At 41.8% G+C, this 288,358-nt stretch overlaps 2 protein-coding genes and 1 long non-coding RNA gene across 8 annotated transcripts in view; 2 read left to right on the top strand and 1 right to left on the bottom strand.

Annotated features, from left to right (window-relative positions):
- Positions 1-41,642, top strand: part of Anln (anillin actin binding protein) — a 61,824-nt gene extending 20,182 nt beyond the window's left edge. Inside the window, exons 8-25 of one of the 3 annotated variants that reach the window (XM_005397767.2) lie at positions 1,967-2,093; positions 6,787-6,897; positions 7,568-7,710; positions 8,658-8,803; positions 9,019-9,163; positions 9,923-10,058; positions 11,161-11,343; positions 12,621-12,747; positions 13,721-13,769; positions 13,862-13,918; positions 14,555-14,593; positions 14,870-14,891; positions 15,838-15,950; positions 18,065-18,118; positions 23,233-23,319; positions 27,287-27,394; positions 37,750-37,922; positions 40,365-41,642. In XM_005397767.2, coding sequence (XP_005397824.1) covers positions 1,967-2,093; positions 6,787-6,897; positions 7,568-7,710; positions 8,658-8,803; positions 9,019-9,163; positions 9,923-10,058; positions 11,161-11,343; positions 12,621-12,747; positions 13,721-13,769; positions 13,862-13,918; positions 14,555-14,593; positions 14,870-14,891; positions 15,838-15,950; positions 18,065-18,118; positions 23,233-23,319; positions 27,287-27,394; positions 37,750-37,922; positions 40,365-40,488 — 1,944 coding nt within the window. In that variant the 3' untranslated portion in view covers positions 40,489-41,642. Of the gene's footprint in view, positions 1-1,966; positions 2,094-6,786; positions 6,898-7,567; positions 7,813-8,657; positions 8,804-9,018; positions 9,164-9,922; positions 10,059-11,160; positions 11,344-12,620; positions 12,748-13,720; positions 13,770-13,861; positions 13,919-14,554; positions 14,594-14,869; positions 14,892-15,837; positions 15,951-18,064; positions 18,119-23,232; positions 23,320-27,286; positions 27,395-37,749; positions 37,923-40,364 lie in introns of all 3 variants that reach the window. The other 2 variants (XM_005397763.2, XM_005397764.2) reach the window with 2 other exon arrangements.
- Positions 41,643-59,533: 17,891 nt separating this feature from the next.
- Positions 59,534-262,868, bottom strand: Aoah (acyloxyacyl hydrolase (neutrophil)). Of its 4 annotated transcripts, none has more exons than XM_013521273.1 (23): positions 262,704-262,868; positions 262,409-262,566; positions 242,284-242,379; positions 223,582-223,648; positions 209,205-209,304; positions 183,441-183,500; positions 177,798-177,868; positions 174,508-174,568; positions 173,363-173,433; positions 172,599-172,647; positions 170,089-170,137; positions 168,115-168,209; positions 142,100-142,191; positions 121,388-121,470; positions 103,268-103,304; positions 101,697-101,771; positions 93,887-94,059; positions 89,968-90,026; positions 89,779-89,838; positions 88,295-88,391; positions 84,117-84,193; positions 61,756-61,809; positions 59,534-60,035 (listed from the first exon to the last, which is right to left on the bottom strand). In XM_013521273.1, the coding sequence occupies exons 2-23, from the start codon at positions 262,533-262,535 to the stop codon at positions 59,886-59,888; spliced, it is 1,803 nt and encodes a 600-aa protein (XP_013376727.1). In that variant the 5' UTR covers positions 262,536-262,566; positions 262,704-262,868; the 3' UTR covers positions 59,534-59,885. The 4 variants fall into 4 exon arrangements, with proteins under 4 accessions (XP_013376727.1, XP_013376728.1, XP_013376730.1 ...); XM_013521274.1 differs by having other exon boundaries at positions 262,708-262,868; XM_013521276.1 differs by lacking the exon at positions 59,534-60,035 and adding an exon at positions 60,761-60,802.
- LOC106150016 lies at positions 223,658-234,606 on the top strand. Its single transcript, XR_001236538.1, has 3 exons — positions 223,658-224,124; positions 228,827-228,893; positions 234,200-234,606. It is a non-coding gene; the product is annotated as an uncharacterized LOC106150016 (long non-coding RNA).
- Positions 262,869-288,358: the final 25,490 nt, after the last annotated feature.

Here is a 288,358-nt window from a genome sequence, read left to right as displayed (position 1 = left end):
TATTTCACTTAAGACTATGGTCTCAAGGTGCATCCATTTAGCTGGAAATGTCTCAAGATTATCCTTCTTTATGGCAGAATAGTGCTCCATGGTATAAAAAAACCACATTGTTTTTATGCGTTTATCACTTGATGGGTATTTGGGCTGTTTCCAAGATTTAACTATTACAAACTGTGCTGCTATAAACAGGGATGTGCGTATATCGCTGTGGTACGATGCTTTTAATTCTTTCAAGAAGATACCAAGAAGGGGAATAGCTGGGTCGAGTGGAATCTCTAGTCCTGGTTTTTTGAGCAGTCTGCACAATGACCTCCACATTGGTTGCACCAGTATACACTCCCACCATCAGTGGAAAAGGGTTCCTTTGTCCCCATAGAAGGAAAGTTTGTTGTGTGTTGGTTTTGTTCTTTCTGAGACTAAAGTCCGTTTTGGTGTCAAGTGGCAGGGAGCTAGTAGTAAGAAATTAGAGAAGCTAAGAAGATAGAGCGATTGGTGATTTGATGAGATGCATGGGAAGGCATGAACTCAGAGCACAGAGCCAAGGCAGATGCAATCAGGCAGTCTGGTGTGATGGAGAGGAAGGAGGCGAACTCTTAGGGCTGTGAGGGTGAAGACGGTGGACTTTGTGTCTGACAGACCGCACCAGCTCTGCTCATTAGGAAAGGGAACACGTGAGGCGAAATGCTTTGTGGAGGGTGGAGGGAAGGGCGGGCTTAGAATGAGAGGGAAGAAGGGTAGTGTTGAGACTCAGACGGGATACGAGGCTGTGCATTGATAGTGGAACCAGACACCACAGTGGTGTTACTCCAGGTCTGAGTGGATCAGAGGAGGCGATGTAGGCATGACCTGCATAGAAGGGGGACTGGCACATTTTAAACTCTAGCTTTTAGCTACTGCTGTTTTTACCCATACTTGATTATTTCTGGTACTGCTTTAACCATAAAATCTTTTTTTTTTTTTTTTCCACTTTGTTTTGTTTTTGAGACAGGGTTTCCCTGTGTAGTGCAGGCTGGCTTTGAACTCACTTTGTAGCCCAGGCTGTCCTCGAACTCATGGCAATGCCCTGCCTCAGCCTCTGCTGAGTGCTGGGATTACAGGCATGCACCACCATACCCAGTTTACCATAAAGTCTTTTAAACACATAAATCAATGAATATTTCTCTTCTGTTTTGGTTGCTTTTCTCTTGTTGCTGAGACAAAATACCCAACACCCCAAATTAAGGAAAAATTAAGGTTTATTTAGCTCACAGTTTGTGAAGGTTTCAGTCCATAATCAGCTGGCTCCAAGGCAGGGTGGCATGGCACAGGGGCAACAGATCAAGGCAGCAGGAGACAGCAAAGCAACAAGAGCAAAAGGCAGGAGAAGCAAGCCTCTTTTCCTCCCTTATACTGCAAGCAGGCCACCTGCCCTCCCAGAGCAGGTGTAGCACTCGCCATCTCCAGTGCCTTCCTCCTGCACAGGATGAGGATGTTTACAAAGTGAGGACCCTGGCTCCCTGCTGAGTGGCTTAGTTAAACTTCTAAACTCAGGCTGACACAATGTATCAATCATAACATCTTCCATAGCTTTGCTAATGAATAAAAAGACTCACACAAGGGACTGTTTTTCTTTTCTTTTTCTTTTCCTTACCTTCCGATCTCTTCTCATCCTTTCTTTGTTTTCTTTAAATTTTATATCCTGAGTAACTGATCATTAAATGGAACCCTGATGTAGGAGCTGTCACCAGATTGTGTAAGTATGGGTTGAGGTAAATGACGTGGGGTATTGCTTTTCCCCTGTATGTGGCTTTCTCGTTGCTTTATATAAAACTGAGCTTTGACGTGACTTTTCCCTTGCTTTCCTGTCTCTAAAAACATTTTATATACTGAGAATTACCAGGAATGTGAACTCTACTATTCAGTATCTTCTATAGATAAAAGCTATGGTTTTGAGAAGTAAAGTTTACCTCTTCATTTGGTTTTCCAGGAAGTTCACAGTCAGGACACTCCCCTCAAGAAACATCAAGTTGTCTCCAAAGCCCAATCCCTCCCAGTAGTAGACACGGTGACAGAAAACCAGATACCGGCAAAGATTTCTAGTACGGAACCTGCAGGTCAGTGTTTCAGTGTTGCTTCACTTAAAGTGTAGTTGCCAGTCTGCCATAGATTTTGGAAATTGGATCGGAGAGCAGAAACGCTGCTTCCAGTCCAAAGGACAGGTCTATTACGTTGTTTCTCATTTCTGATGCTGCAGTGTGGCTCTTCTGTCATTCTCATTCCAGAGTGAGAAGGTATGTGCTTTGGATGAAGGTAGTGACAACTCTTTTTGGAGAAACATTCAATAGTAGCTGTTGAGTTGCTCCCTTAATTCAGCTTTTCTGCAAGTGTTGCTCTGCGATGAATTCCTGAACTACTTTGCAGAGATGTGTGTACAAAGAGACCCGTTGTGCACTGCTGTGAATGGTGATGATGGTGCCCATCAGAAGCCTGTTGAAATAAAACATGCTGCATCCACGTAATTAAATAACATGTAGCTGCCTAGAAGAAGGTAGCTTTGTGATGATGCTTAAGTGACAATAGACACTTTTAACATTTTCATTTTATTTTTAAAGTTTGAGGTGAAAACATTACATCAGATTTACCAATATAACTATTTTAAAGTGCCTATTTCAGTACTTTAAGTATATTCATATTATCGTGAAATAGATCTTTGGAACTTTTTCATCTTGCAAAACTAAAACTATGTCCATTAAACAATTCTGCATTTCTTCTTCTACCTCCTCCAGCCCCTAGTGACCACCATCCTACTTCCTGTTCTATGAATTTGACCACATTAGATACCTCGTTTAAGTGAACTCACACACAGTAGGCCTCCCCCACTTTTTTTTTGGTACTGGGAATCGAACTCAGGACCTTGTACTTGCCAAGCAGGCGCTCGGCCACTGAATTATATCCCTGGCCCCACACACACTTATTCGTAGGTACGTGTTCCAAGACCTCCAGCAGGTGCCTGAAATCATGCAGTACTATCCATATATTATAAAGGACACTTCATACAGACTTTTTTTCTTATAAGCCCAGCTGCATTGCCAGATGGTGCCAGAGTTCATGTGTCCTTACATGTTCTCTGTCCTGGTGCCATCTTTACATCACTGTCTTGCCTTTGGGACCGTTATTCAGTAGAGTAAGGATTGCCTGCACTCACTTGACTAAAGCTCTGGTAGTTTACAGTGTGATGCCCTAGACAAAGGGGTGATTCACATCTCTGGCCTGGAGCTAGATGTAGTGAGAAGGCCTGCAACTATTTATTTATTTATGTATGTCTTTTTGAGACAGGGTCTCGCTCTGCAGTTGAGGCTGGCCTTGAACTCACTTTGTAGCCCAGGCTGGTCTTGAGCTCACAATGATCCTCCTGCCTCAGCTTCCTAAGTGCTGGGGTTACAGGTGTGCGCCACCACGCCTGGCCAACTTTACCATGCTACTTAGCATACACTTTATAACTTATTGTTTATTTCTGAGATTTTTCTGTTCAATGCTTTTGGGCTGCAGTTGTCTGTAAGTAACTGAAACGGGTAGCAAACACAGGGAGACTGCTGTAGTTTTTATCTTTTACATAATCTCCTTAAGGTTCACCATTGTGTAGCATGTGATGAGACCGCCTTTCAAAGCTGAATAACATTCCAGTGTGTGAGAGAGAGTGTGTGTGTGTATCACATTTTGCTTGTTTCTTGTACATTTACCTATTGTAGACAGCGCTGTTGTGAGCATGTGTGCACAAATATCTCTTTATTATTTCAAATATTTTGGATAAAAACCTAGAAATGAGATTGGTAGATCACATGGTAGTTCCATTTTTAATGTTTTGAGGACCTTTTTTTTTTTTTATATTGCAAGTTGAACTCAGCACTTCTACGCTGAGCTACATCACCAGCCCTTTCTGATTGTTTTGAGACAGGGTCTCATTACGTTACCTGTGTGGGACTTGAACTTATGATTCTCCTGCCTCAGGCTCCCAGGGTGCTGGGATTACAGGTGTAGGCCATTGTTCCTGGCTTCACTGTGCTTTCTGTAGTGGTTCACCCCATTTTACCCTCTTACCAACAGTGCACAAGCGCTCAAATGCTTCTGCTGCTCATTTTCTTCTGTTTTAGATTGTAGCCATCTATCTCAGTGGTTATTATTTATATTTCTTTAATATAGATATTGAACATCTTGTCATATGTGTTTTGGCTATTACTTTTTTGGGGGAAGTGTCTGTTTAAATTCTTTGCCTATCTTTTAGTCACTGGATTTTATTGTTGAGTTGTAGGAGTGCTGTAGATTCTAGATATTAACTTCTTTAGAGAGATCTGATTTATAAACATTTTTCCTGTTCTATATGATTTTTCACTGTGTTGATTGTGTCTTTTGATATTCTCCAATTTTTAAAAGTTTGATGTAGTCTCATTTGTGTAGTTTTTCTTTTGTCGATTTTGCTTGTGGTTTTATATCCAAATGATTATCATAAAATTCCATGTCATGACGTTTTCCCTTTATATTTTCTTTGGAGTTTTTATAGTTTTGGATTTTGCATTTAGGTCATTTTTAAATTTGGCTTAGTTTTTATGTATGTAAGAAACAAGAGTCCAGCTTCATTGTTTTGCATGAGGATATATAGTTTTCCCAGCACTATCTGTTGAAGAGATTTTTTTTTCCCATTGAATCAGCCTCGTGTCCTTGTTGAAGATGATTTGACCATAGATGTGATGGTTTATTGATCTGTTTGTCTTTTTTTTTTTTGCTTTTTGAAACGGGGTTTCACTATACAGTTCAGGCTTTTCTTGAACTCACTTTGTAGCCCAGGCTGGCTTTGAACTCAAAGTGATTCTCCTGCCTCAGCCTCCCAAGTGCTGCGATTATAGGTGTGAGCCACCATGCCCAGCTACGAATGATTTTTTTTCCCTCAGTGGCCCTTACATAGCTCAGGCTGGCCTCAAACGCACAGTGATCCTCCTGCCTTGGCTTCCCAAGTGCTGGGACTATAGGTATGCACCAACATGCCCTGCCCACCTGGCTCTTTTTAAAAGTTTCTTTTCTTTCTTTCCTTTTTTTTGAGACAGGGTCTCACTGTGTAGTTTAGGCCTTGAACTCCCTATGTAGCCCAGGCTGGCCTCAAACTTGTGGTGATCCTCTTGCCTCAGCCTCCCTAGTGCTGGAATTACAGGTGTGTACTACCATTTTTGGCCCACTTTTAAAATTTTATTTTGAGGGCTGGGGATTTAGCTCAGCGGCAAAGCGCCTGCCTGGCAAGCGCAAGGTCGTGAGTTTGGTTCCCGGTACCAGAGAAAAACCAAAAAAAAAAAAAATTTTATTTTGAGATAGGGTCTCACTAAGTTGCCCAGGCTGGTCTTAAACTTGCAAACATTCTGCCTCAGCTTCCTGAGGAGCTAAGATTATAGGCATGCACCACTGAATTTAGCTCAACTGATGTTTAAGTAGTGATTTTATATTTTATAACAACTGAATTTATTAGTTTTAACAGGTTTTTGTTTGGTAGAATCCTTAGGATTTGCAACATGTTAGGTCATATAATCTGTAAACAAAGATAAATATTAATTCTCTGTTTCCAATATGGATACCCTTTTTTATTTTTCTTGACTAATTGCTCTGGCTAGGACTTTCAGTGATATGTTGAGTGGAAATAGGGGGAGCAGTAATCTTTGCTTTGTTCTTTTTTTTTTTTTTTTTTTTTTTTTTTTTTTGTTTTTCTCCGGTACTGGGAACCGAACTCACGACCTTGCCCTTGCCAGGCAGGCGCTTTTGCCGCTGAGCTAAATCCCCAGCCCCCATGCTTTGTTCTTGATCTTAGAGGAAAAGCTTTTAGTCCTTCACCATGGAATAATGTTAGCTGAGGGTTTTTCATGTGAGGTCTTTATTGTATTTGGATTGTCTCTTTCTGGTCCTACTTTTTAAGCAATTTTACTGACACTTCTTTAAAAGTAGAAAACTAATTGCAGAGTATAATATAATATAAAGTGATCACTCTATGATAAAATAAAATACATATATATCTAGGGAAAAAATGGTGTCTTGGTTACTTTTTTCTTGTTGCTGAGACAAAATACGCAACATGCAAATTAAAGAGGGAAAGGTTTATTTTGCTTACAGTTTGTGGAGGTTTCAGTCCATACTAGGCTGTCTCCTAGGCAGAGTGGCACATGGCAGAGGGCAACAGTTCATGGCAGCAGAAACAGCGAAAGCAACAAGAGCAAAATGGGAGGAGTGGCATCGGAAAGAGGAAGCCTCTTTCCCTCCCTTACATTGTATGCAGGCTGCCTGCCCCAGGGTGGGTGTAGCACTCACACGCATAATCCCAGCATTGGACCATGGATCAGTCATAAACTCTAGAAGCCCGCCCCATGACTGCATGAGGGTTTGGGGGCCATCCAGACACAAACCATAACAAATGGAAAAACAAACAGTGATTCGATAATATTATTACCTCCCTTCTCTTTCAGTAGGAAAGAAGATAGAAACTTAAGAGAGGACAGCTGGTGTGACGTGTGCCTGTAGTCCTAGTTGCTTGGGAGGCTGAGGTAAAGGAACGCTTGAGTCCAGGAGTTTGAGGCCAGCCTGGGGAACATAGTGAGACCCCACATTTAGAGAGAAAAGGAAAGAGAGCGGACACAGATGGTTTTCTATATATTTCTAGGTTTGAATTTTTTAAACAATTGCATTATTTTATAATAAAAATATGTAATGCCTAATTTTTAAAATCTTGGTTGCTATATATATATATATATATATATTTCTTCAATTTTTTTTTAGGTTTCACTGAATGCAACATGACAAAGTCTAGCCCTTTGAAAATAACGTTGTTTTTAGAAGAGGAAAAGTCCCTGAAAGTGACATCAGACCCAAAAGTCGAACAGCAGACTGGTTGGTTTTTATTTGCTTTGTCTTATTAATGGACACTCTTAAGTTAGACCCTTAATAGCAACACCCACATACACACACACAAAAGTGTCTTATGGTTTTATATTTAGTAAACCCCCTTTTTGGTAGTGCTGAGATGGAAACCAGGGCGTTATAGTTGCTAGACAAGGGCTGTCCCAGCCCGTAACTAGGAAATACTCTGCCTGGATATACGGTACTGCGCACAGTTATGGCCGGGTCACAGACCCTGTGGCATGCAGCTGGGGTTGTCACTCACTCTCATGGCGAGAGAACACATGCTACATCTGCCGATGGGGAGGGGCTGGCGGCCCTGTGGCTTCTTTGTGAAACCTGACAATGGAAGAAGAATCATTTGAAAGAACATCTTTTGAAAGTCAGAATGTTTTCCCTATTAAGCTGCAGTTTGAGTTCTTATTTAGTACTATTTGTTAAATCCAAATCATTCAATCAGCTTTTGGTGGAGACAGCCTTTATTTCTAAGAAAATGTGTTTGGAACTTTGAAAAGTATCTCAGTTTCATATATTAGTGGTAGTTTAGTTTAGGAAATGCTTTTTCTTTGCTTTAGTGAGCGTGTGAATGTGAAGCCTTGTCTGCTCTCCCTTGAATTCTTAAAGACCTTAATCAGTGTCCACACACTGAACTATTTTTCAGAAGTGGTACGTGAAATTGAGGTGAGTGTGGATGGTGATGACGCCGAGGATATCAACAGTTCAAAAGTGATTAATGACCTCTTCAGTGATGTCCTCCAAGGAGGTGACCTGGATGTGGAGCAGAACCAGGAGGAGATGGATCAGGTGATAACAGAGAGCAGTGAGGAGCAGGAGGATGCACTGAACATCTCTTCCATGTCTTTACTTATGCCCTTGGCACAGACAGTCGGGGTAGTGAGTCCAGAGGTAAGGAAGTGTAGACAGGCCGGTGACAACATCAACTGAGCAGTAATGCGGTCCCCCTTCTTTTGTTGGTAGCTGAGTGCTTGGCATTTTGTAGCTAGAGTGATTTTGGAAACCTCATGAAAATTCTCTTAAGATAGAACTTGCAACCCTTCAGGGTTTCCTGTGGACCTTAAACAAAGTCCAGTCTGTGGCATGGCTTTAAAGGGCAGCTGTTCGAGATCAAATCCTGGCTTTGATGTTGATCGTCTCTTGGAATGGTTACCTTGTCTGTTCACTGAGGTTGACAGTGGTACCCACATTGCAGGGTTCATGTGAGCACTGAGCCCCGTTAGTGCGCTGGTGTTCAGCACCAGCTGCGCAGCCAACATGCAGAGAAAGCTGAGTGCTGGCAGTCGTGTCACCATGAACGGAGCATCTGCCGCTGTGGAGACTGGTTCACTTACAGAGTTACCTATATAAGTTTCAGCTGACTTCATGCTTTTACTCATGTTTTTACTTTTTTAAATTTTAATTTTTTTGAGACAGGGTCTTGCTGTATAATTCAGGTTGGGCTTGAACTTACTATGTAATCCAGACTAGCCTTGAACTCATGGCTGTCCTCCTGCCTCAGCCTCCAGAGTGCTGGGATTGCAGGCTTGTGTCACCATGTCTGGCCTTATTCATCTTTATAAAGGAATTTGTTTTTGTTTGCTTTGTTTCTACGATGAATCAGTTAACCTACTGGATATTTATTTTCCAATAAAGGGGAAGAATTCATTTATTTTCTCAGAATGAAATGAATTAGCATTTCAAGTCACTGTTAATTACCCATACAATGTACTAATATCTGAGGTGCTTTCCTGCAGAATTTCATTTCCTCGCCTAAATTGGAATTGAAGGACACTAGTGTAAGTGATGAAAGTCCCAAGCCAGGAAAATTCCAGAGAACCCGTGTTCCTCGAGCAGAGTCTGGGGATAGCATTGGTTCTGAAGATCGAGATCTTCTTTATAGGTAAGGGCATTTGGGATGGCTAGATTGGGGTCATGGCTTGGATTGCCGTAAGTGGCATTACAGTTTGTAGTTACAACTTTTGGCAGCCTCTTTCACCAAGTGGCCCTTCCATTCTGGTGAAATTTTGGTATTAGCGTCAAATTCTGCTGATATGTGTCATAAAGAACAGTGCCCAGTGCATTGCTGGATCTCTGAAGTGTAATTTTTTCCTGAAGCATTGATGCGTATAGATCTCAGAGAATCAAAGAAACAGAGCGTCCTTCAGTAAAGCAAGTGATTGTTCGGAGGGAAGATGTTACTTCCAAATTGGATGAGAAGAATGCCTTGTCTGGTCAGGTTAACATCAAACAGAAAATGCAGGTATGACTTCTGTAGAGAGGAGACTTGGTGTGTTTCTTGCACTAGATTGGGAACTCTGAGGACGAGGACCCAGCCTGGTTCATCTCTGCACTGAGTGACCATAGCAGACTGACCCGTGGAGCTCACTAAGTCACTCTTAAATTCAGCTTAATTGCAGAGGAAACTTAGACGCTTATTTCACATTGGTGAACATTTTTTCAAGGGGATGGGATACTGGGGATTGAGCCCAGGGCCTTTGGTGTGCTAGACCTGTGCTGTACCGCCAAAACAACATAGTTATAATTTAAATAAGCTGAATCAGATACTTTCTAAATTTTTACCTTGTTAGATGTAGCCACAGTTATAATTTTTAATAAATATGAATCGGAAATCATTTTATAGGGAAAGTTTATAGTTTAATCATTATAGTATATTCAGTATTTTGGTGTGTAATCTAGAAACTTGAACATTGAAATTAATTTATTTTTCAGTACTGGAGATTGAATCCCAGGGCCTTCACACTGAATTACATTTTGAGACAAGGTCTTGCTAAGTTGCTAAGTTGCCCAGGCTGAGCCCAAATTGTGATCCTCCTGCCTCAGCCTTCTAGAGTGCTGGGATTACAGGTGTGCACCACATGCCCAGTTGGAATTAATATTTTGACTTACTCTCTGGGAAAATTTGAAATTATCCAATCAGATGACTTAAAATTGAAGTTTAAGTGAAGTGAAAATGCTGATTTAAAAATGCCAACTTCCTTCCTCTCATTGGTTTCATTAGGACCTCAATAATGAAATAAATTTGCAGCAGACAGTGATATATCAAGCTAGCCAGGCTCTTAACTGCTGTGTCGATGAAGAGCATGGCAAAGGCTCCCTGGAAGAAGCTGAAGCGGAGAGACTGCTTCTAATTGCAAGTACGTGAGGATAATTGCACCTGACACCTTTCCAGCAAATTCCCAGCTAGGGAAAACTAATTTCCTGTGGTATGTTCAGAAATCTCTAATTTGAGAGAAAAGATTTTCTCCAATCATGTGCTTTATTTGACCTCAGTTTCTATTTCTTGTACTTAGGAGGTTTGTGAAAAATAGGGTGTAAAATGTGGTTTGCATCAAAGGTGAAGGCAACTAGAATGCATCTGAAGATGCATGCTAAATGAAACACACACACACACACACACACACACACACACACACACACACACACACACACACACACCCGTCCTCTATCTTTCTCTCTTTCTCACACACACACACCTGTCCTTTCTCTTTCTCTCTCTCTCACACACACACACCCATCCTCTCTCTTTCTCTGTCACACACACATATACACACCCATCCTCTATCTCTCTGTCTCTCACTCACACACCTGTCCTCTATCTCTCTTTCTCTCTCTCACACACACACACATACACACACACACACAACCTGTCCTCTATCTCTCTTTCTCTCCCTACCAACTTACATATAGCTAAAACAACTGATGTGTATTTTGTGGGGAGAGACAGACAGACGCGCTTGGTAGGAAGATAATGCTGCCCAGAAAGGTAGTTGAAAGCTGTATTAAGTTATAAGGGCTTGGTCAATACACACAGTCCAGGTTTTACCCAGTACCTCCCACATGATGCATAAAAAGTGACTTTTGTCCTTGGTTTTGTTATACAGTGGCACTATCAGTGTACTTTCTTTAACTGGCTTTCATTCAGAAAGACTTTCCAGGCATGGTGGTGCACATCAGTAATCCCAGCATTTGGGAGGCTGAGGCAGGAAAAATGCTGTGAGTTTGAGACCAGCCTGGACCACATAGTGAGTTTAAGGCTAGCCTGAACTACATGGCGAGACCCTGTCTCAAAAAAATAAAACAAAGCAAAACAGAAAGAGTTACAATGATGTTTTATTTTTGTGATGCTTGGGATGGAACCCAGGACCTCGAACATTCTAGACAAGCCACTAAAGTATATCTGCAGCCCACCACTGTAATTTGGATATTTCGAATGTTCACTTTCATGTTTTTACATAGCTGAGAAGAGAGCACTTTTGATTGATGAGCTGAATAAACTGAAGACTGAAGGGCCTCAGAGGAGGAACAAGGCTGGTCCCACAGCCCAGAATGGATTTGTCCCATCCAGAGGATCAGTGACTTTGTCTGAAATCCGCTTGCCTCTGAAAGCAGATTTTGTATGTGGTACAGCTCAGAAATCTGGTACGGTGGTGTTTATTTGCATTATTTTTAGATTCCATGTTAAGTTACGAACTTCAGCTAGATCAGACTTGTACAAGAAATTTACAAGAAGAGCTTACATAAAGATAAAAAGCAGTAAGGGTAAACATAATTTTGAACATAAAATCTCTGAGATGAGTTATCCTGATAGAATAGACCATTTGATATAGCTAATTAATTTTACTATAGAAATGAACTGGTGCATTTAAAAGAACTCACTTTATTTATTCTGTTTAAAGTGTACCTCAGCATGTATAGAAATTTGTTCTACAAACTCTGAACCACTGGTTGTATGGATGATGAGCACCTCAGTGAAGATATTTCTGTTGAAATTTTACTCTTTTTGCCTCACTGGATTTGAATAATCTCAGCACATTTTTTAGAAGTATGCAGTCTACTAAAAATGATATCTATTTTTATAGTTTTTATTAGTATATGTTTGCAGTAGATACATACCTTCATCGTGGCAAATTGGTGCTTATACTTAATCACATAATGATCTTCTTACTTCCGCTTCCTTTCCCCACCTGCCAGTCTCCCCCCACATCTCACCTAGACCAGTGGGTAAATGGCACCCTGACAGCAAAATTTGAAAACACAGCAGGGTAATAATTTAGTAAGCTTAAGAAAATTACAGTTGGGTTAAATTTTAGTAAGGGTTTTTTTTTTGAGGTTCTTTTAGGTTTTCATTTGTGTAGATCTTCCTCTGTGCAGGAAGAGAAAGTCAGCTGTAGATGAGAGTGACTTTGAGGTACAGGAAAGTAAAGAACGGAACGTTATTGTAGGAATGAGCTAACTTATTGCTATTACCTCATTTTAGTGAAGTGTGAGCAGAAAACATTTACCTTGTTGTGCATAGTTATTTAATGACAAATAATGAAGAAATAGTTCATGATTTTATTAGAACTTACCTCTGCATGACTTTCATGGTATTTTAATCTCATGTTTGAAAAGATAAATCACAATTTACCCTTTGGAGGTATGTCTTAGGTGTGTTAAGTTAAATTCAAAGTCAGTAGAAATTGAGGAATTAAGGCGAGATGTTGATGTTTATTCAAGGTTGTAGCTGTCACATTATGTTTAATTAAGCTTGTTTCTGAAACTTGATATTAGTAATTTTAAATATAAATTTTTCTTTGATAAAATGTAAATTTTGTATAAACATTGCAGTGTGACTTTATTCCTTTGGTGGTTCAGAACACTGATCAGCTAAATGTGATTTTGCTTGTGTTAAGTATGTAATTGATCACTTCTTACAGATGCCGCCAATTACTATTACTTAATTATGCTAAAAGCGGGAGCTGAAAATATGGTAGCCACACCATTAGCAAGCACTTCGAACTCTCTTAATGGCGATGCTCTGACATTCACTACTACATTTACTCTGTGAGTAATTAGGCGTTTGGTGGTTCAGACAATATTCTCTCTTAAACGGTCAACACAGTCTAAGGATACAGGCAACATTTATCTGTAGATCATGCTTCTGAGGGTCAGATCCGTAATCTGATCAAGTCCTTGTACATGCTGAGTATGTGCTTTACCACTCAGCCCTTTATTTGTTTTAGTTCTTCTTTTGGTACCGGAAATCAAACTCAGGACTCTGTGCTTACCAGGCAGGTGTTGTGCCGCTGAGCTGTTTCCCCAGCCCTTGTTTTAGTTTTTGAGACAAGGTCTTGCTACGTGGTCCAGGCTGCCTTGAACTCACTGTGTAGCCCCGGCTGGGCTTCAACTTGCAGCAGTCATCCTATTTCAGTCTCCTGGGAGCTGTGTGTTCAATTTTTTTTTTTAATGGGTAAATAACTCAGTTTTTAAGTTTTTGCATTTAGCTTTTATATTTTTGATGTTTTCCAATGAGTAGCACATTTCTTCTATGTGACTATCCATGTTTAATACTTTGAAGTATTATATAAAATGTGAACCATAATTTTTTTTTCTTCCGGTCCCAGGGATTGAACTCATGACCTTGCGCTTGCCAGGCAGGCTCTGTGCCACTGAGCTAAACCTTCAGCCTGCCCCTAATTTTTTTTATATATGCTTTAAAGCTCATATAACATACTTAATATTTCATCTTGATAAAAGATACTTATGTTTAGTTATGCAGGTATGTTTTAGAACTACATAGTACAAAACAGTTTGAAAAAGTTGTTACTTTTTAAAGCTCTTGAATTATAAAAGACCAAAGAAAATATTTCTGACTTTTAAAATACAGACTATTCTTACCAGTTCTTCTTGTCTTTAGTTAAAAACACAGTGTATTTCTTTACTCTCAGAATCTTGTAACCGTATTTGTGGCCTTTTAAAGGCATAACTTGAAATTTTTCTTAGTATTTCATTTGATATCTTTTTTTTTTCTTCCCAGACAAGATGTGTCTAATGACTTTGAAATAAATCTTGAAGTTTACAGCTTGGTAAGCATTTATAGTTTCCTAAAGTAGCCAGCAGTGTATTTTCTTTAATAATATCAGGTTTTAGGCTGATTATAATTTGGGTTTGTGTGTAGGTACAAAAGAAAGATTCTTCAGGCCCTGATAAGAAGAAAAAAACATCCAAGTCCAAGGTGAGAATTATAGAAATCTAGTAAAAAATTACAATCAAAAAAGTAATAGATATCATGCTAGTTTTAATCGTTATGCAACTTCTAATGATTCTAAAGTCTTCAGATCAGTTTTATGTGCCAGATTTCTACTTATATTGTATTACTACTTGCATTAAATAGAAGTGAATACTTATGGTGAACTTACAGTGAGTGATTGTGATCCTAACTATAAGCTTTTGATACTCAAGATAGAAAGTTTTGCTTTGTCCATGTTTACTTGACATCTTTTATAACTGCTTAAAACTCGCTGTTCTCTGCCCTCTTGTCTCCCTAGGTCCTCTAGAGCAGCATTTAACTATGCAGTCGCTTGTGTACAAGAAGCAGTAGAACCTCTAATTGGGTTTTTACTGTTCTACTCATTGTTATTTTCCTGAGTCATCATTAAAGAGTTTGTCTTTATTGCAGATTAATTTCTGTTGGAACAAAAAGGAAAATGAAAAAAATTTTTTTTCTTTAGCTTTAACCAAAAAGGAAGGAATTCAGGTCTGATCTATTCATATTTAAGATTTATTTTTCATGTGGGACTCTCTCAAGAGTTAATTTTAAACTGTGAATTACAGTATTTTAATTGGAAATGTACTAATTTTTTTCTTCTAGGCTATTACTCCGAAGAGACTCCTCACATCTATAACCCCGGTAAATAGAATTTTTAGGAAATTAAACTTTCTTGAGAAATTTTTGTCTTACACGTATGACTGTAAATTGGGTAACGAGTTCTAAACCAACTGTCAGTTATATAGATCTTTTAAAATATACTAATGGGGAAAATGATCCTTGACATTTATGTAGGAAAAATATTTTCTGAAATGTACTCTTTGTCCTGTTAAGAATTTTGTACTTGATATTTATGTCTTCATATCAAATAAAATAAGTAACTTATGTTTCTTCCCCATATTTTTTTTTTTTTTTTAGAAAAGCAGCCTTCACTCTTCAGGTGAGTGGATTCTGAACTACTTTAGGTTTAGACTAAGGAAAATAATTGAGCAATTGTATATGTATATAAATGCATTCATATATATGTAGGCCACCTTGATTTTTGAGTGTTTACCCTGGTCTGCTTTGGGATAATACTTTCTAGATGGGTTTGTTTTTAGTCACATGTAAGGTTACTGGTCAGAATAGCATGCAGTCGGGTTGTACCTTTGTCAGGTACCCCAGGAGGACACCAGCCACCACAGGATTCAGGCTCTGGCAGTCCAGTCACATGCGGTGTTGAGTTACCAGGCAGTGTCGGCAGGGAGCAGCAGTCCTCACCAGGCTTCTCTTGTTGTGTGGATTGTTTTGTGCTGTCCACACTGTGGCGCTTACTTCTTTCCACGGTGCTCATCACGAGTGGCACTATGTCATGCCGTGAAAGCTCTTTCCAGTTTGCTAGGTGTTGGGGTGCCGTGAACCAGGGCCTTCTCTACAATGGCGTGAGGCCTACGTTTTATAAAGGGGATCAGGATTGAGTGGGTTTCTCTCACGTCCTTTAGGCTATTGGCTTTTTCTCTGTGGCACAGAGAGTTACTAATAGACCTGTGCAGATTCGATCTCCGCTGCTAATTATGTCACCCTGGCCTATTAATAGTGATGAAGTCTTTCTGTATTTCTTAGGAGAAAATTGCTCTTTTAAGTATTTACTTTTAGGTTTTGAGTCTTTCAAACATATCCATTCCAAATATTAAGGAGTGCTTGTACTCATTTAAAGACAAAATTCTATGTAATTTCCTTTCATTAAGCAAATGTGTTACTCTGTTTTCTCTCATATTTAAAAACAGGAAAAATGAGACATTTTTCCCTGGGGCAATTTAATTTCATCCTGTTGGTATGTGGTGAAGCACGGTTGTTTGTTCTTGTAAAAGTCACTGAACTGAGCACCACTGGCTCTTTCTTTACAGTTATGGCCAGTCCAGGAGGCCTCCACGCTGTGCGCACCAGCAACTTTGCCCTCGTTGGGTCTTACACACTGTCATTATCGTCAGTAGGAAGCACTAAGTTTGCTCTTGACAAGGTATTTGCTCTCAACTTTGAGTATGTTGTGTTATTTCTTATAATTTTAGAAAATTGAGGTTAAAGTGCCATAATGCTTTCAAGTATTTGAAGTCTTTAGCCATGAGTAAATGTTCTTAGAATCACACATTTTAACTAGATCCAAGTATACCTAAATGGTGTATCTTATGATGTTGGAAGTATTTCTTGCGTATATCTTTTTTTTGTTGTTTTTGGTTTTTTTTTCCAGTACTGGGAATCGAACTCATGACCTCATGCTTGCCAAGCAAGCACTATGCCACTGAGCTAAATCCCCAGCCCGTCTTGCTTATAGCTTAATACTGTAGTTAGATCTTCAAAGTAATATATTCTGTTACTTTTTACTAAAAAGTATCACTTCTTACATTTTGTTGTTAAATTTGTAGGTTTTTTTTTTTTTTTTTTTGAGAGAGGACATTGCTCTGCAGTTCAAGTTGGCCTTGAACTCACCATGTAGCCCAGGCTGATCTTGAACTCATGGCTATCTTCCTGCCTTGGCCTCATGAGTGCTGGGATTACAGGCATGCACCACCATGCCCAGCTGAATTTGTAGTTTTTGAACATAACAGTTTCCCTATTTGAACCTCTAACATATTTTGAAATGAGCAGTATGTTATAGACTTAGTTTTGATAAACGGGGAAAAATAGATTAGTCTCTCTTGAATCTAAGGGATTTCTTTTCTGTGCTTCCCTCCCAAATTAAAAGCTTCAGAATTCAAATCTGTATTATGTCACTATCATTTTTTTTCACCATAATATGAAATAATTAAACTTTTAAGTAGCTAAAAGACCATTTTTTATTATGTTTGCAGTACATAATTCTTAGGCTCCTCATGTAGAGTTGGCACATGCACATAATACAGTTTAATTCTTTTTTTATTCCTTTCCATCCTCTCACCACCTCTCCATCTCTTGATCCCTTTCGCATTTGAAAAAGATCTGTCTCCCTACTTCCTATTATCTATCTTTATTTTCCTCTTACAGGACTATTTAAAAAGTCAACTAGGGCCAGGAATATAGCTCAGTGGCACAGTGCCTGCCTGGCAAGCACAAGGTCTGAGTTCGATTCCCGGTACCATAAAACAAGAAAAAAAAGTGGCAAACTAGCAGCAAATTTTTTTGGGGGGATCGATTTTTGCTATATAATACAATAATTTAAAAAAATATTAATTTAAAATTTTTTGAGTGATACAATAATTGAACATGTTTATGGAGTCTACTATGATATTTTAGCACTTGTGTACAGTATCTAATGATCAAATCAGGGTAATTAGCATTTCCACTCATCACCCCTACCCCGCCCGGGGGGGGGGTTGTTGAACCCAGCCTCTTGCATTTGCTGCAGGTGTTCTACCACTGAACTACATCCTCAGACCCTGTTAAATTTTATTTTGAGACAGGGTTTCGTTAAGTTGCCCAGGCTGGGTTTTGAATTTGTGAGCACCCTGCCTCAACCTCCTAAGTAGCTAGGATTGTAGGTGTACACCATAGTACCTGGCTTCCTTATTTCTTTGTTTTATCCTTTAAGCTCCTGGCTTCTAGTTCTTTACAGAATACAGTATGTAACAGGTTGTTATAAACTGTAGTCACCTGCTGTGCTATGGGACACGAGCATATTTCCTTTTGTCTTGTTACCTGTTGTGCAGTCTCCATCGCCTTCCCCTAACTCCTCAGCCTCCAGTAATCACGATTTTACATGCAGATCGATTTTATGAGAGCTATCTGTAGTCAGAATGTAGAGGTGAAAATGTATAAAAATTAAAAGGCTTGGTTTCAAGTATCTGTCCTGCTCATAATTTACTCTTTATTATGGAATTAGTCACTGTATTTCTCAGGGAGTTTGCTTTCCTAGGACAGAATCTTAGGTTAGTGTGAAGCAACCTAAGTTTAACATTCTGTGAAGGTCTTTTTTTGTAATTGATGAACAAAAAGCAGGCTATAGGTGACATTTTGACGGTTATTAAACCATAAATATATTTTAATATGTTCGTTTCTAAAAATTTACATAACTTTTTATTTAATAATTCAGCTAATTTAACAAAAATGAGTGATTGTGGGTCTTTTTTTTCTCTTTGTCTTTTTGTTTGTTTGTTTTAGATAAATTATGATGTAAAAGAGCAAGAGCTACTGGGCTATTTGTTCCAGGAAAAGGTTGCCGAATTTTCTTTGCTTGAAACTAATGTACCTAAAAATCAATCTTAATATCTAGTCCTTTTGTCTTTCTTTCACTAACTACTTCTCTATCTTTGGGTTATTTTAAATAAGTAAGGACATTATGGGAGATATTCTTTGTTTGGACTCTTACAGAGGGACATCTTTTCTTCTTTAAAGCTTTCTTTGAAAATTCTTTTTTGTTTTCAGGCATGTGTGGTATTTGGGTTTTTTCTCTATGTAGATTTCTGTTTTATAGTTCTTTAAACTTTTATATTCAGTTCAATATTGTTTTTTTCCTGAGTATTAATTATAATACCACATTAGAAACTGTTTAAAATTACTCAATATTTTTGGCCTTTTAATCTATTGAAAGCATTACTGGTGATGTTTAAAGTAAAGATAGAAAGCTTTTATAGTATCGATTAGCTAGTTGTAATATTGCTAAATGTATTTAACACTAAAATTGTACTGAATATAAATATTTTAGAAGACCTAAAATATTTAATATTCTTGTAAAGATCCGTTGCAGACCTTTGTGGTACTATAGAAATGCTAATGAACAAAATGCTGGATAGTATTTTATTTTAAATTCTTAAAACAAGATTTGGTGTTTGCAAATTAGAGAAACATAAAAATGGGGGTTCTGTGATCTGTATTTCTTAATCAGCATTGTCACTAGTCCAGTTTCAACATATGGAAGAGACCTCCTTAGTCTCTAAAGTGAGATTTTAATACATATGTTAAATATATTAAATAGAAATCATTCTTTTGAAAAAATTTTGGCTGCTATTTTCATTTGAAATGTCATACTTAAAAGTTAACATTAATATTTTCCATTATCTTAATACCTCCTTTGAAATTGTAACTTAAATTTCTTTCTTTTTTTTTTCTTTTTGAGACAGGGTCTCGCTATGCAGTTCAGGCTGGCCTTGAATTGACTCTGTAGCCCAGGCTGGTCTCGAACTTGAAACGATCCTTCTGCCTTAACCTCCTGAGTGCTGGGATTGCAGGCGTGCGCTGCCACATCTGGCTATCATAGCTTAAATTTCTGACTATCATATTGAATGAAAAATCAAATCATTGAATTTAGTTGGTTGTCTTTTAAGTCTCCTTCTGAGTCAAATATGATTTTGATATGAAATTAGCACCAAATGTGATTTTGTGTGTGATAGGGAAGCAAATGCTTATTCCAGTTGCTTGCAGTTGATGTAGAATATTTATGATAGTTAAGTTCAGCTGTTCTTTAAGTTGCTGGGAAAATGTAAGCCTTCTATGTCAACATGATATTTCTATTTAATTAACATTGAGAGAGCAGACAGGTCTGATGTTTCCTACCAGATACTACCAGTATAAGGGAGTGTCTTGACCAGTAATACAGTTGGTATTATTGCGAGTCACATAGTTAGTTTGAAATCCCCTTCAGAATGGAATTTCAGTGGAGGTTAACCCAGTCTCTTTGCTCTGCAGAGTTAAGGTACCGTGAGCAGTGCTTTGCCACTTTATATGAGTTTACACATAATCTGATTCAATCTGATCTTAAGCCTTGCATCCTAGAATTTAAATGATGAATTTCAGTGAGTCACACTCTCAAACCCTTTCAAATAGGGAATTCAAAACAAGATTTATAGATAAAGGGAGAAGAACATCCCAAAGCTCATTTTCTGACTTAATGACCTCTGAAGTGTCTATACTTTTTGGGAAGTAGAAGTCAGTGTAAAAATTATTAGAACAAAAGTTACAAAGTAAAACAACCAGAGTTACAGAATTTTGTGTTAGAGGTCGAATGACTAGGCATCCTGGTGTGTCTAAAGCCATCTAATGTGTGCCTGTTGGCCTGTGTAATTATTAATAGCGCTCCTTTTGTGCGAACATATGCCAGTGTATAATTAACTACACCACTCATATAATTAACTACATTCAACATCTCTTAGTAATAATCATTGAAGTGTGGATGTCTTAAAACAGTCCTTTGTTAAATGGGTTAGGATTGCAGTGTTTTCACACAAGTCTCCATGCTCAACAGGGAATAGCAGGCTTAACCTTGTGAGCATTCTTGACTCATTTCTGTGTTAGGACCAGCTTCCAACCAAGAATACCACCTGCAACTGCAGCCTCAGAGTGGGAGAGTGCATTTTCTCATCTTTCCGAGATTTTGTCTGCCAGCAGCAGTCTCTGGGCTAACCAATGGAGTTCTGTTAATAAGCATTGGGAGAAAGGGGCCTAAGGAGCTTAAAATAGACCACATGGAAAAATAAAAGGCAGAAGAATCGTCAAGGAATAGTATGATGTTTTGATTCTAAAGAAAGTGACAAGTTCATCTCATGGATTTGATCAAATTGTTGGAAAGTAACCTTATAGTAAAAACTTTTCAAAGTTATTGAGCTAAGATTATTCATCTAGGGATTGATTCCTCCCTCTCTGCCTCTCTTCCTTCTTTCCTTCTTTTTTTACTCCCCTTGGTGCCACTGAGGATCCAAAATAGGGATACTGAACTAAACTACAGCCTCTAGTTTTGTTTGTTTATTTTTGTTTGTTTGAGACAGGGTCTTGCTATGTACTTTAGGCTGACTTTGACTCATAGCAATCCTCCTAGCTCAGCCTCCCAAGTGCTGGGATTAGAAGAGTACACCACTGCACCTGGGTAAGGATATCATTCTTTTCCATGAAGCAGCAGGAAAGACAGCTGATGATGATAGCATCCTCCATTCTATTGTGACCTAGAACTGAGTATATTCTCGCTAGGTATAGATGCTAGGCTAGCGGGTTTTTCTTTTTTTACCCTTTTAAAGATGTTAATCTCTTGATTTCTAGCTGCAGTTGTTTCTGTTAAGTCAACCATGATTCTTTTCTCTTTTCAGTGTTTTGTTTTTTTTTTTTTGGTTGTGATTTTAACAGTTTTGTTCTGATGTTTTATATTTAACCTGCCAGGTTTCACTGAGATTTTTCTGTATTTGCAGTTGTGTATTTTGTAAGTCCTGGCAGATTGTCAAACTATTACAGTGGTATCCCAGTTGTGAACTTAATTTGTTCTGCAGTTACAGAGAAGATGCCACAGTCCTATTTGTCACTTGACACAGAGTTTGCAAATGGAAGCAAATTTTTGCTAATGCCTCTGTTTGCAAACCAAAGTGTTCATGGACAGAAGCATTTGTAAAGCGAGGTATTGCTGTATTACTGAAGTATTTCTTCTGTTCAGTTCTTTCTTTAAGTACACGTTAGACTTCTGATCATTTTCTTATAGGTCTGTGGCACATTTTTTGTTTTCATAAATTTTTTTCTTCGTGCTTCATTTTTAATCATTTCTAGCTGTTTTCCAGTCCATCTTTTCCTGATATTCCCTCATCTCCTGAAAACCCTATCCAATAAATTCCTTAATTCAGGCATCTTTTTAGTTCTGAAATTTTCATCCAGATCTTGTAGCTTCTTTGCTGAAGTTATCTTATTGCCCACTTTTGCTAATCTTTTCCCTCTGAATTCTTTAAGACATTGCAAATGTTCTTGTGTTTGAATTCCAACATTTAGCTCATCTGTGTTCTGTTGATATGCTTTTGCCCCCTCTCTGCTTCCATAGCTCTTTGATGTGTTTAAGGAAAATAAAGTTTTAAAGTGAAGCCAGTGCGTTAGTGTTGTTGCAGTAGAGCTGGTGGTCTTTTGTGAACGTCACGTCATGTTTGGAACTGGAACTCAGAGCACCTAAGTAGAATTCCTTCATGTATCTCCCTCTTATAATGCACACTGGAATAAACTGAGTGGACAGAATGGAGGAATAATGTTTGTATATGTGTATCCATAGCTAGCAAGTCAGCTGAGGTTGAGAGTGAGAATCATCTCAGTAATGGGCTCTGGTGTGTATTTAGGCCAATTCAGACCTTTGCATTGAACTCAGTTCTTCAGATACATTTCAACACTGGCTTTCACAGCCAGGTTAAAGCTAGCATCTTCCTTCTCTGGCAGTGTTGTGCGTTGCAGATAACAGTTCTTTCCTTCCTGGTTGAATGGCTGACTGCCAGCTATAGCTCCTGCTGCTGTGCAGCATCTGGAAAAAGTATTAAGAGAGTTTTTATGCCACATATTGCTAAACTAAGAGAAGATCAGAATTCAAAATTTCCAGTTTCTACTGAATGCATATTGCTTTTGCATTTTTAATAAAATAAAAAAAATTATAAGCCGAACCATTATTAAGTTGCTAAGAATATGCTGTGACAGGTTTAGGTTCCTTTCCTTAAAGAAATTTGGGCTGGGTTGTAGTTCTGTGGTAGTATTCTTGCCCCAAAAGTGCGGGGTCCTGGTTGATCCCCAGCACTGTGCGTGCCATGCACTTGTGCACACACACACACACACACACACACATAAAATTTGCTTCTATTGCAGTACGATTGGTCTTAGCATCCTTGTCAAAAGTCAGTTGGCCACAGATATACGATTTGCTTTCCGGGCTGTCAGTTTCATTGCATATGTTGTACGTCTGTCTTTACATCAGTACCATATCTTTTGATTGCTTGCTCTTTGAATTAGTTTTTGCAACTGGTACATAGAAGTCTGCCAACTTTTTCCCTCTTTAAGATTGTTTTATGCTGGACCGGGGATATAGCTCAGTAGCACAGTGCCTGCCTGGCAAGCGCAAGGTCCTGAGTTTGATTCCCCATACCAAAAACAAACAAACAAAAAAATTGTTTTATTATTTGGAACTTCCAGTTTCATATGAATTTGAAGATTGGCATTCACATTTCTACAGCTTGTTCTTTACTGCCGTGTGATATATATTGTATCAATTTGGGTGGTTGGTTTATTCAGGCTCTCTGGGGTATATTCTCCTGTTGGTGGAGAATGGATACATGCATGTGTTCTATTTTTAAATGTTTTTCTTTCCCACGTTAATTGGGGATTTAGACATTTGTTTTTGTCAAGCTCTACCTTGAATGAATTTATTCTTCAAAAGCATTTGTTGCTAAGGAAACAGGCTTTGTGGCCACGTTTTACAGCCCGCATTTAGAAAATGATATATTTTCTAGACATTATAGCCATTTTTCATGATTTATACATGTTTTATAAAGAAAAATCACAGCACTCAGAAAACTGTTTTGCAATTAATTTACCCTCTTTGTTGGCAGGTGCCCTTTTTGTCTCCTTTGGAAGGTCACATTTGTTTAAAAATAAACTGTCAAGTGAATTCAAGTGCTGAAGAAAAAGGTTTCCTGGTAAGTAACATCGCTTGATCTTTATTTCTTTTTTTCCATTTTGTGAAATACAGACTTGGGGTCCCGTGGGAAGGGGAGCCTGTGATTAAGTGTAAACTGGTTCGGTAAAGACTTGTTGCCTCTCTTCTGTATACCAGTCGCTGTGCTGATGTCGCTTCCTGGGGGCAAGTGTGGGTGCCCATGCCTGTGGGGGGAAGGCAGCTCTGGGGTTCATAAACTGCATATCAGTAAAGGAATAAGTGCACAAAGTTTAAGGAAAGGAAAACATTTTGTTGGGTACTTTATTGGAACGGGGGAAAAGGGAGGAGAGATAGCTACCCTGTTAAATCAGAGTAAGGGGCTCTGGGAAAATAGAGGACCTGAGGGCCACTGGTTCTTGGCTGTTTTCATTGGGTGCTACGGATCTTCCCCTACTTGGAATTTGTCATTACCTGATTGGTTTCCTGGGATGTCATAGATGGATCCCAGTGCCCAAGACCCCTCACCCTGTGTCATCTTCTATGTGCACATTCTTAAGTGCTCTTTATTTGCTTTCCCTTGTCCTGTCAGACTATCTCTAGAATTTATGAGTTGGTTAAAGGGACCTTACATACAATGTCGAGTTAGCAATTAAGTAAAGGGAAACATAACGAGAGTATAGACAATGGTACCTGGGTTCACGAATTTAATTTGTTCTACGATTTTGGAAGAAATAGCTTTGGTTGTGCTTACTCAATGCAGAGTTTGCAAACGAAAACAAAATTTTGCCAAATGCTTCTGTTAGCAAACTAAAGTGTTCGCCACACTACTGTACTGTGCACTACATAAAGAGCTGTCTTTTAAGCCTGCCCTTTGTAAGGTGGGGAGGGGTGGCTCCGGGTAACTTGGTTAGAGTGTGGCTGATCAGCTTTCTCTTTTCTTGTTAATTACTCCTCTAGTAAAGTTTTAACTCTTTCTGGTCAGGGTTGGCCAGAAAGACCAACAAGGCCCTCGCAGTTTTACGGACTCCTTTCTTCTACACTGGTACTAGAATAGGATAGGTCACAAAAAACTCTCCACTCAAGGGAGAAGCACCAGTGAAGCAGCAAGCACAGTGTAGCACCCAGTTTTATGGACTCCTTTCCCCTACACTGCTACCGGAATAGAATAGGTCACAAAAAATAACCTTCCACTCAAGGGAGAAGCACCAGTGAAGCAGCAGGCGCAGTGCAGCACCTGTGGTAGGCAAGCGTGTAGAGTGTGCAGCCTGGACGCCAAACCACCCTAACTGTGCTGAGGAAACCGGGGAGGCCGAAGGGAGCAGGGAGCAGGAGGAACTCAGGAGCCACTGACTGGAGCCCTTGGGGAGAGAAGGGATCCGGGAAAGAGGGGCATGGAAGGGTCTGCAGTTCCCTTCCTGTGCCCACTCACCCGGGGAAGAGAAGGGTGGCCCACTGGGACAGGGGCAGGTGTCTCGGATGGCTGGAGTTAGTGTGGGAGTGTGTGCGAGTGTAGGGGGCGGCTGGGGAGGACGGTCTGATTGGAGTTGCAGACCAGTGGAGTTGCTGTTGAACGTGAGAAAGAAGAGCTGGACTGTAGCAGAAGCCCACCTGGCCCAGGACTTCTGACAGACCCTAGGAACATAGCTGTTCCTTCTTAGCTTTTTCACATGTAAATCCAGCAGGTGGCACTAAATAGTCTTGGAAAGACTTTTTAAAAACAATTCCTGACTTGAAAGCTGTGTTTACTTTCTGACATTCTCTTTTGATGTAAATATTGTCATAGTTCATTGTAGACATCTTCAGCAACTGCTAGGCCCTGTTGTAGTAGCCAGTTCATTTCCATGCATTGCGTGACCTATTTAGTTTTTGAGCTGGTCTCTAGTTAGATGCAATCAAGTTCATTCTATCTCGAATCCTACGGGCTGTTTCTATCACATCCATAGAGAGATGTTGTGAGGAAGAGCTCAGGACTCCTTCACAGATCCTCTGTCCCATGCCTGAACAGTGCGTTTTCAGGACCCCAGCTCTCTGCAATGGAAAGGGAAACCCCATCCCTTCCTGGTGAGCCAGGGCAGCCCGGGGAGGATGCCTGGCCCCTGAGAGACTGGTTCAGGTTCTAAACCTGTCCTGGGCCGGCTCAGCTTCTATTGGTGAACAGCAGGACAGGGGTGCTCTTCCTCTGACTGTCATCACTTAATTTCCCTGGCCCTCAGTTTCCTTTGCTATAAGGATGAAAAGGCCACTCTTTCCTTCCTCTCTGAGTACAGTATGGTGTGACAGTAATTGTTATTCTCATCAGCATCTTTGTCTGTTCATTGCCTGTGTGATGTGAAAGGTGAACGTAGACACAAGAGGGAGCTGGTGATCCATCTGTACTAACTTTTGCACCTAAGAGTGAAATAAGATTCCTGTATCCTTCCTGGGCTGTAAGCAGTGTTGCCCAGAGAGGCACACTTTAGGGGAAGGAGTGAGGGGAGCGGAGAAGGCAGGGCAGGGGGGACTCTGCTTGGAGCAGGCTAATTAACTCAGCTAATAAGTGAACCTCAGTCTAGCATGGAAACACCTCCTCTCACACCAGAAACTTTCCTCCTTGGCCAGAGCTTGCCTTCCTCACTCAAAGTACCTGTGGGAGCTTCCCATAAATTAGGGAATTGAAAAGAGTGTATATCATACCACCATGGGATTGGTGTAAAGATTGGTTGAGATAATTTTAAAAATGTATTTATAGAGGTGCTTCTCACAGAAAGCACCGAATAACATTAGTTTTTTATTAGCTATCCAACTGTCAGAAAGGGGACATTGTACTTGAAAGGTGCAAAGGTCTTGATGTGTTGTAAATCAAACACAAAGCTGCCTTCGGATCATCTGCAGCACAGGGCAGCACAGGAGGCAGACGATGTGCAGCCACTGTGGCTCTTTGGGCCCCAGCAGGAGAGCTGAGTGTGACAGACGCTCTGGGCCTTTAAGCCCGGAGTACTCTCGGCTCTGAGGGGAGAGGGCTCTGACCCATGATCTACAGCATCGTGAATGTTCTTTTCCTTGCTTTGGTCTCTAGCATAAAAGTTTGTAAAGAAAAATAATTATAATTAAAAGTAGGGGTTTTATATAAATTAGGGCTCTGTTGTGATTACAAGTAGAGCTTCTACTTATATTTCTGCTTACATAGAATTATTTCATTGGAAGAAAGCGCAGATTGATAAGTCTCAGTGTCTGCAGACCCGTGTGTGGCCTCAGCGCCCCCTGCTCCCTGCAGAACGTCCCTTGTATGTTGGAGGCGAGGTTGGCCTGGTGCCCGACTGCAGGGCGATGCTGCTTCCTGTGGTGCCGGCCCAGCAGCAGACCAGCATTTCTGAGGGTTATCGCAGGGATTCAGCAGGGCCGCTCATCATGAGTTGACTCTTTTAACCCTCTTAGAAAACTGTTCTCTTGAATAAAAATTAAATGCCAGTCTTACATAGGAAGATAGTTCTAGCTTAATATTTTGTCATTAATGTTTTAACATGTACTGTATTGCCGCATGTGGTGCCTCACGCCTGTAATCCCAGCCCTTGGGAGGCTGAGGCAGGAGGGTCACTGAGGCCAGCCTGGGCTTCATAGTGAGCTCAAGTCCAGTCTGAACCACCTAGTGAGACCCTATCTTAAACCTCCCACCCCAAACAAAAAAAAAAAGGTATGGCATTCATATTGTCCCCTCTCCAGTAAATGAGGAACTAACCCCCTTCTTTTCGGAGCCTTTAATGGGGATACCATGCTTTTGAAGAGCCTGAAATTAGGAGGAGATATTTATTTGGGGGTAATATCTGGATGTTCTTAAAGGCATGCAGATGATGTTATAGTTAACCTCTGATGTGAATGTTTGGAAATTGTTAACGACATAATCAAATTCATTTAAATAGATTTTGACATGGATGATGACAATATACAGAAACCTCCCATGTAGAATAGCCATTCACTGTTAAGAAATTTTCTTTGAGTTTCTAATGTCAGCATTTCAATTGACTTTCCAGACTATATTTGAAGACGTAAGTGGCTTTGGTGCCTGGCATAGAAGATGGTGTGTTCTTTCTGGAAACTGTATCTCTTATTGGACCTATCCAGATGACGAGCGGCGGAAGGTAATTTAAATAGTACTGCTCATGGGAAAGCCCTGGTGCCGTTCGCCGGGTGTCCATGCAGGTGTCCCTGTGCTTCCCGGCCCAGATTCCCCATTGCGCATACTTCTTGGCTGTTAAATGTCCTGGCTGCAGGTATGTGTGTGTTTGTGTGTGTGTGTGTTTGAAAAAGAGCGGGAGAGTATTCTATCCTGTCCGTTCATTGGGAGCTGGCCACCTTATAATACCATAAGGTGTGTATTTTCTTTTCCTTTAGAATGTTTCATAATAATTTTAAGTTGGAAATTTGGAAATACATTAAATTCAACTTTATAGTTTATTAGCTAACTGATTTACTTATGTCTGTGATACAACAGTAATGAAAAACGATCCATAGTTGGCTTTGATTTTATTTCTAAAACTTATCAGTAGAATTTTGTTTAATAGATTACCCCTCATTTTAAAAGAATTTAGTATTATCACCCAAGTAAGATTATTGATTAGCCCCAAACTAGAAACTAGAAGTAAGCAGAATTAAAAAGCAAAATCATCCGTAACAGGTAATTACGGTTCATATTTTGGATGTATATCTTTCTAAACTTTAAAAATATGTAATAATAATTATGTCCATTTATGAATGCTTTAAAAACAAGAAGAGTGCTTTTTAAAGCCTTTTTTGTTTTGTTTTATTTTCCTTTATGCTGGGAACTGAGCCCAGGACCTTGACCATCGTGGAAAAATGCTCTACCACTAAGCTACACCCTAGGCCAGAGCAGCAGTCTTTTGTCATCTGTTTTTTATTTAACCCTTCAATGCTTAGTGGTCCATTTTAGGACTGCCCATTATAGTGAAACATAATGAAATGTGTTCTCTAGGTAACATGTATGAATTTTATGCAAAAATTTTAAAAAATTTCAATCTTCGGCGTAAATGGCTTCATGATGTATCCTAGCATCTTTCCATGTTGATAAAGATATATCTACAATGTTGTTTATTAGTTGTTAAACAATATTACATTGTTGTCATTAAAGTTACTAATATTTTAAAAATATATTATGGCCAGGTGTGGTGGTGCATTCTGTAATCTTAGCACTTGGAAGGCTGAGGCAGGAGGGTCATGAGTTTGAGGCCAGGCTGAACTGTATAGTAAGAGCCTACCCCAAAGAAAAAGACGTGAAATGTTTAAGATATTCAAGAAGACATAAAAATAATTTCAGTCAACCTTTGTTATCAGACCAGTGGACATTCCCCATATAGTTCTCCACACAGATAATCCCTGTGCTAAAATTATTTATCATTCCTATGCATTTCTTAAGATTTTATTCTAGCCGGGTGTGGTGGTGCACACCTATAATCCCAGCACTTGGGAGGCTGAGGCAGGAGGATCTTTGCAAGTTTGAGACCAGCCTGAGTTATAAAGTGAGCTCAAGGCCAGCCTGAACTATATAGTAAGACCCTGTCTCAAAAAACAAACAAACAAAAAAACCCAGGATTTTTATTCTATATAGTAACTATGTTATTCCAATTGCAATTTTTAAACATACAAATCATATATTCTACAAGTAGCCTTAATTAGGTCAACACAAATGTGAAGTTAGTCCAGGTTAATGTGTGTAACTCTAGTTTGTCTCTTCTCTGTAGCATAGTATTCCATTAGAAGGCCTTACCACAATTTATTCCTTTTCTTATTTATGAACACTTAGATTATTTCTATTTGGTGCTTTTATAAACAGTGCTGGTGTGATTTAACTTTTTATATACATGAGTGGACGTTCTTTCTTGAGTTTTACCTAATAGCAGAATTGATGAGTGCAGGATTTGGATGTCTTCAACTTGACTAGATTTTGTCAAATGATTCTTTAAAATGGTTGTGCAATTTTCTGTTCCCACCAGGAATATGCAAGAATACATAGTTTTCCTTATTCCCACCAATGCTTGCTAATTGGTCTTTTAACCTTTGGTCAGTATGAGATAGGCAAAATGTTACCTCACGTTTTTCTTTCGTATCTTTCGGATTACCAGAGTAAGGGCTTTTTCTTGTATTTATAGTGATGTATATTTTGTCTTCTATTAATTGATTTTTTTATATTTTTCTATTTCTTTTGGTAAATTATAATTGTGTTTCTATAGTCTTTGACCAGGTGTATCTTTTAGCTTTAAAGAGTCTTTTCTTGAATGGAATGTTAAGAAAATCAGCTCTGTCAATCTACTGTTTGTGCTCTTCTGAGTCTTAAGAAAACTGCGAGGTGTCTATAAGCTCACCCTTTGGGAAAGTGAGGCAGGAGGATTAGCAAAAGTTTGAGGCCAGCCTGAGTTATATAGCTAGATCCTGTCCTAAAAAAATCCAACAGCAAAAAAGGAATAAATGAATGAAGGAGTGAATGAGAGAAAGATTGATTGATTGATTCTTACTTTGCAGTTGAAAAAATTTCTCTTAAGCCTCCTTGCATGGTGGGTCACACCTGTAATTCCAGCAGTCAGGAAGCTGAGGCAGGAGGGTCACCACAAATTGAAGGCCAGCTTAGGTTGTATAGTGAGTTCAAGGCCAGCCTGAACTACATAATAAAACTGTCCCCAAAACAAAAACAAGAAAAGAATTTCCCTCATGTCTCCTTCTGAAGTTACAAAGTTTTATAGTTCACATTTAATTTATTCCAAATAGATACATTTTTCTGGACAACCTATTATGCCAGTGTTGTTGAACAGTCCCTGCTCCCTGAACTGGTTTGCAGTGTCCTTTCTGGTGTATATGAAGATACTCAGTGTATGTATGTGGATAAAATGTCATTGCTTTTGTTGGTTTAATTTTAGGGTTTCGATGCTGTTTCATTTGATCTGTTTCTCTACCCGAGTCTTAATTATCATAGCTTTAAAATAGATCTTAGTGCCTCATAAGGCACCTTGCCTAATTTGTTGTTACTCAGTAGTGTATCACTGTTATGGACCTTTGTTATTTACACATGCACATGTACACACACATGCACCCTGCCATTGCATATATTTACCTTTTATAATTAAAAATATTCAAGTGATTACGAAACAAATGAGAAATGGTATAATGAATTCCTGGCTTCAGTAAATATGTTTGTGTTTTGTTTCTGTGTCCAGAACACACAAAGCTTTTATTCTTGCTGCTTTGCCAGGGGTATTTTAAAGCCGTTATCAGACTTCATAGGAAATCATTTCGTCCATGGCAGGCCAGGCTGTGGGTTCCTAGTGCTGGTCCAAGGCAAGCCAGGGTTTCAGGCTGGTCTACTCTTCTGTATTCTGTCTTCTGCACTGATTTTGCCCTTGATAGTTTTTTCTATTTTATGAATGTATAATAGTTTTGTAGCACTTGAGAGGTTATGTAATGGGAGGTATTTCAGGTTGTTTAGTTTGCCATTTATGTTAGAAATTCAAATTATTTATTTTTTTAAGTTTTTATTTATTTATTTGGTTTTCTTTGAGACAGTGTCTTGCTGTGTGGCCCAGGCTGGCCTTGAACTTGCACCAATCCTCCCCCAGCCTCCTGAGTGCTAGCTGAGATTATAGGTGTGTGCCACTACGCTTGGCAGAAACATAAAATCTTTTTTTGTTGTGAACTCACTGTGTAGCTCAGGCTGGCCTCAAACTCACGGTGATCCTCCTGCGTCAGTCTCCCTAGTACTGGGATTACAGGTGTTTATCACTATGCCTGTCTACATAAAATCATTATTTAGATAGTCCCCTATTACTGTCATTTAATTTGTCAGGTTTTTTACAATTAAAAAAATGGTGATTGCATATGTATAAACATCTTTATGTGATGATGATGATGATTATTATTATAATTATATGCTTTTTGGTGGTACCAGGGATTGAACACAGGGCCTTCATGCTGAGCTACATCCCCAACTTCTTTTTAATTTTTTTTGTTTTTTTCCGGTACCAGGAATTGAACTCACGACCTTGCGCTTGCCAGGCAGATGCTGTGCCGCTGAGCTAAATCCCCAGCCCCTTCTTTTTATTTTTTATTTTACACTTTCACCAGTGGGGTATAAGAATTTCTGTTATCCTCCAACTAGTTACCAGAGGTTTTTATTGTTCCCACATACTTAGGCAATGTAAGGGTTTAAAATGGTACATTTTAATTTCTCTTCTTAATTACTAACGGAGTTGACAGTTTTATTGGCTTTATAGATTGTATCTGCCCATATGTGTACCTCTCCCCTTTCCAGGACCATTTGGTCTCATGAATTTTTATCTCCCCTTTGGCTCCTGCAGTGTAGGAATGACATGGCTCCCAAAGTTACATGGCAGTTGTTTGGCCTTACCTTTTAGAGATACATAAAAGATATTTACACACGAAATACTATGTCTAGGTTTTCATTTATTGAAAGAGGAAAGGACAGGGACGTATGGACAAAAGGTAGCTGGGTATGTGTTTCTGATTGTTGAAGCTGGGTGAAGTACTTAGGGGTGCAGTGTACTGTTCTTTTTATTTTCTGTTTGAAGTTTTCCATATCCACAATAGTGTTTTGTTTGTTTAATGGTTCTTTGTTTTGGGTTTGTAGGGTATTTGGCAGTAACCTTGGTTGATATTTTTTGGTTTCAATTTTTATGACTAGCAAGAAATAGCAATAAATACTGAATTTGTTTCTTTCAGCCCAATGTAACTCAGTGTTAGCTTATTTTTAGATTAAGAAATAACTATTTTTTGTTTATTAATCCCATGATTGAAAAGACCATATTGATTCCAAATAGACAAGAGGCATAATCTGAAACAAAATTGTCTCTTAAAGTTTAGCTTGTGAACTTACTACACTGCAAAAGATCACAAAAAGGTGCAGCCAACATTTAAAACTGATAAAATACTCTATTGCAAGCTTCACAGCAGAAATATTAAAGCATTACTGAAACCATGTGAGCCACAGAACAGTACCATTAAGGCATATCATGCCATTGATGTAAGAAAAACATTTAAAATATCATCCTGTTTCCTACAAAATACCATTTCCCAAGAAAGTATAGATTTAATCAGATGACTGTTAGAACTAGAACTCTTCTTCCCCTGCAGCTCTAGATTTTCTTTAACCCACAGTATCTCCAGCTAATAATTGGACTGAACCTAGCATCTCAGAAGAGTTGTATAAGCCCAGTATGGAACAGGAAAATAGGTAAAGGGAACTAGAAGAGTACAAAAAACAGTCACTTCTAAAACTTGCTGATGCTCAAGAAATCAGAGACCCTTCATTAAAGGGGGTCGCATATGCCTGAGTCAATGTTCACTTTTACTTAAAAAATTTTAGTTTTTAATTTTAATTGACAAGTAATAATTGAATATAGGTATGTGGTGCAATGCAGTGTTCCAGTGCCTATGTACATGTGGATTTACCCGGTGGAACTGATTAGCTCACTGTCATCTCAAATACTTATCATTTCTTTGTGGTAGGAATATTAAAAATCCCCTTTTAGCTATTTTTTTTTTATTTTAAAGAAAGATAAAAAAGAAATAAAAGCATGGTACAGAGTTTCAAAACAGGTAACCAGAAATTAACAATGGTTAATATATTGCATATTGTTGTCTTCAGAGTAGTTGCTCAGATTACACAATGTAGGCATGGAAAATTAGTCAACCAATGTAAGCACAAGCTGATCTTACCAGTGGACTAAAAGAAATTAGTAGTATAATTATGTTCGCTATCTTGTATATGTGTATATTTTCTTTCCCCTTCCTTCTTTTCTCCCTTCACTCATCCCAGTTGTTCTTTCCTTTTGGGCAGTTTCTTTCCCTTTCTCAATATCCATTGCAGATTTTGCATCTTATTTACTTTTTTAGTTTCTTACGCTAGGGAGACGAGACCATGTGTACTCGTGTCAGTTTGATTTATTTCACTTAGGACTATGGCCTCTGGTTGCATTCATTTACCTATAAAAGCCTGGAGTTTATACTTCTTTATAGCTGAGTAGCACTCCATTATATAAAAATACCACATCTTTTTTATCCATTCCTCAGTCGATAGGCATTTGTGTTGTTTCCAAGATTTAGCTGTTTCAAACTGTGCTGCTATAAACATGGGTGCACATATATCACTGTGATATGATGTTTTTATTCTTCTGGGAAAATATGTAGAAGGGGAATAGCTGGGTCAAATGGGACTGTCAATCCTAGTTTTTTGAGGAATCTCCACACTGATCTCCACAGTGGTTGCACCAGTCTACACTCCCACCGACAGTGGAGAAGATTTCCTTTTTCCCCACCGCCCTGCCAGCATTTGTTACTGATTGATTTCTTTATGCTGGCTATGCCTTTTGGGGTGAGATGGAATCTCAGTGTTATTTTAATTTGCATTTCTCGGATGACCAATGATGTTGAACATTTTTTTGTATATTGCCATTTGTATTTCTTCATCTAAGAAGTGTGTATTCATCTCCACTGCCCATTTTTGGATTGGGTCTTTGAATTTGAGGGGCCTGATTTAGATCTTTGATCCATTTTGACTTTAGTTTAGTGCATGGTGATAGACATGAATCTAGTGTTAGTCTTGGGCATGTGGAAAGTCAGTTTTTCTGGCACCATTTATTAAAGAGGCTATCTTTCTTCCATTGACCATGTTTGGCCTGTTTGTCAAAGTTAAGGTGGCTGAGTGTGTTTGTAGTTGTGTCTGCATTTTCTAATCTGTTCCATTGGTCCTCAGGTCTGTTTTTGCCAGTACTATGCAGATTGTATCACAGTACCTTTGTAGTATAGTTTTAAGTCAGGGATTGTGATGCTTCCTGCCTTGCCTTTGTTGCCCATGATTGCCTTGCTATTCTAGGTCTCTTTTGTTTCCAAAATATTTCCAAATGCTAGTGGTATTTTGATCGGGATTGTATTAAATCTGTGTAACAGTGTTGGGAGAATGGCCATTTTCATAATGTTGGTTCTTTCTATTCATGAGCAAGGGATATATTTCCATTTTATTTTCCAGTACTGGCTGTTGAACCTGGGGCCTTGAGCATGTTAGACAAGTGCTCTACCACTGACCTATAATCCTGACCCTTATCTTTCAGTTTTCTGTTATCCTCTTCGATCTCCTTTTTTCAGAGTGCTGTAATTTTCAAAGTATAGATCTTTTATTTCCTTTGTTAGACTGATTCCTAAGTATTTTATTTATTTGAATGCTATTGTGAAGGGTGTGATTTCTCTAATTTTTCTCTCAGTGAGTTTGTTGTTGTTTCAGGAATGCTGTTGATTTGTGAGGATTGACTTTTTATCAGCTATGCTACTGAGTTTGGTTGTTAATTCTAGAAGTCTCTCTGTGGAGTTTTTGGGGTCTTCTATGTAGAATATCATGTCACCTGCATATAATGGTAATTAACTTCTTCCTTTCCTATCCTTATTCCTTTTATTTCTCTCTCTTGTCTAATTTTTCTGGCTATTGTTTCCAGAACTATATTGATAGGAGTGATGATAGTGGACATCCTTATCTTATTCCTGATTTTGGAGTGAAAGCTTTCAGTTTGTGTCCATTTAGTATGATGTTGGCTATCTTCAGTTTCATTCAAGCAATTTGGCCAGCTTTCAGTGTAGTTTTTAATTTCCTGGATATCTGTTTGAATCCATTATATACATTTTATTTGTTTACTGTATGGATCATTTGTGGTTTCCATCCTCTTCCTATCATCTACTTTTTCTCTATCTCTACTCTAGATTGGCCAAGCATTTCCTTTATAGATGTTTCTCTCTTTTTTTTTCCTTTTTTTTTTTTTTACCTCAGAGATTATTTCTGATCTGATTTCCTCTATGGCCTCATGGATTTGTTTCTTTACTTAAGTTGCTATCCTTTGAGAGATTTCTCCTGTGTGTCTTCCAGTTTCTTCTGTGTGGATGTGTCCTGGACTTGTTCTGTGTGGGCTGGAGATCTGAGACTGCATTTTGCTATTTCATCTTGTCATTTTCTATTTCAAAAAAAATTTTTATGTGGTTTTCTGTGATGATCCTTGTGAGTTTTTGTAGTGGATAAGTGTATCACTAGTGTCAAGGCTTCTCTGGGAAAAGTGGTTTTCAGGGATGCCTTCTGTGTGTAGGAGATTCTTGGATTGTGTCTGTCAGAACATCCTATCTTACCAATTAAATAAGGGTAGGATGTTGGTATCTCTTTGGCTCAGCCCCCAGTCCTTTGTTTTAGGGCTGTGATGAGGTTTCTATCCCAGAGCTTCCCTTATTGTTACTGAAGGGTGAACCCCTAACTACAACAGATATGACATCCTAGCTAGAGTAGTAAAATTAGCAATAACAATAGCATTAAGCACTACTTGGAAATTGAGAAACTGTGGTAATCATTGACTTTGTACTTTAGTCCAGAGGAGGAGAATCTATAGTATATAATAAAGCCAATCATAAATTAGGAGTTTGTATGCAAAGTGTCTCCCCTTGGTAGAGTAGTTTTACCCTGAAGTGGGGAAACTTAGAGATGATAGTGTATAAAACAAAGAAACTGCAAAAGTAGTGGAAGCAAGGCTGGAGGACAAAGGATGTTTGCACAAGGTGTGGGAAAATAGAGAAGGTGGTAGAAAAGAAAAAATGAAGGAGTATTTGAGGAATTATGTGAACTTTTCACATAAGTTTGAGGGATAGGATGAGTTTTCTCTGACTAGAGTTCTCTCCAGCCGTTTAGAAAACAAAGGGGGAAAAAAGGAAGAAGAAGAAAAGAAAAGAAAAAAAAAAAAAGAAAAGGGAAGGGAAGAGAGAGAAAGAGAAAAACATTTTAAAATTAAAAAAATATAAAATAAATTGAGAGAAAAGGACTGGTTACTGAGTCCTGAGTTCTTCCTGAGTTGGTTCCAGGTCCTGTGGAGGCCTCAGTCACCTGCTGGCCCAAACTGTTACTATTGCTTCAATCTTTTCACACCACTAGTCTCACATGTCCATCCTGTGTGCCCTGGTTGAGACCTTACCGTGTCACTGGTGTTCCCTTTGGTCTCTGGGCCTTCCCAAGTAGTTTGCCTCAGCTGTGGCAGTAGTGAGCTGGGGGCGGGGGGGAAGGCTTGTTTTTGTGCCTTTTGCTGTGGTTCACCTGGGTCTGAGTGGCAGAGAGGTGATGGGAGGTGCTTTCCTCCTCCATGGTGTTCACCTGTGTGCTTGAGCAGTGGCAGAAGGCAGTCCCTTTTAGCTATTTTGAAACAAATATTTGTATTAATTGTAGTCATTGTGCTGTGCAATAGAACACACTCCTCCCAAAATTTTCAACTTTGTTCCTGTTGACCAGTGTCTGTGCTTCTCTTCCCCTTTCCCAGCCTCTGGTGATTACCCTTCCCTCCTGTACTTGTGTGAACTTGACCTTCCGAAATTCCATACAAAAGTGAGATCATATGTTACATGTTTCTCTGTGCCTGACTTGTGTGACTTAACATAATGTCTTCTAGGTTTTTTCGTATTGTAAATGACAGTGTCCTGTTCTCATATACAGTTGAATACTATCCCATTGTATAGGGACCACATTTCTGTCATTCATCTGTTGATAGGCACGTAGATTGTCTGCGTATCTTGGCCATTGTACATGATCCTTCTGTCCATATAGAGTGCTGACATCTCTTTGACATACTGATTTCCATGTCTTTGGGCATATACCCATAATCGGATTGCTAGACCATATTATAATGCTTTCCTTTTCCTCTATTTTTGTTTTTTAAATTTTGAGACAGGGTCTCACTAAGTTACCCGGGGTATGTGTGAACCCAAGATCCTCCTGCTTTGGCATACTGAGTAACTGGGAGTATAGGTGTCATCATGCATCATGCATCATGGTGCACAAAGAAACTGCAAAAGTAGTATAAGCAAAGCTGGAGGACAAAGAATGTTTGCACAAGGTGTGGGAAACTAGAGAAGGTGGTAGAAAAGAAAGAATGAAGGAGTATTTGAGGAATTTTTTGAACTTGAACATTTTTATTCTCCTCCTCTGGACTAAAGTACAAAGTCAATGATTATCACAGTTTCTCAATTTCCAAGTAGTGCTTAATGCTATTGTTATTGCTAATTTTACTACTTTAGCTAGGATGTCATATCTGTTGTACTTAGGGGTTCTCCCTTTGGTAACAATAAGGGAAACTCTGGGATAGAAACCTCATCATTTCTTAACCTTGAGCTTGAATATATATGAAAAAAATTACTGCTTAGGGACTGACATATGGTGCTTTTTAGTTTTAATTCATGTAAATCTACCCACTGTTTAGTGCTTATTGACTTAAATCACTTTATTTTTGATTAACATTTTTATGTATTTTTAAAATTTTTATTAGTATGTGTTTGCAGTACATAACGATCACATTCATCATGGGGAATTGGTGCATATACGTAACACAGCTTGATTCTTTTTACTTGCCTGCCCTGCCCTCCCCCTATATTCTAGTAATATTTTTAAAATTTACATTTCAAGAATCCCATAGGAAGGATAAACCTGGCCAATTGTACCAGCCGCCAGATAGAACCGGCCAACAGAGAATTTTGTGCAAGACGTAACACTTTTGAACTCATTACTGTCCGTCCACAAAGAGAAGATGACCGGGAGACTCTTGTCAGCCAATGCAGGGACACCCTCTGTGTCACCAAGTATGTATTGCCCTACTCTTCTTTGTGTTAACTGTGTCATTGGTTGCCCATTATGTTCTTATGACTACACAGGCATCAGAGATGGTCCTTAGCTTGAGCAGCGAGCAGCTCTAGTGGGGGAGCACACACTGCAGTGAAGCAGTGTATCAGTTCATACATTTGAGGTGGGTGTGATGCTCAGGTTGTATGACATCCGGTCCTGTTTGCACATATATGCACAGTGCAGGCATTTTCAAGGCAGTTAGTTCTTAATCTCTGGGTTAAGCTTAAATGATTTTGTGTGTAACTGAAAAGTCAAGCGTTATTCATGGATTGTACAGCTTTCTGTTCCATTAGAGAGAAATCCCTCATTCGGTAAGATGACACGACTTACGAAACCAGTCTTGTTCTGTAAAGTTCTAGTTGGCAATTAACAGGAGAAATTCTGGCAGTGTCACTTTTTTATTGCTGTTGTTAACCTTGAGCTTAAATATATATGAAAAAAATTACTGCTTAGGGACTGACATACGTTGTTTTGCTCAGATGGTCAGAAGAAAACTGAAGCCCAACTTCAGTGTATATAAACTAACGATTAGGGACAACAGATGGGATTTGACACAATCTTTTATTCATCAGGCTGTTGGCGGATGTTGCAGACAGGGAGGTGGGCAAAACTAGCTCCATGGTTTCTAGTGCAAAAATATTAGAAAGCTACATCCAAGAGACACTACACCAAAGTAGAAGAGTTGTCCTGAGACTGCCAGTGTGTTTCAAAATAACTACAGCACCCATTCTTTGGAGACTTATGTGTAGGTTCCTTTCAGATATGTTCATCTTGGCTCTTGGACTCCTTTCCTTGGGAGGAACCTTTCATGGAGCAGTAGTATCAGACAGGATAGGAGACAGAAAGTAGGATTATAATTATTTTGTTTGTTAACTGACCTGTCCATGTGCAATGAAAGGACCAACCAAAGCACAGCACTAAACAGTTCCTGGCCGCAGCAGCCCTCTTGGTGCCTTGTAACATTATCACAGTTTTCATATAACCCTGTGTTCTGCCTACTGCAGAAGCCCACCTGCGCTTCTCCTGGGGCCTCCCTTGTGGCAGAAGAAGCAAGACCACATGTTGCTCTAATCACTCTGTCTTTGATTTCTGTGTAGCTTCCCTTATAGTATCACCATTGTCCAGGTGTGTGCACCTTTGCTCAAGTGCAAAGAGCCCTGCATCCCTGATTCAGACCTGCCTGCTGCTTCAGCTTTGTTTGGGGCTCTGAAAGTTATCTCCTGGCCATCAGATAGTATAAACATTCTGCAGCCCCCTTGCCTGAACAATCCATTAGGGCCTTTTCAGCCTCAACCTTTTATCTAAATTTAATGTACCTCATTTTCATTTCTGCCCACCTAGCTTGCTGTCTTTCCCTTCTTCAAAACAAAAGATTTCTCTTTTGGTCAGTGTTTCCCACTTCAAAATAGACACTGTTGATCGGAACTAGAGATCCTTCACAGTTGAGAGGCAGGATTTTGTAGTGCCTCTTTGAAGCCAATGGACCTTTGGATTTGTGTAGTTGTTTCAGTGCTGGGGACTGAACCCAAGAGCCTGAATATAAGATGGTGCTCTCTATTTCCCAGGCCAGCAGACCTCAATTTAATCCCGACTCAGTAACTTAACAAATGTAAACCATGGGCAGTTTAGCAACTCAGTGGGACCCTGTCTCAAAAAGTAGTAGGCTGAGGGTGTAGCTCAGAGTGAAGGTACTGGGTACAGTACCTGGTACCACAAAAATGAAATTACAGACAAAACGAAAACCCTCCTAATAGCTGCCTCTTCTCTGTAGCAGGGTGGTCTGACTGTAAGTGAGAGTTCTTCCCAACCCTTGCCTGCCCCACCAACTTGTTATTCATTCTATTTGTAGCTTCATAAGAGTGCAAGGAAGAGATTGCTAGTATGACAGAGGTTAGGATAGACAGGCTTAGGATTTTGAGATAACTAAATACCATGTTTTACCCACAAAGTAGGGCAGAAATAATGGGGAACAATGCAGAGGAGAATTACCTGTAGGGCTGGTGAGGGCCCTATGCCTGTGATCCCGCTCTCATGGAGCCTGGTGCTGGAGGGTACTGGACTCCAGGGTTTGAGCCTGGGGTCCTCTTGCTAGGAAGCTGCCTGCACACAGCAGGTGTCCCACACATCAGGCACGTGTGCAGACGCTCACCTTCTTTGACTGGAAGCATCACTCACGGAATGGAGCGAGGTGCTATGATCACCTAGCCAAACTGGGGAAATTTTTATTCTGCTGTGCTTGGAGAAGCACCTCACTCCTTGGCTCTTGGTTATCTCCTTTAAGAGATGGTAAGGATGGGTCTTTTTTACCAGTTTGTGTTGACGCTGTTCCCCTCGTCTGGGTACCTGAGGTGTGGGTCGAGGAGGGGAGAATGTGACCTCTGCTTTGTGCGCTCCTGTAGGAACTGGCTGTCTGCAGACACAAAAGAGGAGCGGGACCTGTGGATGCAGAAACTCAACCAGGTGCTTGTGGATATTCGCCTCTGGCAGCCGGATGCATGCTACCAGCCTATTGGAAAGCCGTAAGCTGCAGGAATTTCCACATCATGTGGAGAATTTCTTGTGCATGTCATAAGTGTATCTCAAGAAAACATACTTTAGAGCATCAGATTTACTGATTGCATTTTGAGCTTTACACAGGGAAGGGTTTGTGCAAATATTCACTACATATTATGCAGTATTTATGTCTTTTGTATGTAAAATGTCAACTGCTTTCTGTCATTTATAAATGATTGGAAGTCAATTCATTATAGTTGTTGTTGCTAAATCTTAGAGTCTCATTTTCCTAGAAATATAATTGTTCAGTGTTCATCACAAAGTATTTTTTTAAAAGTATGAAACTCCGAGTTGTTCTCTTAGAGCTGTGGGTCTTGAAGCAGCAAGATCTTCCAGGAATGGGGACAGACACCTCCAGTTTGGTGATCTCTTCTTAGGCTCAGTAGGTTTTTCAGAAGTTAATAATCATCTCCTGGGCAATGATTTGTTAATACAGTACTGCAAAAAAAATTACTAAGGGACTCTAGAAGCATTTTTAATAATGGAGATGAGCACTTTTTCAAATAGCAAATGTACTAGTTTAGAGCTTGAGGCTACCTTTAAGAAAAGATGTAGACAGGCGACATTGTGTGAGATTTGGGGTTAAATATTTTATGTGGGAGAGTTAATTACATGGTTTACATGTCAGTTACATATGCAGTGTGGTGCACATTTTCATAGAATTCATGCTTTATTGAAATGATTATTTTTGCCATGTAGCTTACAGACTCCCAAACATGCATATTAATTCTTTCTATCCCTGCAACAAGAACAAATGTAAATTGAAGAACCTTTATATTAAAAGAACTAAACTTTTACCAAGCTGCTATAGAATAATACTTTGCTTGCCAAAGTTCTTGTCTTTTTTTATGTCTGTATGACAGTGTCTAGTGACCCATTTTGAAATCACTCTGAAAATGTTAATTCATGTATCCCTTTTAAAAACCTAATACCTTTTGTCATTATAAAATATCTGTAAAGCATGGTCTCAACTTTTAAGTACACTTTGGACTTCTTTTCTGAATTTCATTTAAAACACTAACTTCTGTCACCTCCTGTTTTCTTTTTTCATTCAAATGTTTTTCTTATATATATTATAAAAATGTATTTTATGACCTCTTACTGAAATAAACACTTGTACATGGCTTATGGCGTCAGTTATTGAAGAAAGGCTATGCGTGGCCCCAGTTCTGGGCTTCCTGGGCATACCGTCTTGACAGGATCTCACCTTTGTTATCCTTCCCTCAGCACTTGCTCTGTGGGTTCTTGGCGTGGCTGTGCGGTGCGTGTGTGGATAAGGGGTCCACTTCTGAGGCACGTCAGCACAGTGCGGTAGTCGGGTGTGTGCTTGGGGACACAGTGTGTGGTTCCTAGGTGCGTAGCAGAGGTGACTATGTGTGTAACATCACCAGGCGGGGCAGGAAATAGGTTTGATGGGACTGATGAGAAGGTCCCTGGTATTTATTGATAGGCTTGTGTTTAATTTGCAACAGGCATAACATATAGGGTACAAAATTCAAGAGGCACCAAGAAGTTAAGGTGAAAAGTCTCTTTGTCATAAGCACTTGTAGCAGTCTTTATGTGTCTTCCCAGAGCTAAACTATGCATGTTACTCAAAAACATTCTTTCGTTCATAAGATTTCTGTACATACTATTTGCTGTAATGTAAAGAAAAAAGTAAAGAAGTATCCCTTACAGATCATTCTAGTTCAGTATGCTAGAGTGTATGTAAAGCTCAATTTCGAAGAAGTTTAGGTTAAGGTGACTGTGGAACATCAAGTTAGAAATACCCCATCAGACAGCGGAAAATATTGTTCTGGTGATTTCACCGTCATCTGCTTAGTGGTGCTTGGCTGGATGCGTTAGAGTAGATGGGCTCACCCAGACAGTATAATGTAGAGAGAGAAATAATAATGAAAGAAACACTGTTCTTCAGGGATAAAGTGAACAAGTGTGGCTAAGAGATGTCTTGTGTGCAAGAACAACGGTCTGGTGGAAGAGCCTTGGATTTGACTATGAAATCATAAAGCAGGTGAATGACAGCTTGAATTTACATGTGCAGAAGTCAGTTGAGTAGAATGTTTCCAATAAAAATCAAGTTATAGCAAAACCCATGGAGGAAAAATGATAGAGTTGAGTACATTGAAAAGTCCTCAGGGGCTGGGGATTTAGCTCAGTGGCTAAAAGCGCCTGCCTGGCAAGCGCAAGGTCGTGAGTTCGGTTCCCGGTACCGGAGAAAAAAACAAAACGAAAAGTCCTCACAAGGTGACCCACTTGGGCCCCCTGCTGTTTCTCAGGAGCTGTCTCTTCCAATAGTTTTTTTAAAAAACAAAAAGTCCTTACAAATGTGTATAGACAAAGGTAAAACACAAGCAGTAGCTGAACTAATGTATAAAACATAAAAGAGCTCCTGTGAGCAGCTGTCGTGATTTAGCATCCACTATGTGCCCAGTGTTCTCTTGGTGTGTGCTTTCTCATGATCTTCATATGATCTTGTGAAATCAGCATTGAACCTAAAACTTGGCTAGGTTTTGAGGCCACACTGAGTGAGTAACAGACCAGGACATATAAACCCAACACTATTCCAGAATCACCATATTTCATTGTTACACAATGGTATTTGTCATATTTAACAGAAAGTTTTTCACACACAAACACAAATGTAGAGCTGAGAAACATGGAAAAATGTAAATTTAAGTGGCCGTGGGTTACTCGGCCACAGACTGGTGAAACTAAGCCAGAGTTGATTAGACACAAGCTCTACCCTCTTGGTGAGAATAGTAACTGATGCAGCCTTCTCAGATGCCAATTTGTTAACTTCCAGGAATGTGGAAAACTCAGGATCATATTGCCTAATCCTACCTGGAGGTAGCAGAGATTTTACAACAATCTTTACTCAGAAATTCAAGGGCATCAAGGAACACTGGCAAAACAGAGAGGTCCTCTCCTTCCTACAGCTGCCCAGGTCTTGGTTTTTGTGTGACACGCCTTCTGGCCCGGAATAACATCTCAAGGCAGGCGTCACGTTATCTCACACAGCAGGGAGCCTCTAGTGGTAGAGCTTTCATAACTTGGGAATCCTGCCAAACAAATCCACAAATTCTAAGTATATTTACTGCACACAATCCTTCACTGGCTGAATCTCACTAAGAGCATTCCACAGATAAAAGTCCTCTTGCCAAGTATTATTAATCTCTTTACCAGGAGGTCCAGTTTTTGGCAGGTTTACAAGGAATTTAAGTGTGTTGTTTGTCATTTTTCTCTAGAACAAAGTTTAGCTCTTTCCCCCTCTCCTTAGACAAACTTGCATGTGAACACAGATGAACATAAAAGAATGATCATTGCAATATAGTTTCCAAACAGGAAAGATAGAAATAACCTGAAAAGTCATCAACAAGGAAGAAAATTAAAAATAATCTTCAAGGGCACTAACAGGAAATCATGGTATAGTATCTTATGTAGGGGCCAAAAAGAATGAAGCAAGGAAGGGTATTTCTGGAGAAGAAATGACTGCTATTATGCTGATGGGGAAGAGGTAAAGATGGGGGAGAATGGGAAGATGCTGGTAAAAAAGAAATACAAAACATGGGGGGAGGTTGAATTGAAGGAACAAGATGATGGATGATAGAACCCAGAAGAGGTGAATCCAGAACTCCATGCCGACATTCATTATTTGTTATGGCTTAGATCTCAAATCCCCCCTCACCCCCCACACACCAAAGTCTCATGTGTTCAGAGGTGGGGTTTTGAAAGGTGACTGGATCATGAGGTGCTGTACTTATCAGTGGATTCATCCATTGACGAGTTCATGGCTCATTGTGCTCTTAGGAGGTTACCCTGGTTAGAGGTGGTTCACTGGGGGACTGACCTGCAAAGGAGTATTGTTCTCTTGGTGGAATGACCTGCAAGGGTGTGACCTTGTCCCTGGCTCCTCCCTTCTCCTCTCCTTCCTGACTGCCATGGGGTGAGCAGCGTTTCTCCATCAGACCCTCCCTGCATGCCATTCCTGCCTCAGAGCCAGCCCACTATGGACTGAATCCTTGGAAACATGAGCCCAAATCAACCTTTTCTTCTTTATGCTCATGTGTTGTGTATTTTGTCCAGTGATGAGAAAACCATTAATACAGTAAATTTGTGAGTTCTGAAGAAATAGGCGCATGGACTGCAGTCATGCGGGCCAGCAGCTGTGGAATGATGCTGAGGGCCCGGCTCTCCTTTCTCCTGAAAGGTTCTGGTCACGGGAACCCCACGGAGGCAGGGGCAACCCGTGTGGAAGCATTGCATAACTGTTTCAAGAGAGGTCTCTAGTCCTCACAAGAGTTCATGCTTTAGAGACACACTCCCTCCCATTTCCAAGTTGTGCAGATTTTTCAGCAGAACTTTTAAAAGATGCAAAGAACTTTTAATTTCCATCATACTGAGAATATTAACATTTCAGATTAAAATCCTTATAGTCTTTTAATCAAATCCAACAGAATCTATGCAAGTACAGCTTTGTCCTCCATTATCTATTTAAAAATACACAAATTCTTTTGAGAAAATTTAGGGACTTTCAGGCCAGTCCCCTCACATGATTTTATATTAATTTATATTTTTATGTTTCAGCAAAATGTAAAAATGAAACCATTTTAAACCATAAGAGTTTAAATGTTAAGCTGAATTATTGTTATGTTTGTTTGTTTATTTATTTAATTGTCTTTTTGAGACAGACTCTCGCTATGCAGTTCAGGCTGGCCTTGAGCTCACTTTGTAGCCTAGGCTAGTCTCCCACTCACAATGATCCTCCTGCCTCAGCCTCCCGAGTGCTGGGATTACAGGTGGTGCACCACCACACCTGACCATTATGTTTATATTTCAGTTCACAATCAAGACAAAATGTTACTCATCTGCTGGGTGTGGGGCTGCACACCTATAATTCCAGCTCTCAGGAGGCCAAGGCAGGAGGATTACTTCGAGTTCAATGCCAACCTAGGCCACATAGTGAGTTCAAGGCTAGCCTGAACTGTGTAGTGAGAACCTTGCCTCCGAAAACAGACAGACAAACAAAACTCCAAAAAGTTATACAGATATCTACCGGGGTCTTGGCCTAGCCTGTCTCCTAAATGAATGGACAGTGAAAGGCTTAAATAAAAGAGACAAATTGTATGATTGTAGGGTTCCAGGAAGGTCAAAACCCTCTAATGGAATTCATAATTCCCTGGGCATTGAGATAAAGAACTTCACTGGATGGCCCATATTTATTTGGTTTTCACCAAAGGAAAGGGATACTGAGGTAAGTGTGAGAACTGAGCAGGACCTTGGGAGTCAGTTCAAAGACTTCTCCAAGTAGTAAATTTTGCCAATCAAGAGAACTATCTTATCTCTAAGGTTGGCAATTATTGCTCTGGAGTAGGGGATGTCAGTAGCCTATATCCTTGGCTGCCTCAGCTGTGATTATCTTGACTTCAGAGCACCACGCATATGCTCTTTTCCAACACAGCCAGAAGTTCCTGTGTTCAGCAACTCAGCTGTACAGCCCAGTCTCCCACACACATCTGAGAAAATTTAAACAGTAAAATGATGTAGGAACTATATACTTTAATGAGGCAGATGGGTTTTTTATTGCTTAGATTATGTATTTTGGGTAAATACATATGTCTAGAATGTGCTTCAACATCAATTCTATTTCTTTTTCATTTTTATAAATCACATCAGTAGATAGAAACAGAAGGAGCTTTGATGTAGGCAAGTCACCCAATACACTGAAATTTCAAATGATCTATAAGAAATTATTTTTAGGTAGAAGGGTAGATAGACATGAACAATATATGGTAAATGCATGTATGGAAATATTGAAGTGAATCTTATTAATTTTTACAATTAATATATTAATTATTATTACTAATTTTTTACCTTTTATTTTATTGATACATTTTAGATAAACATAATGATCACATTATGTGATCACAGGAATTTGTACCTATACATGATATATCTTGATTCTTCTGTTTTTCCCATTCCCCTCCCCTCCATTCAACTCCCTTCCTCTCTTTATTTACAAAAGCTTTATTTCGATTTTTTCCTTCTTTTTTTCTTGTCCCTTCTTTCCTCCCTCCTCCTTGTTCCCCTTCTCATTTGAATAATTTCTTCCCTTGTCCCAACATCTATTACATATTTTGGTCCTTATTTACACTTTTGGTGACTCATAGCAGAGAGACCATGTGATATTTGAACACGCCTGTCCAATTTATCTCACTTAAGAGTACAGTCGCAAGATGCTTCCATTTTTAACTAGAAATGCCTCAACTTAGCCCTCATTGTGATAGAGTAGTACTCTGTTGTATAAAAAACCCCTACATCTTCTTTATCCTTTCATTATTTGTTGGGCATTTGGGTTATTTCCAAGATTTAACTATTACAAACAGGGTGTGCATATATTGCTGTGGTACGATACTTTACATTCTTTTGGGAAGATAACAAGAAGGATAATAGCTGGGTTGAATGGAATCTAATTTTATTTTTTTGAGGAATCTCCTCACTGATTTCCACAGTGGTTTCACCAGTCTGTACTCTCACCAACAGTGGAGAAGAGTTCCTTTTTCCCTACAGCCCTGCCAGCATTTGTTATTGGTTGTTTTCTTGGTAATAGTCATTCTTTATGGAGTCTGATGGAACCCCAATGTTGTTTTAATTTACATCTCTCAAATGACCAATGATGAAAATTTTTTCATATATTTATTTGCCATTTCTACCTCTTCGTCTGAGAAATGTCTATTCATTTCAGATGTCCATTTTTCGATTGGGTCTGTAAATTTGGGGAGTCTGATTTTTTTGAGCTCTTTATATATTCTAGATATTAGTCCTTTGTCTGAAGTACAGCCTGCAAAAAATTTTCCCCACACTGGGTTGTCTCTTTGCTACGCTAGTGGTTTCTTTCATTGTGCAAAAGCTTTTTAATAAGATGAGCTCACAGTTACTGATTCTTTGTGATAGTTCCTGTGCAATCAGGGTTTAGTTCATAAAGTCTTTGCCCTCACCAGTGTCTTCAAGAGTTCTACCTATTCTGTGTTCAGTGGATTTAGTGTTTCTGTTTTAATATTTAGGTCTTTGATCCATTTTAATTTTTTTTTTTTTTTTTTGTCTTTTTGAGACAGGGTTTCACTATGAAGTTTAGGCTCGTCTTGAACTCACTTTGTAGCCCAAGTTGGTTTTGAACTCCTAGTGATCCTCTTTCTTCCAAGTGCTGGAATTACAGGCATATACCACCCCACCCAGCCCATTTTGATTTTAGTTTAGTGCATGGTGAAGGATATGGGTCTACTTTTAATCCTTGGCACATGGAAAGCCAGTTTTTTCAGCACCATTTAGTAAAGAGGCTATCTTTTGGTGAAAATGCTTGCCTCCTTTGTCAAAGATAAGGTAGCTGAGCCGGGTGTGATAGTGCACCCCTGAAGTTCCAGCACTTGGCAGGCTGAGGCAGGAGGATCATTGCGAGTCTGAGGCCAGCCTGGGCTACAAAGTGAGTTCAAGACCAGCCTGAATTGCATAGTGAAACCTCGCCTCAAAAAAGACACACACACACACACACACACACACGCAAAAAGATAAAGTAGCTGAGTATGTTTGGAGTTGTTTCTGTATCTTTTAATCTGTTCTGTTGACACTCAAGTCTTTTTTTTTTGCCAGGACCATGATGTTTTTATCATGGTAGCTTTTTAGTATAATTTCAAGACTGGGATGCTGAGACCCCCTGCTTTGCCTGTGCTGTCCAGAGTTGCTTTTGCTATTTTAGGTCTCTTCTGGTTCCCAATGAATTTTAGGATTGTTTTCTCTAATTCTATCAGCTATAGTATTTGTATTTTGATTGGAATTGTATTAATCTGTATACCAATTTTGGAAGTATGGCTATTTTCACTATATTTGATCCTCCTGCCCGAGAACAAGGGATACCTTTCCATATTTTGATATCCTCTTCAATCTCCTTTTTCAGAATACTGTAGTTTTTAATGTAGAGGTCTTTTATTTCCTTCATTAGACTGATACCTAAGTATTCCATTTTTTCAATGCTATTGTGAAAGGTGTTATTTTCCTAATTTCTTTCTCAGTGAGTTTGTCATTTGTGTACAGGAAGGCTATTGATTTGTGAGTGTTGACTTTGTATTCAGCTATGCTACTGAATTTGGTTATTAAATCTAAAAATCTTTGGGGTCTTCTATGTAGAGTATCATGCCATCTGCAAATAATGATAATGTCACTTCTTCCTTTCCTATCCTTATTCCTTTTATTTCTCTCTCTTGTCTAATTGGTTCAAGCTGCCCCTCCCATGTAGTGAGTCTGGATTCAGGGAGAAAGTAGTGCTATTGAGAGATAGGACCTGGTCATGAGATAGGAGGTAGGCTGTGGCAAAGATGGCTGAGAAAATAAGTGGGACATGTTTTATTTTATTTTATTTTTTTTTTGGTTTGGTTTTTCTCCGGTACCGGGAACCGAACTCACGACCTTGCGCTTGCCAGGCAGGCGCTTTGCCGCTGAGCTAAATCCCCAGCCCCGGGACATGTTAATTACAATATCCCAGGACAGCTAAAATAATTCCTAGGACTCCATATGTAAAACTTCCCACAGGTTCCCATGAGATGTGGATGGCATAAAAGAGGTTCACATGATTACATCGGCTGCAGTGCTGCATGCCTTTAATCCTGCTGCATCCAGCTCAGCTCTTAAAACTCTGGAGAGAGGATGGTGGAGGATGAAGAAGACAAGAGTCAAGATACAGAAAGCTGAGGTCAGGTGGAGCCCTGTCTCCTGATGGGAAAAGGCACTCCCCAGCACCTGCAGCACATTTACTTGTACAATCAGCATAGGAATAAGTTCACGGAGAGTTTAAGGGGAGGGTAGGATCTGGGACAGGAAGAATATCTAATCTTCAACAGAATAGCATGACTTGGTGGTTTCACTATTGTGTTGTTCCTTGGTGCTCCTGGTGTCTGGATGGCCTTTCTTTTCCTTTCCAACTTTCAGGGTCTTAAATTTGGTTTACATAGTGCCCAGAGTTTTAAGCAATACTTAGCAGGAGGGATTGGGAGAAATCCCTCTACCCCTTCTTGATCTTGCTGATTGTGAATTAACCATCTGTATTTGCCCGGGTTTGCAAGAACCCTGTGGGGTTTAATTATGTTAATTTAAATAATTTCTCTCTATTATGGAGCACATTTTTTTTTTAAAACTCAATTCTATCAAGAATTACCCCCCCCTCCTAATCAGTTATTGGGGAGACCGAGGCAGGTGGATCTCAAGTTCAAAGCCATCTGGACAATTTAGCAAGAATTTTCCCTTCAAAATGAAATTAGAAGAGGCTAGGAATGTATCTCAGTGTTATAGCACTTGCCTAGCTTTTGTGAGGCCCTGGGTTAGAACAATTCTAGTACTGCAAAAAAGAAGCACCTCACATCTGTGAGTTGCTTAGGTGATTTTGCTAGATTACTTACGAGGTCAAATATCATGTGTGTTTATATCTGCCCAGGTCTTATAGATTGTTTAATGTATGAATTCTATATTCTATATTCATTCCCTTTGTCCATTGTCCAGTTGTCCTTGTTATTTGCCCTTGTTAAAAGATTATCTGTGAGGGACATATATTAATGATTGATTATATTGTGTTGCATCTACACTCAGGTTCTTTATTAGCTGTGCATTTTTAGCTGTAAGGTGAATATTCTAGTATGTACCACATAGGTCTGCTGGGAGCATTAAATGGGACAATATAAGTGACAGTGATTGCTTATTGTGCAGTTAACTGTCCAAGATCTTGACAGAGTGAGATACAGTAGTCGTCTGATTGGGGAAGTTGTGTCCTACACATCAAACTTCCTTTTCTTGCCTCTGATGTTAGAGGTTGGTGGGAATTTGAAAATGCCTAGAAAGTCCCTTGGTGAACAAACAACAACAACAAAAACAATAACAAAAACATTTTATGGCATTTATTGAAGTTTTTTTTCCACAGAGAAAATGGCACTAATACTATAGTTTTAGAATTGCCTCCTCTCATTATGTCTTTTTCTTGATATGAAAACTTTCTTGCAAAGTTAAAATAACTTCTAGGTCTATACAAGGATGTGTAAAGTAGATTTAATCTGCTCTCTTCCAAAAGTTAGTTTTTTATGTGATTGAAGTAATTTTGGAAATAATATTTCACAAACTCAGAGGTTTAGATATGAGTTTTAATAAAATAGAAGATTCTACACTAGAAAAATGAACTCTTGGAGGAGATAGAAAGTTTATTATTATGGGCATACTATAGATGTTCCATATTACCTATTATGTTGTTCACTTCTTAGAAATGTTATGTGTCCTTTGGGATCAATAAACCAAGACCAGTTTGCTTAACCCAATTTCCTTTATTTTTTTTTTTTTTATTTTTTTTTTTTTTGGTTTTTCTCCGGTACCGGGAACCGAACTCACGACCTTGCGCTTGCCAGGCAGGCGCTTTTGCCGCTGAGCTAAATCCCCAGCCCCCCCAATTTCCTTTAGATCCTTGAAATAACCGTTAATGGGAGAAACGTCATCCAATCTTCCGTACATGTTGTACTGAAAATTATAATGAATCTTGAAATGTAACAAAACTCAAGACAACGTATTCTAAATCAAACAAATAAAGATGATGAGAAAGGCACCAGAGCTTCAATTGTACCAATAAAACAAAAGAAATTTGAAATGCAGGAAATCTTATACTCGAAATCTTCTGAGAATAAAAACAAATTGATCATGTCATTCATCCACTTTTCGGTGAGAGTGTTGAAAATGGAATAGCATAATGAACAAAAGCTCTGGCCCAGAATGATAAGCTAGGAGTGAAATGAAAGACTGAGATACACACTCCTGTTCTACAAGTTAATTCTGTTTTTCAAATTCTTTTATTCCTCTGAACCTCAGACTTCCTGATTTGTAAAACGAAAACAAAACTCTGAGGTTTTTCACATGAAAAATCCTCTGTGCAGCTTAACCTGGGAACATTCAGCCAAGAGTCTCTTAAGAGAGAGAACTAGATATTGTTCAAATGACAGGCAAATCTCTCAGCATGGGGCATGGTATGCAGTTGGTGCTCAACCAATGTTTCCAGAGCGAATACACACTGAGCCAGTTAAAATGTACCATCAAATTGAATATGGTCTGGGAGAAATCCCTTTTTGTAACACCGATCGATCACAAAGGCTCTCTTCACAGAATTATTGTGGAGCAAAGGCTTAGGAAAAAAAATATATTAGTATGTGGCCAGAGCTGCAGTAGAGTAGTGCTTGTTCATGATTTGGAAAGTACCTCAGAAAGTGTGGAAGATGTTGTAGTGACCTTTTTTCCCATAGTGACAGACCTCTCAGCAGGGTACATGGCTGCTCAGGTTAAAGACTACATTTCTCATGCTGCCCCTCAGGTAAGAAGTATCGTGTGACTGAGTTTTGGCAAATGGGGGGAAACAGATTGGTGGTAGTTCTTCAAATCTCTGGAGAACCTTCCTCTGGAGATACTTGGCTTGTGGATTTTGATTTCCTTTCTGGTTCTGTCTTCCCTCCAGCTGCCAGTACCTCAAAACATGAGGCAGAGAGCCAGGTGTTCATTAGGGCATAGAGAGCTGGTACCTGATGATTTTCTGGATCAAAGCTGTTTACCGTAAAGGTCCTGGGCTACACATCAGATTTGCACAGCAAGGCAGAAGTAAATGTATGTTCTTTATGGCAGAGCAAAGCAGACAGTTACTTCACACGAGAAGAAAGAGGAAACAAAGTTAGACCCACGAGTGCCCAGAAAATATAAGCTCTTGGAAATAGGCAGGAATCTTGATAAGAGAAGTGGGTACCAAAATAATCTAACTTTCAAGTCTATCTAAAATCTTACATGACCAGGAAACTGCAGCTGACCATAAAACTTAATAGGAACATTGTGCCACTCCAAGTTCAACCTGAATGAGTCCTAGAATATTAACATACATCCAAGAGAGAGAATTTGAACCCCAGTTTCATACTAACAAAAGGCTCAAAGGAGAGTAAGAAATTTTCCTGCACTTCATCAGAATTAGATTCCTAGAATTACAACCCTTAAGCCCTCCCTGTCCTGCAAACTTATTATAGCACTGTCAAACTCCACAGCTTGGGTGTCTGGACCAGTCTAAGGAAGAGGAGCTTCAGTCATGTTTGTGGCGATTTCCAGACAACTCTGACTGCAATTTGAACGCATTGCTTCCCATCTCCATGTTTAATGTAGTTTGAATCCACCATGGAAACTGAAAGCCAAATACAAATCTAGAAATCAGGTCCTTTTCCCTCTCAGTATTTATTGGCACGCCACTGGACAGATGTTGGCCAGATCTAATATGTTTTCCTTCAAAATTGACTTTATTGCTAGTGTGGAATTTTGAAGACCACCATTTCTCATGATCAGGCCAGCAGAGAATTTTTATAATTACCTCCTAGGTTCTCCCTTTCTTTCTTAAATTATTATTATTATTATTATTGGCACAGGGGATAAACTAGTGACCTCACACATGTTTGGTGAGCTCTACCAACTGAGCTACATCTCCATCCCTAAATAGTCTTTATTACACAGAAAAAATGCATGCATATATGAAAAGATTCAAACACTAGAAGGGTCATAGTCCATCTATGCTGATAAAATACAATATCTAAGATGGGTTTGCAAGGGAATAATTTAATACAGGACACATAATTTATAAGATTAGTTTATAATATTCACACAAAAAGTCAAATTCAGAGGAGTGCAAGGGATCTGTCCATGCACTAGAGACCCAAAGAATCCAGCTAAGGCCTGGATCCCACAGCAATGTCCTCCACGAGTCCAGCTGGAGGCCTAGAGCCCATGATAATGTCTCAGGCAAGTTTGTATCGAGGATCTGCACTAGGAAGGCCCAAAGGTCAGTAGTGAAAGCTAGAAAGTCTGTGCCATCAGGATGAAGATTGGTGCCAGCAGGCTGAGGGATCTGCACTGGATTCAGGACCTCTTAAGGTAAGGAACAGAGCTCCCCTGAAAAGAAAGAACCGCAGCCATCCTCGGGGAAAGCGAGGACCTGAGCTCCTCTGAGAATGAGAACAACTGAGGAAGCCAGGACAGCACAATGAAAGACCTCATGAAAGAGGACTTCTAGAAGTGTTCCAGAAAGTGGCAAAAATGATGGGATAAGTGTGCTCAAAGTATGGGTGAGGATCTTGAGGGTGGATTAATGGTGATGCGTCTTGTACTGTAATTTAATTCTTTTATTTTAAAGAGAATAAAAAACAATAACATAATAACAGCAACATAGACAAAAACATAACAACACAAAGCAATTTTTAAAAGGGGAAAAATATTAAAACATTCACCATACTTTTTTTGTTCTCACAGTATTTTGGGAGAAGGCACTGACTACCTTTGTTCTAGGCTGTCTTTTCAAAGATGTCTGTATGGTGAGCAGGCTTGGAAGATACAGAATCTGCTTCTGGGGTAGACAGCAGATTTGCTTACAGTCTTAGAAGATGGGGTGGTGCCTTTCTCAAGAGCAAAAGGCAGACATACTGCTTATTATAAGCACTGTTAGTTCCTTAGACTCAAGGCCCCTCTCCTGTGTTGCAGCTCAGAATGTGAGCAGTTAGTGCCCGGTGCTGTTTGGATCCCCTACACACACTGGGCTGGAGAATGGGGCCACATGCAAATGCTCTGACTTCTCATTCTGCCATGAGTAATACAGGCCATGTCTATAGCCCGGGAGTCTTGGGTTTCCTGTCACATTCATGAAATCGGCAGGCCAACTTGTTAGCCTGTTTGCCTCTTGACTACTTGTGTTTGTCAGATCTGCCTTGTGCTCCTGAATCCCAATATTAGAGATGCCTCTCTACTTTGGTGAATATGGAAAAGCAAGGGTAAAAGTGGATTGTGAACACTGATATTCATTGAGGACTGACTGAAGGACATGCATTTCTATCTAAATGTTACCCTTGGCACCTGTACTCGTGGCTCTGGGCCTTGTGTTAGACCGTGCTTCTGTTTCTTGCCATCTGTCGAATTTGATGGACATGTTCAGAAAGAGTAATGTGGAATTTACTGTTGTGTATGTCGCTGGGATAGTTTCAAGGACACTGGCTACAACATTTTGCAGTTAGGGGCTGCTTTATGAGGGCCCAGGGGAGAAATGTGCCTCAAATATTAGGAAAAGCTGCATTTCTGTTGAGCAGCTGTGGTGCTTTTGTCCCTCGGACACTATAAATCTTCAAACTGATTGTGTATCTCCACCATCTCAGCATCTCGGAAGAACACAGCCAAATTTGTGGTCCAGCTTTTAGAATTAATCAAGGGCAGACAGTATGCACTGGGGAGTACTAACTTTATCCTGGATTATTTTTCCTCACTCTATTTCCTCATTTGTTTGTTTTTACACTTTTTTTTTTTTTTTGGTACAGGGAATCAAAGTACACTTTCATAATATTTGCATTTTTCAATTTTATTTTAATCAACTTTTAAGGCTCTGACATTTCTACAGTTTTTCATAAGACCAGTACCTCCTGCCTATGCCCCTTCCCTTCCCCATGCTCCCTGCATCCTGTATCTTCCTTTTCTTTGGTTTCTGTTCTTGTTTTCATATAACATTTGCCACTGATGCTGGAAGACACACCTCATGAGCAACCACATGTCTGAGGATGTCATTCATTTACCATCAGACTTAACTAATCGTTCAGCACTTTGTAGACTTCTAGGCTAGTAACTACCCTTAAATTTTATTTTTTTTCTTTTTCTTTTTTTTGGTTTTTTTGAGATACAAGTTTTTTGCTTTTTGCTATACAGTTCAGGCTGGCCTTGAGCTCACTTTGTAACCCAGGCTGGTCTCGAACTCACAATGATCCTCCTGCCTCAGCCTCCTGAGTACTGGGATTACAGGTGTGCACCACCACGCCCGGCTTCCCTTAGACTTTTGTAGGCTTTCTCCATGGGCTTGTGGGTTTTAGGCCTAACTGCATAATGGTATAGCCAGTGTCCTGCGATGTCTATGGCAGTTAGGGTAGAGTAGCAAGTCAAAAGATTGGGGTCCAACCAGGGGATTGGTGGAGCACACTTCTGTGACATAAATAAGAATCTTTCTTCTGACTCACATAATGGTGAATAGTTTTCGGGTTTTGGTAGATCTCATGTTCCTTCAGGTTTGTTTTTTTCTGGTTTGGCTCTGTTTAGGGGAGGCATATTAAAGAGTTATGATCCACACAATCAAGTGGAGCCCTTGTCCTCTGTCAACAGCACCACTGGGAACATTATCAGTGCTGGTGTTTCAGGGGACAGGACTTTCAGTAGAGGATGGCGGCCTGCTCATGCCCAGCTCTGGTGGCGATGCTAGGCCTGGCCCGTGCAGTGAGCATGCAGGAGCATGGCTTTCCCAAGGTTTACTGCTACTTTGAAGGAAATGGAGACAGCAGGACCAATTGTAGTTTCTCAACAAAGCAAGGAATCGCAGGTAGAAATCTGAGCTCAGTGCAGTCATGCCTCCTAGTACCATGTTGGGGTCACCATGGGCCGACAGTTGCCAGCTGGCTTTTTCCCTTTGATGTAGCTCTAGCTCAGCCTGTGTAGTGGTTCCTCCATCTGTCCTTGGGGCCCATGTGTCCTGATGCTATCTCTCTTGCACTCCATGGAACAGCTGTGTGACTTTACCCACACTCTGGAGTAAGTGTCTCATAACAGCCTGAAAATTGCCATCTCTCAGGAGAACAGGGACATTAAGGAAGATCAACCTTTTGGCCACATGGATGGTATATATAGTTGGGTTTGTAGTAATCATCCAAAGAAGAGAGTCTGTCCCTAGCAAATATTTCCCATTGTCTCCAAAGTATACCCCATGCTGTAGATCCCTTCTCCTGAGTTTCTGACCCTGCATTCCTCCTTCAAGGGTCACGTGTTGCCCAGGGGATATCTTAGACCACATGAAGGAGGCCCCAAGTGTTCATGTGCCATCTAACCCAGTGAGTCACCATCTTTGACCTCTTTCTAATGCTTTCATTTGCTCGGCACCTTCCAAAATCCTGTTCTGCTGCTTTTTCTTTCATTTTCCTCTTGGCCTCTATTTGGGTTGAGGCATGATGACTGGAGCTGCAGCAGCTACACTGGATCAGAAGGATAGCTACTATATGCAGAGGATGGCAAAGCACAAAGATAAAGTAAACATAGGTTCCTGCTAGTTCTGTGATGTCACAGACATTAGACCTACAATATCTTTGAATTTCTTTATGCGAGAAAATAAATTGCAGATTTAAGTCATGGCCATTTTTCGTTTTCTGTTACATGTTGCCAAATCTAAGCTAAAAACATATATCAACTTGGGGCTGGGGATTTACCTCAGTGGCACAGCACCTGCCTGGCAAGCGCAAGGTCGTGAGTTGGTTCCTGGTACCAGAAACTCGCCCCCCCAATACATATATATATCAACAGCTTCTTTTGTCCTACTTTTATTTTGCTCTTGCCACCTCTAGAAGAGGAATATGTGTATTAATGATGACAATCCATGGCCTTGGGTCACTCTTCTAGGCTTCTGGTGTCACCAGTGCTGTTGAAGCTAAAGTGAAGCTCACTGTTTTGTTTAAAAACTTCAATAATATCCGTGGTCACAAATTTAGAATCCCAGGCCCAAGAGATATTGGTATTTACCCAAAATAGGTAACTATCACTCTTTACCTCTGCCCTGTACCCATCCTAGTATCTCCTGCTTGAAAAATATGCATACAATCTTTGCATCCAAGATTCTGAAGTCACTTTATTAAAATCAGTGTAGGAAAATAAGAACTTTAGTGGGATTCTTGGGTGTTTTCAAGGAATTTTCAGTCTATTATTCAGGGCCCCTTGCCCCCTGGCCCATAACTTCTCTCTTTTTTTTTTTTTCCTTTGGTCTTTTTGAGACTGGGTCTCCCTACACAGTTCAGGCTGGACTTGAGCTCACTTTGTAGCCCAGGCTGGTCTCGAACTCGTAATGATCCTCCTGCCTCAGCCTCTCAAGTGCTGGGATTACAGGTGTGTGCCACCATGCCCAGCCATTGGCCCATAACTTCTTAATATAAAAATAGTTTCAAAGATACAGAAAGACTGAAATAATATTACCATAACTAGTCATATCCCTACCACTGACATTCAGTAGTTGTTAAAATATTTGCTTTCTCTCTCTCTCTATCTATCTATCTATCATCTATTATCTGTCTATCATCTATCTATCCATCTACTATCTATTAGCTATCTACCTACTATCTATCTATTTATCTATCTACCTATATATCTATCTGTCATCTATCTATCTATCTATCCACCCATCAAAGCCAAATCTATGACTAGTGCAAAATAACCTGTCTGGCTGATCTTTGGACATGAGTCGTAAACATCACTTTTCAGTCTTAACACATCCAGCTTCCATGCTGCATTCTATAGGGTGACGAAGGCAACTTCCTAAGCACTCCCAGCTCATGAGTGTATGTGGCTTAGAAGAAGCTCTTCAGTCTCAGCAGGGGTCATCAAAGGAAGAGCACCGTGAAGCACTGTTACAAACTGAATAGCAGGTGCACCTGCAGTTTTTGAACTTCAAGTAGAGACATAGTTGCTTTGTTTCTAAAATGCCATAAATTCAGCTAATTCTACCAAATCAGCTCAGAAACAACAGCCACAATAGTGATTGCTGGATATATTTTGAAAGCCTTTAAGTAATATGGCCAACTCGTTCTGGTTTGCCTAGGACTTTTCCTAGCATCAGCTTTGAGGATCCTACGAAATGCTTCAGTCCCAGGGAAGCAAGATGATTGGCCACCCTAGTTAAATTTAATCTCCCTCCTAGGAAACAGCTGACAGTATTTTCATTGTTTGCTTTATAGCTTGTTGCATAGTTGTTAGGTGTGGGCCCTGGGATGGGGCTGGTGATATCCAATTGACTGTAAAGTGGTCTTTGCTCTGCAAGAAATTTGCACAATTTTCCATTATTTGCTATTGGTGATAAAGACCAATGTCTGTGATTCAGGATTGAAATTTCTTTTCAGAGTCACAAAAGTTACAAGAAATGAGGGTTACTTTCTTTTTATAAACATACTAAACATACTTTGTCTGATTGTGGAGGGATTTAGCTTTCTTTACCTTTCTAACAATGGTTTCTTGAACACAGAACAATTAGTGAGGAAAACAAGTTGTGGCCATAATTTCTTTTTTGTTTGTTTGTTTGTACTGTGGTACTGGAGGAGGTGGGGTGGGGGTGTCGAACATAGGCCTTCCCACAGGTGAGCTTTTTAATGAACAGTTCTACTTATGAAGCAGAAAAGCACTCTGGAGCCACCATATCTTTTTTTTTTTTTTTTTTGCCACCACATCTTTGTATTCTAAAATTCTGGGTGATGTCTGACCACTGCCCACAGCTCCTTAAGCTCAGGTCTGGGCTTCCTCTGGCCTGAATTTCCAACTCCAGCCTAGTGCCTAGGAAGGGAGAGATGCCCACTTCAGTTGCATCAAATTAATTTGCAGGGCAACAGAAAAAAAATTCAGGTTACTTTAAAGTACAGTTTAAAAAAATAAAATACATTTGCTAGAAGATGAAATTATAACAAACTAGTCCTGCGGATCTTAACTGGGTTTATTTATGATTCTAGAATTCGATAGCTTTTACAACTAAAAATGGCTCAGACTGCTCCTCCTTACCAATGAGGTTTTATTTATTTATACAGGATAGGTAGTGACCTACAGAAATCGAAAGTGAGGTCTAGAGACAATCTGACTGGTTAATGATCCTGCCTGTCTTATTTGAATATGGTCTCTTGTTTGTGATTGGCTGAGACTCAGTTACTTGGTAAAAAGGTAGGTTACAGTCAGTTCACGCAGTAAGTTAGGTTGCTGCTCACTATGAACAGAGAAACTTTTAGAATGAAGTCATGTACAGAAACATCTTCAGACCAAGTTTAACATATTACAAATTTAATTAACAGCACAAACCTGATCCCCAAATCTTTGAAGAGCAATGCAGAATTTCACTAAAGATAAAAACTACATGTATTTCCCAGAGATAGAGTAGATGGGATTGGTATTCCAAAGCTGTGAAAATGTGCCCTGTAATTTTCTTTCTCCCCAAAGTCCCAGCCCCTTAACTGGCTGCCTAAATTCTCTGTTTCTTTCCTACCTCACTGTCCCACCATTCCCAGACATCCTCTTCTCCCCTCTGGTGGCAAGCAGACCCTAAGACCACCCCCAGTGACTTATTTATACCCTTTCCTATCCAGGGTGAGTTGGACTTGTGACATGCTTCTAACCCATAGAGTATGACAGAGGTGAAAGGATGTGTTCCCTTGTTAGATTTTGTCAAGGTGGTGGAGGTCAGACGTCACATCCTTCATGGTAGCATATTGCGGAGCAAGACACACCCACTGGTTTCAGAGAAGCAAACTACAGTCATGTGAAATCTCCATGGGACAGGCCACCCTGCAGGAATTTGCAGCAATCTTCTGGGAGCTGAGCATCTGGATCTTATTTGCACAAGGAGTTGAATTCTGTTGACACCCACAGAAGCTTGGACAAGGACCCTGAGTTCCAAAAAGAAGCACGCCTGGTGTCACCTTGACTGCTGCCTTGTGAGTCTGTGTGTTGAGGGCCTAGCCAAGCTGTGCATGGATTCTTGACCTTGGAAAACACTGAGGTACTCGATGGGTGTGGCTTCCAGCTGGTTAGTATGGATTAATTTGGTGCACAGTAATATCCTGGCTTCATCTTTACTTATTTCATTTTTATCCTCAAGCAGGGAAAGGAAAGGATCCTTCTCAGGCCCATATTCTTGAGAAATCAGGGAGCGTGTGGACACACGCATGATAAAGTCTGTAAGTCTCACTTTGCCATATCACTCTATTAAGTCATGCACTCCCTTGGTAAAACCCACTGACATCTTTCAGAGACCAGCAGACTGCTGTAATAGGTGTGTGTATTTCTGCTTCCATGAGCAAATGTCAGAAGAGTCAACAGTGTTTGTTCCCAAATCTGATGGTACCAATTGTAAATGTTATTGTAAATGACATATTGTAAATGACACAGTCATGTATTATATAGACTGAAAGTCTGAAACCGGATTTGTTTTTCCTCTGAGAAGAATGAGGGGTTCTGTAAGGAAACTGTGTCTGTATTAAGTATATATATAAAAGGAGAAAATAATAGAAATCTAAAAGAACACTGCTTTGAGATTTCTTTATATTTTAAAATGTTGGTTCTCTATTCAGACCTACACAGTGCATGCTGGTTGCTTATGTAAAAAGAGGTTGTGAGGTTGTGCAATTCATTCTTCAGACTCCTGGAAGAAAGACTCAAAGAAAGGCCTGTCCTTACAATGCAGTTAATGAATGAAGAGGAATAGCTGAGCTGCATATGCAATTGCTTATAATGCTTTCTCACTGTAATTGAGTTTTTCGATTAATTGAATGTGTTAGATAAAAGGACTTCTTCTGATTTTTAATTTCAACATTTCCTCCCTGTCATAATAAGATTGCAAACTAGATATTCTGCCTTTAAGCAGAAGACTGTTTTGAGCTCCCTGGCTGAAAGTATTTTGAGAAAAACTCTAAGGCCTTGTCATAAAGCAAACTCTTGAATTCTGCTGTTGTGTCATAGAGCAGCAGCAATCATAACTGAAAAGGCAGATGAGAATTTTTACAACAAAAGAGAGAAGCCATTGCCAGGTGGCTCTTGACATGTTTTCAAATGAATAACATAACAGAATTGGAAGACACTGTCATTGCTGAACTTGACAAAGAGTTGCTGACTGGAGGGAATTAATTTATAAAAAGTAAAAAATGAAGGACTTCTGGAGAAATCTTTTCCCCTTCAGCCCTCCTTCTGTTTATTTCTCCCGGTCTTTGACCTATTGTTTAAATAGTTTAGGACTGGGGCTGTAGCTCAGTGGTAGAGCACTTGTCCAACGTGCAATGAGGCAGAGTTTGATCCCCACACCATATATACAATATAAACAGCTTACAACCTACATTTAAGATATAATGAGATCCCAGACCTATTACTGATGATTAATGAAAGCACATGCAACAATTGTATCCCCAGAACAAAGTCTGGACAACTGGTTTACCAGCGGGAAAAGGCTGTTTGAAATTGGACATTAACTTTGCCTTTTGCTATGGATTTATATAAAGAAATGGTTGTGACTGTTGCTTAGAGTACTAAGAATCTGAATTTGGGCACTGTGTGAAGGGGTACGTGTAGTATTTCTAAGTGTATCCCTAAATAGGTTTTGGAGGTGAGAGATACCTCTCTTCCAAAGGTGTCTTCAAAATGCTGGTCCCAAGAAGTACAGAAGAGGATCTGTTAGGAGGTGGAAAAGAACATCATCAGGAATTTGCTTTTTTATGTAGACTGACGACAACAGAATCCCTTCCTTGTGCTCCACCTTGCAACCATTTGCTACTCCTTGTCCATGTCCAACCACGCATATTGTGAGACCAAGGAGACCTGCCTGTCTGGAGCCTGCATCTCCTCTGGACAGCGCTCCTGACACCAGGCTTGCAGAATTCCCTGTGGAATATTGCAGCTGGTGTCTCCCTCTAGGGGCTGTGCGGCTCTCTTCCTTGGGTCATCTTCTCCAGAGTCAATCACGGTACCAGTCCTTCCTTTATCCAAAAGGGTGCCTGTCTGTGGAGTGGTGGAAAAAGCCTGGGAATAACAGTTATATTTGAACACAGAACTACCAGCAGTCCAAGATTTTTAAATTCCAACCAAGACTTCTGGGTCTTTATGAAGGTGTGTTTACCTTACACTAGAATAGAACATACATACAGAGGTATCTTGATTCATGAACTTAATTTGTTCTACAATTTTGGAAAAGATGTCTATGTTTGTGGGAAAGATGGCTGTAGTCACATTTGTTACCCAATGTAGAGTTTGCACACAAAAACAAAAATTTTGCCTAACAGTTCTGTTTGTGAAGCAAATTGCTTGCAAACAAAAGCATTCATGAACCAAGGTAGCACTGTACTTTATATAGCAGCTTGTTAATGTATAAATTTCACATATGCTTTATTTTTATATGAATGGTATAGGAGTCCTCATTGCACTCGGTTCTGGACTCTGCATATTGCTGGGAAACATAAATTAATGCAATTTCTATGGGTTAGTCTGGATTTAGCTGTCAAACTAACAAATGTATACTCTTTGGTTGAAGAACTCCACTTCTGGAAATTTATTCCATAGATGAATTTATATCACTGCAAAGTAAATTCTATCCAGTGCGATTTTGAAGCAACAGCTGAAAGCAATCCAAGCATCCATCAACAAGGGGTTGCTTAAATGATTTAAAGCAGTGATGGGTAAACTTTCATTAATTTTTATTATTATTTGCTTACTTTTTTTGAGATAAGGTCCCTCTATGAAGTTCAGGCTGGCCTTGAGCTCACTGTGTAGCCCAGGATGGCCTCAAACTCACAGTGATCCTCCTGCCTCAGCCTCCTGAGTGCTGGCATGACAGGCATGTGCCACCAAACTCGGCTTGGGGAACCTTTTAAAGACTGAGTGCCATACTGCAACCCCAAGCCCACTTATTTATCACAAAGTGCCAGCACTGCAATTAAACCTGAATACTGAGAATTTAGTGTAGAAAAAACAGCTCTACATTCATACATTTTGTTTTAAAAGAAAAAAGAACAATAACACACACGCTGCCACTTATTTACAGCATATCTATGCAATGGAATATTATACAGCTGTAAAAGCAGAAATGGCAGCTCTCTGTGAACTACTGTGGAAAGATAATTGATATTTATTGTTGAATACAGCAATAAGCTACAGAAAAACAAGACTCTGGGTTCATATTTGCTTTAAATTGCAGGAAGAAAGGTTGGAAAAAATGAGTAGAAATGATTACTTGTGTTCATTTGAAGGTGGGAGCAAGAGGGTATACCTTTGTATGTGATTTTTATTTTGCAACTACATTAATGTGTTACCTATTAAAATAAAACAGTGATTTCCAAAATGTGCTTTGAGCCATGGAAGCTTCACTCAATGGATCCTCCTCAGGTATATGACAGAATAAATGGTACAACTCTAATATGTGCCTGCAGCAACAGCCCAGGAAACCAAGCTGTTCCTCTGCAGCAACCAGCCAAGAAAGGCAGCTCACTGTATATGCCAGACCAGCGGGAAGTCAGGCTGCTGTGTCTAGCAACTGATCCAGGATGTCAAATGATAACCCTGTCACAGTGTGCTCCAAACAACCAGTGAGATTAATAATGGACAGCTTTCCTAATTTTTGTCCCAGTTTCCAACTTAGAACCAACCAGAGAAAAACTAGATGTACTCTCCTACATAACCAAACAGGAGGTCCCACTTCTAGTTCCCCTTCCTGTCCTCCCTGGCCTGCAACCTCCAGTCAGTACACACTGGAGCTTTTGTTTTTTGCGAAATAAAGCCTTCCACTCCTTTGCCTGTCTAGAAGTCTGTCAAGAACAGATGACAGCGGTTGACTCCCTTGGTGCAATGCTTTAGCTTTCTTTCACTGTGGCAACATAGCTGAGCCAATGCACTTAAACGGAAGAAAGGCTTGTTTTGGCTCATAGCTCCAGAAATTTCAGCCTGTGGTCACTTGGACCATGGAGGCACAGTCCATCACAGCAAGATGCATGGTAGAGCAGGCCCATTAACCCTAACCCTAACCCTAACCTTATGGTCTCTGGGAAGCAGAAAGACAGAAAGGGCTGGGATCCACTAGCCCCTCTTAGGCCACACCCCCAGTTACCTAAACTTCTCCCACTACGTTCCACCCTGTAAATGTTCTACCACCTCTCAATAGCACTACATTGTTGGGGACCAATCTTGAAACACATGGGCCTTTGGCGGGGCACTGAGGACCCACACTGCAGCATAGAGCAAGCCCTGAATGAGTAGCCACTGCCTGTTCTCATTTGAGTGGTCGGTGCTTATTTCCACCATGGTCGAAACTTTTCAGATCTTCCCTTTCTGCATCTAAACCAAAGCTAAGAATGATTACTCAAAAATTCTTGTCTTATTATTTACTTAGAAATTTGAAGTGTTCAGAAGTAGAAAAGAGTGAACGTACTGAATGCTGGAAGTATGTGTATTGATTCTTATAAAATAATTTTTTATAAAACACTTTTTATGTGTTTCCCTCTAACAAAATCATAAATATATTACTCTACTAACTATCAGTCTCAGTTTAATAGTGTAAATTTTGAAGGCTGGTTATAGAATTCTGTAAGTTAGCACCTGAAATAACTGGTTTGTCGATCAATACCTTTCAGGTGCAGGATCTGTCATTCATTTAAAGTGGTACATACAACTGCAGTTTCCAGCTTCACCACCAGATGGTGCCGATACCTCTCTGGTGGTTTTGCCAAGTTTCTTTGCCGTCTTCTCAAGTGGTATTTGCGAGATGCTGAAAAGACTGGTTACTTATGCTCTTAACCAAGTTGAAGTTTTTATTATAAATTGTGCTTTAGATGTAGTTAAGAAAGTGTACAAGTGTATATCTGCGGAACAATGTATGCCAAAGAACTAAGCAGCCTAAAAGGAAGGGAGAGCTATTTATCTCCTGTAACTAGCCTACTTAATATTTAATTTATATGGCTCTCAAAAACCAGTCTCCACAAGTTAGATCTTTCAATTTGTTTGCCATCTGCTGCACTATAGCCCTGGCATTTAATATTTAAACTTGCTATGGAGCTGCACTCCCCGTTGCTCTCACTAGCTCTTTAGAATGCTTTCTCTCTGGGGCAGTCTGCACCTACAGTGGAGGAAGAGCGGAAGTCACTCCTCCAAAGCGGAAGTCAGTCGTTCCAAGGCGGAAGTCAATTAATCATCTACAGTGGATATCATTCCTCCAAAGCGGAAGTCACTCCTTCCTCTGCCCGGCTTTCCTCATGCATCTTCGCAGGGCTGCTGCAGCGTGGCTACTCCCTTAATGCTTCTTTCTCGACAATACTGATCTGACCCATGGTGGCTATGCATAGCTGCAGCTTTTCCTTCTTAAATTTTGTGTTCTTGGGACTCAAGGGTTCTCTGGAGGTGGCAAAATGCTTTGTTCAGAAACTGTATTTTTCTCTTGGAAGATGACCCCAAGCTCACTGGTATCACAGAATACATTCAAAATCAGCCTAATCCATTTCTGTAGACTCTTTACAGAAATGGAAACCATGCACAGGAGTTCTCAGTAATGAGCCAGAGATAGGGGGTTTATAAATTAGTAATGAAATATCATATATGATTTGTAATCCTAGCACTTACTTTGAGGAGGCTGAGATACGTGATATCATATAGGCTAGCAATGCTTTATCTGAAAATCTTGAGGTCATATCTATTTCAGAGATCAGAATGTTTTGATTTATAAAGGTAATGTGGTATACATGGTACAATTTATGTGATATGCCAAATGGTGAAGGTGGGCCACTATGATCAAACCATTACATTTTCTGCAGGGAAATATTAAATTCACATTAAATGGGATAAATGAAAGCTAAATGGCCTCAGGTCAGATCAGGTTTTTTTTTCTTCCTTTTAAAAAAAAAATTAGTACAAGTTTGCAATACATAATGTTTACAATGCTTGTGTGAAGTTGGCCCATATATATAACATATCTTAATTCCTTTTTTCATCTCCTGTCCCTTCTTTCCCTCCAGGTTTTGAATCCAAATGAGTATTGAAATAAATCTGGTTGTCAGAGCTTTTTGGAAGGCAGCTATGCTAACCACTATACCACCAACGCTGTCAGAGCTTTTTGGATTTTCAGAGCATGGATAAGTGTTTTTGATCTGCATAAGGTGCTTTTTGTGTGTTAGTTCATTTAATCCTTATGGAAATTCTATATTAAATATAAAAATATGACTACAGAAAATCTGAGGGTCAGAGTGGTTAAGTATCTTTCCTACCATCATACAGCAGAGTCAACAATCAAACCACAGCCTGACTCAAACTGGCCTATAACATCAAAAAATTTTTTTTTCTAAAATGCTAAAGACACCCTGACTTCCTTGACAACATTTGGCTTTTTACCCATATGCTACACTATTCTTTATTTTCTTTGTGGTCCACGAGAAAGAATATGATCAAGGCTGGCATGGTGACACAAGCCTGTGATCCTAGCACTTTGAGGAGGCTGAGACAGGAGGATGTAATTGAAGGTGAACCTGGGCAGTTTATTGAAATCAAGGCTGTCCTGGACTATATGAGACCTTGTTTCATAAAAACAAAATAAAAGAGAAAGAAAAGAAAGAATATGTTGCTGGCACAGTGAGCTGTTCCACCTAGATGGAGGGAAGGGAAGCCCCTGGCTGGCGCATTCACCCAGCAGCCAGGCCTGGTTGGGGAGGAGCAGGGCTGCAGTGCTGAAGGGCAAACAGTCAGCGCTCCAAATGTCAGATGTTCCAGCAGTTAGACATTCCTGCTGTGTGCCTGGTCTGCACAGCTAACCAGCCTCGGTGTTTCTGCAGTATAATCTGCCATCTAATTAACGTCTCCTCCTCTCTTTTGCAAATTGTAAAGGGATTCTGCTCCTTTAAATGGAGACAGGCAGGAGTCACTTGGTTTAATAAATTTGTCAGCTGGCCAGGGAAGAACTGTTGGCTTTATTTTGTACATTTTCCTAGGATAGGAATGAATTAAAATAGCTGTATTCAAAAGTTGTGCTTTCAAAGTAATTCATGAAACATGTTCCATTTTTACATTCTAATTACCCTTTTTTCTTTTTTCCCTTTATATCTTTCCATCTCCCAAATTATAATACTATTTATAGTCTAAAGCTTAGGAAGGCACAGTTTTCTTCTTCTGACATTTCTTGCTTGTAATGAAATCAATAGCTTAGCAAAACATGGACACACACCTTCTTTTATATGTCTGTTAAAATATTGCAGGTCACAGTCCTAGTCACACTAGGTAGATTTTAAGGAACTCTCTCAATGACCTTTCTTTTTTGTCTTTTTGAGACAGGTTCTTGCTATGCAGTTCAGGCTGGCCTTGAGCTCACTTTGTAATCCAGGCTGGTTGCAAACTTGCAGTGATCTTCCTGCCTCAGCCTCCTGAGTTCTGGGATTACAGGCATACGCCACCACGCCCGACTCTCAATGACCTTTTACAGATGAAATCTCAACATTTTTTAGAAAAATAACTCAATTGTAGGAGTATATATATATATATATGTCATTTTTTATATTTTCTGTTTTATTTTCATTTTTTATTAGTACATGTTTGCTGTACATAATACATTGTGAGTATTTGGCACAAGCACATGACACATTTTAATTCTTTTTTACATCCCCTTCCTCTTTCCCTTTCCCCCTCTCCCTCCATCTCTGGGTCCACTTCCCATTTGCAGAAGATCTAGCTTCCTATTTCCTTTTATCTATCTTTTATTTTGCTCTTTCATTTATTTACACTTTGGGTTTCCCATATAAGAGAACCCACACAGGATTAAAGCTTGTGTGTCTGGTTTATTTCATTTAACATTATGATTTCAAAGTGCATCAATGTGTCATTCTTAAGGTGCTTTAAAAATTCCCCCTGCAGAGCTGGGTGTGGAGGTGGGTGCTTGTAATCCCAACACTCAGGAAGCTGAGGATCTTGAGTCTGAGGCTGCCTGGGCTTCACAGTAAGTTCAAGGCCAGCCTGGACTACAGAGTGAGGCCCTGTCTCAAAATCAAAAATCAAACCAAAACAAAAAACAAACAAATAAAAACCCATGCTAAACCACAAGATTCCCATTGATTAATTTCTATGAAGGTGAGTAGCAGACATTCATATGTTTACACACTGAGCTTCCCATCAATTGATAATATTTATGTGCAAAAAAAAGATAATATTTACATGCAATAAAATACACAAATTACAATGTTCCGTCCCCTGAATTCTGATGTGTGTGTGCCTCTGTGTACCTTAAATCCTTCCAGTTGGTTCCACCACTCCAGGAAGTTCTTTCATCCCCTCACTCAGTCTCCAGCCCTGTTCCCGACAAACACCGTTCTGATGTTCAGCACAGATTCACTTTGCCTGTTCTTGAATGTATGTTTACTTAGCATAACGTTGAGACTCGTTTATGTTGCGGGTATTTCATTTCACATTGCCGAGTACTATTTCACTTGCTCCTCTATTCTCCATTTGCTGGACATCTGATCCATTTTCAGGTTCACCAGCTTTTATGACTAAAGTTGCTATGAATACTCTTGTACAAATCTTTTTTAGATACATGCTAGTCAGTACTTAGGTGTGAACTTGCTGGGTCATAGGGAAGATATATGATTAGGTTTAAAGGAAACTTCAAAAGTACTGAAAGGGGCCCGAGGATGGGTTTGACTGTCACTTCATCCCAAAGTGCTTATGTGAGGACTTCAGTCACACTATATCTTTGCCAGCATTCTTGCTCGTCATGTGATTGCTGTCAGTCTTTTTATTTGTAGCCATTTCAATGGGTAATGAGTAGCATCTCATTATGGTTTAATTTGCATTTATTTACCAGGTGGCTAAGAATATTGAGAGCTTTTTATGTACTTATTGGCCACTCCTATACCTTTTTATGTGATGTGTATGTTCAGATCTTGCTCATTTAGAGAAAAATTGGGTTGTCTTTGAATTACTGAGTTGTAAAAGTCCTTTAGATATTTGGAAGTAACTGTCAGATCTATGTTTTGTGAATATTTTCTTGCAGTCTGTAGTGCCTTTGGCTGAGCAGAAGTTTATAAATTTCTTGCATTTGAACAGAATGTCAATTCTCTCTGAAGCCTAATTTATCAATCTTTTCATGTTTGGTGATTATTTTTATCTTATCTTGGAAACTCTATCCACCCTCAAATCGTGAAGGTATTTTCTTCTGGAAGTTTTTTAGTGGTTAGTTTTTATAGTTAGGTTTAACGTCCATCTCTCATTAATTTTTTTCATGTGGCATGATATTACAAGAGTCTAGATATTCCAATCCAGTTGTTTCAATATCATTTATTTAAAAGGGCTTCTTTTAATCTTGGATTCTTTGGCATCTTTGTGAAAGAAATCACATAACTGTATAAATGGATGTTTGATCCCCAAAACTTTCCATTCAGTATCAGTAACACCTCTTGTTTATTGTAACTTTATGGTTAAGTTTTGAGTTAAGGGGTAAAATACTGTTTTAAGTCTATTTTATTCTTTTTACTTCCAATTGTTTTGCCTAACCTAGATTCTTTGGATCATACTCCATATTTTAGAATTATTTTCAATTAAAAAATCTTCAGAGATTATTTTTAGGATTGAACTATAGATCAAAATCAATAGACTCAACAATAATATTGCACTTTCCTAGTTAAGGATATAATATATAGTTCCATTTATTCAGGTTTTTAAAAATTTATTTTAGTAAGATTGTTTTTGGCATACAGGTTTACATGTCTTGCTAGCTTTAGTCCTAAAAATTTTGTGTTTTGGGTTATTATTTTAAACAAGTTTACAAAAAACCCCTTCACTTTCTAACTGTCAGCTATTGGTGTGTAAAAATTACAATGTATGGGCCAGGGATATAGCTCAGCTGCACAAGTGCCTGCCTGGCAAACGCAGGGTCCTGAGTTCGATTCTTGATAGCAAAAGAAAAAAAAAACTGGAAAAATTACAACTTATTTTTGGGACAGAATATTATCTTATTTTTATTAGAGATTTTGTTTCTGGAATTACAGAGATTACAAAATATATAGACAGTATGGATAGAACTTAGTTCCTCAAATAAAATTTTACCCTGAAGGGGAATAAGAGTCAGTGGCCGCCTATAGCCTCAATTCACACGATGGCTTTTTTCCTAGTGCAGACAGCGTTTCACTAAGTTGCTCACTTGGTACTTGAACTTGAGATCTTCCCGCCTCAGCCTTCCTCAGTGCTGGCACTATAGTTGTATGCCACTGTTCTCAGTGTAACTATTTAATATATATATTTAACTAGCGTTAAATTCAGAGTGAAACTGAGTGGCGGGTAGAGAGTTCCTGCATTCTCCTGTCCCCATGCATGTATAGCATCCTTCCTTACTACAATCCCTCTTGGGCCTGGGGCATTATCTGTTACAAGCAAGAAGTCCACACTGACACATCATGATCACCAAAAGTTCATATATTTTCTCTATGTTTGATTTTCTTCATTTTGAATATGATGGACTGAGCTGTAGATTTTTGGATGCTTATCCTGCATTGTGTTCCCTGCGCTTCCTGGATCTGTGGTTTGCTGCTGACATTCATTTAGGGAAATTTTCAGTCATCGTTGCTTTAGGTATTTCTTTGATTCTGTTCTCTCTTTCTTCACCTTCTTGTACCCCTGTTAAGGAATATGTTAAACTTTTTGTAGTTATGGTTCTTGAAGGCTCCATTCCAAAGTTTTCTGCATTGTTTTCTTTTTGTTTTTCAGTTTTAGAAGTTTCTATTGATCTATCTTCAAATCCTGAGAGCCTTTCCTCAGGGGTGCCTAGTTTATCGAGCCCATTGAAAGCATTCTTTATTACAAGTTTTTATTGCTAATATGCCATTTTGAGTATTTTTAGAGTCTACTTTCTCTGCCTGCATTAGTCATCTGTTCTTGAATGCTGTCTGCTTTTTCTATCAAAGCTCTTAGCACACTAATCATAGTTATTTTAAATTCCCAGTATAATAATTCCAACATCCTTGTTTATCTAAGTGTTGTTTGAGGTTTGCTCTATTTTCTCAAACTGTGCTTCTCTGACTGTTAGTATGTCTTGTTACCAGACATGATATACTCAGTCCTTTTTGTCTATGTGTCTGCTAATGGGTTTCTACTTCAGCAAGAGTTTCTCTGTATGGTCCTGTCTACCTCTAATTTTGGAGAAAGTAGTTTTTCTTTTGTTCTCAATTATGAAAGATCTAAGAAAAGTTGTTGATTTTCAGTCTGTTCAACTTTTACTTATTGTTAAGATGAAGTGATAATGTTCAAATTCCTTACATGCTTGATCAGAAAACAAAAGTCTCCCAGTATAGGTATAAGTTGCATTTATCTAATTATAAGTGAAGTTGAAAACATTTGTTATTTTTTATATGTAAGGAGCATTTGATTGTATTTCCTGTGAACTTGGCTCACTTGTGCTCTCTGCCAATTAAAAAATTTATATGCTAGTCTTATCATTCTTGATTTTTCAAGAATTCTTTGTATCATGGGGGAGATTAGCTCTTTGTCTATGAGGTAAGTTGCATTTTCCATCATTTTGCCATTTGTCTTTTAACTCCATTTATGGTAGTTTTTTTGCCTTGCAAACACCTTTTAAGAAGCAAATTTATCAATATTTAAAAGGTTTCTGTATGGAGAGCTAAAAATAGAAATTTCTTTCAACTCAGCTATTCCTTTTCTAGGTATCAAGAGAATTAAAGACATTGCGTCATACTGATAAATACATATACATGTTTATAGCAGCACAGCTCATAGAGTGAAATCATGGAAGTGGCTTATACGTCCATCAACAGATGAATGTGTAAAGAAAATGTGGCATTTAGCCAGGCATGGTGGTGTCTATAATCCCAGCATTCGGGAGGCTGAGGCAGGAGGCTTGCCATGAGTTTGAGGCCAGCATGTGCTACATGGTGAGTTCAAGACCAGCCTGAACTACAGCATGAGATCCTGTCTCAAAAAAAAAAAATAAAAAGAAAGAAAGAAAGAAAAAGAAAATGTGGCATTTATACATAATGGAGTACTACTACTCTGCCATAAAGAAGGAGAAATTAGAGTCATTTATAACAAAAATGGATGCTCCTTGAGATCATAATGTCATATTGTTATGGTTTGTGTCTAGATGTCTCCCCAAAACCTCATGCAATCATGGGGCAGGCTTCTAGAGTTTATGATTGATTCATGGCCCAGTGCTGGGATTATGGGTGTAAGTGCTAAACCTGCCTTGGGGCGTGTAGCTTGCATACAATATAAGGGAGGGAAAGAAGTTTGTTCTCTGCTACTCCTCCCTTTTGCTCTTGTTGCTTTTGCTGTCTTCCACTGCCATGAACTGTTGCCCTCTGCCATGTGCCACCCTGCCTTGGAGCCAGCCCAGTACTGACTAACTGAAACTTCCACAAACTGTGAGCTAAATAAACTTTTCCTTCCTTAAGTTTGGTCTTTGGGTATTTTGTCTCAGCAATGAGAGAAAAGTAACCAAAACACATATGATAAGTAAAACAAATCAGAGACACAAGCTTAACTGTTGCATAGTTTCTCTTAACTGAGGAAATCAAAGTATAAATAAATTAAAGAGCAAAATGAAAGATAGATAATCAGGCAAGTAGAATAGAAACAAAGGTACTCTTAGAGCTGTTTTCTCTGGGTATTGTGTTTCTCATGTCTCACAAGCTTGCTTACTAGGCCATCCTGTTCTTTCCCTTTTCTCTGACCAAAACTCTTACACAAATATTTTTCTTCTGCACCTTTGTTCTCATGAGAAAACTAAAGTGTAAATAAAGAGCAAAATAAAAGATAGATAATAGGAAACAGGAGGATAGATCTCTTGCACATGGGAAGAGGACCAAGAGATGGATGGAGGAGAGGGGAAGTAGAAGTAAAAAAAATTAAGATGTGTCATAAAAGACCAGGGGTTTCTCAGATTGGCATTGTTTTCCTGAGACATTCTCATGCTGGTGAGTCTCAGTAAGGCAGTCCTTCTGGTCTCCTCAGAGTTTAAACTGTATTTAGACTCCAAGTAATTTTTCATCATCTGTGCTGCCATGATCATACCTTTGATAATGTGCATGTACCATTTCTACACAATGAATGTAGTCATTATGTACTGCAAACATATACTGATCAAATTTAAAAGTTTTAAAAATAATTTCTGGGTTCTGAATCAAGCAAAGAGTCTAAAATAGTTAGGAAATGCATGAAGCTAAAGAAGAATTATGTCATTGTCATCATTATCAACATCATCACTTGAAGCATCATAGTTGACATAACCATTTCTATTGCTTGAAGGAGTAGATTTCTCCAGAGTAGATCTTTTTTATTTTTGCAAACTTCCTTGATGAATCATGTAATCTGAGAAGATAGACCCCCGAGAAGCACTCAGCAGCACCTAGGTGGAGGTGTGAAGGAGCTGAGGGAGAGGAGAAATGAGCTCTCTGGTCTCACGCCTCAGTCTAGGCACTAATTTTCTCTCAGGGACATAGATACTGCCCCAGACTTTCCCATATCCTTGTTTTTAATTTTTGTGCTGAATCAAAGCAGCAGAATGTGAAACAAATTCAGTATCATTTCCTTCAAGGTTTAACTCATCCTTCTGGAGTTGAGATACCAAAAAGCAACACCTGGCTGAATGCTGCTGGAGAATTCTCTACCCAAGAAATTTCAACAAGGGATCTACTCACCTACAATAACAACAATGCCAGGAGGTGCACATAGATCATCTCTTTCTCTTGGCCTCAGTCTATGGGAATGGCAGCTGGTTCCTTTTTGCATTTTTGACCTGCAGCTTCTTCTTTTTCTTTCCAAAGAGGCTGGATTCCACACTGATTTGATTAAAGCCGTCTGCAGGGTTCTTCTGGAGCCCTTCACGATAACTGTGCATCCCTTTAGAGTGATATTGACATTTTCTGGCATGCTGGCAGTGTCTGATTTCCGAGAACTGGCTTCATTCTCAGAGCAGTTGTGGCAACAAAGGGACCTTGCAGTCTTCAAGAAGCTAGGATGGGCTTAACAGCTGGGACCTATAGCCTGGAGCCAGCCAGGCTGGCTTCAACCTCCTGATTCATCATTTAGGAAATACGTGGTCTTGGGCAAGTGACTTCACTGTGCTAGCTCCATTTCCTGTCCTACAGGAGGAGGACCATACAGACTAGCCGGGGATGACTCTGAGCATTAGGGAAAATGATGCACATCCTGTTCTTATTTCTTAGTACTTTGCCAAGATTCGCTTTTGCTAATGCTTGCGGCAGTGCTGAGGGGCAGGGAATGGTGCTCCCATTTACAAAGGATGTAACAGAGACTCCAAGCATTTAAGCCTTTTAAAGCTGGTGGCATCTTGAGTTTCCTACTCATCACATTTTGGCTGTGCTCAAGCTCTAGGAGGTTGCAGGACACAGTTTTGCTCTTTCCACGAATCCAGACAAGCTGAAGTCTCACCTATTGCTCAAATCCCTGTGCATCCCTGACAAGGTCTGTCTGTATTTTGGCTTTGGCTCATATTTGCTGAGCCATAGTGTGGGAATCACTGGGAAAATATTAACAGTGGGGCCATCCTGAGCTGGGTGAAGCATGCATGTTATCCCAGGGTCTGCAGCAGCCTAGGGCTGGACAGATCATGGAAGTCCTTGGCCCGTTCTCCTAGCCGTAGTCTAATTGACCAGAGCCCTGTGAACTGGGAGTCACATTTTCAGGCCCTGCAGTTGAAAGGGGTCCTGTAAACTCTTGGTATAATTAATTAAAAACAAAGAACCCAGCCAACAATGCAGTACCACAAGAAATCCTTAGAGGCCTCCATGTGGGCTCTTTATCTCTCCTCTCATTTCAATCCATCCAAGAGCTTTGGAAGATTAATCTCCCTTAATGACAGATTCACGATCATGAGGCCATTATTTTTTTTGATACTGTGGCTTAAAGAATTGACCTGGAAAACAGGCTTTAAAAGCAAACTCTCTCCACCCTCTTACACTCCACGCAAAGGACCAGATTAAAACAGCCCAAGCTTCCATGAATATTTATACCAGAACCTCTGCCAAATCAGATTAGGGGAGTTCATCCCGCTGGGCAAACATGGATTCTGTATTCAGATTTAATGAGGAGCTGACATGTTAACTGCAGACTGTTGCATCTGTTCATCAAGCAGCCTGAGCGCGTGGTGAACGTGTGCCCCACATCTGAGGGCTGGGGAGAGAATCTGCCTTGGTCAGGTTGAGTTTCCCCAGGAAAGCTATTGTCTCAAGGAAGAGGATCCTAAAGGCACTGTGCCTTGAACTGAAGATGAGGAGTAGGACTCTGGTCTTGAGATGTCTGGGAAACTCCACTCCTGACACAGCCAGTGAGCACTGAGGCAGATTCATTCCCCCAGCAGCACCCTGGTACCTCCACAGGATGTGCAGTTACTGGGTACCAGGAGGCAATGCCCAGAGAAAGCTTGGGGCAGGATGCTCAAAAAGGCTGAACTGAGTCCATGTCGCCACCACAGGTTCTCCTACCTGTCCCTTTCAGGAAGCAGTGGCTCACACTCAGATTGTGGGGTTTTCTTGCTCCAAGTCCTGACCTCCAGAGCACAAGGACTTCTTTGTGATGTACCCCCTTGGTGGCTGAAGAGGACTAGGGCCTCTTCTTAGCACAACATTTTTAAATGTAAAAAAAAAAAATACAGGATCACAAAGAAAATTCATAGTATTCAAATCAAATATAAAAATATTAAACATGTTTTGAGATAGTTAGAAGTGGGCATATGCACTGTAAGTCTATTTCATCTTTCAGTGCTGGGTTTAACCTATGGGCACTCTGCCCCTGAGTGACATTCCATTCTTAACCCTCCTTTTCCTCTTCTGCGGGACTGGGGATTGAACATAGGGTCTTCATACTGAGCTATATCCCTAGCCCTTTCTTTAATTTTGTGACAGGGTCTTCCTAAGATGCTAAGTTGTCCAGGCTGGGTTTGAACTTGCAGTCTTCCTGACTCATACTCCCAAGCATGTGGGATTGATTCCAGGTGTGCACACATGCCCAACATGTGCTTGGAATTATGGTTTTGGGCCTAAGACTGTGAGACAGAGGAAGCCTGCTCATCTTATGGCAGCTGAGAAGTAAAAGAAGAGAGGCAGGAGAAGGGTCCGAATATCCCCTTCAAAGACATCCCCAATGACTTCACTTCCTCCCATTGGGCCCCACCTTTTAAAGGTCTACCAGCTGCCCATAATGCCACAGGCTGGGATCCAGGCTATAACACACGGGCATTTGGGGGATGTGTAAGATCCAAAGTATGGCAGTTTTGGTTGATATTTATGTGGTTTACGGTCATTTCTGTACCCAGTTAGGTCATCATTAGCTCTTGTCCACCAGCATTGTAATAAAGGTGTAGGGCTTGTGGTCAGATCTCAGTGTGAAAGTATGTGGGTCATGGAGGAAGAACCAGAACTGAGATATCCAGAGCCTGAAACTGGGCAGAGGCAGTGGTGTCCAGTTATCAGCTGTGAACTGTGAGCAGGAGATGTGGTTTGCACTGGTGCCAGATATTTTGCTACCCAGAGTGTATTTGAGGATAAAGTATTGGTGTTGGCCCTTGGTACCCATGAATTTCATACCTGCAGATTCAACCTACTAAGCAGTTAGGCCTATGACTCTTGGTTCTGTACTGAACATGCTCAGACCTTTTTCTTGCCATTGTTCCCTAAATAATATAGTATAAACCACTGACATAGCATTTACACTGTATTTGGTATTATAAGTCACCCAGAGGTGATTTAAAGTTATGGGAGGATGTGCACAGGTTGTTTGCAAAGATTACACCATTTTGTACAAGAGATTTGAGCACCTGAAGATTGTGGTATCTACAGTTTGTCCTAGAACCAAATCCCTGCAGATCCTAAGGAACAACTGTACATTCATATGCACATTGCACTTTAACATTGTCTTTATTGAGGCAGATTTGGGTGTGGTGTTTATTTGGGAAGCAATTCTGGGAAGCAGGACTCAGGGCACTGAGATGAGGGAAGTGAGCAGAGAGGGCTGAACCTGTGGGGTTCCTGAGAGACTCACAGAGTGCTCCCCAAACTGACCACTAATGGAGGAGGTAGTGCCTCCATTTGCTGGTCCCGGGCTCCCCCCAGAGGGTAAACAACCCCACACCTCTGGGCTATGCCAAGCTGGCTGCCCAAGGTAGAATACATAAAGGCACGCCTGCTGGTGGGCCTGGATGTACACAGAGTGAACATTGAATCTGTGGCTGCTTTCAGAAGCAAGTAAGTAGGGAAGCACATAGATAAGGATGGTGTCCAACAGAATTGATCAGAATTCCTGTTCTTATACAGATAGAAACCTGCACCAGTACAGTTGATCCTTGGTATCTATAGGGATGTTTCCAAACCAAGGTGCTCAAGTCCGTTGTATAAAATGTATATAACCAACATTCTCCTGTATACTTTAAGTCATCTCTAGATTATTTATTGTATTGGTCAGTTTTCTATTACTGTAGGAAATACCCAAGCTAATCAACTTAAATAGAAGAAAGGTTTATTTTGATGATTCCAATCCATAGGCAACTGGCCCCATTGCTGTGGCCTGGTGGGTGCATGTGGTGGAAGAGGTTCATTTACCTCATGGCTGGGTGCAAAAAAGAGAAAAAAGGAGCTGGACACCCACAGTTCCCATCAAGGGCACAGCCCAGTGACCTCAAACCTCTCACCAGGTCCCTTGAAGTTCTCACCACCTCCCACCAGCATGAAGCAGAAGACTAGGCCTTTAACACATGCACCTTTTTAAGACCCCAAAGATACAAAGTATTCTTATATAATGTAAATGCCATGCAAATAGTGGTTATACTGCATTGTTTAGGAAATAATGACAGATACACTTATATGTGTTCAGTATGAGTGAGATTTTTTGCAAATATTTTTAAATTACAGTTGTTTAAATTCACAGGTGCAAACTGGTGATATGGAGGACTGACTCAACTATGAAAGACAGTGGGTTTCTAGCAGCTTGCTTCCAAAGGAAATTTGATGCTGGATATGTTAGGGAACACCTGTAATTCCAGCACTTGGGAGGCTGAGACAGGAGGATTGAGAGTTTGAGGTGAGCCTAGGATACATAGTGCGGCTTTGTCTCAAAAAATAAAAGCAAAAAAACCAAATCAAAACAATAGCCAAGGATATTTGGCAGAGGTCTACCCATTGTGACAACAATACTGAATAATATAACTTCACCAATCATGATTTGTGTAGCTGAAAGAAAAATTTAAACTATCAACAAGAAGCAACAAATTTTATTTTTTAATTCTTTCTATAGGCAAAGATACCACAAAATCATTGTTGTAAGGAAGAGGCAATCAGATTACACAGGTAAAGAATGTAAGAATAACTTTGAAAGAAAAAAATGATTATTTCTATGGACTTTGCAGGCTTATGGTACTTGCCGGCTTTTAAAGGTTTGTGATTAGTTATGATTTGTTTTCTCCTTGTAAATAACTATATGAGTTTGTACCTAATTTTGTATTTATGGTTTTGTGTTCTGTTTTGAGAGTAGAAGCCCAGAACCTGGGCTGTCCCTGCTTGTGAGCGTCGTCGGCAGTACTCCTAGGCAGAGCTCCAGTTTGCCTGGCTATCTCGAAGTCACCCTCACGGGGTACACTAGGATCCTGTGTAAATGGCAGAGTCCTGCAGAGGTGTGTCTGTGTTTTTAGAAGCTCCTTTAAGAACAATTAACTGTTGAGGGCATAAAAATACCCTGTCCTGGCATGGTCGCCAAAGTCCCTTATTAAAGGTTATTCCAGGGGCAGCTGGCAGGAAATGGATCATGGAAGCATAAAGCATCACACTGCCATTCAGCTGTGCTCTGTACAGAGAGGGGAGTGCTTTACAAAGATGTAGGAAGAAAATCCCATGGGGCCTGATGACAGCCTCCAGGGAGGGCTGGTGAGTACATTTACCCAGGTTTGTGCTGCCCAGGGGAGCTGCTCAGTGACCTCCTTGGTCACCAAACACCTGCTCAATCTGGGAATTGAATGGATTCTCCTTTCCCAGGATCTGGGGCCACTGGAGCTCTGCTTTCTTCCAAAAAATTTCTGCTGACAGTGACAAAGCCACCTATGAGAGACAGAATGAAGGGAAGGAAAAGGGAGATTACCAGGAGTGAAGACTTGCCCTGCAATGCTTTCTTCAACAGGCAGACTCTAGCACCATCTCTTCAATCCCTGCTTCATGTCTTTCTCTGTGTGATTTCCTCCCCTTGGCATTCGTGGGGGGGGGGACTGTTGTTCTGTCCTGACCAACAGAGGTGGTGGGGGACGATGTCACTTCTTTGTTTCTGCCATGTTTTGGGGGACATAGTCTTGCCAGCGGACTTGCTCTGGAGACTTCTTGCTGGGCTGATGGGAAGCACCCTGTCACTGCTGACGGTGACTTCCCACTGACATTCAGCAACAAGCTGGGGCCTGTCCTACAGCCTCAAGGGAATGAATATATCAACCACTCAAGTGAATCTAAACTCAGTTCTCCCCCAACTGAGGCTCCGGAAGAGGACATAACATGGATAAACCACCTTGAGTTTGGTTTTGTGAGATTTAATTAAGCTCTGAAACTGCAGAAGAATCAATGTGCATTATTTTCAGTTGCTAAATTTGCAATAAATTGTTGCTTGAGAATAAATGACACATACACTTTCTTAGGAATCCTCTTCTGCCTTATCTATGGTCAGCTGCCCTTGGCTGCAGCTGAAGTGTTTGGAGAGAATGTGATGAGCTCTCTCAAGGAACTTGCAGCCTTGCCCAACGAGGCCACCAAAGCCCACGGGTGGCTGTGATTGCAAGAGGGGGTGCCAACTCTGCTGGGTGTAGGGCAGCAGGTGACACTGAGCTGAACTTTCAAGGAGGAGGTGGGGGATGAGGCGGGATGGGTGGTCCCTGATGAGGGTGGTGTCATCCACGATGTCAATGGGACCCAGTCTTGGTTGCCTGATCCTCTGGTCCTCACAACACACTGTGGTGAGAAGGCTCCTCTCCTCATTCTGCAAAGGCCTGGCCTGGCCTTCGGGACCCCCCACAGCTACATCTCAGCAATGGTTTTTAATGCTGAATCATAAGAGAAATGAGGTTGCCGAAGGCCTCAGAGGGGGATGCGTTGTTTGGAACAGGTGGCCCTGACTTTATTCCGAAGCACAAGGACCCTGTCCCCTGTCCTCACAGTGCCCCATTCTGGTCAGCGGTGCTGTCTGATGTCCATGGCCCTCTCATACTTCTTTGGTTCCAGCTCTCTCATTTGCGTAGTGAATGGGCTGGGAGCAATGATCCAAAGTCCTTTCTGGGTCTATATTGGGCTTAACATTACAGTAATTGTTAGAAAAAAATGAGAAGTGATTGATTCACTGAATGAAAGTACCCCCAGTGGTTTGATGTGTTCCTGAGCTTTCTGAGGCTCTGAAACGCCATCCAACCCAGCATGTGATCCTGGTCACATTCACACAGTGTCTGATGCCTCCATCCCTGCACACACACACACACATACACACACACACACACACACACACCCATAGACCATAGACACACACGCATTTCTTTGGACAGTACTTCAGAGGGGGAGCAAGTCTTCTGTGGCTGCCTGTCACGCTGGCCGCCTTCCCAGGAAGGGCCAGTTCACCTGCCACAGGGAGCCATCAGTGTCTTCGTAGACAGAGGCCTGGTCTTAGGGCTGTTTTTCCTGATGTTTCTCAACAAAGGAGGCTGCCAATGGGTCTGTGGAAAATTACCGGCTCTTTTTCTCTGCATTCAAGTCGATAAACCTAAGCTGTCTTCCCAGTAATTACGCAGTTCCCAAGGCATCTGTGGGCATTTATTTCCCTATCTATGGTAATGAGAAAGGGGTGAGGGTCAGGGGAGGAAAAGAAAATGAACGAGCACATGGTAACTGCTTTGAAAGCAATTAGTTGGCTGTCACTCTAACCGAGATGAAAATATTTATGAGCGGGCCCTGCTAAAATACTGGTCTAATATGAGAGTGGCAAGGTTGCCACTAGACTGGCGACTTAGGATCCAGTGATCCACAACACTCATTCATTTATTCATTCATTCATTCATTTGCCGGACTCATATTTCCTGGGCACCTACTGGGGACTGCTCGTATGACTGGTCTCTTGTCGCCATTCCTGTGGGACACCACATGGGGTAAGGCACAGCTCCTTTACACCACAGTGTTTCTTGAACACAGATTCCTTTAACATATGAAAGCAGTACCTGCTCATTTGGGGAACATCGAAGCAGAAAATTAAGCAAAGGGAGGCAAATAGATTTAGAAGTATCTGTAATTAGAATAGAGGTAGCCTCTTCTAATATTGGATGTAGATTTTCTAGACACACAGGCACACACACCACAAACACACAATGTGGATCCTCGGTGAATGTCATTTTATAGTCTGCTCTTTTTAGGGCACTAGGTACCAGTAATAATAACTCTTTCTCCTGAACAGTTCCATGAGTGTCGGAAGAGGCACACAATAGTCTAATCACCCCACAATCCTGACTCTGCTTTGTTTTATTCTAGTCTCTATTTCCACCATGTTCCTGTGTTGATCTGTGTTACTGTGGAGGTAGATATCTATTGCTTCTCTTACACTCATGCTGTTCCATCAGATGGAGGCAAACTAACTTCTGTCACCGTTGGGAATGTGTGCCGCACATCTCCCCGGCCTTTGTCCTGAGGACAGTGGACAGGGCTCTCAGCTTCGCAGTGCAGAAGGGCTCCAAGCTGCCTGGTTCGCCTCCCTTGCTCACCTTCCTGGATGCAGGTGTGGGACGAGGTGGAGTCCTGCAGACCACTGGGGAAGGGTGTCGCGGTGACTTGGGGTCTTCCAAGTCACAGTGTTGGGGCCCTCCCATGCTTCTTTCTTGATAGTTAAAAAAAGACCATCTTTGCAGTGTCATGTAAACATTTCACCAAGCAGGAAGGCCAGAGTGGCTTCTGGGTTCACCCTGTCACCTTCTTGCCATACAGTGTGATATTTTATCGAACTGCCTGACGCTTGGGGAGTGTGCCGGCCACCCTCCTCTTGGCCTCTGGCCACTGTTGGGAATCTGAGATGGACGGAGTCACCCTGCCTCCAGGATGCACTGGAGTTGGATTTCTTGAATGAAACCTGTGTGACGAGAACTTGCCTTCCTGTCCTCCCTGCCTGATCCTTTAGATTGTTTTATCTTTTAAAAATATAATTAGCTTAAAAGTTTTGCAAGTTGTTTTTATTTCTCTTTTCCTTCCAGAGCAAACTTTTCAATGTCTGCTTTGTCTTTTCACTGGGATAATGACGGAATCACCATCATCCTTCACACCCCAACACCCACACGGCATTACCACTCTCCTTTTAATCTGCTGAGGCTTTATCCATTTGGTGTTAAGGACAAGCCTGTAGGATGGGGTTGGCAGGGTGCTTCTGCCTCACTGAGCACGTTTACTGCAGGGTTCCTTTGCCAACACATTGGGTAGATTCTGAAGGAGGAGCTAGTTCCCACCCCCACCCCAACAATTCTGATGTGTGCTTGTTATGGTTTGTGCCTTGATGTCCCCCCAAAGCCTCATGAAGTCATGAGGTGGGCTTTTAGAGTTTATGACTGATCCATGATCCAAATGCTGGGATTATGGGTGTAAGTGCTACACCCGCCCTGGGGCAGATAATTTGCATATGTAAGGGAGAGACAGAGGGTGCTTGCTGCCACTCCTCCCTTTTGCTCTTGTTGCTTTCCTGTCTTCAGCCACCATGAACTGTTGCTCTCTGCCATGTGCCACTCTGCCTTGGAGTCAACCAAGTATGGACTGAAACCTCCACAAACTGTGAGCTAAATAAACCTTTTCTTCCTTACTTTTGAGTGCCAGGTATTTTTGTCTCAGCAACTAGAGAAAAGTAACCAAGACAGTGCTATAGTTTGAGCACCACCACTTCCAAGCCTTGTTATGGACTTATAGGGATGATGTCTGAGTTTTAAGGTGCCAACATTGGCGGTTTTTATTGGATTTACTGTGCTAGCTCAGCAGATGGGCCCATTTTGGCCGAAGAGATTTGAGAAAAGAAGAAAGACTCAAAGATTCTGCAGGCCACAGGCACCTCTCCCTGGAGTTTGCATAAAGTACCTGGGCAATAAAGACCCTAGCTTGATGGGCTCCGTGCTATTGCAGGGCCTTGGCTGGGCACACAGGGGCCAGATGGCTGCCACTTCTAGCTGCTGTGGTGCTTCCTCTAGGCAATATCACATCAGATAGGACATAGCGTCACAGTGGGCCATCCTCACCACACCCATCCGCTGCTGGCCAGAAGCCTTCCTGGTGCCAAAGCCACTGTCTACTGCCAACATCTTGCTTCTCCTTGACATTCCCATAGAAGGGACACCAAAGCAGGATGATGTAACAGGCCATTGTTTATCTAAGCTTTTGTGGGCTTTTTCAGGTTTTACTTGCAGCCTTTGACCTCCCCAGGATGGGGAAGGGAGTGGAGGTTAGAGTGAGTTGGGTCTTTGTCAACAGCTACTATATAACTTTCAGAATTTCTCCTCCCTTGGGATGACAATGCTCATATTAAGACATGCTTCTTGGCCTAACTACATTGTCACCCATGAGGAGTGGTTTTCTGGGCGGGGTCCTATTTTTCCAACCCAATGCCCCCATGCCAGGTCCACCCCATAGTCCAAGAGACACCTGGCCCCTTTGGAACCAAAACACATTTTTGCGCCAGCAGCCAGCAAGCCCAGAGTGGGTTGTGCATGCATCCTGTTTCTCTGAACTGCTTCACATAGTCTCCAAACTCCCGAAATGAAGTCAAGAATCTAGGTGTAATTTCTACCTCCTTTCCCTCCCCTGACAATTTCCACTTCATTTTTATTGGATTTTCTGTCTTTATGTAGGTACATTGCCTCCATTTTTCTCTGGAGAAAAATAGGATAAAATCAAGCACACACAAATGTGTTTAAAAAAAATAACCACACAGGTGACCACCGGCAGCCTCTGTGATGCACTCACCTCGTTGGGGTGGAATCCATCCACAGGCTCAATGAGCTGCCATGGCTGCCCACCTCTTCTCTGCCACTCCTCTGTGACTGCAAAACACACAGAAAGGGGGTGTTACACAAGCACGTGCACAGCCACAGCCCATCCCCACGCAAGGACCATGGGAGGTGTCACCAGCGTTGCCCTTGTGCCCTAGACCCCTGGAATCAGCCATGGCTGCCTCTGAGCTGTTGTCTAGGGCTAGGATCTTTCCAGACAAAAATCACCTTCCTCTGATATGATGTGTTTTCATTTTCTTTTTGTTTGTTTGTTGTGAGACAAGGTTTTACTATGTAGTTCGGGCTGGCCTTGAACTCATGGTCCTCCTGCCTCAACCTCTCAAGTGCTGAGATTACAGGTGAGTGCCACCACAGCTGTCTCTATTTAACTTTTCTAACTCAGGAAGAGAATCATGACAGCACTGGGTGAATGTGGTCTCTGTAACAGGAAGAGGAGAGGGAAAAATGGAGTTCTAATGGTGATTTCAGTTCCTCTCGTTTTTCCGTGGCCTGATAGTACAGTGTTGCAGGAGGTTAAATCTTAGCATTTTGTTAGCATTTCTCCTGAACTGATACATGCAGACACCGCTCACCTGTGTCAGATGATCACCTTGAGCCATTGGGTAGCAGGTCACAATACAATTGCATAAAATCATCCCAACATTGCACTAACAGCTTGGCTGCAGGGGAAATATTATGAATCCCAATGGGACACAAAGCAATAAAATTGTCCTCTGACAGGGACAACACATGCCAATTGCACCAAGGCAATGATGCAGTGAACTCCATGGTGCAGTATCCATGCCAGCGAGGACCGCTCAGGGAAATGCCACAGCCAGAGGGCGGAAGGAAGAGATATCTGTTCCTTCCTGGCTCCTGTCCTGCTGTCCTGGTGTTCGGAGAGCATAGAAAACACAGTTGAGAGACTTTCAGTCCTTTCCATGCCCCACCCCCCAAAACACAAGCAGTGCGATCCTCTCCTAGCCATCTCGCCCAGAGAAGATGGAGATGTTGTGGGGGCTTTGATTGTGCAAAGGAAACCTGACTTCTGTGAATAGGAAGAGGATCAGAAGATGGAGGGAGAGGAAGGGGAAGGAAAAGGAATTAAGATGTGTTATGCACATATACTAACCCCTCAAGAAGAGTGTAATCATTATGTACTGTAAAACATGTACTGATAAAAAATAAGAACTGAAGAAAAATAAAGGACCCCAAGGAGCTTGTCTTGCTCTTTCTGCTACATGGGAATGCATGAAGTTGGCAGTTTGCCTCTTGACCACCAAGCATGTGGGCATCCCAATCCTAGACTTCCAACTTCTACACTGGTAAGAAATCAAGCTCTGTTGTTTAGAAGCCATGCAGCTTATAGTGCTTAATTACAGGAAGCAGAGCTGCCTAGGGTAGATGTGGAGAAATTCCTAAGCGATGTTGATGAGACCAGGGGAGTGGGTAAGGAGCCCCATCCAGACCTTAGACAGAGCCTGTTGGGAGGGGGCAGATTTGGGATGAGAAGCCACAAGGTGAGGCCACCTGTGCTCATGATACATAGCAAGCTGCAACCCACCTGGACCCCCTGGCATCCTCTGGTCTGGGAGGAAGCCAAGTGTAGAAAGGGGATGCCAGAGATTGTCAGAGGGCTGCTGCAGTCCCAGACATCATAAATGACAGGTATGGGTGTCACTCTGGGAGATAGAGTCCCATACGAATGTTAGGCATTATCATATTTTAAACAACTTTATGTATATTCAAGGTTGCTGATGATCAAAGACCACTTGGTGGTGCATTTGTTTACATCAGGATTTCATTAGTCAGTCTTCAGCTTTGCATTTCAATGAGAGGTTATTTATCAAAGTGTCACTCCCCATGAGAGAAATGTGCATCACGTAGGCAAGAAATCTAGTTAAGGGAGAGGAGTCTCGCTGAAAATATGTTAGGATTGAAGTGCTGGAGTCTGCAATGCACAGAGTGTCAGCCAACGTGGTATTTGATAGTTCATAGTTACCACCTGCTCCATCCCAGATGCTGGGGCCGGGGGCTGAGGGTGGGGGACAGACATGATAAACTCTGGATGAGACATCTTCCATCCTCTGTACACACCATAAAGCTTTTCATTAGCATTATCTCAGCTGGCAGTCAATCAATGGGAGGCTTTTCTCTGGTAGAAGAATTGCTTAGCAGTGAAAATAAATCTGGACGGACTACAATCAATAAATAATACTTTGCAGAGTCAGGACATAAAAGATAAATCAGTAGCTTTGGTCACCATGCTGGTTTTTGTGTGGCCACTTGTTAGTCACTGGAGTATTTGGACAGAATGCCAAAAAAGAAATCTATTCCCAGAGAGTTGGGTCATGCATTGTTTATTTCACCCTGGACCAATTCTTTGGTGCCTCTCTTAGAGATGGTGATCAGGTTCCGGTTCAAGTTCCTCTTGTGTGGCCTCTGAGAATCGCATTGCTGCTGAGTCCCTAGGTCATCTAGTGTTTCACTATGCCATGGCCCTCATTTCTGTCACATCCAGATTTAGCCCACAGGTAAGCTAACCAACAAGAAGACTTTAGGTCCCCAGGTACCTTCAGCCATCTGATCTTTGAAAAAGGGACCAAAAACATACACTGGAGGAAAAAGATAGCCTCTTTAACAAATGACTCTGGGAAAAGTGAGTATCTACATGCAGAAGATTGAGTCCAAACCCATATCTTCACTATGCACTCAACTAAAATAAAAGTGGATGAAAGATATAGATATTAAAACAGAAATATTGAATCTTTGGGCAGATAAAATGGGTACACCTCTTGAAGACATAGGCATAGGGAAATATTTTCTAAACAGAGCCCCAACTCCACAAGAAATATCATCAAGAATCAATAAATGGGGTCGTATCAAATTAAAAAGCTTCTGCGTAGCAAAGGAAACAACCAACAGAATGAAGAGACAACATGTGGAATGGGAAAAAATTTTGCCAGCTACTCCTTGGACAGAACACTAATCTCTAGACTGTATAAAGAACTAAAAACAATTAGATCCCCTCCCACAATTAAGAGTCAAACAAAAAGTGGGCAACTAAAATGAGCAGATATTTCTCAGAAGAATTACAAATGGCCAATAAGTACACGAAAAAAATGTTCAACATCTCTGGCCATAGAGAAACACAAATTAAAACAACACTGAAGTTCCACCTTAACACAGACAGAACGACTGTTATCAAGAAATCAAATAATAACACATGCTGATGAGGCTGCCGAGGAAAAGGAACCCGTCTACTTTGTTGGTGGGAATGCAAAGTAGTACAACCACTATGGAAATCTGTATGGAGATTGCTCAAAACACTAAACCTAGAAATTGCATTTGACCCAGATTCCTCTTCTGGCATCTTCCTGAAAGAGTTAAAGACATCACGTTACAGTGACACATACATACTGATGTTTATGCAACTCATAATAGCTAATTCTTGGAAGCAGCCTGTATCTCCACAAACAGACGAATGGATAAAGAAAAGGTGGTATCTACACACAATGGAGTACTACCTCTCCCATAAAGACGGACAGACTCGAGTCATTTGCGGGAAAATTGGTGTATCTGGAGACCATGTTAAGTGAAATGCCAGACACATAAACTTAAATATTGCATGGTTTCTTTTATGTAAGCAACCAAAAATATACAAAACGAGTAAAATAAAATAAAAGTAGATAGTAGAAAACAGAGACATAGATCTTTTGCATGTGACAAGGGGACCAAGAGATGGAGGGAGGGACCAGGGAAGAGAGGGGAAAAGGAAGTAAGAAGAATTAAGATATGTTACTTAATTCTTGTGTGGACTCCCCACGAGGAATGTAGTCACTATGTAAGCACTGCAAGTATGTACTTAAAATACAAGGTGGGAGACTCTACTGGCCTGAAGTCTGACAGCCAAATGGTCTTTCCAACTAGTTCCTGGCTTGAGAGGCTCTACGATGATGGAGAAATAGGGAGGTGACGCCGTGTGCCAAGCTCCTCAGACTGTGCTCACGCTTTACCTTGGTCTTTTCTTAGTACTGGTGTTGGGATGGGCACGAGAACCCTGCCCAGCCTACTGCTTGCTGCACGGCCCCACCTGTTCTGCATGGTGGCTTCTGTGCCTGTCCCTGTCAATGCCTAAAACAAGTGACTTACCTTCTTTAAAGGCAAAATCCATGTAGAGAAGGTCGAAGTTTGTAAACTTCTCTCTGGTTGAAATTTTTTTCAGGGTACTGGAGAGTTGTTGTGCTCTCTGCAGAGGAGGGAAGTAGAGAATTCTGTGACACCTAGACTTTGACTTTCATGAGACAATTCAGGCGGAACAAGAAATCCGCCTTCCCCTCCCTACTCCCCCTTCCTCCCTCCAAACTGTGAGCGGAGACCAGCTCCACACGTTCTGATCCACACGCATACCAATGACCAATGAACACAGGAAAAATGTTAACTTTCATTAGGAATCAGATCAGGGCAAATTTCTGTAATCAGATGTTACTTCCCCGTGGAATCGGTAAAGAAGACGTGAATAGCCTTGCTGACATCGCATGTTGGCAGGAGTAGGTGAGAATGTTGATTGTTTTTACCTTTTCAGAGAGCAGTTTGGCAGCATGGATCAAATCCTTAAACCTGGCCCTGTGCTTTTACCCCATAAGTGCTTATAGGAACTTGCCCTAAGGAGATAGAGATGTACACAGAAGCATCCATCTTTACATGCGTGATAGTTCATCCCAGTGCTATTTATCATAGTGAAGGACTGAAAACAACCAGTATGTCTAACACCAAGGGTTGAAATAAATCATCATGCATTTATAGGCTGTATCCCTTAAAAGGGTTGTGCTATTATGATGTGGAGATTTGTCAAAGTTGAGATGCGTAGAAGAGGACATGGATGTGTATTCTTGTGCTAAGAAGGGAGGAACCCAACCTACCTGTCTGCACGGAGGATATTAGAAGTACATAAACATGTAATGTTTTAGGTGGATTTTTGTTATTTTTATGTTCTCTATGTTTTTAAATGGCATATTTAAAAAATTCAAGATGGGCATGGTGGTGCACACCTGTAATCCCAGCACTGGGGAGGTTGAGGCAGGAGGATCATTGCTAGTTCGAGACCAGCCTGAGCTACAAAGTGAGCTCAAAACCAGCCTGAACTGCATGGTGAGAGCTGTCTCAAAAAAAAATTCAATAAATCCTTTGCAAACAGATTATTCACGATCTGTAAAGGAAGTGCCAAGCACTTTGCTTGAACAATGGCTTTCCTTTGAGGCATGAGGAGATCCTCATTGACCTTAGGGAACCCAGTTGCACACAGGGCTGAACAGGCTCAGCTCAGCTCTCTGCACTTCTACAAACTGCACAGTGTGTGTGCATATGCATGTGTACATGTGCATGCATGTGCATATGTGTGTGCATGCATGGGAGAGACAGACAGAGACAAATAGGAGAGACAGACACAGAGAGAAGCAGCAGGAGGCAAGGTGCCCCAAATTCTCTAAGCTCCTTGAGCACCCTGGCTTGATTTTTGCTATTTACCATCTTGCAGACCACCAACCATGTCACCAGAAACCTGTCCCCAGTGAAACCTGCAACAGATGCAGGAAGAGTGATCAAAGATGTGGTCCAGGGGCTGGGGACAGTCCTACCTCAGAGGTAAGAGTCCGGAGTGTCTTGTTGGAGGACATCCAGCCATGGCAGGGGTTGATCTAAGGGCGGGAAAACATATTGTGGCCATAAAAGAACAGCGTTGGGAAGCAGGTGTGTGCGCGTGCATGTGTGTGCCGGTGTGTGCCTGGCCACAGGTGTGACGTAACCTTAGAGCAAGTCAGGCTCACCTGCAGGCAGCTCAGGAAGGAGAACACCTGTGCATAGGTCACATCTTTGTTTAGCTGGCCTGGAAAACAGAGAGGTCTGGAATGTCACATGCACTCAGACATAGTGACATTTAGAGCCTTTGGGAGGTGACCTAACTTTCTGAGGACTTGCTCTAACCTGCCACTCAACATTGCTCTCGGTTTCTTTATTTTGGAGACAGGATCTCAGTATGTTGTCCAGGCTGACCTTGAACTCCTGGCCATAACTAATCCTCTTGCTTTAGCCTCCTGAGTGCTGGGATGACAGGTGCTGCCACCGCGTCAGGCAGCACTGCTCTTGAAGAATACGTGTTCTTTACTTCTTTGGCATCCCTAGAAATTCAGATCCTGTGTTGGAGAGGGGTCTGAAGGATTTACTCATAGAGTTTGGGCCTGGGCAAGGACAAGGCTATAGGGCTGGCCTCATCTCAACTCCAGGGTAAATGAATCTGAGTGTCCTGTGGCTTGGTGTGGACCTGAGTGCCTTGAACAAAGCCCTTTGCAGGTAGCAGCTCGCTCTTGGCAATGGGATGTAATGCTGTCTTTCTGTGGGTAAGGGAGGGCATTCTTGCTGATAGTTGATTGAATCTTCCTTTCCAAGTTTATGGAGTAGTCAGGCCCAGCCCAGTAATCCTGCTGAGGCCCTGGCAGGACATTCTGAGCACCTGGAGCTCTGACCCTGGAGTTGTGCAGCCTGAGGACCTGGAGGTCTCCACACACACCTGGGCACCGAGGAGGCGCATGCCTTTCCTCTTTCCTTGGTCTTGGGCTGGGGGCTGCCCAGGGTCCCATATGTGACCCTAATCAGTACATGCCTATTGTGTTTTGGTGCAGGTCACAGATGCCCATCAGAGTGAGGAGAAAAGAGACACATAGGGTCCATCCAGGGCCGTCCTGAACATCACCACAGATCCAGAACCTGGGGGGACTATTCCTTCTCTTTCCACTCTCTTCTCCCCTTCCAGCTTGTCACCTCCAGAGGCCGCCTCTTGTCATGCTGTGGCTGACACATAAAACCCAGGCCCCCTGATCGGCAGGCTGAGGGACTGAGGTGGTATCTGTGAACATATCTCACACACTTGAAAAAATTCAGAGAAAATCATCAGATAGGTCTCAGAGCACAGAGGAAGATGGCAGTGAGGGGACACGTTCTTATTTTCCACTTAGAGCCCAGATCGATTAGACTGGAAGATGGAGTCAATTTGGCCATCAAGGAGGAAAAATACGTCATCTCTTTGTATGACTGAGTGACACTGCAGGCCGGAAAGCCACAGGCTTATTGCTGCCATTAAAGTCACAGCAACCCACCCGATCTCTCTTCTGCGTCTTCACAGTGCAGATGGACCCCACGTTGCTGGCTCCTGTTCTTGCTTCTATTTCACAGCCTAGAGCCCCCAAGTCCCTGATTCCACCCACACATGCTTCTTTCCCACTACTTTTTATTTTTTTCTTTTGATACTTTCTGCAACATGTCTCCTCCCTCTCTGTCCCTGCCTGTCTCAGCCTGGCTGCAGTGACCGTCCCTTTCAATCTCCATTCCCCAACCTTGTCCTCCATGTGCCCAGAGATGTGGCTCTGTCCCAATTCTGAGCTGCAGATTCCCTCTTGCCTGCCTCCATGTCTTCCTGGCCTTTGCCCCATGATGGGCCGCCATCTTGTTTCCTCCTTGGAACAGGGACCTCATAATGAAATAGGCAGCTTGGTTAGGGCCCTGGCACTCTGTTCAGCTCTGATGCATTCCCTCACCCTGAGGGGTGGTCTGTCTCTCTTTACCCTGCTCAGTGGCTGGCCAGAAATTATCCTTTGGCATCTTCCTCTCTCCACCTTCTGGAAGGACTGCAGTTTGTCCTGTCCCATGGGAGTGGAACACAGAGGCTGGGTTTGTGGGGAGCAGAGAAAGAAACAGACTGTGTCCCCTCTGCAAGTGGCCAGGAGGAGCCCCAAGGGACTCCCACCCCTCCCTCCCAAGTCTTTCTAGAAAGGACCTTGATGCTTTGTCAAGAAATTTATCACTTATTTCCCATGGCAACCAGGCAGCAGGGATAATTTGGGATGTGAATAATTACTTAAACATTAAACAAATTCAGATGGACTCCACTTTTTCCCTAATTGGATTTTTTTCAAAACTGTGGGTTATAGTGGACAAATTTGTCCCCTTTCTTTTTATCCCTCTTTTGAGCTGTGGAAGGGCTGCGTATAGGGTGCCATCCTGCACATTGCGGGATGTTGGCAGCTGCCCTGGACTCTGCCCTCGGACTTTGCATCTTGGTGTGAGAAGGGTGGGATGGCGATTGTCTCTCTGAGAACCCACGCCTAGAGAACCCTCAGAAGTGGATGTTGACTTTCTCCACCACCTTTCCCCTTCTCTCATGCCTTTCCAAGTGGCATGGAGCCCTTATTATTGACTGCTCTTAAATCAGGCAGCCGCACGGCATCCGAAAGGATTTATGAAGGCAGGCTCAGCAGGGTGTGTAGAAAGAATGGGGTTTGAAATGACAAAAGAACCCCCCGCCACATCACAAGTCCCCCTAGGTGTGAAGAAGTAAATTGGATCTCATTTTCCTGCCCCCTAACTTGCCTTCCTCAGGGATTTTTTAGCCAGAGAAAAATTTAGCAATTTAGCAATTAGGAATTCCTAATTTCATTAGGGAATCTATCGAGGGGTGAAAGTGGTTATACCTCAGACAAAGAGACATTCTTAGCCTACATGGTTGAGCTTTTGAGCACACACGGAGTGGACTGAGGTTCTCCTATGTGCGACCCCACAATGGCTTTCTGGGGCCACTGGTCACAGGGGCGTGAACAGGAGGAATATGCTCTCCTAGTAAGTTGGGACAGTATCTGCTTTGGTAATAATATTCGTGGTACATTTTCGTAAACCCAGCAGATTTGGACTTCATCCTCTGCGAAGGAGTCTGAATGCGGATCTCTACCATATCCCCCCAGCGAAAAGAGCAGCACCTTTTTGAAAGGTGGTTAAAGGGCACCCGCTCTCTTAAGAGCAGGGTGGTGTTTCCTGAGGGAGGAGTTGGGGAGGTGGGCTTAGCCAGGAAAGGATACGGCCAGCTCTCTCAGCTCGCTTCTCTGCTCATCTTCCTCCTGGTCACTTGTCACCTTTTGGAGTAGGTTCCACTGGAAGCTAAGCCTAGGCAGGGTTTGGATGGTTGTGCTGACTGCTGGCCACCCAGCACCTGGAGCACTGCCCATCACAGAGTGGGCACTTAATAAATGCTTTTGAAAGAACAGGGCTTGTGGAGTACAGAAAGCATGACCCTACACACCCAGCTTTCACACACAACGAGCTAGCTGTGCAACATTTGACAAGCTACCTAACCTGTGTGAGCTCTGGTATCTTCGTTAATGAAAACATTGATCTCACAGGCTTGCTTTTAGGATAGGCATGGTGGCCCTTCCTAACGCAAGCAGCTACTGTGTTTTCACTGCTTGTACACTATCTGGAGAACCAGAGCTGCCTTGGAAAGCTTCTGGGGGAACTTTAAAGCCTCTCAGAGCCAGGGACCCTCAGAATGCAGATGCAGGGAATCATCTTAGGACTGTATTTAGTAGAGTTCTAACTGGAGGCTGGGAGGCCTTCACACTGGGGGCCACCCCTTCTTCGATCTTAGGTTTTATGTCTTCAGCACAGTGTATCTATGATGCAGTTTCCTGTTTTAACCTCCAACCTTCCCATTTGTCCTAATTCTTCATGAGCAACGGTGCCCTTTCTGTCTCTGGACTGAGCTCTGCCCATGTGTGTTTGGGGGATGCCCTCAGTACTGCCCATGGGCACTCTTCCTTCTGTGCTTCTGACTCTCATTCTGTGACCCACCTTGGGCATATTCTAGAAGGATTCTGTGTATATCGAATTATGGACATTGCTAAAGTATCTGAAAATGGATACCGAGAGGATGATATCTGTCGTGTAAATTATCCCAGAGAAAGGTTCCATTCGGCAAGCCATATAAAACCACATGGCTGCCCTTGGGCAGGTGGGAATTGAGGTGCTTTAGAGTCTCCATGACGCTAGAGTAGAGCTGCTCCGGAGTGGTCATTTCCTGGATGGGGTTGGCCTTACTGTGGGAGAAGGAACAGAATGTGTCTTAGTTGATTCTAAGGATAGAGGATGCATGCAGATACAAGATATAGCACACATGAGCACATGTACACACACACACACACACACACACACACACTTGCACACTCACATCCACACACACACTGTGGTTGGTTATAGGTACTATTTTACAAAATCTTCCTAGTTTTCTGCCTTTCTGGTCCATGATAACATTATACTTCCCAATTCCTTGTGGTTGGATGGACCATGTGACAGTTTTGGCCCATAGATCATGAACAGAACCAAGGTGGGTCAGGCCTGATGGTGTGAGAGCACCTAGAACGTTCTTTTTCTTCTCTCTCTTTCTTTCTCTATGGGCAATCTTCCAGACAGCTGTTCCACTTGTCTAAGTGCTGGACCTAGTCCCACCGTGATCCCTGACAGACGTGTTGTTTGGATGGGAAGGAAGTGCTTGATGCTTTATGCTGCTAAGATTTAGGGGGCTGTTGTCTCTGCAGGACAAGATCACTTATCTTGACTTACACATAAAGGAACCAAAGGGCTCTGGTTTTGCTTATGATTTATTTGTAGCTTTGAGCTCTGAAACTTGGTCTTTAAAACTTGGCACATATATCACAGTTAAGGAAACAGCAGCTTATGGAGAAATGAAGTTATGTTCTGTGTCTACACTACATCCCACTTATGGTCCCGCGCTCTGTACACTCAGTTTGAACTTCCGTGCATGTCCTAATAGATCCCTGTACTGTGCTATGCCACAGCAATATTATTTATCAACAATTCTGTTCTGTATCGTTGTCTTTCTCTTATATAGTACTGATTGCGCTCCATAAAGGATATTTTAACTTTAGATTATATGCTTTGCTTATTTCATGGAAGTTCAACAAAAATAGAAAGTGCTAATGTTAGTTATAAAATCAAGCATTTAAGTCAAAGAGAGATCATGGGTGAGCTGACAGTGGATAATCGGTACATCAACCAGTTTTTTGAATTTAAGGTGACTGACTAACTTTTCAGTAGGTGTAGAAAAGAACAAAAGTAAGGAATACACAAAATTCTTTGAATACACCATTGGAAGTTATGTTACATTTTTATCTATTTACATCTATCTGTCTGTCTGTCTATCTGCCTTTATTAGCCTGTTTAAAATGCAAGGAGTAAGTTGGGGTGCTAGAAATGTTTGGCATTAATGTATGACTACTATTGCTCATTTTTTTCACAGCTGAACCCTGAGCACATTTTCAGAACACACCAAATATGGATTAAGATGCTAACCTGCATTACCCTAAGGAATAATTACAGAATTTTCAGAGGCTTCCATTTGTTCTTCAGCCTCTAAACTGCCTGTCGTCAACCTAAATAGAATTATGTCTGAGAGCTATTTTCTATTCTGAATCCTTAAAATTCCAAATTTACCTAGTGATTCCAAAGTGGGTTGACTTATCTCCCTTACACTGTATTTATTATTATTATTGTTGTCATTGTTGTTATTGTTGGTTTTTTGAGACTTAGTCTCACTATGCAGTTCAGGCTGGTTTAGAACTCACTATGTGGTCCAAGATGGTTTTCTCACAGCGATCCTCCTGCCTCAGCCTCCCAAGTGCTGGGATTATAGGCGTGCACTACTATGCTTGGTTTGTAACATTATTTTAAAACAGGGCCTTTGCAGATATAATTAGTTGAGATGAGGTGATACTGGGTTAGGAGGACTGGGTCCTTGTCAGAAGAAGAGAGGACACTGACACACACAGGGAGACTCGAGAGACTGTTATGGTTTGTGTCTGTATGTGCCCCCAAACCCTCATGCAGTCATGGGGTGGGCTTTTAGAGTTTTGAGTGATTGGGTGTGAGTGCTATGACTGCCCTGGGACAGACAGTTTGCATATGTAAGGGAAAGAGGCTTGCTTTTCCCACTGCTCCTCCATTTTTGTCTCTTGCTACTTTTGCTATCTTCCTCCGCTGCCACGAACTGTAGCTCTGTGCCCTGTGCCCTGTGCCACTCTGCCTTGCAACCAGCCAAGTATGGACTGAAACCTAAATAAACCCAATAAACCTTTCCTTCCTTAATTTTTGGTGTCAGGTATTTTGTCTCAGCAACAAGAGAAAAGTAACCAAGACAGAGAGACCCAGCTATGCACCTGCAGTTGCTGAGAATGCTGGTGCTCATAGGAACAGATGGGAAGCATTTTCCATGAAGTTTCACAGCAAGCCTGACCTTGCTGACACTAACTTTGGACTTTAGCCTCCAGAACGATGAAAGAATGTATTTCTGTTCTCTCAAGCCTCCAGTGAGTGGTACTTGGCCATAGCAGCCCCAGGAAATGCAATATAGATCCTACACCAGACAGTGATGAGTTTCCTACTCTGTGACTGGACCAGGGCAGAAATGATACAAGACAAGGGGACAGGATGAGGCCCCTGGGACATTCAATGGTCTCAATTTTTATTCTCTCTCTTGCTTTACACTATTCTCAACTTTAAGGGAACTCAGAACTGACCATGGTCATTCTCTTTTTCAAATTGTATCAAAGTCTGAAGGCGACTTAACTTCAGTACTGGTGATTGAACCTAGGAAGCACTGAACTACTTTTTAAATTTTTTTTTGCTGTTGTCGTTTTACTTTTTAAATTTTGATATAGTCTTGCTAAATTGCCCAGGCTGATCCTGAACTTGAGATCCTGCTGCCTCAGCTTCCTCAGCAACTGTCGTTATAGGTTGCACCATCAAACCTGGCTAAAGGTGATTAATTCATTTTCTTTTTTTCATACCTCTGGGGATTGAACCCTACACGTTGAGTGACATCACCAACTATTTATTTGTTTGCTTGTTTATTTATTTATGAAATTTTGAGACAGAATCTCACTGAGTCGCTAAACTTGCAATGGCCCTGCCTCAGCATCCTAGGGTGCTGGGATTACAGGCATGCACCACCATGGCCTCTGAGTAACCAGGTTTTACATTTACTGTGTGGCCTTGCTACCCTCTCTGTTGTTTTTTTTTCCTGCTGACACAAAACACTTTTGCCCAAAGCAGTTATGGAGCTCTCCAAGCACATAAAGGTAAGATGAGTTAAGATGGAGGAAAATTTCCCAAGCTCCCTATTTAATGATTATTTTTTATTAAAGATACAACACCGATAATAAGCAAAGAACCTGAGCGAATTTATACTACTTGTGAAAGGGCAACCCACAGACTAAACAAACATGCTCCAAATGGTTAATTGCTAAGTAAAACTGAAGTGGATGCCCCAGTGTTGCTCGTGGAATGTTCTCTGGATATCTTGGTTCCATCTTGCACAGCTACATGATTTACCACGTGCATAAGTTGTCAGTTAAATATTCCTGCAGAGCAAAATCAACCAACTCCTAGTGCAGAGGAACAGAAAGGTCTATGGGATAGGTGGTGATCACCCTTCTGACTGCCATAGAGGGTGTTTTTTGACCTTTTCCTGAAAAATTCTGAAAGACATTTGATCTATGTACCATTTCTCCTCTGGTGATATTTTAGGGGATTAAGTACAGAGCCTCTGTGGTTTGGGAAACATCTCCTAGGTCTCTCTGATGTCTGGCAAAGCTAAATGGGCTGAGCTGGAGATGCCAGATGTTTTTTAACCCAGGTGTTTGGAGACACCATGTCTGGGCTGCCCTACCATACTAGGTTTGTCCATTGTTAGGACTTAAACTGTCCCTCAAATTCTCAAGCATTCAGAGATGGGGCTTTGGAAGGTGATCGAATCATGGAGTGCCATATTCATCTGTGGATTCATCCACTGATGAATCCCTAGCTGCATGTGCTGTGTGAGGAGTTGAGGCCTGCTTGGAAGTGGGTCATTGAGGGTGTGACCTGGAAGGGTGCATTCTTGTCCCCTGCTCCACCTTTCTCTATCTGCTTCCTGGTCATGATACAGTGAGCATCTTTCCTCTGCCAGGCCTTTTCATCATCATTGTGCTCTTTCTGCCTTGAAGCCAGCTGACCATGGACTAAGCCCTCTGAAGTATAAGCCAAAATAACTTCTCCTCTTTTAAGTTGCAAGTGTTGGATATTTTCCCCTAGTGGCAAGAAAGTGACTAATACACCCACCCACTCCCATACCTAGGCACTCTGCCAGTGTCCCATACTCTCAGATGATAGGGGAGGGGCCAGGAGCACCTAGCTTACAGAGAAGAAGCATGAACACTAACCTAGGGACACAAAGGCTATGGCTATGGTGGTAATGAGGGACAGGTCGGTGCTTACTGACACACTCTTGCATGTCAGGAACACATGGCCGTGCTGGGAACAGATGAAGAACCTTGCCCCTTAGGGTGGCTCAGAAGCCTGTCCTTGTCCTAATGAATTGTGCCTGATCATGCAAAATAAGCCTCTTTACTTGGGTGCAGGGCTGGCTGTGACCATTTCATTATGTTGTAGGAATGCCAGCTAAATGTCACCTGGCTGATGCCAAAGAAAGAGAGAGAGAGAGATGCCTCTCTGGGGAAGAAGGCAGACAGCTCCTGCAGACACCAGCTTCATGGAACCAGAACTGATGCCCAGGGACCTCGTGTGACCAAGAGTGCAGACCTCACATATGACCAGAACTCATGCTTTTGAATCATCCAGGAAGAGCACTGAGCTCTTTCTTTCATGCCAGCCAGTTACAATGACATCACAGGGCTCCTATCTCAGAGATGCACCCTGTACCCCTAGTGTTTCCATTCCTCCCTGGAAGGTAGATGCTCTTGATCTCTCACCTACCATCTGAGTGTACGGGCTGACCTTACTGGCGTGTGGTCTGGGGTCTCCCAACATTGCAGTGCTGAGCAAAGCAGAGATGGCAGGGTGGTCTGAACACGGTGTCCCAAGTACCTGGATTGGTGTCATTGCAAGAAGCATCATGACACAGACTGGGGATTGGCAGAGACTCACTTTGCTCCCATGCCCCTAGGCATAAAGAAACATGGGAAGTCCCTGACAAGCAGGAGTGATCCAGAGCATGCTTGCTGGGTAGAAATTCCTCATTACCCGCTTTGCCACCCATGTTTCTATGGGGTCCAGGAGACAGAATCCCTTAAAAAGCAGGAGTTCTGTCTGTTCCCTCGTCTGCTGGTTTCTGGACAGCAAGAGTCACCAGCATTCCTGACAGTCCGTTGCTTGCTTGCTCTCCAGTGGTGCTTGCCAGCTGCCCTGGGCAGACCCTAAAACATCGACATTGTAGGAAAATGATGCTTGGGGATCAGGAGGACAAGGACAACCTGTGTGGCTAGTTCTGCCTCTCCCCACAGGGTGAAAATATACAATTTATAATTTCTATGTCCACTGTGAAAAATGGACCATGTCAATTGTACTGGCTGGTGTTAGAGGCTTGTGTAAATCTGTCACACTTCTGGCAATCACAGTGTTCTTTTCAGGGGTGTCAGGGCAGGGTATGGGGGAAGGGCTGTCATTTGCCCTTATGATCGGATGCTTTAAGGACACCCACAGAGTTCCCCGCCACTATCTCCACCACCTTAAGGTTCTCCTGCTGCAGCTCACACACGTTTTCTTTTTCTGGGATTTCTTCTCCCTTTGTATTGCTCTCATTAAATAGGTTTTATGGAGGGAAGTGATAGGAAAAGCCCAAGGAAGCTGAGTTAGTGCAGACCAAGTTGAACAGTGTTATGATGAGAAAGGTATATTTCCTTCCTCCTTAGGTTCCTGACACTAAAAGCTGTCTTCAAATTGTGACCTTCATTCATTTAAACAGTATTTATTGGGCAAGTACATGAGTTCAAGAACTGAGAAAAAAGTACATAGCAGCATTAGGTCAGTAAGAGCTAACAGCATCATGAAAGAAAAGAAAAAATTGAAGCAAATATCTTAACATTCATTCCAGGCCAGACTTGTGCAACTCTGGGCTGGTGTGGGCTTCATACAAAAATCCCTTTGCTCATTTTGGGATGTCTTGTCTACCTTGGTGCTGGCAGATGGGGAGGTAGCATTGCCATCTGTCTTTATTTTTCTAACCCTTCCACAGGGCATCACAAAGTGGGCACTGCAGGGACATCTCACACTGCCAGCTCTGTTCTTTCCCCCACATGCTTGCCACTTCTCTGCCCAGATCCCCGCAGGGCAGGGCCTGGTACGGGTCACTGGCTGAAGGCTGCCTGCTCTTCTGCTCTTTGGCAAAGGGGAACAGGACAGGGCTGGAGGGGCTTTCCCGTGAGCAGCTGCACCGGGAAAGGACAGGGCTGTCAGAGTCACGGCCTCTGTCTGCAGGTGGTCTTCACTCAGTGCATTTGCTCTCTGTCCTCACAGAGAATCTTACTTGGGAGCTTTGGGACATGGGCTGGCATGACACTGGTTTGGTCTCTTTGTCTCTTATTTTGGGGCCTCAGTGTTCTCTTTCTGTGAGCTCCTGAGGTCAGGGACTGTGGCCTCTTGGCCATCAAACCCCAGCCTGTCCCAGGGTAAAGAAAGCCGAGAAGGCTGGCATGCATCACAAACAGCATACAGTAGTTGGAGGAATTCATCTGGCTCCCAGCTCAGCTACTCACTCAACAGTTCTATAAGCAGGTCTCTAACCTTGAGAACCATTGTTTCCTTGTCTGTAAAATGTGGACGTTCAGCCTTGCCTCCTAGGTGCACTGTAGGGACAATGTGATAGAGTGGCACGGCTCCTGGCTCCCACAAGGCCTTGGGATGGGGGTTGCTCTTTAAGGGAAAGTCCCAGGTGACTCATCCCTTCGGGCGGGGGGGACCTCCACTGACTTGGGGTCTTTCCGAGAAGAGTGAATCAGTCTGGGAGGCTGAGGAGAGGTCTGCCCCATTGACCCTGGATCATAAAGTGGTATCCTCACTTCACTGATCATGTCTACACCTCCCTCATCAGGGGAATTGCATGACAGCATCTGAATGAGCAGACACTTGCATGCGGTGGGCCTGAGCACTTGGAAAGCTGGTGAATGAGGTAGTGCAAGAGACGGTGGGCAGTAGGCAGGTGGTGGGCAGGTGGCCCACTCCCAGCCCCGTGGGTTGGCTCCAGACCTGCCACTAATCAATCTGTTATTCAGCAAGTCATGCAATTCCTCTTGGCCTAGCCTTTTTGCTTTCTAGAGAAGTAGGTGGGTGGCCTCTGTGGTGTTGCTCTAGATCCTGTCCCACCTTTTATTTATTAATTTTTTCTCTAGATATAATCACAAGCCAGATGGCATTCACACATGTGGTGTATTCTTAGGGGTATGTGCAGATTTTGATGAACCTCCCTGAGTGTTCAGGGGTAACTAAGGCAGTCAATATTTTGAAATCTCTGTCGATATCAGCAGTTTAGCAATACTATTTTCTCACCATGGGCTGCAGGCATAAGCAGGATTGGCTGTGTCTTATGTCCTGCATTCTTAGTCTTGGCTCTTGGTTAGAAGAGGATATTTCTTGAGATTGAACTGACAGTTGATCCTGACATATTTACTGGTGATGATGTCAGAACTGGGAGTAAATGGGCTGGATACAGGAGTTTTAGTGTCACAGGTCGTTTTTGTTCATTTCACAGATCTAGGGCTTCCTTAAGATAGAGATCCACTCAACAGCAGGCCACGAGAATGGAGAGGGGTTGGGGTTGAGTCAGGTGGAGAAGAGGGGAGAACTCAGAGCTAAAGAATTTAGAAACTCTTTCTCAATGACTCACCTGCTGCAGACATCATTTCCAATCATGGCGTATATGACGACGGCTGGGTGGTCCAGCAGCTGGTTCCTGGACAGGCTGAGAAGCCACAGATAGAATCTGAATGTCAGGCATTTGGAAAACTAGTTTTATAACCAAAAACATAGCCTAGGCCTGGGAAAAGTTCTTTGTATGACCATCCTCCTAGAAAACATTTCTCTATTTTGCTTGCATTCCAGTATAGCTAATTACTGGTCCTATTCTCTTCTTTTTCCCTGAAATCTCTAACTCACTTTCCCATTGGGCAAATGCCACATAAATGTGTAAAACTGAAAAGAGTGAATTGAAATCCCAGGTGAATAGGCACACTGTCATCTTATAAGCATCTTTCCCAGCATTTGTTATCAATAACAAGCACTAGTGAGTTACCTTGGTTAGTTCTGTCCAGATTCACAGGACATCTGGACAGCTGTGGACCTGAAGTCAACTTCCAAAAAAGAAGGGCTTCCTCAGGGCTTTCACTCAGAGCACTGCTGAAGTCAGCCTCACTTCTGACTTTTTTCAGTTTTTATTTTTTATTAGTACATGCTTGTATTATGTGATGATTATATTCCTTATGGGGGGATGGTGCATGTATATAACACAGCTTAATTCTTTTTTCATCCCCTTTCCCTCCCCTCCCTCTCTTTCCCCACCATCTCTTGATCCCTTTCTCATTTGCACAAAATCTACCTCCCTACTTCCTATTATCTATCTTTTATTTTTGTCTTTATTTATGTTTTGGTATCTCATGTAAGAGGAACCATGTAGTATTTAAGCATATGGTCTCAAGGTGCATCCATTTGTGAATTTTAAATCCAAAATACATACAGAATGTTTCCTTATTCATTAAGATGGAATATGACATGACCTTTTTTTTTCAGTTACTTCTGTCAGATCTAAGCTTTATTCAACCGATATATATTTTTATACTTCTTCAAGGGCATCCACAAAAATTAATCACTTCCTAAGCTTACTGGTCCAGGCAGTGACACCTCAGTGTATGCACAGTGATGAACAAACTATCAATGCTTAGTAGAAATGATTACAGAGAACAACAGTGTTATGGCTTATATCTAGATGTTCCCCAAAGCCACATGTGGTCATAGGTGGGGCTTTTTGGAAGTGGCTGGATTTAGGGTGTGTGATGCTAAGATCAAGGATGTGATGCTGGCATTGATTCATGGTATAATGTGAGGATTAAGGGTGCCCCTCCCTGGCTGTCAGTGGTACCACCCTTAGGATGGATAGCCTAGGTAAGACATCAAGGACAGAAAGGAGTGTCACTGCTTGTCAATTTCTATTTCACTGTTTTGCTGCTTTCTGCCCATCATGAACTGCTTCTCCTCTGCCACACCACCCTGCCTTGGAGCCAGCTAGCTACGAGCTGAAACTTGTACAAACTGTGAGTTGAAATAAACCTTTCCTTCTTTAATGCTGGGTGTCAGGTATTTTGTCTTAGCACCAAGAAAAGTAAGACAAATTGGCTATTTTATCCCTTTTCAAAGTAAGAAACCAAATTTAAAAACAGTTCTTTAGATCCATTGCCCACATACCTTTCTATAAACTTCTTCAGGTTTTGGGAAGATGCACCTGAATATTTAAGATTAAAAAAATTAAGTTAGCAAGTTCAACTTGACACTGGCAGTATGAGGGTATAAATTCATGGGAGAAGCATTTTTGCATGATCTGAGACATCCAGACCATCATGTTGATGGAAATAGTTTGTTTCTAGTGAATATCTAGAGTGTTTTATCCTGGAACTCTCCTTAAGGGGTTTTCTGTGGATGTGGCATTACACCACCAACAAAAAACCCTTTGGATTCATGGGTCTCAAGACATTTCCTAGGTGTGAACGAGTAAACATTTTAGTCAATGTGAGAAAAAGTTGTATCTCTAGCACCAAAGAGATAAATTGCCCAACATATTAAGGAATGAGTTGAGGGATCAGAGGAACAGTAGAACAGATTATCTGAGAACTCCACATGTCCTCTTTCATCTCCTCTCTGGATTCCTGTTCACTCCTGGGCTCCTTCAGGTGGCTGGCTGGTGTGAGGGTTTCTACTCCTGTAATGGGATGATTAACCACCCTCCCCCAATCCCTGATGCTCCTTGTTATGGTTTAGATCTGGATGTGCCCTCAAAGCCTCATGTGCTCCAAGGTGGGGCTTTGAGGGATGAGTAGGTCATGGGGTGCTAGATTCATGGTGGATTAGTCCATGGATGAGTTCATAGCTAAATGTGCTCTTGGGCTGTGGGACCTGGTCAAAAGAGGTGGGTTATGGGGCATTTATCTTCCTCCCCTGCTCCTCCCTTCTGTCTCTGCTTCTTGTCTACTCTGCCATGAACAGCTCGCTTCCTACAGCTCTACAGCGGTAATATATATCTCATATATATAACATTCATTGAACACTTATTTTATTCCACATACTATTAAACACCTATTAGCTCTTTAAGCTCTAATACTGCTGTCAGGTAGGGACTGTAGTATTCTAATTCTATAGATAAGAAAAGCAAGGCTCACTTAAGGGACCTGCATAAAGCCACACAATTGCAATTCACACCAGGCCCTTATATCGGAATTGCTGAGTTCTGGCTGTGACCATGATCCTTATTTAGGGGGGGTGAAGCCAAGCAGGTAGCACCTTTTTGTCTCTGGAGGGTGCTTTGCCAGGAAAAAGTCTCTGCAGGGTGGTGCAACTCACTGGATGAGATTTGCAGAAGCAATGTCCAGTTGCCCTTTTTCAAGAGAAGGTCCTCCAATGACCTCCAGTCTCAGAAATGTGTGGGGCAGTTGTGTGTCTTGGAGGGCAGTCCTGGCCTGGATGGGTGCACTGGCCCTTGTTCCCTTGAAACTGCTAGACCATTGGTGATGGCCTCTTTGTTACACAGAATTAGTTATAAGTTGTATGGGCAGCATTGATGTTCTCTCCAGTGAGTCAGGAATGTTAGTACAGCAAGCACATTCATATTGCTGTATATCCTTCACCACCATCCATCTCTGGAACTTCCCCATCATCCCAAATGGATACTCTGTAGTCCTTCTTCTGGCTGATAGATTCTGATAAACATATTAGATATTAATTCCCAAGATTCATCCATGTTGTAACACATATCAGAACTTCTTTCCTTTTTCAGGCTGCATAATATCCCTTTGTAGAGATATACCATATTCTGTTCACCCATCAATGGATGTTTGGACTGTTTCCACATTTTGGTTAATGGAAGTAATGCTGCTATGAACATCATGCATGTATCAGTTCAAGTTTCTGCTTTCAAATCTTTGGGGTGTACACCTATTTGAAAGTGCTCCTTCATATGGGAGTTTTATTTACTTTTTCTTGAGGAACTTGCATACTGTCTTCATCTTCTTTTTGTAGTGAACCATGGCATTATTAAAAAGGCATGCAGCCATACAAATCAAAGGTGACCAGTCTGTCTCTGCATGCGCACATTAATCCCTTCTCCCACACTATTCTTACATGAGCACTGGGCACACGCTTGTCGCATGGTAGAGGAGCAACAGATAAGCTGGGCCCAGCCTCTGTACGTCAAGAGCAGCATCTCTGGCAGGTAGATCCATAACTGATGCTGGGGATAACACTGAACACGTAGTGCAAATCTTGAAAAGAGGGGAAGCATGTGACTGAGGGCTATTGTCTTTGCTTGGGAAGGTTCCTGATTGTACAGCACTGCTCCCCAAGTGTTTTGGCTGCTCCATTGCTCCCACTGTCCTCCAGTGGAACAGAACAGCAGCCCTGCACGCTCCCAGGTCCCTACGGTGGCTCAGTCATCCACGGGGCCTTCGATTCAGATCCACCCCCTGCTTCCCAACTTCCCATTTTTAGCAGGATAATAAATCAGGAGGTGTTTAATTCTCACTCTTCAATTGTTCTCTTAATGAGAAATGAAAACTAATGAAAGCTCAAGGCAGGAGTGGGAAAAAAATGATAGCACCGGGATGGGCCAATAATTTTCCTCATTATCCAGAGTACAGGTGGGAATTGGAGGTGCGGGGCACCCACCGAGTGTGAGGAGCTCACAAGTGGAAGCCTGTGGAAAAGGCTTCCGTGTGGGCAGCTCCTCTCCATATCCGACACTGCTTCTCTCCCTTTCCTGCCAAGGACGAAGACAGTGGACTCACCACCACTGATTGTGGTGGATTTAAATGAAAAAGCAATCACACACAGCCACCCAAGGAGCAAGAAAATGCTGATTCTTCTTTAGCCAAATGCCTATTTTGTGTGGTTGCTGGCCATACTACAAGCACAGATTTCTCTTCACTCCAAGTTTCTTGTACCTTTCACCTTTTCTGTTTCCTTTTGGAAATCTCAGTTTTATGAGATAATCTAATTAGTTTACCAGTCCCCTGTCACTTTCTCCTATTCCCTTTTCTGTTGTTCTTTCATCCTTTGGTTGTCTCCCTCCTTCCCTGTCTCTGTTGTCTTCTCCTCCCATGTACAGGCCTCCCTGCAGCTGCCCCTCGCTGCTGCCACCCCTCAAAGATGGTAGCTACTGGAACCAGAGGGTGCGGACAGGAAGGTAAGCGATCTCCTCATCCGCGCGATGTGGTGAAGCAGGGCAAACACTTGAAGAACTTGCAAAACTTGTACTCTGGCCTCTACAATTACAGTCCAGAGAAATGGGAAAAGCTTGACCTTGGAATGGAGGTACTTAGGGCATATGCCAAGGTGGGACAATGGGGAACCTATCTGTCCCCAGTTAAGGGAAGAAAAGAGTCCTTGTGGGCCTTCAATGTCTGCATTCTGACTCAGTGAGTCTCTTGTGAGTAGAACATATGATGCATTGCTGCAGAGGGATCAGTGGAAGAACAGAAAGGCGAAGCCTTTCAGCACCAGTCAGCTCTCCCTAAATGAACTTCAGGTCTCATTTCCACTGCTGGCCGGGCAGACTATGCCAGTGAGCACCTCACAGTCTGTGCATTTAAATCAACTGGTAAGACAATTTTTATGGTCTTTTAAGTGAGCTTGTAACTCAGTTCTGTGGCTCAGAATAGGCAGTAGGTCTCAAATTCTTCATGGAAAGGGAGAATACTTACAAGGTGCATTAAAAAAGAGCCAATTTTTAAATTAAAAAAATTACAGTAAAAGATGCACTGTCATTAACCCTTCTAAAAATATAGTCCCTTACCATGACACATTTATCCCAACATTTCTGCCACTTTCTGAAGCACTTCTGGAAGTCCTCTTTTATAAGTGTGTTTTCATGGCTGTCTCAATGTCCTGAATTAATTAAAAAATGTTTACAGAAATTTCTGTCAAATTAAAACATTACACTGTGTCCTTATCTACTTTATTTACCAGATCTGGCACCATGTAACTTCTGGCTGTTCTCCAAAGTCAAAGTGACTATGAAATGCAAATACTTTAAATTAATTCAGGACATCAAGGCAGCCATGACAGTGCAACTAAGGACACTTAGGAAAGAGGATTTCCAGAACGCTCCAGAAAGTGTCAAGATGATGCGATAAGTGTGTTCAAAACAAAGAGGAGTATTTTGAGGATGATTAATGGTGATGTATCTTTTAGTGTAATATATATTTAAAATTTAAACACTTACTGTATATATATTTCTATCACAGCTGGTAACTATGTCTTCATAAATTAGACACTTCCTTAATTTGGCCATATTTATTGACCACAGGGTACTTAATATGTAGCAGGCATTGTAGTAGTTGTTGGGGACACATTAGGAAATAGAAAAGATATGATCTCTGTTTCTTTGATTTTGAGACAGGGTCTCACTATGTAGTTCAGGCTTATCTTGGACTCACTATGAAGTGCAGGCTGGTGTTGAATTCTCTGCAATCCTCCTATCTCAGCCTCCTGAGTACTGGGATCACAGGCGTGTGCTAACCATTCCCCTCAGCTATGATTTTGGTTTCTATGAGGATTCCAGTTATTAAACAAGTATGAACTTGCAGTGTTAGGGGTTCAGAGAGGCGCTGAAGAATTGGTGGTGGGTCCTGAAATAAGTGCTGGCATTTCCTTACCTAAAGTCTTGTTAATTAATTCCCACTGAATTACCTGACGCTCTTTACACTGTTCAGAGACAGATCTCTAAAATTTAATACCACAGTGGTTGTGACTGTGTGTAGGAAAAGGCAGACCCAGGTTTTGGGAACTGAAGCTGACATCATCCGAGGAAATTCTCTTTAAGAAAAAGAACTTAAAACACCCAGAACAAGTCCTGACCTTAGATGAAGCTACAGTGGGAGATGGGGTCAGAAGCAGTTATGGTAAACTACCTTATGCTGGGAAATTTTATAAGCAGACCTGTTTGGTGGGCAAGCTGAGGGCCCTCAAGCTTTAAAACTCTGCCTCCTGGCACAAGTTCTGAGTGACCTCCACCACAAAACCAGGTTTTACATGCACCAGCCCTGGGAGCATCTGGCTGGGCAGCCCGTTTTATAGATACAGCCCACAGAAAGAAGGAGACTTGGCTTAAGTCTTGTAGCTAGTGCATGATGTCTCAGCTAGCATTCACTTCAGAGAGCAATTTAATAGTTATAATGTCTATTACTAATCTGTAGTAATAATTGAAAATAGATTATGCCCATAATCTCAGCACTCTAAGAGGCTGAGGCAGGAGGATGGAAAGTTTAAGTCTGTCCTGGGCTGTTTAGAGACACCTTGTCTCAAAAATAAAAAATACAAAAGGGCTGGGGGATATAGCTTTATTTGAAGGCCCTAGGCTCAGACCTTAGCATTGAAAAGAAAAGATTATGAGCATTTATGAATTATTTAGTTCTTATAGGAAAATCTGTGTCAAGGACTGTGAGGTGCATTTTAATTTATTGACCACAAAAACACTCAAGCAGCACAGGAAATGGCCTGCAGCAGTGATCTGGAGACACAAGCTGGGACACCCAAGTCATGATTAACCCAATTCAGAGCGAGAGGTCACTGCTCAGTCTTTCTGGACTGGTGCTCTTCGGAATGGAGGGCAGTGTTGTCATCTTCTCATTTCCCAACGGAGGTTGGAAATCTGAGACTTTATGTGAAATCTCTCACTTTTTAGGTGTTGGCAACTATTTCAGGAATTCTAAGAAATGCTTCACCTGCCAGACAAAACAGAGTTGTGGGATGTGTTTGTATTTGACCTATGCGTGCCCTCTCAGCCACGGGGTGATGCAAAAATCAACATGTTTCAAATAAGTTTAAAAATTCCCCCCCTATTTTGGTTTGCAGATTATAACAGAGTGTGCTAGTTATTTCAAAGCTTGAGATTAAAACAGTTAGCAGAATGTTATGGCTTCTGTCTGTCTGTTCCTCCAAAGCCTCATATGTTCATAGGCAGAGCTTCTGGGAAGTGGCTGCATCATGGATATGTGATATTGGATCATGGGTGTGTGATAGTGGATTAATCCACTGATGGGCTGATAGCTGGGTATGACGTTGGGGGGTGAACCTGGTGGGAAAGAGGCTGGTCACTGTGCATGTGGCCTGGAGGGTCTATCTCCCTCCTCCTCCTTTGATCCCTCATTGCCTATTGCCTGCCCTGCCCTGAGCTCTTTCTCCTTTGCCATGACCCTCTGCCATGCCACTTTGCCTTGGAACCAGCCAGCTATGGACTGAAACCTCTCCAGACCGTGAGGCAAAATAAACCTTTCCGATTTTAAATTGTGGGCGTGAGTATTGTGTCTCAGCAATGAAAAAGTGACTAAAACACAGCACTTTACAATTTGTATTTGGTTTCCTAGTGAAAAGCAATATAATCCGGTGATTACTTTTGTGACTCCTTTCTTTTCCTCTCTCCTTTCTTTCCTCATTTTCTTCCCTTTTTAACAAGATGGTTTATGTTTTTTTTTTTTTTTTGCTTATTTCATGTATATATGAAAATAAGTGCCTTAAATGTAGGAATTTTTCCTAAAGCACTAAGAACCACAAGGTGAGTGTACATTAAATGGCTTCATTTGGCATTGGTTTAGGAAGGAACGTGTCTTATGGTGTGAACAATTTTCTTTTGCTGATCCTTGATGGCTCCATGATTTTCTTGTTCTGCTTGTAAGTGTTTGATCAAAGATGTTCTTTGATCCATTCATTAATGACCATTCATTAATTCTCCTTCACATCTCCTATATATCAGATCCAAGGGTTCCACCTTTCCATTGTAAACATTTTTCCTGGGCTGAACCATAGAACTTTTCTGATTTCCTATGGTTTGCGTGCTCCTGAGTTTCAATATCTATCTGAACCCAGATCTCCTCTTTGAGCCCAGATTCATGGATCCAATTGCTTATAAAGGGATGTCTTCAAAGATATCCCTTCGATACCTCAAATGGGACATGGACAATGCTGCACTCCATCTCCTCTACCCCTAACTAGCGCCCTTTCCCCATTCGCTGTCTGGAAAACACAGTGACCTGCCCAGTCTACTCAGTAGGATCTTGTGCCATCATTCTTTCCTACCCATTTTCTCCCACCACCATCATGCCATAAGCAATGAACCATTGTTGTTTTCAGAAACCTTCAACAGCTCCCATACGTTCTTTGCGGGTTTTGTAGGTGTAGTGAGGGCAGAGATGTGGTGGGATGTGTTCACTCTATTATACCCCCAATCCGAAAAGTGTGTTGTAAAGAGTATGAAAAGTTCATGGAAAATTTAGTGTCACATAGTGACCTCCAGTAACTCAAGTAATATTATTTAACATGAGTTAAAAATTGCGCAGATTTTTCTTACATTTTATAATTTAGAAGGCATTTTCAAGAGGATGATTTGTACAATCCAGCTGAAATATCTATCATGAGGAATTTACATTCCTTTTTCTTTCTAAAAATGATTGCTTTCAATAAACAGAAATATTCAGACTAATATATTGACCTTGAGCTCAAAATAGTAGGCATTTAATAATTGTTCATTGTGACAGTTTCTGATGCTGTTTCTGCTGCTGAAAGTGCTTTCAAAATTTACAAGTGTGATTCTGAATTTCGGTGACAAACTGATAAATGGCTCCCTACAGCATATTTTTAAAAGAATGTAATGGTCTTCCCATCACAGCTTTATCTACCTCCCAGTCTCAAAACTTGATACGACTCTGCAAGTCTCCTGCTGTGTGGAACTTTTTTCTCCTCTTCCTCAGAGGTGGTTTGTCCTCAGACCTCAGAGTCACCGTGTCCTGAGTTACTGTCTCCCTATTACTTTTGAATTCTTTCTCTTCTTTTCTTTTCCCTGCTCCCACCTGCCCCAGATTGAATCCAGGGCCTTTTCGTGGAGCTACATCCCAAGCCTTTTATTATTTTTTCATTTTAGACAGGGTCAAGTTGCTAAGTTCCCCAGCCAGGCTGAGATCAAACTTATGCTGATCCTTTTGCGTTAGCCTGTGTTGGGATTACAGGTGTGTGCTGTTATGCCTGGCTGAATTCCTACTTATTTCTTCAGAGCTTTCTGCCCAAACTCTAACTTCCCTGTGAAAGTCTTCCTCTACTTTTCCAGGCAAGTACGAGCCCTCTCATTTCTAGGGGCCTCAAACTACCTTTATTTGAGTGCCATTTTAACAGAACTCTAATTGCTTGTTTGTTTCTCTTTTCTGTTTGGCTATGATCCCCTTGAAGGTGGATGCTTTGTCTTCATATCTTTCTATTTCTAGCACTTACTGCAATGTTAGAGAAGAAGAGAAAAGAAGACCAGAAGTAAAAGGCACATTCCAGGGTGCTTTGGAGCTGGTAGAAAAGCCAAGTTCACTTAAATCTTCAACACAAATAGCAGATATCTCTCCCCATCATGGCCTTTACCTGAGCCTCTCAGCAAAGGAAATTATTGAAAGGAAACCCCCTTAGGCCATCAGGAACCCTGGCCATAGGCAATTGCATATGAAAAATGTCAGATATTTGCTGCTGAAATTCCTCTATGCAGCTGTGCTGACTGGAGCAGCACAGGACAAAAATTTTTGACAAAACAGGAAGGCAGAGGCCTACAACTTTCCTATTACAGTCACCCTGCTCCTACCTGGGGAGCTGTGTGGGTCAGTCCTAAGCAACAGTCCCACCTGGATCACGGTGTCTCCATCATTTAATGATCTTTTGAATTCCAAAAATCTTGCAAACAAGGATTAAAGATGGGGATAATAAACACATAATAAATAACAAAAGGGTGATTTGTGTCCCTTTCTATAAGACACCTCAGATCAAAATGCTCCTCTTTCTCAAAGTTCCCCTTACCATTAAACTCCATATCTTGGAGATCTATTTAATCATTAGGAGAAATAGCAGCTTTTCATAACTGTAGGCATCAAGTATGTCCATCAGCAGTTTCTTTTTAGATCAAGCACTTCAACAATTGCTACCGAAACCAGTCCCTGTGGCTGTGACCACACTGTGTCTCTAAACGGAAATGTCCTAGTTGTTCTGTGATAAATAACTCCTGTCATCTCTCCAGGCTCTGGGTTGAGACCAAGTCCTGCAGCCAGGCTTGCTGCACAGTCCCCAGGGCCCACGTCAGCCCCGCGCAGGTGACACCTGGGCTTCTCTCCAATGCTCTCCTTGCGGCTTTAAAAATGATTTTAAAATGTTCATTTTTGAAATCACTGCTGAAAGTTTGCAAAAGTAGAATAAAGGATTTGCACATGCCCTTCACCCAGATTTCCTAAAGGGGACCATCTTTAATAATCGTAATTCAATGATCAAAATCAAGACACTGACACTGGAATAATGCTACTGTCTACAAAGCTTATTTAAATTTCACTAACTGTTCCCCTGACGGCCACTTGCCGGCCCAGCATCTCAGCCAACATCACATCCTATATTTAGCTATCAAGTCTCTTTAGTCTCCTTTAATCTGGAACAATGGCTTTGTCTTGCTCTTCTGTGACCTTGATACTTCTGAGTAGTACTGGCCAATGCTTTTGGGTAAAATGTCCCTTGATTTGAGTTTGTTTTATATTTCTTCTTGATTAAACACAGGTTATGCAACTTTTGGCCAGAATACAATAGCAGAAGCTGAGTGAGCTAGTTAAAGTAGAAAACTTACTTTGTTCCAGAATAGAGACCATGGAGAGGGCTAAAAATAGAGTCCTTCGATGTGTGGCTGAGTTTGGCAGAGCCTGGATTGAGATTCTTTTTAATAGTTCATTTATATTTCTCTTCTTTTTTTTTTTTTAGTTCATTTATATTTCTTCTCTTCATCTTTCTTCCTCTTTTTCCCTTTGCCTCTATCCTTTCCAAGGCCACCATGTTTGTTAAGGAAAACAGACCCAGAGCACTAGGGTGAGGTATCGAGTTCTGGCTTTGGCCAGCTCTGGGACGGGTACTGATTCTCCAAGGCAAGAAGGTGGTGACTCTCAAGGCCAAACCTGAAAAGGTTCCACGTGGCATGGGTGGGAGTGTGTCCTTCAGTGTGAGCCAGACACAGGTTGAGGTCTACACTGACAAGCTCATGGACCGTGGGCAAGTTACTTCACCTTTCTCAGCCTCGGTTTCCTCACCTGTAAAATGTTTATGGAATTTTTTTTTTTTGTACCAGGAGTCAAACTCAGGACCTTGTGCTTGCCAGGTGGGTGCTGGGCTGCGGAGCTACATCCCCAGCCTCACCTGTGAAATGAAGCTGCAAATGGGACAGAGTACATCAGGGACTTAGCGTAGTGTCTGACTTCGAGAAAGTGCTTAGTATTAGATAAAAGAAATAAGTGTGATAATACCAATAGCAAACTCAAAGACCTCTCCCGCCACATTCACACACGCTGCTGACAACAGAGCAGGGGAGTGGGAGTCTAACCGAAGTCACTGGCAATATTCCTGGGTGAGGCACATCATTAACCAGCTAGGGGTTGAAAGGACTTGGGCTTGTTGGTTCTGGCATGGAGTAAGGCTTGAGCAGTTGGGATTTCTGTGCCCACCTCTCTTGCTGATGGGGAGCACAGTCTTTCTGTCGGGTTTCTTTAAGGTTAACAACATGGGGACCACTCCCTCACATCTGTTCTTGTTAGAACATCTCCCAAAAGCAGTTTCTTTTCTTCTACTCGGCTCTGTGAGGAAGGAAAAATAAATCTCCTGTGATCAGCTTAAGTTTTTCAGCTGGGGCCAATACACTGGCCAAAGAGATTTAAGAGAGAAAATAAACAGATGTTCATTATGGTGCTTTGCAAGATGTGTACGCAGGGCACCTGGTGATGAGTGACCCAGAGGGTTGGGCAGAACTTGGGCTTTCAGACAATCTTAGGTGGAGAGAGAAGGGACTGGAGTTTTAAGGTAGGGGGAGAAAGTATGGCAAATGGGTGTTGGACACTAAGGTTTGCAGATCTCAGCGGGTGCCTTCTCCATTGATAGAGGTGGCTAAACTGTCCTCTTCCTGGTACAGAGAAGAGGGATATTTTTACAAATGAAAAGTTCCTTAGCAAATGTGAATCTCCTTTTCAAAAGGAAAACTTGCACCCTGTGTTTAGACCTTTTCCTGCAGCTGCTGATTTTTTTTCGGTGGCCTTTAGCTCAAAATAGTCCACATGCCAAAGAGGCAAAGTTGGAAGTGGTGTGACCTGGTGCCTCTCTATGCCGGGGCCTGTTCAACTCTCTGGAGCCGTAGCCTACCCAGAGGGAAAGGCCATTTTCCAGGTAAAAAGGGATGTTCCATTCACAGGTGAAAAGGCTCATTCAGGTAAAGTGTAACAGCGAATGGCCAAGGTGCATTTACAGTAACAGGGAAAAGCCCAGGCTTATTGTATCTTTAAGGACCTTAGGAATTTTTGACTGAGTTTGTGTTCAGAACTTTTAAATAAAACTGCAATTTACAATTTATGATATTTGTCTGTTTTTAAAACTTGTCTTTATTTTTTCTATCCTGTCTTATTATGGTTTGTATCCAAAAGTCCTCCAAAGCCTCATGTGGTCATAAGTGGAGCTTTCTGGAGGTGGCTGGATCTAGGGTGTGTGATGCTGGGAGTGAATCATGCCATGATGCTAGGATTAAGGCTGCCCCACCTTGAGTGTGAGTGTTACCTGCTCTAAGGGTGGGTAGCCTAGATAGGATATAAAGGACGGAGAGGGTTATTACTTTTTTTTTTTTTTTTTTTTTTTGTCATTTTGACACAGGGTCTTACTATACAGTTCAGGCTGGCCTTGAGCTCACTTTGTAGCCCAGGCTGGCCTCAAACTCACAAAGATCTTCCTGCCTCAGCCTCCCGAGTGCTGGCATTATATGCATGCACCACCACGCCTGGTGCTACTTGTTGCTTGTTGTTTGTTGCTGGCTACTTCACTGTTTTGTTACCTTCTGCCTGCCATGAACTGTTCCTCCTCTGTGTTACGCCTCTGCCATGCCAACCTGCCTTGGAGCCAGCCAATTATGGCCTGAAACCTCTACAAACTGTGAGCCAAATAAGCTTTTCCTCCTTTAACTTGGGTGTTGGGTATTTTGTCTCAGCAACTAACTAAAACACATCTCAATACCCCAGCTGTCATGGTCACTGCTCCCTTCCTCACGTATGCACCGTATCTCTTCCTCTGTCTCCTTCCCTCAGTCTGATTCTCTACAGAGCCTACTCCTCAGCCCCTAAGTCCCTCCCCCACTCAGTCTCAGTCTCTCTCCTCCCCTTTCAATATTCAGTTATCAGGAATATCACAGGCTGACCAGAAGCCTCACCCAGTTTTCCATTCTCCAGGTGGTTTAACCCAAGTCCAGAGCAGGGAAACAGCCAGAGGAAGTCTCTTCTAAGTGTATGCGTGTGGGGTGGGGCAAGAGGTGGAGAACCTAAAAGGCTCAAGACCAAGTTTGTTTCGAAGCCAGGGCTGAGGGATGGGCACGGTAGAGACGCAAGGCTGCAGACACATGGTTCAGTCAGAGCAGCTTCACAAGTCTGCGCTCTTCCTCTCTTGCGCTAAGGTGGTCCCTGCTCCCCACCCTCCCTGCAAGCAGGTGCACAGACAGGGGAGCCTCTATTTCCGGTTCAACGGGTACACACTTTCAATTATGCAATGACAGGATTAGTCCCCAGGGGAAGGGGAACACCCTTCAGTGCTTTTGAATTTCTGAAAACAAAACCTCCCCAAACAGGTGTTTGCACAAGATTTTGTTAGACTTGCAAAAACCAATGGAGGAAGGCTGCCAGCGAAGGAGACATTCTATTCCAAGCCAGGATAGTCTCCTTTGCAAACTGAGGATGGCCTGTGTGCCTCCCACACACCCACTGGCCCTGCAGCGACAAAGGTTGAGGACTGGGATATGTTTATTTATTTTAAAAGCAGGTGAATCTTGTTGATTTTTGAAGTAGATTTCAAATATATTATACAAATAACTTAATTTTACATTAGTTTTTCCTCTACCCTGTTTTATTTTGCTTGCATCTTTTATCTATTCAACTTTTAAAATTTCATTGCAATAAGAACACTCAGCATGAGAATTATTCTCGTAACAGATTTTGAGTGCACAATACAATATTGTTATTCACAGGGAGTTTGTTGTACAGCGGATCTCTAAACCTTTCTCATCTTGTATAACCTAAATCTTGTACCCTTGAACAGCAACTCCTCATTTCCATCCCCGGGTCCCTGTAGCTCTCATTCTACCCTTTGCTCCTAGTTTGAGTCTGATTGTGTTAGATGTCTTCTAGAAATGCAGTCATGTGGTTATTTATCCTTCTGTGACTGGCTTATTTCACTCAGCATAAAGGCCTTAAGGATCATGTATATTGTTGCTATGGCAGACCGTGCTTTGTTTTAAAGGGTGAATAGTATTCTGTTGCATGCATTCTGTCACATACAACATTTACATTGTCCTTTCACCTGTTAATGGATAGGTTGGTTACACCTCTTGGCTATTGTAAACAATGCTTCAAGGAACACGAGCGTGCAAATATCTCTGTGAGATCCTTTCTCAGTTCTGGGTAAATGCTCAGAAGTAGTATTCCTGGATCAAGTGAAATTTCAGTTTGTAATGTTTTGAGACATTGCCATAGCATTCCTATAGGGATTAAAACACCTCACCTTCCCACCAACAATGCACAAAAGCTCTAACTTCTCCTCGTCCTCCCCAGTGCTTGTTCTTTTTGATGATGGTCATTCTACAGGTGCGAGGCCGTATCTCCTAATGATTCTTACCCTTTGTTTTAAATGTAGCATGATCTTGCCAGTCAAGTGTATTTTCCCCCGACTAAGGAGACATTCAGATTGGCAAAAGATGACTGTTTATGGCTGTAGTTTTCTTCAAAGGTAAAACTGAACTCCTGAAAGTTATTTAGGTTAAAAACAATGTGCTGGACAGATAAGCGCTACTGTGTGCAGCAGGGGCAGGGTTTGGTGCTAGAAATACCAGCATGACCCCCATGGCTCCTGCGCCCTGTGCAACTGTGAGGCCAGCCTGGAAACAATGCAGCCACAGCAGCCCAGGAGAGTGAGGAGCAGAGGAGTGAGCACAGGGCCTGTGTGCTGGAGCAGCTGGCTTGCAGGGCATTGGGACCAGGGGTGTGACATCAGGCAAGGATAGGGATGGTGGGAGAAAACCACAGGGCTGAGGTCTGATGCCCAGGTCCCACCGAGTGGCCCATGTGGTGAGAAGGAATGGGAAATGACTTAGGGGCCCAGAGCCGGCTCACTAGTATCCCTGATTGTACCCTCTCAGGTGCTGCCTCTCATAGTCATATCTCCCTGGGGTGAGCATGTTGTCAGGAGCAGAGTGAAGCCCCATACATGCTTCTCCTGCATCCCAAACCTCAGCCCCAGCATGGTCCAGAGCTCCCAGCTCCACCAGCTAAGGCTTCTCTGGAGGAGCAGAGGGCAAGGGCAGTGATTAGGGAGGAGAGGAGTGGGGCTCAGCCTGAGGATGGCGGGCAGTGGTCCAGAGCAGAGTGACCCTGCAGGTTCAGCCCCTGGACCCCTCTGCTAATCTCATCATATCTGCCCCCTCCCTCGCCCCCGTCACCCTGTGAACCACACACCTACCATCTCCACCTTCCATCCTTCCTGCCCCAGTCCACAGCCCAGCCTTTTTGTCCCAGAGGGAGCCCCTTATCTTTGCAAGACACCCTGGTGTGTCTGGCTGTCCCAACTCATCACTGTCACCTTCCTGGCTGCCACTGTCCCCAGGGGCCTCGATGTCCAGCTCTTGATGTCTTTCTGCTGCCCTTGAGCTCTGTAAGTCATGTGTGTCCTTTAAATTTCTTTCTACTTTGTTATTTTTAAAAACTTCTACAACTGAAAAAATGATCAAGACTCCTTCCTGCAGCTCGCGGGGCTCAGAGGCGTCCTGTTACTATTCCCATAGTGTGAGAGGCCATGTGTGTGGACCAATCACACACTAGGGTAGTGATGCTTTCCTAATGCCATGTGGCTTCATTAAGGGAATTGGGTTAACAGAGAAATGCTGGGCTTGCAAAGATGAAAAGGAGGCGGTCCCCCATTCCCTATGCCCTTGTCCCACTGAGTCTGGGTGCAGCCTGTCCCCTAGGAGGACAGGGTGGAGGGATGCTCCACTCACGCCAGCTTGTCATCTAGCTAACCCACAGTGAGATCCAGACGCCTTCAACAATGGTGCTCACTGAGCCAGGATCCTCATCTTACAGATGCACAAGGAGGTTAGAGAGAGTAAGCGATTGGCTCAAGACACACAGCAATTCCAGCTCCTAAATTCAAAACCAGCTCTGTTGTATACTCAAAGAATAACAGGAGGGGAAAACCTCTGTTCTCTGTTTTCTGGATCTCTTGTTCCATCTCTGAGAGGAAAGGTGGGCGCCGGCCAAGTGCACAGAGGTCCCTTTCTACCCTGACCCTGGCTGCCTCCCACTGTGGCCCTTTTGGACCTGTTAAAAGCTGTGAGCGCCCAGCAAGCCATCTCATTTACTGCCTGTAAAGAGGACTTGGCAGGAACCTGACTGTCCCTAACCGTCTTTTGGCAGATAATTATTCCCTGAATTAAAGATGACTTCTACATTTTCCATTTTAAAATGTTCTATGTCCCTGGCAGTGGTTCTGTACATAGAGGTGTCTATAAAAATTTTTGAGATCTCATATAAAAAGCCCAGGTGAAAATAGGAGCTGTTTCTTTAATTTTTCTTATACAATTTTTTAAGAAATGTTTTAATATTCCATTCAACTCTTCCTTCCCTTGTCTCCTCTTTCTCTCTCACTGGTTCTGAAAAATCAGTGCAGCTATAAATATGCAGAATGTAGAAAGCTGACTTTTCCTATATCTAATAAAAACCTTGGGGAGTAATTGAAATAACTTGGCGTGGGTAGTCAGGTTCCATGCTGCATAATATCAAAAGAAAATCCATAGCAAGGAGAAGCAACGGGAAAGAGGAAGAGGGGCTGCAGAGTAAAACCAGGACATTAAATAATGAGCAGCTATGAAGATCTAAAAAAAATCCTTTCAGAATTACATTCTTAGAAAAATAGTCAAGAGGCATCTTCAGAGAAGTAACACTAGACAAGGTGTACATCGTATGCACATCTGAGGACTGAAGATTCAAAGAAAAGGAAGGAAATACCCCCTCCCTGCATCTGTTCTTTAGACAAAGTCTGACAGAAGCCACAGGCGTCCATCAAATCTTGACACACGTGTCTTTTCAGGAGGAGGGCTCCTCCCACCTCCTTCTCTTTTCATCTCCACAGCCCAAATTTTAAAGGAGTATTGTTAAGGCAGCAGCACACGCAAGGAGAACTGGCTACTATCAGTTGTCTGGGGGTGTCCTTTGGAGTCTCTTCTTCTGGCTATATATTTAACAAATTATTCCTGCATTCATTATGAGTAGGACGGTAACATTGATGTGTCTGCGTTCTGGGAAAGAGAGAGATGCTGCCATTGAAATCACATGGGGAGAGAACAACTCATGCTTGGATTTCTTGGTGAACAACTTGGATTTCTGGAAGCATCTTGCTTCTCATTATCCTGCCATTACTTGAGGATACCTTTAGCTGTATTACCAATATTACTAGTATTATTACTAGTATTATTATTACTAGTAATATTACTGGTATTGCTAATTCTGGACTCAATGACTTTCCAGGATTTGTAAAAAGTTTTTTTTTGTATAAAAGAAAAGAAACCTTTTGGAAACAGAAAAATAGGAAAAAAAGCAATTACCCATAACCCAGCAAACATAACAATTTTGGAGTATTTTCTAGCAATCTTTTTTACCTAAGAACAGTTGGATTTTTTTTTCTTTTCCACTATGGTTGAAGTTGAACCACTGTTTTAACTTTCTAAATAAAAAATAAAAAGACTATTAGCCATCATTTTCTAGAGCTGCATAATACTCCATGCAAATGAGGTTTCATTCTTTTTTTGTGTGGCTTGCGTCGGAAGAGAGTGATAGTGGTAGTGTTGAAGGCTATTTTTCTACCTCACTAAAGGAAATTATTCAGCAAGGAGCTGCATCTGTGATGATTATTGCTGTTAGTTGGATCATAACTGTCAGTTGTGTGTATGTGCACACAGGTAAGATTGACCACTTTCTACAGCTCATCTTAGCTCAGGGACCATGGGCATATTATCTTTGTTGGTGTCTGAGTGGAGCTAGGAATCAGGGTAGGAATTTCAGCTCTGTAACTGAATCCTGGAACAAGCTTCTTGGCCTGTGCCTCTGTTTCCTCAGCTTCAACAATGTGGAAATCCTTATAATTCCTCTCTTCTGAGAAATATATTTTAACACATTTGATAATTGGGTTGGGTGCTGCCATCAATGTGTACATAATAATTTTCCTTCCTTTCTCCTCCCTCCACATTTTCCAGAGCTATTACAATCAGCAGAATCATAGTACTGAAGAAATATAATAATATTTGTTTGACAGCATTTGTGTCCGACAGCATTTGTGTGGAATTTTTGGCACTTAAGGTAGGCATTCAATCAATGGCAGCTACTATGTATGAGTTAAAAATTTATGTTATTCTTAGAATACTGGAACATTGGTTCTGTGCAGAATATTTATTTTTAGAAAGGCATTATTTGCAGGTAACATATTTAGTTAAAACTCACGCTGCTTGGAAAATTCCTTCACATCCTTCGTTAATTAGAAAGGGCACAGGGATGGCAAATAGGCTTAATGTCATGTGCCAAGGCTAATCGACTGCTGATGATTCTCAGACGTGCTTCAGTGTGAGAATCACTGAGGCAGACTGGGTGTAGCCAGCAGAGCTGCCAGGGCAGATTACTAATATGCTCTCCAGGCCTGGGAAGATGGAATGGTGACACGCACTGTATTTGCTACCTCTACATGACGGTGTCACAAAACATTACCTGGGGATTCATTAGGCATCAGCCAGGCTTCGGTTTATCAAATAGGTGTTTTATCAAAATTCTGGGCCAATAGATTACCTGCAGGTCCAAGGTGGGAGATCAAAACTCACACAAGTAAAATTTAAGACTTCAACCTCAGCAGGGACTTTGCCCCACTGGGGATGGTAGGGCTTTTGTGGTGACCTTGATTTTGGCCCAGCCCTTGAGCTAATGCTCACTAAGGTATGGACTCCTGAGTCCTGAATATCTTGCACCATGGCCTTTCTAGATATTGCTGTTGGGTGACTGAGTGACACTCTAGATCTTCCCCTTGCCTGAGGCTGGTGCTACGGGTATATAGCCTAAGATCAGGGCACTTGTACCCCAAATAGTGTTGCAAGGGAGACTGTTCATTTTATTCTGGTCTTTGTTGTTTCATTTTTTAAAATTAGTACTGACCAAACAGAATCAACCATTACAGGCACTTTGATGAAGGCTTAGGTAGAAAGCTACCTACCATTTCTTGAAATGTTCTGGTAATCTCTGTGGTTACAGCGGTTTCTTTTCCGTAAACGAAGGTAAATAGATTTTTCTTCCATCCTGAAAAAAATACATTTGTATCTATTTAATGTCAAGATATTCAGTGATGAAGCCTAAAAAAATTTTTTTGGCATGATTTTTTGGAAACTGTAGTGAAAATGAATTCAGAAAATCATAACTTCACTGATATGTGCTCCCTGAACTGTGAGTGAGTTACTGGGAATTCTAAGTAGTCCTACAAAATGAGTTACATCGATATGGTCAGAGTATTGTTGAAGAGATCAATATTTTTCTTTCATAGGAAGATCCCTGGAGCTGTCTCTTTCTAATCTTTTTACCAAGGAATGCAGTAAATTTCTTGAGCAATTATTCATCTTTATTAATACTGTTGTTTAGAATCTGATTATTGCCTTCATTCTTTTGATTACACACACTCTTGTCCGTTAGATCCCCTCTACCTTTCCTATGTTGTTGTAGAGTTGTAGGCAGGACTCATGTTTGTTCAGAATGATGACTGGGTGGCCAGCTTCTCTTGCAGCTAGGAGCAGCCTTGTCTCTAAGTTCTGGATGATAAGATCAAATTAGAAATATCCAGTGGCAATTTCTGGTAATATTCATTAGGAAACAACTAGATACTGACTCCTGATCCTTTTTGTCCCTTTTTCCCCCATTCCATTTCCCATAAGAGTCATGCTGCCATCTTGGATGATGGAGAAAAGGTCCATGTTGGGAAAGCAGAGGGGTAAGTTGCAGGAGCCTGGACCTCTGGGCACTGAATGGAGTCAAGCTCTTGTACCAGTCCCAGCTGCACATTTCTGAAGTTTCTTTTTGTGTCAGAGAAATAAACTCACGTATTTTCTTATTTAAACCACGTGTATGTTGACTCTCTTACTTCTAGATAATGGACTAATTAGTGTTACTATTATTAATAGGCACAGAGCTTAGAGACAAATTTGATATGAGTATCAAACCATAATTATACATATTTTAAGCATTTTTGACTTCTCTTGGTCCCATATTGATTTTTCTATTTTCTTTTGCCAAGATTTTAATTTAAATGTAACTGAATGTTGTATTGTCTATACTTTTACAGACTTCCTGAAATTCTTTTTGAAATATTACCAGATGTAAACTAATAATATATGTTCCATTACTTTTCAAGTGTATCTTCTCTTTAGTATAAGTCTGTATCTCAACCTTACACACAATCACCCTTTTTTTGATTATTCTGTAAATCTTATTGCATTCCAGTACTTGGAAACTGCTTCCTGTGCTCAAAAAAGGTAAGTATATATCATGTCTGGGTATTTGGAACTTGTTGAAAGAATCCTTTTTAAAATCTGGGGAAACTAATAACAACATTTCTTAACAGAAGACCAACATGCCTGAGCAATATTTTAAGTATGGGTTTTTTGATATATATAAATATACATTTATATTTCTCAAATCAAAGCTTCTTATGGTCACAGCTTAAAAGTCAAATTGATTAGCCAGTGTCTTGGTTACTTTTCTCTCATTGCTGAGAGAAAATACACAACGCCCAAAATTAGGAAGGAAAGGTTTACTTAGCTTATAGTTTGTGGAGGTTTCAGTCTATAATCAGCTTGCTCCAAGGCAGGGTGGCATGACACAGAAGCAACAGCTCAAGATGACAGAGGACAGCAAAAGCAGCAAGAGCACAAGGGGAGGGGAACGAGCCTCTTCTCCTTCCTTATATTGTAAACAGACTGCCCCCACCCAGGGGGGCGTGTCACACTCACATCATCTCCAGGCCCTCCTCTTGCACAGGCTCAGGATGAATACAAAGTAAGGACACTGGCTCCCTGCTGAGTCACATAGTTAGCCTTCTAAACTTCTCAAGTTGACACAGTAAATAACATCCCAGAGTGGTAAGGGTATGTCCTTTTCACCCCAGGAAGTAGAACTGCTGAGTTACTTAGCCAAGCCTCTAGATTCCTCAAGTTGACACAGTGTATCAAACATAATAGCCAGGCAGGGTGGTGTAAGCTTGGAATTCCAGCTCTATGGGAGACTGAGTCAGGAAGGTCATAAATCTGAGCCTGGCATGGGCAACTAAATGAGACCCTATCTTAAAATTAAAAAAAAAAAAAAAAAAAAGGTAGTGGATGTAGCTCAGTGTGAAGACCCAGAGTTCAATCACCACTACTGCGGAATGAATGAACAAACAAATTAATTTACTCAAGAGATGTTTGTTGAGCTCCTGCTATGTTCCACACTATTCATTTTAGGCATTTATGTTATAGTGAAAAATGGATAAAAGAAAGATTCCCACTTGTGTTATTGATATTCAGTAGGAAAAAAACAGATAAAAACACTAAACATCATAGATAAGAAAATTATATTAGAAAGTGATAAAGTCTATGGAAGAAGAGGTGATTAGGAGGAGGGAAAGGAGATTAAGATTAGAGTAGATGCAGGAAGTCTCAATGAAAAGTTAAATTTGGACAATGACTTCAGGTGGTGAGCCTTATAGAAGGAAATAGTTTATTTATGTATATAAATAGCAATATCATACTTCTTCCCTTCCTCATATCTGTATTCCTGGAGGCAACTAATTTAAATTTAATTGGGTGAATTTCTGTATTTTCTCCTTATCTCTAAATAATAAGCTTTTAAAACCACTTCTTGGTTCTTAGTCTTTGATACTGTTCACTTCCTACTCTGGAAGAGGAGCATTTAGCTATTCACAGCTGATCTATAATTGCTGTTTCTTTATGGCTTTTTTATTTTCCTGGAGTCAGTAGTTGCCTTTTGTTTCTTTGCCTAATTTTACAAGTATTTATTGTTACTTTACTCTCAAATCTTCTACTGTTGTTTGATCTCCTCTCAGTGAACTGTCATGTATCAAATAGTTTATTATTAATGTTATCTTCTTTGTGGATATCTCTCCTGGAGCTTCAGCTTGGACCTGTTATCCTTGCTGTGGTGCAGCAGATCTCCTGGGTGCTCCTGTCTCTATTGTCACTTCCTCCTGAGTTGTTAGATATTCTGTTTCATGGAAGGTTCCATTTTTCCTATATTGTATGGAGAATACTTTTAAGTAACTTTGAGGGGTGAATGGGAGATATCATTATCCTTTTCAACACTTGTATATCTGAAAGCGCTTTTATTCTTTGATGTGATTTTTGGTGAGGTAAAAGGTGGGCCCAGAAACATAGCTTACACTGTAAATATAACTGCCAATGAGGTTCACAGGACTTGGGAAAAACTTGAAGTGGAGAAGGGGCAGAGTCCACATCACACTGGGCTCTCATTATCCTATTGGAAAATTTCTCAGAAAGGGCACAGCTGGGTTCAACATCTCTGGGACAGGAACTATACTGATTGGCATTCTGCATATTATTGAAGAAAAGAGGTTGAAATATGTCTGTGTAATAATAATAGACTTTTTTGGTACTGGGGATTGAACCTGGGCCTTCATACTGAGCTGTACGCCCATTTTCATTTTTTCTTTTGAGATAAGGTCTTACTCAATTTCCAAGGCTGGGGTCAAACTTGCAATCCTCATGCCTCAGCCTCCCAGAGTTTTGGGATTAAAGACAAGTGCTACCACAGTGGACTGTAGTAGATTTTTTATATAGGGAACTGTTTTATTTAGAGGGGGTGCCCCAAACGTGATGAATTAGCTTCTTGCTAAGCTCCCAAAGAGTGAAGGAAATTATCATTCAGGACCATTAGAGTTTTCCTCTTTGACTGGTGTGGCAGCTTGAAGACAGCCACCCTATCCTTGACACCTCTACTTTTGAATGGGCTGGTCTATGACTTTTTTTGACTAATAGGGTATAGTAAAATGACAACTTTGGCTTTTAAAAGCCCTGGCAATTTTTGACTTGTGTAGCCCTGAAACATCATATAAGGCAGTGTGACTACCCTGCTATGGACACTAAAGGAAGCTACCTTGAAGACAAAATTTCCTTCAGTAGTTCAGTAAATGGACAAACTGGTGTGTCCATACAACTGGCTATTTAGTGATAAAAGGAAATGAGCTACAAGCCACAAAAAGACATGGAAGAACTAAGTGCATATCATTAAATGAAGATGCCAACCTGAAGACTACATAGTATGTGATTCCAATTAGAGACCTTCCTTGACTTACAGAGGAGAGACAGTCCAATAAATCCACTTAAGTTTACAGAAAACTTGGGCTGAAAATGGAAACTACAAAGAACTTCCATACATCTCCTCTTCAAATTCCCTATTATCAGCATCTTGTGTTAAATATGGTGTATTTGTTACAATGAAAAGCCATGTTGATACGTTATTAAGGTCCATGGTTTACATTATGATTCATCTTTTCTGTTGCATGTTCTGAGTTTCAACAAAGGCATATATCCACTGTTATAGACTCATACAGGCTAGATTATCATTGCCTTAGAATCTACTGTATTTCCTTATTCTTCTTTCCCTTTCTCCACCCAGACCTCTAGTAACCCTAAAATTGTTTAAAAAATAAAGTGTAATGAAAAAAGAAAAATGGCCCTACATGGAAAGGAAGGAGGACCCACTGAATTTCACCTTCTAGTCAGTTACCCTTCCCAGGTACCATTATTGAAGTGAGGCCATTTTGGATCCTCCAGCCCAGTCTGACCATTGCACGGATACCACTGAGTAACCAAGGTCAATGTCATGTGGAGAGAAAGAATTGGCTATCCAAGTTCTTCCTGAATTCCTTGCCTTCAAAATTGTGATTATTGTTTAATGATTATTGTTTTAAGCCACTAAAGTTCAGAGTACTTTGTTACAATAGATAACCAAACAGTTGGCTGTAGAATTCTAGTTTAAGATGATTTTCCTCAGAAGTTTGAAGTAACATATCCACTAATTCCAGCCCCCAATGTTAAGTCTGAAGCTATTGTGTGTCTTGACATTTTGGAAGCCTGCAGTAATACTGTACCCCAAGTGCTCTAAAATGTTATGGCAGTAGGGTTCATGTGGGTCTGTTTTCATTTATAGTGTTAGACATTTGACAGACCCTCTCAACCTAGAACTTCATGTTATTGTAGTAAGTTCTGAGAGATGTTCTGGAATAATTCACTGATGATATCCCTATTTCATTTTTTCCTGTTGTTTTTCTCCTACAACTATTATTTGGGTGTTGGATTATCAAACCCATCTTCTAATATTTCCTAGTTTTTCTCTCATTTTTATCCCTTCTTTTTTTTTTTTTGAGACATGGTCTTGCTATGCAATTCAGGCTGGCCTTGAACTCACTTTATAGCCCAGACTGGTCTTGAACTTGCAGCAATCCTCCTGCATCATTCTTCTGAGTGCTGAGATTACAGCTGTGTGCCACCACACCAGGCCTCCCTTTGTTGTAGAGGACCACCTGGATGACTCTCCTTTTTTTTTTTTTTTTTTTTTTGGTTTTTCTCTGGTACCGGGAACCGAACTCACGACCTTGCACTTGCCAGGCAGGCGCTTTGCCGCTGAGCTAAATCCCCAGCCCCCGACTCTCCTTGAAAGAAGAGAAATTATCTCCATTTTGGCTAAACCTGGCCCTATTTCCATGTACTGATATGTACAGAGCTGACTAGGACTTTTCCTTATCTCTCCAATTGGCTTTAAGCCATGCAGATGGGTCTAGCCATGGTGCTGATACATAGTCTTTGAAGCAAGGTGACAAGTTAGTGTTGCCTTCCTCATAGCTCCCAAGAACTATGTGTGATACCTTGTACCTGGCAGTAAGAGAACATCTGGGGACACAAGGACCTTAATGTATCATTAATTTAAAGTGAAATGGCTGCTCTGGTCTCAGATACCTCTCCTCTTTTGGCTCCACCTGGATTCAAGTGGAATTCCTCTCTCTCTCCCTCTTTCTCCCTCCTCTCCCTCTCTTTGCCCCCCCGCTTCTCTCTCTTTCCTCTCTCTCTCTTTCTCCAGATTGAGCCCAAAACTGAGTTACAACCCCATCCCTTTTTACATTTTTATTTTGAGACAGGATCTTGTTAAGTTGCTAAATTGCCAGGCTGGGCTCAAATTTGCCATCCTTCTGCCTCAGCCTCTCAGTGCTCTGCCACACCTCGCTAGTTCTCTCTTTTTGTTCTATTGAACCACAAACCCCAGACCAGCAGGCTAGCAGGAGAAATGACTGCTTCAGCTCTGTACTTGGAAGGGCGCTAATGAAGAGGACTTGTAAGCTCCCTCCTTCAGACTTTGCCCAGTGTCTCTGGCACTGCTGTGCTCAACCGTGGAAGCTGGCTAGAAGGTAGCAGATAAAATTTGCAGTTTTATCATCACCATCTCCTGGAGGCCCCAGGTAATACAGGCATTGCCTGTGAGGATGTGCGTGCGGGTCAGAGCTTAACTTCTGCACCAAAATTCAAAATAGATAAATCTCAGGCAGAATGGTTACTTGTTGTTTTCTCAACATTGGCTCAGATAACACAAGAAGCCTACATTCTCTAAGCACCTTCTAAAAGCCCCCATTTCACGAGAAGAAAACAAAGTAAACTCAAGAATGGGCCTCAAGAAAAATGCAGACAAATTAAAAGGGGGTGATTTACAAATGAAAAATGACCACTGCTTGTACTGACTCAGAGCTGAATTTACTTGGAGAGAGGAAAAACACAGTTTCCCCAAAGGGCAGTGTCCTGTCAGAGGTCTTCAGGATAAATCAAGTGTGACACGATTCATAGTGATGGATTCTGTGCTGGTGGATTTTCTTAGGCCATTTCTGACTTTCCAAAGGCACTAATTCGGGTGTACACCCTGGGGCCAGGCTGAGTTACACCCTGGGGAATAAGGTATGCAAAAGACGGGGGCTTGGAAGGCTAGCAGCAGGATGGGCGAGAAATAAACTGTAACATTTGCTGTGAAGCATTAGGGAAGGGGAGTGGATCAGGAGGAAATTGGGTAACTTAGAAGCTAGACAGGCTTTATCCAAGGGCTTTTTCTGCCAGGAAGCTTTGAGGAAAACCTTGGTAGTTTTCTTTCTGATGTAGGTGGAGTCCAGGCAGGCATGAGACCAGGGAGACGGACTAAAGACTTTTTAAAATTTCTTCTAGTTCTTTGATACGAATTACATTCTACAGCCCTGTGTAACCCTAGCTTATTGCATCACAGAACAACCCAGATTCAGGCTCAGAGATGGATAAACATGCAGATTAGGACTTGGGCACCGTGACAGAGCAGCAAGGGGGTTGATACGCGGAGGTGAAGGTGATTATATGGAGGAGACCTTGGGAATTCAGACATGAAAAGATTAGCAGAGCAGCATGATAAATATTGAATATGGAGGAGGAAAAGAGTACAGGGAGATAGACTTGGTGGGCACTGTGTTCAATAATTCATGATCTACTGGACTCAAACAAGGCTGTGTACCTGCTAGGTTAACCTCTCCCTAAAAAGCTTGGAGCAGTTGTAACTCTCTCCATCCTAGCTCTACCAGCCCCAGATTTGATTCTAGGCCAATATACTTGAATGAAGATTAAAATGTAATAAAACTGGGAGATTTAAGGCTACGGATGCTTATAAATCTGAAAAGATCAGCTGAAACAGAAGATTGTTTTATTAACCTAACACCATTTCTCAAAGGATGCTCTAAGAAGACCAGTTCTTCAGATGAATCTTCTTCATAAAACACACATACAGATTCCACATAGCACTGTGGTCAAATAAGTTTAGACAATGTGTCATAACAGCAGCAATAATGTACTAAGACAATGTCCTACCTTTTTTCTCAGGAACAGGGAGCTATACAAAGCTTTTTGGCATATTAAAGACTGGTAAGCCTTACACTAAATAAACTTGCTTCCTTTTATTTAAACTAGCTTTCCCAAAACCCATTTGACTTAATGAACTTTTTCAAAAATCACGTCATTCTGTACAAAAATTCACATGGAAGCTTGATTTATCTATTATTGATCAAATTTTCTTGTTCACAAATCTTCCCATTGTTTTATTCTTTCTACTCGGCTACTGAATTAATCATTTTCCTTCCAATTAATTTGCTTTAATTTGTTCATTGTGTGATTAATATTTTAGTATTGATGGTGTGATTAAATATTTTAATTAATTTGGCTGATTTATCATAGAACATTGATTGTAGGACACACTTAGGAGTCAAGGGTTTAAGTTATGCTTATTTACGCACATCACATCAGGCAGCTGGTGATTTAATTCATGCTGTTTATACTCCTCTCCCCTTGTTCCTACCATTTCCACTAAATTGTAGGCTCCTGCAAATTGGATTTGATTTGGGCAATTTGAGAAAATGTGTATGAAGGAGGTCTGCACCTCATAAAGCACTCGACAGATGTAGAGTGATGTTATGAACGGGTTCAGCAATTCTTTTGTTGAGCACCTGCTATGTGCCACATATTGTGCCAGGCACCAGGGCTACAGAGTGAAATCACCTGATTACTATAACCTGGGTGCTCAGAGTTGAGGTGCAGGGCAGGTGGAGAGGAAAACAGTGGCTAAATAAGTATGATAAATGAGGTGACACTGGTACTGAAAGACACCGTAGGAGCTCAGAGGAGAATTACCCCATTACCAGAGGGTGAGTAGAAGGAGTCTCTAGACTCTAGGTCCTTGAATATGGGTATGGGTGCATGAGAAGAGATGACTGAATAGGACAAAAGTGAGGGTAGATGTCCTTGAAAAGATGCTTCCTAGTAAGCAGAAGGTTGCAAATTAAATGCACAATAAAATATCATCATTAAACTAGAAAAATTAAAAAGGTGGACAATATCCAGTATTGGTCAGGATGTGGGGAAACAAATATTCTCATACATTAATTATGTATGTGTAAATTGATTCAGCCCATTTGGAGGACTTATAAAAGTTAAGAATATATACATTTTAGGGGCTGGGGATTTAGCTCAGCAGTACAGCGCCTGCCTGGCAAGCAGAAGGTTGTGAGTTCAATTTCCGGTACCCGAAAAAAACCAAAACCAAACCCCCCTCCAAGAATATATACATTTTTATTCAGTGATTCTTTCTCTCAAAGAAATCCTTATATTCATGAAGAGTGAGCGAGTACAGAATATTCATTATACTATTATTGGGAATAAAGTAACTCTGGTAATAAATTGAATGTCTGTGACCATTATTCATGATATATCAACTTGATTGGATTAAGGAATGTCTAGCAGATTGGTAGAGCATGCCTCTGAATGTGTCCGGATGGGTCACGGAGTACTGTCTGCTCTGATCTTTTCCTCTCTGGGGCTTTCCCCTGCTCTGCCTGCTGCCTATCATGAACTAAGCAGCTTTGTTCCACTGAGTCCTTCTGCCATAATGTTTCTGCCTCAGAGCCATCTGAGTGTGGAATGAATCTCCTGAACTGTGAGCCCCATTAAACCTCTCCTATTTTATGCTGTAGGTGTTAGGTATTGTGTCCCAGTGATGGGAAAGTTGACTGACCCAATGTCCATTGTAGGAGAAATGATCATACTATAAGCCACCCAGCACTGAACAAGAATAGAAAGTGCCTAAAAAAGTATGGCTGAGGCAAAGCATCATTTTTAGTATGTTATGGACAATATGTCACTTGTGGGAAAATTGCAACAAAGTATTAATTACATTAAGTACAAATATATGCACATAAATACCTAGAAAGTGTCTGGATGGAATCACACTAAACTGATCTCTTTTCTTCTGAGTGAATGGGGGACATTAAGAAAATAGTTTGGCTTTTTACTTTATGTTATTGTTTAGATCTAGGATTTCCCCCAAAAGTTTCAGTGTCCAGCAGTGGGGATTTGGGAAGGCAACTAGATCACAAGGTTGCTATACTTAGTGGTGCATTCATCAATTGATGAGTTTGTGGGTGAATGTGCTGTTAGGAGGTGGAGCATGGTCACTGGAGGTGTGATCTGAAAGGGATCAGCTCCTTCCTTTGTTCTCTATTCCCTAGCTATCACAGGGTGAGAAGCTGTCCTCTGCCAGGTCTTTCCCCTATGCCATTTCTGCCTTGGAGCTAGCTGACCATGGAGTAAACCCACTACAACCATGAGGCTTTAAATTGCTGGTATCAGCTATTTTATCCCAGGGATGGGAAAGTGATTAACATCAGCATTTTTTGTAAAACAGAATTGCAGACTCCAGCAAGCTTCTGTTTATGAGTTAAACTTATCAGTGTTATCATATTAGAAATTCAAATGAAGAAACTTGAACAATCATAATTATCAATTCACATTAAAGAAAAATAATGAATGATTCACATGTTAGCATAAACTTTTCTTCTGAAAAAATATTTTTCCCTCTATTGTTTTGTACTATTGCAAATCTCTATATGTATATAGTTGGGAGAAGTAGCATTTTAATATGCTTTTTAGACAATATGAATGCTTTTTTTGATTCTATACCCAAACTCAGCAAGTGGTAGCTTCTCAAAGGTTGATTCAGATTGCAAACTACAATCTGAAATATCAGTGAACTTTTTGCATCTTGTTATGTTAAAATGCATTGGTTTGACTTACATCTTTAATGAATCTTTTACCCAAGCATGATTTTATATATCACACATTAGTTATGCAAAAGAATATTGACTCACTGAGTTTTGCAGCTATTCTAAATACTGGTACATTTTATGATACAACAATGAAAAATTGCATTTGCTAATATTACTGCATATCTCCTTAGAAAAGTCTTCGAGTGTTAGAAAGCTGTCAAGTTCAGAGTACAACACACATATTTTGCAAAGTTCAGATTTTCCTTTGAAACTCAAATTTTATGATTGGCAGCCATCACTGACACTTATTTTTCTTGAAGCAACAAGCTCATTTTAATCATTCTAAATAAAAAATCTGCCATATATCTAAGGTGGAAGAATCATAATTCATTAAATTGTGTTTTATGAAAAATGAATTGAGTTTTCAACTCACCTGTGCACGGGGTTCTCCTTAAGACAAGCATTGCACTCTGTTAATACTTTGTTATGGGGCAGAAATGCTCAGTGATTATTTTGCATTTCATCAGAGTAAATTATTTAAGAATCATGAACTTGAGTTTAATAAAGTTAATTTTGTTGTACTTCATAGGTAATTTTTTTAGTCTGGAGATTAAATCCAGAGCCTTTCCAGATTTCTTTTTTTATTTTTTATTCTGAGACAGGGCCTATCATGCCCAGGCTGGGCTTGAATCTGAGATGGAAAGGAAAAGTCCAAAGGATATCTTCCCATAAGTTCCAACCTTTCCCCACATTCTCTTAGCCTCATAACAATACTATTACCCTTAACTAACTGACCTGAATGAACTTCTGTATATAGAACAGACCATTCTGGACCAGGAGTCGCTCAGCTCCACAAGAATAATGAAACAGTACAGACACAAAACAGACCAACTGACCACAGACTAAGAAAGATGAATGGATCCCAGAATAGATTGTTTCCAGCTTCCCCATTCTCTGCTACCCTAACTACCCCATATAAATCCCTTACTCTGTAAGAGAGCTGCTGCTCTGGCACTTTGGAGGCAGCAGCTCCTGTCAGGTATAGATCTTAAAGCCTATCCTTGCTGCAAGACTTTCTCTCTCTCCTTCTTATTTCTTACAGAGAACCTCCTGCCTCAGCCTCCCAGAATGTTAGGATTATAGCATAAGCAACATTTATAGGGGAAGAATCACCTCCAATTTGAAGCTAAGAGTCACGAGGGTGAAGCAACCACAATTACTAACATAGTTTGTGCCCGTCCTGTGTTGGCGGTTCTCTCTATTATTGTAGTGGACCCTCAGAATTCACAGGGGTTATGTTCCTAGAGCACTGTGAATTGTGAAAAACCATGAATTTCAGATATGGCCAGAAAAGTGTCCCTAAATACCTATTTTTATAGTTTCAATCCTAAATGTGCTATGTCTCCTGCAGTTATGTAATTTAATTTAATGAGATACTGTGTTGATAAAGCCTTAGAAGGTGCAGAGCGTTTTGGTGCATCTTAGGGATTTTAGGGCTTTGAGAAGAACAAAACTGAGAACTCTCGAGATAGCTATGCATGGTACAGCAACCTGTTATGATTAGGGGATGCTGGTGCATCTGCTGGAGATGGGTTACCGGGCAGCAACCAATCAGCAGCCAGGACAAGTGAATAACACTCTCAGATTGGCTACTTGCGAACCTCCCGCCCAAAAAAGTTGCAGAGTATATTTGTGATTGTCCGTGAAACTGTGAGGGTTTCTGTGAACAATTATTAGTTAGGTTCTAAGGAAAAATCCAGGAAGACTGAGGCCATGAAGTCTAAGCAGTGACTTCACTGGGGTATATGGTACTTTTTTGTTCTATCAGTATAAATGGCTACCGAGCAAAAAGACCAGTACTGTTCAGTATTGTTGTGCATATAGTTTTTAACTTATTGACTTCCTGAAAGGGCCTCAAAGACACTCTGAGAAATGCAGGGGCCCTACTGAGAGAATGGTTGCTAGTGACTCTATTCCAACCCATCAGCCATGCCCAGTGTCAGATGACCACCTCTTTATTTAATTATTCATTTGGCAAAGTATAATCATAACAAGGCTAATTACTTGCAATTATGTCACATATAATTTGTGAATAATGGATTTAATAAGGTTATTAAACCTATTAGTGTTTAGTACTTACATGTCTTTTTTAAAAGATGAAATTTAGGTTAACAAATCTTAGCTGCAAATCCCTGCTCCCCCATTTTCTGGTTTGAATGCCCCGAGTGCCTTGGTTCAGAGGGATATATTGCTTCTCAAAATTGTTCTCTCGTATAGCGTCTGCTGGGTGGGTGAAAATAGATAGCCTTTAACCCTCAGATTCTAGTACACTCTCATGTAATCATAGTCCTGTTAAATGTCCTTGAGCAGCATTATGGTGCCACTTGTAACAAAGGCTATTTCTGTCTATTTCTTTCTAAGCATTTGCTATATCTCTGCCCCAGCCTAGCAAATTTAAGCCAGGGACAGAGAGAGGAACATTTGATTTAGACAATTCCATGGCGAACTCATTCTTATCACTTCAGCTTGGTGGGATAACTTTGTTAACTGCTTTTGGCTTGTATGACTTTTTATGGTTAACTTTAGTTTGCTTCCTCTATTTCTTTTAAGAATGTGCATTACTGCCCTGTTCCATGCCCCTATACACAGCTGTCCATTTAAGGTACTTGTCATTTAGCCCTGCCCTATTGAATCTACTAGCAGGACTGATTTCTGGCTCTACCGTCATAAGAAGGGGTTTAGACAGCCACAAATGAATACAGGTGATTATTTTTGTAAGGATTTGGGCTTGGCTATTTTTCCTCTTGGATTATTTCCCCCAGAGGAAGTAGTCCATATAAAAGATAACACATAGCAATAACAATAATAATGAAAGGCTTTTAAAAATTTAATAGTTGGTCAGGCACACAATATCACACACCAAAGGGCTTACTAAGTACTAACCCTGGTGTTCTGGCTTGTGTCTAGATGTCCCCTCAGAGCCTCATGTGTTCATAAGTGAGACTTTTCAGAGGTGACTGGATCTAGGGTGTGTGAATGTGGATTAAGAGTATGTGAATATGAATTAAAGGTATGACTAAATAAGTCCACTGATTTGTTTATCTTTGTTCTGAGTGTAGATAATGGGAAAGCCCATCTGGGCATGGGTGTCACCAACCAATAGGCTTGTAACCTGGATGGAATTAAAGGGATGGGGAGGCTTGCTGCTGTTGCTTTGCTGCTTGACTACTTCCTGCCTCTTGCCTGCTCTGCCATGGACTTTTCCCCTCTACCATGCCCCTCTGCTATGCCACCCTGCCTTGGAGCCAGCTGAAACCTCTGCAAACTATGAGCTGAAATAAACCTTTCCTTATTTAACTTGTGAGTGTCAGATATTTTGTCCCAGCAATGAGAAAAGTAACTGAGACACTGGCCTCACCAAACAGGTCCTGAGAATATTTCAGACTCTGTGTTAATCATCTTTACATTGCTGTGACCAAATATCTGAGAGGAGGAGGGATTTAGTTTTGGCTCACAGTTTCAGAGGTTTCAGTCCATGGCTGACTGGTTCCACTCCCCTGGGCCTGTGGTGAGGCAGAACATCCTGGTAGATGGGCATGGTAGAGGGAAATTGCTCACCTTTTGGTAGCCAGGAAGCAGAAAGATGGGTGAAGAGTCAGAGAGATTGGGACAGTGGCAAGAGAGAGTCCTGAAGTTCATACCCTTATAATCCACTCCCTTAACTGGATTAAGTCCCACCTCCTGTCTCCATCACTTCCCAGCAAGGCTATCAAATTATAATCTCATCGGTGGCTTAAGCCACTGAAGAAGTTAGAGCCCTTACGATCCAATCATTTTCTGAAAGCCTCATCTGTGAATACATGAGACTTCTGAGGGACATTTGAGATTCAAACCATAATAGTCTCTGACACTTAAGATTAAGCCAAGTCCTGTTTAAAAAGATAGGTAAGCTAAGGGATGGAGGAAGGTATGTTTGGTGAGAAGAAAAAATAATTTCTCTAATGCAGTGAAACTAAATAGCACCATAACATAAGATCATGTCTCCATGTAAGATGGCAACAGGGTGAGTGACACTCCCAACACCATGATGCCATCATCACTGTGCACAGAACCAATCAGAAAAGTGTGATTTTGGACCAATCAGAAACTTTCTATGTTCAATCCTTCACTTGAATCTGGTACTGTTCATAGGACCAATCAGAAGATGCTCTTTTTGACCCTTCATTTCCTCGTGGGCCTTGCCATTCAAAACACACTATTTACACTCCTTTGTTTACATGTGACAGGAAGCCAAACGAGGTTTTTATAGGACAGTTTATGCATGGCATGGTACCAAGTGACTGATAGGATGATTTTCCCAGTGCAATTTTATTTGCCTGAAAGAGATAACCCTGTAATTTTGAATACAAAATGCTCCATTCCTTTATCCTGGGGGTTGTTGTGTGTCTATTCACTGACTCACTTTCGTCCCATAGTGTGTACTTCTTTCCTGCCTCAGTAAATGTACACTTTCACTGCTCTGTCTATGTGTCTAGTCCAATTCTTTGTGTGGAATACTGAGAACCTGGGAAGAGGCCCCACGGGGACCTCCATCCAGGAACACCTATATCTATTAAACTTCAACATTGGAGAAAACTTCAGAAATCACTTGGTCCAATTAAACTTCATCATGTAAATGAGATCAAGGGCTACCAAGTGTCCCACCTGGGGATCTCACACAGTAAGCAGCCTTGTAGTGTAAGTACAGGTATCTACTGTATGGCAAGGGCTCTGGAGTTTTAGATACAGCTTTTGATGAGAAGCCCTTCCCTTCTTGTTGAATTTTAGTATATTTCCATCCTTCTACCAGTGCTATTGGACCTCAGCTATTTTAACTTCAGTGGGTTTTCCTGTCACATGAATTGCTTTTGAAAGCGATCTGAACTTGAAGTACTATTTTTAATCTTTTAAAAATACCTTTTCCTTCTTATATACAGTCATAGGTTGCTTCTCTATTGTTAAGCTTTCAACTCCTGTGGAGATCTTTTTCCCTAGTTTTGTTCTACTCACTTTCTTCTTGACTCTCATTGGAAAAGACAAAACCACTTGTAAGGGACGTCATTGCTGGATTCTCTGAAGTTGAAGAGTGAAGAGATGTTGATAGTGTCTGCTTCACTGAAGGAACTATAGGTTTTTAAAAACCAAGGGGTCACATACGTCTTTTAATACCTGGACCTAATTTTAGTTACAGTTATCTTCATCTTGAGGAGAAGATATTACATTTCATGTGGGTGAAGGTCATAAAGGAAGAAGGGGAGTAAAGGGACCATCTTCTCTTCCAAATGGCATCTTCATGCTCTCATGAGATGTGTCTTCCAAAGACTGTTATTCATACCCAGCCGGTAAGGCTGATCACAGGAAACAGGAAGCACATGCTACATACTATAGAAACGATCCCTGAAAGTTTAGCTTGAGGAAGTGCATTCTACAGATCCAGGTGAGTAGAGAAATCTGTCAGTTCCGTCCCATCTTGGGAAGGATCTGTGCTCAAGGGACATCAGCCCAGCATGCCCGTTGTAAGTTGTACCTATGTCACAGTGCTGCTCTGGATTTTAATGTTCTTTTTATTTTCCTTATCCCACAAGTTGAGACTCTATACATGCTAGTCTCTCTCTGATATTTTTATGTACCTTATAATTTTTGATCTATATTCTCGCATAGAGTCTCTGTAGATAGAATCCACATGATGGGATGTAAGATGGTTTAACAGTAATGACTACCTCGAGTCACATACTGAATGGTGATGCATAGGAAATGCTGCCTATGTTTCTTCCTAACAGGGGGATCTATTGCCATTCAGGTTCCAAATAAAGAATTTTCTTTTATGTCAAGAAGAGTTGATATATGATCTTTGCCATTCCAGCCAGGTGGCCAAGAATACAGACACAGGACACAAAAACTGCTGGCAAGAAAATAGCTTGGAGCACATAAACACAGAGAAAGGTTGTGGACAGGTGAACAATCACCTGTGGTTTGCTCCACAGCTTAGAGGTACAGCAGATAGGGTGTCTTGGTTACTTTTCTCTCATTGCTGGGACAAAATATCTGATGCCCAAAATTAAGGAAGGAAAGGTTTATTTCACTTACAGTTTGTGGACGTTTCAGTCCGTATTTGGCAGACTATAAGGCAGAGTGGCACATGGCAGAGAGCTACAGCTCATGTCGGCAGAACACAGCAGCAAAACAAGCACACACAAGGGAGGAAATGGCCAGAAGCACAAAAGCCAGGAAATGGCCCCAAGCAGCCTCTTGCTCTCCCTTACATATGCAAACTATCCACCCCAGGGGAGGTGCAGCTTTCACATCCATAATCAATCAAACTCTAAAAGCCTGCCCCATGGTTGCATGAGGCTTTGGGGGAACACCCAGACACAAACCATAACATAGGGCAATATCTAGAGTCCACCCTGAACAACTGGATGAGCAGATTGAGTTTTTTTTTGTGAACAACAACATAGAGCTTAATACAAAAAAGGTGCTAAACCAGGGACTGGGGATTTAGCTCAGTGGCACAGCGCCTGCCTGGCAAGCATGAGGTTGTGAGTTTGATTCCTGGTACTGGAAAAAAAAAAAGGTGCTAAACCAACAACATAGAGGATTTTCACCTAAGCCACACGCTGATGGCTATTTCTTTGTATATGAATGCTCCCCTCCAAAAGTTCATGAGTTGGAAATGGGATTCCCCCATTTATATGTTGATGGTATTTGGGGTGGGACCTTTGGGAGGTGGTTAACATTAGACAAAGTCACAAGGGTAGGGGGCCCGTGATGAGATTAATGGCTTTTATAAAAAGAGGATTAGAAATCTTTTCTACTAGGTTGCCTTGTTCTAGTCCCATGATGCCCTCTGTCCTGTGAGGATATAGCCAATGGATCACATGAGTTACCAGCACCTTGATACTGGATCTCTAGGCAGAAAGGAGGGTGGCCTGCTGGGCTCTAGTCAGAGCCATGGAGAGAAAGTACTACAGGGATAGAGAGGAGTTCTCTACCCTGAAGGGGTTGAGGGGTTCTCCACCAACAAGGGCACAAACCCTGGTGTCAGAACAGAGCAGGTACAGGGGCAAAAGGGGAATAGGCTGTGCTTCCTGCCCCCCAATAAAGACTCAAACCACTGAAGAGAGTCTAATGGGGGGTAGGAGTGAGGTTGAGGAAAAGTTTTGGGGAAAAGTAGATTTAAGAGAGACAGAGAAACTCCTGGTGCTTGTGAGTTGCAAGCACCTGATAAGAGACAAGGAAACATATTTCCACCAGATTTGCTGGGCATGGTGAGGCATCTCCTTTTGCATTCTTTGAATGACTCCAGTGAAGATGCAAAGTAGTGAGCAATTAATGATACATATCTGAGTGGCATTTCCTTTATAGCAAAACGTAGCTGAGATCTGTAGGACTGATGTAAATTTAAGCTTCCATTAAAAGGTCAGGAAACCATGTTCCTCTCATTCATAATTGATTCTTTCAGTTATTGTCATAAAAGCCTTGACTGAGAGAAACTTTCAGATAGTTTTATAGATCATAGCTACCTGGGTCCTTAGTCATTTCTCATCCCATGTCTATGAGCTCAAACAAAGGGACACTTGTTAGAGGGAGGGCCACTTCCGCACACAGGACACAAACAGCACATGAAGGTTGGGGATTGTGGCAAGAGGGCCCCTCCCACCAAGTCATTTTCCTTGTTACAACGAACCAGGTTCCATGAGAGTGGGTCCTCCACTTCTTATTAGCTGTGTGCCCTGGGGCACATTTCTTCATCCGTCTACTTGAACACCAGATTCCTCAACTGCAAAGTGCAGAAAACACTACTACTTACCTTGCAAAGAGATTAAGTGAGATAATCTCTATGTAACACTCTGCACAGTGCTTGGCACACAGTTACATATTGCTTCTCACAGAGGTTACTTCATACTAGTAACTACTAACTAGTAACTAGTAACTAGGGTTTGAAAAATGTAGTTAAGCTTGAAAATGTGACAGATTCATGAGTAGGTTGTCATGATTATTGGTTGTACCAATAATCATGTATTTCCCAGTTTCTTCTCTATTCTTTTTCCTTTTTTTTTTTGAGACATGGTCTTGCTATGTAGTTTAGGCTGGTGTTGAACTCACTATGTAGCCTCAAAGTCACAGCAGTTCTTCCTCAGCCTCCCCAGTGCTGGGGTTATAGGTGTCCATCAGCAGGCATGACTCTTCTCTATTCTTTTCATCACTCCAACCTGATAGTTGGAGTTTGGACCCCTTGGATTACACCCCCAAAGGAGGTGGGTGGTGATCACTTCACTGTGGCTGTTGAACACTTCTCCCCTGAACCATCTGGCTCCCTGTGTGTGGTGGACTGACAGCTGGTGGTCAACCTGTTACGACCAGATGGACTGAACCAGTGTGGTGCTATGTGTGGGAGGGTTGTCACCAGCAACATAAGAGGGAGAACTGGAGAAGAAGAAGAGAAGCTGTTGGGAAGCTGTTGGGGGATGTTAGAGGCTGTAAGGAGCTGTTGGTTCTCTTGGAAGAGCTTGTCATGCTGGCTTTCCTGATGAACTCGGTTGTTCTCTTCTTTGAAGGAGCTTGGGACTTCGTTCTTGTTGAGAAAGTCTTTGGCTCACTTTAGGGGAGCTCTGGTCCTCACTTTGAGCAGTGCTCCTGGGCTCCAGAGGGAAAGATGGTGCACTGTCCAGTCTCCTGGAGAAGCTTGTCTCATTGGCTTTCCTGATGGGAATCCTGCTGTTCTCATCATCGGAGGAGCTTGGGACCTCCCTGTCCCTGAGGATGATTATAGTACTTTTTGGGGGAGCTCTGGTTCTTACTTTGAGCTTTGCTTCCTGGCTCCAGTGCAGATCCCTCAGCCTGCTAGCACAGATCCTTCATCCTGTAGACTCAGACTTTCTAGCTTTTACCACTGACCTTTGGGTCTTCACAGCACAGATCATAAAACAGGACTGCATCAGACATTGTCGTGGGCTCTAGGCCTCCAGTTGGGCTAGTGGAGGGCTGGACTCATGCAGGACATGACCATGAGATTCAGGCCTTCAGCTGGATTCTTTGGTCGTTAGTGTGTGGACAGATTTCCTACACTCTCTTTGTATATGATTCTTTGGGTGACTATTATAAAATAATCTTATAAAATATGTGTCCTGTATTGTATTGTACCCCTTGCAAAACCCCAAGCTACGACACTGTGAGACCTCTTCAGCACACTGACCTTGGGTTATCATAGTTGGGTCATCTGTCTCAGCTACTGTACTTATTGTAATTGAATGCAGCGACAGGACAGGGCTTATCCACCTTGGAAACCCTGATAACCTCTGTGCCTGATTCCCCAAGTGATAAGGATTTAATAAGTAAAATGAGTGACTAAAGATAATAATCAAATGAATTATTCATGGCAGGCAGTGTCCTTTGTTAAACAAGACCACTGTGTGTTGTAGTAACTATAGATGCCTGTCCCTTGGGTGTTCTGGCGCTTATAGTTCTGGCTAAGTCAGGCCACTTGCCCACTTGCCCTCCTGGCGATTTCTCTGGCTTATCTCCTGGCACTTTCTGGCTTTCTGGTGCCACTGTGAGGTCAGAGAGGGCTGTGTCTGTCCTACTGTTAGATCTAAAAGCAAAGCTCTGCCCTTTCATCTTTTTGATGTCAGGAAGCAGTTGTCTGCCATATTCCTTAACTTTTCATTAACTTTTAGCTATTGTTCATTAACTTTTAACTATTTAGGGGATGTTGGGAGAGGTGTTCCCTCTGATGCCTTTGACTTTCTACTCATAGGGACACTTGAAAGTCTCACCAGCATCCAGCTATAGGCTCTGAGAAGCAGAACCCAGGCCCCAAGGTAACACCTCCTGGAACACAGCAGATTCACTTGCCCTTCTCTTTACAGATTAGGGCCTTAAAGCCAGGTGATTCTAGGACTCTGAGCCTTGCCAGTTAATCTGAGCCATGACATTTGTAAGTATTCATTTTCTGAGAGTAAAAAATTAAGTGAACCTCCTTGTCCCTGGAATCAGAAAAATGTGAATATTTTTCATTTAGCCAAAAACCCTTCCTCCTCCCTGCAGTGGGAACTTTGCCTTTTCATCAGCACTGATAAAGTAAAAGGTGTCTGACATCATACCACACAGGGCAGGGACTCGATGGCAGTGGCTCATCCTCTTGTGTGTCATCCATGTTCTAGAACAGTTCATAATAGCTCTCACTCCAGCACGTGGGGAGAAGCCCCACTTCCTGTTCATTGTCACACTTACCCACTGGTGGAGTCCAGAAATCCTGTAGCACCGGAGAGCTGGGGCCAGTTGAGCTCATCAGTAAGAGCTGTTGGCAAATCGGAGAAGGAGTTCTAGAGAAAAAAATATAGAGCGTCATGATCAAAGCGGTCACTTGCTTTCTACAGGCAATTAGAGAGTCCATGGTCAAAGCACTGTTCTCTGACTCTCTTCTCTCTCTCTTAGAGGCTTTTGCCCTTTTTATTTTGGAACATTTTCTAACCAAGTCGCTAAGCAGCCTATGCTGGGCTGGAATTTGTGGTTCTTCTGCCTCAGTTTTGCAGAATGCTGGGATTATAGGCTGAGGCATCATGCCGAGCTCTGCCTCTCTTTAAGAGCTTTTGGTGTTTAAAGCACATGGCTCAATTTGACCCTCACTAGAGAATTCACAACATTCGTCACCTCCTGTGAACCCCATTCTGCTCCTGTAAAGCAGGTAGAATATGAGACTGCTCACACATTTGAGAGCACTGCTCCTCCACTCAGGTAAACCTTCCACTCTTAAAACTTTCAGAGATTTTCTCCATTTTTCCACTTGGATCATCAGAAAGTTGATTGCCTGAAAAGTAATTACCCTGAAGTATAATTCCCAAGCCTCCTCGCAAATGCCTTTGTGGAGTTCAGATCTATGCTCTTCATCTATAAGGTGGTGCCCCTGGTCTTCTGGGAGGCTGCAGACATTTCTGAGAATCTAATTATGATTCCTTTTCCCCACAAAGATGCATGTGTACTCAGGACAGCCCAGGACTGCAGGAAGTTCACAGACCTCACTATGGCTTGAATGTGGTTTAACCCCGCTGCAATTTATAGTGGAGTTTAATCTTCACCATGAGGTTTTAAGAGGTCAGAAACTTAATCTACTATGGTCTTTGGAGTTTGGGGGCCTTTGGGAGATGTTAACAATAATGGAATTCATTTGAACCATATTTCTATGGCTGGTGCAAAATCACAGAAGAAAAATATGGTCAACTATGACCTCTTCCTATTTCTTTTGTATGTGGCTTCTGGGGACAAGTCCTTCCTGTGATATAATTTCTAGAGACAGCTTACCTAAGCTGGTGTGTTTGGGGCAGGACTGCCAGACTTCACAGATAAAAGTTTAGGCTGTTCAGTTAAATTTGGATTTCAGGAAAACAAGGAATAAATTTTAGCCTTTGTACATTTCATGTATAGGTATACTAAAAAATTTTATTTGTTGCTGATCTGAAATTCAAATTTAACTGGGTGTCCAGAATTTTACCTGAGAATCCTCCTTTGGTTAAAGACCGTAAAGGCAAGCATTCCATTTTTGCCTTGGCTGAAAGGAAACCTCGGTGAGTGGCTCCAGGAGGCCTCTGCTTTTCTCCACATTAGAAACCCACACTTTCTTTGGATGAACACGAAAACTTTGAGCCCTCTTTAAGGCTGTTTTGGAGTCTGAAGTAAATTAAAGGTAATTCCTTAAGACAAATCACTGCTCCCTTCTCTCTTCTTCCCTCATGGTGATTCTGCTCCTGTCTCCTACATTAAATCTGGTACTGGCGGGAAAGAAAAGCCATGTTATATATCTTTTACTAGGCCCTTGAAAATCTGTCTGAGTTATTCTTTCTGATTAAAACCACTACATGTATGTTATAAAAATTCAAACATCATAGTAATTTATAATGTAGAATTAGAAGCCCTTTGTCACCTTCCCCCATGATGTGACTGCTGTGGGATGGGCACTGTTAACAGTGTCACAATATCCAGTACTGATAAAATCTACTCTAGGTCTTTGTACTTGGAGAAAACCCAACTAGACTTCCTATCAGAGTTTTAGAGAATGAGAACTCAAAATAATTATATTTCACAATTGTAGACTGCTAAAGAGTTGAATTTTGTCCCTCCAAAAAGATATGTTGAAGTCCCAACCCCTAGTACATCGGAGTGTGATCTTCTTGGAGACAAGTCCATTGCATATGTAATTAGTTAAGATGAGGTCATGCTCGACTACGGTGCCTCCGTAACTCAATGACTGGTCTTTACAATAAGAAAAGCAAGAGACACAGAAACAGGGGGAATCCATGTGATAAAGGAGGCAGGGATGTGGGTGATGCCTCAACCAGCCAAGGAGTGCCCAGGATGGCCAGCAGCCTCAGGAGCGAGAAGAGAGACACACACGGAATCAGGTTTTCCTTCAACCTCTGGGGAGGAGTCAACCCTGCTCATGTCTTGATCTTGGATTCACAGCCTCGGGGACTCTGAGATGATATATTTGTGTTGTTTCCAGCCACTACTTGTTTAGGGAACACTAGGAAACTAATACCTGACCTGAATTGAATAATTTGCTTATAGTTCTTATTCAGAAGTCTAAGATATAGAACTTTCATTATGTTGGTTTACTTTTAACATAAGACAAGTGACAAAGAAATTCAAACAGCTGGTATTCTAGGATGCTGAGTGCATTTTCATGGATCTCTGGCTTCCTCTGCTCCTCCCATCTTAATCATCTCCTCCCAAATGCCAAACCCAATAACTTTTTTTGGTACTGGAAATTGAACTCAGGACCTTGTGCTTGCTAGGCAGGTGCTTGTGCCACTGAGCTACATCCCCACCTCTCTCCACCCTGTTCTTATCCCATGTGTGGCTTCCAGTGTGGTGGAGACCAGAGGAGTGGTCAGGAAGGATGGCTTCCTGGGAGACACCTGCATTCAGCATGATTTATCTTTCAAAGGAACAGAAACAAACTCACTGAAAGGAGCCTTCCACTGAATCTCAGAGGACTCTGGAGTTCCAAAGGCTGGTACTTTGTCACCCCTTGGTAGCTGGTACCCATCTCTTTCTGCTCAAAACTCCACCATTACCATGACTCAGCTACTCTCTGTTCTGATTTTTATTTCTCCTGCCACTATGAATAAAACTTTCCTCTGCTTTTTACCTTTTATCCACACCCCTCCCCTCTTTCTGCTTAAAATGTGTGTTTGCTGTAGGATTTGAGGATATTCAATTCTGCTAGGAAGGACAAGAAAAACAAACAGGATGGATAAAACTCACAAGCTGTGTCAAGCAGAGATAGTGAGAAGCAGGAGGGTTGTGAGATGTTAGCAGAATTCATGAGCTATGTTCTGTCAGTCAGTCACCCATACAACCTTTCAGAAAGGAAGTGAAAGATGTACTCCTGATCCACTACGCCCTTACCCTTACTCTGCCATCTGTTCAGTGGTAACTGCGGGTTTGGAGCTAGGTTTCTGCTTCTGCACAGGCCACTCTGCCTTCCAGAGGAAGGTGGTCAAGACCTCTGCAGGCATAAGGAACCATGTCTAATTCCCTCTGTAGGTGGAAGTAATGGGGCAGGGGTGGGAATTCTGAGTGTGCTACCAAAGTGGGGAATGTGCTTTGCCCTGGAAACCAGAAGATCTGTCTTCTCTTTCTGATGCCACACATAGGTGTGATAAAAATATGACAAATATTTAATTTAAAATTTACTACAGTGAAAGACATGTTGCCATGAATCCCCCTAAAAATACTTCCCTCTCTCTGAACATAGTTATCCCATCATTTTGTCACTTTCTGAAGCAGTTCTGGAAGTCCTTCATGAGTGTCTTTAGTTGTGCTGTCCTTGTTGCCTCAGTGTCCTCAATCAATTCAAAATGTTTACCTTCATGGTCATTTTGACTTTAGAGGAGATCCAGAGGATGCACCGGGGAGATCCAGTGAACAAGGTGAATGAGACTACACTATGATGTTTATGAGCCTGCCTTTCTGCTGGATGACACTAGGCAGCAGCATTCACTGTATTTTTGATCACAGTTGGAAAGACACTTATGAAAGAGGGCCTTCAGAACTGCTTCTGAAAGTGTCAAAAACGTGGATAAGCATGTTTGAAGTGAGAAGGAATCATGATGTGTCTTTTACTATAGTACATTTAAAAAAAATTTAAACATTCACTGGCTATTTTGATCACTCCTTTTATAGTTAAACTCCATGATATAGATACAGTGCCATCAGAAGTGGGTCCATGCTCCATGCAGCCCTCATTCTCAGGTGGCTGGTAAAGTTTTTGTCTCCAGTGAGGGAAGAGGAGGAAGGCTAGCTAGTTGGGGAAATGGTGTGCAACCGTGTCTTTGGAATTGGGGTCTCCATGTCCAACTGTTCTCCTAGTTCAATCTCTCTGGCCACTCTCCACCTCTCTGGAAGAAATGAGTTAAAATTAACTACCTAGGAGACCCATTTGCCATTCTCTAGGAAGTCCCAGTCAGCCCTGGGATCTTTCCTATGGGATTTTAAACTGCTGTGGAGAGTGCCTGGTGCTGGGAGAAGGATGAGTTTGTTTCCTCAGCTGTAGCCTTAGAAGGCCTGTGCAGACCAGCTGCATAGGTTTATCAGAGTGATTTGATTAACTTCAAAGTAATACAAAGCTGTGTTTTCCTGACTGAAGTCTTAGACTCTAATTACAGTGTTGCTATGAGATTTTACTCTTTCTAGCTGTACATATCAAGGAAGAGGTAGCTTTAACAGTATCTCATTTTCAGCAACTCTGTTGACTACAGGAATATTATCTGGTTCAGCAGACTGGTGGGAAGATCAAAAGACACAGTGAGAAATAGGTTGACAAGCCAGAGGTCCTGCAGTATGTAAAGCGTTATGGTTAGGACGGACCACCTAGTGCTTTTTTCCAAGAAGACTATCACAGATGTAAGGGGGGGGGGGACATTTATTGTCACGTAATAGAAAAGAGATGAGCACACCAATGGCAGACTTGATATATTTTTTTCTTCCTTTGTAAATATAGTAGATAAAAATGAAAAGTAACAGCCATTAATAGTAAATGCCTTATCGACTTTAGCAACAAGAGAATGTTTAAATCATTTTACATTAAACACTGAAAGCTTTATTCATGCAACATTATACCCAAGATATTTCAGGCATTTAAGGCAGGAAAAATGCAAATTAAGATTTCCATCATCGGGGCTGGGGATTTAGCTCAGCGGCGCCTGGCAAGCGCAAGGTCGTGAGTTCAGTTCCCGGTACCGGAGAAAAACCAAAAAAAAAAACAAAACAAAAAAAAAACCAAAGATTTCCATCATCAACTCCTGCTTATTCCTCTTGAGCATCTATGGTCTCAGGAACTCATTTTAAGTGTGTCTTAAATGTACATACGTGGAGAGACTTAATATTTACCAAGAAAAAAAATGTTTGCAAGTTTAAAGAGTCTGAGCAACTCAGTGAGGCTTAGGTGAACTACTGCATTGCTTCCAATTTCCTCTTTTATTGATGACACAAATGTGTTTTTATGTCATAATTAGAATGTATATGCTATTTTTGTATAATATTATCATTTAACATTGATCTCTCTCTCTCTGTCTCTCTCTCTCTCTGTCCCCCTCTCCCTCTCCTTCTCCTCTGCATTTCCATGCATTGAGAAAACCCACTGGTTCTCATTTTTGGTGAATCTGTACTAAACACAATGATTTGGATTTGGAAATGATCTTAAGCTGCCATTTTGATAAGTAACTGATGTTTGGGTTTCTCGAATCTCTGCTAAGTGAAAGCAAGAGTAACAGCATTAATCACACAGGCATCTGGCTCTGCTTGTCTTCTATTGATAAAGCGAAGATCCTGGTGGTTTTGATTCACTGTTTGGTTGTGCCCTTCCCCCTCCAGCAATGCTGTGGACAATCTGTGCAGTGTATTCATTTTCCTAATATGCTTTACTGGGTTAGACCCAAGTTGATTATTTTCAACACTACAAAGTTATAGGAATTTGCAGGTAACCACTTTAAAAAATATGAAAAGTATCACCATCAGTTAAATAAATCACTTTAATGATTTCCCAGGAATTAAACCCTGAAAAAATACAAGAGGGGGTTGTCATTTATTCAAAGAAGAAAATATCTCTTGGGTGTTTTAATAGTGCACTTAATGTCAAGACCTGGGGAATCTCAAAAAGGCTATCTGTTTAGTGCTGGGGCCATAGACCTCCCAGTATCCCTGGTTTGCGGCTCCTTCATTGCCCTGTAGGTGGCGGAGGTGAGGCTTTCCCCTTGGTTCAAGCCTTTCAGTCCTGCAGTGACCATAGGGCCACCACATCACTGCACTGCTTAGAACCTCCCCCCTATCCACTGAGTTAGTGCCTTTTCTTACACAGACATCAAATTATGAAGCTTTACGGGCTCCCATAACCCTCAGACAAACTTTCCAGCCTGGGTCCCATTTCTTTAGGCTTTGCTACATGACTACATCTTATTAATGAATGTATTCCTATTAGTGATGCTTGAGTGTACTTATTTCCTACCTAGGTAACTTCTGAATTTTAAGCCAGAACGGGAAGGGAAGAAGTGTCGAATGTCTCTTATGCACCAGGCACTGAGATAGGTAGCTTGCACAAATTGTTTGATTTCATAACACAACTCTGAGATGCAAGGGCTCATCTTCCTCTTTCCCTTTTCCTTCTCTGCCTTCTGTAAACAAGCACTTTTGAGCAACTGTCATTTATTATATGCTAGATATTATTACCACTTAAAAAACCATACACACCTTTGCTTTGGACATAAGGTGGTAAAATTCAATGGCCAAGTCCTAACCCAATGAGCAGCAAAGGGAGACCCCGTTTATCATGGGTGCCTCTGGCTGCTGGATCTGGGCCCAGAGAATTTCTGTGTTTTCTGTTGATGGAAAGATCGCACACAGCCATGTGAAAGGACTAGGAAAAGCTTTTGTGGGTGGAGCTCAGAGGGAGTTTAATTGACTTGCCAGTGTCACAGAGCTCGTAAGAAGTGGGGCTGGGACTTGACCCAAATTCTGGTGGAACTAGGAAGAGGGAGGCCAACAGCAGACTCATTGTCCTCAGCCTGTAGTAGCCCATTTATATATATTTAGTCCTCGCTTTTCCTTCAAGCTGTTAAATCTCATTAAATGAAGGAAAATAAAATTGGCTAAGCTGGGTGTGCTAGTTGTTGAAAATGAGACTTCCTGGTTGCCTGTTTAGAGATTGGTCTCTCAGAGACAGCTTTGGATAAAGGGTTCAGAAATCCATGAATAACCTGAAAGTTGCCACCATCTGTTCCTTCTCTGTTTCCTTTCTATGGAGACCGTGTCAAATGGATGAAGCGTACAGAATGAGTATTTTTGGGATAAATTCTAAAAAGACATGAAGTCTTACACAAATACCACTTATACCCCATTCCCACATGCCTAGGGCCAGTTCTGGCATTCAGTATACTGGGAACAACACACACACAGCTGCTCTGCGGTCTGTCTGTCCTTGGAGCTAGCAGGTGGAGCCCAGGGAGGAGAGAGAGGGAATGTACCATCTGGCTTCTGCCTGTGTAATCTCAGGCTTCACTAGATGGGCAGCACCATTCTGGAAAACTAACACTTTGAGGTAGACAACTCGAGAAGGTAATGTAACCTTACAGTCCTCTGCATGAGATGCGTCTCATATTGAGGGAAGATCCTTATGGTCTTGTAATTCACTCTTTCACTTGCACAGACACACACACACACGCACACACATGCACACAGAGAAAGAAACACACCACTGATCAGCCTGCACTGGGCATCCTGCTGACCATCAGCACATCAGAGAGCTCTGGGCTCCTTCTGCAGGGATCTTGCTGTATAGTGAGCCACAGGCAATGAGCACCTCTCTTCTGGTAACCTCAAACACATTCCTCAGCCCCTCTGTGACTCAATTTTATTACCGATAAGAATGAATTAACAATGGCACTTATCTGTTGGTTGAAAAGGTTAGAAAATAGGAACCATGAACAAAGTAAGTTCATAAAGCTGCCTGTTAATAGTGTTAATAGGGAAGTCCAGGGTACTAGGTCTACACAGAAGGTGCATGTTTATTGCATGCGGGTCTTTGAGAGGGGAATTTTGAAACAAGTATTATTTATTTATTTATTTATTTAGGGTCTTTTTCCGGTACCGGGAATCAAACTCACGACCTTGTGCTTGCCAGGCAGGCGCTGTGCTACTGAGCTAAATCCCCAGCCCCAAAACAAGTATTATTTAATACGAGTGGTATTGTCTGAATATTTGTGCCCCTTCAAAATTCAAAATATGCAAAAACTTAATACCTAATGCTGATTGTAGTAAGGTGAGCCACTGGGGAGTGATTTTGTCATCAGAGCTCCATGCATGAATGAGATTTGGGCCCTTACAAGAAATGCTTTGGCAAGTTCCTTTGTACCCTTCCACCATGTAAGGATACAAGTAGGAGATGCCCTCTTTGAAGCAGCAGCAAAACTTTACCAGCTACTGAAACTTTTTGTGCTGGATTTCCCAGCATTTATAACTGTGAATAATAAATTTGTGTTCATAAAGTGCCCTGCCCAAAACTAAGATGGTGAGTAATGAGAGACTAATAAGAAGCAGCCAGGGAAGGCAGGGTAAGGGAAAAGTAGTTTAGACACTGGCAAAGCCACAAGGAAAACCAAAGACTAAACCCTCCATATTATATCCAAAGAAGATCAACAGACACCAAGTGTATCAGTTTCTTACTGCTGTGTAACAACTTGCTCTCCAATTTAGCATCCAAATAGACCAATAACAAAAACTGCACAGCATCTATGGGGATGCCCATTTAAACTTCAGCTTGAGCTGAATAAGCAGTTTGTTTTGGAAAAGGTAAAGCAGTTTATCTTTGACCCAGTGCCGGTCCCCAAACTTCAGAGGGCAATGAAGAAGTAGTTATAGAATTTTAGCAAAATAAGACTAGTAAATATAAAGAAGAATGGCAGGCAACTCTCGATCTTTCATCATTTTGCCTGAACAGAGCTCTTTTTATCTTATTTTATTTTTTATCTTCTTGGCTCCTCTTAGTTTCTTCCTTTTCCCTTTTCTACTATTTATTATTCAAACTCTAGCTCTATGATTTATTTATTTAATGAATGAGTCAAGGGACATATTTATCCAACCGCTTCCTACTAAATGTGCACTGGGCTCTTTCTACTGAATTGTGTGCCTTCCAGCAGTTTTTCCAAGGTGACTGGAGAACAGTATTCAGACTTATAAAAGGAAGAAAGTAGGTAAGTTTTATGTATCCTGCTTTTGCACAAAGACAACCACAAGTCAATTCTTTCATGGGGCCAGTGGAACAAATTCTTTCACAAACAGAAAATAATAAATCCTCAAAGGGCCAGAAACGAACAACCAAAAGTTCATATCATAAAAGTTGACCCTTTTGATCTTTGATTTTGTAAAGCTTTGGTTACTTCTTTCATTTATTGATGGATTGGTGGTACTGGGGATCTCATGTAAGATCTTCACATTGAGTTACATCCCCAGCCCTTTAATTTTTTTTTTTTTAATTTTGAGACAGGATCTGGCTAAGTTGCTAAGTTACACAGGCTGAGCTCCAACTTTCAATCTTCCTGCCTCAGTTTCCCAGAGAGCTAGGATTACAGGCATGTGCCACCCTGCCCGGCTAAGATTTGCTTATTTCTAAGGCAGGCAGGCTGCCTTTTGCCTACTCTAGGGTGTGGGTAGTTTTTCTTGCAGGTGATCTTGGAGTTTGACACAAGATGAAGTTCAAGTTCAAAGTCAAGTCACACGGGTGAGAGTGGACAGAGGGCTCCCTGGGGCCTCATAATAACCAACCCTGCATGAGATGCTCACTCTCCTCTATCTTGGTCACACACTATGATTTCATTTTCTTTCTCTCTGTATCTTTCACCTTAGATCATGAGGCCATCACTCAGAATCTACTGCTCCACCCTCTGGACTTATGTTTTTGTCCCTATTGCATCTGCCACTGGCCAGTTACCCTGCTCCCTCACTCTCCTCCTATCACTTGCAGGAGGGAGTCCCACAGCCTCTTGGAGAGTCCTTTTAAAATACAGATCCTGACTGAGTCATTTGTGGTGGGCACTGGAATCTTCATGTTAATAAGTGTCCTGGGTGGTTGTGTTGACTGGCTGATGCTGATCTACAGGCTGATCTAGATGTAGATCACTGACGCTGATCTACAGGCTGTTGTAGCTACACAGTGTCATTTGCGCAGAGCATCACCACCCTCTCAGCCTCTCCTCTGTCCCTCTCCTACCCATCACTAATCTGCAGTCCCCTGAATCCATCACTGCCCCTGCAGCGCCCTGGGCTTTGTTGCAGCTCCTCCTCTTATACCAGTACCTTTGCTGGGTTTGCTACCCAGGCTCAGGAGTTAGCTAACTCCTGTCTTCCTGTGGGAGTGGCTCCATGCCCTATTAAGGCATAGGTGGCTTCTGGAAGCTCTCTCCTTCCTATTAAGTGTCTTCTGGAGTTCTTACTCTGCCTGGTGCAGGCTTAGCCAATTGTACCTAACCTACCAGCACTGGGCAGGGTTGGCACACTTTTTCTGAAAAGGGCCAGATGATAAATATTTCAAGCTTTGTAGAACATTTGGTCTTTAGTGACAACTCGGATATGCTATTATAATATAGAAGTGGCTACAGGTGATATATAAATGAAGGACAGGACAGTGTTCTAATAAAACTTAATTTGCAAAAACTGGTGGGCAGTACTATTTGGTCCAAGAACCACAGTTTCCTGACCTCTGTTCTAGGGGCTGACAAACTCCGTTTGTATTCAGCCTCCATATTTAACTATATTTGTTACCTTGGATAAGTTTGCCAACTTCTCTAAATCCCAATTTCTTTATCTATAAAACATAATGATAATAAAGTCTTTTGCAGGTTTAGCTGCTATAGCCAAATACTAGAGACTGGGGAATTTATAAACAACAGAAAATTAGTGCTCACTAATAACCTGGGAGGCTCAAGATTAAGGCACCAGAGTTTCAGTGTCTGATAAGGGTTTCCTCTCCCCTTCATAGACAGTGCCTGGTTGCTGAGTCCTAGAACTTTGCTTAGAAGGGTCCTAATCCCCATCCATGAGCTTGGTGTGCTGATGATTTAATCACATCTCAAAGACCCCACCTCTGAACACTATCAGCATGGGATGTTAAATTCCAAAATAGAATTTTTTTTTGGCAGGGGGAGCACCAACATTCAAACTGTAACAAGTATTAAATGAGATAATTTCTAGTACAGTATCTGGTATTTGGTAAACACAAGATAATATTTGCATTGCATCATTATTATATTGTAAGTTTGCTTATTCATCTTCCCAGCTAGACTTAAGCTCTTTGCAGCTAGAGACTGTGTTTCCACCCCCAGAGCTCCAGCGGCCCACCCTTATCCATTGTCTTTGTCTTTAATGGTAAAGTGGTGGGACTTGGGCACACGGCCCTCCAGCTAGAGACTATACTTCTAAATCTCTACTGTAGCCTGACATGACTATGTTAGTACATTAGGGTTAGGGGCACTGGGGCTGTAGTGCGGGAGAGTGGCACATACCCCTCTGTGCCTATTCTGCCCAGGGATGTGAGTGTCCTCCCACGGCCTTTATAGTGGGCGCTAGCAAGACCAGGAGCAGCCACCCTAGATCTAGGGATGGAAGCTGCATGTTGCAGATGCACTAAGTGAGTGTCTGCCTGCTGTTTATTATATGACAAGAAAACACATTTCTATCATAAGTCACAGCACTCTGTGACTATTTTTTGTAGAAGCTGAACTTGATGAATTACTAGTCTTTTAGGAGGAGCTGACTCACCCACTCATTCTCGCTGGCCCTCAAATCTGTTACCACCCCAGTACCCTGACCTCTTTGTTACTCCCTGATCTCCTGTCCTTTCAGCCTTTTATCCATCAGGCTTTGAATTCTTGGTTGATGATGCTGCCCTCAATGTCTGCCCTGGGACTTTTTGGGCCTTGGATTCCATGCATGCACCTCTTGATTTTCCTCTAGGAATTATGGTTTAACTCATCTTTCTAACTAATCCACCAACTATTGCCTTGACTAGGAAATCCCTAGGAAATCACCCAGAAGCCAGTCTTGGCCCCCTAGACATCTGAATTAGTGCTGGGCTGGGGAATCTCAGGCTTTGTGCTCCTTGAGGAGTCACACAGATGAAATTAGATGCTGGAAAAAAAAAGCCTAATGGATGAAGGGCACCTAGCAATCAACTCCATGCACCCCAAATTATTTTTAAATGCCAAAATATCCTCTTCTCATCTCCCAGTGGACTTGAGAGTGTTTCCCTTGTGATGAGCTTGTTCTACTGGACTCATTTTATGGCTACAATGGGGAGAGAGAAGCAAAGTGATGGATATAATTAAGCAGAAGGAAAAAGACTGTGCTCAGTTGGAACAAGGTGAGAGATGGCACAGGTGTGGAATGACTCACACTGACTCCCGAGGCAGAAAGCTCTGTCTATACTGCTGGGACAGCGGGGAAGGAGGCCGAGCAATTATAAATACCTTTCAAAGGTAGGCAGCTTATCATCACCTTGCAGTTTTTCACAACAGCGGGTGTTTGGTTTTTTAATTCTCTGAGACGGCAGTGAGAGCTACTGGAAGAATGGAGCAGGAAGCCGGTACTACTTTTCTAAGTGCTGAGACCCGGATGTCCACCTTGAACAGGGTGAGAGGGCGCTGACGTGATCAGAACTCAGGAGCAGTCATCTTGCCGGCATACTTGAACAGGGAGACTTTCTGTCCCTTGTGGCCTTGTCGTGGCTGGAGAGAAAAATTTGCTATGGCCAACACAACTCCCTCTTTTGAAAAGAGTCAGTGGAAAGTCACCGGGATGGAGACTAACCCTCTTTCATTTAGCGTCTTTCCTCTGCCAGCCTGCAAGATGTCTGAGGAGCGGAAAGACAATTTTGTCCAGTTTTACTAAACAACAGCCTTTCCTTGCCTTAAAAAACAATTTAAAAAAAAATCCTCTAATGCTTAGATGTTCTGGAGTTGACAAGAGTTAACTCAGACAGAATTTCCATATTTTATACGCAGCACCATGAAAATCTGCCTTCATGCTTAGGGGAAGCGTTAAGCGTCCTGAAGAATTCAGAGAGCAGGAAGCCCGGGGTAGGGGTGGGGTTGGGCTTGTGTTGGGGGTAGGGCGGGCGCTTGGATCCTGCCCGAGCTGTTTTCAGGGGAATGAAGATGCCCTGAGCCCGACTAAGGGATGGGAGCAGGGGCTCGGAAGATGAAGCTGCCTTGCCGTCGGGTTCATATGCATTTTCTGCAGCCAGATTCTGGATTCGTTTTGTCCTTGACGCAGCATGAAATCCAATCTGCGCCTCCTCGCTCTGCGAACAACAGCCTGCCAGGGGTCGTGTGAAGATTCCATAATAGGACGGAAGCAGACTTACGAGCAAAATAAACATTTGGCAGTGGTGCTTCAGAATCGCTTCTTTCCCGCCACCTCCTCCCCGACCCATCGCACAATTCTGGTTTAAGTGAAATCTTCGTGGCGTTTAATATTTGGGAAATAATTTTTGAACAGATGGGGGAAGACGCAGGAGGGCAGCTCTCACGGCTGGCCTCAGCCGTGGCTCTGCCTCCCCTTCGCCTACAACAAAGCCACTCAAACAGTGATTGTTTCTCCTCTGAAGGGCGGGGGAGCAAAATAAACAGCACGGGTGCGTTCTCAGATTTACTCTTCGTTTTTTCTTTGAACCCGGTCTTTTTTTTTGAACCGGGTCTAAGTCGAGGTCTCCTAGGAGAGCGGGTGGCTAGATTGGGTCCTGACTCCTGCAGGTCAGGTGTCTCGCAGAGATGCTGAGGTTGGCTAAGGAGAGAGGGATGGGATGGATTGGCTTTCTGTCCCGAGTGCAGTGAGGCTCAGGGCCTTTGTTTCTGAGGAACCACGGGGTGATTCTTCACACTCTCTTTATTGAGCTACAAATATCTTTCCAGATGAACACACTCCTAATCTAATTAGTTGCAAACAGGCCTCGCGGGTGCCACACTGCTTAACTAGAGGATGGAAGAACAGGGGTGAAGGGGGTGCGTAGAAGAACACCCACGATGAGGGATTCATTTTCTGTGGATGCGGCTCCTCTGGGGTGCTGGGCTCCAAGCATTTTCTGCCTTATTGGGGGTCAAAGACAAAGGAATGTTGGCTGGTCTCACAAAGCCCGGAATGGCTTGTCTGAATGCTTGGCTTGTCTTTCCCCAGCATTTACTACTCTTTCTAGATGATAGGCTCCAGTTCTTGGGGCGGCAAAGAAATAGCACCAAACACCAACATTTAGGCTATTTGTTTTCAATGAGACCCTAAGTAAGACCTCATGGCCCACTGTTTACCCTGCAATAGGTGGTCACCTGCTAATGATGTGGAAACCAGCTCTCACACTGAGCGGAGGGTCCCCCCTGCCCTGTTGGTGCTGCAGAATCTGAATTCACAACCTGCATCCCTTGCTGCAGGGCAGGGAGAGCCTACAACGCCTCCTTTGTTTTCTTCTTTTTCTTCCTTTGTGGTACTGTGATTAAATCCAGGACCTTTGCCTGAGTGACACCCCCTACCCTGTTTATATTTTATTTTGAGACAGGGCCTTGCTAAGTCATTAAGTTGCCCAGGCTGGGCTCCAACTTTTGACCCTCCTGCCTCTGCTTCCCAGAGTGCTGGGATTATAGGCCTGCACCACAGCACCTGGCTAAGGTCTCATTTTAAATGCTGTCTGCATTAAATCGAACACCTGTGTGGCCAGTGCTCTGTGAAAAATCCACTGACTTGAATGCTTTTATTTCCTTACTGGCCCTGGTTAAATGTGGGCCCTGACAGTGATCAGGACCTGGTTGAAACAGGGTATACCAGGGAAGTGGTTCAAAGGCTTTAGAAGAGCAAAGGGAGACAGGCGGGGAAGAACGCAGAAGAGGGAGTGGCTTGGGGGCCATGGGAGTTATTCCTAAGTGCTGCTGCTTCCCTATTCTGGCATTTCTCCCAGGGAGGCCTGAGAATTATTGCCTTGGGGCTTTTACACTCAGGAGTTCACTCTTCCACAGCCACCTCAAATCTGAACAGGAGGAAGGAAGGGACCGCTCCACAGAGTGGCTGCTCCCCTGCAGTGAGGGGAGTGTGGCTGTGGCCAGCGTGCCGACGGTGGGCAGATGTGGCTGGACTGTCCCCAGACGGCACTGACCTCTGTCCCTATAGGTGCCAGCGCACTCTGGAAACACGGGATTGGAGTCAGGGCCACTCTATGCCGATGGTTACCCCATTTTGGCTTAACCTAAAACATTCCTTCTTCTTTACCTCTCTCTTGAGGTTGCTAGATGTGGAGAATTTTGAAAGTCATGCAGGAGGACCCCCAGTCACAACTTTTTTTTACTGTAAATCCTTGAAGGTCAGACGCTGTTGGGAGTGCAAATGCTCTATGTCAGAGGTTCTCTGTGACCGAGGCCTGGGGGCCCACAGGAGTTCTTTGAGACCCTGCTCACAAGATCACAGTTCTATCAGGATACTGAGTCTTATTTGTCCTGACTCGGTCATGAAGGCACAGTGGAGTTCTCAAGTTTCTGCACTCATAGATGTTAAGAGAGATGGAAGCAAAATCAGATTAGCACTCCAGCTGTCTTCTAGAAAGCCAGATGTCAAGAAGATTTATGAAAATGGAAAATAAGACTACTCTTTTAGTGTATTTCTTTTGAAAAATACTTGTCATAAAGATATATAATGTATGTTAGCATGTAATGTGTTTCTTGTTATTTCTAAATACATGAATATATTTTTAAAAATTTATGTTTTAATTTCTATTATGGTAGTATAGGTAGGTATAACAGATAGATATTGATATGTCTATGTGTACAGATGAATATATCTCTATATAGTTAATATATTGATAGTTATAATACCTGTTCTAGGCAGCTTTCATATTGCTGGGACAAAATATCCAACATCCAGATCTTAAAGGATGACAGGTTTTAATTTGGTTCATGGTTTTGGGGGATTCAGTCCATGGTTGGCTGGCTGTAAGGAAACAGCATGGTGGAAAGGTGCTTACCTCATGGCAGCTGGGAAGTAGAGAGAGAAGGAGCCTGGGAGGGAGATACACCTTTCTAGGTCACACGCCCAGTGACCATATCTTCCAACTAGACCACACCCCCACTCATTACATTTAGCTATGAGCTCAATAATAGATGAATTCAGTGTAAACACAATGTCCCCATGATCCAGTCACCTTTGAACATATGAGACTTTTGTGGCATTTTAGATCTAAATCATAATAACCCCACATAAGCCAAAGCTCTTTGGGCTCCTCAATTTTTTTGAGAGTACAATTGGCACCTGATACCAAAAATTTTATAAACTAGTCCTCTGTGATGTGCACTACTTTCTACAAAGCAACACTTAGAATGATTGAGACCAAAAGCAGAAGAAAATTTGCATTCACCGAGCCTCCATTAACATGCTTGTATCTGAGGTCTGGCACATTCAAGAAGCAGTACTTGTAGGGTGTGACAAGACAAATTCTATTCTGTTTCCTTAAACTATGCTGTTAAGTCCCCTCCTGCTTCAGAAAGAGAATCCAGGCCAGCCTAGTCATACATGTGCTCATTCTTAGAAAACACACATTCCTCTGGTTATGTTACATTCCATTTTAAGAAATACAAAAATGTCCAGTTCCAGAAGTCCAGTCTTCATAATTTGAAGTGAAACTCTTTGCCCCAAGCTCACCTGAGGAAGAGGCTGCCTGTCTGCACCTGGGGGGAGAATGTGGCTACTTTCTCTGTCCACCTTGCCAGTCTTTCCTTCTATTTCTGACCCCAAGGACCATGGAAGAGGAAAAAGAGGTGTGTTTGGGCATGACTATCTCTGGCCACAACTGAGTCTCTGCAGTGGGGCTGTCCTGGGGTTCTTGCATGAACCTACCATGGTGAGGTTGGTGCCTTCCCTACACTGAATCACTTCTTTATGCTGCCTTGGCCTTATTCAGCTGGAGATGAAGCTCTGTGTGGTCCTTCCAGGGCTATCCTCTCTATACTGACCTTCCTTCCTGGATCAGGACACACTCTTTCTGCCCTGCTGCCTCATGCCACTCCTCACAGGAAAAACATCCTGTTATGAAAATCACCCCAAATTTCTGATGAGGTTGCCATCATTATTTATATCTTATAGATAAGGAAATTAAAGCTCAGAATAAATAAGTAAATGTAAGTGACTAAGCCAGTATTTTGAATCTGGTCTAGTAGGAACAGCTGGGATGGGGGAAAGGAGAAAAGAACCAGGAGAAATATAGATATATATACATACACGATAGCTGGGGTAATTATACCACTGATATCTATTGTTTTATTGAAAGGAACAGTTAATGCTTAATTGTTTGATTGATCTTTCATGCCTCTGGTGATCTGACAACTACTTTGAAGATAATATATAACAACTATAGTATTGTTAATTTCCTATCACCTTGTTTTGAAATTCTGTATCATTTTTGTTTTTTGTTGTTTTGTTTCTACCTTTGTGTTTTTTTCTCTTCTTTTTAGAATAAAAAACCCAATATACTTGATTTAGATAAACTAATATTATGCGTTATGCAGATGAGTTAGGGGCTTGAAATTCCCCTCTAAATGCCACTCCTAATGCGGGTCAGGTTGGCACATGGCACTCACGCTATACAGTAAGGCGGTTGTGCATTCAGATTATCAGTGTGCATCCAGGTTAATGCTGTTGACCTGCCATCATTTTTTCTCTAAGTCCACAGTTTAGACAGGGGACTGTATGCTCACCATAACTGTTGGGGATGTGCTGCAGAAAGACAAGAAGCACTGGAAGTTTCTCAGGACAGCTGATTCTCCTCTAGTCTCCAAGATTGGCCTAGACTCTGTGGGGACAACCTGCAGTTGGGGATCAAGTTCAAGCAACTGCTTTTAGATGCTGCTTTTACAGGTACTGGCTGGAGAACAACTCAGGGTTGGCCCAAGCTAGGGAGGTCCAGTTGGAGGGGAGGGGTGGTTGCCACAGTTTGGATCCTAAATGTACCCTTAGGACCCTTGAGTCCAAGGTTTGGTCCCTAGCTTGGTGCTATGGGAGTGGGACCTGGTAAGAGGCTGTGAGGCCATTGGAAGGGTCCCCTGAAGGGGACTGTGGGCTCTTGGCCCCTTCTTCTTTCTCTCATTTGCTTCCTGGCCATGAAGCAAGTGATTTTGCTTTGCCATGTGCTCCTGCCATGATGTGCCACCTCCCTGCAGGCCCAAACAGCAGGGCCAGTGGATCACATATTGGAACCTTCAACACCGTGAATCATCACAACTCTTTCCTCTTTATCAGTTAACAGTCTCAGGTACTTTGTATAGGGACAGGAAGCTGACACCATGGAGGTCTCTTCCACAACAGTCATCAAGTGAATGGGATGGGAACGGCGTGGGCAAGAGGAATGGCCACGCTTGATCCTAGATGACTTCTGAGTTTGTCTAGTTCTTTGCTTTCCCATTGTACATTTCTAGTTTAGGACACTTTTATCAGAATGATAATCACCTCCAAGCCCCTTTGGCTGAATTTCCCTCTGAACTTATCTGCCTGGTGCACTGAAACCAGAGTGAATATTCTAAGATTTAAATCTGACTGCTGCCATTTCTCACGTGAGTGTTCATAGCTTCTCCTTGCCTCCTGGATGAACCCTGAAGTCCTTGGTGCTGGGCCTCCCATGGCCTCCTATACACCTCCCTGGGCTCTTCTCTAACTTTCCCCTCTGTGCTAGGTGAGTTTCAGTTCAGTGGCGTTTAGCTTCTTGCTTTCCCACCAGTGCACGTGGCCTTCCCTCTGCAAAGGAAGGAGCCCAAGCCACTGACCTATTTTTTTTTCTCTCTCTCTGATGCCATATTGCCTTCCTGTCTGTTTTTTTTTCCCTTCTGAGTTCTCCTGCGTCATTCTGTCCTGTGGTTCACAGAATAACATCTGTGACCAATAAACGAGACAAAGGACAGAAATCACTCTCCTAGCAATGGTGAGCCCACAGGCAGATCACCCCACAGTGAGATGGTCCCCTCCCAGGAACAATGACTCCATGAGAGAAACTAAGGCTGTCCCCAGTGCAAGCAAAAGCAATCATTTTATACCGGAAACTGAATTGCCCCTCCAGGGTTTATGACTGCCCCAGAGGGTTTCAACAGATCTGAAACAGTAATTAATCATGATCTGACCAAGGTTATCTGCTTTGCCATCTATGCAAACCCCAGCTATGCACACCCCAATGCTGTCTTCGTTCCTCTTTCTGTGAAACCCCAATGTTCTGGTCAGCTCTGTGAGACAGATCTTAGGTCACTAGACCTTCCCATTTTCCTGAGTGTGGCTGCAACTGACTAAAGCTCCTTTCCCGCCCTTCACCAAAGCTCATCTCTTTGATTGGCACCTCAGCCTGGGAGTCTGACCCTAATCCATTGGGACTCCCAAAGTTGGGACCTTTGCCTTAAAACTCCTATAACATTAGGCCTTGTTTTCCTAGATTTGCTAGCATCTGGTTGCCTCCAATTCCTTCTTCTGTTTTGAATGTGTTTTTCTTCCTCCAGGAAGCCTTCTCTCATCATGAAAGCACCCACTGCTGCAGAAACTCCATTGCTGGTCTGCATTTCCCACAGTGTCCTGGGCTCTGTGAGGACTGGGTTCTTTCCATCCTTTTCCGTGCTGGGTCAATAGCTAAGCACAGAGCTCTGCACATTGTGGGCTCTGGGTTAGTGTTGATTGATTTAGTGTTTCTTGCTTTAGTGCTGTGCTATGGTTCTGCCAAGGTATGGCTGCAGAACCTTCCCTAGACAGAGCTGAGATGTTGGTTACATTCCCTCCAAGAGCTAAAAGGCAAATAGTGAAAACATGAGACATCTGAGCTCAACATAGCTCATAGCTATCAAAGAGGCAAGGTGTTCATGTCCAGGGTGACTCCTTGCATGAATGGTGTGATTCTACAGATACTACTTTCTAAAAATGGAAAGTGTTTTTTTTTAAAAGTAGCATGATTCATCATAGTCATGAAACAAAGCCATGAATTCGCTTAGTATCCACTTGTGGGTGAATGGTTTAGTACGTTATTCATGTCCACTAACAGGATACTGTGGAGCATCCATACATATAATAAATGTAAAGACTAAGTAGCAATGTGGAGTAGGATTATGCTTAGTACCAATTGACAAAACGGAGACTTTCCAGTTGAAAACTTGTTATTCTTGTGACTAGAGTATACATATGTGCATATGATACCTCGCTATATGTACATATTCACATAGATATATGTGCATCCTTGGTGGAGGTGGAGTACTGGGAATAAGAAAAACATGAGAAAAATCTAACATGATGGGGTGATTTTTACTTCTCAAAATTAGTTCTATTAATGAGTACATATCTTTTTAAGAAATAATAACATTAAGTGACTATTTCAAGACAAATCTGATACTGCAAAATATTAGAATGATAAATGATCCTCTCTGGGTGGTAGAATTAAGGAGTAATTTAATACAATTTCTTAGTAATTTTTATCATTGTGCTCCAGAACATCTATAATTAGATGAAAGCAACAAAGCAACTATTCACTCTCTCTATCTCCCATGTCGGGCAGAGACTTCTTTCTCACTGAGCTTGCCTGTGGTTGTCTGCCTCGCTTTGGAGTTGGGTTGCTGGAGGAAGTGATACAGCAAATGTGCTTGGGTGGGAGTCTGATCTTTTTGCACTCTGCCATCACCATGAGGAGAACAGACTCAGGCCAGGGGTCTGACCTATAGCTTGGGGACAGACCTATAGCTTGGGTGCAAGACCAACAGAGCCAGCCTACAGCTGGCCCAAGATAACCCATGGAAGTACAAGAGAGGAGAAATGAGGGTGTGTGATGTTATGCAGATTTCAGGTGGAAAGTGGATATTACTTTGACAATAACTTGGTGATAGGGCTTTATACTTGATATCAGTAATCCAAGAAAACTCTTTTCTTGTCCCATCTTTTGTTCTTATCAAATGCTACATCACGGAAGTAAGCTCAGATCCCTGCTGCCAGTGACTGCTCTTTTATCCTGGAGAGGAATGTTAACCTGGGGAGACTTTTAGAACCTTGGAACACCCAGGCTGAGAATAGATGACTGAGAAGCATGAGAACAGTATGCTGTCCCGCCATCCATGACATTATTGCCACAGTGATGAGACCTGTGGCTCCTAACTCCCGTTGTGTCTGATGTGGGTCCCTCATCTACCCAGTCTCTCAATCATTTCTCAAAACTGTTCACTGCCCGAAAAGTGGGAGGGAGAATAACCCAAAGCCATGCGTGCTAACCTGCAGCATTTTAACCAGGCTTTGTTGCAAGCACAGATGAAAAGTTCTACAACGCAAATTCTAATTGTTAGGCCTTTAGGGTAGGCTGCTGCTGCGCTCGCAAAGTGAGTTTCTCTTTCTATGTTTGTAAGTGTGTGTTTGTGGTACATAGGATTACATTCATCATGGGGAATTGGTACGTGTACATATATGTCTTAATTCTTTTTGTGTCCCCGTCTCCTAGCCTCTCTTCCCCTCACTCCATCTCTTCGTCCCCTTCCCACTTGCAAAAAAGAAGTATCTTCTTGTTTCCCATTCTATATCTTCTATTTTACTCTTTATTTATGTATTGGGTTTCTCACATAAGAGAAACGATGTGATATTTGTCCTTGTGTATCTGACTTATTTCACCTGATGTTGTGATCTCAAGGTGCGTCTGTTTTCCTACAAATGACTTAAGTTAATCCTTCTTTATGGCAGAATAATACCCCACTGTGTATAAATGTCACATTTTCTTTATCCATTCATCTGTTCCTGGACATAGAGGCCACTTCCAGGATTTAACTATTATGAGCTGTGCTGCTATAAGCATGGGTATGCATGGATCACTGTGTTATGATGGCTTTTACTCTTTCTCTTCCCTAGAAATTTAGCATACTGTGGGGTGAGCCCACTGCCCTGAGGAGAAGCTGGGTGAGAGACTGTCCATTCCAATAGAACCCTAGAGTGGGCCCTGGGCTGTGAGAAAGGCACTCTTTCCTCAACCTACAGAGGCCTTGGGCAGCAATAGGAAGGACAGCCGTGGGGAGATGAGCAGCCTCACTAGGTCCCAACACACACCGTGTGAGTGGGTCCTTGTTGATCCACCGTAGGAGTCCAAAACATTTCACAGTTGTGGGCTCACCAAAGCACACGACCTTGCTTGAGGTGGGTACTGCCATCATTTGCCATGGCTTGTTCAGGTGACCGGCCACTTATCCCTTGTATGATCCTGGGGAGTCTCCTCAACTCCTTATCTGTTTGTAAAGTGAGGCTGTGTTCTAATAACACCCACCTCAGAGGGCTTATACGAAGGTTAAATAAAACAGTGTGTTACTTTTCTTTAGCCAGTTTCCTTAATTTGCTTAAAACAAAACAAAATAAAGCACACTGAACATATCTCCAAATTCTTTCTGTGTGTGTGTGTGTGTGTGTGTGTGTGGTACTAGCTTGGAACCCCGGGTCTTGCACAAGTGCACCACCTCTGAACTACATCCTTTGTCTCCAAATTCCCCCAAAATCTTGAATTATAATATTTGGTTTACATGTAATGGAAAAGCACTGCAGAAAGATTAGAAAAAAATTATCCACGATCCCACCTTCTAAAGATAGCCAGTATTGACATACTGATCTACAATCTTCCAATTATGTTTTGATCCCACACAGGCACACTTAAACATTCACAAAATTGGTTCCTACACATTATTTTTAACCTGCATTTGTTCCTTACTGAATCATAATTAGCATATTTTCTTGCCCTTGAATGTCGTCAATGAATATGTGTACTAAGTCCATTGTACAGATGTAATATATTTTTAGAACTTCTATTTTTGGACTTTCAAAATTTCTTTTCTTTGCTCTGATAGGCAATTCTCTGATGAATATTATTGAGCAAATGATGGACCGTTTTTAAGAGGAAATTTCCAAATGTACTCTTACTGATTGAAATCATAAACAATTTAATGTCTCTTTCATTAAACTGTTAATGTCTCTTTCATTAACAGTTTCATTAAACTGCCAAATTGCCTTTCAGCGAAGTTCCAGCAACTTAACCCCTCATTGGTGGGGAAATAACATGCCTGTTGCACCAAATTATTGCTAAAAGTAGGCCTGTAATCTCTTTTTAACCTTTGTCTATTTGACCAATGATAAATGAATTACACTGTTATTTTGTTTCTTATGGCTGAAAATACAATTCTTATAATTATTAGTCATGTTCTTGATCATTAAAAATTTAAAGACATTTTTCTTATTATCCATACAAATTCATTACTTAGGAGATTTAAATTTTGACTTATATTCTATAAATATTCTAGCTTTTCATTTGTCTTAACTTTATGAATTTTTTTACATTGCATATATTTGAAAATTATATGCAATTCAATTTAGTAATTCTTTTGGCTGCCTCTTATAATACCATGCTTAGAGAAACTGGAATGCTTTTTAAAATAAATTTTTTCCAGGGATGGCCTATATCTGGTATGTCTTCTGAATCTTTGAATGACTAGGAATAAGGTTTTGCAGTCTCATGTAAGGATAATAGCTCGGCAGATCATTTGTTTTTGTTGTTTGTTTGTTTGTTTTTTGAGATAGAGTTTGGCTATGCAGCTAAGGCTGGCCTTGAACTCACTATATACCCCAGGCTGGCTTGAATTCCAGCATTCCTCCCGAGTGCTGAAATTATAGGCGTGCGCCATCATGCCTGGCTGTCAGACCATATTTAACACACACCCCTCCTCCTCGAAATCACAGCACTCTGAGGGCTGAGGCAGGAAGATCACAGGTTCCAGCTCAGCCCGGGCAACTTAGTGACTTATCAAGACCTTGTGTCAAAATAAATAGTAAAAGGGCTGGGGTTGTAACTCAGTGCAAAGGCACTGGGTTCAATCCCAAGTATAGAAAACAAAGCAAACAAAGCAAACAAAGCAAGCAAGCAAGCAAGCAAGCAAGCAAGCAAACAAACCGTATGGAGGGCTTTCCTTTGCTTTTGGAAATTTAGTGTTGAGGGACAAGTCTGATGCTGCATGGATCTTCTCTCCTAGGACGTGCCCTGTTGGTTGGGATTTCATACTTTGGCCTGGTGCTCAGCGGAGCTTTGGATTGACAACAAAGATTCCCCCAATGCACAAAAATTATTTTTCCTTATTTCTTAGTCCCAGCTCCCTGTCTAGCTGATGCCCGCATTTTTCTGGGCTTCCTGTTCAGCCTCCAGGACCCACCCTGCATGCCTCTGGTCTCTGGCTTGAGTTTTGCATTGGCAAAACTTTTGTCCCAAGTGCCCAGTTTCCTGGGGGCCCTGGTTAGTTTGGTCCCCCAGTTCCAGTGCTGTCCAGCTTGCTGATCCATATTTATGTGAGCTTTTCCCTCCTGATGCCTTTGCTGCCTCCTGAAAGCAGCTTTGCCTGATGGACCTTGGATTGCTCGTAGGCTGTCTCCTCTCAATTGTCGTGGGGAACCTGAATTTATCACTGCACAAAGCGTCACTCTCTTTCCACCAGCAAGCTTCCCTAGAGTACCCTTTTCTTTGCTGCCTCTGTGCGTCTGCCAGGTACCCTCACGGGTTTTCACATGGGACTTCAGTCCCCTTACAGTTTGCACTTAGAACCGGCCCTGTATAACAAAGATAAATGTACTATTTGTATCAATTACTTAAAATTTTAACTTCAAAAAATGACATTAAACATCAAAACAAAACAACACAGCATTATAAATAGGCAAGAGATTGCAGAAGAAAGGCAAAACTCCTCAGTGTAGCACCATTAGGGGAACTTCTCCTTGCATGGTGAACAAAGGCGCCTGCACTTTTTAGCTGCACTGGGCCCTGCTGGCCATGTACCTGGCCCAGGCACAGGCTTTGGTACAGCCCCTCTGACAACTGGTGGCCTCAGGTAGTTGGAGCTGCACATGATCCATCTGACGACACTGTCCCTGCTTGGGTGTGTGGCATTTGCAATGTCTGTCCTGGCACGTCCTGCTCCCATTGTTTGCCACATCGTCCCCCTGGGTGTTGCATAGTTTCATACTGGCCCTGATTACGTGGCAGGTGGTGCTCTGGTGATCATCCGGGAATACATCGAGCTGCCACCATAAGTCCACCCTCCTCAGTGTCCAGGCCATCAGTTCAAGGATGCCCCTTGGATACTGAAATCCATGGGTGCTCAAGTCCCTTATGTAAAACGATGCACTGTGGTGTTTCACATGACCTGTGTGATCCTGTCCTACACCTTACAGCATCTCTAGATGACTTATACTACCTAACTCAATGCAAGTGCTTGGTACATGTTTGTTAGACTGCCTTGTTTAGGGAGTAATAACACAGAAAAGTGTCTGCATGTTCAGTATAGATGCAACTGTCACAGGCCTATCTCCTTTTCCCTCTGTGGTGGGTTGGATACTGAGGGCAGTTGTCCTGAATCGATCACCTGAGTTACACACATAAATCCAGTCCCTAGTGCCTGACACCTGGCACTGCCATAACTGCTGGCTTCCTTCCCCCTTCCTGGCCTCCTATGACTCTGTCACTGTTTACAATTCTTTCTTAGTGTAGCTCTCTCTGGTTTTGCACATAAAATACTTTCCTGGAGAGTCCTACAGCTCTTGGGAAGGGATGCAGTCTGCTCTGTCCCCTGCTACTCTCTGTGAGGCAGTGGGGGCAATCAGGAGCCAAATAGCCTTCCCTGCCCAGCTCCTTCTTGTCTGCCCAGACAGAAACCAAGCCAGAGGGGCCCTGAAGTGCTCCTCCTGAGTGCTCTCCATGAGTGCTCCACTTTCTGCATTGCCCCCTACATACTGATTGCGTGCTTGCTTGCTTGCTTGCAGTCTTGGGGATGAACCCAGGACCTTCACACTGAGCTACATCTCCAGCCCCTTTTCATCTTGAGACAGGATCTTGCTAAGTTGCAACTTGTGATATTCCTTCCTCAGCCTCCCAGAGTGGGGGCACTACTGGCTTTGCCACTTTCTTCTTGACGCCCACCCCGCCTGCCATCCTCAGGGTTCTTGGCAGCTTTGGGGCTGAGACTGGGGAGGTAAGGGCATGAAACCCTCAGCCTCCCTTTGCCTAGGACTGAAATGGCTATGGATTTGCCTTTCATGGCAGATTATGCTGAGGAGGGAAATTGGCACCTGTTTGGAGCTGGCACCACACTGAGAGAAAGCAAAGGGAAACGCAAACAAAGGGCAGCACATCCGGAATGATTACTGCCCAAATTACTTACCAGAGACATCTGCGAAGCTGTGAGCCATTCAGGAGGGATGTGAAAATGAGCCCCAGCTGAGTCTCCCAGCAAAATGATTCCCCTGGGCTGTGAACCTAGGCAGTGCAATTTATTCCCATTATTTATGCATTCAAGTGGTTGGAGCTCCGCCCTGGGTGGTGGGGACACCAGAGAGGCCAGGGCATGTTGCATGTGTAGCACACGGGGACGGTGATGCAGGGCCATGTCTCCTGGGCTGGGGTGTGAGGGGCACAGCATTTGGGACCTGGATGAATCCTGAGGCTGTGGTACTGCGAGCTAAGCTGGACAAATGCAGGTGGGTCTCCCAGCTCAGCCTAAGACGAGCCACCGTGCCACATCTTGAGGGAGTGGTGGAATAAATGAACCCGAACTTTATCTGGACTTAGAAATATGCTCTAAATTTTGGTTCTGGAAATGACTTTCTTGGAAAACACATCAACTTCTGCTTCAATTCACTTTAGGAGCTAATGACCTTATGGAGCAGTTTTGATTTTTCAAAGATGTTATGGTCTTTTAAATCACGCAATCCATACACACAGAAGAGCTGGCTGGATAATTCTGGCTGATTAATGGAGAGACTGAGGTAGAAAGGCCACCGTGCAGCCTGTGAGTCTGGAGGTGAGAGACGATTAGTCTGATTCTGAGGGAACTCCACATCGATTGTTCACTGGGAGGTGCTCTCCCACATCCTTCCAACCCTGGAGAACAAATCCATGCTGCCCAGAGGTGGAGAGAGAGCCTCCTTTCTCTACCCCACCCCAGCCCCTGATGGAGGCCAGCTGCTGGTCCAGCGGGGATGGCCACATAGTGGGGACTGAGAAGGCTGGGACATCTAGAAAGGAACAGAAGGGTGAGATGTGGGGACTCCAAGAGGCTGCACACCAGGAGACCAAAATGTCCAAGGTTTCACCTAGATATGCATTATTTATTATACTTTTCTTTTTTTATTCAGTTTTGGGGCTTGAACCCAGGGCTTCAAATAGGCTAGGCAAGCGCTCTATGGCTGAGCAACAACCCGGGCCCCATATTTATTCATTAGTTTATTTGTCCCTTCTTTTATTCTCCCAACTAATATTTCTCAACTGCACACACATGGAATGGGCCTTTACATTTTCTGTCCTCCTTTCTGCCCCTCTGAGAGCTTTTAGACAAACAGACTTGAAGCTGATCAAAGGAAGGGCTGCATTTTCTTTTTCCTTCAAAAAGCAAACCAAGTAGAGGCCTCGGTAGGCAATCAGAATAGCTGTCGGATAGTACCCTGGTGTGAAGAAGGAGGGATAAAGGAAGGGAGGAAGTGTTTCTGTGAGTGGGGAAAATCATTGCCTAACAGGGCAGCAATGTTACACTGGGTCTGTTTTAAGCCTCCTTGGGGTGAGTTTATAGGGACACAGGGATGCTGAGGTTTCTCTAGACCGTATGGGTGGCTAAGATGTCTGAGGCACAGGGGCATTCAGGGTACAGAGCTGTTGCTCAGCAGTCACCTTTGGGAAGCTCTGCAGGCCAGAGCTTGTTGTTTCCCTTGAGTCCCTCAAACCTACATCTCTAGACCAGTGGACAAGGGGACCCCTTTCATCAAACTCAGGTGCCTGATCTTACACGATAGTGACAAGAACATGCAAATGTAACAGATTTCCAGTCTCACCTCTCCTTGTTTTTTAATTTGAAAAGTCCCAGATTTCAGTTATCTTTATCCATCTTGCAGCCCTTTCTAACATTATCATTAGTGTTTCCAAGAAAAAAGAGCCCATTAAGCAAATGAAGTTTGGCGTTTGCTAGATTCTGTCTCCTTTTCTGTACCTTTCTTATATCATTCTCTGTCCTGAACACAAATGTAAATTAGTCACCTTAATGGGAAGCTCAAGGACTTCCTCTTGGAAGGTCTGTTCATTTCCATTTGACCCAGTCAGAGAGGACCGTTCTGTTGTAACAAGCACAGACGTCCGTAGTTCTTACCTTCGCAGAACTTCTTCTCGTAGGGAATTCCATCTTCAGGATCAACGCCCTTTAAAAGACGAATGATGAGATTAGTTGTCTATGTTTTTAAAGTTAGAAGACACATACACTAAATCCTTTCTGGCTGGCTTTAAAAGTGCAAAGATAAATCAATAGATAAAACCCTCAAAAGTTTCTAGACTCCCTAATCCAACACAGATCTATACTGTCTGTGTGCAGGAGCTGGGTTTAAGAGGGACCAAGGGCAGGAATAGGGAGAGACCTTGCCTCCTCTTCACAAGGGTGGAAGGCAACTCCAGAGAGAGGCCTTAGCAGCAGTCCCTGCCTCAGATCACCGAGGGCCTGTTGAGGGCCTGGGACACAGGTGAAGGGGGTTCTGCAGTCTCTGAGCTGAACATCAGGCCTCTAGGCTCTGATGACTCATGTTTTTAGAGAAACAAATCTCAACTAGGGGTGATTTTTCCCATCACTCTTCCACCCCACAACCAACCCAGGGACACTGGTCATGTCTAGAGGCATTTTTGGTTGTCCCTACAGAGTAGGAATGCCTCTGGCATCTAGTGGGCAGAGGTGAAAGAGGACGCTGAACATGCTACCGTTTACAAGATAACCCCAACAACGAAGAAGGATCCGATCCCAGTGGCAATAGTGCCAAGGTTAAGAGACCTAGAAGGGAAGTTGGGCCTATAAGTGAGACTGAGTTACATGACTGAAGCCTTTTAAAGTTAGAGCTGGCCTGTAGTGGAACGGCTGTCCCTTAGAAGGGACAAATGTCCCAAGACAAGAGTGCTTGATGGTCAGAGACTGACCGGAAGCACTGCAATCACTCTCCTGAGCTCTGTGGGTACAATTTGGGCAACACTGACCTTAATGGTGGTAACGTCCCTTCCTTGTTCCTGATTTTGGACTTTTGGGGGCCACTTCTCCTCTGGGGAAGGCATAGACATGGCAGTGGGGTGTGTTTCTCCCATTACTGATGGGACACTTTGGTTTTGCCCTCCTCTGGTTGGTTGGGCTTCCTCGGGTGTTTGGAAGGCCTGTTCCTTACATGGGAGGCACATGAGATCATGGGACAAAGGTGACAGCCCTGCACATGGATCAGCACCCCTTGTCATCCAATGGAACAGTAAACTTGGGGTAATCAGAACAAAAGCTGCCTTGGGGATCTTGGGGCCTTAAAGCTCTAGGGGAGGGGTTTTCTCCTCCATGAAGGGTAGTGTGTCTGAGTACAGTCTTCTGTCACCCTTCTCATGTACCAGAAGCTACCAGACTCCAATAAACACAGTAGGTAACTGCTGGTATAAACCTGGATTATAAGGGTCCTGGAGAGAAGGTGACTTTTTTTTTGTACCAGGAATCAAACTCAGGACCTTTTTCTTGCCAGGCAGGTGCTATGCTGTTGAGCTATATCCTCGGCCAAGAGGCTGATATTTATAGGAACTTTCTGCCCTTAATCCAAGCAGATAAAGTAGGTGAATGTTTATCTTGAGGTTAGAGAATATTAAACTTCAAGCCCTTTTGGTTACATAGATCCTGCCTTTATGAGTGCTGAGAGTGGCTGGGAGCTATAGCATGTTCTAGGTGGAGAGGGAGAGACCAGGCTGCAATTGAGATCTGTTTCCATGTAAGCACTTCTGGTTAGTCTCATAAAAGATCTCAAAAAAAGGGACCTAAATGTATGAGACTTTAGTATGATGTTAGGAATTTATTTAGTGTTCTAAGTAATTATTTACTTTCATTCATGACCTTGTATTTTATTTGTAAGTTGATTCTTTCTCTCTCTCTCTCTCTCTCTCTCTCTCTCTGTGGGATGGGGATTGAACCTCTGCACTGACCTTACATCTCAGCCCTTTTTTATTTTGTACTTTGGGGCAGGGTCTCACTAAGTCATTATGTTGCCCAGGCTGGGCTTAAACTTGAGATCCTGCCGCCTGGCTTGTGTTCATGCAAAGCATGTAAACCTACGACCCTGCAAAGCATGGTTCTTCCAGGGGAGCACCTGGCTGGCTTTCTGGCTTCCTTCCCTTTTTCTGGAAGCTGTGAATCTGCTACTGCTGGGGTCTGGGACATCAACGTCAGACGCTGTGAGGTGTGGGTGGTGGAGTGAGCACCGGAAAGCCCACGCTGCTGACGAGGCTTATGGACCAGAGAAGAACGGCTATGTGGCCACAGTGGCCGTGCTGTGGCCTGTGCTGACAGTGCGGTGAGTGGCTGTGAGCTTTTCTTACACTACATCACTTTGTTTCACACTGTTGGGACAGAATGAAGGGATTGGACCTGGGTGACCACCAGCAAGGCTGAAGGGGCTGTGCCAGAGCCTCAGCTCGTGTTCCATCATCCATGTTCTTCGCACGTGGTGAGGATTCCGTACCCTCTTCCAAGCAGCAGCAAGAGTGACTGCAGGATGTCTGTCACCCCTTTCCTTACACGGGACCAGTGCACAAGCAATGGGCCTTCGGGGAGAGCAGAAAGTAAGACAAGGGGTGTCAACCTCCAAGTTAGTTGCTTACCCAGATGCCATTGCAGTTGGAGTCCCGATGGACATCCCAGTTGTCTGGCCTGAGAAGGAAACATCAGCATTGGTCTCTGGCATGAACTCAACTCAGTGAATGTTGAGAGATGGATGGATGAGAGCTACACAGCTTGCCATTGAGAGGCAGCAGCTTTCTTTCAGCCAGTGCACCTCACACCTCTGTGTGCGCTGCACACGGAAGCTTCTGCTGAGCCCTTTGCCTTTAGCTCAGTGTGGAGTATTTGCGAGGAAGCTTGGACCCAACCCAGTCTTTCCCTGATGGGCTCTTCTCAGGGACTGCGTAGGTGGGGCGGGGTGCTTGGTGAACACATCTGCTGTCTGTTTTATTTGGAAAGTTGGGGGGATTGTTCAAACTGTGCCTCTAAAATGCCACACATCTGGTGGATTTCATGTTTCAGCACTGCCATCAGAGCATGAGTGAAGGGCGGCACCTTCATTTTTTGATGTAAATAACTGAGCATCAACCCAGGACTAAAGTGTGACACACTTTCTGCTCCTGGACGCCCTTGGGAAGAGGCCTATTTCTATTTCTTTTACAACTAAGCCAATGCAAAGTGATTGGTAAATATTAGGTGCTTAATAAGCATCTCTTGGCAATGAATGAAAGAATGAATTCTGTACTTTTTCACTGAGCTATTGAGGCACAGAGTTTCCTTCTCTAAGTGGGAATTGCCCACACCTACAGAGTGAAGCCTCCTGCCTCCTTTGCAGGAGGTCGTTCTCAAAGCCTGACACAATTACCTTCTGCCTGGGTACACGTTCTTGTCGCTGTCGTTACAGTCTCTTCCTCGCCAGTGGTAGCCCCGCAGCGTCTGAAATTGAAGTGCATACACGGTGTGTGAATTAGCCTTGGGTGATTAGGGTGTTGACCTTTCATGTCTTTAATTCAAATACAGCCAAGGAACACTGGTGACCACCAGCAAAGTGAGGATTATTATAAGATGTGCTGTGTGAGGTGAAATGTGATATCACATCAGGACCAATAGCAAGTGGGGAGTGTGGGCCTGTGTGTGTGTGTTTGTGTGTGACAGTGAGTGTGGGCCTGTGTGTGGGTGCGTTGGGGTGCATGTGTGCACGTGCGTGTACACACGTGTGCATGTATGTGAGTATAGTGCGCATGTCTTATACAGGTATGCACATTGCAGTTGGTATATGTGTAAATGTTCATGTATGTCTATCTTTATGTGCACATGTGTTCATGCATGTGTATTTACATACACCTCCAGACATAGCAGGTCCATTCAATTTCCTAAAATTCTTCTGTTAACCACCCATCTCCTCAGGGTCTAAAGCAATTCACTTAATTTTGGCCAAATGGTTAATTGCTTTATGGGGCAATTAAAAAATAATCTAGCTCAACTGATAATTATGCAGATTTATATGTTTGATCTGACTGATTTAAAAGAGTAAAGTATCAAATTACAATTACATCAAACAATGTTTTCATTTCCTCCATTCCTAAATCAATCTGGGATCCCACAGTTTTGGAAGTTTGTCACACACTACCTGCTTGTTTGCGCTCCTAGAAAAGACCCAGACACCCTATCAGTTCCAAACCAAACACACACATATGCATACTTTAAAAAATAAAGTAAAGTAGTGTTAAGAATTTCCAAAATAAGTCACAAAAACTTTCAACATGCTAGCAGTACCTATGGAGAATTCCAGCTAGAATGGAAACACAAAAAGTCAGCAAAATCTGGGCTTAAAATTTGGTGTACGTATTGTTATGAAGCTAGAAAGTCACTGAATATTGTGAAATGATGTATTTTTCACCAATCTAGTAATGCATCCAAATGGAACTGTCTCGTCTTATTCAAGGAAGAAAATTTGTAGGGAGTGACATAACGTCCTGTGAACATCTAGGAGTTTGGAACCATACTTACTGGGAAAACACTGTATTTGTCTGAGTCGACATCTTTGAAGGGCATAGAAGTTTGTATAGATCTAGAAGAGAGAAAAGAAAACACGTTGGTGGGCTCAGGAAAAAAGAAATGATGTTTGTAAAAGCAAACAGACACATGTTCAGAGATGGCTGCTTCGAATTTGTGCGACAGAGACCTCATCTAAAAATAAATCTGAGGGTCTGCGTGGTGTGCGAGTGCCAGCTGCACTTGGCCGGTCTCTGCTCTCCACTTCGCGGAAGTGTTTTCTCTTTGCCATTTAACGTGGCCCACGTGGGGGTGCTGGTGAAATAACTGAGGTTGTAGAGGGTGTGGAACGTTGTGAGGGTCGCCAGGAAATAGGAGACTGTTTGGAGTGCAGTCAATGAACTTGGCATTACAAATTGAATGCATGTCCTTTTACATATTCTATTCACTATCTCCAGCCACTCATTCTGGGAATCTGGAGGTATTTAGTTGTCATTAGCTGGCAACTTCGATACCCAAGTATGAGCCTGGGTATCAAGGCATCTTTATGCAATAACCAACCCAATCATCGCACTCCATGAGAAAGTATTTCCCCCGTGCCACCACTCCCAGACTGTTTCCAGCTTCTAAACGGCAAATGGTTTCCCAGATAGGACAATTTCCTACAGGGCAAGGCTGTTCCTGGAACCTGAAATTTGGAGGCAGAATTTTGGCCTTGTCTAGGATTTACTACATGTTGTTTTGAATCCAGGGCCTCTTGCAGTGCTGAGAATCTCAAAGCAAATGAACGCACCAGAGTGGGTGAGGCTTTTATAACCTTCTCTCTCATCTGAAGAGTAGGGCTAGGACTTCAGGAGGCCAGGGAGGGTCAGACGCCGGTTTTAAAGGTGATGTTTATTGCCAGCTCCCTGGCCTTGGGCAAATAACTTTCCCTCCCTTGGAAGATGACAAAAATGAAGTCTGCCTTAGTAGACTGCGCTTACAACAGCTCCTGGGGAATAGACAGCACTGAAAAAATTTTAGTTATCATTATTACTGAGCCAGAGGTTGTTCTGAAGAATAAATGAGGCTGTATTTAAGTGAGTTTTGTAAATCACAAAGCGGTGAACAAACTGTGATCTGGTGCAAACTATACTCAGGGCACAATGATTTTGAATAAAGGAGAAAAACACACTGTTTTTGCTTTTCTTTTTCATAAAAGAATAATTTCCCTTTTAAACTGGGCCAAGAAAATCCCTGGCTGCAGATGCTCTTGAATTTAATTTTTCAAAATTGGTTCAATTGAAGAGTTGTCACTTTGGGACCGCTGGGTCCTGCTGGCCCATGTCTAACACAGAAAATGCAATGATGTGTTCACCGAGGAGGGGCGGGGCTCCTGATCCAAGGGAAGCGAGGCATGATGAAATGAGTGGCCGCCAGCATCTTTCCTGTCTGAGTTCCCTCTCTTCTCTTGGCTCCCTGAGGCTTTGCATCTCCCCCATTCACAAAAGAGGAAATGCTACTGTTTCTGGGATCCAGGCCAGCAGTGAGCACAGCTGGCCAGAGGGTTTTTGCTGGCGGATGAGCCAGGAAAAGTTTGTAACTCTTGGATCCCTAAGAGGCTGTGAATGTGGGTCAGAATCACAGCTGCTTGCTCCTCTCTCGGGATGTTTTCACAGCAGCTGGGAGAGGTTCAGTGGGCTTAGCTCCCGCGAAGCTCGAGATGAAGGATGGTAGGACATAGGAAAAGGCACTGGTATGGGTTGACTCAGCAAAAGTGAACAGAACAGTTGAAGCTCTAACCCCCAGCACCTGTGAATGTGACCTTATTTAGAATTAAGGTCTTTGCAGATGTGAGCAAGTGAAGATGAGGCCCTTAGGGTGGTCCTCATCCAATAGAACTGGGGACCTTATCAAAGGAAAAGAGGCACCTTGGAAAGTGGCCGTAGGGAAAAAGGAGGCAGAGATTGGCATAATGCGGTTTAAAACCAAGAAGCACAATGGTGGCCACCATCAGAAGCTAGGAGGACAACAGGAAGGAGTCCACTTGGTCTTAGAGGGAGCCTGGCTCTGCTGGCCACCTTGATTTTAGCATTTTTTTGTTTGTTTGTTTCTTTTCCTGTACAGGGAATTGAACTCATGACCTCGTGCTTGCCAAGCAGTTACTGTGTCACTGAGCTAAACCCTCAGCCCCTTGATTTTAGACTTTTGGCTTCCAGAACTGAGATAGCATAAATTTCTGTTGTTCTAATCCATCCAGTTTACAGCATTTTGTTATGGCAACCACTGGAAGCTATTTCAGCCTCTCAGATGTGCAGATGACCCTCACTCTACACATTCTGAGGTCTGATCTCTGCCTCCCATGAGGGCCAGGCTGGAGCCGAAGGGGTAAAGGAACAGGAGCTCCCACAGGAGAGGGAGAGTAAGAGAATCGGGCTGGGGTGGATGGTTTGGTCTAAATGACAACAGTAGGGGATTGGGGACCCTGGTTTCTTTCTCTGTTCCTTTCATATTTGGCCTTGGGGTGAACAGGCCCCCTGTGCTATGCACTCCTGTCCTGATGTACTGTGCCTTTGTCAGCTTAAAGCAACAGAGCCAACTGGTCATGGACTGAAAGCTGCAAGCCCGTGAGCCCCAACAAACCTTTCTTCTTCCTTAACTTGATTATTTCAGGTAGTTGTTACAGTCCTGGAAAGCTGACTGACACATGGGGAATGGAGAACTTATGCTATTTTGCCTCTTTGTTCAGTGTTCTCTCAAATCACCATCTCTTCACATTTTGATCAGTGGTTCTGTGACATCTAGCTTAACCCTAGATGCAAAGTGGAGCTAGAGATAGGATTTAAACTGAGATAGGGGGTGTGGGGATTCTGGATAGTGTCCTTCTCTCCGGAATCCTGTTCTATGCGTCTGATTCAGAGTTGCCAGGTAACAGTCCGCTGGGCTTTGTGAAGAAAATCATCCTGTTCCAACCTCCTGATTGTTTTGCACCAAAGATGCTCAGAGTCCCAGTCATAAGCTGTGGACAACTGGGTCTATGTCTTTCATGGCAAGGGGGCACTGTCCCCAGTGCCATAAAGGGAGTGACAGGACTGCAGAGAAAGGTCACTGGCACACTGCAGGATGCAGAGCATGCTCGGAGGCTCACAGGTTCTTCTCTGTCCTGTGCATTTCCAACATGGTTTTGCTGGAGCTAACTCACCGTCTGCTTGGAGCAGAAACAGCATCAGCTTCTTGGATGTGAAAATCATTTTAAGCATAGGAAAACAGAGACAAGCAAAGGTGTCACCATACGCTTGTAAGGTAGGAAGAGTATACGTACGTACAATTTAATTTTCTGACAGATCTCGGCCAAAAATGGGAGTGAGCAAATATCAGAACCACTTTGAAGATATTTCTGGAAAGAGAGAGAGAGAGAGAGAAAAGACAATAAAAAGACAGCTATTTAGTTTGAGAAATGGTTTCCTATCAGAGTCCTTCTGTAGCCTGGAGCTCTGGGTTTTCCTTCCAGGATTGCTCTACTTTACTTATCTCAATTTACCTCCCATTTCTTCCCTGAAGTCTACACTGACTCAGCCTCCCATGCTGTGGTTCCTGCTGGTTCCTCAGCCTGAAGGTGTCCCCTTCCCAGCATCCACCCACCGGACCCACCTTCCCAGCTCCCTCCCACTGGACTTCTTCCCAGAATGGTCTGTCCTCGCCTCGGTGGCTTCCTCTCTGACCACAGCATTCCTCTACTCAAGTGCTTGGAAAAAGGGGTTGAAAATGAAAAATAATACATTCAAATAAAATAATCTTGTGCTCTGATGGAGCAAAATGACAGGGTCAGGAACTTGGGAAAAAGGAAAACCTCTTTCCAGGAGAGCAGAGAGGTATGCAGAAGAGAAGGGCCTAGACATTAGTTTTTCTTTTGCTTTTGTTTTCTTTGGAGTGGGTGGGCATTGGGTATTGAACACACATGGTCTTTGCACTGAGCTGCATCTCTAGCCCTTTAGATTTTTTTTTATTGTTATGAGACAAGGTCTTGATAAATTGCCCAGACTGGGATGAAACTTGTGATCCTCCTGCCTCAGCCTCCCAAAATGATGGGATTCCAGGCGTGAACCACCATGCTCAGTTTAGACACCACTGTTCTAGAAGAGTCCAGATGTATGCTAAATCAAAACCTTTGGATTTTCACCAAGCAGTGTTCTTAGAAAGACAGCGGTGTCCATGATGCTCTCTTCAGATAAAAGAAAGAGAAGACAACAGGGTAGAAAAAGTTGAAAACCAGCAATATCGGCAAAGGTCCCACCATTTCAGAGAGTCCAAGAATGGCTATGAGACAGTTCTAGGTGCTGCGTGTATTTTGACCCTGGTGAAGAACTGGCAACCTTTTCAGAATACAAGTGAGGTTTGTGAGAGTCTTTGAGAGAGATGCTGGCACAGGTTTCTAGGAGCAGAGGAGAAATTTTGACTACAGCCACAATCTCTACGCAAGGCATGGGAACAGAGGAGCAATCCTTGTCCCTGTCCACCAAGTTCAGGGTCTAGGTGGACATCTCATCTTGTGGCTCCCTCTACAGGATCCATTGTGTTGGAGGCATTAGCAGGGCTCCCCAGGAACCTGGCAGAGGATGCAGATGTCCCAGATCTTAAGCAAGGAGGCAGATGAGAAGGGAGACACAGATGCCCTGAGGTTCGCAGCTCACAGTACAGCTCACAGCCTCTCTAGAGATGCAGTCCTCTGTCCCCCAGATCCACTGGCTCAGAACCCCTGGGGTAGTCCTGGCAGTCTGTCCTTTCAGGGTCTTTCCAATGCCCGCTGAGGTCTGAGACCTACTGCTCTATGTGTGACAGCAGACTAGGAGCACTGGTGCCCCGGGAGCCTTTATAGATGCAGAGTTTCAGGTCTCTGCCATCTGCTGCGATGCCACTTGTCTGTCAAGGTCCCCAGGTGCCACTAATGCAGCAAAGCCTGATACCGCTCAACTCTGAGAAGGGAGAAAGTGCTACAGGACCCAGGGGCATTTCAGCCTGGCTGGAGCATTGTCAGCTACAGAACAGTGGACCAGGGAAGAAAGGAGACTTTATGACAGCCTCCATCCCCTGGGGGCATCTACCTGTCACCCTGAGGATGCTGGAGAAGCCTTGAAGGTGTCAGGTGAGGAATCACATTCATGTCTCAAAGGATATCTCCCCGCTCCTGGGAGGGAGGCTCATGACAGATAAGGGATGCTGGATTCTGATCCCAGGGTTTGTAGCCACAGCACTAGTATTACAGGGGCTGAATATCCAGTTGTCAGTGTGTGGTCTGTCCTTGCGCTGTGCTATGTCCCCTCCCACTAGATGCCAGCAGCACAAATCTGTCTCCAGTGATCTCACGGGCTCACCCTCCTCTCTGTGGCCTCTTATTGTCGGGAACGTCATTATGTGGCACCTGACGGTGTTTGTTTTTCGTGTTCCTGAATTTCATGTGAATGGAATCATACAGTTGGCATTCTTTATGTTGTATCTCTTTCATTTCCATGTTGTTGCAAACACCTGAAGTTCATTCTTTTTCTCATAGCTGTTTAGTATTCCATTGTGTGAAACACAGCTTGAGAATATTGTCAATTTGGACTATTATGAAGAAAATTGTTAGGAAAAACCCCTGAAAAATGAAATCTGTCTCCAAACTTTGTCAGATGCCCTCACTCCAGGGTGGGGGTGAGGAACGAAATGGCTACAGGTTGGAACCTCTGCTGTCACGTGGGGTGGGTGGGTGGCACTGAAAAGAAGGGATATTCAGAAAATCGAGGAAAGCCTTGGTGTCTGATGGAGATCAGGTCTCTAGTCACACAGTAAGACAAACACTCACTGAGATTATGCAAAACATAGGTGGCAGTTTGGAGTATAGACACATTCTGAGACCCAGAGTCCAAAGTCAGGTCACATTTGGATGTCTGAGCTACTTCTTTTAATATTCACTTTAGTCCGAAGGTCTCAGTCTAATCCTAATGACAATGTGGATTTTAACACTGATGATCACCAATACACACAAATTTATACGAAGTCTTATAATTACTATACAAGAGGCACAATAGGATAAAATTGTATAATTGCACAGCTGTTCACTGTCAAAATCCATCCTGAGGCTGCAGCTGTCTCTGATACTCATTGTGCAGAAATCAGGGCTAGGGATTAGGTGATGGATGATGTAGCTTGTCCACAGATGCCCCAGAAAGCCTGCTGTTTAGACAGAGGTTTTGATTATCTGGTCTTTTCATCACAGACAATGGGAGGTACAATTCTCCCCACCCCCAGGCCTTCTCCCACCTTGAGACAATTTGCTTGAGAAGAAAACAAAGATGGACCCAGTACAGCATTGCAAACGTCCTTGATTGCACGTATTTCAGTCCCTGCCTTTCAATTTGAACTTTGCTAGACAGGGACAGAGACAACAGTCTGTTGTTAATTCAGGAATAGATTTAAAATATTGGATGTGGCTGCATCTAGTCCCATGTAAAGGGAGAGTCTCAAATCTGGGATGTCCCTGGAGACAGGAGTCAAGCAGCATCTTCAGTTTGCAATCTATTCAACCAGAATCCGCTTGCCTCCTGAGCTGCGCCCCCGTACCATGGTGTTAAATGAATGCAGAACAACGAACACATCAGGAATAGAGAAAACTGTGGTGAGTGGCACAAAGAGAAGGTCAAAGAGAGAGAGTAAGCACCTTTCTGCACGCAGCTAAACTGAAATTGAATTTCTGCATGGTGAAGTGCTTTTAAGCCCTTTCGCTGTATTGTACTGCCTGGTTTTAATTGGTCTGCGCTGGGGTTTGGACATCAGCAATTTTTAAAGTCTTCCCAGATAACTCCACTAAGCAGGTAGAGTTGTGACCAGGGCCCTGGTGTTCAGCTGCACAGGTCTTCCTGACTCACTCTTTTATCTGTGTAGCCTGGGATATAAACAGTGCCCTTGAGTTCAGCACTAGGAAGCTTGGCTGGGGAGTGATAGGCATTGAAGAAAGGGTACTGAATTGGAAATAGCTCGCTCTGGACTTCAGTGATGGTTTTCTGACTTACCAGGTATGTGGAGTGAGCAAATTATTAAGCTTCGGTCCTCTCATCTGTGCAGCAAAAATTCTCTGTATACTTTGTAGTGGTGAAAATTAAATAAGGTTGATTCTGTAACTCAGGTACCCTGTAACCTGCAGACTTGGTGCTCCCTGAATCCATGCAAAGCTCCCAGGAGATCCAGAAAATTTCTGGAGCATTTTCTCCCCTTCTGAAAAACATGACTCTTCCCTGGCCTGGATGTTCACAGCCTGACACGCTATGCTGGAAGTTACTACGTGTTGCTTTCCTGCTTACGTCCTTAGTCCCACCATGGGGGATTAACTGCAGTTGATATTCTCTGAGAAGTTCTCCACAGATGCTTGTTTGCATTTTCTGATTAATTTTTTCCTGGATAGTTCTAACCCTGAGAGTAAATAAATTGGGCAGTTTTTAAAAAATTGTTGAATTGTTCAGTAGAATTTCTTTTGGCTTCTCCCTAGTAATTATTAGAATCCTGCCTCTCGAATTATGCTTACAATTCTGGTGACAGAAATTTTAAAAATGCAAAATCCTAATTAGCTTTTGAGTTAATGCCAAGGAAGTTTGTGCTACTTAAATAAACAATGGCCTGAAAATAAGTTCCAAGAGCCACACTGAAAAAGATAAAGGACACATTCTGTTTTTCTCCATTTCTGCTTGGAGTTGTGAAGGCAGCAGTGACGGGTTTCCAGTGGCATTTCAATTTCTTATCCAACAATATAAGCAGATTAGCTGAACTGGCTACTGCCAGCTTGTAATTATTCACTGAATTAAATAATGATCTGTGAAGCAGACATTGTGATTGATTAATCAATTATGTAGAAATGCCTGCATGTTGCTATTTAACACGGATCAACCTTGTGCATCAAAACCCCTATCACTCCCGCATAGGATCTCAGATAAAAGTATTGTACTGGGCATGCTTACACTAAAAGAAAAAACTCATTGGTTCTCTACAGTTTAAATTTAACTGGACATCCTGTGTTTTTATTTGCTTAATCCAGTAAGCCGTGACTAAGTGATTTTCCTTCCTTTTATTTTCATGTGACCAAGTCAATAACACCTTCAATGTCTTGCAGCAGAGTGAGCGAGGAGGGAGGCCTGCAGGGAGGCTGAGGATGAGGTCGGTGCCCTCTCACTGGGGATGAATGTGCCCTTCCTGCCAGGGTCTCCAGTGCCGAGGATGACACTGGGCTTTAGAGGTCTGCTTTTCTGCTTCCTTTTTAGCTGGGGCTGACTTTTTTCCACCAAGTTACTCTGTGATGACTTATTTGACTAAAAATGTCATTGCAAGGAGGACATATTAGGAGAGATGAATAGTGATGACATTAAGTTTATCCAGTACTTGGTAAGCCTGAGGCCCGAAGCAGGTGCTCTGCATGCAGGAACTCTATTAACATTCCCCCAGCTCCCAATCAGGCTTAGCAATGTGAGCACCAAGTCCGAGGTCACATTTGTAGGAAGTGGAGGGGCAGGAGGGCACAGCTCCTCCAGAATGCTCTCGGGGAGAGGAATGTTCTCACCAGCGGTTACTTCACCCTTCAGAGTCTATTAGGCAGTGCCAAGAGACATTTCTGATAATCACGGCTGGGGAGGGATGGATGGCATTGTGGTGTTGAATACACAGGACAGAGATGCTGCTGGACACCACAAAGCACACCGCAGCCCCTACAGCGGGATTATCCAGCCCTAAATGTCAGTAGCGCCAAGGTGGAAACCCTCCTGAAGGGAGGAAGGCAGGAGGATGTTGTGGAAAGGAGCTCATGTTCCTACTTTAGTCACTATGAAATTAGGGCAAACAGCGGTGGGCTTGTATTCCAAGCAGACCCCGACCTTTGGAGTGTAGGGGGAGGGAAGGGCAGGGCAGGTGTGCCCAAAGAAAGGCGGGCATCCCACCTGATAGTCACTTACCATGGTTGTGGACTTCTTGACAATGTGTCTGGCCTTCTCTTGCGTCAATTTCCATACCTCCTGTAAAATAACGTTAGACAATATCATAACTTGTGCCACATCTTTCCCATGTGTTTTCCAAAGTGAAAAGTTTTCAGTTTTTAAGTTTGAAATAAATTCCACAAATTTGTGACAAAGCAATTCACAAGAAGGTTATTTTATGTTAATACATGGATCAAGAACCACAATGTTTAGATTTTAAAATTTATTGCAGTACAAGACACACTGCTGTGAATCTCCCTCAAAGTGTACTCCCTGTCACTTCAAACACACATATCCCACCATTCTGGTCACTTTCTGGAGCAGTTCTGGAAGTACTGTACTCTTTCGTGAGTGTCTTTCATTGTGCAGTTGTGACTGCCTCTATGTCTTGAATGGATTCAAAACATCTGCAGCAATTTATGCCAAATAAAAACATGGCAGTGTGTCCTTATCTATCTTATTCCCTCAGTATAGCACTGTGTGGCTTTTGGCTTCTCCTTAAAATCAAAAGGACTGTGAGTGGTCAACATTTTCAGTGGTTTCAGGACACTGAGGCAGCCAGGACAGCACAACTAAAGACACTCAAGAAAGAGGACTATTAGAACTGTTTCAGAAAGTGGCCATCATGGTGGGATAAGTGTTTCAACCGAGGGGCAGTATTTCAGGGGATTAATGGCAATGTGTCTTTTACTGTAATAAAAATTTTAACTTCCAATTTAAACATTTATTATGTAATTTGGTCATATTATATATTTTGTATCTTTATTAAAGACTGTCCAAGATGCTGTGGGAAGTACTTTGTAAGCCTTATCTTACTGCATCTTCACAACCATGCCCAGAGATAGGACCATCTCATAGATGAGACAACTGAGCTGTAGAAAAGCTAGGAAACTGGCGCAAGGTCCCGCACCTAGAGTCTGACTGAGATGTGAATGCTGTCTGGGTCCTGAAGTGCTGGGGAAAGAGTGCACTTTCAGAAGAAGGGCCCAGGGATATAGCTCAGCGGTACAAGCTCCTGCCTGGCAAGTGCAAGTTTGTGAGTTTGATTCCCGGTACCAAAAAAAAAACCAAACCAAACCAAACAAACAGAAGAAATGAGAATGATGGGTGGGGAGATGGCCCAGGACAACAACTAAGTCCACATGGGGCTTTGCATGGAGATTCCTGGACCCCAGCCCTGAGTTCCTGGGTAGAACCTGTGAGAGTCAAGTAAAAGGAATCTGCATTCTAACCAGGAGACTCATGAACTTAGAGAATTACTGGGAGAGCATGAAGAGTTGGGCTCTGTGGTCAGATAGTGGAGAACAAGGCCAGGCATAGCCCTTCCCATGTCGAGTGTTCTGGGCAAAGCTCAATTGCTTCCCTCTGATGCACAGGTAAGGGTAGCACCAGTCAGCATTACCTGCCAGGAGCTCAATCACCAACATTTAAGCCTAGCAAGAACATTGGATTTGCTCACGTAAGCACGTTTCTAGAGAGAATAGTCCCAGGGTGGTGGATCCAGCATTCACTGGGGACAAGGGGTAGGTGTGGCGGTGCATGCCTGTAATCCCAGCGCTCTGGGACCTGAGGCAGGAGGATGGCAAGTTCAAGTCCAGCTTGGACAACTTAGTGACTTAGTGAACCTCTGTCTCAAAGTAAAAAGTAAAAAAGGGCTGGGGATATAGCTCAGTGTGAAGGCCCTGGGTTCATTTCCCAATACTGAAATATCAATCAGTCAGTCAAAAACCCCATCAGCAGAAGGCTGTCAACAGCCTACCCTACAGTCTGTACCCTGGCACTAAAAAGCCACAGTCACTGCCACGGAAGCTCTCACTCCATCTCTCATTCACTATCTCCTATTCTGGCTCAGTATCCTCTGCCTCTTCCAGACATTCTCAGAGCATATGAAAGCATCCAAGTTGCCTTCCCACTACACATACTTGCAAGTCTAGAGCTGGCTCATTATGAACAATAAAGATTGTTATGCAAATCCCCAAGGACCTGTGTTTGTGTTTGTATAGTTGGGAGAAAAGTAGCACTAGGATTGGAAGTGGGGTGCGGGGAGAGCTTGCCTGCAACACTGCTTCCCAGAGCTTTGATTCCTGCTCTCTGCATATGCTAGTCCTGCCAACCCCTCCTCGCCTGCTCCCTGTGCAGGCCGAAGCGATGCCCTGCTAAGTCTATCCATGGATTGATCAGAGAGCTCTGTCTCCACCCTTGATTCCATTTACCCCAAGACAGCAGGGAAGCCAGGATCTGGGGTGGCTGTGCAGTTCTCTCTCCGGGTCACTGAGAATGTAGTCCGTGTAAGTGAACAATACAGTGGATGTAGGAAGCAACTTCGGACTGGTGGGTGAGTATGAGAAGGCCCCTTGGGAGATGCTGGTCTTTGTTGCTAATATATGTTTGGGACCTGGGTTCCCCCTTAATCCTGGCCCATTCCTCACCAGGACCTCCTGTCTCCACTTTGTGGCTATGTGGTGCTCTGCAAACACCAGCCACATGGGTGAGTGTGTGCCTGCAATGACTGCCAGAGAGATCTGGAAGAGTGCATCTTTCAGGAGGAGCTTCCTGAAAGACGGCTGCAGTGCCAGCAGGCTCAACCGTCTCCCTGGTGGCAGACCCAATCACACGCCTCCTCTCAAGATCAAAGGGCAGCAAACTGTGTCCCTTAAGTCAAAGGCAACAGGCTGGCTGATAGCCACAAGTGCATGAGAGTGACCTGAGGAAAGGACACCTTCTTAGTTGGGGCTGGAGGCCAGGTACAGGAGAAGCCTCTCAGAACACAGAAACTCTGCTCTGCTGTTGGGACAGCTCTGTCTCAAGCTCTCAGGTGTCCCTACTTTCCACGGCCCTTGGCCACCACTCAGCCTCTCCCTCTTCCTATGGTGCCCAGCCTCCTTGGGATGACTCAACAGAGGGGTCGGCGTGAGGGCGCCACCCAGTGGGAACCTCCAGGCTGCGCTACGAACTTCCGCGGAGTCCACCCCATCAGCTGGGAAAAAAAAGGACAATCCTCACTTTTAAACCACGGACGTCTTTAACAGGAAGACTCCTTAGGGACTGGATTTCACTCAAAAACTACCCTTGTTGAACTACTTTTGGCTTTTCTTTGAAATTATGGCAAAGCCTTGACGTTTTCCATTGTATAAAGTCTGTGCATCTGGCATTGCCTGGGTAAGAGACACCAGGTCTGAACGCTGACTTTGCTGTTTGGCTACCCTCACTCTCAGGCTCACTTTGTGCGATGGATTTTTTTTAATTGAACCTAAAGCCTGAATACTGAGCTACATACCCAGCCTCCCTCTCTCCCCTTTCTCGTCTTCCCCTTTCTTTCTTTCTTTCTTTCTTTTTCTTTCTTTCTTTCTTTCTTTCTTTCTTTCTTTCTTTCTTTCTTTCTTTCTTTTTTTTTTTCTTTCTTTCTTTCTTTCTTTCTTTCTTTCTTTCTTTCTCTCTCTCTCTCTCTCTCTTTCTTTCTTTCTTTCTTCTTTCTTTCTTCTTTCTTTCTTTCTTTCTTTCTTTCTTTCTTTCTTTCTTTCTTTCTTTCCTTCTTTCTTTCCTTCTTTCCAGGATCTGACTAAGTTGCTAAGCTGCACTCCTGCCTCAGCCTCCCAGAATGTTAGGGTTACTGGCATGTACCACCACACCCAGCTCACATATGGAATTTCGATGGCAGTATTTATGGCTTTCCTTATGAGCTCCTGCTTTTCTGTCTTGGAAAGATTCCCTTGCATTGAAACTCTCCCTTTAAACATTTACAGGGCCCAATGCAGTCTCTGATGTACAGTAGCTGATCAATAGATAAGCTTTTGAGCTGAGGCGAGGCGTGTGATTGGGTCTGACACCAGGGAGATGGTTGAGCCTGCTGGCACTGCAACCCTCTTTCAGGAGACAAACAGAAGGAAAACATTTATGATATTATATTAAGCAAGAAACATAGGCTTCCAGATTTTACACACATAAAGCAAAACCTGTGAAGAAATACACCATTTTAGTGTTTGGGTGGATAACATTTTCCTTGTTCTTTTCTGTGTTTTCCGAATTTTCAAGCATGAGCACCAAGGCAGAAATAAAAGCTTTTAAAAAGGGCTGAATCATGAGGCCTCATTTCTTATTGAAGAGGAGACTGGTGCACTCCCAGCGTGGAAGTGCCCATGAGGGCCTGGGAGTGGTGGTGAAGGGCACTGGCATCCCTGCCTTTTGGAAGATTCTGCTCTGGTCAGAGGCTGACCTTGAATGCAGACAGTGAACTGAAGAGAAAGGAGCAGAGAGAGGACTCGGCCACAGCTTCCTTGTAGAGGCCCCTGGATCCCTTTGAAAAAACCACTGTGATTTTAGCTCAGCTCAGCGCTCTGGGACTCAGTGATCGTTGGAGGATGGAGACAACTATGAAAACATGATGGGGACCTTGACACGCTGTTGGTGCCAGGTTATTTCCGAAGCCTCCTAGGAGGCTGTGGTTAGGTTCATGGGGCGTTGGAGACAGTGAGGGAGGCAGCAGGAAGCAGGCATTGGGTGGAAGGGAAACATAGGGGCCTTCCCCAGGACAGAGTCAGAGATCCAAGAGTAGGCTCTGAGTCCTGAACCACAGAAGGGCCAAACCCACCCATTTACCCAGCGCCCCTGCACATTCCAGTTATAACATCCAGCAGGACAATCTGCATTTCTTTGGGAAACTGGAGAAGGGAAAGATCTCACACTGGACTACTGCTGCAAGATGCAGCTAGGGTCACAGGTGAGTGGAGCCTAGAGGGGTGGTGAGGCCTCCACCACATTCATGGGGAGGGGTTGAGGAGCCCCTGGCTGGAATCCCCAGCACTGCCAATGAGGCAGGAGGGAGAGAGGAGAAATCCCTGGAAGGAGGGAGCCTGAAAGGTAGCAGGGGGAAAAAAGAAGCTGGCTGTCTAAAAATTGCAAGCATGCTGGGTTCTGACAGCTGGACCACAGCTGGGAAAGACAAGAAGGTACCTGTGCTGTTGTTACTAGAAGGCCCAGATCGTGTTCCATGGTAACAAAGAATGAAATCGTGGACAGAGGAGGTCAGGTGCAAGTGAATTTATTTAAAAGATAGAAGGCAAGAAAGTATAGCTCCCACTAGCTGGGAGGGGTCCTAAGTAGGATACCTGAGCAGGCTCTTTGTCTGGGAGTTAGTTTATAGGTGTTCTGGAAGGGAGCTCAGACTGTTGTGTAAGCAATATCATCTCTAGCCTGTAGCAGACTACATACTTTTAGGTTGCAATCTATGAAGTGTTTATGCAGGCTCCACGCACCCTTGAGCTAGTGGCTCATCCATCACACTTGGGTCATGCTTTGGGAGGTTCCTGACAGCTGAAGAACACCTGGTGGCTGTTTTTGTAAGATTCCTGGAGAGCTGTGGCTTAGCAGCTCATTTCGGGCTTCTTGACTCTATTTTGGGGGCTGCTATCCTTACTGCCTAATTGTATCCTAAGTCCTGGTTCACTAATTCCTGTTATACTAGAGGCCTGGGGACGCATGCAGTATAGGTATCCTAAAAAAACCCAAGGTAACTCCAACTCAATTATAATTAATTCTAACCTCATTTACATTGTGGTTTTTGCTTCCCTCTATGGACTTTTGGAGCCATGACAGTTCCTCGAAGGTCCATATAGGGACACCCTGCCCCCAAAGGAGCAGGCTGGCCCCTGATGGGAGTGAGTTGTGAACTGCAGCACCAGTTCAAAGGGCTGCTCCCTCCCTGTACGAACAGCAAAGAGCCTCTGACACCTGGCTACTTCAGGTGTGAGCTCTTCTCAGTGGCCCTTCCCACCGTGAGGAGCCATCCAGGATAATACGTCTACATTTTCACTTTCACTTTTGTGTGTCCTGTGGAATCCTTTGTTCGGATACCAAGAACCAGGTAAATCACCACCCCTGACAACGCTAAGGCTGGAGACACCCTTGGAGGGGTGGGGTGCAGGTTGGGATGCTACGGCAGCGTGGAGCAGCCCTTGGACGCAGAGCCTCTGTGGGATTCACCTGCCCCTCACAGAGCTATCCCTGGCATTTCCTGGGTGGTGGTGGTGACAAATGTCCCTATAGCCATATTTTTATCTAAGTTTGAGAAAATGGCAGTCAAGAGAGGAGAGTAGGGAAGCTACAGAAGCCACCCTGGGCCCCAGACCTGGGCATCATGGCCAGAGCACAGACAGGGCCGCTGGAGGAGCTGTAGGTGTTCAAGGTGGGAAGCAAATAGCCCTTTGATTCCAGGGTAGAGTGCTGGGTGCAGGTGCTGGGCAGCACCTGTTCAAATGGAGGCTATGTGCATCCCAGCTGGGGCTTGGGGAAGCTTCTCAGATCCCTGTAGGTTAAGCCCCACTTTCCCTCAAATGTCCCATCACCCAGAAGGGGACCTCTTTTCTGCTGTGCAGTGCGTGCCCAGGGGCTGGTAACTCACGCAGGGTCGCACAGCCGGTGGGAAGCTGGTCAGGAGTTAAGGCTAAAGCTTTCGGGTTTCAAAGCCCATGCACTTTTTCTCTTCTACACTGCCCTCACTGGTAACAAAAATGGAATTTCTCTCTCTCTGTCTCTCTTTTTTTCAACACCAGAGATTGAAGCCAGGACCTTCATTCGCAGCTACATCCCTAGCCCTTTTTAAAAAAATGTTTTATTTTAAGTCAAAGGCTCCCTGTGTTGCCAAGTTGTCCAGACTGGGTTTAACTTGAAATCCTCCTGCCTAAGCTTTGCGGGATGCTGGGATTACAGGCATGTACCACCATGTCTGCCTTTGTTACCCATTTATGAAGCTGAGGGCAGATCTTGGATTCAGAGGACCTAGCCAGGAACTACCATCCTGGGAGATGCCCCTTTTGGGTAATTTCCCAGTGGTAAGACTGATTATCTCATACTCTTGATGGCTGTGAGTGCTCAGGAAGATCACTTTGGGTCTCCCTTACCACCTTTGACAGTATGGAGTACAGAACAAGGAGGCCACAGAATCTGCTGACCTGAAACCCCAAGACCACTGAAATGAAGACTAAATGGAGACTGCACTTTTCAGACATTTCCTCCTTCCTTTATTCAGCCAACAATACTACTTGCAAGGCAGTATGGCAGCAACCAAGGTGGGGAGTGTGAGGTTGGGGAGTTGTGAGGATAGCCCTTACCATCCTCACCGACATGAGCTTAGCATCTGCTAGGAGACATGCGCACTTGGGAATATATTCCAGCAAAGGAAGTCCAGGAAACCAGAAAGGAAGGATCCATGAGAGTAAGAAGAATGCTGGGAAGATGTCAGGAGGTAGCAACCCTTGTGCTGAGCTTTGAAAGGTGGAAGTGGACGGGAAGGGAACATTGTAGGCAAAGGGGACTTCATAAGTAAGGGGCTGCAGGTGCCACATTCGGGACACAGTACATTGGATAAATCAGACATTCTGGCTGCATGAAGAGAAACTGGGACAAGTGGGCAATAGGTAGAGAGTGGGAGTTCTTGGGTGTCATGGTAACAGCGTGGTCTTTAGTCCCAAGGTAGATGTTGACTACTGAGAGCTTTTGAGCAGGACTGTGTCAGGTTTAGTGACAAATACGAGTGAAGAAAATTAAAATAGAAGAAAAGATCAAAGCACCATTTCCTCCCACAGTTACTAATGCAGAATGCACTATTATCAACATAAAACGGAAAATCTAGATAAAAGCTTGCTCACTTTTCTCCTCTGGGAGAAAATGAATGTAAAAATTCAAAGACATTTGGAGAGTTATTTGGTTTGCTTGTCTTAATGACAAACACGTTGCAAATAAAAATAAAAATAATTGTTATTTTTCCTTGGTGACCTTTAAATGTTGGCACTTTGATGTTTGTGCTTGCTTACAAAGTACAAGACAATTCTTCAATACTCTAAAAAATGAAAATGACAACGGAGAGCACAGTTCTAATGAGCACCTGGAGAGAAAGTTTTGTAATGCACTGTGAGCTGGGTAGAACATTCTTGTGATTGCAAGTCGGAATGGCTTTTCTGACTTACTCAGCTAAAGCAGTCATTTGAGACACAAGCCGATTCTCCACCACCAACAAGGGGCTTGGTTCTGGAAGCTTCCATTTGATACCAGAATTTTTTATGGTCAAATCTTTTCAAAATCTCATTTCTTTCTTCCTTTGGTTATCATGTTTTCTTATTTCAGCTTCAAATCCCTTCAGAGTCTATGTATTTACCACTCTCAGGAACGGTTGCTGAGGAAGCCACCCCCTAACTCACAGGTATAAGACCTAGCCTGGGGTTTACAATCCAAAGAACCATAGATGTGTGAGTTGGATTTCTTTGTTTTTTTTTTTTTTTTAAATTGGATTTCTTCACTCAAGAGCTAGGCAAGTGCTCCAGGGCAATATCACCTGGGATTCCAGCAGCCTAGGACAGGAGACAGAAAAACACATTGCTGACCATCAGGGCGCACAGAAGCATGTAGCCATGCTAACTTGCTAAAACACTTTTGCCTACAGTGGTTACAGTGCCCAAATCACAGGCACCAAAAGTCTTCAGACAAGAGGAGAGGCTTGGTAACCATAGACTGACATTATGGGTAGGATTATGTTCCACCAGAATTCTTATGCTGGAGTCCTAATCCCTTAATATTCCATATTATGACTTTATTTGGAAGCAAGGTCATTGCAGATGTAATAGGTTAGGTTGCAATAAGGTCATACTGAAGTGGAATGAGGCCCTAATTCTATATGACTGGTGTTCTGAAGAGAAATGGACATATATGGAAGGAAGATGAGGTAAAGATAAGGGTAGAATGGCATCTAAAAGGAGCACTGAAGATTTCCAGCAGGCCACCAGACCAGTAGTCTAATCCAACAGTTCAAATGTGGACAAAATTTCCACCTTTTGTGGAAATTCTTAAAATACTGCATTGATCACTAGGTCATGGTCTTCACTGTTGCATTAAAAATGAATTTGAACCTCAGACTGTGTGTGGATTTGAGTCCTGGCTTCATGTTTATTGGTCGTGAGGTCTTTTTTTTGTGGTACTGGGAATTGAACTCATGACCTTGCACTGCTAGTCCGGTGCTTAAGCCACTGAGCTATAGCCCCAGCCCATTTGTGAGGTCTTGAGAAGTTATATTAAACACTCAGAGCCTCGGTTTTCTCATCTGCAAAATGGGGGGGGGAATAGCATTCCTGTGAGGACTGAACAATGTAGTACTCAGAGTAGCACTTCACATATTGTAAGCACGGCACCAGTAAGTGCAACATCTAGTGTTGACAATTACTGATGTTTTCGTTTTGGCTTGTCGTGTTACCAGCACACAACTAGAACACTGTAATAGTTACAGCACCAACCTATACACATGTGTGCTGTCTTTCAATGATCCTGAAAATTACTCTGAGGCAAAGTATCATTTTCACATTTTGCAGATGAGAAAACCAAGGGTCAGAGAGATTGCATCCTTTAACCAGGGCCTGTCTGCAAGCAGAGCCAAGGTTGTTACTCAGATTTCTAGACCTCATCATCTTTCCCACCAGCACCACACTGGTTTCTAAGGATGAGGGGAGCCTGATATTTTACCCCAAGCAAGCAAATATGACTTAGGAGGTTTCACCAAGGCCTTGGAGATTGGCAAGTGTCCCTCTCAGGGAAAAGGTCAGAGCATCAGGGAACAGGACTCGTCTGAATGTCAGGACACCACGCATGTGGGTGGAAATTCACGTGACCCGGCACAAGTGTTCTAGCAAGCTTATATCGGTAATGCAAAGAGGCTTGTCCTTTCTATTCATCATTTCTTCCTGCAATCATTCATTCCACTCTTTCATTTCAAATACTAACTATCTATTGTATGTTGTGCTATGGACTGTTGTTAGGGACACAAAGTAAAAGAGATGCGAAGGATTTTACAACCTGAAGAGAGGCGGGTGGCTGTGACCTGTAGTTAGAATGCAGTGTGGGAAGTGTTAAGCAGCAGTTGCTACTGTCCCTCTTCCATAGATGAGGTGAGTTGGGGCTTCTTTGAATAAATACCTTGCCCCAAAGCCACAGAGCTAATGAGTGACAGTGTAGACTCAACTCAGTCTTATTCAGCACATGCTCCAGGTTTTAACCCTGCTGTGGGCATGCTTAAAAAATAAGACTGTTTTGTTAGTTTAAGGCAAAAAAGTTTGGAAAAAATTTGAGAATGAAATCCTCCTCTGAGCGAGCCGCAGCACTCTTGAAAACACTGAGAGCGTTGAGCCACTTTGTGGGAATAAATATTATTTAGATTGAACAAACCCAAAGTTTTCAGACAATATTCAATAAGCCACATAGACTATGCGGGGGAAGTTCTAAAGAACACAGCGTTGAAGCATTCTCGATGTCATGTCCCTTGACATTTGAAGAGTATTGATGGATTGTCTGGACAAGACACACTCACTAATTGGTCCTTTGCAGGGTCTGTGATGTTAAAGAATTGAGTTGTGGTACACTTGTTTTTATGTTTCTATTTGTTTTTTTTTGAATCAGGATCTCACTATGTAGTTCAGGCTGACCTTGAACTCACTATGTAGCCCTGGCTGGCCTCAAACTCATTGCAATCTTCCTACCGCAGCCTCCCAAGTGCTGAGATTACACGTGTGCGCCACCACACCTGGCTTTTATGTTTCTGTAGTGAACAATTTTTTTAGTGGTCTAGTTCTCTGCTATCAATTACAGCAGCAATAGATTTGAAAAGTACAGAATGAGCCTTTTGTTCATGTCACACTTTTGACAGCAGTGACAGATTCCCGCAAAGGAGAAAGCCCCTGGGAAGCACAGTGATGATTGGAAATGGCCATTCGTCATTATTAATAAACATGCATGAGCGAGGGGGCAGCAGGGGTGGGGGATGATCACTTATTTACTCTGCATCTTTTCTAGAAGTTTTATGAGGACAGGTGGCTCCTAACACACAAATGAAATGGTACAAGTTGACTTAAAAAGGATGCAAGATTTGAAAGCTGCTCTTTCCAAAGACTTTCTTGCTGCTGGAGTGCATAGATAATTAAAACATAGTGAAATGGGCTGAATGTATGTCCCCATGTGATGGCTAAGCTTAACTGTCAACCTGATTGATTTGGGATCCACTCAGAGGATTTGGGACCACACTTCTGTGAGTGTCTGAGGGAGTCGTGTAGGTGTGAGCTTAGGGTCTATGTCCGGTCCCTGGCCCCTTCCTCCCTGGCACTGTTCCCCTGTTCTGCTTCCCTGCTGCCATGAACTAAGCAGCTTTGTTCTGCCACACCCTTCCACCATGATATTTCTGCCTTAGAGCCAGCTGACCGTGGACTGACTCCCCCCAAATCTGAGAGCCAAATTAAACTTCTACTCCTTGAAGTTGATTGTGTCAGGTGTTTGGTCCCAGAAATGGGAAAACTGATTAATACAACCTTCCCTCTATTCATACACTAACGATATAATCTTTTTTTTGTTTTTTTTTTCCAGTATCGGGAATCGAACTCACAACCTTGCACTTGCCAGGCAGGCGCTGTGCCGCTGAGCTGAATCCCCAGCCCCAAGCCGTAATCTTGATATGATAGCAGTTGAAAGTTTGAGAGGTAACTAGGTAATGAAGGTGGAATTATCATGACGGTGGTTTGTGCTCTTAGCAGAAGAGCCATCTTGCACAAGAAGACAGAGGGAGAAGTTGGCTGTCTGCAACCCAAAGGGGGGCCTACAACTTGACACCTTAATCGTGGACTTCTAGCTTCCACACTGGGAGAAATAACATTTGTTATTTATAAGACACCCCAGCTATGATATTTTGTTATATTAATCCAAGCTGACTAAGCCTGGTGGATGAGAAAGAGACCACACAAAGGTACAGAGAAGAGCTTTGAGGTGATTTCTATGAAGTAGAAGGACAAAGGTAAGAAGTCCCACTGGTTATCAGTTTTTATTGAATATTGGCATGTCTGGCCTTTTGGGTGGAATTTGCTGGTCTATTTTGGTATCTGTGTTCCACTGTGTGTTACAGTGGCTGTTTTCCAGTATGTAGGATTTAGCTCTATCAAAGTCCAATTTGGTTTTCAGGCTCTGACATTTTCCAGCTCTGATGGCCATTCATGGCCTTAAAATCAATAGAAAAAAATGAAGCCAAATTCAAGTCATTTTCTTCTTCAAGAATGAAAAAAGTAAAGGAGAAAAGCCACTTTTGAAATGCTTTCCCTTTTATTGCCAAGCGACTCTATACATATTTTATCATCAGATGCATTTTCTTCTTTCCTTTTAGGCTAAAATGGCATTGTGTAGCTATTATTATTGCCGATACATTGAATGACAACAATCATTGTTATTCTCTTGCTTCAGGTGATATCTTTTTTTTTAAAAAAACCTTATTTTCTTAGCACTATACCACTCTAATCTTTTTTCCAGCATTATTTATTGTTTTCTGATATTACTGTTCTCATCACTACCACCATCATATACCACCTTGCCAGAGTTTCTTCAGTGCTTTAAGGTTTGTGGCAAACCAAGCTTGTGTATATTTTACCTCTAAGCTTGATACCAATTCTACAAAGTAGGAAGTGACAATCTTAACCCCACTTTATGGTGGAGACACCAAGACTCAGTGCCGTTAAGTGAACTGCCTGAGGCTTCACATCTTCTACCTCTGCTCCATTTCACTGGCTCTTCTGGGCCCACAAACAAGCTTGCCAGTACCAGACTCTGTGGTCCAGAATTTTATTTACATATACAGTGTTATCTCGTTCTTTATTTCCTGTTTTTTTTTTTTTTTTCTCCGGTACCGGGAACCGAACTCACGACCTTGCGCTTGCCAGGCAGGCGCTTTTGCCGCTGAGCTAAATCCCCAGCCCCTCGTTCTTTAAATGTATAGTTTTGGGGAAATAACTGGGTTAATCAGATGGTAGTACAATTTCGAGGAATAACTGGGTAGATCAGTCATTTTGTAGCATATATTTTAATTTTTTAAGCATGTTTCTGTTTGCCTTCAGGTTGGCAGATATGAATTGCTTAATGTTACATAACAAAGCAATTTCTTTGGGCTGGTTTTCTACTGTTGCTATAATAATTGGCCACAAATTTTGTAGCTTAAGACAACACAAACTTACTCTTTTTGAAGTTCTGGATGTCAAAAATCCAAGGCTACAGTTGAGGTGTCAGCTGGTTCTTACTGCAGGGTTCCCAGGGAGAATCCCCTTCCTCGCCTCTTCTAGCTTTTAGCTATTGTGCACATTTCTTGGCTGGTGGCCTCATCACTCCGACCTCTACTTTTATGGTCAGATTCTCTTTTCTCACTCTGTTCCTAATGCTTGCCTCTTACAGGACTCTTGTGATTATATCAGCCTCACACAGATAATCCAAGATGTTCTTCCATCTAAAGATCCTTAACTAAGGCTCATCCAAGAATTTCTTTTTGCCACATAAGGTGACCTGTTCACAGGTTCTGGGGATTAGGACGTGAACTTCTCTGCGGGTGGGGAAAGGCATTATTCTTTCTACTATGCCATTGTTAATCAAGGGCTATGGAGCCATGAGTCACGTAGTGAACTGCCAGAGGGCTCTGGAGGAAATTGCAAATAGCATTAGGTTTGAAGAAAAAGTAAACAAGCAGACAATTTGTGTTCCTGTGGAAGCTGCACCTTAATGGGAGACAGAGACATTAAACAATAAGTTTATGATGATTTACTACAACTGTAATAAGTGCTAGAAAGATGGAGCAGGAAGCATGGAAAGCAATCCTGAAGGCTTGGCCTAACTCAAGGGATCCTGGAAAACTTCTTAGAGGAAAGACATGGAAGCTGAGTGCTGATGTGGGAGAATGAAGAGGAGGACAGAGTGTGATGCAGGGAGGCCAGTGATTAAACCTCTGAAGTCCAGATGATCTTCCAGAACTACTGAAATTCCTTTTGAGCTAAGGGGGACAAAAGTATTTTCTCAAGACAGAGATACTTGTGATGTTCTGAACTTCTCGAAAGCAAGCAAGATATGTTTTAAAAAATACCTTGAACATCATTTAAGCACCTTCTTTGGAATTATTTGATTTCCTCTACTTATAAGAAGTCAAGGGTAGCTTCACACTGGCATTATTATTGCCACCTTTTGATGGTGTCTACACTAGTTAATGCTCCTCAAATAAGTCTTGAAGCAAGTCTAAGTAGATAAATTCTCCAAGATACAAATGTGGACTTTAACAAAAATACAGCTTGGATTCTCTGGCAAGTTAATTTCAAATGCTTGGACAAAAGATTGGACAATAGACCCTTAGTCTGAACACAAAGTTCTAATGTTCTCCCCAGATCTGTTAGGGTTTAAAACTTTCAAAATTTCAGGGAACAGTTTAATTTAGTGGTCTCTGGTATCTCGAGGTTTTCTGTTTCTGGGATAATTTATCGTCTGATGACCATTAGAGAGTCCCGTGGAAGCATAACACATAAGGGGTAGATGGACTCTAGTTTTAATTTTCTTTTTCTTAATCAGGAGAAAAGATGAGCATTAACTTCCCCCTTAAATTTTGGACTCTTTGATATTCCTTTTCTGTAAACCAATTGTTTGTGATAGTTGCACTTTTTTCCTCTTGAGAGGTCTTCAAAACAAAAAATTTTTGTGTGTGGCATATTGCAAAAAGTTTTCTTGTTTACCATTTGTTTGTCTTTTGGCTTTATGTATGGAACATGTTTTTAATAGTTAGGTGTATTAATATTTCCTTTTGTGACTTTTGGATCACAAGTTATAAATCAACTTGCTGGGGTTTGTCTTTATTTATGGCTCTATTCTTTCTCATTCAACCTTTAGCTCATTTGGGATTTATTGTGCTATAAGGAATAAATATCACTTTAACCTCCCCACCATATCTGGTTTTTAGTTCTGTGTATTTATTGATGAATCCAGTGCTTTATCACTGATTTGAAATGCTATTTTAACTAAAAAAACCAAGAATCTCACGTGCATTTGGGTTTATTTCTAGATACCATATTCTATTCCATTTTAAGCTGATTTCTTGCAAAAAGGCAATTCCTAAGCTGATTTTCTGCAAAAAGGCTCTATTCCTCTGTCATTTATTTCATTGTTCATAATTTCCTCAGATATTTAAAGAACGTTAAAAACATTGTCAATTAAACAACTCCACGACCAATAATTTGCTTAAATTTTTCTCATCTGTGAAATTAGGGTAAAGGAACAATCTTGCAGTTGTGTGGGAGGGTTTTAGATGACATGGATGTACCAAATACTTTGCCCAATTTCACGGCAGTCGTCATTGTCTTTTATTTCTCAGCCCCTAATGTGTACCTATCATACAATAATAGCTTGGTAAGTGTATATTACAAGAATAAGAGAATGACTGTCTATGCCTTAAAAGCCTGTCAATTTCACCCAACGTCCTTTTGATTAGTACAATTTTCTGGTCTCAGTGATCAAAGATATATTTATCTTCCAGGCACAGCCATGAGTTTAACTATGCAGAATAATTTTGGAAAACTTTATTAGTTCTTCCTGAATATTAAGTTGGCAAATAATGTTTCAAACCTGTAGGTTACTCTTTCTTGGATGTGTGTTCCCTTAAGAAATAACACTTGGTGTTCGGATGGTTTATCAAGTCATTCTTGAAACCAGCCATCACTCAAGAAAGAAATTTCCTCCACCCAAAGCTCTGATTACCACATAAAAGGTTTCTTTCTTATTTAATAACTTGTATTCTGCAAATCTCAGGTGTCTGAGGAAGCACTACACACACACTATTCACAGTTGAGGTGGATGAAAGGGTTAGAACAAGCACAGTCAAATGGGACAGAGAAGCTTAATTATTCTGTCTAGGTTCTGAGCTATTATTTGGCTGAAATTGTGCATTGCAGAAGCCACAGAGGCTCCAACATAACAGATGACAATGACAGAGAAAGTAATTTCCTTTCTTTGATAGAGAGATTTTGTTAAACTGAGAGCATTTAATTCATTTTTATTTTCTGTGCACCTGTCACAAAACAAGATTTAAGTCATAATGTCAGCACTGAGAGGAAAAATGTGGACTATAGAGATTTGAGTCTTGGAAAACAGATATGGGTTAAAGAAATTTACCTAAGTACATACACGCATGCACACATGCAAATTCACACACACACATATGCATGCATGAACATATGTGTACAACATGTACATGTGCATTGAACAAAATGGAGCTCAGGACAAGGAGATGAGTTTTCTTGATTAAGGACAAGGAAGGGCTGGGTGTGGTAGTGCATACCTGTAATCCCAGCACTTAGGAGGCTGAGGCAGGAGGATTGCTGCAAGTTCAAGGCTAGTCTGTGCTACATAGTGAGTTCAGAACTAGCCTGAATTACATAGGAAGATCCTGGCTCAAAAAAAAAAAAAAAAAAAAAGGAGAGCAAGGAAGAATTGCTGGTTATCAGAGAGTATTTGGTTTTAAATAGGGGAGACCTGGGCTCCAGTCTAAACTCCAACCCTAGATTCCAATCCTCTTCCTAATTCCATACTACTTTTTATTTTTGATTTATTTCTTCAATCACCATTTATGAAACACTACTTGACTTAAGAACTCTGGTTGGCTCTGAAATATGCTCTGTAAAAGTTCCCATTCAAGTTCAAGTCTCCAAGTGTACCCTATGCTGTTGGAATGGGGAAATAACTAGGGGAACATTTTCTGGGGGTGACTGCAGCCTTCATCAGGAGAGAGGCCTGAAGGACAGAGTGATGCCCATGGTCAGCCTTCCAGAAAAGCCAAAGGGGGAAAACCCAAGTCTAAATAAACTCACCAAGACATTGCCAGGCTTAGAATGAATCTGTAGAAAAGATAAGGAAGAAGTGCTGAGGGCCCAGAGGGCAGCAAGTGTGGGGAAGTAATGAAGAGATAAGGTAAATCATGAAGGCATTACTGTGTTTATTTTATAGGTAGCACAGGGCTCAAATGCTGGCCCCTTTATTCAATACACATTTGGAGGGCATCCTTAGTGTGCCAGGGGTGGCTACAGACAGCTGGACAGGCACAGCCCCAGCCTCTTCTTGATCATTTCACATTTAGGAGGACACTGATGTTCTTCCAGGAAAGAGTAGAATCCTAATAACAGAGTTAAAGTTAATGAATTCATCAGGAAAGGGGTAGACAACAAGGGATGGTTGGGGAAAGGATGATGTGAAAGGACTGGTGGAGCTATGACTCTGAGGCTTGGGAGGCACCAAACGACAAAAAGAGGCCAGGAGCAGAAAGAGAAATACAATCAGGCTTGAGTCAGGTTCCAGTAAAAGAGTCTGCATTTTTTAGTGCTCATGAAAAGCTTCCTAGAAGCTCAGAGACTCAAATCCTGCCCCAGTAATATCAGATCAGACATTCTGCGATGGGGCCCATGATTATTTTTGAAAACTACTTCCCAATCTAACACGGGCTCAGTATTTTGAACTCCACTGTATTCCTGAAGACCAGATGAATCCTCACAAAGGAAAAGGCAAAGCAGACCTATGGTCATCACGCTGCTCTTCACAGCTCATCCCTTATTCAGCAGGTCTTGTGAGGGACCTACTATGCATCTGTCCCAGGACTGTGATGGTGAGCAAGAAGACATAGTTCTTGCTTGCAAATGTGAGAGAGACAGAGAGGAGTTCTTAGACAGGCTGATCAAGAGAAGCATTTCTGCAGAGATCACAGGAAGGGAGGCCCCACCGTGCAAGAATAGGAAACATTCTAGCCACAGAGTCTGGGCCAGGCACTGAGGCTGGTAAGGCATGGTGGGCTGGGTCAATGCATGGCCTCATTTGGGAGGCCCTTGCCATCTTCACTCCAGCCTCCTGTGTTGGGGTTCTTCTTCCTCCCAACATCCTCTGTTACAGCACTGTGCTGGATTGACAACTGGTAATCAACTCATAATACCCAGCTGAACCAAACCAATGCAGTGCTGGGTGTGGGAGGCCCACCTGAGGATCATTGCCAACATTATAAAAAGGAGGACTGGAGAAGAAGAGAAGCTGTTAGGAAGCTGCTGGTTCACTTGAGCTGTTGGTTCTGCTGAGGAGCTTGTCATGCTGGCTTTCCTGAGGAACTCTACTGTTCTCATCATCAGAGGAACTTGGGACCTTGTTGTCACTGAGAATGGCTACAGTTCACTTTTGGGGAGCTTTGGCCCTTACTTTGAGCATTGCTTCTTGGCTCCAGAGGGGAAGATGGTGCACTGTTCAGGCTCCTGGAGAAGTTTGTCACACTGATTTTCCTGATATGGACTCAGCTGTTCTCATCATCAGAGGAGCTCAGGACCTCACTGTTGCTGAGGATGGCTGTGGTACTTCTAGGGGGAGCTCTGGTCGTTACTTTGAGTGTTGCTTCCTGGCTCCAGTGCAGATCCCTCAGTCTGCTGGCACAGATCCTTCATCCCACTGGCACAGACTTTCTAGCTTCCACCACTGACCTTGGGTTTTCTGAGCACAAATCCATGAAATAGACTTGCATGGACATTACCATGGGATCCAGACCATCAGCTGGATACTTTTGGTTTTTAGTGTGTGCACAGATTTCCTGCACTCTCTTTGTATATGGCTCTTTAGGGTGACTATGATAAAATAATCCTATAAATTATATGTCCTGTATTGTATTGTTTCCCCTTACAAACCCTGGCTGCAACAAGCACGGTCTCTTCCTCATCATTTGTTTACATGCCCACCTCCCCACTAGAATTGCTATTTGCATGGCTCTTGTCTGCCACACTTGCTAGACTACTGGCCTGCATAATTCATTGTACATAAATATTTGCTGGCTGGAGAAAGGAAAACAATTATTCTGTGGATACTCTGGGACTTTAGGGAAGTCTTTAGTTCTCCAGATATTTTCAGACTTCTTATATAACAGGGGAATCTTTCTCTCTTGCAGACTTGTGATGGTTAAAAGAGAGAGCTTCCTTAGGGTACCAGGTTGTGGGGGTGGTACATGGTAAGCACTCAAGAAGTGTTCCTCGAGGCACGACTGAGTGGGTGGATGGTTATATGGTTTAATTAGTACTGAGAATGCTGGGATATTTGTGCAACATTTTTAGAAATTAAGATTCTCAGGATGTTTCAGTAAAACTAAAACCAAAGCTGCCGTTATTTCTTTCTGGTTCTGAGAAAAGTCTACTCTGTGCATGCCCTATAATTTATGATAAACACAGGCAGTGCGGACGTGATGATCAGAGGTCTGGAGTCCAAGGTCCTGGCTGGAGTTCAGGTTCTACTCACCAGTTATGAACCTTGGCTAAGACCTTATGCTTCAGTTCTAAAATGTGTTTGATAATTAACACCTATAAAGTAGAATTTGGTGCTGTGATAATGGATAAAATTTGGAGATTTCAGTATAAACTTACATCTGTACACATGATGAATAGACATAAACAACTGTTAGTTATATGTCTATATGTAGGATGTATGCACATATACTTTACTTAGCTCTCCACCAAGAAGGCTAGAAGCAAGGACATCCCAGTGTCCAGATCTTGGCTTCTAAACGTCATTATCCAAGACAAAGAACCAGGGCTCTTTAGGAGAAACGGCTGATTGAGTTGGGGCAGAAAAATATCAATAATAACAACACAATGAGGTGAGTCTGTGTCATCTATTAATACCAAAAAGTAAGGAAGTGTTTTAAAAAGAGGGACATTAGAGGGACAGAGGAGCCAACCCAAAGAGCTCCCAGTGGTAGCAAAACTGGAAGAGCTTGAGCAACAGAACAAATAATGTAGATTTAGATGGTAGCTCAAAATATATGGTGCAGATGCATGAATCCACATGGTGAAGATACACAGTTTCTTTATGGAAGAACACAGATGTTCTCTGCTCTGGGAGGTGGGGCTTGGTCTGCCTTGGATGCCTTGGGATGGGCTGGATTTAGAGACTCACTTTTGGAGAACAGAGTGATGGAAAAGGGGTAAATAGTGACTTCACATGGGAAGCTGGCAAACACCACTGCTTTAACCAAGTGGTGAGGCTGACCTCCTGGAGACGTCCTGTGGTGTTGTGTAACCCTAATAGGATATGGTGAGAAGAATACTTCCATCTAGGATGTTCTTTCCAAAGCCCATAACCTTGCCTACTCCAGATAAAAACAGTCAAACAATCCAAACTTGAGGACTATTTTAGAAACGTACTTAAATCAGTATTTCTCTCTATTATGAAGACCACAAGAAACAAAGAAAGACTAAGAACTTTTCACAGACCAGAGGCCACCATGGAGACATGGTATTGAAATGCCATGTGTGTCTTGGAGTAGATCCTGGGAGAGGAAGAGGGTATTAGTGTTAAAATCTTGAGCCTGGAGTTTAATTACTGGGCATGTGTACAAACTAGTAATATTGGTTTCCTTAGTTTTGACTGAGTAATGCTCAGATGTTAGCATAAGGGGAAATCTAAGCTCAGGGGATGGAGGTGTATGCTCTGCTGTATCCTGGCAGATTTTTGTAAATTTGCAATTACTGCTAAAAGAAAAAAAACTTTATTAAGAAAAACAGAGTTTGAGGAAGACTAGATAACGTATCTGAAAGGATGTTATGAGCTCACAGGGCTAAGTTGTACATGGAGAACAGAGAGTAATGGTAATGTTTTTTGAAAGAAATTCAGTGATTGGTGAATCTTAGAAAATGTTCAATTTCCTGTCCTCTGATTTTTTTAAGCCTTGCTACCTGACATCTTGTATTAAAAGAGATGCCAGATAGTTTATTTGATGTCTGATGTTTAAAAAATAAAAGCAAATTCCTAAGGTCAGCTTGTTTATTTTCCAGTCAAACAAGAATTTGTTCCACATTACTTTCTCATAATGTAAGTACAAACTTGTTCTTTCCCAAACTAATTGATGTCAGCTTTCTGGAGGTTTGGATTCCAGGGAATCACAGATTTCTGTGCATATAAGCGCTCCCACACACTCGGCACAGACAGCTCCCCGTTCCTGCAGAAATTGGGCTCACCCTGGGAAAAATCACTTCAAAGTCTGGTTGTTTTCCTAGGACAGGAGTCCTCCCTCCCAGCAATGTAAGTGGGCTGGAGGCTGCAGGGAAATGAGGAAAACTTATCTCCACACACAGCATACTTTCTCTAAAGTTCTGAAAATCATTTTCTTCTAATTTGGATCAGAAGGCTGTGAAGTCAATCCCAAGTGTGCTGTTGAGATACTGGTAAATAAAGCATGCCCCTCTGACAAGCCATAGGTAAGAAGCTTGTTCCAAGCTACTTGCTCTGCCTAGGGACCTGAGGGCTGGGCGGGGTGGGGGTAGGGGACTAGGAAAGGAGTAGCAGAAAGCCCAGAGGCTCCAGTATCTCCTAGCTCACCTGGGGTTCCTACCTTGTAACGCTTGGGTTATAAAAAGAGGGGTATGAAGAGCCGCAGGGTACACACAGCTGTACTTGGTTTCCAAGTTTTGAGCTGTGCTGTCGGAGGCATGCTTTTGTACATCTATGTACACACGCAGTCCCCTGTTTTGTGTGCAAATGACAGGGGGAGTGGGAAAAGTAATCAAGGTATAATTAATCCCCCAAAGTAGATAATGTAAAACCATCTGGGTGATATTCACAGTGACGGTCTGCAAATATTTCTCCTTCCCACCCCTCATCTCCCTCTCCTCTCACATTCTTAGCTGCTAATAAGAAAATCTATACAATTTTAAGATCTTAGCCTTCCTGCACCTCACTTTCCTCATCTATAAAATGTGGACAACACTTCCTACTGAGTAAGAGTAAATGAATTAATGAATACAAGCCATTCAGAACAGTATCAGCACACTGTGAGTACTAGGAAAGTTATTTTGTGACCATAGTTGGGAGAGTTAGGAATTATTTTATGGAGTTCGCGACAGCTGGGATGAGTTTGTAAATGCATTTACTACACTGAATCCACCAGACATCATCGCTCAGCCCAGCCTGCTGTAATATGCTCAGAGCACTTACACCAACCAGCCTGCAGTGCGGTAGAACCATCTAACACACAGGCTGTTTCATAACACAGTTGAATATCTCATGTACACACACAGATGGGTGTTTGTAGATGTGAGGGGATGTGAAAACACAATATCTCCAAAACACTGTAGAGTATCGCTTGTTTCTCCTGGTGATTACGTAGCTGACTGGGAGCTCATTGCAACTTCCCAGGATCTCAGAGAAGAAGAGACCACACATGGACAGTTATGGAAAAGATCAAAACTCAAAATGTAATTTCTGCTGGGTGCATGTCACTATTGCACCACTGTGCCGTCAAAAACCTGCAAGTCAACCTGCTGTTAGTGAGGGACCTTCTGCACTAGCTGATTCCACTTCTATGAAGTTTGACAATAGAGTTCTTTTGGTAAATGAGCTAATCTATGGTATGATTTCAGACCTGTGGCCACTTTGTGGGTGTTGACATGGAAGGGCCATAGGGAAGTGTTCTGGTGGGTTGGAAATCATCTACATCTATAACTTTAGCAGGTAGATAATTCATATGTGCAGTATAAGAGGGATTTGTATGCAAGGGAAATAAGAACTTTGCACCATTTAAGAATATATGAGAGATGATCAAACAATATAGTGAATGTATAATAAAAATAAAAAATATTACAGTAAAACACACATCACCATTTACCCCCTTCAAAACACTCCCTTGACTTCAAACTCACTTACCACATCCACTTTCTGAAGCAGGTATGGAAGACTTCTTTCCTGAATATGTTTATGAGGTGTAAAAAAAGAAATACGGTGATAAAATAAATATGGTGGATGCTGTTGCTTGTTGCCATCCAATGGAAAGGTAGCCTTGGTAAAGCATTACAGTGCATCCTCATCCATCTTATTCCAGGGACCTAGTCCTGTGTGACTTTTTTTTTTTTTTCTGTGTGACTTTTGATTCTACCTCAAAGTTAAAATGACCACGAAGGTAAATGTTCTTAATTGCTTCATAATATCAAGGTAGACACTCATGAAAGAGGACTTCCAGAACTGCTTCAGAAAGTGACAAGAACGATAGGATGTGTTCAAAGCAAGGGAGAATATTTTGAGAGGGATTAATGGCGAAGTGTCTTTCACTGTAATACATTTTTTCTTAATTTAAACATTCACTGTAGTTTGATCATACTATATATGCTCAAAATGTAATGATAAAAGAGGAAAACAAATGTATATGCAACTTTGTATATACATTATTATCACTCAATGAAACTGTAAATATATTGTAATCTATTTTAAAAATTAAAAGAACAAATAACATTTAAACATTGGTGGGGATTTATGTAATCACTGTAAAGTGCTAGTTCAGGGGAATTACAGAAATCCTAACCCAGATGTAAAGAGAACACCAACGCTCCTGAGCATAGTGATAGATCCTAGTCCTGTTACTTCACTGCGTGGACTTTCAGCAAGTTACAGAAACCCTTCTGGCCTCAGTTTCCTCAACTGTTCTCTAAAGGGGTCAAATGATAACTACACATTAGAATTCTTCAGGGGACAAAAAGATGAAGCTTGAGTCTCCTGGCACGTGGTAAGGACTCAAGACAAATTATTTCTGCTGTTAAAGGAAACCTCGAGGCAGAGAGGACTGAGGATGCCCACGTCACACTGGCTTGTCCATTCTTTGGGTCACCCCTAGGGATAGAGGGTCCTGGGAGTTGGAGGGAGAGGCCTTGGGCAGCACCCAGAAGCAGGGAAGGGAGATGTGTAGGGCTCAGGTGCAGGCTCTCTGGGCTATGACAGAAGGCAGAAAGTGAGCCTTTCCCAGTGAGACCCTTTAGGACCCTCCCTGATTAAAAAGTTTAAGGGTTGAGATGTTCCTGTGTTGGGAGCTGAATAGGCAGTTGTACTGGGAAGAAAAAAAATGAAAGTTATGTATAAACTCTAGAAAGTATAACACAATGGAATGTCATTTTTAAAAAAAATATTATTTTTTTAAAGACAGGGTCTCACTATGTAGCCGAGGCTGGCCTTGAACTTGCTATGTAGTCCAGGCTGGCTTTGGACTCACAGCGATCCTCCTGTCTCAACCTCCCGAGTGCTGGGATTACAGGCGTAATCCACCATGCCCTGCAGGAATGCCATTTTAAAAGGGATGGTTTAAAGTTGGACATTTTCTGACTATGTCTAGCTGTGTTTACTACATCTGTAGAACATGATATTATTTGTGAAAATCACAAAAATCCGAACCACTTGCTTTCCTACACAGAGACATGTTTCTTTCTTCCAATATTATTCAACAGTAATTATTATGATAAAATGTTCACATGCCATTTTTTATGGTTTATATCTAACTGGCCCTCCAAAGCCTCTGTGCTCCTAGGTGAGGCTTTGGGGAGGTGATTGGATCGCAGGGGTGCAATATTCATCAATGGATTAGTCCATGGATGGGTTTAGAACCAACTATGATGTTGGGAGGTGAAGCCTGATTGGAGGATGTGGGTTGCTGGGGGCGTGGCCTGTAAGTGTCTGTTTTCTTCCTACCTTGACCCTTTTCTGCTTCCTGTACCATGCCATGAACTGTTTCTCCTCTGCAAGGCCCCTCTGCCAGGACACCCTGCCTTGGAGCCAGCCAACTATGGGCTGAAACCACTATAAACTGTGAGCCAAAATAAACCTCTACCATTTTACGTTGTGGGTGTCAGGCTTTGTAGCTCAGCAGAGAAAGTGACAAAGGCATATTTAAACACATGGATTTTTTTTCTTTCTTCTAGAAAGCAGTGGAGCCCTAGCTCCTCAGGTGGTCTAGGTGAAATTGAATTCACATTTAGTCAGTGACCTCAGAAGCATGAGATACATGCACCTCAGCATTTGTCTGCTTTCCTCCTGCTACAGGAAACACACTTATGATATTTAATAGTTAGTCACCAAATTGTGTGTATTGGTTAGGCCCCAGATTCTGCAACTGACTTCATTTCAACATGAATAGAAAGAAAACTATTATGGTAGAAAGCTATTGTGTTTTGTACAGAAAATTCACAATTCTCCAAAAGGAGATACAGGGGAGATTGTTTTCTTATAGGAAGCTGCTGAAAATTAGTAGAGGCCTGGTTGGATTTAATATTATATTCTGATCCAGAGTTAAGAGAGGGAGTTGTGTCAACAATTACAGCCTTGTTTCCAACCACAATCCAATTAAAAGTAACCCGAAGTGATATAATGCATACCGGGTATTCTGAACCCTGAATAATAATGACATTGATAATAATCTCATGAGCTATCATTTTTATTAACACTTCTTATGCAGCAGGCATTGTGCTAAGCGTTTTGTATAAATTAGGTTCCTTATGTCCCATGCATGACAAAGCTATCAGGCATTTTACAGCTAAGGACAATAAAGCTCAGACTAGGATGACCAACTGCTCAGGTTGTTTTCCCAGATATGGGACTTTTTAGTTTTTTCCCTCCCTCTCCCTCTCCCTCTCCCTCCCCCCATCTCCCTCTCCTTCCCCCAGACAACCTTGGATGAGTTGGTCACCCTATGGGAAGAACTTGCTTTTTAAGTGGTGAAGTGTTTACACATCTTCATTCTTGATTGATCAGCTCTCTCTCCTACTAGCCCAGCTCAAGATCACTGTCCATAACAACTGGACAGCAAAGACATTCTTTGGAGCATGAGAGGAGGGATCTATGTTTTTTTTTTTTTTTTTATGGTACCAGAAATTGAACTCATGACCTCACACTTGCCAGGCAGGTTCTTATGCTGTTGAGCTATGTCCCTGGCAGAGAGGAGGGATCTAGGTTGAAACTAGATAAAGTTATTTCATATGGAGTAATCAAAAATGTCACTTTGCCTCTCCTGTCTCAAACTACTGAGCAAGTCAAGCTGTGCCGCCATGTACAACATTTCCAAAGGGCTTGCATGTTACTGTAAATGCATTGGGAGTGGGACCCACTCACCTTGGGAAGGGGGTAGAGATGGCATTGTGGTTGGCCAGTGTCCTGCTTACAGAACTCCAGAGTGTGACATACCATATCAGCATTCATGTCTGCGTCAAGCCTGGTGGGAAATGGGGCAAAGCAAAGGCTGTTAAGATCTCACAGGCATGAGAAAATAGAAGCTGTTTCAAAGGAAAGTAAATCCCCAGAATGGATTCTAATACCCTTAACTCATCACAGCCGGGCCTTTGAGCCCCATCCAGAGTAGCAGCTGGATCACAACGATTTCCTGCCATGCTGCTGTCTCCTGTAGTTAAAATGAGGTCCAGAAGGAGCAGAGGGGGCATGCACAGCTCTGAGCAGAGTTCACCTCCCACATGAGCACTGGATTCTTTTCAGAAGCCACAAATACAATTGGAAAAGGAAAACCGGGCAGGGGTATATTCAATAGGAACAATATTTTCATGTTTTCTGGGGTTTATTGCAAAAAATCATCTGTGATATATCATAGATACCTAAAATTATTTTCTTAGGTGTGATCAAAAACATTTCTTCCACTTTGAAGTAAACATATTTCTTATACTTAAGGAAGATAATATAATATATTCAACTTGTTCCTTTCTCTGGGGATGGTGTAGGGATCACACTCTTCAAATATTTTGTTTTCTGTCCCGATTTGAAAGACCTAAAGCCAAACTTTTTTCTTTGTCAGCCCCTAGAAACTCTTCTGATGGAGTAAAACACACATAAAGTATTGTTTCTAGTAAAGAGCAAGTTAAGTATTGTTAGTAAATTTTCCAAACACATTATTGAGTCAGAGTAAAACCAAATCAAACCAACACAATGAAAACAAAAAAATCTGACAACACAGACTGGTAGTCTTTGTGTTATGTGGATGGACAGTGTGGAATCTCAAGAATACTTTTTGAGGTTTCTTTGGTTCACAGATCACCCAGCTGTTCCCCATTGCCTATAGGGGTGGGAATTACTTCAAAAGTATGATAGGAGGCCAAGTCTTCTAATCAGTGGGGCAAGCTGTGAATTACAGCTAAAGATTGTTACCAAACAAACGTCTACCATGGGTCAGTAAATCAGGAGAAAGTGGTTGTTTCTACACACCTGTTCTCAACTTAATGGTTCATTTATTTAACTGATGAATGCTGTCTTTATGGGGGTCTGGTATTCAGGGGGCTCAGGGGAGTGATAAATAGGGCTTTGTGTAACCTTTGTTTTTAATGTAGAGCTGCTATCCCATCTGTGACAGTCCTGGACCATAGAATCAGCTCATCACATAGTATCCAAGATCTGCTCTCCTTCAGCCCCACATAATGCACAGTTTCAAGTGAGTGAGCTTGAACATGGGAGAGGACATGGGGACCACTCAGTCGGGGAGAGATTGAGGCTGGGACGGAGGAGGGGAAGTGCACACAGGGTGTCCCGGTGCAGTCCTCTAAGATAGCACTTCATCATCAAAAGACTTAAAGTGTGAAGTACTCCTCCTCCTGCCAAAAAAACCCCAAACAAACCAGCCTTGCAAATCTACACAAGCTCATGACCATATTCACGTGCAAGATGAATACGAAGCAACAAAGTAGCACATGTACTCTGGCTCCCACCCCCAGCTACACATAATTTGGCCGAGGCTACACGTAATTTGTGATCTCTCCAGGACATCTCCAAAGTTACCAGAATCATTGTCATCTAGATTTGGAGATCCTTGCAACACCCAATGGGTCAGTGTCTTCTTGGGTTGACATGGGAGGCAGAAGACTGCTAACTCCCAGAAGCTGAAATGTCTTGAAGATGGGGTGTTTTGCCACCTTGATCAGAGATGGGCCTTATGGGGAAAACAAGGAAGCTCAATGAGATAAAAGTTAATTATTCAGCCGAACTGTCACCATGCCTTGCAACCTGCCTTGCTAACCTAAAACAAACATCTGTGCTCACCAGAACTCTATGCCTTTGTTGGTCCTCAATAAATCCGGGAGTTTGAGTCAGTTTAGAGCTGCATTTAAGTGGGGTCCCCTGACCCTCCTCAAAGAAATTCTGTCTCTTGTGTTGTTATTTGTCTATCAGGGTTTGCTGGCCCAAACCCAGCACCTACCACTATTTTCTTTTTCTCAGAGCAGAAAATATGACAAAAATGGTGACTTTTTAACAGATATATTGAAAGATTACTTGGTTCACAGAAAAAAAACCACACCAGAAAAAACTATAGAGATTTTCCTTGGCTCTCACAGGCATAGCTTCCCTCATTATCCACATCCTCCACCAGGATATGTGTCAAAACTGGGATCCTACATTTAGACAGCATCATCGGCATCCAAAGTCCATAGTTTACAGTAAAGTTCACTCTTGGTATTATACATTCTTTAGGTTTGGACAAATGTGTAATGGTATGCATTCATCATTACATTCCCAAGTGGAGCATTTTCACTGTCTTTAAAAGTCCTCTGTGATATGCCTGATTATCTTTCCTTTCCTCCTAACTGCTGGCAATGACTGATCTTTTCACTCTCTCTCTATGATTTTGCCTTTTCCAGAATATCATATAGTTGAAATTATATAGTTTGTAAAATTTTAACTTTAGCATCTTTTACTTAGTAATATGCATTCAAGCTTCTTCTTTTGTCTTTTCATGACTTGAAAGCTAGTTGATGTTTATTGTTAGAATAACATTCCCTTGTATGGTTTCACCACAGTGTGACCACTCATTGTGATGTATCAACCTGACTGGACTAAGAGATTAGTAAAGGACATATAGGAGATTATGAAAGCTGTGTCTGCGGGTGTTTCAGAGGTGGTTGGCATGTATGCTAGCAAACCGAAGAGGAAAACCCACCTCAACTGTGGGTGGCACCATCCAATAAGCTTGCAGCCTAGATGGAACAAAAATTAAAGAAATAGAAAGTTCATATATGTTTTGAAGATCTCTATTCTTTTTGAGCTGCTGCATTTATTTTTACTGTCACCTGTGGTCATTAAACTCCAGCTTCTTCAGCCTTTCAACACCGACCCATATGAAGTTTCTCCAGGGAGCTTCCAGGCCTTCAGTTTCAGACTGGCGCTGCAATCTTGATCCTTCTTGTTCTGCAGCTTTCAGCCCCTTGGACTGAGCAGTACAGGATCTGCCAGCTCTCTAGTACACAGGTGGTCATTGTGGACTCTCCTTTTGATCCTGTAAGCCTATCTGTAATACCCTATTTATATATATATAATTTTTTTCCTACTGATTCTGAGTACTCTAACCAATACACACAGATTTAAAAATCCTACTTCCTGGGCTGGGGATATAGCTCAGTGGCACAGCACCTGCCTGCCAAAAGCAAAGTCCTAAATTAGATTCCTGGTACCAAAAAAAAAAAAAAAAATCCTACTGATTGCTTCCAGTTTTTGATGATTGTGAATAATGTTATAAACATCTGTGTATCCATGTGCAAGTATTTGTGCAGACATAATAGTTTTCAGCTCAGTTTGGTAGATATTTAGGAGCATAATTGCTGGATTGTATGGAAAAGCTATATACCTAAAAGAAACAATTTTTTAGATTTTTAAATTTAGTCATTCTGTCATGAGTAACAATTGTTTTAACTTGCAGTCCTCTAATAGCATACAATATTGAGCATCTATATATGTAATCATTTGTCATCTATATATATTTTTTGGTGAAATATGTGTTAAAGTCTTTGTATAATTTTTTAAAAATGTATTGTTGAGTTTTAAGAGCCATGTTAATCAGTTTTCTGTCACTGTAACAAAACACCTGAGATAATTAACTTAAAAGGAAGAAAGTTTTATTTTGTCTCATGGTTTCAGAGGTTTTGACCCATGGTGGCTTAATCCTGCTGCTTTGGGCCTGTGCAGTAGTATGTGTCAGAGGAAGCCTGTTTCCTCATGGTAACAGGAAGGCAAAGAGAAAGACAGAAAGTGTTCATGATCCCAATATTCCCTTCAAGATCCTTCCCCCCATCGACCTCACTCCCGTCCACTAGGTCCCACCTCCTAATGTTTCCACCACCTACTAAAAAATGCCACAGGGTGAGGACCAGGCCTTCAACATATGGGCCTTTTGGGGACATTCAAGATCTAAACCATAGTAGGAATTCTTTGTATATTTTTTTAACAGTACTTCATCAGATATGTCCTTTGCAAATAATGTCTTCACATCTATGACTTGTCCTTTTATTTTCTTGATGCTGTCTTTTGTAGAATAAAAATTTTAATTGTAATGATAGCTAGTTTATGAATTCATTCATTCATGGATAACATCTTTGGTGTCCTATCTAAGAAGTTATCCTCAAAACCAAGGCCATCTAAATTTTCTCATATGTTATCTTCTGGGAATTTTATAGGTTTATATTAGGATTATATTCCATTTAAATTCATTTTTGTGAAGTCAGTTTCCAGATTCCTTTTTTGTGAATGTGAGTATCCATTTGTTTTAGCACCATTTGTGGAAATGATTATCTGTCCTCTAGCATATTCCTTTGGCCTTTGTACTATCCATGAACACTGATTCTGTGATTTATTTCAACAGTTTTACTCATATAGCCCTTGGACATATTTTATACCTAAGTATTTCATTTCATTGGGCATGCTAATATAAATAATATTGTGTGTTCGACTTCAAATGTCATTTGCTAATTGGGATCATAGAGATAAGCAATTGATTTTTGTATGTTAACCTTGAACCCTGCAACTTTGCTATGATTGCTTATTAGTTTGAGGAAATTTTGTTGAATTTTTTGATTTTTCTACATAAACATCAAACTATTGACAAATAAATGTAGCTTTATTTCTGCCTTTCCAATATTTGTATTTTCATTTCTTGTCTTATTACATTGGCTACAACATTCAGAATGATATTAAAAAGTAGCGGAAGGGTCGTTCTTCACTGAGGCTTGATCTTTTTTTTTATTTTAAAGATAAAAGGAGGGAAACATTAACAGACATACAACATTTTACAACATATCACAAGCACAATACAGACAATACAGAGTTACAAAGTGGTAGGGAATTAACAATGGTGGTTGTATTACATATTGATATCTTCAAAGTGGCTTCTCATGAAAACAGATATAGACATGCAATACTGGTCAACCAAAGACTCACTGACAGTTTCTTTCAGCATAGAAATAGAAGACAGAAGAACAACCATGTTAACTATCCTGTATATACATGCATACAAAATTTCTCCTTCTTTCCCTTCTCTTTTCCCACATCCCAGAAGCCCTTTACTCTTCAGTGGTTTCCTATCATTTCACAGTGTCTATCATACCTCCAAGTTTAAATTAACTCTTTCAAGTTTTACACTAGTGACACAATGCGGTGCTTGCACATGTATGTTTGATTTATTTCACTTATGAGTATGGTCTCTAGTTGTGACCATTTAAATATAAAGGCCTCGAGTTTATCTTTCTTTATAGCTGAGTAATATTCCATTATATAAAAGTACCACAATTTTCTTATTGAGGCTTGGTCTTAGTGGGAAAGCTTCTAGTTCTTAGCATTAAATATAATGTTGACTGTAGGTATTTTGTAGATATCTTTATCAAGTTCAAGATGTTCTACTTAATTTCTAGTTAACTTAGAGTTTTATCATAGATAGGTGTTGAGTTTTGTCATTTTTTTTCTGTATCTGTGAGTATGATTATGTGACTTTTTTCTTCTTGAACCTTTTGATATGTCCAATTATATTATTTGATTTTTGAATGTTAAATCAACCCTGCATATCTGGGACAAATCCCACTTGGTTGTGGTATACAATTTTTTATACATTATTGGATTCCATTTTCTAATGGTTTGTTGGAGGTTTTCTTCTCTATGGTAATAAAAAATATTCATCTATTCGTCTCTTTCATCTTTGTTCTTCCTGTCATGAAATTGAACCTACAGCCTTCACACTGAACTAGCCTTTCAATTTTTTTTTTAAATTTTGAGACAGTGTCGTGCTAAGTAATTAAATTTCCTAGGCTGGGCTTGAATTTGCAGTTCTCTTGATTCAGGCTCCCAGAGTGCTGGGATTACAGGGTGCACCACTATGCTTGACTTATCTGTAGTTTTCTTAAAATTCCTTTGCCTTGTTCTAGTATTAAGGTGATGCTGGCTTCATAAAATGATTTAGGAAATGTTCCATTAACCTCTATCTTTTCAAGTAATTATAGAGAATTGATATAATTTCTTCTTTGAATGTTTGGTAGAATTCTCCAGTGAATACATCTGGGCCTGGTGCTTTCTGTTTCAGGTATAATATTCATTTCATTCTCTTAATAAATGTAGTCCCTTTTTATTTTCTATTTCTTCTTGTGTAAGTTTTGGTGTTTTATGTTTGAAGAAATTGAACAATTTTATGTAGGATATAAAATTTGGGGGCGATAAGAGTTATTCATAGTATTCCTTATTTTTTAAAACATCTATGAGATATGAAAGCAGTATTTTGTGTTTTCTCTCTCTATCTTTCCCTCTCTCTCTACCTTTCCCTCTCTCTCTCAGAATAGGGGATTCCAGCGCAATTCACTAAGCTGCATTTCTATCCCTTTAAAAAACTGTCTGCAGGGTTGCACTAAGTTGCTAAGTTTTCCCGGCTGGGATCAAATTTGCTGTTCTCCTACCTCAGCTTCCCAGAGTTCTGGGATTACAGGTATCCCTCTCTTTTTACAACAAGACAGGTATCCCTCTCTTGTTGTTCTCTCTTTTTATCTTTTTACTTGTCCTTCACTTTTAAATGGTGCTTTAAGACCACTGACATTAAAAATGATTACTGATATAGGTGAATTAATAGCTTCCATATCTGTTACCATTTCCTAGTTTTTGCTCTTGTTTTTTGTTTTTATCTTCAATTATTTTTCTATCATTTGTGTTTTGATCATATTACATTTTATTTTTCATTTTTCTTCTCAGTATATTAATTGTATTTTTTTCCTCCTTTAGTGGTTGTTCCAGAGTTTGTAAGACATGTTTACAACTAACCCAAACCTACTAAAAATAATACTATTCTATTTCATGGGTTGCATTACTACAAAATCTTAATTCATATACATAATTCAATATATGCTTGCTATTATTGTTTTTGACAAACTTTTCTGTTAGGTCATTTAGGAAGGGGAAAAGGAAAGATTTTATTCTGCTATCCATTATTCTTCTTTGGTATTCTTCTTTATTTTTTAAAAATTTTTTAAAAAGAGAGTAAGCAAATAACAAAATAACCACATAGACAAAACAAAACAACCCAGAAACAATAAAAATGATACAGGGTTTCAAAACAAAATGATAGGAATTAACAGTGGTTGTTATATTACATATTGTTATCTTCAATGAAGTTGCTCAGATTACCAAATGTAAGAATGCAAGATTATCAAATCATTAAAGAGAATAAAAAATAATTTTAAAAAGTCAGAAACAATATAGCGCTTCACTAAACAAGAGGGTAGGAATTCACCAGTGGTTGTTATATTGCGTATTTTTGTCTTCAAATTAGTTGGTCAGATTACCAGACATAAGCAGGCAAAATGGGTCAGAAAAATTTAAGCATTAACTGTTCCTTTCAATAAACTAATAGACATCAGCAGTGCAATTATTCCAGTCAATATACATACATATACATACTCCCTTCCTTCCTTCTTTCTTTTTCTCCTTTCCCTCATTCCAGTTGTTCCTTCCCTTTGAGCAATTTCTATCCCTTTCACAATATCTATTTTACCTTTTGGGTTTTATTTCACTCTTTTTTTCTGTGTAGATCCAAGTTTCTGATTTCAATGTTATTTTTCCTTCTAAATGTATATTTTCCTTTAACATTTTAAACCAGGAAAGTCTATTGGCAACAGATTCTCTCTCTCTCTCTCTTTTTATCTTTTTACTTGTCCTTCACTTTTTTTTTTTTTTTTTTCCGGTACCAGGAATAGAACTCACAATCTTGCGCTTGCCAGGCAGGCACTGTGCTGCTGAGCTAAATCCCCAGCCCCTGTCCTTCACTTTTGAATGATAATTTTTTAGAATACAGAATTCTAGGCTAATAGAGTTTTATCTCTTAATATTTTAACGATTTCACTCCATTTTTTTCTTGCTTGTGTTGTTTCTGGGGAAAAATCAGGGGTACAGTAGTTCTTATTTTTGTTCTGCTATAGATAAGACCTCTCCAGACTTTTGAGATTTTTTTCTTTATCTTTGATTTCACGCGTTTGGAAAAAGATATGCCCAGGTGTACCCTTCTGCCTTTGTTTTCTTTTGCTTTGGTATTTATACTCCTTGTTGTTCTCTGTGCTTTTTGGATTAGTCTGACTTGGATTTGGGAAATTCTCAGTCATTACTTCAGGTATTCTGTTTCTTTCTCTTCTTCTTGTATTCTATTATTTGCACATTTTGTTGTTGTCCAAGAGTCCTTAGCTATTGAATTTTTTTTTTTTTTTTTTTTATATATCATCAGGCTCAGAGATTCTTTCCTTAACCATTTCTGGTTCTTTTTGTCATCAAAAGCATCTAGTTCTTTTACCCTCAAAAGCATTCCTTGTTTTTAATATTCTTCATTTGCTGTCTAGCATGTTAAAATTACTCCATATTTGGATTTCTATCTCCCTCGTGTGCTCTTGCATGCTGGGTACCTGATCCATTAGAACTCTTAGTATATTAGTCATAGTTGTTTTAATTCCTTTTCTGATGATTACAACATCCTCTCTATGCTCAGTTCTGATGCTTGTTCTGTCTCTTCAAACTATGTTTTTCCCTTTTAGTGTGCCTTGTAATTTTCCATGATAGCCAGACACAATGTACTAAATAAAAAGAACTGCTATAAACAGGACTCTAGTAATCTGACAGTATAGTGCAGGGATAAGGAGCATAGTGATCAGGTCTCAGTCTTTCATTGAGTCTGTGCCTCTGATCTGTGAAATTTACAACTGTATTTTAGTTTTTTTCCACACATTTTACATGGACCAAGATGGCTAAAGCTGTCTGGAATTGGGTGTTTCTTTTTTTCTAGGTTAGGTATCCTTTGATAAAACCCACAAAAATTAGGCTCTGGTTACTAGGTTTCCCTGATGATAGACTTGTGAAGAAAAACAGCTTGCTTTGGAGTATTTAAAATGCCTCTTCCCCACAGAAGCAAATGGCATCTTGTTCTCTCTAGTAATTTTTTTGTGAGAATCTGTCAAACTCCTGAAAGTAAAATTCACCTAAGTGTAGGTACGCCCCTGTGGCATTTACTCCAGAGTTTTAAACTCTTATTATTGATCATGTCTCGCTTACAGAAAGTGCTCAAGTACAGTTCAGGTTCCTCTACTCAAGCTCTAGCGTCCATGGTAATTTCTATTCTGGGAAGTTGTAACTCTCTGTATCCACTGATCTCTTGTCAATCCTGGAGACAGTGGCTTTCCTAGTGACCTTACTTACTTCTCTGAAGGATCGTTAGAAGCATTGCTATTTCTCAGTTTGTCCAACTTTTACTCATCATTAGGACAAAGTGGTGATGTCTAAACTCCATATCCATGGAACCCATCCCACATGAATTTATTTCCTTTTACTGCCCTTATGTAGCTGTATAGGAGCAAGGCATGCAGGGAGAAAGGCATCAACGTTTGGCAGAGATGAGTGGAAGGGTTAAGTAGGATCATGGTAGAATGATGTCAACAATGATGAGTTCTATCATCATAAATCTAAAGAAAAGAACAAAGGTTTCCAAACAGGGTGAGTAACAAAACCCATGGCAAGGATGAGACACAGAAGATTTTTTTCTGGAAAATATTCAAATTTTGACTTGAAATATCACTCTCAAAGGAGGTTTTATGTATCAGTTGTAGTTAATGAGCTATGCCAGCACAGTCGAAAGATCTTCCACTTATAAGTTAATATTGTACTTTCTGAATATTAAACCAGAAACACTAAATCTATTGGAAGAGAAAGTAGGTAAAAACCTCGAAGACATAGGGGTAGGCAGAGAGTTCATGAATAAAAACCAAATTGCACGTGAAACACTTGAAAGAATCAACAACTGGGATCTCATCCTACTGAAAAGTTTCTGCACATCTAAAGAAATCACCAGCAGAGTCAAAAGAAAACCAACAAACTTGGAAAAAATTTTAGCTGATTGTCCCTCAGACAAAGGGCTTCTATCTAGAACATATAAAGAACTAAAAAATTTCAGCCCCTCCAAATTCAAAGACCCAATCCAAAAATGGGCAGCTGAGATGAACACACATTTCTCAGACAAGGAGATACAAACGGCAAATAAATATATGAGAAAATGTTCAACATCAACATCATTAGTCATTCGAGAAATGCAAATTAAAACAACACTAAGATTCCACCTTACCCCAGTAAGAATGGCTAGCATTAAGAAATCAACCAATAACAAATGCTGGCGAGGCTGTGGAGAAATAGGAACCCTTCTCCACTGCTGGTGGGAATGCAGACTGGTGAAACCACTGTGGAAATCAGTTTGGAGATTCCTCCGAAAACTAGGTTTAGAGGTCCCATTCAACCCAGCTATCCCCCTGCTGGGTATTTTCCCAGAAGATCTAAAAACATCATATCACAGTGATATATGTGCACCTATGTTCATAGCAGCACAATTTGTAATTGCTAAAATGTGGAAGCAACCCAAATGTCCATCCACTGAGGATTGGATAAGAAAATTATGGTACTTTTATATAATGGAATATTACTCAGCTGTAAAGAAAGATAAACTCGAGGCCTTTATATTTAAATGGTCACAACCAGAGACCATACTCATAAGTGAAATAAATCAAACATACATGTGCAAGCACCGCATTGTGTCACTAGTGTAAAACTTGAAAGAGTTAATTTAAACTCGGAGGTATGATAGACACTGTGAAATGATAGGAAACCACCGAAGAGTAAAGGGCTTCTGGGATGTGGGAAAAGAGAAGGGAAAGAAGGAGAAATTTTGTATGTATGTATATACAGGATAGATAACATGGTTGTTCTTCTATCTGCTGTTTCTATGCTGAAAGAAACTGTCAATGAGTCTTTGGTTGACCAGTATTGCATGTCTATATCTGTTTTCATGAGAAGCCACTTTGAAGATATCAATATGTAATACAACCACCATTGTTAATTCCCTACCACTTTGTTTGTAACTCTGTATTGTCTGTATTGTGCTTGTGATATGTTGTAAAATGTTGTATGTCTGTTAATGTTTCCCTCCTTTTATCCTTAAAATAAAATAAAAAAAAATATTGTACTTTCTGGATCATACTATACTGTACTATGATTTTAATAATTTCTGCAATTATCTTACCAATAACATAGTTACATTGTTTTATACTTTTTATACCTAAAAAGCCATTACCCTGTACTTATATTTAAGTGGAACCATAATTGTTATAACTTCTGTTTTCATTTTTATTTTAAAAACCTTAGAAATTGAGGTCCTTCCTGATCACTGAGAATGGCTGCACTTGGTACACAAGTTTGTACCTTAGAGGGAAGCATCAGCAGATATCAGGGAGCAAGGTGAGACTCACAGGGACCACAGTCAGGTTTTCTTTGGCAACACTGAGATCATTGGAGGTCATGACCAGACAGAGGGGTCCTAGCACATGGACACAGGCTAGAATTGGCCTATGTCTCGGTTAGCACCTCCTGCCATGCTATGGCCTGAGTGTTTGTGTTCCCCTGAAGCTCATATACTAAGATGCAATCCCCAATGCAATAGTATTAGGAGGTGTAACCTTTTCAAAGTGATTAGGGCAGGTTATGAAGGGGATTAGTGCCCCTTTATAAAAGAGATCCCGGGGCTGGAGATTTAGCTCAGCGGCACAGTGCCTGCCTGGCAAGCACAAGGTCCTGTGTTCGATTCCTGGTACTGGAAAAAAAGAGAAGATCTGTTAAAAGAGTCCCCAAGGAAATTTATCTGCCTCTTTAGTCACATGAGAGGTCAGGAAGAAGGCACCACCAATGAGTCCAAGAGTGAGCCTCATTGGATACTGAATCTTCTGCTGCCTTGTTCTTTTACTTCTCAGGCTCTAGAACTATGAGTGATAACTTTCTGTTCTTTATAACTCACTCAGTCTGAAGTATTTTTTTATAGCAGTCCAAACAGACTGAGACACTGCATGACAGAGGCTTTTGGGGAATGCCTGAGTTCTTAGGTGTTTCACCTTCTAAAGCAATTTATGTTTCTGCCTGTGGGTAGGAAATGTATTTGTTTCATAATTAGTCCATGAATTTTGAGGACTGGTTGGTATGAGATAATAGGAGGGATGGCCTCTAGATTAGGAAATGCATTTAATATAGTGAGACTATAGTGAGATATTCAGGTAAAACTACATCATGAGGTTATTTTCAGGGTCTACATCAACCTAGAGCTGTATATGATCACTTACATCAAGACATAAAAAAGAACACATTACATGAGGAGAAATTGTCATCAGCATGTAACTAATATGGGGACAGGAATGTAATGCACAACAAAACAGCAGATAGAACCATGAAGGGAGATCATTTGCTGCATCTGTCTCCCTTCAAAATGGCCCACTTGATGCTAATGGGAATTACTCATCTTAGAAAGGAAAGTGTTACTACTCAGGAGTAGGTCCCTTTTTGGTGACTTCCTGGGCTCATTCTTTTTTTAACATTCATGCCCCCTTATCTCCTGAACAGTTCACCTGTTGTGCCATTTGAACCTGTGGATGGCCAAAAGGGGTGGTGGAGAACAGCTGCCAGAGCAATGTGCTGAGAGTACAAGAGAAGTGGCCTGGGTTTGTGCAGCTCTGGAGCTGAGGTCTGAAGTAAGATGTGCCTAGGAGTAGAGGTTTTGTATGGGCCAAGCGTAAGGAACATCTCCTGAAAAGGTTTGAGGCCAAACTCTCTTTGTGTGTGTGTACAAGTTGAGTGTGGTATCCTATGGGGTGGCAAGGGATCAGCCTGGAAAAGCTTTTAGGACAAGTTCATTAAAAGTCTGTGTACGGGGTAGGGCATGCAGATTTTGAAGAATGCTATGGAAGGAAGTGCCATGGTGAGGCATGCATTCCAGAATGGAATTATGTGGTTTATAGAATTGCAAGAACACAGGGTGAGCCTGGAGACCCAAGTCTGGTTAGAAGGCTGTGGTGGCGGTCAGTGCAGTATTAGCTAAAAGACAGGGTCCCTGCACCCAAACACTCAGTCTACCATGAGTCATTTGCACAATGGAGTGAGGTCAGTATCGACAGAAGCAGGTACACAGCATGAGAAGCACTAATTATGTTCCTACTCTGTATTATTTTAAGTTCCTTCTATCTTTACAATTCTGCATCTCTAGGCTACCCTGCTGTGAAGGGTGATACTATGTTCTGAGCCTCTGGCACAATGAAGAGAAAAAAACCCAGCAAACAACTCAACCCTGGTGGGTGAGGAGTGGAGAGACAGCTGTAGAGACACAACCACCACTGTCTACATGTCGGGGGCATGAGTTACAGATGTGAAAAGAACATGGGGATGGATCTCAGGTACAGGATTTTAAGAGATGAGACCCAAAAGATACATCAGATGTGCTAGGTCCTGCATACACTAGAGAAACAGCTAAAATAACAATACAGAGTTTTAAGGAATAGATATATAACATATATTCCAGTATTGGCAGGCAGCTGGACTCAGGGAATACTGAGGTGCAAGCTTAACCTTATAAAATTCTGAGACAGGGTATCATTAAGTTGCCCAGGCTGGTTTTGAACTCACAATCTTCCTGTCTGGGGATTAGGAGTGTGTGCCATAGTGTCCCACCTGTAACTGATATCCTTATAGATACTAAAACTGTAGGTAAGGATTTTAAGAGAAGGATGAACAAGATCTAGGACAATGCTAACTTGGTTGGGGAAAAGTAAGAGAATAACAGAGCGAGACCATAGGGTGACACTAGGTGATCACCAAGTCCTAGACTTTGTTTTGAGTGATGAATCTGGGCATTTATTCCATTATCCAAAGTAGATAAATCACTAAATCTCAAATGTAGGAAGTCCATGTATGAATCATTGGTGGGGAAATAGATAGTGATTATGGTGAGGGGTGGGGACGTGGAGAGGCCAAGACCCCAACCAACATGGGAGAAAAGACCCTAGAGGCAGAGGCTTGGAGTTTAGGGGCACAGGTGGGTAGCTCAGGACAAAGGGTCCATTGTGATGGCCTACATTAGCCAATGGAACCGGGCATTTGCTCTTGGTACTGCGTGTGAAATTCCCCTGAAATTCTCTTGAAGAGAAATTGAGCCAGATTGTCACACTGCAATTCAAGGGGCAACCTTCACCCTAAGGACAAAAGAATGGAATCAAGTTTCAATCTCTCACTGCTAACAAGAACTGGAGCAACAGCCCACACCCTTGTTCCGTGAGTAGATCAGGTGGAAAACCATGTCTGTGTCGCCTGCATCTCGGCAGCTGAGTAAGACTCCCATACCCAGCATACTCACAGCTTTATGATGTCTGCTCCAAACATGTGAACCAATACATAACACGTGGTCTTCAAGAAGAGTTTTCCTAAGAAACACAAAGTGGAAAATAGAACATGTTTTTATTATGATGAATTTAAACATCAGTTAAACATGATTTTAAACGTGAGTTTATGAGGAGCTAAGGTTGAGTGGTTACTGATTGATTTCAGTGTTTAATTTTAAGGGTTTGGTAATTTTGCAGTAATGTATCTATTAAAATATCATTTCTGTCTATGTTTATGTGAATTTCGCTTTTCTATGTATGCTAAAGCTCAGTATCACCTGCTAACTAATCCTCCTTCTCCACTGGCTGAGTCTACTGTGGAATGCTCTTAATTCCACAGAGGACTTTGCATAGGCAGGTACAGATGCATGGTCTCGGGGAGAGATGAGACCCTGACCAAGGAGAGTTTATCTTGTCCTGCTGCATCACAAGCAGATCTAGGCCTTGCTTGAAAACTGAGGCAGGAACCAGCAGAATAACGTGGTGAACTTTCCCTGGTATTTCAGTTTTACTTAATGGTAAGTAATACTAAATATTATTTTATATTCAAATAGATATAATTATATGATTTTTTTAACAATAAAGCACAAAACTCCCCATTTGTTGTGCTCTTGAGGTAGACAGTTAAACTGTCCCCACATTACTACTGACCTCAGTGAAGTAAAACAATTATAAGGGAATGCTGTGAATATCTGCATAGTAATAAATTAGATAGCGTAGATAAAATGAAAAAAATTCCTAGAAAGACAGAAAATGTAAAAATTAACTCAAGAATAAAGAAATCATTTGAATGGGTGTTAACAAGTAGAAATATTGAACTAGGAATAAAAAAAGATCACAAAGAAAAGTCCAGGACCAGATGCCTTCACTGGTAAATTTTACCAAAAGGAATTTAAACCAATTCTGACCAAATGCTTCTAAGATATGGAAGTTAGAAGGAGGAAGGGCTATTTCTGAATTTATTTCTTGAGGTTAGATTTATCTTGATACCAAGACCAAATATGTGCCTCATTTTGGAAAAAATTACAGACCAAAATTTCTTATAAATATAGCCACAAATACCCTCAACAAAACAAAAGCCAATTGAATGTATAAATACAGAAAAAGTTGTGCAGTATGCAAGTGGGATTTATCCCAAGAATGTGAGATTTTTTAACATCTGAAAATTGACTAATTTACTACATCAGTTGAATAAAGGACAAAAACCATATGATCATCTGATAAATGAATAAAAATGAAACTCAAAAACGTGACTCCATTTATAATATCATTAAAAAGTATTAAATTAAATACTTAGGAGAAATTAAACTAAAAAAGTGCAACATACTCTTTGAAACTACACTGTTAAAAAGGAGTTAAAGAAACATGAATAAATGGAAAGACAGCCTGTGGTTATGGATTAGCAGATTTAGTGTGGTTTGAATGGCAATATTTCTCATTTTGATCCACAGATTGAATACAATCTCTGTCAAAATTCTAACTTCTTTGCAGAACTGATCAGCTGATCCTAACTTTCATGGGGGAAATTCTAGTGACCAAGTGTCTTTGTTATTTTTCTCTCATTGCTGAGACAAAATACCTGACGCCCAAAATTAAGGAAGGAAAGGTTTATTTAGCTCACAGTTTGTGGAGGTTTCAGTCCATACTTGGCTAGCTCCAAGGCAGAGTGGCACATGGCAGAGCACAAATGGTGGAAGATAGCAAAAGTAACAAGAGCTAAAGGGAAGAGTGGCAGCAGGCAGCCTCTTTCCCTCCCTTTACATTGTATGCAAACTATCTGCCCCAGGGTGGGTGTAGCACTCACATCCATAATTCCAACATTGGACTTTGAATCAATCATAACACTAGAAGCCTGCTCCATGACCATGAGGCTCTGGGGGAACACCAAGACACAGACCATAACACCAAAAATAGCTACAATGTTGAACAATAAACAGAGGTTAGAGGATTCATACATCCCAACAGTTGGGAAGAGGGTAGGTATCCCTGAACTCAGTCTGCTTTCTAGAATGACTAAACTGGCATATATGTCTACTTGTATAGCATAATAGAAATATGCATGAATATATGGTGATTGAAAAATATGGCTGATATTCATTTCAGGGAGAGGACTTCACCTTGGATAGTTAGTCTTTGCTGTTATTATCACATGGATAAAAGAAGACCACACATTACAGGTGCCTCTGCGCTGCCATTTCCATCAGAGAGCACAGATGTGAATAACGCACAATTACACCCAGGAAGAGAATACTCTGCATCAGAGAACACACATACATGCACTTATGGTTTATATCTAGGTATCCCACCAAGGCTTCATGCTTTGTTTAAATTAAACAAAAACTTAATACAGTAAAAGACACATTGCCCAGAATGATAGGATAAGTGTGTTTAAAGCAACTGAATATTCTCAAGGGTATTTATGGCAATTTGTCTTCTAATGTAATTTTTAATTTAAATATTCACCATATGTTTTGATCACCCCATATCCTCAGAGCAAATGGTTGCAGGGGAAGACGGATGAACCCTTAGCAGAATCAAAGATGTTTGTGGCAAGATCTGTCCTGGTTTGTGAGAGTATCCTATGTTAGCAACTCTACTTTCTTGATAAAAATTAATTTTCAGGGGGGATTAATTCAGCTGAGTTTCTTTGGAGGTTTTGTACTTAGGCAAATAAGGCAAATTCAGAATCTCTTACTCTATTTATAGACTGGTAATTAATATACTAAATGATGTATGTTATGGTGGTATTTCCTGAACTCCTTTAACACCTAGCTTTCTTTAATGAGCAATTCAAGGATAATCAAAAAAGGTTAAAGATTCAACTATAAATACAATGGAAGAGCTGGGGATTTAGCTCAGCGGCACAGTGCCTTCCCGGTACCGGAAACCCACCCCCCAAAAAATACAACACTTTTAACACAACACTGAAATGACGTAGACATATGACATATGACAAAATGACATATTTTGCATAAAAATTATGCAAAGTATCTAAACAGGTATCTTGCTCAAAAAAGATATATATTGTCACATAAAAGTTGAAAACATGCTGAATATCATTACCTACCAAGGAAATTCAAATCCCACAAATAAGAGATATAACTTCATACCTACTATTATATGCTACAATGAAAGAAGTAATGTGTTGAGAATGTAGAAATTTTAGAAGCCTCACATAATGCTCATAGGAATATAAAATGGTATGGCTTCTCTAGCTATCAGTCACACAAAAACTTATGCTTAAAGGTGCTTAGCAACATATTTTATACCAGCCACTCCAGTGCTCATAAATTAATAGACTGGTGAGATGTTTTTCCCATAAAATGGAATATTATTCAACCATAAAAAGAATAAAGTTCTGACACATGCAACAACATGAAATAACAGTAAAAACACATTAAAAAATTATTCTAAGTGAAAGGAACTATTAGGTTAAGTAAAAGAAATCCACCCCTAAAGATCAAATATCATATGATTCAACTTATGTGAAATGTCTAATAGTAGGCAAATTTCTGGAGACAGAAAGGAGATCAGTGGTTGTCAGGGGATGGGGAAGGTGGTGCTTTGGGAGTGACAGGTAGGGTATATGGAGTTTCTTTTGGCTGTAACAAAAATGTTCTCAAGTTAATTACTGCGATGGATATGCAACATTGTGAATATACTGAAAGCCACTGAATTTTACACTTCAAATGGTTGAATTGTGTGGTGTGTTTTATCTTAATAAAACTGTCAAAAATCACTCATACTCTTCCTGGGTACTCCTTTTCATATTGGTATATGATTGTGATACAGACTATTCACATTTCTTTTGGAGAATAGATACACATACATGTCATATTTTGATCATTTCCAATCACCATTCTTCTTTCTCCTTCCCCTGAGCCCCTTCCCCATCTCCAGAAAGTCTGACTTCCTGTTCCTACAATCTCCCATTTAATTTATTTAGATTTTGACCTCCTGTTAAAAGAGAAACTATGTGATATCTAACTTTCTGTATTTGACTTATTTCACTTAATATTATGGTCCCAAGATACATGCATTTTTCCTGCACATGACATGAATTCATTCTTTATAGCTATAAAAAATTCCACTCTGTTTATAGAATACCTTTTCTTTATCTACTGGATACTCCTTTTAAGGGATGCTATTGTGAAGAGTGTCAAGGAGCTGTGGGGTATGGGACCCCAGACCCAAATTTCTCCACAAATCACTGCCTTCTGCCATGGGGAAGTGTTTCCCTTCTGTGGACTTCAGTATCCTTATCTGAAAAATGTGAAAATGATATTTAGTCCACTTCACATAGTATCTTATATACTTAGCAAATTCTGTAAGAGATATTCAAAATTAACTGGTGGAGCAAGGCAGCTTGGAAGTGAGTTTAAAGTATTGCTCATGTAGAATTAGGTTGCCTGGAGCAGAGCAATTTAAAAATCAATGTTAGGGTGTTCTTTGGTTAACGTGTATTACTGGTTGAAGGAAGAGAATATTCGTCTTCTTTTTGGTAAGACAAGTGTTAGGTGTGTGTGTGTGTGTGCGTGTATGTGTTTCTTCGAATTTTGTTTTTCTCAAGTCACAGTGAAGGGCTGCAGGGTTCACCACACTCTCAGAGTAGGGTTATTTGAACTATCCTTTCCTCTTAGGCCTTCTGTCATTGCTTGCTTGAGACGTCCCTGGAGCAATGGTGTATGGACATGAGATGGGTCTGTCAGCACTAAATCCTGAGACCTTGTTTCCTGAAAATAAGCTCTTACTGGAGAATAACCCACCTTGAAAAGCAGAGATGAAAAATGCCAACCCCAATCAGCCTATCCTTGCTTTACCTGCCTTACAGAGTAACCACCAAGAAAGAGAATAGTAGCGGCAGGTAAGGCAAGAACAACCTGATTGGGGCTGACATTTTTCTCCTCTAGTTTTCAGGGTGATTGTTTTCTGGTTAGGTTTTATTTTCAGGGAATAGGATCAACATGGGAGCAGGCACAGGAGAAATATGTCATCTCTGGAAGGAGCTGAATATCTTCAGTCAGCCAAAACCAGATAGGAACCTGATAGTCATGATATAATGGAAGAAAAGCTTGGCATTAACATTGCTGTATCCCCTTCTTTAAATGCTAGCAAAGTGTAAATGGGGTGGGTAGCCTCCCTACAGTATAAAGGAGGGAAGGAGGCTTGGTCTTTCTGCTCCTGACTTTTGCTTTTGTTGCTTTTGCTGTTTTCCATCAGGAGGAACTGTTCCCTTGTTTCATATGCCACTCTGCCAGCTGAGTATGGACTAAAACCTCCACAAACTGTGAGCTAAATAAATTTTCCCTGTTTAATTTTGGGTGTTGGGTATTCTGTGGCAGCAATGAGAGAGAAGTAACCAAGACTACTACTTTAGCCAAGTTGATATAATTGTTCTAAACAGTTGTTTTCCCTGGTATACCAAGATTGAGATTGCCCAAGGGTCATAAAAATACTACAGGTCAGTGCCAGGGTCAACTAGGCATCAATTTCTTATCCCCAATGAATTGAAGAAGCAGGATCTTACAACAGACTCAAAACTCAAAAGCTAGCTCCACCTAGAAGACACCTCTAAAAAGTAGTTCTTTCCTAAGAGTTCTAAATACTAGTGATAAATATACTCACCATAGTCAATTTACAAACATCAACCCAGGAATTAAACAAAGAAAAACATAGAAAATGAGAAGATACTTTTGTTTAGAAGACACTTAAACAAGATGCAACCCCAGACATCCAGCTAACCAAAGGCAAATCCACGTGCAGTGAGGTCAGACAATATGAAAGCCATCTCCTGGCCTCTCTGAAGGGGTAACAATGGAAGTAATAAAGCAAATAAACAAGGCTCCAGAAAAAACATCAAACCAGAAATAATTTCTCAGATAACTAAAGAGATGGTGACCACAATGAAACACATGCTCAGTGACACTAGAGCACATACAGATAAAAAAATAGAGGCATTTAGGAAAATGATGGAAACGATGAATGCCCAACAAAGGACAGAAAGAGAATCCATAAAACATATTCAAGCAGATACTAGGAGATTAAAAATTCCACTGAAAGCATATTCTGCAGGATGAGCCAGTGTGAGGACAGAATCTCAGATAGAAGACAGTATTGCAGTTAGCCATCATGCAAAGAAAGACTTCTTAAAAATAGTGAGGGACCATGAGAAATCAATTTGGTAGCTGTTAGATGATACAAAGAAGAATAACAGAAGATTGATCAGAGTCAATGAACAAGCAGGAGATAGCACAAACGACATAAAAGCCTGTTCACAGATACCATGGCAGAAAACTTCTCTGACAGGGAAAAAGGATTTTATATACAAATAAGTGAGATATATAGAACTCTAGTTAGCCATGACCAAAAAAACTATAGCAAAGCATATAATAGTCAAGATTCCAGAAATTCAATGCAAGAACAGAATATTAAAAGCTGTTAGTGAAAAGAAACAAATCACATGTAATGGAAACCCCATCAGAATCATATCTAACTTCTCAGTGTAAACCCTCAAGTCAAAGAGAACTTGCAGTTAGGTATTTCAAGCTCTAAGAGAAAGCAACCTCCAGCCCAGACTGATGTTTCCCACAAAACTATCTTTCATAATCGATGGAGAAATAAGATACTTCCATGACAAAGAATACTGAGGAAATACACGAACACCAAGTCAGCACTCCAAAATGTTCTGAAGGACATTCTAGAAACAGATAACAAGGACTACAACTCCGTGAACCCCAACAGAATGAATCCACCAAGCAATGCAAACAAGGAAACAATGGAGAAAAGGGAGCCAAAAACAGGAAAAAAATCAGTTATAACCATTAACGTTAACACCTCAATTCACCAATCAAAAGAAACACACTGTGTACAGTGTTCCAGCCTACAACATCAGAATACACATTCTTCTCAGCTGCACACAGGATGTTCTTCAAAATAGACCATATACTAGCATATAGAGCATGCTTAAGTAAATGTAAAGGAATTGAAATTATTCCGTGCATATTATCAGATCATGGTACAATGAAATTGAAAATCAATGCAAAAGAAACCTCAAAAACCTCATAAACATGTGGGCATGAAATAACACCCTCTGGAACAACGAGTGGGTTACAGATGAAATTAAAAAAAGAAATTAGCTCCTACAATTAAATGCTAATGCTAATATAATATACTGGATCTTATGGAATACGATGAAAGCAGTCCTAGAGGGGAAATTTATAGCAGTGAATACCTATATCAAGAAAACAGACTGAGCCCAATAATAATTTAATATTGAACCTGAAGCTTCTACAAAAAGAAGAGCAAGTCCAGCCCAAACCAAAGGACATATGAGGGAGGAAATTATAAAGATTAGAACAGAAATTAATATGATGAAGACTAAGAAAGCAGTGCAAAGAATCCATGAACCAAAGAGTTGGTTCTTTGAAAGATTAAATAAAATCAACAAACTCTTAGTCAACCTTACCAAGGAAAGAAAATACTCAAATCCATGTAATTAGGAATGAAAAGGGTGAAATGACAAAGGGTCCTGCAGAAATCCAAGAGATCATCTATACCAACTTTGAGAACTTGTATTCTTTTTCTTTTTTTCCTGGGTACTGGGAATCAAACTCGGCATCTTGTACTTGCCAGGCAGGCACTTGTGCCACTAAGGTATATCCCTAGCCAGAGAACTTGTATTCTATTCTAATAAGATGGAAAATGCAGAAGAAATGGACAGATTCTTAGATACATATGAATTAACAAAGCTGAATCAAGCAGACTTAAAAAATGTAAATAAACTAATATCAATTAATGAAATTGAAGTTGTAATTAAAACCCTACCAACAAATAAAAGTCCAGGCCTTGATGGATTCACACTGAATTCTACAAGAAATTTAGAGAAGACCTAATACTGTTACTTCTTAAACTTTTTAATGAAATTGAAAGGGAAATAATACTCCTAAATTCATTTCTGGAAGCAATCATGACCCTGGTACCAAAACCAGAGAAAGACATAACTAAGAAAGAGAACTGCAGGCCAATCTCCCTAATGAACATAAATGCAACATTCCCCAGTAAGGTACTGCTGAAGAGAATGCAGCAAGTTATCAAGAACATTGTACACCATGACCAAGTAGGATACATCCTAGGAATGCAGAGATAGTTCAACATACACAAATCAATAAACGTAATACACCTTATTACAGAGCCAAGGACAAAAACCATGTGATCATCTCAATAGATGCAGAAAAAGCATTTGACAAAGTCCAACACCCATTCGTGATAGAAACCTTACAGAAAATTGGCATAGATGGTCTTTATCTCAGTCTGATTAAAGCCATTTATGACAAACCAACAGCCAACATCATACTAAATGGACAAAAACTGAAAGGTTTCACTTTAAAATCAGGAACAAGACAAGGATGTCCACTTTCTTGGCTCTTATTCAACATAGTTCTCAAAAATTATCCAGAGAAATCATACAAGAGAAAGAAATAAAAGAAATAAGAATAGGAAAGGAAGAAGTTAAATTATCACTGTTCATGGATGACATGGTATTCTACATAGACGACCCCAAAAACTCCACAAAAAGACTTCTAGATTTAATAACCAATTTCAGCAGCTTAGCTGGATACAAAGTTGACATTGAAAAATCAATTGCCTTCCTGTACATGAATAACAGACTTACTGAGAGAGAAATTAGGGAAACAACACCTTTCATAATAGCATTCAAAAAAAAAAAAAAAAAAAAGAAAAGAAAAACCTACAAATCAATCTAAAGGAGGAAATAAAAGACTGCTCTATTGAAAACTACAGTACTCTGGAAAAGAAGATTGAAGAGGATATTGGAAAGTGAAAATATATCCATTACTCTTGGGTAAGACAAACCAATATAAGGAAAATGGCCATACTTCCAAAATTGTTATGCAGATTTAATGCAATCTTGATAAAATAAAAAAAAGCATATCTCACACAATTAGAGAAAACATTCCTAAAATTCATTTGGAACCAGAAGAGACCTAGAATTGTAAAGGCAATTCTTGGCAACAAATGCAAGGCAGGGGACATCTCAGTCCCTGATTTGAAATTATTCTACAAAGCTACTGTGATAAAAACAGCATGGTACAACAAAAAACACCAACCTGAGGATCAGTGGAACAGAGTAGAAGATGTAGAAACAACTCCAGACATGCTCCGCCACCTTATCTTTGACAAAGGTGTCAAACACATTCATTGGAAGAAAGATAGCCTCTTTAATAAATGGTGCTGAAGAAACTGGCTTTCCACACGCCAAAGGTTAAAATTAGATTGATGTCTTTCACCATGCACGAAACTAAAATTGAAATGGATCAAAGATCTAAATACTAAAACAGAAACACTAAATCTGTTGGATGATAGAATAGGTAGAATTCTTCAAGACATTGGTATAGGTAAAGACTTTATGAACAAAACCCCAACTGCACAGGAAGTCTCACAAAAGATCAACAACTGCCATCTCATCTTAGTAAAAAGCCTTTGCACAGCAAAAGAAATCACCAACAGAGTGAAGAAACCACCCACAGTGTGGGAAAAAAATTTTGCCAGTTGATCTTCCAACAAAAATTACTACGTAGAATATACAATGAACTAAAAAAAATCAGAGCCCTCAAATTTAAAGACCCAACCCAAAAATGGATATCTGAAATCAATAAACACTTCTTAGATGAAGAAATAGAAATGAGAAATAAATATGTGAAAAAGTGTTCAAGATCATTGGTCATTTGTGTAATGCAAATTAAAACAACTCTGAGATTCCATCTCACCCCAGCAAAAATGGCCATTCTCAAGAAATTAGCCAATAACAAATGCTGATAGGGCTGTGGGAAAATGAACCCTTTTCTACTGTTGGTGGGAGTGTATACTAGTGCCATCACTGTGGAAATCATTGTGGAGATTCCTCAAAAACTAGGACAGAGGTTCCATTTGACCTAGCTATCCCCCTTCTTGGTATCTTCCCAAAAGAATTAAAAGCATCATAGTGATATATGCACACCCATATTCATAGTGGCACAATTTGTAATAGCCAAACCTTGAAAGCAGCTAAAATGCCCATCAATAGGTGAGTGGATAAAGATGTGGGTTTTTTGTACAATGGAGTACTACTAAGCCATAAAGAAGGATAAGCTTGAGACATTTCTAGGTAAATGAATGTACCTTGAGACCATACTCTTAAATGAAATAAATTAGACACATGTGTAAATATCACATTGTTTCTCCTGTGTGAGAAACTGAAAGTGTAAAAAAGGACACAAATATATAATAGATATTGTGCAATAGGAAGAAAATATTCAAATGTGAGGAGGAACTAGGCAGGGTGGAGGGGGAAAGAAAAGAAAGGGAAAGAGAAAAAAATGAAAAAAGAAAAAATTGAGACAAAGATTTTGTAAATGATAATTGGAAGAGTGGTTGAAGAGAGGGTAGGGGAATGGGAAAAAAAGAATCAATTTATATCAAGGAGAGGTATAAATTCCCTACAATAAATGTGATCATTATGTATACCTAAAATGTAACAATAAAATAATTTTCATTGAGAAAAATATAGATTACTGAACCTGTGCTATTCTTTTATAGCAGCAGCAAACAGGTAAAGCCTCCATCTTAAGTGCAGATTATGCAGTGGAGGTGTAACCATGCCCAGGAAGGCACAAGAGAGTTTGGTTTCCACAGATCCAAAGAACTGGACCTGCAATAACAGGAAACAAGAAAAGGCAGCCATTCCAATGGACAAAGGAGGGTGAAAAAAAGATCAACTGAGCATCATGCATTTGGTGTATATATGTGTGTGTGCAAATGAAACCTAGGCCATTCTAATTTGTAAGTCACATTTATGTTTACTGTTAATTCTTTTCTTACAAGAAACATTTGAGGAAATGGCCATTTTTATCCTGGTTCTATGGGCAATAAAACTGAGGTGCAAAGAGTTTAAAATGCCAGACAGTAAATGGTTCATCGAGGTTGAAGTCTTTTACTCCAAGAGTCAGTGCAATATATAGGATATGCTAGGACATTTTACTTGTTGCCTTTTCTACCTTGGGTAGAGCAGGTGTTCTTATACATTAACTATTAATGAGAAACTTGATGCACAGTGAGACCAATTAACAACATAATATATATTCTAGGCTCCATGAGGTGCCTTCCTTCTTTTCATCTGTGTAATTTTAAACTATCACATTGCATGAAGATAAGCTTTCTGCACAGGTGACCCAAGAAAGTGAAGTTCTACTCAGATATGCAGGGCATAGATTCTGTTGACCCCTACTGAGTGTGGTCCCATTAATCATTTTTTCCATGAACAGTTCTAAGATTCTTCCCAGGTGTTTATTAATGAGAGCCAGAGGCAAGAAGAGTGGGTGAAGCTGAAGGTCAGAAATGCTTTGCAGAATTTGGAAAAACAAAACAAAAAAGCATTCCTAGGCATAACAGAAGGCGATGTGTTTTACTGAATGATCATTCTCAAAAAAAGTTACTTGCAAGCTAAGGTTCTGTGTTTTATTATTATTTAGCTTTAGAGGCAAAAGGTATACTTAAAATAATTTTTAAAATAGTTGACTTTTGATATGTGTAATTTAATTTTTCTTCTATTCCTCATTATCTTGGTTAACCAGACAGAAAACCACATGGGTTCAGGTCAGCACTGTGGACCAGGCCTGCTTTATATTCTAGGAGAAATGCTCAGCTAGGAATAGTCTACTTTTTAAAATCTCATGATATTCATTTCAGCATTCTATGCAGTTTTCTACACCCATAAAATGGGTACAGTAATGATCACTCTGCTTTTATGGCTGGTAAGTGGAATGATGCCTTAATTTCAAGTAAGTGCTTGGTTTCCATATGGAGGTAAAACATTAATACATAAAATTAAAATAAACTGCTCCAATTGAAAAGGCAGCCTACCATGGAAATCCAACTATCTGCCTCCCTTTCCTGGGTGAAGTAGCAGTTCCATTTTTTCTAGAATCTCATGTTTTCTCACTTCTCCTGAGCTAATTCTGACACTTCCTATCTTAGGCTACAGGTGCCAGCATGGTACCTTGGACACCAGTAATCTTGTTCTAGGCTGTTTTACATTTTGCTAATATGTAAAGAAGAGGGAAAAAATAGGAAATAGAGTTTATACTCAGTCTTTTGCTTTTGGACAATTGCATTTAAGAAAGAGAAAACTGGACTCAAGATACAAATAGTTATATTTGTAAGTGTGGCCTATTACATAGAAATGGCAGCCAATTGAAACACTTAATGATAATTGGGTCTGTGCTTCTCTTTTTCCTTTTTCCAAAGTTGTAATAGTATGTCCCTCTTTCTCTGCAACAAACATGTAAAAATATAAAGGAAGTGAATTAGTTCATTTTATGTTGCTATAACAAACTTCCTGAGGCTGAGTACTTTATAAAGAAAAGAGATTTATGTAGAATTCAGGTTTGGAGGCTGAAAGTCTATGATTGGCTGTCCCTCTCTGTTCAGCTCCTGGTGAGGACCCTCCTGGTCACATCACAACATGGCAGAAAAACACATACAGAAGGGGGAGAGCTGTCACATGGTGAGACTGGCAGCAGGAGAGATTCAGAGGCCGGGCCTTACATTTTTCTCGAGACAGGGTCCCACCATGTTGTCTGGGATGATCTTAAAACTCATGGACCAAAATGATCCTCTTGCCTCAACCTCCCTAGTAGGTGGGACTGCAAAGTATTCACTCTCATAACTGGTGAGCTTGCTCTTTTTCTAACAATGTACTGTCTCAAGCACTAATGCTTTCCATGAGACCAGTGCAACCCCACTGCAGAGTGATACCTGCCATGACCTCATTGCCTTGTAGTGGACTCTACTTCTCAGAGGTTCCCCTACCTCAGCACTGCTGTACTGGAGATTAGGACCCCAGCACAGGAATGTTTTGGGGACACACTCAAGCCATAGCTAGAACACAGCAGTAGGATTTACAGTAGGTTGTATGAATGTCCAGTAATAGGGGATAAAGCAGTGAGATACAGGGCTTATATGGAAGAGACTACAGAGTAATTTGGAAGGCTTAATCCCAGTCTATGTGCCTTAACATGCATTGGTCTTACAAACTTAGTATTGAGTGAAGAACGGAAGTTGCAAAGCAGTACATACCATAGACCATGGCTGGAAAATTAAAGCCTTTGCAAGGGAGAGTTATGGAGAGGAGATGGATGCAGGCAGAGTTCTAGAGTCTTTTTGAATACACACACACACACACACACACACACACACATGCAGGCATGCACACACTGTACTTGGATAGCTGTGTTAGTCAGCTTTGTATTATCAACACAAAATACCTAAGAGAAACAATTTAAAGGAAGAAAGTTCTGGCTTTCAGTCCACAACCAGCCAGCTCCATTGCTTTCAGGCCTGAGATGAAGTGGCACATCACAGTGGGAGAACTCGGCTCAGCAAACAGCTCTCCTCATGGCAGCTGGGAAGCAGAGACAGAGAGAAAAGTCCAGGTCCCCAATACACTTTTCCTGGCCACAGCTCCAATGACCTACTTTCTCCAACGAAACCCCACCCTAAAGTTTCTACCACTTTCCAGTAGCACCACCAACTGGAACCATGCCTCCAGCACACGAACTTTGGGGGGATATTTAATATTCAAATAATAGGGCCTGGGTTGTAGCTAGCTCAGCATCACAGTGCCTGCTTGGCAAATATGAGGTCTTGAGTTCGATTCCTGGTACCCGCCAAAAAAAAAAAAAAAAATCCAAATCACACCCAAAACCTCACAGGCAACAGTAACAACAGAACTAGAATCCCAGCATCCTCTTAGATGAGGATGTGGATGTGTTGCTACTCACAACCACAACACCTGCAGCTTATGAACATCTATACCAGAGAAAGGGAAAGAAAGCAATGAATTCAGGCAAAGCCAAGAGAAGAGAATCGCCACAGAGCTGCCAGCTATTAGCTAGAGTGCTCAGTGAGACAATGAGAGCACAGCGGCTGAGGTTGGTAGGGGCTTTGCCCGCAGCAATGGCAGGTGGGTTTCAGGGGCTCAAGGTCAGCGACACTAAAGGGTCAGAGTCATCTAGAAAAGGACCCACCCAAGCTTCCTTCCAAGGCCCACACTGAGGAGAAACTTCTGGGTTTGGATCAAGATTGAACCAGACAGAAATAAAGCATAAAGGGATTCCAGATAAAAGTGGGCAGCAGAGCAGAGTCCGGGTCTCAGAAAGCTAGCTAACCTATATTTTTAAACATGACACGGAAACAACAAAAGAAGGAGCACTGTGCATTTAGAAAAGCTAACCTGAACCACCTCTTTCTCAGAGTTTTTGAAAACTAATTTCACATAAAAATGAACAACAGAAATGTATCTAGGTCAATTCCCATACAGAGTTATTATAAGAAGAAAAGAATAAGGAACAGAATAGCATCCCTGCAGATAGTCAAAGCATGCCAGGAAGTCATGCCAAAAAAGATTAAAACATAACATTATTCTAAAATGAGCTAAGAGGCATTAATAACACGATATAAGACATGAAAGAATATCAGAAACAGAATTAGAAAACTCAGCCGTGGAATGAAAGGACTCAGGGAAGAATACAATTATCAAAGAAATGAAGTTTAAACTGCATTGAGCACAAGAAGAAGTGAAGACAATAGACGATGTAAGAGAAATAAAAGATGAGAGGAGGAATAATTCTGAGATTAAAAAATAAATGAAAAGCTAGGCATGGTGGTACAATGGGATCATAAGTCCTAGCCCAGCATGGGCAACTTTGCAAGACCCTTTCTTGAAATAAAATGGGTGAAGATAGCTAAGTGCAAAGACCCCCGGTTCAGTCTCTAGTACCACATAATAAAATGTAGTAAATGATGAAATAACAGGTGTCCAAGAGATAAAATACTCTATCAAAGACAAGCAGTGCAGAGAGTCAATATATGGATAATAGAAACCCAAGACGAATAAAACCAAGTCAAAGGAACTGAGGAAATACTCAAACTGAAATTAGATGATATATACTTTCCAGAAATTAGATGATATATACTTCCCAGAAATTAGATGATATATACTTCAAACCAGATATTGAGGGAGCACTGTATGCTTGAAAATATCAGCAAATGAAAATTAACACCAGGACATTTTCTAGTTAGGTGACTAACCCTTATGGGAAATGAGAGAAGAATATTCATTGTATTTCTAGGCAAAAGCAGCAAGTGACTTATAAGGAAAAAAACTGATTATCATTAGGCTTTTAATAATAAGTTTAAGGGCCAGGGATGTAGCTCAGTGGCACAAGCGACTGCCTGGCAAGTGCCAGCTCCTGAGTTTGATGCTCTGTACCAATAATAATAATAATAATAATAATAATAATAATAATAATAATATATTTAAGCTGCTTGGTGAAAGAAATTGTGTGGCAAGTGTTTTCATCTCTAGAAAAATGCTGACTTTCAAGGATAAGAGCACAGATGGCCCATTATCAACATGCAGGATTCAGGGAATATTGTTCCTGTGTGCCCTTTCTGAGGCTTGAACTTCAGACAACAATGCGAGTAGAGGCACATTCACTCAAGGTTGGGGGCAAACACGAATCATTCACTTTCTGGAGGAGCTAAAGCTAAATGAGGATGAAAGGGAATGGATGTTCCGTGTAATTGCTCTAAGCTCAGGTAACAGGGCTCCGAGATTTAAAATGGTGGAGAAATGAGAAAAGCATATGCAAAACACTGTTTAGCTGTTCTCGATAGTTATGAAATATATTAATGATGGTAGTATTAGGACTGATAATCTGACACTGCTATGTGTACGGGGAAGAATAGGTAAACGAGTAAGCTCTGGATATTTTAATCTGATCAATCACCCTGTCCTTGGCAATTATGACTTTAGAAAGGAGACACACAGATATGACACTGAGGAGATTTTAAAAAACTTCTATAGTTTTGTGTTTGAATTTAAAGTGTCACTATGTATTAATCAGGGACTGCTATAGTTTGGAATTAGAATGTTCCAGATGTCTCCTGTGTTCTGAGGTTGAATTTTGGAAGGTGATTCGATCATGGAGGCATTATACTCGCCAGTGACTTGACCCACTGATGAGCTCATGGTTAAATGTGCTGTTAGGAGATAGGACCATGTCAGAGGCGGTGGGTCAATGGGGGTGTGCCTTTGGAAAATTTATCTGTCACCCCGGTTCCTCCTTTCTTCCTCTGCTTCCTGGCTGCTGTAAGTTGACCCTTCCACCGTAATGTCTCTGCTTTCTAGCCAGCCAACCACGGACTAAATCCCTTACATGATGAGCCAAATTAGACCTCTCCTCTTTTAAATTGTGGTTATTACATCCCAGCAACAGGAAAGCTGATGAATGCAGATATTTTACGTTAAAAATTTTATATGCAAATGTATATACATATATTTTACTGCTCATAAAAAAAACCTAGAAAAAATTACCAGTCTGTAGCAATGAGTATCGTTAAGCACCCAGACGGTGGCTTTGAAATAGTATTTTTCACTAAAAGAAACTAGAGCTTCTCTGAGAAATGACTGATGTTAAGCCTGGGATTGGAAAAATACAATACAAGGCTGGAACACCTTGCTGCTTTAGTTCCTGAGGGTTTCTGTCCAAGGTCACAGCCACTCAGGAATCAAACTAAGAGTCTCCCACTGGCCAAAGATGGGGTCATTTGATCATTAAGAGGATTGCAAGTGACTAAGCCCTCCTGTATGCTGAAATTCATGAGTTCATTAATATGTTTTAGAAAACCAGTTGATTATTTTGGAATAATAATATAAAATCAATTAATGAATAAAAATAAATGATAAATAGAAAATTCTAATTGTACCTTCCAATAAATTAATAAATGTTATCATTGAGCACCAGCAGCAGGTAAAAACCACAATGAGGCAGAAAGAGAGAGGTTGAGAGAGGGGGGAGAGAGAGAGAGAGAGAGAGAGAGAGAGAGAGAGAGAGAGAGAGAGATTACATAATCTTGCCAAAGGAATCAAAGAAGTTCAACCACAACTGTGGGTCCAGCTGTTAATGTTCAGGAAATATAGGGCAAAGAGAATATCATTTATATCATAAGGATGTAATCAATATCGTACAGACAGAGAAGCTGCAAGTCAAATTCCACAGCTAAACTGGAAGGAAAAGAGGAGGATATAAAAGAAAGTTGTAGATTAAAATAGATTTAGAAGGCACATCAAAACTGCAAAAACTAGGCAAGACTGGTAACTATGGATGCTCACTAGGGCGACAAAACTATAAAATGCAAGTAAACAATTGCCATAAAATTCAGGACATTATTCTATTGGGGTGGGGCTCAGAGAGGCTTGTGATAGCAGGGGGCATGTGGGTGGGACTTTTGGGGGAGGCCATTTATTTGTTATTTCTTGACTTGGGCTATGTTTGCAAGAGCATTCACATTTCAATAGCTTTACATTGCATGGTTTTCTACATTTGTTTTATACAGAAAAGACTAAATATATCATTGATGAAACAAATTATATGTTGTTTATGTATTTATACAAGTGAATATCAGAGTACAGAATTTGACAAGAGCAATATTTGTTAAGTTCAAGTCAGTTATTCCTCATAGGGAAGTGGAAGGGAAATGGAACAGGAGGTAGGGGAAGTCAAAGGTGTTTTAAATTTAAATGCTGTGTTTTCTTTACTAAAAGAAAGATTTGATGTAAATATGTCAAAATCTTAACAATGATCAATTTGCAATGTTGTAAACACAAGCGTTTTTCTGTTATCCTCTCCTAGTCTTTATTTTCAAGTTCTGAACATTTTATCCTGTGAGGGAATACTGCATATAATAAATTCTCTGAAAATTCTCTGGTGCTATTGGCATTGTGTGCTATATTAATCAAAGATACACTAACCATTAGTACAATCACCTTATTTCACAGAAAATGTCATGTAGGATCTTTGGTAGAGTAGCACTAAGTGAAAGAAAATTTGACTCTTAAAATATTTATTCATTACCACTGCTCATATAATAGTATTCTATAAAGAAATGGATTTTTCCTTTTCTTAAGGCTGAGAAACAATTGTACAATTTTTTTGAGCCACTGATCATTTCCTTCTTTTGAAGGATGAATAAAGGACTTTGCTGAGATCCAGTTGACTCCAATGGAATGTTACAGATTTTTCCCAGTTTGGGGTTTTGAGACCAGTTATCTTTCTAGCTTGAAGTTCTGTGTCCATAGATATGCATATACAAGTTAACATAACATTATTGACATTACTCATTATTCTGACATTTTAGTACTTAAGGCCTCTGATCACCTCTTAACAAACCATTATTAATGTGATACATAAATTGACAATTGGACGTTCAACATTTTATTCTCTAATTTTCCACAGCAATTTTATTCCGCCATGATGGAAAATGCATGTCAGGGAGGGCCAGACATATAGCTCAGTGGCATAAGCGCCTGCCTGGCAAGTTCAAGGACCTGAGTTTGATTCCTGGCACCAAAAACAACAACAACAACAACAACAAAAAGCATGTCAGGGAGAAACTTCCTAGAGTGCTTTATTATTTTAATTTCTATGAGTCTCATCATAATATTGACCCACAGAAATAAGACAATCCAGTCTATCCCATAAACACATGTGGGGTATAGTCTTGCCAATTCAGGAGTGAGCAGACAAGCAGACACAGCAGCAAGACCCTGCCATACTTACCAGGCAAGTAGCCACACAGTCTCTCCATTGAGGCCTCCACTGTAGAGCTGTGAACTTGAGCCAGCTGTGTGATCACAGACACCACCACTACACACCCTACAAGGAGCAAAAGAACAGGTGAGCAATGCCCCACAAGAAGCTGGGCTAGGAGGTCAGGGAAAGAAAGTGTGCATGTGTCTTTGACGATAGAAGCATCACCAAAACAGAGCTTTTCTTTGCTTTTTGCCTTTAGGAAACTTCTGTGTGGGCTGCCGCACTATGAATTGTCTTGAAATGTGAAAGCTAACGAGAAGATTGTGGATTGGGGGGTCAGAAAGTGGGGTGATCAGTTTTGTCACTTGTGATCTTTGTGACTTTGGGTGAATAATTTAATTTTCCTTAATTTCTATTTCTTTTTAGTCACATGGGAGAAACGGATGATGTTTAAATGGGATAGTACAAATAAAGTAAACTATTCAGAGTAGAAGCTGGATACTAGCTTCTCTTTTCTCTATTTTTTTCTTCCCTTCTGCAGTACATGGCTTCATTATGAATAGGATCATTCCAAGCATACATAATTTCAGCACAGAAAGCAGGGCTAGATCTTTCATTCTGGAACTGTCAGTAGTGGAAATTGTCTGGAAAATCCATCAATGAGTCCTAACCTTGTAACCATGGACTGATCATCTAGTTTTCCTGAGCTTTGGCTTCCTCCTTAAAAAGCAAGCAGTGCAATGTTTCCCATATGGAATGCTGTGATGATTAAATGCAATAACAATGCAACTGGATATGCCTTTGAAGTCACACCATATTGTAAAATACTATTTTATCTCAAGCTACAAAGCACATTATTGAAAATAAGTACCAATACAGTAAAGATCTAAAAGGGAATTTAGATTAAGTTAGGAATATATTCCTTTACCTCACCTGATGTGTGATAAATTTGCATGCACAGACTTCTAGGCTGAAATTTCTAGAAGTTTCTATTTATGCCTCGACCTACAGAATTGGTGGGGAAGCCCACGCATCCTTTTTCCAAGGGTAAGGAATACTGTTTTTTATACATAAGCACTGTAGTTAGTCCAAGTTCTGTAAATGTGTGAGAAGAAGTTGTTACAGCCTATTGAGATAATAGAAGTGGGCACTTGTCAGCAGATTTCTAAAAAGGCAAAAGAAGAGGCTCCATCATGGAGAAGTTCAGTAGAAACTTTAGGAACACAGGAAGTTCCAGATGCTGAACCCAGTTATGGATTTATTATTATCCATCTTCTCAAGGAGATGGGGACCTCTTTTATGTACACAGTGTTGTCAAAATCAAATTCTCATCAAGACCCTGGAGAGAAGATGGCTCATAGAAAATGCAAACAGTGCAATAGGGCATTTCTATGAACTTCAAGCTAAATATTATCAGAAGAGACAAAGAAGGTCACTACATATTAGTTAATATAACAACTCAACAGGAAGAGATAGCAATTATAAATATATATGCACTGAATACTAGTGCACCTAATTTCATAAAACAAACACTGTTTGACGTGAAAGATTAAATAAACACCAACACAATCACAGAAGGTGACCTCAACACTCCTTTTGACAAATAGATCAAGTGAACAAAAAATTAACAAAGAAATATCAGAGCTGAACTATGTATCTGAACAAATAGACTTAATAAATATCTACAGTGTTGTACCTCACCACAACAGAATATACATTCTTCTCAAAAGCACACAAAACTTTCTCTGAGATAAACATATTAGTCCATAATGTCTGTTTAAATAAATACAAAATAATCAAAATCATTCCACATATGCTATCAGATCACAGAACACTGAATCTAGAAATCAATTGCAAAAAAAAAAAAAAAAAAAAAACCACAGAATTTTTACAAATGCCAGGATGTTAAATAACAAATTCCTGAACACTCAGTAGGTCACAGAAGAAATCAAGCAGGAAATTAAACAATTCCTAAAACCAAACAATAACACTAGTACAATATGTCAGAACCTATAGGACACAATGAAAATAATACTAAGAGAGAAGCTTTTTCATTGTGAATGCTCACAAAAATAAAACAAAACAAGCCCAAATAACATAGAGAAAAACCTCAAACTAAAAGAAACTACTACTAGAAAAACAGGTACACTCCAAACCCAAACCTAACACAGGGAAGAAAATCATAAAGACCAGAGAGTAACGTAGCAAAATGAAGACTAAAAAATTACAAAGAATCAATGAATAAAAGAGGTTGCTCTTTGAAAGAATAAACAAAATAGACAATCTCATAGCCCTACTTACCAAAAGAAGGAAAGAGAAGACCCACATCAATGCAATTAGAAATGAAAAAGGTGAAATGACAATGGATATCACAGAAATCCAGAAGGGCATTAGTAACTATTTTGAAAAATTATACTTAAAAAATTGGACAATCTTCAAGAAATGGACAGATGACTAGACATGTAATAATTGCCAAAAGTGAACCAAGAAGGCATGAAATCTCTGAACAGTCCAATGGTAGCCAATAAAACTGACACAGTAGTTTAAAAATTTACCAACTAGGAAAAACCAAGACCTGATGTATTTACCACTGAATTCTACATAACCTTCAGGGGGCATATAATGCCAAAACTCTTCAAACTCTGATAGTATTGAAATGAAAGGAGCACTTCCAAGCTAATTTCTGGAAGCTAACAATGTGGTCCAAAACCAGACGCAAACTCAACTAAAAAGGACAATTACAGGTCAATCTGTTTAATAAATGTAGATGCAAAGTCCTCAAAAAGATACTAGCAAACAGAATTCAATAAATCATCAAAAAGACCAGTCTTTGACACACTGCATATTTGGAGGGATCAGAAACGAACATGTTCCTCCCTTCAGGGAGGAACCCCATATTGTGTAGTGAGCTTGTTTCATTTCCACCACCCCTTTAAAAGGCATTAGTATCTATGTGTTATTTTATACCTTCTTCTTTCCTGATCATTGCCTGTGAATCATTCCAGAATCTCCTCAAAACCTTTAATCCTTGTGAAACCTCATGTTCTGTCTCCGATCAGAATACATGGGACCCTCTTATACCTTAACCAGTAGTATATAGTTGTCATCCTTCTATATTAGAGGATTACTTCTAGGATCTCTCTACACCTAAGTAGCAAAATATGTAGATGTTCAAGTCTCTCATATTAGATAGTTCAGTACTATTAGCATATCATCTACACACATCTTCTGTAGACTTAAAATCCTCTCCAGGATACTTCTAATGCCGATTATGATAGAAATGCTGTATGAATAGTTGCTGTATGCTATTACTTAGGGAATTATGACAAGAAAAAAGTCTGTTATGTTCAATACAGAAAGTATTTTTCAAAAAAGTGTTTTTATACTGAGTTTCTTTTTGTTTTTTTTAATACAACCCAGAGCTTTTGCTCTGAGCTACATCCCTAGCCCTTTAATTTTTTTTTTTTAAGTTTTAAAGCAAGATGTCACTAAATGGCTAAGTTGCCCAGACTGGACCAAAACCTGCAATCTTCCTGCCTCAGCCTCCAAGAGTGCTGAGATTACAGGAATGTACTACCATGCCCGGCTCTTGAATATTGTTGATTCAAGGTTGGCTGAATCCACAGAGGTGGTACCCACCAATATTGAGGGTCAGCCATACTCATCACACTGGGTTGGTGTTAGGTGCTGCTCTGAGCAAAGTCAGCAACCTTCTTCTACTCCAGTCTAGCACTGTGTTTGTGCAAGAGCTCCACACATGTTTGCCACATGGATGAGTGAAAGGAAACACTCATGGGAATTCCCCCTCTGCACCTGAGGAGAACACTACTGCCTCTTCCTGGAGCTGTGCATGGGAAAGTCTATGTGAGACTACATAAGTAGCTGGAGCATCTCTGACAGTTTCTGTCTTTTCTGGCTCTAGGGGTTTAAAGCCATAGGTAGATTGTCTGAATATTAGAGGAGTCTTCCAACATTACCTTGAATAAAAGAAGCATGCATCCAACCAATAGTTACAAGAAGCTTACCAAGAAACTGCTAGGCTTTGGTGACCGCAAACAGAGTGTGACCCCTGTTCGCAGGGGCTCCTACTATGCTTCTCAAATGCACACAAACTAGATGGTAAACACCTATCAAATGTCTGGTCAGATTTCACAGAGACTTTGGCAGAACAGGTGGGAGAATAGGCATCCATTCCCAGGAGAAAAACAAGATCTGGTGGCCTGGAAGAGCTCAGTGCATTTCTCCATATTTTTTGCAGTCTAAGTAGTGGCAAATTTTCCTCCTCCTTGGTACCTAAAATAGTAGTTTCTTATAATTATTGGCATCACAGACTGGATGAGATGCCAGAACTGGGAAGCTAAAATTAGTTAGGGGAGCATGAATATTGGGTGAGCAATAATAATGCAATGGGAGAGGCCTCTTGAAATTTGACCTTAAGGACTGTCCGTCTCCTTTTCCTGAAACTTCTACTCCAGCATATATTTTAATGTTTTAATGCACGTTTTAACCCATGGCTTAGAAGGATGAATGCCAAAAAAAAATTGAGCTGCTGGAGACCAACTTGTGCCTTTGTACTTACAAATACATACTTTTCTTTTGAGTTTTACTCAGAGAAATCCCATCAAAGACTCCGGGCTGCTGTAGCTCCCTCGTACTGCCGGCTTAAATTGGAAAATCATTAGGTAGATAAAAAGGAGCCACAAAGAGGCCAGCTGTCTCTGAAGACCGGGTGAATCTTACCACTCTCACTTTACCTGGTGAAGAGTTATTATGATCAAAAGGCCCCTGCATAAAAGCAGGTAATGGGGTTTGAAATCATGGGCACCCAGGTTGGGCTCAGCCTTGGTGGGAGCCCATCCCCGCCCAGCTCCAGTGGGCTCGACTCCCCTTTTCATGGGATTGTCATTGTATAGTCTGCAGTGAGGAGTATCTTGGATCCGTTAGCAGCAAGAATGGAGAAACTGACTATTCTGTGGTTTCTAATAAGAGGCTGCACGGCCTTGAGAAGCTAACAATGTTTCCCTGGGAGAGACGCGGGGGTTGAGAAATCCCCTTGTCTGCAGATGATTCTTTGGCTGCTCATAAAAAGCCTGGCTCTGTTGAAAGGAGTTTGTCCAGGCTGTCATTCATTTAGGAAGCGAGGAGAGAGCAAGAATTGTGCATTTCACTCAGCAGTCATCATCTGAAATCTCACATATGGCAAATCTTTTCTCACCTGGCATCTGCGGATCATAAGTATAATAGAAACAGACACTCCTGAGAGTGCAGGAAAAGAAGCAAATGTGCCTGAATATGAACACCTGCCAAGGAGATTCGTTTCTGACCACCCACCTTGTGTTGACTGCAGACTCTACAGAAGAACCCCTTTGAAATGAGACACAACTCTTGAAACGAATTAGAATCCTATTTGTGCTGCTGGAAATGCAACAGCTGTGGAGAGCCATGTACAACTCCCACACTTCACAAGCCTCTAAAGCACCTGTAGTCCATAGGGCCAGAGTCAGCATGACTGTGCTTCCTTTTTGACCCTGCAAAGGGGCATAAATAATTCATCATCTTGCTGGAGTGTGTGCTGTGGTTCCCAAAGAGTCTCTGCATACATGATTCTCTCATTCAAACCTCACTTGGAGATGTGGAATGACTAGTCTCATTTTACAGACGAGCGCATAGAGGTTCAGTGTGTGTCTCGCTGAGCTTGAGTTTATGCAGCCGTGAGCTGGGACTCATATGTGGTACTGGGTAAAACAAAAGGAAATGAGAGAGGTGTGGTAACAATCTCCTAAATGTACCCTACTGGCAGCCCTGTGTCTCCAACATGCTAAGTAGTAAGCCGAGCTGGGAGCACACCTTCCGCTTGTGAATCACAGTACACCTTGACCCTTTCTTTTGTATTGTTCGCTTAAATTTCAGACATGGACAAGGAGAAGCAGGGCAAGAGAAGGAAAGGGAATGGAAGGGAGGAAAGAAGTCTTTATGAGTTGCTAAGGTGTAGTATAGAGCAGAATGTGGGTGTCAGATAGACGTGGGCTCAAATCCCGGTTCTACTCTTTACGAGCCGGAAACATTTGGCAAAATTGCTAATCTGTGACCTCTATTCTGCCATCCCCAGAAAAGAATACTCATGCCTCTTGTGTGGTGCATTAGAAATTTCCACAAGGGTTTTGCACTCCCTCTCCTGAAGGGGGTGTTGTGAATGTCCCAGCCCCTTGAATCTGGCTGTGTCACTGGCTTTGAGCAGTAGAAGACACAGGAAGTGACAGTGTGTGGGCTCAGAACAGCCCTCAAGGGGCTCTGCAGCTTCAACTTCTACCTTAACACTGCAGCCATGAGCCTGACCTAGGCTGTCTGGAGAGGCCCCATGAAGCGACACTGAAGCATTCTGGTCAACAGTTTTCCAACTACCAGATTTGTGAGTGAGGCCAATCTGGATCACCCATTCCCACCACTCCAGCTGAGAACAGTGGCAAAAGAGCCCAGGGGACAGTGCAGGAGAATGGTTCAGCCGTGCCCACTTGCAGTCACCAGCTCACGAGTGATTGCAGTGTGGGTGGGGGTGACTGTGACACAGCACTGTGAGGCTGGCATGATGCAGCCCATGCATTTGGCCCTGCTGCAGGGGAGGCATTTAGCAAGCGTCCTCTTCCACCTGTGACACTCCCAGGGGGACAGACATTGTCTCCACAAACCTCTGAATAAAAGGAACTCAGCAGCCCTTCTCTGTGAAAACTGGCTTTGCCAACACACCTTTATTGCTCTAGGGCTGAGTTTTCTTTCACTGCAGATATCTCATATTTTCAGCTGACTTAACTGGATTAGGCTCCACGGCCTCACTTAACCACCCTTTGGAAGCTACAGTTTTTAAGGAGAAAATGCTCAGTGAGTTCCAAACTCCCAGCTTTGCAGAGAACATTAGTAACAGGATAGGCACTGCAGTAGGCAAAATTACTGGTGAAGAGAAGGGCAGAGGGCACTGAAGAGCAAGCCGAGCCCAGGTATGGCTATGAGAAGCAATTAGGGCTGTGTTGAGATACAGGGTGACTGGCAGCTCAGTTAGAAACATATGAAAAATTAATCATAAGGAAACAAGAGACCATCGGTCTTGTTATTTGTTTTTTTTTTTTTTTTTTTTGGTTTTTCTCCAGTACCAGGAACCGAACTCACGACCTTGCGCTTGCCAGGCAGGCGCTTTGCCGCTGAGCTAAATCCCCAGCCTCGGTCTTGTTATTCATTCAACAAACACTAGCACCTGCAGGTGTGCTTGGAAGCTGGAGGATACAAAGGCGAATAAGAGAAGCCACAGTCCAGCAAGGGAGGTTGATGTTTAAACCCAATAGTCCTGTCTACCTAGACAGCAACTTGTGAGTGCTGCGATGGAAGGATGACCTTCTGTACTTTGGGAACAGAGAGGACCTCTTTGATCAGAAAATGGGAAAGTCCTCTCAGGGGCAGAGAGTGGCACAGTTTAAGACACAGAGATGAGAAGGAAAAGAGTTGGCCAAAGCTAGATTCAGGATTTGTGGGACAGGAGGAGTGAGAGAGGCTGGAGGGGCTGGACTGGGAAGAGCCCTGAAGGTCACACGCTGTGGAGCATAGACATTTGCACTCCAGAGTGGACTGTAGAACAGTGGCTTCGCAAGCTTGGCCCTGTATCCCCTAAAAGAAATTTGAAAAGCTATATATCTGCTCCACATTTTTACCTATGCTTTTAAAATTTTTATTGGCATATGTTGGCAATACACAGGGATTACATCCTGATTATTTTTGTTCCTCCTACCCTCCCCACCAATCCTTCCTCTTCCTTCCTCAGAATTTTCGCCCATTTCTATAGCATCTACCTCCCCATATCTTAATATGTCTCTTTTGGTTTGCTCTTGGAATTGTTCATGTTTTGTTCTCTCATATTAGAGAAACCAGGTGATATTTAACCTTCTGTGTCTCACTTCACTTAGATTATGATCTCAAGATACAGCTACTGTATGTTCCTACAAATGACTCAAATTTATCCTTTTATCTAGCTGAGCGATACTCCATTGTATACACATACCACATTTTCTTTATGCATTGATGTGCTGATGAAAGTATAGCTGTTTGCATGATTTCGTTATTAGGCTGAATTATCAATAAGTATCAAATAGGTAAAAAGGATGTGGTTTGGGAAGACTGTAAATGTTACAGTAGACCTTTTATATCAGTATTCTATGTATATGCAAAAGCATATCAATACTGTAATGACTTATACCTACTCTCTTTCAATTAATAATATATAAAACCAAACTCATTTTACATTGAGACTTTATCTCCTTGAATTCTGTCTATTTCAATGAAAAGTCTAGTTTCCTGAGTTCTTCTACCATATAATTTTATCCCAGTGTAACATATTTTTCAGTGATCAAATGGTTATACTTCTCAACATTAAAAATCATGTAAAAAGCTTACATAAGAATTTAAATTTCTGATAAGTATAACACTCTATTACAAGTGTCTCCTGAGCTGGGCATGGTGGCAGAGGCCTTTATATAAATAAAGTGCAAAACAAAAGACAGAGAAGAGGAAAAAAAGGAAAAAAGTTATTGAAATCCAGCACTGACAATGTATCAAAAGTGTACCTTTATTTAGTATAATTGTCTTACGTATTTTATATGGTTTTTGGCTAGTTACTGCAGCTGTTTATCTGTATGTATGACAATTTACTTTATAAGGACTTTTTTTTTTTTTTTTGGTTTTTCTCCTGTACCGGGAACCAAACTCACGGCCTTGTGCTTGCCAGGCAGGCGCTTTGCCACTGAGCTAAATCCCCAGCCCCTTTATAAGGACTTATACGTAAATGAATTCTTTCACTTTCTCAATTTCAAGTAAATATAATCCCAAATTTACTAATGCTTTCCTTTGAATGATGCCTATTACTATTTCACCTAGACCCTGTCAAACCTCATAGTAAGAAATATTTGGAAGTTAAAAATTGTTCTTTTGCATTCGTTTTTGTTGAATAACATTTTTAACAAAACACTTTCATCTTTTTTCTTTTTGTGGTGCTGGGGATTAAACTCAGGACCCTGTGTATGCTAGGCAGGCTCTCTACCACAGAGCCATATCTTTAACCCACAAAATGTTTTTCATCTTAATGCAAACTCCAAATGTCGGAGCTTCAGATTTAGTTCATCATTAAGTGTGACAAAGCCAGGTTTTATCATTAAGAAATTAACCGGATTTTTCTTTAAGCAACATGCAGCTTCATTCTTTAGTTCATTTCAGTATTTGTATTTTAAGAAAGATAAATATAGATACAGTTTATGGATGGATGGGTGGATTGATAGAAAATGGGATGGGTGGGTGGGTGAATGAGTGAGCAGATGGAAGGAAAGAAGGACAGATAAAGTGGAGGGAGGGAGGGAGATAGACAGATGGATAGATAATCTTAGGCTCTGCCCGGCATTATTTAGTCTTTATCTCCAAGCCTACTTGCTGTCTTGAACAATTTGCATCTGCCTACAAGTGCTTATTGCTGCCAAAGTTCTTATACATTGTTTTGTTGAAAGAAAAACACAGCATTTGCTTTTAGATTGTCTATTTAACAACCCAAATTTAGACATAAAACAAGACAGTAGAACAAGATCCAAACCCAATAAATGTCTACTTAGGCAATTCTGAGAGGAAATATACCAACCTACCAAGAGTGATCACTGGGTTTTGAGATTACAGTTGACTGTACTCTGTCTGTACTGATCCTTTGCTATTTTGTAAAACGTTGTCGATCTGTTAGTATTTTCCTCCTTTTATTTCTAAAATAAAAAAAAAATACTCATTTAGGCTGGGTGTGGTAGCACATTCTGGGAGACTGAGGCAGGAGGATTACAAGTTTGAACCCAGCCCATGCAATTTAATGACTTAAGGAGACCCTGTTTCAAAATAAAAATTATAAAGGGCTGGGATGTAGCTCAGTGTGAAGGCCCTTGGTTAAATCCCTAGTGCTATAAGAAGAAAAAGGAAAAAAAAAAAATCTCACATCTAAAATCTCTGTGAAGATCATGTGTGTTTAATAATTAGGAAAAAAAATTCTATTTATCAAATAATTTCTTATTAAGTGTTTAAATAGCTGTATTCTATAATAAGTTTTATGAAAATATAAAATAGCATTGTTTAGAAATATCTTCTTGGTTTGGGAGTCTCTGCCAAGTTTTATAAATTCTACCTCATTTAATCTTTAAAACACGCTACGAGATTGGTGCTTCCTATTTTAAAAATGAGGAATCTGAAGCAAGAGAGGTTAATCAATGTGCCAAAAGCCTTTCAGGTAAGCCGTGGCTAACTGATGATTCAAATCCAGTTCTACTTTACTTTGAAATTTATGTTCTTTTAAGTGCCACACTGCACATATTAAGTTTTGGAAAGTAAAAAGTGTCAATCACATTAATTAAATAATAATTGTCATACTAATGTCTACATGGTTTGTAAATATTGCCTCCCAACATGGAGCTAGTCTTTTCATTTTCTAATAATGTTTCCTGCAGAGTAAAATTGTTTAAGTTTGATTAAGTATAATTATTGGTTTTAATTTTTTATGTTCTATCTAAGAATCTTTGCCTAACTCCATATCACAAAGGTTTTTCATGAGAAGTTTGATGGCTATAGCTCTTGCGTTAGGTCCATGTTTACACTGGGTTCACAGTTGTGTGTGTGTGTTGAAATAAGTCTAGGCAACACCCACCCGCACACATACGTTTGTATACAGATAGCCCATTGTTTCAATATGTGCTGTGAAACTACCCTGTCCTCACTGAATTACTTAGGAACCTTGGTAGAAAATCAAATTCCTGTAAATTGGTACTCTTATTTCTGACCTTTCTATTTTGTTCTACATATCCATAACAAGGTTTATGTCAATAGTACGTGTTTAGCTACTGTAGTATCAGAGTAAGTTTTGAAGTCAGGTCATTTAACCTCTCCAATAATGTTGGCTAGTCTGGTTTCTTCTCATTTTTTGTATAACTTTTGGAATCACCTTGCTAATTTCTTTCCCTCCAAAAGGAAAAAAAAATTAGGATTTTGGTTAGAATTGTGTTTAATCTATGGACTGACTTGGGAGTATTGTCATCTTAGCACTACTGATCTTCCACGCCATTGACAAAATACATCTTTCCATTTCTGTAAAGCTTTCTTTAAGTTCTTTGACCAATGTCCTATAGTTTTCAGTGTAGGATAATTCCATTTCTGTTGTCAAATTTATTCTTAAGTACCTTTGTTATATTGTGAATTTTCTTAATTTCAGTACTTGAATACTTATTAATAGAAACACATGTACTGTAACTGATTTTTGGGTATGCTATGGTTTGAACGTGTTTCGTGTGTTGGAAACATAATCTCCAAATTCATGTTAGTGGTATTTGGAAGTGAAGTTTTGGGGAGCTGGTTAGGAATAGATGAGGTCAGAAGAGTGGGACCCTTTGATGGAATTAATGGCTTTATGAGAAGAGGAAGAGAAATCTTCTTCTGGTCAAATGAAACTCATCTGACTGGCAGTAGACAAAATGGGTTTTGTAGCCAGTTCCACAATGCTAGAACTGATTTCCCTAAACTGAGCATTGAATAGATGGAGCAGCACCAGGCAAGAAAACCACTGAATCTCTCTGCTCTTCTTGAACTTCAAGCATTTCAACAAACGTTTCTCCACTCCTTGTATTCCACTGGTGTGTTCTAGTGCCCCAGGACGGTTCTGATCACTTTTCCAGTTTTGTCTCTGGTCTTTTGCCAAGGAATCTCCTTTCACACACCACCATACTCAGAAATCTCTCTTATACTTACTTGTGTGAGTTGAAGCAGTCTGACTATTTTAGAGTTTATAAAATAAAGGGCAAGTGAATTGACTCTAGTTTGTATTCATATGTTGTTAAGTTGTAAAAGATGGATTTTGTCTGGAGAAAGTTTCAGGTAGGAATTTGTCCTTTTTTCCCTAGTACTGAAAACCTCTTTCACAGAGTGTGAAGTCCATGAGGAAATGCTTGCATATAAAAACCTTTAAAGTATGAAACAAAAAATTCAAATCCAAAAAAACTTAGTCTGCCACTTATTCTTTAGGTATTCATCTTTATTATGTATTAATGTCTATTGAGTGAACCATAATATGTAGTCCTTAGTGTAGTCCTCAGTGTAAGACTACTTAGCCCTCAGTGTAGGACATTTAGTCCTTAGTGTAGGACTAAGCCACCCAAATTTTACTATCACAATGTTTAATCTGACAGTTTTTTTTCTTTCTGATTTGAGCGTTTCTGTGTGTGACAAGCAGATTTACAAGATTTTTGCCTCCTGGTTTATGTGTCAGAGTGAGGGCAGAGCTTGTGACTGTGATGGGTTGTATGTCTCATGATGATGTTCTACTCTGTGAAAATGGCAGAGGAGTTTGCATGAGTAATTAAGGATGCTCGTCAGTTTACTTTGGGCTAGTCAAGATTTTCCTGGGTGGGCTCAGCATAATCACAAGAGCATGGTAGCTGTGGTTTTCTCTGGCTGGTGCTGGGCCAAAAGAAATAGCTGTGTTGCCAACTTCCCTCTGCAGAGTCAGCCTCTAGCCATGAAGAGTGGTCTGTAGCTGACAGCAAGCAAAATGGGACCTCAGTCCTGCAATGGTGAGCAACTGAATTCCACAATCAGTGCACATGGGCAGGAACCCAAGTCCTAAATCAAATTGAAGCCCCAGCTGACATTTTTATTTCAACCTTGGAAAACCTGAACATAGAACCTAATTATGTTATGTCCAGATATCTGCTGTGCAGAAACTGAGGTGATGAATTTGTGTTGATTAAGCTGATAAACGTATAGCAATTTATTACACTGCAATAGAAAATGAACACAGTATGAAATCTTTTCTTTATAAATGAATTTTCCCTTAAGACACCTCAGGTTTGAGAATATGTATTTACACAAGATGTAGATTGGCATGTAATCCTGCTGTTAATCAAGACTCTTTGCTTTACAATGGGTTTAATTTCAGGACATTTAGAGCACCGTTCCAAAGTGATTTCCAAAAGAAATGATAATCACAGTCCTTTTGAGTATGTACCCAGCACAGGTCTAAGTCTGCCAAATGCATTCTTATGTCTAGTCTTCCACCTTGCTCCGTGTAATTCTCATTTTACAGAGGAGGGAAGAGAGACACAGAGGGTGGAGGCAGTCCCTGATGTCATATTCATACTGAGTGGCAGAGTCAGGGTTCACACCCAGGCTGTCTAAGAGTCTTGATTTTATTTATTACTTTTAACCTCCATGCCTTGCTTCCATAAACAGTGTGGAAAATTCAGAAAAGCACTGAGAAGAAAATATAAGTTGCTAGTAACTTCAACATCCCAGGTAGCCATATAATCACATTTCTGTGTTCATTCTAACTAGGAAGATAGCTATATAAGTAGAGAGTGATGGGTACATTGGAACATAATTGAGACTTTATTCTGCTCAGTGCTATATCCCACAGTACGTTTTTTCTCTTTTCCATGGTACATTTTTCTCTTTCTTACAGTACATTTACAAAAAAAAAAAAGAAAACATTCACTTTCTTCTTGAAGAATAGCATGCTGCCATCTGGTATGCTTTCAGGTTTTATTCACAGTATAAGCTTTCCCCAAAGTTGTGGACTTATCCCTTGTCTGTAGAATCTTTGTGAGCTTTCTTTTGCCTCCAGAACAATCCCAGAGAAAGAAAGGCAGATGGGTGTGGAAAATTCAGGCAATCAGAAAACTACCAGATGTGCTAAAGTTGGGTTGCATTCAATTTCAATTTCAAAATATAGAGAATTAAGGAGAGAAGAGTAGCTAAGGAAACTGCCAATGTGAAGGGCATGTACAGAGGGGGTGAGCTAAGGAGTCTGGGGTGGGTCCAGCTAGGTCTTTAGGGTCTGCAAGACCCTTTTGTGGAAGTGAGGGAGCAGGTCAGAGGGGGTGGAGAGGACCGTCCCTAGTGCTGTGTTGGATGTGTCCATAAGGTCCACCAGCCATGGTATCTTAACTATAATTCCAGGAGCTCTGGGGGCCAAGGACAGAGTGTCCCTGAAGATTGAGAGTTGTGACTGTCAGGGTGATGCTATGGGCTGGCTGAGGACAGATTAATCCTCAAAGGGGACAGAAGATGACAATTTGAGTTATCCAGAGGAAACTAAATTTAAATACATCAATGGCAGTGTTTTGTCTTCTGAAGTGATCAGCCACAGAGAAAAGTAGAAAGTAAAATTTCTGTGTATCTAGATCACGATCATAAATTTGTAACCTCCTCTGCTGACTCTGTCTAAATCTGTTCTTTTTTTGTCAGAGATGCTGTCTTTTCCCACGCACATTGACAAATCCATAAGATACCTTTGTCTCTCTATCATTCAAACCACCAAGTCATGTCTGACCACTCCGTGGGGTTTGTGGTGTGAGGGGGTGATAACCCGACTCTGAAAGTGTTTTGTATATTTTGTATAACACAAATGAGGGGGAAAGTAGGTTTTTACATCTCTAAAACCTTCCTGAGTATTAAATAGTGCTTTTAAAAAGCTCAGAACTCAGTGGATTGATTTAAATGCCAATGATTGAGAACATAAGAATTATTTCCACTCTAAATCATCCATATAAAGAAAATGATGTTTTACAAAATTGAATCTAACTTATTATCGATTCCATGAGATTTGGCAAGTGGCAGAAAGGCAGAGCCTGTCCAAACATAGAGGAATCAGCAATTCCTAGTGATCAGTGGGGATGACTATCTCAACGCTAGCAAATATTAGAAATTGAGGAAGGGATCCCCAGGGATTCCCACCACTTAGTTCTGATTCTGGAATATATTGAAGTCTGTGTTCTCAAGTGTACTGGTTGGTTTCTCACCATGAGGTTCCTTGTCCTTGCAAGTGGAGATGGAGCTTTTTTCTTGTAATGAGATTTTGGCCTAATAGCCTGGAAATTTCAGTGGTGGCTCCCTTTGGAGTATCTCAATCTCCCCACTATCCACTCTGCCCTTCAGGGAGCCATATAGGCACTTTGAGTTCATCTCACTCCCATCTCCTCTTATCCAGTAACCTAAAGACTTAGCTCAGAGTCTCTGTGCTGGGAAGTTGGGATGGCAATCTTAAGGAGGAGCCATCTGTGTGTGGGCTGTGCAATCGCATGCAAACCCAGGACCATGGGGCCAGAAGTCAGCCAGAGGGCTGAGAGCAATAAGCTCAGTTCATCTGTACACAGCTGCAGGGCCAGCAACCACCAGCCAGGAGAAAGGTTCCCGAAGTCCTTGCAGTCATGTCTTGACTTTAGGTCTGACTGATTTTCTGCCTTTAGATTCTGAACTCCATTCTTCAGATTCTCGAAAGAAAGTTTTCTCTCTTTTTTGCTTAGCTTTGCTCATTTTGATTCCATATTTATTTGTTTATGTGCTAAGGATTGAACCAGGGCCTGACACACACTAAGCACGCACTCTGGAAATGAACTATGTTCACAGTTCAAATTTAGTTCCTCTTAATTGCAGTCCTATGTGTTACACTTCTCGTTGCCAAAATGGTAGATAGGAGCTCAGTGTCTGGGAAATAAGATAAACTAATGGACAAAAGGCAAGAGAAAAACAACAAGTTTAAGAACATTGATCTTATATATGATACACAAATCACAAGAATAAATAAGGAAGTCCTTGGGGAGACATCATTATAAAAGTGAAGAAATATCTAAAGAATTGGAGAAAATATTTGTTAATCATAATTTGATAGAAGACTGTTATCTAGAATATATTTTGAAATTTATAATAGAATGACAAACTTGCCATATAAAAATGGGCCAAAGACTTGATTGCTGTTTCTTCAATCTATAGCCATACCACCCTGCATGTGCCCAATCTCATCTGATATTTATTTGAAGAAGATCTAGAAGTAGGCAAAAAGCACATGGCAAGATATTCAACATTATTATCATTTGAGAACAAATCAAAGCCACAATATGTCATTCCATACCTACTAGGGTGGCTATAAAAAGAAAGATAATAACAGGTACTGGTGAGAATGTGGAGAAGTCACGGCCTTCCTACACTATGGGTGGAAATGTAAATTAGTGCGTGTGCTCCGGAAAAGTGTCAGAGTTGTTTATAGTGCTAAAGGTAGAGTTAGCCTATGCCCCAGAAATTCCATTCTTAATTATATACCCAAGAAAAATGAAAACACAGTCCACATGAAAATTTGCATATAAATATTCATAGGGAAATTATTCACCATAGCTGAGAAGTAAGAACAACCCAGAAGTCCATAAATAATGAATAGATAAATAACATGGGATAGAGAGTATAAAGGGGAAGAGGAAATAGAAATGATTAAGATATGATGTATATATGTACCAATTCTCCAAGATAAATGTAATTATTATGTATCATAAACATGTACCAATAAATAAATAAAATGCAGTATATCCTTAAAATGGATATGCTGTTAGAATTACAGCAAAGAGTGAGAAGCCAAGTTTTAACTAGCTGTGTAACCTTGAACAAGTTACTTCTCTGCCTCAAATTTTTTTACCTGCTAATATGTACTTCATGGGGTCATTATGATGATTAAATGAATTAATACACATAAACCCTATGGAAGACTATTCATCACACAGCAAATTCTCAATAAATGCTAATACCTCTAGTAATTATTAACATATCAATTTAATTTGCATGGCTTATGATCTCTTGGATATAATAATTATTTCTGTAAGCATCACTCCAGTTGCTCCAGATTCAGCTTCACAAAAATATAGGTGGTGAATACCCCAGGGAGAAGCTTTGGAGGTTGCAAACAGGATGATAAACTAGTAGCAAAACAAGTCTTATCAATAAAGAGCAAGTGTGAATGCCCATCGTCTTTGAAATGGATGTAACTCAACTAAGTCAATGGAACTCCATGAAAAATAGGAAAGAAGAGTCACTTCCATGTGTTGGGAAGGTGGCCATAGTATTTTATTATGATATTAATCAAGGCAAAAGTGTACTCTGTGACCCAGGTGAGACTTTATATAAGCATGGTGATCAAAAGATAGATGATATCTAACAAAGATGAATCCTTCTTGACCAATTGGGCTGATTTACATCCAACTGGATGCTCAACAAGGTTTTGTTGGCCAGGATCTTTCAGGAAGGAGGTATCTGGTGCAGAGTCTCAGAGATAACGGTTGCTTCCTCTGTTATCAGCTATCTTTGTGCAGAACTACTTCTAAAATTCTGAAATTTCAACATATTCCTCTCACTTCACTCAGGCTATAATTCCCCCTTCCTCTGGTGGCTGTGAACATTCTGTCCTCTGCTTTCTGTCTCTGAGCTGAGTGCCTTTGACCCGTGCTGTCTGGTTCTCTGCACCTCCACCATTGTTTTTGCTATGCACAGGGTGCTTGACAAGGGCATCTTATCGCCTCTGCTCAGTGCCCAGTTCATTCTTCACCTAAAGGACTGTAATCTTTACCAGTCTCCAGGCTCTTGTTTTTCACAAAACTGGACACTGACTTTCCCGAAGGCATGCACTATTAAAATAGCTAGTATTTATCTTGTGACTTTGGCTCAGAGCACTGGGTCTAGCATATGGTGGCAACTGAGGGAGCAGGTGACGAGTGAATGTATGGAAATGTTTCGGGATCCTTCTTGCAGCTGACTTGGAAGGCATCAAATCCTACTTTTTGTCAGAAAGCTGTTAGGGTGTTGACAACAGAGTTTGAATTAGCAAACCCCCACCGGTGATTCCATCTCCTGTCCTGCCTCCTGTCTGAAGTTCTTGCTTGAACCACAGGTTGCGAGCCAGCATCCCTTGCTGCTTCCTAGGACATTCCCCTCACATGGCCCTGTGAAAGGGCATGCCTGGGTCCCTTTTCAGAGGCACTGGCTCCCCTTAGATTCTTGGAGTGCTGATCTGAGGGATCATGGAAGTACCCGGCCAGAGAAATGTCTCAGTTAGGGTACCTTCCCTGGGGTCAGTTCTCATCTGGTAGCTGCAGTATGGGAGGGCTCAGGCCTCGAGCACCTCAGGGCAGCTTTGAAGGACCCTCCCAGCCCCAGTGCTCACTGTGATGTGCTAAGGTCCTGGTTTGAGGCTCCGGCTCAGGTCTCCTCCCTCCTCCCCCTCCTGGCACTTTCCTTTTCTTACTGGTCTTTTCTCTGAGGGCACTTCAGGAAAATCCCTTCCCCACAAATGTCCATTTCCACACCCAACTGACTTCAAGCAGTAGGAACACACCAGCAGCGACCCCTTTCAGCAACCCACCAGCTACATGGCCAGTACTCAGTAGATGTCAGTCAGTGAATGGGTCATCTCATATGCACCTTTCTGGTTACAATAACAAATGACCAAGTCACACAGGCTGAGTTAGCCAGAAGCTGAGTTGCAACTGGAAGGCAGAAACCATGCCGTGGGCCCATGTTCAGACCCAAGCCTTGAGGGATAGGCAGCTTCTAGTTCCTGGGTTTTGGAATCCTGCCTCTGGGATCCCTGAACCGCTGTGTAAGAAGTTCTACCATCCAGACACTGCCATTCGTAGGTGCGCAAATATGTGTCCCTAGGTGAGCCAGACTTCTAGCCATCTCCCATCTCCAAGGTGCCAGACATGTGTGTGCAGCTTTCTTGGACCCATCAACCCACCATCCAAATACTACTTGGTCACCTCAATCACTCCTACAGGGAGAAGAAATATCACTAGCCAGGCTCTGAACAAATTCCTCACTCGCAAATTATAAATAATATATGTACTTTTAATTGGCTAGGACACGACAGGTAACCAGGACAACTCCAACCAGGAATCTCCTCACTACCTCCTTCTAACATTCTGTGGCCTTATTGGAATGAGGCAGGGAAGGGAATGAGTATTTCGGGTCCATTTGGTCCAGGTGAAGGTCCAGAGTAAATAACTTGTCTTAACCTAAAAGTTTGATGTGCAACCAGCTTAGAAGTAGAGCTGACCTCATTCAAGACTTTCTCAAGTATATTTCCATCTGACAGGCTTCAGGGTTTTGTTTTGAGAGAATAGACTGGCAGTAAGTAAGCACATAAGGAAACCAATGAAGAGACGGGTGACTTCCCAGGCATGCAGTAGAGGTAGCTCCAACTTCTGTTTTCCACTCTCTGGAGAGTAGATTTCCAAGGAATCAGGATGTTTAGGTTGTAACTTAAAAGCTGGAGGTATATTCTTTAGCATGGATGATGACCTGAGGTCATGGTTTTGTACAGCAGGGCTAATTCAGGTATTTTTTCATACTGTTTCCACAAATAATTCCTAGGTGTTAGACTCTCTGTCCAGATTTTCCGGGTACAGCATATGGCCAGCATATTACCTGTAGGTTCCTTTTTCTGGATTCTCAAGCTAGAATCCTATCTTGAACAGCTGCTACTGAATTGCTACTGACTGAACAATTGCTACTCAGCTCAGAGTCTGTGTGGCTTTGTGGACTGTGCCATCTAAATGCTCACCACACGTATGGACATTCCAGGTACAATATGAATATCAAAGGTCTCGTGTTACCTCTGACTCACTTCCAGAAGAAGCCAAAAAACCAAACCAAACACAAACCAAAAACAATGTGGAAATAAAATATTTCAGCAAGAAATAAGTCAGTCACTTTGCAGCTGACCACCAAGTGTGGACCCCCTGAAACAATGAAGGAAGCTAAGAAGGTTGACTCCTAACTGTGCAAATAGCACAAATTCACATGCATGACCCCAGTTCTCACATCGTCCCTGTGTCGTAGCTATTATTACCCTGTTTCACTGCTAAGGATACAGAGGCAGTGTGAGGGTTAATCACTAATTCAAGATTCCATAACGAGTAAGAGATGGGCAAGAGGGGAGAAGGCAGGCAGCAAGCAAACTCACAGTCTGAGGTCAAAGTGATGAGGAGGTGCTAAGAATTTCAGGCTGTTATAGCTGTTTACTCAAGAGAAACAAATTCCACCCACCAATGCAGTAGAAAACTTTTCTGACTTGTCAAACTAGCAAGCACACATTACACTTCTGTCTACACCTACATGCATATTGTGTGAATGCTTACCCTGAGACTCAAAAATTACCAGTATCTATGAGGTTATTGGTGCCTTGGAATTTTATAGCCACGCACGTTATTAAGTGAGTGATCTATTGTGCAAGCAAAGTATGAGACCTAATTATTATGTCCACATTAAAAAACACAAAAATACATACCTGCACAGCGATGGCCATTGGAGTGGCCCATGCTGAACTGATTGTCAGAGGCTGGAGAGGCTGAGGAGTCAAGCAGCAGGAGTAGGAACAGAGGGGCCACTGCGAGGATTCTGCACGGGAACTTCATCTCCAAGCTCTCCGCCAGAGTCACCACCTTTCTGCAGAGGCAGCCAAGTGAGGGATAATGAACAGAACAATCTTCCTCTCTCCCCTCCTCTTCCTCTTTGTCATGCACCCCCAGTCCCCACGCTTTTCAATAAGTGTGAAGCAAATAAAAACCCGCAGGAACACTCACAGACCCACAACTCAGTAAGCAGAGAGAGACAAGGGTCTTGGGCTGGGAGGAGGGAAGGGAGTTTTCAGCTTGCAGACGAGAGCTAAAAACTGCAGGACAAAGGAAAGCCCAAGTTTCACAGGGTAGCAAGGGCACTTCTGGCCTCCCCAGCTGAAGCTGGTGACCATAAACTGCCGGGATCATGCTGGTGGCCTGCTTAGGAGGCTGTTCCTCTTTCACTCTTGCAAAATAAAACGAAAGTAAGACTAAAGCTGAACAAGAGAAAAATGCACCACAAACACATAGCCCTTCAGCAGTGTGATCACAGAGCCCACATAGTGTAGAAATTATACTCACAGCATATTTAGTCTTCTTTTAAAGGGCTTTGTATGGTGAGGCCAGTCTTCTTGTTTCATTGTTAAGGAATATTCTGGATGGCTCTAGAGAAGCTGGCAAACCTGGACGTGGTGGCACACGCCTGTAATCCCAGCACTCGGGAGGCTGAGGCTGGAGGATTGTTGCAAGTTCAAGACCAGCCTGGGCTACAAAGTGAGCTCAGGGCCAGCCTGAACTGCACAGTGAGACACTGTCTCAAAAAGACAAAAAAAAAAAAAGAAAAAGAAAAAAAAAGAGAAGCTGGCTTATTCCTTGAAGGGTCAAGTTCTCTCAATGTCTTTCATTTGGTGTGCAGAGCCTAAGGGTAGTTGCCAGAACTGGATTTTAAATGAAACGAGAAAAAAATTAGAATTAGCCAGCTCATATTTACTTTCAATTGAGTGGACTGCACCTTTATTCCCAGGAGTTCAAAACGCATTTATATTTCCTACCTGTGGGTGATTTGTCCATTTCTAAGAGTCCGCTTTTCTGCTTTGAAGGTGACAATAAAACACTGTTTTTCACAGGTAAGAAAAAAATCCTTAAAAAGATCATAGATAAACTAAAGGCATTTAATCTAAACGCTTTGTTCTAAAATAAGATACAGCAAAGTCATGTGCCATTCTCAGACAAGACCAGAGGACAAGGCCGAAGTACCCCTGACTAGATAAGAGATCATGCGGTTTTTTCTGTCTCTGTTAGGCCTCAAGGAAAGCTTATTACAGGCTGTGATATTGTGGAAGCTATCTAAATTGGCAGCCTTTAAAGACTAGAATTTTAAGTAACAGATAAAGTTCTAGAACCCTGTCCTTTCCAGAGTGCTTGAAATAGCAGTTTTTTTTTTTTTTTTGTGGTTTGAAGACTTTTCAGGCAGGTATTCATCTTACAAAGGTAATGGGGCTAAAATTCTCAAATGTGCAGCAGAGTCATACATGTTAGTGTTTCTCTTGTTATAATCCCAGCATAGGTTGGACCAACAAATGTTATGGGTATTGAGACATCCTAGGCCACCCATGAGCCTGTGACTTCCTCTGAGGCAAAGATGCTGCAGCTTCAGATCTTGACCCTGTGTCCAAAGGAATATTCGAGGCTCTGGAGGACCATCACAGGGGCAGGGCCTAGATTTTGAAGTTCCAGAGACCCTTTGGGGAGATTGGATGTTGGTGTGATGAAGACAGAAAAGTCCAAGTTCCAGTTGCGTATCTACCCTTTGCCTCTAGGGAACATTAACTTTCTCTCTTTGGTTTCCTCCTTTTGTGGGGATAATGATAACATCTGCCTCAAGGGGGTGATGGAAGAACTCAGGTAGATGACATATCAAAGGATGACGCAATGCCTCTGACAAGGAATCCCCGCTTATAAATCAGAGCTCCAGCTACTTCCCAGCAGGAGTGTGATGGCACTGACATTCTTCCAGAGAAGTCTAAGAACATGGTGGTTGCAGTACAAACTGTAACATGTGGGGAGATGCCATGGGCACAAAGTGGCAGTATTTATTGAATTCTTTCTCAAAGCTTGGTGAAACTCCAGGCATACACAACCAGGTTCATCTAAAGCAGAGATAGGTGAGGGATCTTCTGAGGTCTCATGGAAGAACATTCTGTACAGGCTCCAGCTCCCCGAGGACATCCCGCTGTGGTTCTACAACTATGAGCCTGCCCAGGAAATCTTGGGGTGAGGGAATCCTTCTTAATGGAAGGCTGTGCCCCAGTTTATGGCAGTTTATTCATCCTGTATATGTGAACCAGGCAGTTTCACTCAGAGGCACCCTACGGATGATGAGCCCTGAGAATATCTGCTGTGCTCTGATTTTGGGACTGCCACACTGAGGACCCCTGACTTACCTGAGACGATTAGACTCCTTGCCATCCCTGGGCGTGAGATTCTTTCACTGGAAAAGAAGGTGAGATTATCTGCATCATAGCATATACTATGGTAGTGTCTGACATGGTGGGTTTTAATTAATGGAAGTTCTTTCCATGGTTGGAGGGTGCAATTTTACTTGGCAAGATCAGAGGAGCAGCAAAGAGACAAGAGTGGTTTTGTCGGCTGAGCCTGAAGGTAAAGTGTGGTGCACACACGCTACTAACAAAACCTCAGTCCCCTCCACAGGCTGCCCCACCCCATTTGCACATGCTCCCTGTGCAAATCTCAGGCTGGCTGGTGCCATTTCTCCCAGTGGGGCTGTCTTTGCTCATGGAGCACTGAATATTGATGACCTAGGATCTCTGAATACCCTGCTGGAAAGTTTGGACTCACCTATGTTTGTGACAATGCGTCAGACTCTGTATGACGTTCCCACAGGACCCTTACTGTCAGACACTCCAATTTTGATTTTCTGAAAATCTATTCTTGAGAATGAGATTTCTTTCTTGCAGCACTTTTGTTACTTTGCTCAGAGAGCCCTGATTCAAACCACAGCCTTTCTCTTTGCCGCAGGAGGCCGAGGATTGATAGCCTCTCCACGTTGCCCCTGTGGTCTGCCTGGCTCTGTGTGAATCCACCTGCTTCCTGATTACTTTTTGACTTGCATTTGACCTCAACCATCTCATTCACAGCAAGTTCCTTCATCAGAAAAGAATAAAGGAATGGGAAAAGGCCTGGGGGACAGAAGATACAGTAAAAGCCGGTGCAGTTATAAAGACACTACTGTCCTGGTTTTGTTCTCTTTCTGATGGCCAGGCTTATGCTACCCTCTCCCTGCTCCTGGCTTCCCAGGATTGTCTGCTGCAATCCTTGTTTTGTCCTTTCACCTACCTAACACAGACCTTTTGCAGACTTCCTTATTCTAGCTGCCTTCTGTGGTCCCTTAAACCTCAGCTCTCTGCTAAGGAAGTGTCCAATTAGGCCATGACCAGGAAGCATGTGAGCTATTTAAAAGATGACCTGGGATAGGATGGGAAAATGCATGGCTGTTATGGCTTCCCCACTTAATAGCTGGGCAACCTGCTGTACCTCTCTGATTATCAGTTTATTTAACTATAAAATGAAGGATATAATGCCAATATTATAGGAGAGTTGTGAGGATTAAAGAGACAACATGAGTGGAAAAGCATTAACAGTAGAAGCTAGATAAATTTAAAGCTGGCAGTGAGAAAGAAGAACTGTCTCAGTTGATATATTTTCCAATCACTGATTGGATCCTCACATATCACATGCATGTGCTGAAATGTCACATTGTACCCCATGAATTTATATAATTATTGTATGTCAAATAAAAATAAAAGTATTTTTAAAATTTAAAGCTAGCAATTAATTCTTATGATCTTTCTCATGATATTGGCTATGGATATGTTTCACTGTGTCTCTTATCTTGGAAGGTTTAAATGGATTTGCTTTAGAAACACAGGCACACAATTACAAAGGAACAAAACCCCCAGAGAAATGACGTTGTAGATTTTTAGTAACTGGAGAGGATTTTCCTGCTTAGAAGTTGCTTCCTTACTGCATGTTTTAAATATGTCAACCATGGGTACAGTTGCTGGTGGAGAACAAGAGACCCATCCCTAAAAGCCACGCTGGTAGCTCACAGAGGAAGAAGCAAGGGTCCTCCAGGCATTATTGGTGCAGCCATGGGTGACACTGACCAGCCAGCAGTGGGATCTGAGTTCCAATACCTTTCTTCTCCCACTCATCCCCAAACACTCATTCATGTACTTTGAGATTCTGGAGTATTTCAGAGAGACACTCACACCTATTAAGAATGGGAGTTTTGTGACTTTTATTCAATCTTCAGAAATACATATGTCAGATAAAATCTGTCATTGGTAATTCCAGCTACCTGCTAACCTGAATGAATTCTATTAAGCAGAATTTCTTTTGTATGCTGGGCACCTGGCAGCTTGGACAAAGGTTCTGCGTCCAGTGAACTGCTGCTTATCTGTCAGGCAGAAGCATATGGATATAAAAAGCAGAGAAAGAAGAGAGGGAAGGGGGAAGCAGGAATAGAAAGACAGTGAGTCCTTCTGGCTATAGTGCTATGGGAGAACTGGTAGGAGGTGGGGTGGCACAAAGCCCAGCACGAATAGTAAAGTCTGATGGGTTGTAAGTTTGCTGTACATGGGAGCGACAATTCTGTGCCCAGATCCTGATGCATTTTTGTGGAAACCAATGGGGAGACTGGGTTCTATGTTGGGCTCAGAGCAAGGCAGAGCTGATAAGAGCAGAGGTGGGTACCATGGGACTATCCAGCCCAGGGACTCATAGGGATCTCAGGGAGGGCTTTGGGCTCCCATATACTATAGGCTCAAGGGGGAGTGAACTTAATCACTTTTACTTAGGTCTCTAAGGTACAGTTAATTTGAGTGCACATAACCAAATAAAACAGAAAAAATATGTCTTAAGCAAGCATGAAGTTCTTTTGTTCATTCACTAATTTGCCATCCACATTTAGGAAAAGCAATCTGGACAGAGGCAGTTCAGGGTCAGTATGGCAGTCCCAAAGCACCTTCAGGGACATCAGCTTTGATTTTGTATCCCATTGTCCTAGACCAGACTTTTATCCTCAAGATCAATGGAAGGTTTAAAGTGACTACTGTAGCTCCAGTCATCATGACTATGTGCCAGGCCTGAAGTAGAAGGAAACAGAGGAAAGCTAGTAGAGCTCACACCTTCCTTTAGGAAGAGATTTCCCCTAAAGTCTCCTTCAACTTGCCTCTCACCTCATTGGCCACACCTGGTTGTAAAGGATGCTGGGAAATAGAGTCAGATATTCACTTCTAGCTGCAAGGGAAGCTGGGACAGGTAGTCTTTATTCTGTTGGCAATGTGCTTAGCAAAAAAAAAAAATTAGCGATTTGAAAAGGGGGTGAAATGGGATTTTGGGAGTGAAGTGTCCACCATGTATCTCACCTGTAAGTACATATTCACGGTTTTCTTCTGAATTGAAAACATTCCATTACCTTGTGTTATGAGGTTTAGAAGGAGTGAGGAAATACATGGTTCTGCCTACTCTTCCCAGTGGGGTTTTCTCTGAACACTGGATACACAAGTGTCCCCTAAAGGGGCTTTCCCCATCCCTTTGCCCTGAGTTGCTTCAGCTGAGACTGTGCTGGGAAAGGCTAGGCTGTGGTTATGGGGGCCAATGTCAGTAAGACAGACTCCTACACTACTGGGCATTTACAGTTACAGTGTTTAAAATTAAAAATCTCTTCTGCAGGTACCTTTTCAGAGGAAGCCCAAGAAAAATTAAGTGGACTGAAACTTAAACATGAATGAAGAATGCTGAAAACTGCTTCATGCTTCGGGGGTTGGTGTGGAATGTGACCTTTGCTGTGCGGGATCCTCATGTTATGTGCCCATCTGGGGCAATGCTGGTTGGTTGGTCTGAGGGATGAAGCATCTACACAAACAGCAACTTGAGAACATGCTTCTAATTAACCTACAGAGCCTATTTCACTGAATGGGCGGGAGGGATCCACTCCCCCACTGCCCCTCAGGTACACATAAGCTTGTACCACTTTATTTTTTTTTAATGAATTAAGTTTATTAGTACATTTTAGGTATACATAATGATCACATTCATTCATTACAGGGAATTGGTACCGGTACATGACATAACTTGATTCTTCCCCTGCCCCCGCATTCTCCTACCCTTCCTTCCACAGCTCTTCCCCTCCTTATTTACAAAATCATTGTTCCTATTTTTTCCTTCTTTTTTCATCATTTTTCTCTTTCCTTCCTTCCTTTCCCCCTCCTCCTCCTCTGGTTCCTCTTACCATTTGAACATTTTCTTCCTATAGCACCATATCTATAATATATTTTAGTCCTTATTTACACCTTCAGTTTCTCACACCAGAGAAACAATGTGGTATTTACACATATGTGTCTGATTTATCTCACTTAAGAATATGGCCTCAAGGGGCTGGGGATTTAGCTCAGCGGCAAAGCGCTTGCCTGGCAAGCGCAAGGTTGTGAGTTCGGTTCCCGGTACCGGAGAAAAACCAACAACAACAACAACAACAACAACAACAAAAAAAAAAAAAAAAAAAAAGAATATGGCCTCAAGGTGCATCCATTTAGCTAGAACTGTTGTAAACTTATCATTTTTATGGCAGGGTAGTATGTGACTGTGTAAAAAACAAAATAGAAAAACCACATCTTCTTTACCCATTCACCACTTGATGGGCATTTGGGCTGTTTCCAAGATTTGGCTATTACAAATTGTGCTGCTATAAACATGGGTGTGCATGTATTGCTGTGGTCTGATACTTTTAATTCTTTTTGGAAGAGTCCAAGCAAGGGAATAGCTGCATCAAACAGGACCTCCAGTACTAATATTTTGAGGAATCTCCACATTGATTTGCACAGTGGTTGTACCAGCCTACACTCCCACCAACAGTGGAGAAGTATTCCTTTTTTTTCCACAGCCCACCAAGCATTTGTTATTGATTGATACCTTAATAATAGTTATTCTTTCTGGAATGAGATGGAATCTCAGTGTTGTTTTAATTTGCATCTTGCAAATGACCAATGATGTCGAACATCTTTTCATATATTTATTTGCCAGTTCTACTTCTTCATCTGAGAAATGTCTATTGATTTCAGATGTCTATTTTTGGATAGGGTCTTTAAATTTTTTTTTTTTTTTTAGTTCTTTTTCTGAGGAACATCTGGCAATTTTTTTTTCCCATTCTGTGGGTTGTCTCTCATTTTGTTAGTGGTTTCTCTTACTGTGCAAAAAAGCTTTTTAGGGGGCTGGGGATTTAGTTCAACTGCACAGCGCTTGCCTTGCAAGCATGAGGTTGTGAGTTTGATTCCCAATACTGGAAAAAAAACAAAAAACAAAAAACCGGAAAAAAGCTTTTTAATAAGAAGAGATCCCAGTTGTTGATTTTTTTGTGAGACTTTTCTGTATGATGAGGTTTTGTTCATGAAGTCTTTGGCTACACCAATGTCTTCAAGATTTCTACCTATTCTATTTCCAGAAGATTTAGTGTTTCCATTTTAATGTCTTATCCATTTTGATTTTAGTTTAGTGCATGGTGAAAGACATGGGTCTAATTTTAATCTCTGGCATGTGGAGAGCCAGTTTTCCAGCACCATTTGTTAAAGAGGCTATCTTTCTTTCAATGAAGGTGTTTGGCGCCTTTGTCAAAGATAAGGTGGCTGAGTATGTGTGGAGCTGTTTCTACATCTTCTAATCTGTTCCACTGATCCTCTGGTCTGTTTTTATGCCAGTACCATGGTGTTTTTACTACAGCATTTCTGTAATATAATTTAAAATTAGAGGTTGTGATGCCCCCTGCCTTGCACTACGTTTTTTGCACTATTTGCGCCCAGAATTTGCACTACTTTATTAGAGGCTGTGTTGCAGGCCCCATGCTAGGACTGAAGACTGATCCCTGATACCCCAAGTTGTTGTGTCAGGAGTTAGGGAAGAAGTATGAGAAGGTTAGAAGTTTCCCTTACAGCAAAATACCTTCCTGGTGTTTCCAATCGTTATCGATTCAGAAAAACCAGTAACTAGCCCAAATATATTCCCACATGACCTTATGTTAAAATCATAGGAGCTCAAACTGGGTGTGGTGGTGCATGCGTGTAATATAAGCTACTCAGGAGGCTGAGACAGAAAGATTGTAAGTCTGAGATTAGCCTGGGCCATTTAGGGTGATGGTGTCTGAAAATAAATAAAAGGGCCAGGGGTATAGCTCTGTGGTAGAGTATTCCTGGGCTCAATTCCCATTATCAAAAATAAACTAATATGAGCTTTCAAAGAAAAGAAAATCACACAGAAACACAGTTAAAGATGAGATTAAAGTGAACACAAGAAGTAATTTTAGTTTAAAACACAATAGATCCTATCGTCAACTGCCTAAGCCTTGTCAAAGCTCCCTTCCGTGCATCAAGTTGGGAGTGAAGGACTCAGAAGTCCTGCCAGGGTTCTTCACCCTCTCCCTGGCTATGTGTCTAGTTACCTTCTCACGTGCCTGTGTTGCCTATGACATCCCCAGTTATGCCTGGATGTTCATGCCTTGCACAAGTTTTTGCCTTCCTGAAACTTCTTTTTCCTTATCTTCCTGGAGAACCGTTCCTTCTCCTTCTCTTCTTGGAAGCCCTCCCAGTTCCTTCCAGGAACAAGTATTTGGTCCATTCTCAGTGCTCCCGGGACATTTTGGCAGTAGTGTGCCCATCTGTGTCCCCATGCTGGGGATCCCAGATCACAGACCATTTAGCGCCGTCACTGTCCAGCATGCACGAGACTTGGCAGATATGCAGTAACTGTCCCTGGGGGAAAAATGCACAAGAGAGAGCAGAACGAGAAAATGTGTTAGATATCACAGCAACATGGTGGAGTAGATAAAAGTGTCCCTTGGAATTTACATAAAAGAAAGACATTTGGGGCAGTTACTGGGTCTCAGGGCTAAATTCTATTACAGTGTGGAGGGGTCAAGCCAGCAAAGGGTGCAGCCAGGGCTGAGCTGTATTCAAAGGCCGCCTCACAGCTGGGAGGGAGAAAATGGGAAGCCAGCTTGTAAGGCTCCCAGGGGAAGTCTCAAGTCCTGCAATTTCCTCCAGGTCTGTCACAGTTTTGTAATAAGATGACAAAGTTCATTTCCCTGAGGCCTAGAGCCTGACCCAGCCCAGGGGAGTGGAGAGGCAGCTCTAGCGTTGCTTTGCAGAGGTCAGACTCCCAGGAAGTGCTGCTCTGAGAAGTAGGAGGGGAGTGCACCCCCAGGTCCCTGTCATCTGCTGGGGGAGAAGCCCCCGGAGGCCTCGCTGTCCCCTTCAGCAGCTCCCAGATGCCTGAACTGCCCTTGGCCGAGGCTGATCGCTTCATGCCATGATTTGGGAGATGTGTCAGGAAGAGGAGAAAGGCTGGCTTAATGGCAGATGACAGAGCTGGCTAAGGGCACAAAGCAGTGCGCCTGGTCACCTGCTGGAGGGATTTTCAGAGGGGTGGAGAGTCCTTCTCCGGCATTTTTCTTTTCCACCAACACCCCAAAGAGCACTTTTGAAAGTGACTCTCTACCATCCTACACTCCCTCTCACTGCACAGAGTTTTAGAATATGTGCTTGTCCATTATCAATGGCACGCACAGCAGGGCACGGGTTAGAGTGATAAGGGCAGGTCTGAACTGGTGATCACTCTTCCTGCAGGAAGAGTTCAGTATGAACTAAATTCCACTTCTGCCTGTCTCCAGCCTTTTGAGCTGTACTGAAGCGTTTTAAAGGGAGGATGAGAGAACAGAGGGGTAAGTACAACTCACACCAAGGGCAGATGGGGCTGGTCCAAGTGTAACCCATCTGGTTCTTCGGAGAATTGATAGCCTTTGTAACAAAGGGCACTGGGGAAATAGGTTATCAAATACAGGAGTTCGAAACCAGACCCATTCTTTCCCCCTATACTCAAATCAAAGCAAAATGGATCAAAGACACAGCGAGGAAAACAGAAACTTTGAAACTGCTGGAGGATGATAGGAAGAAACACTTGAAGCCATAAGCACAGGTGAGAACTTCCTGAACAGAGCTCCAAAAGCACAGGAAATATTATCAAGGATCAACAATGGGACGAGACCAAATTCAAAAGCTAACTGATGCTTCCTGAAGTCAAGGCCCTCCCCACCCACGGAGAGTGGGAGAAGAGCTATGGGGTGGCACAAACAATAAATTCTTGCAACAGCTGAGAATTTTCTCAGAGACTAAGGGAAGCTACCTAGGGATGTGGCCTTGGGTTGTGAGAAACAACGTTAGTGTTTGTTCAAGTTACTTTTTCTAGTACTTGAGCCTATGGCCTTGGACATGCTAGGCAAGTGTTCTACCACTAAGCTAGATCTCTAGCCCTTTCTATATTATTTTGAGAGGGGTTCTTGCTAATTTGCCCAGGCTGGCCTTGAATTTGTAGTTCTCCTGTCTCAGCTTCCCAAGTAGCTGAGATTACAGGCATGCGTGACTATACTTAACCTTTGTTCAAGTCATTTTAGGCCAAGGTGGAGGCATAAGAGGCAAGAGGTTTCAGGGGTGCCTAGCTAGATTTGCTGATGGAGAGACTGTCATCACTGTGTGTGGATATGTTGGAATAAAGACTTGACGCTGATCTTGAATTCTTTGTCACTCCCTTTAGAGAGAGGGAAGGTTTATTTGCTCTTCTCTTGACTCTGGTTTAGTCTGGGACTGCATCCCTGGGTCAGTACCAGGCCCAACCTGTAAGAGCACTGGGTGTTTTTGTTTTGGTCCCATGGAGCCTAAATTTCCATGCAGGAAGTGTGCTACAGGAATCACTGACACACCCCAAGATCACCTGAAGAAGGAGGAGGGCCCTGCCAACCCTGACTCCAACTGTCCTGGCATGTGACTGGGCCCCACCTTGACCTTCCACACCAGCATCAAGCCATCTCTAATCCTCCAGACTGGACAATTGCTACTCTGATGCCAGTTAGACACCCAGTTACACTACTTGAAGCAGAAGAATTGCCAATTGAGCACTGATACACAAGAAAAAACTAAAGGGTGGTTGTTGCAAGCCCCTAAATTTTGGGGTTATTTGTATGTAACAGTAGATAGTGAGAAGAGGATATAAGATTGGAGATTGGAATTTGTATTGTCCAGGTTGTTAAGGGTTTTGGTAGATCCAACCTACTTCCTTGGTGCAGTGTCTGAGGGAGGATTAGAGTTCTTCATTTTATATCAACCCAACCCAAAAGCTCTGGGCTTTCCTGGTGATCAGAGATAACTACCCCATGTCCCAGTGAGATGACAGCCCAAACTCTGATTAGTATCACAAAAGACCTTCACTTATAAACAGCTTCAAATAGGAGCACAGGTCGTATTTCCTTGCTTTTTTCCCATCTCCTGATAGTACTTGCACTGCTTGTTTGGGAATGTGGTTTGCTACTGTGATGGGAGAGAAGCGGGAACCATAGGGAGGTGATGAAGTTCCTTTCCAGGTCCATCCATGTGTCAGAACTCCACTGGGAATGAATAATTAGCTACTCTGTGCCATGAGATTGAGAAAACTCTTCCAGAGCTGAGAGGTGAGGTTGGCATCTGCCTTAATTCCTGTCTTCCCAGAGCACAAGGAGGCTGTGACTCCTGAATCCTGTGGAAGTAGGTAACAGGGAGACAACACTACAGATGCCAATGCTTGGAGAATGGAAGAGGGTGGTCTCAGCGTAAGCCCAATGAAGCCAATCCTGTCATTTCCTTTCAGTTCCTTCAAATGCTCTTGTTTCACATATCTTCCTTTCAAGGGACCATTATGATATTAGCCACTCATATTTTAATGGTGTATGTATTTTGTAAGAGGACATAAAAATAAAAAAAATTATTGGTTTGATAGCAATCACACATCCACATACTGTATAATCGGAATAAAATAACTTTTCTTTCTATATCTACATACCTGTTAAATTCCACAGTTTAAAAATTCATTCAAGGACTCCACTTTGCTAAGACAATGTCTCCTCTCTTCTGCTTCCATAGCCTCAGGCTACGTTTCACAAAGCAAGAATTTGCCAATGGTCACAGTTCTGGGTGAAACTGTCATCTCTTAGACAAGTGTAGATTTGGTTGAAAAGTTGTGGTTGACTCAGACGTCCCAGGTGGGTTGTTAAAAGCCCGTGGGTATGTGAGTTCCCTTCGGTGTGGCCTACTTTGTTATTCATGGCTTTTCTCGGGAAAAGGCATACAACCCTCACCCCAGTTCTCAATTAATTTCCCCTGGAGTAGGAAGGCCTGTTTCAGTCCATAGCTGGAGGGGTCTGAAGTTAGCACCAGCCTGTCTCAGGGCTTTGGCTTGGGGGAGGTCCCTGCTGGGTCAGTACCCGGGCCTGATGGTTTCAGTCCTTTATCAAACTTTCTAGGTCCCCACCTGTGTGACTCTCACATACTAGGGCCCTGCTACTAGCCAGTTCTTGGGCTTTCTATGGGCTTTCTATGAGTTGAATGGCCTCAGTCCCCACCCTTCTGATGGTGTTTGGATCCTCACTGAGGTGGCCACTCTCTCAAACCACACTTGCAGCACACCTGACTTGGCATGTCACCTGTCACCTGCCCCGCAGTTATAGCCTGGCTTCTGGACTCCCTGGACCCTTTGGAGCCTGAGTGCAGGACCAGTATCTTCCCTGGTAAGAATCAGCCTCTGTAGCAGGGTTGGGGTTACCTCAGCTCAGTCCACCTTGGTTGTTTCTACCCTCACTGATCTAGAAAGCCAAGTCTAGGTGGTTTCAGAGCAGAGGTCATCTAAGTTAGGATGTCCTGGGTGTGGAGTCACTTTAGGATGGATTCAGAATTTGGAATCTTCCTAATGATCCTCTTTTTCCCTAAAAATCATGTAAATGTCCATGACACCTGTAGTAAGACCTGGGATCTTGGTTATTGGCCTTACATCCACTCCACACACCCAGTTTGCTCTGCCTGACAGTGGTCCTGTCCTCTGACCCTCATCTTTCTATCTTCTCCTGGAAGTAGACTATCTTGAAGGTTATCACCAGACAATCTCTCCTTCTCCCTGTCCTGTGCTGTCAGTGCCCTGCTTCTCCAGCGTTCAAGCTAAAAGAGGATGGGACCCTTGAGGCAGGCATCTTCTGTACCGTGGCTCATAGGAAGGCATCTCCCATCAGACAGAGCTGTGCAGGTGGAAAAAGCAGTCAGCCAGGACTTTGCTTCAAAGACTCTGGGGAGACTTCTGTCCTGCAGGGGATATGGACAGCTTGTGGTTGTGGGCTTGATGCACAAAATCTTAGTTTCAGATTCAGAAGCTTTCCTTCTACTCTTTGATGTGAGAAATTGCTTAGAGTTCAAAACAGCGCCGCAGATTGAGAGGCTGGTCTGTGGTAGCCTTGCTTCCAGATGGGGATGTAGACAGGATCCATGCCAAGCTTATTCCAGCCACCCCAAAGACAATGCAGCTAGCACAAGACACCCGTGAATAGCAGGGTCCTTGAATTCCGACATGCAGGGAAATAGCTCATTCTCTACCACCAAGGATAGAGACTCTTCTGCCTGTCATGAGCAACTCAGAAACAGGTATTTTATTTCATGGGATCATGCATCCTACATTATAGTTATGAGTGGAAAGAATCAGGTATTGGTCTGTCCTTCTATTTCCCTTCATGGGGGGATTATCAAGAAATATGGATATTTAGATAAAATGTATTAAAGTAAAAGACACACTGCTATTTGTTCCTCTTAAAAATGCATAAAATACTCTCCCTTGCTTTGAACATATTTATCTCATCATTTTTTGAAATGTGTCCTTTACTATGATAAGGTTTTTTCAAAAAATTAAATATTAACATATTTTTAAATCACTCCATGTTTGTGAATTTGTGGTGTAAATACAAGATAATATTACATCCATGGAAGTCACTGTGTTTCGGTGAACAGCTTCCAGACATTCAATACTAAAATAATTATAAGTAAAACTTACAAACTTTTGTTCAATGCTAATATGTGACTTTTAAGTAAAATCAAATACATTTCTTACTGATGGTAAGGCAAATTAAAAAGTCAGCCTACTCACAGGGGGACTAGAAAACTCTTTATTGATTAATTTAGTCAATGTATATTTTATCAATTGCCTACAGTCAGGCACTGTTACAGGCATGAAAATTAAGAAAATTGGCATAGAATTCTGCACTTGCTGTTGATTTGGTATGTCATTTGGCAAACTCATTCATTTAAATATGGCTAAGTTGCTTTTGCATTTTGTCATTATTCATTCGTATGAGCAGAGATGGTACCATGTTCAAAGGCCTCACTGGGAGATTCACAAGCCCTCTGCTCCCAGGAGGCAGGAGGCTGACCTTGCTGTCCAGTGTCCTTTGTGTGGGGGCTGAGGCTGGGCTCCAGGGTGGCACTGTGCATGGGTGCTTCCTGTGTTGACTGTAAGCCCATTCCAGGATGAAATGAAACCAGTTCTTACACAAGAAAATATTTATTTATATAAAATATCTTATATTTTGTAGAGTCACTGGCCCTTTTTGACAATATGGTGAAACATCTTTTAGAAGACATGCACAGAACACAAGTATACTACATTTCACATGTGAAACACATGAATTTCAAACAACAGTGGGCCCCTGAATCCCACTTATTTATCTTCTAGGGGTTCATGGGTTCCCGGTGAGGACCCCTGGTCTGGAAGTGCTGCTATTCTCTAGTTTTGGGGAACTTTTGTGAAGTGAAAATTTCAGGAAACTTACCCACTTGGATTGAGACAGTGTGTGAAATCCCCTGGCCACTGTATCAGTGTGGTGGTAGAAACCTTTCCTGTTGAGCAAGGTCATTGGAGTGAACGTCCTAGGTCCTCGTGTTCAGCTGTTGATGTGGGAAACTCCAGCCCAAGCGATGGGATCCTTTTTACAATGCTTTGATTTTCATTTCCTCTTTCTAACTTGTGGCAACAAAACCAAGGTTCCTTTGTATATTCCCTTTACATATTTGAGCAAGGTCTTTTGTGTAAATCTGTGTTCCTCTTTTTATCTTTGACAAAATCTGCTAAACACCCCATCTTGGCCATTAAGTGAAAGAAAAGGTTTATGCTCACCAGGGTGGGTTTGTCTCTATTTCCCTAGCCACAGAGGGAGAATTTTCAGAGGGTAGAATGGTGAGGTTAATAAATTCATTGCTCAGTGTATATAATTACTCTCCATAGATGTTCATGTCCTAATCCTTGAATCTGTGAATGAGTCACATTACATGGCAAAACAGATTTTGCTGATATTTAGATTACTTCAGGCATTTTGGCCAAAGAGAAGCAGAAGGTTAAACTAAGATGAGGAGCTATGAAGTCACTGAGTACTGCTTACTAGTTGTGCTGCTTTGTACACCTTGATGAACTCTGCCTCAGTTTCTCCCATTGTAAAATGGGTTTCCTATCACTTGAGCTCTCTTCTTCCTCCCTCTATCCATACAATGGTCAGATGTGATAGTTCATGGAGTGTTTTATTTTTACCTGCAAAATATGATAAAATAACACTTGGTACCCAAAGTCATAATGAAAATTTTATTGATTGCTACCACTGTTTGGAATACTAAGGTTCTTTAGGTTTTCTGGTAAAAATTCCTTCACTCAATCTTTCATTAGCCACTTGCTCAGTCAATTCTACTTGAATATGTTCCATGTGGCAACCAGGCCTGGGTGAGGAGACCAGAAGTCCAGGAATCAGGATGCTGGGATAACCAGAACTTGGAGATAATGTGCAACTGGGTCTGAACCCAGTGTCTGTGGTCAGGCAGGTTAATCTGTCAAATGTGGAGGACCACCTAGATGACTGTCCTTCAAAGAGGAGCAATTGCCTCCATTGTGGCTGAGCCTAACCCTATTTCCACATATTGATATGTACAGAGCTGGCTAGGACTTTTCCTTATCCCTTCAACTGGCTTTAAGCAATGCATATCAGTCTAGCCGAGGTGCTGATGGTAGTCTTTGAAGATGGCAGGTATGTTTCCCCGGACTCCCTCCCCCTCATGGTTCCCACAAGTGACCCAGGATAAGGCAGGATGTGTCAGCCAATGCTCCATGGTGGGATCCCAGCCAAACCTCCAGATAAGAAGCTGTGACTTCCCAGGGCTTGAAAGATTACACTTTAGAGCCGAAGCACTGACCCTAAAATCTTAGATACTATCTCAATTGTGTTATGCAGATTACTCTTTCTGCATATCCTTCTCTCTGCATGTTGCAGAGGTGATTTCAGGCCTCCTACCTAGCCCAGCTCGTGGCACTCACCTACTTCCCATGGTTCTCACAGTCACTCATCCTCAAGCCACTCCCTTCTCCATGAATGAATAAAACTTGGGTTTCGTCAAGGCCTTTGTTTCTGATAGCCATCATCATGGCTGGACTTAGGACCCCTCGGCTCCCCATAACTACAAATATGCTTTAGTGTCTTTATTCTCACCATGGGTTGCACTGCAAGTGGTAGACTGGAATTAACTCTCTAGAATTCCAATAACTTTTCTTGGGATTACAAATATAAACTTCCTGGGCTGTGACAAGGACCGGGAAGGGCTCTCTATAGTCAAATCCTACTTTCTTCATCTGCAAAATGATGTCATATAGGTAGATCATGATACCTATATGAGACTATGACACTGCTATAAAATATATAACATAATATGTAATACATAGTATATATTAGCTATAAAATAGATGAAATACCAGAAGCACAGTAGGCATTTTATATATGCTTAAGCACTGTGCTATTTGGAGGCTCTTGAAGCCATATGTTTTCACTCAGAGTCTTCCCCACTGTCACATTGACAGCCAGCTTTGGTATAGATGGAAATCCAGAGGACACAGCGCGTAACTGCTCTCACAGACCCTTTTCCTGGGGAGCCAAGTCTGCAGACTTCCTGGCCAAGGTGAGGGGGAGGCAGTGACATAGTTTCAGACCAGACAGAAAAAGAAGGGGAGGCACCTTAGAGCCAGCAAAGGAGAGGAAAAGAAAAGAATCAGAGATCTTAGCAGCAAGCAGTCAGAGATCTGTATTACAGCTTCTCCCTCTGTAGGCCAAAATAGAGGGTCATTTGGGGTTAGAAAGACTGAGAGGAGGGCCAGATGTGGGGAATATTTCCCCGTGACTTCTGCTTGAGTCCCCGCACAGGGCACCCACCTTTGAGATGTCAGAAAGCGTTGTGCAGCAAGTTTGGAGGGAGGAAGTCTAAATTGACATTCCAAGCTTCCCCAGGCTTACGTGTGGTCCAGAAGGGGACTCAGACATTTACACATTGCTTGTGGAAGCAGAAGTTAGTAGGTCCTGCTGCTGGTGAGGTTTACTATTACACAGATAAAGAAGCCTGTCCCCACTGGGGTGGGTGGGGGCAGGACAGATCACTGAGGTTGTGGTATCAGCTAAGGTGAAGTTGGGGCCAATACTAGAAGACCATTGGGCTAAGATGAAGCCCAGAGAACACCAGCAAATGAACCAGCTACAGCTGTCCACCCCAGAGGTCAGGTCAGGGCAGTGCAGGGTGCTCCTCATGGCATGTGAATACCAAAAGACACCATGGGAAACGAGCAAGAATAGCCAGAGTTCCTGACCTGGAAAAGCCTAGTGAGGATGTCATACTCAAAGATGGACACGTGGCTGCTACAGGAGGAGGTCAGTGGTGGAGCACAAGGCCTGGGCAGTGGCATAGGTTCCATGGGGTGGCAGTCACTCAACAGTGACTGGAACTTGGCCTAGGGCAGCACATAGCTGAGAGGATGGGTGGGGAGAGTAGGCTGAGCTCAGGAGGACCCTTCTGGGTCCCCTGCACCCATGGATCCTCAGTACCTGATATAGATGAAATACCAGGAGCACAGTAGGCATTTTATATATGCTATATATATATATAGCATTCCCCATACATTCCCCATTCCCCATACATAGATGTCACCTTAAAAAGAAAGGGGTGGGGAGATCTAAAAGACTGAACTTTTACCCAATAGCAGCCTGGATACCCCAAAGAGACAATACCAGCCTCTGGAGACTGAGGTCTTCTTGACTAGTAAGTTCTAAGTGTATCCTCCATGAACACAATACATAGGATGAAAGAAAGGGTTTCTTTCTTTCTTTCTTTCTTTCTTTCTTTCTTTCTTTCTTTCTTTCTTTCTTTCTTTCTTTCTTTCTTTCTTTCTTTCTTTCTGCACTGGGACTGAACTCCAGACCTTGCAAAAAGAAAAGTTTTCATAATTAGTAGAAAAGAAGGAAGCCACATCCTCCTAACCTGAGCAAGCTGTCAGTGTGTACAGTTTTGATCCCAGCAATGTGGTGACAATAAGCAGGGAGGAGGGGTGTCATGTGGGTGACTCAGTGCCTGCCCTTAGGCAGGATCTCTTGGTAAGATTCATGAATGGCCAAGACTAAGGGCCAGAGCAGAAGCAGAGGCTGCCAGGAGAGGCAGGAAGCAAAGGGATGCCAGCTCTGCCCAGGGAGGGCTTTCCCAAGAGAGGGGGTGCTGTCACCAGGGCAGGGAGCATGCTTATCTTTAATGCGATGTGAGGGCCCCCAGATTCTTTGGGTTACATGTTTCAGACACTTATGGGGAGCTGGTAGGAAAACCTGAATCTCAACAGAAAAATCCTTCTCAAAGTCAGGGACTCTAAGAACAGAGATCATGGGGTTCAGGGAAGGCACAGGACTGAGAACCCCGTAAAATATCCAAGAAAGCTGTCCTTTGTGTTTTTCCCCAAGCCTCTGCTTCATCTTTCACTGGCTTTGGACCACCTTTCCAATTCAGCAGGAGGGCCAACAGTTTCTGAGTTCAGACATGGCAGGGCCGAGTTTCTGCCTCAGCTGGTTTCCACAAAGAGGCTGGTTGGCTTCCTCTGCTCCCACTGCCTCCACAGACAGGAGAAAGAGACATAAGGGGCATAGTGCTGCTTCCAAAGACACCTACCAGGGTGCCTGAGGGGACCCAGCATCCTCCCAAGGGGGCACAGAGTGAATCTACAGAGAGGGGACTTGGGGAAGGGGAGCAGGAGCAGGAACAGGCTGAAGCAAGCAGGGACCCATCTCCCTGTGGACTCTGACTTGGGAAAGCTGAGTCAGTACTGTCTTGGCCAGGAGCCAGGAAACAGTATGGATGAGGTGGGTGCAGGCCCACTCCACACAGCGCCTCCACTCTTTTATTATGTTACCTTAAAGAAATGAAGTGCTGGAGCATGCACCCAGTGCTCTGGGAGGCTGGGAGAACCACGATTTGGAGCCTAGTCTGGACAATAGAGCAACTTAGTGAGACCCGGCCTCAAAATAAAAAAAAATGAAATAAATTTACACAAGGACTGGAGATGTAGCTCAGAGCAAATGATGTGGGTTCACCATACACACAAAAGGAAGGAGGAGGAGAAGGAAGGATAGGGGGAGGGGAAGAAGGAGAAAGAGAAGGAGGAGAGGAAGTGAAGTGGACCAGAACTGTCAGTAAGGAGACAGGGAACAAATGTTGAGGCTGTTACTCAAAGGCAAAAATTCTCTAACAGTTACTCACAGGGATTTCACAACAGGTGTTGGTGCTGCTTTTCTCACAACTCCTTAATGAGTCTTGGGGAGGGATGATATAATTTTACCAGTTTTAATTGCTTTATTCTCAGGTCAGCCTGAGGAGTTTATTATGATGTTAAATTACTCATTTTTTTTTGTTTTGTTTTTTGTCCTTTTTTGGAGACAGGGTCTCGCTCTGCAGTTCAGGCTGGCCTTGAGCTCACTTTATAGCCCAGGCTGGTCTTGAACTCACAACAATCCTCCTGCCTCAGCCTCCCGAGTGCTAGGATCATAGGCGTGCGCCACCACACCCGGCAAATTACTCATTTTTATAAGAAGCTTATATAAAGAAAGGTGTAAGCATTTTAGTGTGGCGTTTAAGACACTTGAGGAGAGGAAGTGGGGAGGTGGGAGGAGGAAGGGAAGGAAAGAGTGGCCAGAAAGAGCAGTTTTGCTCACATCCTGGTGAAGACAGTGTGGGGAGCTGGCTTTTAGCATCGTGTATAACCTGAGATTTAGGGATGCTGTGAGATGTGAGTCCACCTGAGACACTCCTATCATCCACAAAGCTGGGGTTGTTCATGCTGCACAAGGAGGGGGTGGTACACACCATAGGGAACTCAGGGTTGTCCCCAAAGCCGGGGCTGGGGAGAGGCACTCAGTGAGGCTTGGTAGAGGGTGGGCTGCATTTAGGAGCAGGAAGGTCTTGGCATGGTCTGGTCAGGTTTTGTAAACTAGGAAGTTGCTGAAGGAGCAAGTGATCTTATCCTTAGGACGCACAAGTCTGTGTGGAGATACCCGTAGGTCAGTTTTTCTCTGGCCCCATTTTGGAAGAAATAGGTCTGGGGTTTCAGGCCAAGGAGCTCCAGTCTCCTGTGGTGCCCACCTTGGTGTGATCTGGCACAGCTGATCAGTTTTGTGAGTGAGGCTTATGTTTTGAAATTTTCTCTCTCAACTTGAATTCTCAGTCCCCTCTCCTCCCCTCCAGGCCCCCGGTCCAGCTGCCAGCAGGGTCCTCCTATATTTTTAATCACTATTTTTCTGTTTTGTAGCTATGGTGATTTTACTGATGTGGTGCAGGTGTAATTCAAGCCACACAACCTCCTGAAAGAAGACTTGTTTTGTTTGCAGTAGAGAGGTGGGAACAGTGCTCACTCCTGGAAACTTAACACTCAGTAAGTCATGTGGATCGACCCATCCTCCTGACAGATCTGTTTCTTAACTGTGTGTGGCAGATGTTCTATAGCTTAGACTTACCAAACAATTCAGCTCAAAATGACAGTACTGGGGACATATCATGAGTTCCAAGAATTACTCACCACCCAGCCATTCAGAGTCTTTCTGAAGGCTTTGTGAGGGTCCCAGCAGGGCAGGCTGCTTCCTGGGGCTGGGTCCTTGAGCGGGAGAGTTGGCTGTGAAGTCTTGCAGAGCAACAAACAGATACCACCTCACACCCACTATTAGAACTGTAGCAGAAAAGCACCCGCCCCCCAATACACACCCAGACAATATACTTCAGTTTGTTAGTTGCCCAGGTAGTAGTTCCTGTTCCAGTTCCGGTTGCTTCTGTCTCTTAGAAACAACAGGTCACTGGGATGCACATTGTATAAACCAATCCCCAGCTGACAAGCCATTCTGCCTCTGTATTTCCTGCTTGCTTATCCAATATAAGCCCTAGACTGCCAGAGATCAGGGCCTGATATTTTGCAAGTGATCCTGATCAGTGCCCGTTGACATAATAAATCTGCCTCCATATCCTGGGTGTCATTCTGGTGTTTCTGCTTTCCACTGCAGAACAGCTACCATTTAAAAAACCCAGAGAAATAATGATGTGAAGGAATCAGGCTATTGTGCCTGTTGGTGGGAATGTAACATGATGCGGCTGGACAGAGAACAGTATGGCCTCCGAAATTGAAAATAGGACTTCTCAATGGGCCCATCAATTCCACTCTGGGGTGTCCCTCAGAGAACTGAAAGAAGGATAACAGCATCACAGCTCCATAGCCCACAGGTAGAAAAGCAAGTTCCTGCTGCTGCATGAGTGTGGTCCAGCCATCCCAGGGGGCATCAGGCAGCCACAGAGCTGAACCCTGAGGACAAGATGTTAAGTGAAACAAGTGCAAAACCATAAATACATATGATTCTACTTGCCTTAGGCCCCCTCACAACTCAGCTTCACAGAGGTGGGAAGTAGGGTGGTGGGTACCAGGGGCTCTGGGAGGGGACAATGGGGGGTTATGGCTTAATGAATGCAGAGTTTCATTTTGAGTAGAGACTATTCCAGGTAGGAATTTTGGTGATAGTTGTGCAGTAATACAAGTGACATTTACACAAATGAACTATATATTTACAGTGGCTAAAGTGGTAAATTTTATATATATTTCACAATTATAAAAATGTTTTTAAAAATTAAAAGAGAAAGTCCAGCTTAAGAAGAGACCACACAGCATACACGAGAGTCCTTGAGGATGCTGATACTGGGAGGGAGGAAGCCACAGTTGTGTGCTGGATCAAAGGTGTGGAGGAGCCCAAAGCTGAAGTGAGAAACTGGCCAGTGTTAGCTCAGGGTAGCTCAAGGCATGCTCTCTTTGCTGGTCAGATACAGTGCAGAGAGGGGTGGCTTGGTTCAAGGGTGCAAAGTCAGAGCAAGTGAGGGTCAGCCTCCTCCTTTTGCTCCCCCTGTTCAAGAACACCCAGTAGATTCTGGATCTGTATCCAAAGGAACTGAGATCTCTATGTCAAGGGGCCACCCCTGTTCACTGAAGCACTATTCACAGCAACCAGAACATGGAAATGACCTAAGTGGCCACCAGCAGATGAATACATAAAGAAAATGTGGTACACCCACACCGTGGAACGCTGCTCAGCCTGAACTGTGAGGGGAATCCTGTCACTTGTGATAACACGGATGAGTCTGGGAGACACGATGCTGAGTGCAATAAGCCAGTCACAGAAAGGCCAATTCCATGGCCTTGGAACATGGAGCTTATAGACCTATCTCCCAACCTGGTTTTCTGGAAAATTATAGGCTTTCTATAATCTCTACTGAATATTCTTTTTAAAAGGAAATATAAAAACAAACAATGCCCTTTGAACTTCCTGTGAGGTCCACCCCACCTTCTAAAGGTCTACAGCATTTCCCAGTATGCCATTGTGGGGATATAACCTTTAATTACATTTAAATGCAGAGGGTACACTCAACATTCTGGATTTCCATCTAATCCCTTTCATACTTTACAGAAACTCCTCATGGGGTTTCAGTTACCTTTGCATGCGTCTTCACCCTCGTGATGTCTGAGCAGAAATAAAGTGAAATGGGGCCCTCTTGTCCAAGCCGTAGCATATTTGTGTTACAAAGGGTTCTGGTGATCTTTTGGTTCGGGGAGTCTCAGAGTCCACCAGTTTCTCGTGTCTGCCTAGGAGCACCATCACAAGGCCCAGGAGCACAGTTAACAAGTCTAACAGGTGATTCTCACCTTTAAGTAGGTTTTGGGCACAGTGACCCAGTGCAGAGATTCTCATATGACTTGAGATTGATTAAGATGCTCCTTACCACAAGGATTCCTGGCTTGTCCAAGTCGTAGCATATTTGTGTTACAAAGGGTTCTGGTGATTTTTTAGTTCAGGGATTCTCAGAGTCCCCATAATTAAATGTTGAGGATACACTCAACATTCAAACTATGTCCACAGAGGCTAGAAGCCTACTTGCTGGAAACAGTTCATCACATTAATATGGATTAGCTGCAAGGGTGATGATGCTGGATCTTTTGGGAACAATAAAAGCTATTCCTGACTAACCCTAACTCAGAGCATCTGAAGATGGCCTGGAAGGATCTTATTAGCAATTTTGAAAAATATTTACCACATATCAAACACTGTATGTTCCAGCCTGTTTTTATTTACTACCCATTTTGTAAGGAAAGTATGGTTAGTTTCCCTTTACAGATAAAGAAGTTGAGGCTCAGGGAGGTGAAATCCTTTTTTAATACATCTTGGGAGCAGAAGTTAAGGGAATCACATCATAATTGGACACCTCTTCCCTTATGGTTTTGTTCTAAGTTTTATTTCTTTCAATTAGTTTTCTGTTCTTTACCATCACCAGCTCTCCAGGGGAAAGTAAAATCTCATACTGCATATGTGAATGAGGAGTCCAATAGATGCACCCATGTTCTTGTTTATAACTACCTTTCACACCTCTGGGAGATTGTGGAGGTGTTTGTGAATAATTAAGTGGTGCTTGATACTGCCAAGTTAGCTGTGGACCTCTTTTAATTCTCCTCTCTGAGGAAAAAGACTTGTTTCTTAATAAAGTAATCAGTGTTGCTTTGAGTCTTTGAAAAGCAAAAGGGAGGTCCTTGGATGATGCTACAGATTCTCTTCACCTCTAAAAGGACCTGCATACATAGCTGGCAAACAGGGTGGTCAAAATGCATTGTATTACAAAATGGATGGGGACAGTCTCTTGCTAGAGTGTCTTCATAAACAGCTGAGTTTAAAAGTTCTGTTCTTGGGTCTGAGTACTGGGTGAGAGATATATACGTTTGGCTGTATCCATTGATAGAGGATGGACAAAGATTTAACCTTACACTCAATAGTGAATGTGGGCAGGAAAAGAGGTATGGAATTTCTCCTCTAGACATGGTCTGAGGCAGGCTGGACCTCACTGAGTGGTGGATGGTAGGACTGGAAGAGATGGGTTGGCCCCTGGTGCTGGCCTCTATGTGCACACAACAATCACCTGGGTGTTGTATAATCCAACACTCTTGTAGGGAAGCCAGGAATCCTTGTGGTAAGGGGCATCTTAATCAATCTCAAGTCATATGAGAATCTCTGCACTGGGTCACTGTACCCAAAACCTATGTAAAGGTGAGAATCACCTGTTAGACTTGTTAACTGTGCTCCTAGGCTTTGTGATGGTGCTCCTAGGCAGGCACGAGAAATTGGTGGGCTCTGAGAATCCCCAAACCAAAAGATCACCAGAACCCATTGTAACACAAATATGCTATGGCTTGGACAAGAGGGTCTCATTTCACTTTATTTCTGCTCAGACACCACAAGGGTGAAGACACATGCAAAGGTAACTGAAACCCCATGAAGAGTTTCTGTAAAGTATGAAAGGGATTAGATGGAAATCCAGAAGGAGAGTTTAACCCAGCACAGGGAAGGAGACACCTCAGGCCAGGACCGATTGCGTTATCTCCAAAGGTCACTGAGCATGAGTGGCAGGAGATGAGCATTTCACAGTGGAAGATAACATGAGCAAAGTCACAGAGACTGAAAGAAGACATTAGAGGAAGGAAGAAAATAAGGCCAGGAGGCTGGGGAGCTGATGCTGAGGCTCTGCAAGAAACAGCTCGTAGAGGAGGACATTGCAAAGTGATAGGCTTTGGCCAAGAAGTGAGAAGATGCATTCAGGCTTTAGCTATAATGCTTCAGCGTCTCAGAGGCTAGTAGTGGGCTGTCTGGGAATCTGCAGGCAGGGAGACAGTTAAGTATCTTTAATAGCTCCGGTGTTGCTGGGATAGAAAAGAAGACAAGGAATGGGACCTTTGGGATATCATGGCCACATGGTCTCACATTTACATGAGGAATACATTTTCTCACTTTCATCTTATAATTTTCCACAGGATACCAAGGCCACTCAGCCAGTGTCACAATATTTTTAAGAGTTTGGGTGAAAAGATCTTGCACATCCCTGCTTTCCCCTCATGGACAAATGGTTGGAGAAAATGTTGGAGAAGCTGGGTGCTAACAGGCAGATCCCATGCTGGAATCTGAGCAATAGCCAAGGCAGTCAGCTGATTGGCTCCCTTATTAGCAGTAATGGACACAGAAGATGGAATGGTTGAAATCCTGGCTCTGTGTCTTGCTAGTTTGTCACCTGAGGCCAGTGATTTAACCTCCTTACACCCTGATTTTTTTATCTATATAGTGGTATTATGGTTTGGATCTAAAATGCCCACAATGGGGTCATGTGTTCACAGGTGGAGCTTTTGGAAAGTGATTAGATCATGAGAGCACTAACATACATTGATGACATTATTGGAAAGTGATGAAAACCTAGGAATTGGAACTCAATTGAAGAGGGTGGGTCATGGAGGTATGATCTTGGTGATTATATCCTGTTCATGTCTCCTTCCTCTTTGGTTCTCTCTCTCTCTCTCTCTCTCTCTCTCTCTCTCTCTCTCTCTCTCTCGGCTGTCATGTGGTAAGCAGCTTTCTTCCACCAAACCTTTCTGCCATGATGTTCCTGCTTTAGAGTCAGCTGACCATGGATTGAAACCCCTGAAACCATGAACCCAAACAAATTTTTCCTCAAGTTGTGTTTCTCAGGTATTTGTCACAGTGATGGAAAGCTAATACAAATGGGAACAGTATTAGAACTTAATGTTACAGG

The sequence above is a fragment of the Chinchilla lanigera genome, unplaced genomic scaffold (assembly GCF_000276665.1).
Source record: "Chinchilla lanigera isolate Chin_1 unplaced genomic scaffold, ChiLan1.0 scaffold00059, whole genome shotgun sequence".
NCBI lineage: Eukaryota > Metazoa > Chordata > Mammalia > Rodentia > Chinchillidae > Chinchilla > Chinchilla lanigera.
Note: the sequence above shows the minus strand (reverse complement) of the source record. Positions and strands in the feature narration are given on the sequence as shown.

Bases quoted from the DNA above. Each gene is read 5' to 3' on its own strand.
- Aoah (XM_013521273.1), bottom strand. From the start codon at position 262,535: ATGAAGTTCCCGTGCAGAATCCTCGCAGTGGCCCCTCTGTTCCTACTC. The intron at 173,434-174,507 runs GTAAGTATGGTT...CTTCAATTTCAG, and splicing joins ACAAATACAGTGTTTTCCCA to ACGCTGCGGGGCTACCACTG. The intron at 168,210-170,088 runs GTAAGAACTACG...TGCACTGCCTAG, and splicing joins CGAGAAGAAGTTCTGCGAAG to GTTCACAGCCCAGGGGAATC.